Here is a 234,626-nt window from a genome sequence, read left to right on the forward strand (position 1 = left end):
TCCTTAATAAAATTATAAAAATTAATTTTGTTCTCAAATCAGTGGAAATATGAAGATGAAAAACTAAAATTGAAAGACAAACCCAGATGCAAACAGAAGAAGAAACAGCTTCACACTCCCTTTGAAGAAAAAACAATCTCTTAGACCCAGGTCCATTTTATTAATAATATAAGTTTCTATAATCTGTTGACATAACAGGCAGTTTTTACAGTTAAAATTTCACACTAAAGACAAACACTGTTTGGTTTAGGGAGCTGAAAGCTGAGTAACTTACATCCTTCAAGTCACACACTGTATTTCAATAGTTTAAAACAATCTTTTACACTTTCTGGATTTCAGCATCAATGTACTATATGAAATTAATAACAATTAAATATATATACCACAGTTGGCTCATCTGGGAACGTGAAGCCTTGAGCAAAGGCAAGCTTCCAGAACGCGTAAAGCCAAAGGTGATTCTGGATTCTTCAATCCTAACCTGGCACTTGTTATTTTCGGCTTTCCTCCCACCATGAGTTAAACCTTAATTAAAATTGACATTGCTAAAGATTAAGTGGTAACAAAAAGCTATCAAAGCTGTCCTTAACACCTGTCTCAGTGCTTCTTAAAATGCAGATATGCTTTCCACAGAATTCCACCTTGGCTGCTTCAAGCACCAGAATGTGCAGTTTGTGCATCAATGTATAAGTGTTTGTGTTCTACATTTACACAGACTAGATCCTCAACCAAACTCAGCCCATTTGAACAGCTGAGGTTACAGGCTTCAGCTTGGGACCACAGGGCTTCTCTGATCAGCTACAGTTAAGAGGTTGTAGCTATAAAAGAATATGACAACGGAAAATCTCTGAAGCCAACATGCGAAAGTCATTTTCAAAAATACAAGCTAGGACTTAGCAGTTACTAAGAAAATATTCTGAAAAAGAGGTTTTTTGCAACCATCTGTATCTGGTTTAATACACACACTGATGGAAGTTCATCCTTCACTGCATTTTTGTTTTCCAAAATACATCAACACAGCTATGTATACTAGAATGCTTCCAGCTTCATAAATAGCTTTTAAGTGATAGTACTATAATTTGGAAGCATTTAGGAAGAAAACTCCCAATTCCTCAAAAGAGGAAAGAATTTAATCCTCTCTCTTTGTGGTAAAACATTGGGCACAATAAACATGTGGCTTCTTCAACTCGTACTAAATTAAAAGAGCTCACGTTCCTTAGCATAAGACTAATAAAACTCACTTATACACTGTAAAGTGCACCAAACTTTAAGGCAACTGTTTCTCTAAGGGTCAATAAAGCCTGTTCATACTGAGTCTAGTATTCAATGCCATTTCTCACTAGCAGCAAGTTCCCATTCCCACTAAAACGTCAACCCAAATGTGACATCAAATAAAATATTAGAAATATGACTAATTTAAGATAAGTCAGTGTTATGCAGTAGTGAAAACCAAATAGGCTACATAAACAAACTTATTCAAGCCTCACATAAACAACGTTCCCCTGGCTTTAACTTTTGTGAAGCCATTTTCAGATATTTCAGAAACAGGAGGCAAGGTTTTCAGTGCTTCTGCGTATATTCAAGAACTCCGTTCTCCACAGACACTAAGTATATGCTGAGGCACCTCTCAGAAGCGGGAGTGTGGAAGTGGGGAAAGGTTTTCTGATTTACTAAATGAGAGTGAAACAGTACTTATGAGTGCTCATGTGTTTCAAAATGATCCCTGTAGAAATGATTCTAACTACAAAATGTAGTCATTACTATAAAATCAAGGTTGGGGAGTCATGCATGCATGGGAGAAGAAAAACAAAAGCATAAAATCACTAATTTCTATAAGGTTCATGTAGAATAGTGAACCTCAACAATTTCAGGTGTTGTATTTCCTAATTCTGAGGTTGTTGAAATCTGAACTCCCTGGGAAAGAATGTTATAACAATCACGTGCAAAGGAATGGATCTGCTTATGAATCTGTAAGTTTTATTTCTAAAAAATTACTCAGAAACATGTATACACTCCAGTGAGATGTTAGTACCGTATTAAATTTTACATTTTGATCAGTTAGAGAAATTACCTTCATGAATAGATTCATTTTATAAAGCTGAGATTTTTACAATTCTAGAAGCAAGTGTAATTTCCTCATCAAGTATCCAACTATATCAAATATCAAGGACGTGAAGCAAAGATCTGCTGGAAATTTTATAATTAGAAATAAATCATCAATGAAGAGAGGCAGCTTCTAATAAATAAATATTTAGTTTTTGTTGTTAAACTAATGTTTCATTTTGATTTGCTTACAGATTTTAAGTTTATTAGTTTGAGGCCAATTTTGTTGAAAATTATAATTTTGAAGTCTTAAAAATATCATTTTGTCAGTCAATTTTAGATTTTCACTTTTCTGGTTAAGGCTACTACTTCAGATATAAAAGGTATCAAACTGCCCAAAAATACTCTGGAGCTGTTGCTACATAGACAGACAGTGTGTCCTTTTAAAGGATCGTCTGCATTTTGACTTACATTAGCTGATCAAATATTAATTAAAAAAAATTATCAAAAGTTAGGTATTGCATCAAGAAAAGAATCCATCTCAAAATGTGAATCATGAACCTTGACAGACAGTGATTCAAAGTAATCATTTCATTTATTTTAATATCCAGATTTGAATGTAAAAATGTTTGCTAAATGTGGTTAATGTTCTCCCTATTGTTTAAGAAATACGGTATTTCGAACTTTTGATTATGGTATGTGTATTAATACATTACTTTTTTTAAAATTTAGGTTAAACCAGTAATTGAAAAAAGTCATTAAACCATTATTAAGAACTAAATTGAAATTTTACTTTTATATGGAAGTTTATCATGTTGTTTGGGTTAATTTTTTTAAAAAAAGGTTTTTTGTCATCGAAACTGTTGAGGTTTTCAAATTCAGTAGCTGAATGATGACTGTGTTTCTTTAGCCAAAACAATTCTTTGAACTGGAGACATTCGGTGAAAGGAGTCTTCCTTCTTCTGTTCCTGTTGCAGCTTCTTCTGCATCTCAGCAACAATGATGTGAAATGAGAAACATCAGGACTCTAAGTTGAATAAAGCCATTCCTTTCATGGATACGGAAACCTGTTCTTCACGTACAACGAGCGATAAGTCAGCTTTTCTTATAACACATTATGAATGAATTAGGATATAACAGTATGTTATCTCAGTGATACAAATACAACTCATACCTCAGTAGAAATAGAAACATGGAGAACAAAAACATGTCCCTTGACAGAATAAATCATACTAATGATGTAAGGTTTTATAACTGTATACTAATTTGAAACAAAAATGTAGGCCAAGCACCTTACCAAACTGAAGGCATCCTGAACAAGAGGTGGCTTATATTCTTTCACGGGTGTTCTCTCTTAATGGCCTACTCACACTAGAATGCACTCTTAAAAAAAGCATACATGTACATCACTCCTCAGTGCAATCCTTCCCTAGATAGTTGCTTCCCAGAAATGTTCTTTTAAAAAAGAGGCTAGAGAAACAACAGATGACACCAAAATCTGCCTTTGTTCCCAAGAATACAAAACAGCCGGCAGCATCTTCTTCTGAAATAACAACTGGCAGCCTTGTGCTGCCTGACTGAAATTTGAAATGACAACCAGTTGGCTGTAAACTGATGCACCTACAATGAGAGAGATTTAGGAATACCATCTGTCAATCCATAGATGTAGAAACAAAACAAACTACAGAATGAAACAAACATTTTAAACCAACAAACAAATGTAGCTGAAATAAAGTCCATGATATATTTGATTACTGGTATAACCATAGTTAAAGACTTAAAAAAAAAGTGACATTTTTCTTAACAATAGTAATGGATTTATAAAAGGTTTCTGTTTCCAAAGATGTTATTGGGGTCCACGTATTCCTTGACAGACTTCAGCATCCCAAAGCCGACATCAGAGATACTTTCCTTTAGCCATTGCTTCCGTAACTTGCCCACTGGAAAAACAAAATCAAAAATGCTTCAATATACACTATGATGCTGGGAACCAATCAATCTTGTGACCATGAATGAACAAACACTGTGTGATAAATGCTTTTATTCAAAAATGAGAAATGTTTTGCTTTATTTGATTTATTGAGCCCACCAGACTATCAAGCTCATTAAGCCCAGTGTATTCCCAGGGGAAGCCTGTGCTCCACAGTGTCTCCTTTCTCTGTAAACTATAAAATGGAGATGAAGGAAGCTTGGACTGAGATTATGGCCCATTTTACAAATAACAAAATGAGAAAAACATGCATTTCAAAGGAACCCACCTCCTGTCTTTACCAAAACATGACGAAGTTTCAGAGAAAATAAAGTTAACTAAAGAAAACATATCCAGATGAATCTGTTGGGTATACTATAGCAAAAATGACAAGATATATATCCGGAAAATATTTTGAGAACAAAAGCTTTTAAAAAAATTGAGAAAATCTGAACTTTGGGCTTAAGAAAAAATCTGGTTATGAAGCTTACCATTTGCATTTTCTTTTCACATGACTTTAAAATAAACTTGCATGTTCAAACAATGGTTATTTTCTTCCTATTGTTTTTCTAGAATTGAGTTTTTTTAGGCACTAAATAAATCAAATACCTAAACCACCTTATATTTAATTATCTGCTTTTACACACTACATAATGTTCCCCTTCATGGTTTCTAAATCTTGCTAATTTACTCTGAGAATAGTGAATATAATGGTTCGCAGCATAAATTATATTTTAAAAAGCACTCAATGAAAAACAACCTTTTCTAAGTAGAACTTTTGAAAGAAATGATATGTTCTTAATCTATAAAAGAATTCTAACATGTCAACTTGCTTTGGCATTAAAAAGCAAAGCAGGATGCTGACTTCTCTGTGGCAAAATGGATAAATCTTATTTACAGGTAGGATTATTTGTGGTTAGTACTCTTCCGATGTATTATTGTAATAACTGAATTCAAATGGTCATTTTCCACAAATGTTCATTAATGATCCAAAGTCATCAACAGTGATCTAATTGGCCAACTAAAATGGGAAACCTTCTTTCATTAAAGTATTCAGCCTGTCATTCTAAAACGCACTCCCATTTATCAGGCTGCAGTGATACACCATAGCATCTGCCTTTTGGAAATCTTAAATACCATTTTAAGCTCAACTCAAACCATCTTTTGTGTCCAGTTCTCCAGGAAACCATCAATTGTCATTAAAATAATAAACAGCTTGACATTCTCAGAAAGCAAAATATTTCTACTTGGCTTCTAGAAATAAAAAAGCATTGCTAGTGTTAGGATGAGGAAAAATGCTCTATAGCAGGGAAATAAAAGTTAAATTCAAAAGAAAAATTCTGTTTAAAAGAACTCTAAAACTAGAAGCCAAACAGTAGAAATTCCTATTCGTGCAATCTCCACCACCTAAAAGATGTTCTATCAGGTAGGTCCTCCTACTATCTCCCTAAGGGGACCACCACCACAATGCCTCAGTCTTAGTTTTCTCATCTGCAAAGGGAGTAGAATTTACAGAATCTTTTCACCTCAAATATCCTACAATTTTAGCACTTAAACAAAGTTACAAATCAGTTATTTCCGGACTTGCTCCAAGGTATTAAAAACAAAAACAAAAACAAAAACAAAAACACTACTCTGTGAGTGGTACAAGTGGCATTATTATAAGCTACCGACACTGAGGCAACTCAAGAGAGTGGGGTGAAAAGCAGTCAGTGCCAGTCTCCACTGTTATCTGTAATATAGTTTCACTGAATGTGTCCTGTGGTTATGGATGTAATTGTCCTGAAAAGACTGCAAACAACTGCTCCAACAAGATGGAGCACATTAGAACCTCAGCAGGATGCCCAACAGCTAGCCTGTCTGCCTGGTTTTACACCTCTAGTAATAGTGCAATTCCACAAGGAACTGAACCATCATCTGAGAAGCCACCCAACAGCCATTGCATATTTAATGAAGTCGCTCACCAAGTACTGGAAAACAGAAGGTGCTTGGAGTGCATCATTAGTTCTGTCAGAAGGATAATTTACACATCTATCTTGTCAAATTTTCTATGGTTTATACTTTTACAATAATCAATCTAACATACATTTGATTAGTGAACTAGAAAGTAAAAAAAAAAAAGGCAGTACAGGCAGCATAGCTGTGGCCCCTCATAAACATATTTGATAAAATAATTTAACCCCTTGATGGCCTGATGGCAGAGGTCTGTGAGCTTCTTCAGTCAGTAATAACAGAATTTGAAATGAGGACAGAAATCACGATTTATGCAATTAAACAGACCAGAAGTCTTTTTAGATTTGCTTAATAATTTAAGTCAATTACATTACAGGATAAATGTACAAAGAGAGTTTAAGTAAAAATGCTTAATGAGTGTTTATAATGAGAGATTATTGGAAATAGCCTTCATAAAATTCACAAATTCTTCACAAAAGGTTCTAGAGAACCTTCTCTGGCTGCCTCAGATGAATAGATAAATTAAAAAAAACAACAATGAAGAACGAAAAGGCCCTGATTCCAAAGAGGGGAACACACTTCAAAGAAGACTTTTATTCTAAGAGCTAAACAACAGCAATAATAATGCCATTTGTACAATCTTTCTAAAACGGCACTGCTAGCCGTTTTAGAAAGTAGCTGATTATACTGATTTGGACATGTGTAATACACATGTATGCACAACTATATAGTAGCTGCGTAAACATCTGTAGACTCATTTTCAGAAAAGGAAGAAGTGATACTCTGCCCTTTATGTAGCATGCCATACTAAAAGGGAGAATGCATGAATGAAAACAGCAAATAACAGGTGGACAAAGACTACTTCAACATTCTGTGTATGTATAGTTATCCACAAAAAGGCACGTGTACCTTCATACCACATGAAGCTTATTCCTCTTTGCAGGCCTGAATTGTCTGATGTGGGATATTTATGGCTACTGACTCAACTACATTCCTTTGACATCTGATACTCTACAAGTATAAACCTAGCTTGAGAGCCAATACTAGAGCTACAAAAAGCCAAATCCACCATTTCGGAAAATAAGAAAGGGACCTTGTACTTCACAATTCACATTTTTTCTACATATTCAATGCTCAAAATACTTAAGTCAGGTATTTAAGAGTCTCAGACATATTTTTAAAGGTACAAAAAATCACAGGCCAGCCAAATACTAAGCATTACAGAGAACTAATGGGAGGAAATTCTTTTTCTGTTTAAATTAAAAGTGGAGTTCACTTTTTTACAATTTAATTTCTTATCCTGTATATACAGACAGAATAAAATAAGTATCAATACTTTGGTTTTTTTCCCACAATATAAGTACATTTAAAAATTATACTTTTGGAACAGAGACAATAGAAGCTTTCAGGGAAAACAGAAGCTTTTTGAAATCACAGGCTCAATAGTCCCCTTTGGATGCTAACAGCTCCAAGAAAGAAAACATTTTGTGGGAAGATCAATAGCAAAGAATGAACAGACATGTATACGAGGGGAATGGGTAATGAGAGTCTTGTGTGTGGAAAACGTGGACATGGTGGCTAGCCTAGCCACCAAAAATTATCTGGAACTAATCTTTGTGGTCTAACGGACTGAAAACTTCGCTGAAACTACCAAATAATCTCATCTTAAAAGGGACACATCTAGGGTCGGCTAGCCAGAATTCTTTTTAGCTAAATTAAAAACTTTTTGAACTATGAGTTTGATTATAAGGCTGAAAAGATTTATTATATACTTATTTAAAAAACAAATTATAAAATGGGCTGTACCTTTAGAAGATTACTGAAACTAAAGCTCAGAAGTAGAATTTAGCCAAAGTTAAAAGCACCTAACCATTATTAAAACAATGGTATTTTGAAAATTCTAGTTTGAGCACCCTGGGTACCTTTTTAACACTATTCTACAGGTCAAATTTAAAAAAGAAAATCTAGACTAAGCTGTTTGTATGAGTGATCTGAGCATCGACTTTGTATTTCAAGATTTAATTAATCTTGTGAGGAACTAGTGCTAAAGGGACACCAACCTTTTGATAGGTGAAGTTCTGGCCCCATGAAACGTGTTCTGTATTGATGAGAACAGAGAAGGGCAATGCATCATTTCCACTCTTTGGGGTATCTGGTGATCTGCCTATGATGATGTTTCTTTGGAAGGGAGTGGCATGGAGTAGAGCGTTCAACCTGAAAAGAGGATTTAGCTGTCCATTTGTTTGTGCTATAAGGCATTTGCATGTGTGTGTGTGGTTTTGGTGGAGGTACATGCTGAGGTCAACGGATATCCAACTGAAGAATACGCTAATATCCAGCTTTTAAAGAACATGAGATTGGACTATGACTAGGAGTCTAATTTAATGCTTAGTGGATACTTAAAAGTCATGTTTGATTTATTAAGTCATCTGATTTATTTTCTACTACTAATGAAACTTTTGATATCAAGATGAAAAATTCATAGATATCATGGACTTTAACAAAGCAATTAAAATCTGGTATTATAAGGTTTTTCTCTTATTAAATATTTTTAAATGTCAGTTTTCTTAATGCTAAGGTTGTATCTGTGCAGTTTATATAGCAGCTCTAAGATCTTACAGATCCTTGAATAGGTCTTTAGAGATTATGAAACAGAAAAGAAGTCTGAATTACCAAGATGATAACAGATCACAAGAGCCGGATTCAATTTGTCTTCAGAATACAATCAAGGGCTAATTCTGCTATACGTCCCCAAAAGATGGTTTGACACGTCCAAATAAACCAAGTGGCAATACATGTAATGCCTATACAACAGAGCTGAGAGCAAGTAAACAGGCCAAATAACCACGAAATAGATAAGGACAGAAAAGCAGAGAAAACACCAGATGCTCCTTGAAGACTAGGGCCATGTTTTACTCATTTCTATAGTCCTATTGCCTACTACAGTGTATGCCACACAGTAAGAATTCAAAAAATGTTAGTTAAGAAATAAATATTGAGCCACAGTTATCTATAAGCCATTTTAGATAACAGGCAGGGATGCAAATATCCAGGGAAAGCAAACTGGATTTCCTTAATTTCCTTTGGTTTTATCTGCCTTGCATTCCCTATATTCTGACAATATTTCTTGGATATACTCAGAGCTATTTTACATTAGCTAAGATAGGAGAAGGTATGTCACAGAACCTAACTCTCTTTTCCTCCAAATCTCTAGGAGTCTTTGGACTATATCAACAGTTCTCAACAGAGGCAATTTTGCACCCCAGGGGACATTTAGCAATGTCTAGAGACTTTTTTGGTTGTCATAACTGGGGCGATGTTACCAGCATCTAGTGGGTAGAGGTCAGGGATGCTGCTAAACATACTGTAATGCATAGGACACCCCACACAACAAAGAATTTAGCCAAAAACGTCAACAATGCCAAGACCAAGAAATCTTGGACTATATGTTTCCAAAGGTCTATCTCCTAGCAGCCCAAACAATTTCCATAAAAGCAACATATCTTTACTGCCACAGCATATCTTTACTCCTAGGAGCCCAAAACAATTTCCATAAAAGCAACATATCTTTTCTGGATTAGCAGTGAATGGCTTTTCCTATTGCAAGGTTACCTTGTTCTAAATTTGAGGCTACTGATCAAACTGAAAGACATTCTGGAAAAAATGATAGACAGAAGTTATACTCTGAGAAAACCTGCCATTAATGACAAATGCTAGTTTCGGAACTTAACTTCTAAAAGACTTGAATCTAATGGCTACTGAAAAAAACTTTTAAGTCATATTTTTGGGCCATTTACGCAGCCAATGTGTGAAAATGTATATGAAATAAAGCTTCACAGCGTTGTCCAAGAGAACTTTCTGTGTCAACAGAAACGTTCTATATCTGTACTGTTTAACATAGTAGTCCCTAGCCACATGTGGATATTAAGCACTTGAAAGGTGGCAAATGAGGAAATAATTTTCATTTTAATTAATTAAAATTTAAATAGCCACAAGTACCTTAGTGGTTTCTGTGTTAGACAACACAGAACATTAAAAATTAACTTTACCGGACTTCCTAGGTGGCACAATGGTTAAGAATCTGCTTGCCAATGCAGGGGACATGGGTTCGAGCCCTGCTCTGGGAAGATTCCACATGCCATGGAGCAACTAAGCCCGTGTGCCACAACTATTGAGCCTGTGCTCTAGAGCCCGTGAGTTGCAACTATTGAAGCCCACATGCCTAGAGCCCATGCTCTGCAGCAAGAGAAGCCACTACAATGAGGAGCCCGCACACCACAATGAAGAGTAGCCCCCGCTTGCAGCAACTAGAGAACTTCGTGTGCATCAATGAAGACCCAACACAGCCAATAAATAAATAAAATAAATAAATTTATGAAAAAAAAAATTAACTTTACCTAAAGTTACTTTTAACAGATTTTACACTTGAAAATATTTATTAGGATTGTTTGCTAATCTCCTGAAACTAACTATAAAAAGTTAATTATTCTGTAACAATATAATAACGTAGTAGAGGTATTCTGAGAATAACATCTAGTACTTAAAAGAGTCTTGGTCATAAAATTGCTAGGGAGAAAAAGTTCTCTTTAGAGATCCAAAGAGAAGTGGTATTATCCAAGCCACTTATTCTTTCCTAGTGGCTGAGAAAACACATCTGAAGCTGGAAGCTACTACAGGTATACATAGGATAAGGTAAGAGATGGCAAGCATAATGTTGTCCCTGCCCTAATCTGGGACTGTGCATCTATAATTGCAAGCATAGGAAGGCGCAGGGATCAATATATTCTTACAACAGATTTTCTATCCGCTCTCAAATCTATGACATAGATTTGAGAGCGGACATATCCTATGACATAGCTGAAATAGTTGAATGTTCAACTACATCACGGATTAAATTGGCTTTTACACTCTGGTCTTAGAATCTCACTATTTACAACATTGCTTCAGTGGAAAAATATTATAATCAACTTCTAAGTTTTGTAAGAAAAAGCCAATCACAAAGAAAAAACTGAAGGAAAAAAATTAAAGAGCAAAACAAACTTTCTGCTATCTTATGGTAATCTGACAAAGATTCAATACTGAAAAGGCTATACTCATCAAAAGACCAAAATCACAACTAGCATGTTGACACTGATATAGTCAAGATACAAAACATTTCCATCCTCACAAGGATCCCTGTATTGCCTATTTATAGTCATCCCCTCTCCATACCCAACTCTTAGAAACCACTAATCTGTTCTCCATTTCTCTAATTTTGTCTTTTCAAAAATGTTATAGTAATACTATCACACAGAATGCAATCTTTTGGGATTGGCTTTTTCTCACTCAGCATAATTTCCTGGCGATTCATCCAAGTTGCTGCATGTGTTAATGGTTCATTTCCTCTTACTGCTGAGTAGTATTCCACAGCATACATGTACCACAGTTTGTTTAGCTATTTAATGGTTGAAGGACATCTGAGCTGACTCCAGTTTTGGGCTACTATTAGTAAATCTTCTCTGAATATCCATGTACAGGTTTATGTTTTCAATTCTCTGGTATAAATGCCCAAGAGTATAACTGTTGGGTTGAATGGTAGTTACATGTTTGATTTTATAAGAAACTGCCAACTGTTTTTACAGAATGACTATACCATGTTACATTCCAACCAGTAATGTATGATTCATCTAGTTTCTCTACATCCTTGCCAGCATTTGACACTGCCACTATTTTTTAATTTTGGCTTTCTGATAGGAGTATAGTGGTTTCTCTTGTGGTTTTAATTTGCATTTCCCTAATGGTTATCAATGTTGAACATCTTTTCATATAATTATTTGTCAACTGTATATACTCTTCAGTGAAATGATTCTTCATGTCTTTTGTCCATTTTCTAACTGAACTGTTTGTATTTTACTATTGAGTTTTGAGAGTTCTTTATATATTATATAGGTCTTTTGTTGGTTATGTGGTTTGCACATATTTTCTCTTACTCTGTAGCCTACCTTTTCATCCTCTTAACAGAGTCCTTCAAACAGCATTTTTAATTTTGATGAGATCGTTTATCAATTTTTCCTGAAATTGATTGCGCTTCTGGTGAAGAGTCTAAGAACCCTTTGCATAACTCTAGATCTTAAATATTTTCTCCTGGTTTTTTTTCTGAAAGTTTTATTATTTTGTTTTACATTTAAGTCTATTATCTATGTTGAGTTAATTTTGGTATAAAGTGTGAGGTTCAGGTCAAGTTTCCTTTTTTTTCTTTTTAACCTATGAATGTCCAATTGTTCCTGTATCATTTGTTGAAAAAGCTATATACTTCCTCGATTGCATTGCTTTATACCTTTGTCAAAATCGGTTGGACATATTCGTGTGGGTCTATTTCTGAGTTCTCTATTCTGTTCCATTGATCAATATGTCACTCTTCTAATACCACACAGTCTTGATGACTGTATAAGCCCTGAAATCAGGTAAAATGATTCCTATGACTCTGCTCTTCTTTTTTCAAAATTGTTTGAGCCATCTAGTTCCTTTGTCTTACCATATAAATTTTAGAATACTCTTTTCTATATCTACTAAAAATCCTTCTGAAATTCTGATAGAAATTGTATTAAATAGGTAGATCAATCTAGGGAGAACTGACATCTTTATACTATGTACAGTTTCCTAGCAATCCATGAACCCATCTCTCCATTTATTTAGGTCTTTGATTTTTTTCATCAGCATTCTGTAATTTTCAGAACACTGATCCTGTATATATTTTGTTAGATTTATGCCTAAGCATGTACATATTTTGTTAGATTTAAATGTCTTCCTTGAAGCAAATGTGAATGGTAGCGCGTTTTAAATCTCAGCTTCTATATGCTTATCGTTAATATACAGAAATGCAATTGATCTTGGTGTGTGCGCTTATATTTTGCAATCTTGCTGATTTTGTTTTTGTAAACTTTTTTTATTTTCTACAAAGACAATCATATCATCTATAAATAGTGATAGGTTTATTCATCCTTTACCATCTGTATATCTCTTATTTCACACTGTAGGTTTTTAACAAAGCTGATCTTTTGCTCATTATTTTAAGTAGTCTCTTTTTACTTTTAAAATTCCTGATACTATTGGATTATGTTAAGACCACAAAAACTGCTAAGAGCAGCTACCCCATAATTATTCTGTGAACAATAGGAAATAATTTTGATTAAGTAAAGACATCAATATTTAAACTAAGACTGGTTATATTTAATCAAAGTTTTTTACTTCCTGACAAGGACTTAAGTATAATTTTAGCAAATGAACAGCTTAAAAACTTAAGTCATAAACTGAAATTAAATATGTGGCTGACATAAACCCTGCTGTTTAAACTGACCAGCTCGTCAGTTACAAAAACAAGCACTATGAAGATTAAGTTAAGCAGGCTTTATATTTCCTATAGCCTCCAGTTCCAGACTACATCTGTTTTCTTTGATACACAAAACCAGAGTTTAAATAGCTCCATTTATCACAGCATGATTGTAGGCAGACAAACCAGCCTGTCTGTTTCCAGATAGTGAAAGCAACTGTTATTAATCACAATTACAGGCCAAACCCTCTAAGAGAAATTGCATCAATATTCTCCCAACCCCCAGCCCTTATACTCTTGAACTCAAAAATAGTACTGAGAATGTCACGACACTGCCTGAAGGTTAGTAACTAAAGATGCTACTATGAGGTCGCCTTGAGTTTTAAGTTCAGGATTCAAATTAAGGAAAATCTTTTCTACATATATAAAAACCAATCTTTCAAGAGCTCTATTATTGATTAACTTTAGAAGGATAATTAAACCCACTCTATTTAAAATTTATATGGAAAGATTTCTTCTTTATGAAACTATACTGAATAGCACAGGATATTTGAAATTTACAAATTAGATGACAGACTTTAAGTAGAGTAGCATTTATGAAAAAAGACATTTTTTATAGCAAATTTTGTAGCCAATAGTGTGAAGAAAATTTATTGCTCTTTCATATAGATTGTAACAGAACCTCCTATAGAGTGAGACTAACTGCAAGTTATAGATGAAAATGTTAAAACAATTGTTAAATTATATTCCTTGAATATATGGGTCTTTTTCAAATAAACTGTAACCCTTTCTTCATTGGTTAGAGTAAGGGGTTAAGGATACAAACCAGTGTTTCACTTGGTGTTCTCCACTGCTTTTATTTTTTTAAAAGGCTACTGTTTTTTAAGCACCTACTATAACCAGGACACTTTTGATGCTTTACATTATCACATTTTGAGACTTTACACATTTTGATGCTTTACATTACCACACGTAAGTCTTACAATAATCTGAGATAGATACTATTTGCATTTTGCAGATGAGAAAACTGAAGCTCAGAGAAGTTATTTCCCTAAGGTCACACAGCCAGTTAAATGCAGAGCCAACAGTCAAATGCAGATTTAATTCCAAAGCCTATGATTCCCCCCTCTGTTTGTAAGTCTCTCAAACTTGTATTTGTTTTAAGACAAAGTTTAAATGGAATCTTACATACATAATGAATCTATGGAAGAACACTAAAATGGCTGGTGTTGGGCAGTTGTAGAGAAATGCACATTATTTTACCCTACTTTTCCCACTGAATAACTGACTCTGCTAATACACATTCTCAGAAATATTATGGAATAAATTAAGTCTTTCCATGATTAAACATGACCGTATATTCAAACAAGGTCTGATTATTAAACGTTTGATGCTAAATTAGCAAGGAGACTAATGTCATTTTAACATGAAAAATTCAGAGATGTTTGAGAATTTGCAAAATTGCCCAAAATTCTGTGAGCACTTGGGTACTTAACTACTCACATAACATATTCATTGAGCATCTACTTCTATGTAGAACAGCCAGTCACTGTTCCAGGAAGTGGGGAACACAGTGACAGATAAGATACAGTCAGTAACCTCACTGAACTTATTTAAATGAGGAACATATAAACTACATAAGAGAATAGGGAAGATAACTCTAAGAAGGTAACATTTTTAACAAAGATCTAAATGACAGGGAAAGTGAGCCATGCAAACATCTGGGGGGAAAAGCAAGAGAAAGAATATCAGAAGAAGAAGAACCAAATAGCAAAGTCCTGAAGTGGGAAGAGGGTTGATATGTCCGAGAAATAGCCAGAAGGTCACTACTGCTAGAGGGAAAAAGAAATAAGAGATGAAGACAGAGAGATAAACACACAGTGTACATCCTTGAAGAACCTGATAAGGATTTTGGATTTAATCTGAATGTGAGGAGAAAATACTGAGTTTTAAAAAGATTACTTGGGCAAGCAAGAGAAATGACAGCAGGGGAACAGGAGTGGAGGTGGACAGACCAGGTAAGAGGCTACCGCAGTTGTCCCAGTAAGAAAAAACAGTGATTTGAACTAGGATGCTGGTGGTGATGCCTTCTGGAATTTGGGAGTCATCAGCATAAGGATGGAGCTTTAAGTCCTGGGACTGAAGTAATCATTGAGGGAGTGAGGGAACACGGAGGAACAAACTGGCTCTAGGCTGAGCCCTAGAGCACGCGAGTGTTTAGCCGTTTAGAAGAAGACAAGCTAGCAAAGGGAAAGCATTTTCATTTTACCAGCTCAAATGAAATACATTTTTTGTTTCTAAGCCATAGAGGAATCCAAGTGGTTTAGAATTTATTTCCACACAGTCATATTTTTGACTGCAGGAAAATAAAAATATGAGAAATGTGATAGAAATAAAAGATTCCTACTTAAATGAGGCAGAACCTCTCAATAAATAATATGCAATCAAGTCTTGCTACATTCAAGTTAATAATTTCTAAAATTAAATTATTTCATCAACCTTGGAGTCGTCAACAAATAAAGGCTTTTAAGCCTAGAACCTGAAAATGCACATAAATTATACAAGGAGTTTTATTGCAACATGATCTGACCTGCATTTGTTTTATTATCTGATACTGCTAACATGTTAGAAACCTATAATCAGAAAGTATAAAAACAACCAGAAAGTCAAACTGACTTACGTGCACGAACTGAGAAAACAATGAAATATCTTTGATGAGGAAATCAAGATGCTGATGCATTTTTATTTTAAAATCTAAAGCAGGACAAGCAACTAACTTAGAGTCAAAATGAAAGAAACAGAGGTTTTATATTTTAAAAGAGAAACAGTAACGTTTAGTATTTCTTCTCACATACTTTTAAAATCACGTATCTCTTTTCAAAGGCTTTCAATTTCAATCCTTTTAGCTTTTGGCCTATTTTCACTATTTTAGGTTCTTAAGTCAGAGGACAAGGACCCTGAAGCAGTAGGACTTGAGTTCAAATTCTAATTGTGGCCCAGAGATAAACTATGGTCAACTAATCTATCACAAAGGTGGCAAGGATATACAATGGAGAAAAGGCAGCCTCTTCAATAAGTGGTGCTGGGAAAACTGGACAGCTACATGTAAAAGAATGAAATTAGAACACTCCCTATCACCATACACAAAAATAAACTCAAAATGGATCAAAGACCTCAATGTAAGGCCAGACACTATAAAACTCCTAGCGGAAAACATAGAACACTCTTTGACATAAATCACAGCAAGATCTTTTTTGATCCACCCCCTTGAGTAATGGAAAGAAAAACAAAAATAAATAAGTGGGACCTCATCAAACTTCAAAGCTTCTGCACAGCAAAGGAAACTATGAGCAAGATGAAAAGACAACCCTCAGAATGGGAGAAAGTATCTGCAAATGAATCAACAGACAAAGGATTAATCTCCAAAATATATAAACAGTTCATCCAGCTCAATATCAAAAAAACAAACAACCTAATCAAAAAATGGGCAGAAGACCTAAATAGGCATTTCTCCAAAGAAGACATACGGATGGCCAAGAGACACATGAAAAGCTGCTCAACATCACTAATTATTAGAGAAATGCAAATCAAAACTACAACGAGGTATCACCTCACACCAGTTAGAATGGGCATTGTCAGAAAATCTACAAACAGTAAATGCTGGAGAGGGTGTGGAGAGAAGGGAACGCTCATTGCACTGTTGGTGGGAATGTAAATTGATACAGCCACTATGGAGAACAGGATGGAGGTTCCTTGAAAAACTAAAAATAGAGTTACCATAAGACCCAGCAATCCCACTACTGGGCATATACTCAGAGAACACCATAGTTCACAAAGACACATGCACTCCAGTGTTCACTGCAGCACTATTTACAATAGCTAGGACATGGAAGCAACCTAAGTGTCCATCAACAGATGAATGGATAAAGAAGATGTACATACATACAATGGAATATTACTCAGCTGTAAAAAGGAATGAAACTGGGACATCTGTAGAGATATGGATGGACCTAGAGACTGTCATACAGAATGAAGTGAGTCAGAAAGAGAAAAACAAATATCGTATATTAACACATATATGCAGAATATAGAAAAATGGTACACATCAACCAGTTTGCAAGGCAGAAATAGAGATACAGATGTAGAGAACAAACATATGGACACCAAGTGGGGAAAGTGGGGAGGGTTGGGGGGAATGAACTGGGAGATTAGGACTGCCATATATACATTACTAATAAGAAAAAAAATACCAAATTGTATACTCTAAATATATGCAGTTTATTGTATGTTAACTGTATCTCAATAAAAGTTCTTAAAAAAAAATTCAAATTGTGGCATTAACAATTATTGCTGATACTTTTGAGTAAGTTACTGTACACTCAGAGCTTTAATATATCTTCATCTGAAAGACAGGAACAGTATCTATTCCACAGCATTTTGATTAGGATTAAAGGACGCTGTCATGCAGAGCACCTAGCAAATATTTACAGCTTTATAAATGTTAATTCCTTTCCCTATTTTATCTCTCTTCTGTTTGATGTTTTAACATCTATAGCATTTACGTGTTTATTAAAGTCACCTTTTGAGTGCTTTTCAAAGAAAAGGGGAGACTCTTATCTTGGTTAAAATATGATATCATAATCCTACTGGTTATGATCAGCAGCCTTTTGAAATGCTACAATAATTTTACTTTACTGGACTGTAAGATCCTTCGAGGGAAAGGACTACCATTCTTTGAAATCCTGTTGCCTAGTGGACCAGTAATATTTATAATGTGGAAAACATATTATTCAACAATATTAAAAAGCATTAGGTATACTTGGTATCAAAAATATCCCAGGAGCTATTTATATTTTTTGCTTTGGAATCAAGAATTGAATAATCGTGATTGTTTGGTTAATTAAGGTTTACATCTTTCCAACTATTTTTTAAGTTAATTTCTATCTGTGTTTACTGAATAATAAAACAGATTATTAACCATAGCTTTCACAAATAATAAAGTCTAAGTCTCAAATAAATTTGTACTAGAATTATTTAACTATTATTTTTAATTTGTATTTTCTTTTCTCTGTAATGACAGCTTCACACACATATATTATTTCAAGTATGTTTATGCAGGTTCTGTTGGAGCTTACTAAGAAGCTCTCAGTGTCTGAAGTGTACTTGAATACCTATTGTCAGCAGCTCTGCCATGTTAGACTTTCAGCATCTCACATATAGACGCTACTGGTGGGACCTTAATATCCTCATAGATCCTGAAGGAGTAAAGTGTCATTGGCAAGAAAAAACAAAACAAAACAAAAAAACATTGGTTTGGCTTCCCTCTACAATGTTGCTGGTCATTTGGTCACTTCCAACTTCTGTAGAATTTATCACACTGTAAAGCTTGAGTAAACGGAGAACATCCTCTCACAATTAAGGAATTGGTTCATCTACCTCAATTATCTAAATAACAATTAAGCCTCTATTTCTTTCTATGCAGTATAAGATCTGGCTATTCTTATCCTCTTGCAGAATCACATCTCTCTCATATTTACTATCACAAACATGGATCCTACAGTTCCTGATCTTAAAGGAAAAAGTATACTTGTTAGCTGCTGACATGTACCAAAAGGCAAAACTGTTGGCTATGGAAAGGAAAAAAAATTTTTTCTTCAAATAAGTAATTATAGCTAAATTATTCTGCTTCCTCCCTCCATCCAATCAATTTAGAATGAAGAACATATTAATGATATTATGTAATTTTACAAGTTCATTACACAGTAATGCAGTGGCATCCTGAAATAAAATATATAAAAAAGATTTAAAATAATGTATATAGCTCTCTGAACATTTTAAAGGAAGGTGCTAAAATTCTAAGCATCTTTATGAAATACCTCATGTTTACATTTCCAAAATTAGGTTCAGACTTGTAGATTAATCAAAAGCTTTTAATTCCACTTGAGAGGTTTCTAATATCCAGTTTCTTCCCTTCTTCATTTTTGTCATTCTAACATTCATTAGAATCTCCATCAAAAGGTAATAAACAGGAAGAGGAGGGAAAGAACAAATTCATTCACTTTAATGCATATTAGTTGGCTAAGTCAGAAATTTATTTGTGGAGGTAAAGAAAAAAGTAGGGGGAATGCAAAAGATTAAATTGATACCATGATGCTGGGAATTATCTTCTTATTTCATTCATCCACATTAGCGATCTTCTTCAGGCCTGGCTGCAATAATGCTATATGAACAAAGATCCCCCACAGCCCATTCTGTTTTCTACCAACAGTCTTTCAATCATTCTATACACATGTATGGAGGGCTGACTGGGGCCAAGCACTGTTCTAGGTGCTGGTACACAGAAATGAAACAGAAGTCTCTGTTCTTATGGATCCTACTTTCCAGTAGGAGGAGATAGCTAATCTTAAGAAGTATAAATAATAGCATGTTAGATAATGCTAAATGCTATGATGGAAAATCAAGCAGGGAAAGAGGGATATGGAGAATCCAGAGTAGGAGTAGGAGTTGAATTTTTTAAGTTTGGTGGTCATTTATCTTCATGTGCTTCCCTAAAAAAAATTTTTTAATTAAAAAAAATCTACACATACCTATTTTCTAGGCACCAATTTACATTGAGAGGTATATTAAAAACACTGCTAGTAATACAGGTAGATATATCATAATTTTTATTAGTGATGTTATCAACTCTCCAATAAAACTTAATACTACAATGCTCAAAAAGGAAAACTAAAACAGCATTAAAGTCTTGAAAAAAGATTTTTTTCATAGCCTGTCTGCATTAATTTGCTGAATTTTGGGTAGGCAGAATGAACAGCTCTTCAACATACAGTACCACTGAAAAACATTTATGTAGGTCTTTTTCCTCCTTTAAAAACCTTTGCTGTAATGCTCAAATACCTCCCAGGCTTGCTGGGCTATTCTGGGTAACATGAAGCTCCTGGAACTAAGAAGGCTGTCTACGTTCTGTTATCCAGGCAGGCTTGTCACATCAAGCTTCTGTTGGTTACCACCACAACACAGGCGACCTCAATGACAGACAAAAAACTTCCACAAGATCTCTAGTGCTCTCAAATTACTCATATTATACTTCCCCCAGCATTTTATCAAACCAAATACTTCAAACAGTAGAAATATTAGAAATTCTACCCCCGAAAAAAGAATACCTCCATGGTGATGCGACAGGCTCCCTCCATTAGCGAGGATTTCTTCTCTAGCAGCTGCCTGTATTTGGAAACAAAACAACAAATAGATTACTTTGAAGTGAAAGAGTAAGACCCAACTCCCAAAGGAGGCACATACTTTCTAGGTTACATAATAAAGCCTAATTGCCCTTTTTCTTAGGTTAACTGTATTTTAAAAGCAATTAAAATATGCAGCCTGGCTTTGTAAGTTTTTTTCTAATGAATAGTCACAATGTTTACAATTGTTACTTCAAGATCTAGAAAAGAAAAAGAAGGCAAAATGATCAATTCAGCAGCATTAAATGATCAGTAACAATTAAAAAAAAAGTTTTGTCAGGAGTCAGGTCCTACTGTAAAATAAACATCTCACCATGCCAACAAACATTTATTGACTGCTTATGGTATGCCCAGAAAAAGTACTGAGCAATTTACCTGGAATAATTCATTTATTTTCATTAAAGCCTATGGAATAATTTCAATTACTCTTACTTCACTAATAAAGAAAATGAGGCTTAGACACTTAAATTACTCACCTAATATCGTACAGTGGGCATAAGACTCAAGATTATTTACAAAGCTACCAGGGATTAATGATAAAAACCTTTATGGAAAACATTTCTTAGGTCAATGCCTTGGGACAAATTGCTTGTCAGGCTTATGGATCTAAGTGTGACCAAAAAACCCTTGCTTTATCCTCTTAACATGTTAGGCTCTAACTAGGCTCCTTATAGAGCAATAAGCTTAGAAAGATAAACACTTAAAAGTAATACAGAGAATGACTGAGGTATAGGGTGAAAGAAATGTTACAGAAACTGGAATTACATTCAATTCATGAGTATATAGTAGATATGAGGTAAAAGCCCTACAGTGCCTTGCACCTCTCATAATTATTTGTCTATGTACAAACCATCAGAGTTAGGCTACAGAAGAAGAGGCCCTCCCTTCAGGAGGCACAGACGACCACATCTTATTGCGAAGTGATTTATAAGAACCCTTATCATTTAGGATTTAGGGTTTTTCAAACAAATCATACATATGCTAGCCCTCCTCTAACAAACAGCCCTACCCTATTTGTTAGATTATACCTTCTAACAAATTATTTTAAGTAAAGCAGTAACTACTTGAAACCAGTAGCACTTAGAGAAGGGCACTTTGGCTTGGGAAACTTCCCTACTACAGGAAGGGGACTTTGGGTAGCCAGAGGGCAACACTTAAACACTAAAAGGCTAAGGTGACAGGAAAGGACTCAAACTTTTGAGGATGATGGATATGTTCATTCTTTTGATTGGGGTAATGATTTCACAGGGGCTTACATATGTCAAAACCCATGAAACTGTTACTTTTTTGTACAGTTTACTGTATCTTAATTATACTTCAGAAAAGCTGTTGTTTTTTTAAAAGGAAAAAAAAAAGGAGGTATAAGAGGGAGCCAACCAAACCCTGTCTGTGATTTGGATCTAAAAGTGTGCCACTGAAAATTATCTTGTGGCACTATCTTTGGCAGGCAGGCAAAAGAGTTAACACTAGGACACCTGAGGTTTTAACAAACCCCAGTTCTCCTCCTACTTCCTTCATGGTCTAGTCTGTTTCTTCAACTTTAGGCATACTTGTCAGGAGAAATAGTGACTATCAAACAAAAGGCTTCATAAAAATTAGAAGCTTAAGGCACCATTTAAGAAATGTAATAGAAATGCTAGCAAATGAACCTCAAAGGCCTACATATAACTTTAGCAAATAAAAAAATTATAAACCTAGAATGAGGAAATTACAGCAACATACACCAGGGGCTTTAGAGCTGCTGACCTCAAAAGCAGTCACCATCTGGAGCTGGGTGGGCCACCAATGTGATATCAAGGATTCCTACAGTCTTCTGTTATTTAACTTAATCAGATATTATATATTATAATAACCAAAAATTAGAGGCTATAGAATATTAATTATAATATGTATAAGGAATATGAATTTTAGACTTCTAATTCTGTATTCAACCCAGTGCAAAAAATATGTTTCTCATTTCTATGGGCTATCAACCAGGTTAACCACAAGTTATTAAAGAGAATGAAACTAAAATTCATAAATTGATAGTAAAGTTTATTTAAATTAATAAAAGAATGTAAGAGCTATATTCATGTATGCAAAATTACCTCAGTTTGTTCAAACACAGTCAGTGGGTCACTGATTCCCCTGTAGTTAAAGGCAAAGTAAAAATAGATACATGCACCTGCATCATAAGTCTGCGTCACCCTAAAAAACAAAGAGACAAAATCCCCCATAAGGATTTACATTAAGTGAAATCAGATTTAACATCTAGAAACTTAAAGGCAAGACTGTCAGAATGATTTGCTTAAGCCATAATCTCATCCTCTACCTCCCCTCCTACTCCATGGAAGGAAAACAGATTTGCTGGATAAAGGACATCTAAGAACTATTTGCACTATTTTTATAATTTTTTTGGTAAGTCTGAACTATTACGCTCCAAAAAGTTTTAAAATTTTAAGATAATGTAAATATTTCTCCAATTGGCCTGAAAGAGACAAAAATTTCACTACCTCAAAAGGGACTTTTTTTTTTTTTTAAACAAAGATATCACAGTTAAAGACAGCCCCAAAACAGACTACATGGAACTTGGTGATCCATTATAAGTCTTCCAAACTTTCTCAAAGTTAACAGAAATAAATATGAGAACTTAAAACTAGAATACAAGAAAAATGTTCAAATACCAAAAATGATCAGACTGGGTAAAATACAGTATCTTCACCAAGTTCACAGTAATAAACTAGTAACGACTTTGAAAACAAATTGAATGACATGGCCTTAAGACAGTGTCTCTAGGTCCCATGTATGTGCATGTTGCATGTGTGTTTGCAAAAGACATCAAGAATGTTAGATTAATAAATCATATATATGATATACATCTGGGCTTTCAAAATGCAATTAGGTAAAGCATTTAAAAAGGAGCTAAGGTAATCATAATCAAATCTCTGAATGCAATTTACAGAGGTTCCCACAAAGAATTTAATTTAACAGAAGGAGCAAATACAGAGGAAATACTTTTTTTTACTACACAATACAAATAGAACCTAATCTAAAATTTTAATGGCCTTTTAGGCCAAATGTTAGGTGCCTCAGAAGAGAAGAAATGAACTGTTTAACAATACTACTGTCAATTTGCCAGCTGTGTTTTTCTTCTAGTGTTAATTCACACCCGTAAAAAAGATCCCTTGAATGTTTACATTTCAAGTACCAGATTTACAAAGTTTAAGAAAAATTCGAGAACCATGTTAACTGCGAGGGCACTATCACTACGAAGAACCAAATTTAAATAAATTTAAAGGATTCATGAATGAGTTTGCAGCAATTAATAACATACATTACTCATATGAGAACCATTAATATCAATAAATAGAAAATATAAATATTAATAGAACATGGCCACCTTCCAACAAATCCACGAGCTATATTACAAAATTCAGTTTTCAGTAGATAAGCAGGCTTCTAAAATTACAACAAAACTCGATTGATCAGTATCTCAAACAAAGACACAGTAGAAATAATAACATTTTGGGGAAAACCTTAATCTGGGATCATTTCAGAAAGTGACTTAGAACTAATATCTTTTAATAGGTCAACTTTATCATTTAAGACATTTAAACACTAATGTCTTCCAAAATCATCTGGACAAGAGATAGTGTAGCTGCCAAAGTCATTATATTGTTCTTTAATTTCTAAAACATTTTTGTGCTATACACTTTTTGCAGTATTGTACTTGTGTGAGACTCACTGGCTAGGAAGTCCTTCCCACAAAACTTCTTCAGAAAATTTAGGGTTAGAATTTCTATTCCAATATACAAAATACATTTTAAAAGACAGAAATGAAATAAATGAACTCAATAAATGTACCCTACAGCTGAATTCTTTTCCTTGGGACCTTGATTTCAGTGAGATTTATAACTATTCTAAATTAATTTCAGAATAGCTTTTTCAAAAACTGGTTTAAAAAATATATCTCACACATTCAACATTTACACTCCACACAGATTAATCTTCTTGGCCACTGTTAATCAGTTCAAGTCAACTAAAGCAAAATCAAACTCTAGTTAAGTGTTACTTTAATCAAGTATGTGCTAAAAAAAAACTGTATTTAAAACTCCTATTTAGCAAAATCATTCAATTAACTTCGACTTTGTACATTCTAAACTTTGGTTTTATAAGATGATACCAAAAGCTGAGCATTAGGCTTTTATTTTTTATTTTTTTAGCTCTTTATTGAAATATAATTGCTTTATACTGTTGTGCCAGCTTCTGCTGCACAACAAAGTGAATCAGCTGCATTTATATATATATATCTCCCCATATCCTCTCCCTCCCGTCACTCCTTCCCACCCTCCCCATCCCAGTCCTCTAAGTCATCAGCCACCATCGAGTTGATCTCCCTGTGTTATGCAGCAGCCTCCCACCAGCTATCTCTTTTACATTTGGTGGTGTATTATAGGCTTTTAAAAATCAGAAAATCCTTCTTAAAAAAACAGCTATGTAATAAATGACATATGATAAATTCAGAATATGTATACCAATTCTATCTCCCTACAATACAATACATAATGAAGATCCTTAGACCTTAGGAGTACCTTTTAAAGAACCAAGACTTAAAAGTATTATTACAGAAGGTACCCTAAGGTAGAATATTTTACTCCCCAATCACTTTCGGTAAGTAGTAGTTTATCACAATGGTGTTTTCGTAATGAAAGGGGAGAAGTCTCAAGAGATGCTGAACAGAGAGGCAGGGCAGAAGGAGGAAGAGAGGATAAAATCTGTTATGCTGTCACTTGATGAAACAAAAGAATAAAAAATCCTCAACCACACAAGAATAGATTCTATTATTTTAAATGTTTTACTGTTAACAAACGATTTTTGGATTACTGGGTCTGATTTGTTTTCAGTTTTATAATAAGAGGCCTGGCAGACAATCTAGTCAAGAGAAGAACTAAGTATTAACTTAGGTTGATAATATAAATAAATACAGACTTTTTTTCCCCTTGTGGTTTAAGAACTTTAAGATAAAAGGTTCATTTTTAAAGATACATCCAAATTAAAAAAAAAAAAAAAAGAACATGTACATTCTTACTCCTTTAATTTGGAAAGGTTCTCTCCAAGATTAGTCACTAAGCTAACAGTAGTTTTACCATGTTATAAGCTTTTTATTAAACAGAACAAGGCCCCTATATTCCCTTCAGGTATATCAAATGGCCAACCAATAATCTCTAAAATCCACATTTTAAGCTTTTACATTCTACCCCAAATATACTTGTTCTAAAAGATGTTAATACACACACTTGACTTAGTACTTCCTGAAATGTTCTTCAAACCGTGTCTCTCCCACACACAAGCATAAAAGACTATTTCAAGGATATTCTTCTGATTGAAATGAACAGTTAAAATATAAGAAAGATGCTTTTGGGCTTCCTAGGTGGCGCAGTGGTTAAGAATCCACCTCCCAGTGCAGAGGACATGGGTTCGATCCCTGCTCCAGGAAGATCCCACATGCTGTGGAGCAACTAAGCCCATGTGCCAAAAAATAAATAAATAAGTTAATTAATTAATTTTTTGAAAGAAAGAAAGAAAGAAAGAAAGAAAGAAAGAAAGAAAGGAGGAAAGAAAGAAAGATGCTTTCCTCACATTTCCTATTCGAATTTTATTTTCGTACCCAGCAAAAGCACAATTTAGCAAATTTTAAAAGATATCTGTCCCTATGGGGCAACAAGTAGAATTAAGAAACATAATACAGTAATAGGAAAATACAAGATGGGAGAATGTAAAAGAAGGAAAACAAAATCACAGAAGAGATTCCAGTTTAAAAAGTATAGAAGTATGTCTAGTCTTGCAAAGCAAATATATGTAAATTATCATGCTCTGTCAGCATATCAAGAGGGCCTAACAACTGGATGCCTTCATGAGAATTTGTCATTAAGGAGGAAAAACAAATATCCAAATTTTCCATACTAATACTAGTATGGATTGTCTACCTCAACCTTCATGTAACTACATCACAATAATACATATGATGGCATTTATATAGCTTCATATGCTTTCTCATTTCATTCTTACAACAGTCCCTTCAAGGAAATATATTACCACTACTTTACTAATGATAAACTTAGAGCTCCAAGAGATTAAATTCCTAATAAATAGCAGAACAGTGCTTTCACTCTTTAGACACATGCAATGTTACAAAACAAAGAAATTTAAAAACTAAGCAGGAAGTTGCCACAGTGATGCAGTAGGCAGGAAGGCCCAGGTCTGCTTTCCTAGGCTGAAAGTGGTTCCAGGCTAATCAAAAGAACAAGCATCATGAATAGAAACATACAGAAATGCTGTTGTGCTGAAGCACAAGTGTTGTTTCAGAGTCCAGCATCCAGTGCACTTAACAATAAAGATACTACATTACTTCCAAAATTACCTTTTATTCATGCTTACATTTTAAATTTTTTGTTTGTTTTTAAAGTAAATACTGGAGTTATATTCTTGAAACCCAAACATACACACACACACAGAAAAAAAGAGAGGCAGTTATACAATATAATAAATTTTAAAGTGCCGATTACTACTGTATTATTTACTTGAAGGTTTTCCTTAAAGGGAAATCTGTCCTAATTTCCCTTTATTCTCTATTATAATTAATTCTATGACTTTTCAGAGAAGTCAAATGCTCAATTCAATCTTTACACATTTAATCTTCCGGTGTTCACACAGAAAATTAATATCAAAAGATTGAACACAAAGTGCCTCTTCTCAAGAAAACCTCCTTCGGGGCTGCTGCAATTTAACTAAGAGAACAAGATCGTCAGTTAACATGTGATCCAATATGGATCATAACTGTCCCATATGGAAGATGTAGCCACATGTGGCATTTTAAATTTAAATTATTTTAAATTAATAAAATTTAAAATTCAGTTCCACAGTCATACTAGCCACATTTCAACAGCTCAACAGCCATATGTGGCTGTGGCTACTATATTGGACAGGGCAGATACAGAACATTTCCATTATCACAGATAAAGCTATTAGAAAGCAACGAGTTAATCTTCATTTGGACCTTCTGGTTCCACTCATTCCTATATTCCATACCCACTGACTTAATCAACAACTGACAAAGTGGTTAAAGTGCCTTCTCTCTGTTAAAGAAAGACCTATATTGAATGTGTGTGTAATTTACAGTTTCTTGACTATATATGTAATTTATAGTTTCAGTGAATGAAGGAGTCCTTCCCTTACTCCAGGAGCTCAGACACTTGGCTCTTTACTATCACGCTGTCCAGACACGGTAGAAGGCTCACTCATGGAAGGGTGTTCAACTCCCACCAGGCTCAGGACTACTGTAAAAATCCTAGTGGCACAGTCCTAACAAGGTGACAAGTGAAGTTTAGGAAAGCTTGCTAAGTGGAACAAACTGAAGCTTTTCCTCAGCTCACAAATCACATTTCTCCATTAATGTGAAAAACAGTTTTTTTCAGAGTAAGAAGAATAAGAACAACAAAAACTTACCTGCATGTAGCAAGAGGAGCAAACTGAACACCCTTCTCTTTGCATTCCCTTGTTATTCTTTCTTTTACATTTCTACAGAGATCTACAACCCTAGAAAACAATAATTGAATACAAAATTAAGTTTTCACACAATTATAAAATTTCTAATAATTGCTGGTTGACTGCATACTTCAAGTCAGAAGTTCTCTTAACTAAAACTTTCATACTCATTCCTTCAAGAATGAACAAGAGCCTTGATCATTCAAGCTGAGCCTTCCATTCATAACTTCAAAGGAGCAAAATCCTTTCCCTTTTGGTCATAGGAAAGATGGAAGTCAGAGGAGCATACTCAAGTCTCCTGAAGGCAGTTTCCTATGCTAAGGAAAATCCAATTTCAAAATAAATTTAATTATGAGATTTTAAAAGCTTTTTTAAAAGCTCTAAAGAAAATGTTAATGAAAATTCAATTCTGGGTTATAGGAATACCAATCTATATCCCGTCTAAGAAGTTTTCCTTAATTTAAAAATAATTAATAATTACAGTGTTCTATCAAATGTTCAATGTTCAATAGCCTATATTTAGGCACTAAGCTAAAATCCAGCTCAACAAAGACTTACTGGACATGAACTATGTGTAAAGCTATGCTAGACTGTTTAATATATGAAAAGTCAATGAAAACAGAAAAATGAGGAATAGTTCTTAAAGGGGAGGGAAGATTGATAGTATTTAACAATATTACCCTGTTTTTTAATGTGAGCTGTAACATAATGTTATAACCATATATTTTATTTCATCTGGAAAATAAAACGCTTACAATATATATCAGCCATTTTATTCTCCAATAAATATCCTGGTGACATACTGACACTGATTCTGTGTTTTAAACCTTGGTCTGTTTAGAATCATGAGAACAGAAAAGATAACAAAGAAACTTAAAAGGTTGGCCCAATTTGATAAAAATAATAACATTTAAATGGATTATGATTTATTAAACACATTATAGCTATCTATATTGCCTAAAAGAATAAAGAATAAGTTAAAATATAAATATGAACAAGGTTTTAATGTTTTATTAGCATGTCAATTTTTACTTTTATAAATATAGTGTCTGAAAGTTTTATGAATTCTGACTTTACAAAACAGCACTCAAGTTAAATTCTGCTTTATTCTCTGAGAGCTGGAGGCAGATACAATTTATCAGTGTTACCTATGTCTTACTTATGGAATGATAAGGATACATGTTTTTCAAAAATCTCTCATAAAGAATTTAGATTATTGAAATTTAATGTCTTTATTTTAAAAACCCAACTTACAAAACAGATACTTTAAATATAAATAAAATCTACTAAACTTTAATATCTACAGGAGTTCATGAATATTACTAATTTATAAAAGTAACAAATTCTTTATCATGACTCTAGAAAATGGAATTCAAGTGCTACTTGCATGGGATACTTCCTAGAAATTATTTGTATGGAGTTCTGAAAGTATTTTCTTACAGAACTCATGCAAAGGTCAATACAGTCCACTTGGACCAATCAATACATAGGAGGTAAACATAACTGTATATACTTTTTTTTTTTAACTTTTTTTTTTCAGCTACGTGGCATGCCGGATCTTAGTTTCCCAACCAGGGCTCAAACCCATGCCCCCTGCAGTGGAAGTGAGGAGTCTTATCTACTGCACCATCAGGGAAGGTCCACACTGTGTATACTTTTAAATTCTTACCTGACCTATTAGCAAGTTTAACACTATTGACCATTTCCTTCTTAAAAAAAATCTCCCTCAGCTGCTCTCACAGCACTGGTTTTCCTTCAAATCTTCTAGGTTTTATTCCTCAGCCTCCTTTGCTAGCTCTTATTTGTAGAACTTAAATGAATCCTTTGTATCCCTGAAATGTTGGGGTTCCCTGGACTTCTTTCTCAGGCCTTCTTTTTTTCCCCTTCACCCACTTACCTCTAAGTGTTTATATATACTTCTTTGGGTTTTTTTTCAAATTATAAATTTATTTATTTATTTATTTAATTTATTTATTTATTGGTTGCGTTGGGTCTTTGGGGCTACTCTTCATTGTGGTGCGCAGGCTCCTCATTGTGGTGGCTTCTCTTGTTGTGGAGCACGGGTCCTAGGCTTGTGGGCTTCAATAGTTGCAGCACATGGGCTCAATAGTTGTGGCTCATGGTCTCTAGAGCACAGGCTCAATAGTTGTGGCGCACAGGCTTAGTTGCTCCGTGGTGTGTGGAATCTTCCCAGGGCAGGGCTCAAACCCGTGTCCCCTGCATTGGCAGGCAGATTCTTTACCACTGCGCCACCTAGGAAGTCCTACTCCTTTGGTTTTAATCACAAATCTCAAGCTGGTATCCCTAAAATCCTCAAATCTCCAACTCTAACCTCTTAGGCAGCTATTTTTATAGGTTACATTCTTACACTATTTCAGAGTTCATTCATAGGACTCTATGCAGAATATTCACTGAGCACCTAACAGGTACAGTCACTGGGCTAGGGCCACAGAGGAATACTTAAAAACTAGTAAGACCAATAATCCCTTAAGAGACTTATGCATGAAAAGGCCAAGCAACCTAATAATGTGTGAGGGTTGAAGACCCTGATCCCATGGGTTGCTGCTAAACGTGGTCTCTACCTAGCTAAAGGTTTGAAAGAGATAGCGAGTTACTAAATGGTAGCAAGTAAATTTTACGGCAGGAATATAGCTGCTTTCCCTTATTTCCTTTATTTATTAAAACTTCAGCTGAAGACGTTGTTTTAAATGAAAACCAACTAAGTATGTAATCCTGTATAAAACAGATGTAGTCAGTGATTCAAGAAAATATGGAAGACTATACAAGGAAATAATAAAGAAAAATGAAAAGATAGGGCATGACTACCTTCCACTGTTGGAAGAATTTAAAGACAAAGCAACAGGGACTTCTCTGGTGGTGCAGTGGTTAAGAATCTGCCTGCCAATGCAGGGGACATGGGTTCGAGCCCTGGTCCAGGAAGATCCCACATGCCTCGGAGCAACTAGGCTGGTGCACCACAACTACTGAGCCTGCGCTCTAGAGCCTGAGAACCACAACTACTGAGCCTGAGTGCCACAACTACTGAAGCCTTCATGCCTAGAGCCCATGCTCCGCAACAAGAGAAGCCACCACAATGAGAAGCCCATGCACCACAATGAAGAGTAGCCCCTTCTCACCACAACTAGAGAAAGCCTGTGCGCATCAAGGAAGACCCAATGCAGCCAAAAAATACATTAATTAATTACTTAATCAATTTTAAAAAAGACAATGACAATCATAGGTTAGTAGTAACTGATGACAAGGAAGTTCATAATACTGAAGAAGTAACACTACACTAACCCATTTTCCCCAGCAAGAAAAGTTATTAAAGACTAAAATGGTCTCTGAGACAACTAGGACCAGCTCGCAAACTATATCTGCTGTTCAAATGTGTCAGATGTAGAAGAGGTAATAATTCTTTTTATTTGTAAGATTTATTCCTCATTAAAATTTAGCATCAAAAACTGAATGCTGTGAATAACAGATTGATACTATAATTTTGATTACTTTCTTACAATGCATGGACTATGAGCATCAATACACCAAAAGTCAAAACCCATAGTAGATGAAGACAATGTAGAAAAGTAAAAAGTTTTCTGGGGGAGGAAAAAAAGAGGTAATGGTAGAACAAAAATGTTAAGATAGCTAACATCTAACAGGTATATTCAGGGAGAATTTTTATATTCTATATATACTTTATTATAGATTTAAAATAGTAAATTTTATAAAGAAAAAGTAAAATGTAAGGTATATTAGAATAAAAATATACTAACAACCTCAAGAATTTTTTATTATTGAATAAGTTAACTCACAAGTCTATTTTTAATAAAACCACTTCACATTTTGTAATCAGTTTTTATTATTAATTCCCTAACCAATATTTGTATGAATACAGTTGTACAATTTAAAAACAGAAATTATACATAATTTCCTAAATGGGGTTTCTTTCAAAAATCACTTAAATTCAAGTTAAGATCTTACTTAATAGTGTACATACAAATATCAAAAGCTAAATGATATATTACAAAAGAATGTTATATTTGGGGGGGACTTTTTAGAGAATATTTAAGCATATTAACCATTTAAGAATTTAAATCAAAGCTAAGTAAAACCACATAGTGATAGTCAGTGTTCAATAAAATTCTTTAAAATATAAACTTCAGTAATGACTTCCTTCTATGGGACATGGACAAATCTGTCTTAAAAGTTGAAAAATGGCTTGCAAATATGACATTCTGATGAAAATATTAAGTTAAATAAAAGTGATTATCTTGCTTCAATGTTTTCTTACAAAATTTTAAAAGTTTACATATTCACACACAAAGATAAATTACTTCAGCAACTGTACAGCATATTTTAATAACAGCTGGCATTTTATTTCATTTTACCTGTCCCAAGGGGCTGAAGTCTCAAAAGATTCTCCTAATACATAGTATTCCAAACCCAAATCCTGTTAAAACATATACACAAAATCAAGAAATTACAACAGATGCAGAAAAGTCCATAATATTAGTAGTATTTCATGTTCAATTGTTAATATTTCATGTTTTTAACTTAACTTCCCAGGCTCTTTATTATCTACCTCAAAAGAGCACAGGAAAGTGGCCCCAAGTATGAGATATAACCCCCAGGAAGACAGGAACTAGTGTTATTTTCCTCTGTGCCCTTGGCACCAGGCACAGTGCCTGACGCACAGTAGGAACTCAAATATTTCTCTAATGAATGGAGTCTCTATCCAGGAACTATCTATGTACATGCAGAAAATACTAGCAGAACAGATTTTTAGCGGCCTAAATAGCAAATTAACCAATACCAAAAAGGGACCATCAGAATCAAAGAAGCAAGGAGATAGATAAGCTGGGGGAGAGGGGACTTAGAGAAAGGGAAAGATATCTTTTAAAATCAACTTTTCTTTAAGAATGAACTAGAAAATAGTGTCTTTCTTTGTGGTGACTAAATAGAACATCTGGAACCACCTCAGCTAGGAAAATATATTTTAGAGCATACAAGATATACTGCTTATATGATAAATAACTCATAAAACTAAACTTTTTTACCCTGAGTACAATTCTGTTTTAATGTCAAAACTAGAAAGAACAATTCATAAGCCACCACAGAAGTGCAAAGGTATGAAAGAAAATTTTATAAGGTGGAAAAATCCTGGACTCATGTACAATGCTGTGTTAAATTACAGGATGTTAAAATTTAATAAAGAAAATAATTTTATTCACTTAAAGTAAGAAAGAGTGTTGTTTTCAACATAAACTGACAAAGGAAATATGAGATAACTCACTCGAATGTATGCAATGACATAGGTCAGCAAATAACCTCGCTGTCCATTATCTTCTCCAACTGCCAATCCACTGTAATTAAAGAACAAACTGTCAATATATTTCAAATGAACTATCAAAAATATATAAAACTAGCCAAACTGATACAATACCTCAAGATAACTGCTTAACAGATTAACATATGTTACATTACATCTCATTTTTATTTTAATCTCATTTATCATAAATGTATCAAAGAGCTGCCAAGAGAATAGGCTTAGATAACAAAAAATATTTTTAATATTCAGTTTGGTAATTAATTTTAAACTTTTATATCCACCAAACTAGTAAAACTGACTGATATGAACTCAACTACTTCTACTCATATTGTCAAAAGAACAGAGAATTAGCCATGAGAAACAAGCTTAAATAAGCTTAACCTTCACAAGCATAACAAGATACTTAAAATACTCTTATTTTACTCATATCACATTCTTATCCATATATTCACGTATTACAGTCCTATTCACATATAAAGATTTGCAATGACTAACTAGGATCTTCCAAATACCAAGAAAAAGTTTCTTGAATACTTGAGCACACAGTATTTGGAGTATTAGACATCGTGTTTATGGGATTTATGATTTAAAAGACAGACATAACATACTTACACAGATATATTTATATTTATGAAGCAACATACAGACAAGTACAAGAGCAATAGTATGAACACATCCATTTCCATTGGAAAGTAGCTTTATACAGAAGCTGCATTTGGTGATCTAGTTAGAATTAATCCCGTACAATGTATATTTCAGTCCAAGTACTCTGCTTTGTTAATGTCAGTCTAATTTTAAAAGACTATGAATGTTTACTGATTTCCACTACCTTCAGTAGAGCATTTTTAATTTTGCTTTTTCCATCATGAGGCAGAAATTAAATTTTAAGTAGTCTTAGTCAACTAAATAAAACTTACCCCAAACTCTCAAAGTACCCACTGAAAATCCCTCAATTAAAAAAAAAATAAAAGGAAAAACATCTTTCTTGTGGCTTTCTTGGGTCACAATTGATGGTTAACATTTATGTCTCTTCTTAATATACTAACTGCACCTTCCTGGTCTCAGGATGCAGAGCCCTTAACCATGGTGTTGCTTAAGACTCGGGTTTTGAACCTCTGTGATTTGAGCCTCTTCTCATTTCTCTTATGGATTCAACACCTTACAGTTAAATCCTTCCTTCCCCTGATGTTTTGCCTGAATTTGGCAGTAAGTACATAATACAATCTAGATGTACCCTGTTCTATACAAATACTGTAAGGCTGTAATTTTAAGCTAGGACATATAGGCAAAATCAGATTTCCTGACTTAGTATTATAGTTGGATATACATGAATTAGTGTTATCCAGAAGGAGTGGCAAAGACTTGACAGGAGCAGCTCTAGTCTAGAATTACATGGGGACAGGGTGTAATGAAATGAAGGGGGGTGTTTGTTACTAGAATATTAAGGAGCAAAGAAAACAACTTAGGTCAAGCAGCTAAGATTGAAAAGTAAGAAGAAACAGAAGACAGTTCTGGGTTAGAGGTGTATGGATGTGAGGCTGGGGTAGGGAGTTAAATAAAGTTCCAAAACGAAAAGGAAACTAGTCAGAAAAGTGCTGTGGCAAATGCTTGGTAGACATGAATCAGAGTCAGACACTGAGTCCAAGAGAGAAAAAACCCGACTGATTTAAAAAAGACACAATTCATGCTGAGCCTACCGGCAGAAGGAAAGGAAAGGAGGGCGAAGACTAGGAAAGGGTGCTGGGAATCTTTGAGAAGGTGCATTCTGAGTATGTACTTGGTGAGAAGTAACAGGTATGAACATTTAGTAGGCCTGTCTCTCTTATATCAGGCCTACTGATACAAGATACAGCATCCTGATATATCAGGATGAGAAAAAGTCCAACTTTGCAGTCCCAGGTCAAGCCATTTTTCTTTAGAACTTTTTCTAATATTTAGCAAGGGGGAAAAAAAAAGATCTGTTCCACTTGGAATCTAGTGTGACAAACCACACAGAAATATGCGTTTTCTTACCTAACGCAGGAAGAAACTGGATGTCCATTCTAAATTCACAAATCCCCCCAAAAAAGAAAAATCATTCTGGGTTTGTTTTTCTGAACCACAGGTTTCTCTGCAAATTTAGCTTTTTGGAAGCTCTCATTTTTTATTCTTCAGAACTATCTAGTCTTCTAGCCAGAATTACTGTAAGATAATACCTGCAAACAATAGTAGGGCTTAGAAATTTGTGCTTAAACAAATTTAAAGCTGTTTCATGAGGAAAGACTGGGAAGACTACTGAAAGAGGAATGAGAGACAATCTTTTTATATAAAAGAGCCATCTGGTGAGCCTAATCACTCTCATGTTGAATTACACTGAACAACTTAAGCACTTTAAAAATAACATTTTAAATATAACCCTTTAAAAATAACAATAACATGTTACCTTAAGTTCTATAGTAAATGCCAATGTATCTGTCATGATTAGTGACAGGTAATGTTTATTCTGCTTAGCTCTTGGAGAAGTTAAAGTACATTACTAGCAAACACAGATAAACAACCAAAGTATGATTTTTCAACATTTGGCTATTATACTCTATTGGATCATATGTGTTTGGGTGGGAGCGGAAGGCAAAAAGGGAAAATGGGCTAAGATAACACACAAATAGTTCTCAACTGCTGGGAGCACTTCATTAAAAACAATCAATTTAAAGCCAATGAGGTGGTCAAAACACAGGATAAAACAAAAGAACAGAAAATAAAGAATAAATTAACAATGCCCTAATTCGAAATAAAATACATGAGCTAAACTAATTTACGAAAACTTTATTAGAAAGAAACTTAGTGATGCTTTCCTTCAGCTAGTTATGCAGGACAAATGATTGAGGAGTGAGGGTTGGCAGGGTGGCATCTTAAATAAGAAAAATATCCTTGAATCTTTCAGTGGTTAGAACAAAGAACTAGTGCCTACAGAGAACTAGAAAACCACTCGAAGATATACTTCCAAGTATCCAAAAATCAAGAGAGCCCTAAGTCATCTGCCTAATGACAGCCTGGGGTTGTTCAACACAGATTTCTGCATTTAAATGAAGGGCACCAGATGAAAGTATATTAAAAAACTAATTATAAACATAACTAAGAAGTAGCAAATAATAACAGCAAAAAAAATGACACTCCAATGAGGGTCTAAGTTTTCAATGCTTTAACCTTGCTTTAAATAGATACCTCATTTAATATAACCTATTTTTAATGGATGAATTTGATAAAAATAAAAACATTCAAGTTTGTTGTTTAATATAAGCAAATTGCTGGAATTAAATCAATAGTTCTGGGGGCCTCAGTATCGGTATCTAAAGAGATCTGGATTCACCTTAAGAAAGATTCACTCTTACTTTTAGGTTGTAAATGGCTGGTGTTACATGAGAAAAACAAAACTGGCATTACATGAAAAGCCACTTTTCGACAGTTGGTGGCTCAAATTAAATAAAACGGAAAAAACGGTTCCGCTAAATACCTAAAGATTAAAATATGCTGTTTTAAGGGTGGCATAGTAATTAGGCATAAATAAAGTAGAATAAAAGATGTCAGGGAGAAATAAAGTATTCTGTTTCATTAATCCTTTCAATAAATATTTAATCAAGCATCTAGTATATACCAGACATCAATGGTGATGCCCCAAAAGAGACAGGTCATGCCCTATAAAAAGTTTGTGTGTGTTAGGGCAAAAAGGCCTTTTGTCATCATCCTATCCCAGCCTAACAGGAACTGTGGCACATTACTAACTAGTAATGACTTGCTGGCTACTCCGAACTGGTACTGTAATTATAGATCATACAAAATGCAGTGTGTGTGTGTGTGTGTGTGTGTGTGTGTGTGTGTGTGTGTGTGTGTGTGTGTGTGTGTGTGTGTGTTGGAGGTGGGGGTGGGGGTGGGGAATAGTGAGGTCAAATTAAGCAAATTTAACCTTGCATACAGTGATTAAAATATTATAGCATCCAAATGACTCTGGAAATTTTTGAAATCTCAAACAAATATTTAAATATATAAAGAAATAATTTTTAAAAGTTTCAGTCCCTAATGTTTAAAGCTAAGTAGATATAAAAGATTTATTTTAGATATAAAAGGTTTTCATTTAAATCTCCTTTACTGTTTGTTTCTCACTAATATCATGGGTTTTAAGAAAAAAAGTTTTTAAATCGAATTACATATGTACCCCAAATAATTTAGAAACTAAAAAATATGTACATGTACATTTCAAAAAAAAAAAAAAAAAATCTTTTTTTCCAGAGATAACCTGATATCCAAGCCATCCAGTCATTAAATGAATCTTTATAGCACTCAACTAATTTAGTTAAAACATCAATAATTCCCCAAAAGGTAGTGTGGAGAAGAAAAAGCGAAAGATTAATGAATTATAATTCCACTTGCCAATTTCAGAATAGGGTAAAAATAAAACTGAAAGATTAATTTGCAATGCTCAAAAAATAGTACAAAGGTAAAGTAAAAATTAAGCCCAAGATTAGATCTTTTTCTAAGTATATTGCACTTTAATACTAAATTCAGAAAATCCTAAAAACGAAGGGCTGAACATTATATATGAGGAAAACACATAAAAGTGGAGCATTCTAAGACACATGGCTCCAAATTAAGTGTTCATTTATTCTTATAAAGAACAGCAAAAAAAGATAATAAAAGTAAATATTTACAAAGAACCCAGATTAAGGATAACATTAAAAAAAAAAAAAAAAGACTGGTATCCAGAAAGCTATTAGTTTATTATGTACTTTAAAAGGAAACAAAAAAGTAGTCCTGATAAATGGCATTTTCACTATAGTTCTCATCGATCAATCTTATAATCCATCAAGCAGACAGACAGAAACTACCCAATCATTATTCAGTTGGTTATAGATGTGAAATGTTTTTTGTTTCTTTACACCAGCACAAGACAGTAAGTGACAGGGGGTGGAGTATAGATAATTTATCAAATCCTTCTGATTAAATGCAATTTCCTTTTAAAAACACACTTAAAGCATGTTTTATACATATACTATTACCACTAAATAGCAACATGACTATGATTTTTTTTCTATTTCACTTAGCACAACAGAAAATATAAAATTATCATTAATGAAAAACTACAATAAAAGATTCACTATGTCACATACATGATTAGACAGCTAAGAGCAACATACCAATCTAGTTTCCTACAAACTTTAGAAGTAAACCAACACAATATTTTAAGCTGACTATCATATTTTAACCACAAATTTAATACTAAAAAGGGTACATTAACAGCTGCTTGGAGATATCAGAATTTTATCTTAACTTTCTCTTGGCATTATGAACTTAAAGTCATACCCAAATTTTGCAGCAATGTCATACACTTGTTTTTCATGTTGAAGAACCTTCTCACGGTCCCCCTCAAACAGTAATGTAGCGACACTTAGCTGATTTGGATCAAATCCTTTAAACTACAAAAGAATATTATTATTACAGGTAAGTTTTAGCCTACAAAATAGTAAATCAAAATACATTTTGCTCTTTTTTTCTTCTGATCTCAGCTCATACATACCAGCTCTTCAAAATTTGAGCTTTGGAACTTTACATGTCAATCAAAAGAAAGCTTAATGTACCTATTTAGGTCATCACAATAAAACAGTACTACTGAAGAACACTTCATTTCAAAGTATGCCAAGGTGTCAATTATAATGATGTATTGGTATGGAAATACAACAAATAACTTGCAAGAATTATAACTGTACCAAAGAATCAAATAAAACTACCAAAATGATAGAACATAATAAAGTAGCAGGATGTTGGGGGGAGGGGTAGAGGAGTAAAAACCAACAGCATCTTTACATACCACCAATAACTTCTTATTAAGTAATATTTTCAAAGGAGACCTTATGTATAAAACTAAAAATATAAAATATCTAAGAATAATCTTAAAAGGAAATATATAACATCATTAGGAAAACATGTCTAAAAAAAGATGAAAGAAACATATGTTCCCAAATGCATAAACTAAGTATCAGTATTACAAATCGGTTAATTCTTACCCAAATTAATATAGTGGTTTATTTCAATTTTAATAAAAACCTCAATGAGCTTCCTAAAATGATGAAGAGTTTCTAAAAATTTTCTACAATAATGAACAGGTAGATGACGGTGATAACAAGGAAAATTCTGAAAAATAAGAGGGAGAACTAGATCTACAGCAATTGAATCCATTTAATTTTTCAAGAACAAAAGCTCATTAAAAGGAATCTAATACATTAAAATGTCTTTTTCTTAGATAAGTATATGAGAAGATGTTTTAGATATGGCAAATCAATATAAGAAAAGATAGGTTAGTTAATGGTGCTGTCACAACTAGTTAGCAATCAGAGGAGCAGGAGATGAAGATTAATTTAGTTCTTTATCTCACATCATAAAATTGAAATAAATTCAAACAGTAATAAAGATAAAAATTTTTTAAATTCCTGTTTAACAAAAAGGTAAGAGAGAAGAAAATGGTCCTAATCATAGTTCTGGAGGAAGGCAGGCTTTTCTAAACTTGAAAGTAATTATATAATCACAGAAAAGATATAAAAATTAGAAACTTTTGCACAAAAGAAAAAAAGAAAGAAAAGGAAGGAAGGAAGCAAGGGAGGGAGAAAGAAGAGAGAGAGAGAGAGAGAGAGAGAGAGAGAGAGAAAGAAAGAAAGAAAGAAAGAAAGAAAGAAAGAAAGAAAGAAAGAAAAGAAAGAAAGAAAAGAAAGAAAGAAAGAAGGAAAGAGAGAGAAAGAAAGAAAGAAAGAAAGAAAGAAAGAAAGAAAGAAAGAAAGAAAGAAAGAAAGAAAGAAAAAGAAAGAAAGGAAGAAACAAAGAAACAAAGAAGCCTTATTAAAAAGGAGTCACCTGACTGGAAAAATATTTACAACATTTATGAAAAAGGCATCTAATAATTCCATTATTCAAAAGGCACATAGCAAATCATTAAACCACCCCCCTCCCCCCCAAAAGCAAACAGAAAAATCCATGAAGCTGCTGCTACCCCTAGCAAAATAACTACATTCAACTAATTCACAAAAAAATTACATCTAGGAAATACAGGGAAATGGTCAGTCTCATTGGAGTTTTGAGAAACATCAACTAAAATAAAATACTATTTTCCCCCTGGATTTACTAAATTTAAAACAAAACAAAACAAAAAATCCCATATGTAATAATAAGGATGCAATCCAAAAATGGCACATGCGCATTGCCACTGGCCAAAAGTTTAAAAAAACTAGTACTTTTATTCCACTTTTAGATATCTACCATGAAGGAAAAAATTCAAACTATAAAAAATGTTATGCATAAAACTGTTCAATGCAGTGTTATTTTTAGGAACTTCAAATCTGGGGAAAATTTTATACTTTCTGAAATTGAATGCCTAATTGATTTACTTGATTAAATATTTATTCCAACATAAAAAAATAACAATTATGAAATGTACACAGCAACATGGAAAAACATAACAGGTGTGTGTGAGGAAGAAAAGGCAGGAAACAAAATTAATATCCTAAGCATTAAAAAAAATTCTTACCTTTGTAATATAAAACTTTTTTAATCCATCCAAAAATGATGTGAAAATAGAGGAAACCTGAGGTTTAAGAGCATGACCTAAGAAGAAAAAAAGTTTATATTTTAAATTAATAGCAAATTAATTTATGTATGATTTTCGTAAGAGCAAGAGGCCACTTTAATTTAGTATCTTAAAAGAAAGAGAACATTTTCATGACTTTAGTTTTTAAAATCTCCCTATGTTAACATATTGGTATTAAGATCTACATCTTTTAAAAAGTCACAAACAACTTTTTGTTTACCAAACTCCCTCTTGGGTTTTTTTTTTAAACTCAAATTACTATATGTAATTAATACTACACACAGTAGGTTATCTTTCAATGGTATAGTTTATACATAGTAAAATCACTTCATTAATTTTTATTTCATTAGGAACACCCAATGGTGGCTAGTTCTACTTTATTCTTTTAATTGTGCAGAAACCATTCAGAACAATAACCAAATATGGAGTCAATGCAAAGTTTAAGGTTGTTTCTTAATTAATTCTTAATTCATCCAGAATTCGTGGCATAAAAGTAGTAATTGCTTCCTTAGTTACACCCAGAGAGTTAAAATTGCCAAAAAAAACATAAATGGTGTCTCAGAGTCTGTTAAATTAACATCGTTGCCTGCAGATTGAGCTTAATTGAGTGAAAGTCTTTTATTGTTTTCTCATTGTTTTCAGAGCAGCAACTTCTTAACTCCCATGACTGTTACATTTAAGAGTCATGCATCTGGCCTTAGCACTATGAGCCCAATTCAGAAAAATTTGGCATACCATTTATATAGAATTTTTATAAAGACTTTTAAAACCTCTAGTAAATCTAAAATTATCTCCAAAAAAAAGTTTATTTTTACAAAAGGCTTTAAGGTTTGGGGATTTTGTTTATTTTTAAAGTGTAGATCTCTTCTTTTAAAATAGATGCAAACAGCAAACTAGATTTTTTGAAGAAAAGAAGAGGGGTGGGAGGTGGAGAGAGAGATTTCTGGAGGAAAAACTATCACTTGCAGTCTTTTTTTCCCATTCATTTATTTTTTTTTTAGTGAGAAACTGAATCTGTAATATTTATTACATTCTTACAGATTATAATAAGAAACTATATTACATAAAACACCAAGTAACATAAGTCTTAACCAGAAGCTAAGAGTTAGATATCCATGCAATAACCGAACAAAGCAAAAAACAAACAGAAAATGAAGTGCAGATTAGGTAGAGATAACCTAGAAATCTTTTTCAGATCCTGGATCACAAGAGGTTTATTTGGGGATTTTGTTTTGTTTTATTGTAACCTGTCAGAGATGTTCTCTAGCATAACCAGTGCATTTCAAAGATACCATTTCTAGCATGTATAAAGTTAAAGATAGCACATGATCAAAATATTTACTTTCTGTCCCAAATGGAATTCATCCTACTTTGACAGCAACTGGAAACAAATATATAAACATAAATGGCCCACGTATCTTTACACATCTATGAAGATTCCAAACGTTACTACTCTGATGTGGAATAATCCTTAAGGGTGTACGTTCATCTTATCACAGTTTAAAGTAATTTAAATGCACAACTTCTATTAACACTACTGTGAGTTAGTCACATATATCCCTAATACTGAGTTGATGTGATAGCTTGATGTGATATGCTTCAAGCATAATTACTGTAAAGGTGATACTAACTTTTAAGTGGGTCAAGTATTAGTATTAATTAAGAGGATATTATCTTTTACTTATTCTTAAATTAATGCTGCCTATCAAACTAATTACATTCTAAATATATTCCACTTATTGTTTTATTTTCTATAGAAAACAAAGGAACTAGTTTCTAAATTTAGTAGCTGGACAGTTTGATTAGTGAATTTTGTTATTGTTACAGTGTGAATTAAATGATTTTAAAGGATTCAGTAAATCTCTCTGTTTCAAAGAAGTTCTCTGAAACACTGGAAAAAGTCTTAGGCTTTGGAGTCAGACAGATTTGATTTCAGTCCCAGCTTCACATATAACTTGTGGACTCTGGTCAAAATATTTAGCCTCTGAATTGTTTATAAATTGGTAATAAAACCTTGAGGAATGGTTGTGTGCTACTGATAATGTGATTAGTTAGCACTACACTATATGCTATTCAAGATCTGTTTACCCTCTTTTGCTAATTTGATGATTAAGTCAATCAACATGTAAGTATCTGTTATGTGATAGATGCAGGACACATAAAAATGAGTAAGAAACATCTCCTAAGTTTGACAAATGTTAGTTTACAGGGAAAATATGTAGATCGTTTCAATGCATTCAATGATATATGCCATTTCAATATACTCAAATGTATCATTTCAATATAATATATTAAGAACTGTGTCAGGGGAGGTGTAATAATAAAAACAGAAACAATTAATAGTAAGGCTTGTGCTTTGTTAACAAAAAAATATGGTACAAACATGGACCAATCAGTCATATGGCTGGTACATGGTCCCAGACACTCCTTGTTGTGCTGAGTTATTTATTTACTTGGTTGATCATGAAGCCATAGCAGGATATATAGGTGGGAAGGCTTCAATGAAAACTGAAAAATCAAAAAGGTTATATACAGCCAAGAAGCATAATCAGATCTGTACTGTTAAAGGATCACTTTCCTGGTCAAGTAAAGGGCAGAGGCAGAGAAGGCACACTAAAGACTAGAGAGAGTAGAACCAACCTTAGAGCATGTTCCTAGGTACAGTAATGAGAATGTAGAACAGGGATGACAAATAACCAAAAGGATCTTTCTTTGAACTTACATTTAAATTGTTATAGATTCTAGTTATAAATAAAATCTTGCCACATCATAATTAATTTTACATAGGTGTCCAAGTCCAACATAATTTACTATAATTATAGCATATAAATGGATAACAAAGTCTTATTAATCAGATAGACACATAGCTCTCTTCAGACCTAGATCCCTGAATGCAGGCCAACACACAGGAGGCTTATTTTTCATTTGATTTAACTATTTCATCACTTATAGGACACATTTATCTTAAACTTTTATCAGCAATATAGTATTTTGAAAGTACTCAAAGAAATAAAAGCTGTGACTTAGAAGAATCTAATTTTAAAACGAACCCTTGATATGTTATCAATCTGAGTTCCTTAGTTCAATTTCTATATAATTATAATAATCATTCTTCCCTAAATTAAAATCTAAGCTACTCTTAGACCAAAGGAAAGCCTGCCTAACTTGGCCTTTAGTATTTATTATTGAGCAATCATTCTGGGACTATTTTGAGGGTACTTAAATTCTATAAACTTAAATCCCAAACTAAATTTCAGCACATGGAAAAATTCAGAAGCAATAAAACTTGAATTGATAAGATAATAAATCATGTCAAAAAGTTTAATACTTTAAGCAAAATAGGAAGAAAAAGAAACATGGTTAACTGTTACTGAATTTTCCATGGGCACCTTAAACACAACCCACTGTAATGTCTTTTCCCCAAAATCATCATCTCTTCTATACTGTTATTCAATCCACCCAATCAAAAAATCAATCAGACATCAGGAGTTGCCCTAAACTCTTCCCTTTATTTAAACTTCTACATCCAGTTGGCAAACTGTTCTTTGGAAAATCTCTTCCTTACTATCTCCATTGCTGCTGCTTTGAACAAGGCCCCCAGTATTTGCCTCTTTAACCATTTTAGCTCCTCTTCCATGTCTGCACTATTCTAATCCATCCAGTGTAATGCTACCAGAAGGAGCTTTTCAAGATGTAAAGCTGATTTATTGTATTCCCTCTACAAAGATATCCCTCTGATGACAAGATAAAACCCAAATCTATCCTGCAAAGCCCTTAGTCCACCCTTCCAGCCTTATGTCTTGTAACCACTCTCACCCAACACTCTCTTTGAGCCACACAGAACTATCTGAAGTTCAAACACGCCATTGAGGTTTTACAATTTCATATTTTTTGCTGATAAGTGAACAAAAATTTGGTAGGAAAGAAGGAGATACTGTCTCAGGCAAACTTCTATTCACTTTTTAAGATTTAGTTTAAGCATCACTCCTAAAAAGCCTTTCCCCACTCTTCACCCCAATCTCAAGCAAAATCAAGTAGGATCAACCACCCCTTCATCTGCACCCTAGGGTATTCAGTGCAGTCTTCTTTCACCACCTCCAACACTCCTGCACCATTGATTTACATAACCATCTGTCCTCATTAGACTGAGAGTTTCCTGATGGACAGGAGCTATGACATTTATCTTTCTAGCTCTGCACTTAGTACTCTTCCTGGCACATAACTGATGTTTCATAAGTTTTTATGGCTTAGTGAGCAGATTTTTAAAGCACCATTTCTTAACTTACCAAACTGAAACTGCTGGTTGTCCATAAGGCGAATAGATGCAGGAGCACATCTCTGTTTTAAAAAGAAAAAAACGTGATACAAATTTAATATGGTAAAGAAGCTAGACAGGCAGAAAATGAATGTTATCTTTCTGCATTTGAGATTAAGAGCTCAGTTCCTAAGGATAACATACAGGAAAAAAATCTTAACTTTTTATATAAGTTTATGACAACAACTAAAACATCAGTGGCTTCTATAAAATATTTGGAGAGGAGAAATCTATGCATACAATACATATACATATATATATATATATGTTGCCCGATCTTTAATTTATCTGCAACAAGATAGGCTTAATGCCTAGCAAAGACTACAGAAATACCTAAAGGAAATATCAGGCCTCAAAATAGATTATTTTAAAACAAAGTAGAAAATTTATGGACTAAAATCAATGCCTAGACCATTATGCCATTTATGAACTATAACATGTCACTGGGCTCTTAAACACTCATTTTAAAAATGAAGAAGATGATGGTGGTATTTTTGTGGGCCAAAGCACTTTAAAAATTTAACTGTGATGTCTTCATAGTTAACTCTAGGACTTGTTCTTTCTTTCTATTCCTTCTCATAATCCATTTTAAATAAAAAAAAATTATCAATGTCCAGAATTTTAAGATCCTTCAAGGTTATTAGTATGAAAACAGCAACAAAACCTGAAGCATAACACTATGTACTTAAAACATATACAACTGCACCAGTGTTATATTTATCTAGGCAGACATTAAAAGCAGCAAGGAGAGACAAATGAAGAAAGCAAACATTCATATTAATTTTGTGATGGTACAACACTACCATACAAACACTAGCAAGGTTTAAATTAGCCACAGTTTTTCCACAGAATTAAAGTGAGCTTCACCTTAAATGGGATTTTTATATTCTATGCAACTTTTTAACATGGTTAAACTTCCACCAAGAAGCTGCTCTCAGACCACAAAATTCTGACTGTCATAAACTTTTTAAACATTTATCTTCTGAATAACATTATCAATAAAATCTGTATCACACAATGTTGAGATTTATGAGAAAAGAATCACTCAAAAGAACAAAACAATATATACCTTAACTGTGTTATAATATTTTAGCTATTATGTGCTTTTAATTGAACAAATAATTTTATAAAACCACTCATAATACATATTTTATTTTACCCAACAAAATGACTGGTTAGATTCTTATTTTGAACACCGTATAATTTATTTACTCATCTTTGATGCTAAAGGTGAGATAATACAATCTATATTTTTAAACAGTCACTGCCAAATCTAAAGAACAATGTTAGATAAGTTTATATACTCAACAATAACCTATTGCCTTACATTTTATAGAATCCTATTATGTACAAACTGTTTTCATATGTCTTCACCTAATATACGAAACAACCTTGTAAGGATAGCAGAACTGGTATTATCCCCATTTTACAGATGAGGATGCAAGAACCAGAGAGTTAAAAGACATGCCTGAGGTCAGATGAATGTAAAACAGTAAAGACAGAACTAGGACCAAGATATCCTGATTACGAGATGAATGATATTTCAAATACACCACGGCCTCAAAAAAAAAAAAATCACAAAAGACACGCACATACTTACACACAGAGCTTTAAAGTCATATTTGAAACAAAAATTACATGAAAACCCTCTTATTTGCTATTTTGCAGTGTTATTAAAAGTATATTTATAAAATAAAATTAAAAATCTACAACTTGAGTACCTTAAAATCTTGGTATAAAGGTATCTTTGTAGTTGGGTTAATGCTTCTAAAAACATTACCAGTTTCCAAAATACTAAAGGAAAATCAATTTTCCTGAAACGTTTTTATTAAAACAGGCACATCAACTTCAAATAAAACAAATAAAGCCTGAGTAGACCAAGTTTCTTTTCTTCATAAAATAAATAGAATATCATATAACATATATATTTATATGTTTGAGCTTAAGCACACCAGTAAAACATGAGAAAGAATTCGCAGCCATTCTGTCATTATTAGGTAAAAAAACTTTTAAATTCCTACCAACAACTTGTAAATTCCATCTCTTACTGCCACCCAGAATTACTTCACCTGTATCCACAGCAGGTGTTATTAATGAAAACCCACATAGGCACACATATATCAGAAAATGGAAAAAAAGTAAATTACATTTATAGTAAATTTCTAGTGAAATTCAATCTCTGAAACAACTAAAATACGATATGTAGGCCTTGATAACATCTTAGTTTGAAAAGACTATCCACAAAATACATTTTGGGGACAGCGGTAATAACTGATTATAGAATGAATACTAGATGGCATTAAGAAATTACTGCTGGACTCAAAGATAGAACAAACTAGTGGTTATCAGCTTGGTGGGGACGGGGGTGTAGAGGTGGAGAAGTGGGAGGTACAAACTACTGGGTGTAAGACAGGCTCAAGGATGTATTGTACAACACAGGGAATATAGCCAATATCTTGTAATAACTATAAATGGAAAGTAATCTTTAAAAACTGTATAAAAATTTTAAAAGTAATTTAAAAAAGAAATACAGGGGAAAAAGTACTGCTGATTTTCTTAGACATGATAATGGTACTGTGGCTATAAAAAAGAACACCTTTATTTTCAGAAGATGTATGCTGAAATATTTAGAAATCAAATGTCATAATGCAACTTAATTTCAAATGGTCAAGGAAAAATACACAAGTATATGAAACAGCAAAAAGTAATTTTTGCATATATAAGATGAATATACAGGTGATCAGAGTACTATCCTTTCAAAGTTTCTGTGTGCTTAAAATTTTCAAATTAAAAAGTTGAAAAAATAAGAAACTTGTTTCAGGGCAGTTGCTACATAAAGCAACTGATATTCAATTATATTTAACATGATTTTAACTTGGCAGTTGAGTCATATAAACTAGTCAGTCATCCACTGTTCCTATTTATACTGAGGCAGAGTGGATGGTTACACACTAATACTATTGGGAAAAAAGGCTATAGAAAGCTTTTCATATCTAGATAATAAATATTAAATTCATTTTCAACACTGACTTTTTAAAAATTATCAAAATCAAACCAACATGTTTATTAAGTCTCATGTTTTAATAGTGCCACATTTTTTAAAGTCAGCAAAAGGAGTTTTTCAGTTATTGTCATAAGTAAATTCTCACAAGCAAAGCACTCAAATTAAAACATAGCATCAACATTGCTTCAGATTCTCTGGCAATTGATAATTTTTAAATCACTATGCAGCATTCTACAAATATAAAGGAGGAAAAGTTTCTTAGAATTTTAAATCAAAAGTCATGACATCTAATTAAATAGGAGGCCCTATTATCAAAAGACCAAAATACTACTACTATTCTTAAAAAACAATATTCAAATTGGGTTACTATAACTACAGTTAAGATTAAGTTGTATTTTGAGGCTATAAAATTACTCTGGTAAGTTTAAAAAAAAACCCTCAAAATAGCTCCTTTAAAAGTTAAAGACATCACAAATTCTGAGAATTTGAGCTCTAAATTCAATCTCATGCTATACAATCATGCTCTGCTATGATATTCCATAGATGAGGAAAGGGGGAAAAGGTCCTTGAGTTAAAGTGACCCCTGGTGGTAGGTGATCAGAACTAACCTGAGAGGGGATATTTTTACCAAGTAATTTTAATGGTGGGTTAATGGTACATTCAGGGTACTTAAGGAACATTCAAACAAAAATTGCTTACTTGAAGTGAAGTCTGAAATAACTGTTTTGTTTTTATTATGATAAATGCACTCTAAAATCACTCATGTCACCTGACTTGTACTTTAGACTTAGTAAATAGTCTAAAAAGATATGAAAAACTCACTATGGACTAATAAAGAAATATCAATATCTTTGTTTTATCTGAGCAAAGAAGAAATAAACAACCACATTGACCTCAAAGCATGGATTACAATTGACTAAGTCAAATTGCTGGCAATTTCTTCCCTTTAATGACGCTACAACCAGGAATTTACTTGAATATATAAACTGAAACATAAAAAACAACCACTCTGATTAGTCTTATTTACTTAGTAGAATTCTCAGCACTAACTTAAAAAGCAACCTCTTTCTCAATCTAACCACTTTCTCCCCAAAAAACAGTCCCTATAAGAAACAAGTCAAAAGACTTCTGCAAAATTTGTCTTTATGGAACTAAGTCATATTTCTTTCTTGTCATAGAGAAAACTAGAACTTGAACTTCAGGTGAGACACTTTGTTCGAGGAGGTATCTTACTTTACTAGTTACTGGTGAGAGAAATTCAATATTAACATGCTGCATATTGCCTGCATGATTTCTTCTATTCTAACTTCATGAGGATAAACTATAAAATATAAGCACTGAGTGGCAGTCCTGTATCTCTGGTATCTTGGTTAAAAAATGAATAATCTTTGAATTGAAAAGGTTTGTTTCTTCAAGGAGTAAGTCAAACTTGTAGCATAGACTCTGGAATGGCCCAAGTTCCTGAGCCTTAAAACTATTCAGGAGATAGTCTACTAATCCATATTGTGTCAGAAGCTAATGCTTCAATACCAACCCCCTTGTACACGGCTATACAAAAACTGAAGCACAGAAAATTTTTATCATGATATGCAGTATCACTGGTGACTATTAGAGGACAGGAACCATGTCTATTTAATTTACACAGTATCAACTGCACAATGTTGGATATAAAGTTAAAAGCATACTCTCCCACATAAAAAACAATAAAATAATTACTATTAATTTAATTAATAAATTAATTTCTAAAGCTCAAAAAAGGATATGTAAAAGAGAATTCTGTTAAATACAAATTTCTAGATATAAAAGCTTAAAATGTAGGCACAATTAGTTCTTCCTCTAACTAATAAATCAGAATTGACACCACAGATAAAATCATGCAATATTTAAGGCTATTGGTAAACTGGTTAATCCTACTGGAAATGATATACTGGCTTAAGCTAAGAGTCTGCATTTTAAACAAGAACTTTTTAAATAAGAGAATTATCTCTTGGTTTTAAAGAATGAAACAAATACATAATACAGGGTAGATATTTTCCTCCACTTATATTGAGGCAAGGGGCAAAAGTTAATGCCAAACAGTCTCCTGGTCATAATTTTACATTTTCAGCTTAGCAAAGGTGTAATGACTAAAGCATGTCTCACAACTATCCTCGAGTGTGATATATTTTGCTGGATCACACAGTAAAGAATCCAATTAACCAAGCATCTGACTAGGTTATTCTCCCTGTTTGAGAGGGAAAAAACATGACATCAAAAAAAGACAAGGTATATGGGGATATGTGTATAAAAACAGATGATTGAACTTGGTGTACCCCCCCAAAAAATAATAAATAAATTAAAAAAAAAAGACTTAAGGTAATAATTCCATTTTCTGTATGTAACTGAATCCCTACAGGATAAATCAATTTGAAAACAGAACAATTCAGAGTTGAGATACAATAGTCTGAAGTGTCAGACGAATTATGTAAATCTTCCGAAATTACGGTCTAAACTCACTAGAAAAAAATACCCTACCAGTTTAAAATTTTTTAAAATAAAAGTGATGGTAGAAAGGGCCACCCCTTGTCAAAAGAAAAGGCTGCCTTTTAATCTACAATTCTAAAAACCTAGTTTTCATACTGAGAACTACACTTTTCAGAGGAATTTGTACTAATCCATGGCGCACACACAGTTTCCTCTTAATGGAACAAATTTGTCCTCTCTCAATACCACAAGGCATAACTCCTAAGTTTTTATTGGCAGGGGGTGGGGGAAGATCCCAAACTTTAAAAATTGCTTTTGAACTTGTTTCAACACTCCACGGTCCCTTCAAACCTAGTAAAAACACACTTATCATTTTTAAACAAACAATAAAAGAGAAAAATAAAATATTATATCTGACACTGGCATTCTGATTAAAAAACAAAATTCCCCCCCCCTCTTGAGAGGCTACAGTAGGAAATCTACTCTCTGAGAAAATCTTAAAAGCCACTTACCCATCCACTGAGTAAAGTTGGAGATTCTACTGGTCTGGCACTTATGAGATAGAATCACATTAATCTTCCACTAAATCTTCCTTTCTAGCTCCCCACAAGGCAGTGAAGTACTGAAAGAGGACAATTCCTCACATGGACAAAGATCAGATGAGCAACCTTAGGAGAATCCTTCTGCTGCCAGTATAAAGTTGCTTAATTTATTTCCTTCAGTAAGAATAGTGATAAAAATATACACAGAGTCCACTTAGCTATCTGTGAACAATCATGTCTGCTCCTTTCCAAAAGATATTCATCCAAAATACAGTTTCCCATTTCAAAAGCAACTTGAGTCTAAAAACAGTGCAAAAATGGAAGTGCTATGAAATGACAGTGAGGAATTACAAGCAGCCAACTCATTACTCAATCAAGAATTTGGCACAATCGTAAAGCATGTACCATCTATTTTAATGGATCTTAATTCTCCTGCTATCAACTGAAATTCCAAATCACAAATTGAACAATGACTAGTGCCAAAACCTGGCAATTTTCTCAATTTTTCTGCTTGAGAATACTGTTACAAAACAGGGTAGCATATACAATACCATTCTTGACACACGAGATTTGTATACTCTGTAAACTAATACATAAATGTCCCTAAACCATAACGCATTTACCCATTTCCAGGAAAGGCAGACATTAATGCCTCTCTATACGTGCAGTATAATAAGAGTAAAAAATGCAGGTTCCCCAAACAGTGGAACATCTCCAAATCCCAGTAACTATTCTTAGCAATTGTTTCATTCATAAGAGTAACATTTGAGAATGAAATATTATCTATCTAGGCTTTTTAATCAGTTTCAAGTAGGACAAGCTTTCCAGTTACATGGTATTTATGTCTCTAAAAATTGTCTATTACTAATTACACAGAACCAAATTATTAAAATTATAGATTATAAAGGAGCTTTCTTTCTGACCTGGTTTTTAACCACAAGGTGGCAGTTTCTATCAATCATCACCTTTATTTATCCCAAGATACATATATCCAATATAGTTTTGTGCAGCGAATTTAGATTATGGTCATATTGTGAGTATTCAAAGAATTTTTTTTTAAAAAAGCAACTTTTATTGACTTATGCAAGGATGAAGAAAAATGTCACCACCTGCCTTTCATTAACACAAGTAGCTCTTATCTGTTACTCAGGAGCATATTAAATTGTAACAAAAATGGCATCAAACTGCACCAACTACTTATGTTTAAATACAATATTTTCAATTTTAGTGAAATTATAAACTTAGGATTTTGACATATTAGTACATCATTTCTCATTAATGAAACGACAGATTTAGATATGTGTATTTCTAACGTGGCAAAGCAGATGCAGCACTCAAGAGAGCATAAAATATGTCTACTTCTATTCCAAAGATCACATAACAACACTTTTTAACAAGTCTACTAAATCTGTGTCCTACAAAATGGAGATATTGTGAAGGCGCAGAGCTGACCAACACAGACTGGGTGTGAACTCATTAAGATCTTTTGTTGAAAATACATACAAATCAGACTAGTTTTATAAATTTTATAGTTATTTGAAAAAATCTAACTTGGTATTCATGTTTATTTTGCCATAAAAAATGGAGACAAAGTGGTCAATTAAAAAACGTCATTCAAAACATGAATGAGAGAGACAATATAAACTGTCTTTTTAAAATAATAATAATAAAGCTTTTTTTAGAGGGGATATAGTCAAGCTTGACAAAGGTGAAAAGTAAATGATAAAAGTACTTAACACAAAGAATGAACTACAATACAAAGTGAAAACACTAGAATAAAAAAAACCTCATTAAGGAAGATTTGAAATTAATCAGAAAATATAATCTATTTATGGAAAATATTTGGTTTTATTTTGATTTTTAATTGCTCAACTTATGGTTATTTTCTTTAAAAAAAAAAAAAAAAAAACTTAGTTTCCCATTCTTCTAGGAATGAATTCACAGGCAAAACCATAAGGCTCTTCAAGTACTTTTGCTTCTTCATACCTGGGGTATCTTAAATTTGAAGTTACTTCCTTGGCCTTTAAGTGATGGAAAGGTTTAGCAACAAGTTATTAGAACACACTTGAAATTTACCACTCAGTGCTCAAATATTTACTTCTAAAACTTTTCTCCACTCTTTTACTCAATAATTCTACTTTTTAAAATATTTATTTATTTATTTATTTATTGGCTGTGTTGGGTCTTTGTTGCTGCACAAGGGCTTTCTCTAGTTGTGGCGAGCAGGGGCTACTCTTCATTGTATTGCACAGCCTCCTCATTGCCGTGGCTTCTCTTGTTGCAGAGCATGGGCTCTAGGTGCGTAGGCTTCAGTAGCTGCGGCACATGGGCTCAATAGTTGTGGCTCACGGGCTCTAAAGCGCAGGCTCAATAGTTGTGGCACACGGGCTTAGTTGCTCCGTGGCATATGGGATCTTCCTGGAGCAGGAATCAAACCCATGTCCCATACATTGACAGGTGGATTCTTAACCACTGCGCCACCTAGGAAGCCCTCAGTAATTCTACTTTTAAATATTATTACCATCTCATTATTTCAGCAAACACAGCACAATACTTACTTACATATTCTAGCTCCCTAACCACAGCATAATATCCTCAAAGTTTGAGTGAATTAGAAGCTCTTATGTAAGGATTTCAACAACATTCACTTCTGTGTTAACACCACTAAAGCAACCTGCCACAAGTTCAAGAATGTTCATTCCATGACTATATTTCTTTTAAAACTCTCCTTTCACTTATGGGTAAGACAACCAAGATTAAGGGGCCTATGACTAAATCTTGATGGGGGAAGAAGCAATCTAATGATAACTAACTGAAGCTACTTGGAAATTACAAAAATTACCCATGTTGACTGTTAGATTAGGTTATCAGATATTTGGACCTTTTAAAAGTGAGAAACTGTAAGAAAGAACATGTGTCCGAGAAGGCAAAAGTGAGTGTACAGAATAAAGAGTGCTGAAAGTGGTACATATGTGGGTAAATATAACATTTTTTAAACTCATTCTATATTTCTTTAAAATATTAATAGTGGTTTGGTTCTCTTGGGATGGTAGGAAGATAAGACCCAGTACCTTACAAAGTCCACAATGAATATGGAGTACTTGCTAGATACCACTCTTTTGCCTCATCAGATCCTCTCTCCACCCTGTTCTGGATACGCAGAAGCTGACCTTATGGGTGAGAAAGCTCCCTTGCACTCAAGATTCAAGTTGGGTGTAGCTGACAGGAAGTACTGGAGAACTCTATATGAGTTTGGAGAAAGTAAGAAGAGGAAGGCTGGAGTATACTCCCTTGACTTCCTCCCTGCTGGGAAATGTTAAAATAAGAATTTTTTCATAAACCATTATAGTTCAAACAATGAACCAAATGTCTAAAGAAATGCAAGAATTTCCACACTGATACATACAACTAAACAGAAATAAAATTACTTGCATTATTTAGTCTTTTTAAAATCCCTGACATATCCCTTTTTTTAAAGAAGGGCAAAGTGGTAATTCCTTTTAGCTTATATCTAAATATGTTATATTATGCTATAATATATTACTTAATTTAAGATATAGCTTAGGTAATATTATAAAACAAGTTAAGACCTAGTAGCAGCACATTCTAAGAATTCATGAAGTTTGATTACTTATATTTAATTTCTATATTTTGGGGCTATTGATGTTCAGCCATTTATTTTAATTTCAATAAATATCTTAATTTAAGAAAAATGCAATATTACTGCAATTAATCACAAAATATCTTACCCAAAAATAACTTAAGAAAACATTCAATAAAAGGCAGTCATTTGAAGCCATCAACCCAGGTACGTACCTTGCCTTGGCTTAAAATCGTACAGCATTCTTTAAATCAAGAAATAGGTGTATAATTACTGAAAGAAATAGCAACTGAACTTAAAGGGATGATTTTACAACATTACCTTTTCATATATAGCTGGGTAAAAATCACAAATATAACACACCTAAATATGAAGATTATACGTGACATATCAAAATCCATTATGCAGTAGAATTTTAAAAATATAAATATATATGGGTTGGTTTTTGTTTTTGTTTTTACCTGTTTTGCAATTTCTCTTAAACAGGCTACTCCTTGTTCAAAATTAGGGAAAGCTACTGAGCCATACTTTTGGTATTCAGGGATTGGTCTGATTTTTATTGTAGCTTCTGTTACCACACCAAGAGTTCCTGAAAAAGAAGGGGGAATAATCCAATATATCACATGCCAATTTTCTAAGTCATATTTAAATCTATTTTATCTATTTATTCTACTAATTTATTCTATTATCCATATTTAAATCTATTTAACCTGTTCTATGTGGGGAATAATGGCTACTCAAGTCCTAGAAAAACAATGAAGCAAATTTTTTAATTTCTAAAGAAAGGTTTTTGGAATACATTTTTCTTAGTAATGTGTAAATATTTTAAAACATTTTTAAGATAACCTTTCTCCAAGAAGGAAATAGTTTTTAAAGTATTACAGATTATTAAAATTTAAAAAAATCTGAAAAACAAGTTTTCATACCATATGCATTCAAACAAAAGTAAATTCTGATATTTGATAAAATAGTAAAACCTATTTTTACTATGATAACAGTTTATTGGGGCAAAAAGAATCTAATTTTCTATGAGAATTTAACATGACAGAAGAAATTAGAAAGACTATTATACTTTGCCTTTTTTCCTAAGAATTCATACAAAGAAAAGACAAAAGGCAATATTAAGATGCCCTTAGAAGAAACAAAAAAACTGATATTTCAGAGACAAAACAGTTATCATAAATAGCTAGCAGAAGAGGACCCTCAATGAAACAAATGTCCTTTTCTTTATTACATGGAGGAGTGGAGGACAAAGAAGAGAGGAAAGAAGCAAGTTAAATATAACTACATGATCTAAATATCTATGCTAAAATATTTGAAGAGCAATGGTTAAAAATAATTGTATTCAAAAAGCAAGTTTTTCAAATCAGTGCTTTCTAATGTACAAATAATATAAATTATTATTAATACTACTAAGTAAGTTTTCTGAGAAACATGAAAAAAAGAACAAAAGGGAAATCTGAAATTGTAGAACTTAATTACAACACTAGAAATAAGTTAAAAGTATCACAAAAACCAATGCTTCCAATAAATTTATAATATACCTAAAATAAAATGTCAATACATAATACTGTACAAGATTAAAAACTACTATGAGTCCACAAAAAGTAAACTACATTATGTCACAACACGTTTGTTACATATACAAATGATTTTCTACTTAAATAGCAAATACAACCCTATTATAATTTGTAAAATCACAAAAGCTCTGCAAATTTGGCCTGATTAATATTTGAATAAAAAAAGCATATATCTTGTACATTTTAAAAGGTAATAAGAGTGACTAGACTTTCTCTTTTAGCATCTTTATTGAGATATAATTCACAGACCATAAAATTCACCCATTTAAAATGTAAAATTCGATGTTTTAAAATATTTACAGACATATGCAACTATCACTACAATCTAAGTTTACAACATTTTCATCACTCCAAAAAAGAAATCCCACACCCATTTTCCCCTCACACACCTCAGCCCTTGACAAACACCAGCATATCTTCTGTCTCTAGAAATTTGCCTATTCTGAGCATTTCATATAAATAAAATCTTACAATACATAGCCTTTTCTGATTGGCTTCTTTCACTTAAATAACGTTTTCAAGGTTCATCCATGTTGCAGCATATACTAAGCATTTCATTCCTTTTAATTGCTAAACATTATTCCATTGTATGGTATGCACATTTGGGTTTCTACTTTTTTTTTTTTTTTTTAACTTGATTACCAGTTTGTTATAAAAGGAAACAACTCAGGAGCAATCAAACAGAAGAGATGCATAAAACAAAGTATGGGGGAAGAGATGCAGAGTTTCCATGCCCTCTCCAGATACACCACCCTCCCAGCACCGCTATGTGTTTACCAACAAAGAAGCTCTCTGAAACCCCGATTTTAGGGATTTTTATGGAAGCTTCATTTACACAGGCATAACTGATCACACCACTGATCGTGGGTGACCAATTCAACTTCCAGCTGCCTCTCCCTCCCCTCCCCTGAAGGTTCCACAGGCTTCCATATTCTGGCTACTATGAATAATGCTACTACAAATATAGGTGTTCAGGTTCGTATGTGGACATATGTTTTCCTTTCTCTTGGATATATACATGAAGACTTTCTTAATTTCAGAAAAACCTATGATCCTAATTCCATATAACACCCTAACCTCAGTACCTTTTCCTGAGACTAAGTTGCAGGCAAATGCAACTAAGAGGTGAGAAGGGGATCACTTCTAGCACCCAGCCTTAACTGGTGGGACAGAGGCTCTACTTTGAGTGATGCACTAATTCTAGGGTCCCAATCCTTTGCCCTGGCTTGTAAAAGGCTGGCATCTTGCCAAGAGAAGCAAACCAAGACCTACTTTCCTTCCTCCTTCTCCCCAGCACTTCCTAAAGTAAGGGTGTCCTCAGAGAAAAACATGCCATTGCCCCCAACCCCACCTCCAGAGCCTTAGCTCAGAGATTTTGCCAGAGGAAGAAATAAGCCCCCCCTTTTTTTTTTGAAGGAAATTATTTGCAACAGAGAGTGGAGAAGTTCAAGAAGTTTCAAGAACACTCTTGAAAACAGTGGAGGATGTGGTAAAAGACAATTGGGAAGACACAGGTAAATTTATTGGAGTTATAGGCAAAAATGCAGGCCAGCTGTTTGCCTGGGTAGAAACCGGGGGATACTGGAAGTCCTAGATAGAACGATCAGGCAAGAGAAAAAAAATAAAAGGCATAAAAGCTGGCAAGGAAGAAGTAAAACTGTCTCTATTTGTAGATGACATGATTTTATATACAGTTGGCTGTACTATGCCATTTTATATGAAATAAGCACCTGCAAATTCTGCATCTGCCAAGGGCTCTGGAAGCAATCCCCTGCAGATACTGAGGAACAACTGTATAGAAAATCCTAAAGAGTCAACCAAAAAACTATTCAAACCAACAAATTCAGTACAGTTGCAGGATACAAAATTAACATACAAAAATCAGAAGCATTTCTATACATTAACAGTGAATTTTCTGAAAAAGAAACAAAGAAACTGATCCCATTTACAACAGCATCAAAAACAATAAAATACCTAGGAATAAATTTAACCAAGGAGGTAAAAGATCTCTACTCTGAAAACTAAGACACTGATAAAAAAAAATAAAAAAAGACACAATTAAATGGAAAGACATCCTATGTTCATTCATGGGCTGAAAAAAATCAGTATTGTTAAAATGTCAATACTACCAAAAGACATCTACAGACTCAATGCAATTCCCATCAAGGTTCCAATGGCATTTTTTACAGAAATAGAAAAAAGAAACAAAAAGCAAAACACTCTTAAAACTTATATGGAACTACAAAAGACTCCATAGCCAAAGAAATCCTGAGAAGAACAAAGCAGGAGGCATCACACTTACTGATTTCAAGCTCTACTATAAAGCTATAGTAGTTAAAACAGTACGGTACTGGCAAAAAAACAGAAAAACAGATCAACGGAACAGAATCAAGAGCCCAGAAATAAACCTAAGCATATATGGTCATACAATATTTGACAAAGGACCTGATAGTAATCAAAGGAGAAAAGACAGTCTCTTCAATAAATGGCGCTGGGAAAACTGGATACTGACTTGTAAAAGAATGAAACCTGACCCCTATCTTACACCATTTAAAAAAATTAACTCAAATGTTTAAAGACTTGTATGTAAGATATGAAACCATGAAACTCCCAAAAGAAAACACAGGAAAAAAGCTTCCTGAATAGGGATTGGTAATGATTTTTTGGCAATCACACCTAAAGCACAGGGAACAAAATTAAAAACAAATAAATGGAACTACATCAAACAAAAAAGATTCTTTCTGCACAGCGAAAGAAACCATCAACAAAGTGAAAACACAACCTACAGAACCGGAAAAAATATACGCAAATCATTTATCAGAAAAGAAGTTAATATCTAAAATATATAAGGAACTCATACAATTCAATAGCAAAAATCAAACAATCCAATTAAAAAAACAAAGGACCAGAACAGACATTTTTCCAAAGAAGATATAAAATGGCTAACAGGTACATTAAAAAATGTTCAACATCACTAGTCCTTTGGGGAAGGCAAATTGAAAGCACAATGAAATATCACCTCACACCTTTCTGAGTGGTCCTTATCAAAAAGACAAGAAGTAACAAATGCTGGCAGGGATGTGGAGAAAAGGGAACCCTTGTGCACTGTTAGTAGGATTATAAATTGCTGCAGCCACTATGGAAAACAGTATGAAGGTTCCTAAAAAAACTAAAAATAGAACTACCATATAATCCAGTAATCCCACTTCTGGGAATATATCTGCAAGAAACAAAAACACTAACTCAAAAAGATATTTGCACCCCTATGTTCATAACAGCATTATTTACAAAGCAAAGAAACAACTTAAGTGTTCATCATGGATAAAGAAGTTGTGGTATATACATACAATCGAATACTATTCAAGCATAAAAAAAAATGAGGAAATCTTACCAATTGTGAACAACATGGATAGACCTTGAAGGCATTATGTAAGTGAAGTAAGTCAGACAGAGGAAGATCTATCTTCACAAGTACTATATGATCTCACTTTTATGTGGAATCTAATAAGAATAAACAAATAATAAAAATACACCAAACTCACAGAAAAAGACATCAGATTTGTGGTTATCAAAGGCAGAGGGTAGGGGAAGGAAGAAGTGGAGTTAGGTGGTCAAAAGATACAAACTTCCAATTATAAGATAAATAAGTATCAGGGATGTAATGTACAACATGATGGCTACAGTTAACCCTGCTGTATGATATACAGGAAAGTAGGTAAGAGGGTAGATCCTCAGAGTTCTCCTCACAAGGAGGATTTTTTTTTCCTTTTCTTTTTATTGTATCTATATGAGATGATGGATGTTAACTAAACCTACTGAGGTAATCATTTCACAACATATGTAAATCAAACTATCGTGATGTACACCTTAAAGTTATACAGTGATGTATGTCAATTATTGCTCAATAAAACAGGGGTGGGGGAATAGTAGGGAGGACCCCTCCTAAGCTTTATGGTATGTAAATTATATCTCAATAAAACAAAGGAAACTTTAGAGTTATCTTCTTAAACAAGGAGCTGTGAGCCATACATTTTACAAATAGGGTTATTTTTACAAATAGGTATCTTAGATGAGGGGTCTCCAACCCTGGGCCACAGACCAATATGGGTCTGTGGCCTGTTAGGAACTGGGCCACACAGCAGGAGGTGAGTGGTGAGCAAGCTTAGCAAGGTTTCATCTGCTGTTCCCCATTGCTCACGTTACCACCTGAACCATCATCTCCCCCCACACACATCCCGGAAAAACTGTCTTCCACAAAATGTTCCCTGGTGCCAAAAAGGTTGGGCACCACTGTCTTAAGACTATAGAAAGAGTCTAAAAGAACTCTAAACCGTTGCCAGAAAAGAGGCAAAAGGCTGACAGGTAGACTTTTATTACTATGCTGTCTTCTCATCCACCAACACAGAATTATCTATTACACCTATTCCTTCTTACCAAGAGAAGTAGTATCACTTTAATTTTTAAAGTTGCTAATTTTTCTACCACTATACTGACAACATCCCTAGGCTTATTTGTAATTCTTTCTACTCTTTTCAGCATTTTTAGAAGTTCCTTGTAGTCTTAGAAATAAAACCTCATGCTGAAAATTGTCTAAAAATAAACTGAAATTTGTCAGGCACAGACTCCTAAAGACATGAATCATCTTTTCTATTTATTCTAATCTATCCACAGACTTCAGAAAACTTTAATAAATACTAGTTCAAAATCAAAAGTCACTAGGTTGAAATTCATTAAGGAAAAGGTTAGTATAAGCCTTGACTTCAGATAGGAAAGTTTCTCTATTTAAAATTAAATTCCAAGTTCCTGACTTTCTGTGAAATATTTCTTTACATCTCAGAAATAAAGCTATTTGAAATTATTTCTATGAATTACTGCAAATACAATCCAAATAAAAAATCAGAAACCATTTAAAAGCCAATCAATGACAAATAGAACAGAGTACAATCCAATGGAATATCAGGTAGCTGCCAAAAAAGAATGAAGTGGTTCTAAATGTGATGATTTGGAGTGAGCTTTATAAAATTAAGTATAAAGCAAAGAGTAGTAAACTCCCATTTGTGTTTTTAAAAACACACACATATATGCTTATAAATAGCAAAAGCGTTTACTACGGGCAAGGGAGATGCCTAAAAGACAAGGATAGAAGAAGCAGATTTCTCCCTATACATTTTTCAGTGTCTTCTGAATTTTGTACATGTACGTACATACTTTAACTTTGTACATGTAATTACTTATTCAAAAAGTTTATTTTAAAATTTATGTATTTAAAACATTAGCAAATTTTCTTTAAAATTCTAATGGTACACCCAAATTCTAAGGTACTAATAAGAAGTGACCATGCCTTAAATTTCTGTACACCCTTATTGCCTCATATGTATAGTAGGTACTCTAAAGTGGTAAAACCCACCATAACACTATAAGTAAAGTTAAAAAATAAAAATTAGTAAAATGAGACTTTGCATTGTTGCAAGGTTAATGAAATGACCAAGGTAAGTCTGTGCAACTATCCAGCTATGAGTTCTGCAGCAGGGGGTGGGGGAGGTCCCAAATGCAGTCTGGCATCGGGCAGTTCTTCTATCCAGACGTATGTTCAAATTAATCCAATCATAAATGTTTATATTTTATATCTAAATTCTCTTCATCAAAAGGCTCACTTCTGTTGGGCTTTATTATATTTATTGATTATTTTGCTCTGGGAATTTTATGTCCGTGGAGTGATACAAAACTACTTACATTACTCATTATTTGACTATGTGCACATTATACCAATATTTTATATCCACTTTATATAACTGTAAACAACTCCATGGTAATGTGACATCATAGAGGCTTATATGTCATTCACTTTTCTTTCTGTTTCAATAAAAATATGTTGCTGTAAATTTAAGAATTTTCTGTTTTATAACTTCAAATACAATATTCTCAAAATTGAAAGCTTCAATTACTAATACAAAATGCAAGTATTTGCTTGACGTAAATAAAATATTTCATAATTTGAAAACAAACTTTCAGGTGACTTCAAGACTGAGAAGAATGGCAGTCATCTGATTCTGAATCTTCCCTCTCCCTCTACTTCCCCACTCCAAACATGAAAATCAACAAGGAAAACAAATAAAACCACACAGGACATACACTTTAGTATTAAAAGGACACAAAAAAAAAACACTACGACTTTCTAATTACACTTAAGTAGAGATAAAAAGAAAAAATTCCAATAGACTTTCTATAGCCTTCCAGCTGCTACAAGCTTATAAGGGCAGAAAGTGAGTAAAGGGGAGGTTTATAAGACTCCATGAGAAAGAGTAGAGGATAGCAAAGGACTTAAAGGAAGCAGAGAAAAAATCAGCCCCAGAAAGCAAAAGTACAACAATAAACCCCAAATGCTGTATAAGACTTGGTAAGATTCTAGCTATGGGGAGGGGTTTGAAAATGGAAGGAACCAGAAATGATACCCTTGGACAAGTAAGGGGAGGATTTTCAAAGAAGCATCAAATTAGAGGAGTGTTGTTCTCCTTGGAGACAAGGCAGTGAAGGGAAAGCATAAAGTTAGGAGGAAAATTAAAGATCTGATAGAAATGAAAGGAACAAGACATGCCATGGCTTCTCTCACCAAAGATACCACCATCCATAAAGCAAATAGCACAAAAGATGACAGAAGTGACAGAACAGAAAGAACACTCTCAAACTAGGAACCCTTAGACTAGATTCATACAAAACTACTGCAAAAGGTCAGAAAACTCAAAGAAAAGCTTTTCTGCTGATAAAAAGTCTCCCCTACAAAACCAACCACGATCCTGAAGAAAACTATAACACAACATTTCAAACTCAAACAAGCATTTGGGGATATGAAAAAATACTTGAATTAGAAATACAGACACTAAAAACATAAATGGACAAGACAGAAGAAATGAAATAAAAGATGACCAAACTCAGAGAAGAAACAGAACAACAACAATAAAACATAAAAAAAATGAAGGCTAGGTTACAAAGTATCCAAAGGAGAAGTGAGATTACATTCAAATGAAAACTTAAAACAGGGCACTGAAAAAAAGCAGGAAAATAACCAAGAGAATGAAAATGAAATAAAGAAGTTAAGAAAAAAAAGTTAGAGAAATCATGGTTGAAATGGAAAACAAGCAAAGAAAGTCAGACAAATGTATATCTGGTGTCCCTGAAGAAGAAAAAACAAAACAGTGAGGGGAGGGACTCCAAAACCCTAATATTTACCATTACAATGCCAAAAATAGCTTTACAGAAATAAAAGAAGACCAGCATATACACACAGAAAGGGTCCACTAGGTACCAGAGCAAAATGAGCCACAACAATCAACTCTGAGTTATAAAAGTAAACTTTAATGATAAAGAGGAAAAAACCTCACTGCATTCAGGCAAAAAGGCAAAAGAACTAGCATTAGATTTCTTTAAAACAACATATAAAACTAAAGCAAGAGTGGGATAGCATTTTCAAAAAACAAGGAAAGAAAGTGTGACCCATGAATATTAAAGCCACTCAAGCTGTCCCACAGGTATCAAGGGCATACAAAAATAGTTTAGAACATTCCAGAACTCGTGGGATATACAAATGTGCCTTTCCTGAGGAATTTACTACAGGATGAGCTTTATTTAACCAAAAGATGAAGTAAAAACTACACAGAAGAGGACTTCCCTGGTGGCACCATGATTAAGTGGCTAACACAGGAGACACGGCTTCAATCCGGTCTGGGAAGATCCCACATGCCACAGAGCAACTAAGGCCATGTGCCACAATTACTGAGCCCAAGCACACTAGAGGCTCTAGAGCCCTTAAGCCACAACTACTGAGCCTGCGTGCTGCAACTACTGAAGCCCGCTTGCCTAGAGCCCATGCTTCAAAACACGAGAAGCCACCACACTGAGAAGTCTGTGCACCACAACAAAGAGTAGTTCCCATTCATGCAACTGGAGAAAGCCCGGGCGCAGCAACGGAAGACCTAATGTAGCCAAAAAACAAAACAAAACAAAACAAACAAACAAACAAAAACAACCTACACAGAAGGACTGATAGTAAGCATTTCATCTATTTCATTTTAGAGCAAAGGCTAAAACAAGGGTGGGTAACAAGCTAAAAAATAAAAATGTACTTTTAGCCATTTTTCAAATAAAAGAGTAAATCATTATAAATTACTAGTAAATTCCATAAACAGGAAAAGAATATAAAAACTTTCAAATGCTTTATTACAGTTTTCATTATATTGATCATACTATTATAACATCTAAAATGGGAGGAAGCTGCTTGTCAAAAAATCATTATGAAAAATTCATAATACAAAACAAGACAAAAACATTAAACTTAGCTTGGTTAGTCACATATGGAACTTAGTAGGATAGGAGGAAATAGGTTTTTTTATAATGGTAATGCTTTCAAGGTTGTCATCAAATGATTTAACCATAGCAACAGAAAATATTTTCTAAAGCTCAAGGAAAAGTTTATGATTCGTATTTAAGGCAAGAGGTTATTATTTAGATAGTTCAAAATAGCAGATAAAATACATATTATAAAAGAATATGATTTCACATAAATTTACTTTCTCAATCATGCTGCCTCCTGGCCTATATTAAGATGACTCTATATCCACATACATGCAGACATGGTAGTTCTATTTTTAGTTTTTTAAGGAACCTCCATACTGTTCTCCATAGTGGCTGTATCAATCTACATTCCCACAAACAGGGCAGGAGGGTTTCCTTTTCTCCACACCCTCTCCAGCTTCTATTGTTTCTAGAGTGTTTGATGATGGGGAAAAAAATGTTTGATGTGGATACTTGAAAAGATAATTTATAGAGTTGACTCCAACTATGTATATACCAATAGTAAAATTAATAATTATCAATTTTAATACTGATTTGTTATTGAATTTGACATTTGACTGGAAAAAGTTGCATTCTTTCAGTTAACTCTTGGATGATGCATTAGTATAAGAAGTTCCAAAATAATATTTTTTAGAGAACTATATTATTTTAAAGGAATTTAACACTTTATTTTTTTCATTAAAAATATAGTTCTGTTTTTCCATAGAAGAGTACACTGATCAGAAAAAGAATAAGACAGTAAATTGGTGAAACACCTTGACAAAGGTTTGTCACTAATTATCATGAAAAAAAACCTAAGCTACACTACTGGTCATAAACTTAATACATCAAGTTGATACATCATTAAGACAATTTATTTTTTCCTTGATGTTACCATCAAAAGTTAGAATTTATGCCCTAACATGCTAGTTTATTATAAGTGCTCTTTTATTCATGAATATATAGCTACATGTTTTGAAAATCTTTTTGATAGCTTGTACCACCTTCTGACATTAGTACTGAGTTCCTCTGGTAATTTGGAAACACTTTTATTTATCTGAATTTAAGGCATAACCCTCTCTCTCTACCATGCTAAGAACTGAAAAATATGCCCACTTTCACCTCCTCCATGAAATTCACAGTGCCTACATAACAGTTAATTTGCAACCTAGAAAGAAGGTTAGTGTTTTTTTTTTCTGATAGGTACAGAAATCAAATGCTTTGCATAAGATGAAAAACTACATTCTAACCTACCCATCATTAAGTAACCAAGCAAAGGAGATGACTTACATAGTGAAAAACTAAAAAATCAACATAAGTTTTAAAAGATATGTGAATCAACAGAATTTTAAATTCCACTTCTTCAAAAACCAAGTAACAAATAATGAAAGATATTATTATAGAAAGACAAGGCAATATGACAATACTTTATTAGTCCTTTCCTCTTAATAATTCAGAGAAGATTAGAAAATACCATGCCATAAAATGTTAAAGCAAACCATTTTAAACCCTAACAACTACTCTTCCTAAAATTGATTAAAAACTCTAAAAGAAAAAAAAAATAACACCAAAAGGACTAAGCTGGCTCTAAACCCATAAAAAAGCAAAATGCAAGGGAAAGTTTAATAAGATGTTCTCATAATAAAAACTTTATGAAGTACTAAATTAAAGTAATAAAACTTTAAAAAAACTTCTTTAAATACACAAAACATGTCTTTCAAAAATCTGATATCTCAATATCACAGATTTTCACAAAACTGAATCACTAACCTGTATTTTTTCATAATAAACTGGCAGTTATATTTACCTTCAGATCCCATGATGAAGTGATGGATATCAGGGCCTGTTGACATTCGAGGTCCTTGACAGCTTTTTTCTATTATACCTCTAGGTGTTACCATTTTTATATGAACCACCTGTTTAATACAATGCATGATGTAAATCCTAGGTATCTGTCAGTGAATGTTGTGTGTGTGGGTACACACACTCATATATATTTATATAAAACATTATTTTTTAAATTTTGGTTTAAGTGATAAGTGGTGATTCCCTTCAGAATTCTAATATCTTTTAGTAATTCTTAGACTAAAAGTAAATTTTATATAACTTTAAAAGAGGGAAGAATTATTCTAAGATTGTTATTGGCCTAGGCATATTCATCATCTTAAAAACTGAAAAGCACATTTCTTTAAACCAAAGTTAGTTTACAGTTGTCCATGTGGTAAAGAACTAAAGGAGAGAAAAAATATGCAATGATCATATTTTAATAGGTTCATTCTTTCATTTATTTAACAATATTTATAAAGCACTATTATTCATGTCAAGCATTCTAGATGCTTAGAATTTTAAGAAAAAAATTATTCTTGCCTTATCCCCATCTTCAACTTATTTACTTTGCCCACTCAGTAGAAAAGAGTGAAAAGAATGAAGCAGTAATTTTGATCACATCAAAATTGGGATGAAGAGGGCAATGTGGTGATTGGGTTAAAAAGAGGAAGAAAGATATGTGTGAGAAAATAAGTCTATTGTGGGGAGAGGGTCAATTCAAAAATGTTCCTCAGATTTGACTCAGAAATGGTTAGGTAAAAACCCAAGACATTTTTAGAACAGTTTTTTCACAGGTAAATAAAAATAGTCTATTGCTGAAGGAAATAAGCAGAGGACATAAATCATGAAATAAAAAGATAAAAATTGCCAATGAGGACACTTTAAAAGTTTACATCCATGAACAAATAAAGAAATACAAAATTTTAAGAAAAAAATATAAATAACAGATCCAGTAAAATAAAGATTCTCATCATGCTAGTAAGAATGTCAACTGGCACAAAATTTTTAGAGAGCAATTTGGCTGTAAGGGTCTAAAGACCTAAAAACAGACTTGATCCAACAATTCAAGCTCTAGGAATCTACCCAAAGGAAATGATCAAAGATGTATGCTAAAGAAATTACTATAGAAGATATTTTCCCTTTATTTATTTCTGTACTTTTGAAATAAAAATAATTTAAATATTCTTTAATAGGGAATTACTTTACTAAATCACAAATTATCAATAAGAGAATTATGTGCACTTTTAAAAAATAATGGTGCAAACCTATGCTCATTGACATGTTAATACATTGACAACACAGTTTAAAGAGCTGATTAAACATGGTATGATGCTTTTTTATATTAAAAACTAGATATACGCACGCAAATAAGTACATTAAGATGTATACTTATAATTTGTGGCCCTTAAATAACCCCAAAAATGATTAAAATAAATTACATACTTTAGCAGTACTAAATGTAGCATTGTACCCAATATGCTTCACTCTGATAAAGCTTTTAATAATCCAATAGCAAAAAGATCAAATTGTCTCCTCTGAAACTGAATTTATGTTATCTTAATTGCAAAAAAGAAAAATGTGATTTCTAAAATGTCTTCAATTAAAAAAAAAAAAAGCAAATTGGGAGATTGGGATACCCAACTGCACACTCTAAATATACACAGCTTATTGTCTGTTAACTGTATCTCAATAAAAGTTCTTAAAAAAAAAAAAGAATGCAAACATCTAAAAATGTTCATAATATAGACACAAAGTCCTAAGTTGTTGGGTGTTAACTATAAAGAACCAATATATTTCATCAATGATTTGATATTTCTATCAACAAAGACACTGATGAAAATGCTAAAATGGTAGATTTGAAAATCAAAGCTAAATAGCTCTAGGAATAATGTTAGGAATCACTTTAATAGTCTCATAAATTATTCTTTTGAATTGTTATCAAAATATTGATGATAAAGGGAACTAACATGTATGAAGTACCTATTACATACCAGGGATTCCACTAAGAGTTTTCATTTTATGTCCTTTATTCCTTATAATAATTCTATGCAACAAATAACATTATTCCATTTTATACAGCAGGAAACTGAAGTTTAGAAAGGTGAACCAGTTTGCACAAGGTCACACAATTAATCACCGGAAAAGCTACAAATTAAACAAATGATACCTACTTACTAGCCAAGATGCCTATAGTTACACTATCACACTAACTCTCAAGAGAAATGACACCAGATCAACTAAAAGAAAATGATGTGCACATAAAACATTACACTAACTAGAACACTTTCAATTGGGCCCTTTAATTCTATACAGAAAATTATTTCACAAAAATAAATATAAAATCTCATAAGGCAAAAGAGTAGTAATGACAAGATCACCTAAATAGACTAAAATCTTGGAAGAGTTGAGGACGAAGGCTCCAAGGCTTACAAAATAGTATTTAGATATATTTATAGGTCAGATACTATGAAATATCTACAAAGCTTAAATATCAGTCACTCAAAAAGATGCACTCAAATAAATGACACAGTTGTGTCTTTTAACTGTTTATATTATACATAGTGAACGTTACTATAATCAAAAGAGGTATAGTTTTGGGGAGACTCTCCAACTCAATTTTTAAAGGCTTAACAACTTTATCATAATCTCTACAGACTAGTCAATTATTTTATAATAACTAGAAAAAAATTTACCAAGTCCTCAATATTGCCATAGATATTCTTCTTCATGCCTGATGCCCGAGTAGATACCCATCCTCCCACAGTGCTGAATTCCATGGAATCTGGTTCATGACCTGTACAATAACCACTTTCTTTAAGCTGAAAAACAAAAATGTAATATTTTACCAGTGAAAATGGCCCCATTTAACACAGCACTCAACACATTAACTCTTTCCACATTAAAATTTCCATACGTCATTGCTATCTGGGCTACACAGAAAAAGGTATACTTTTATCATACTTGTCCAAAAATATTTTTAAGTTTTTGCCTAGTGGAAAATTTCACAGAATTGAAAAATATGGGCCAAAAGACAACTGTATTTTCCACAGGTTCATCTGCCAATCTTACTCCTTACATTCTTCTATTTTAAAGCCAACTAACCATCCTACTTTTTTTTTTTCCACAAAGACACAATTTAAATACTTACGGAGATCAGATTATACTTAAATAACTGCCAACTTCACCTAAACACTTTCAATAAATAAAGCACTTAATCTCTTATTCTCCCTACCCTAACATAATCTGCAGCAGGCCTGTAGAAAATCTGAGCAAATTGCCTGTACTTAATTCTGTCAAGGAGTCATGTGTTTTAATGTACAGCCATCTGGCTAGGTTTCCTGCATGTAATATCATCATTTATTTGTGATGCAGATCATGCATTCCTGTACATTAAATAGTCACTTGTTTCTCATTTTTCTATATTAGCTTGGCTTTGCCATCTGCACAGCACCTGAGGTGGAATGGATGCCCTTTACTGCAACAACACTAAAGCCATTCCACTAAAATCATTTTAAAGACTCAGCCATCTCATGTCAAACGGTACAGACACCACCATCTGCATACCCACTGTCTACTGCACTCAAGCCCATCAATCTGTGTTGACAATTTTGATAGTCATCCAATTAAGCAACTGTTTCTATTTTTCAAATAAGCCATGCAGAGATGTAGAATATGTCACCTATGTTTATATCTGTGTATTTAAGTATGGTATGAAAGCTGTAATCCAAAATTTGAGAACCTATAGGTTGAATATAATTTGTTAGCTTTCACACACAAGCAATGTAAATTATTTATCATGTCTAACTTTGTTGCTAGGAAAACAATATTTTAAAAGGCATCAATTATGACATAATAGAATTTTTTCACTAAACATTCAATACATTTATTTAATTTTAAGAGGTTAATTCACAAATAAGTAGCTTAAATACAAGACTAAAAGTTAAAATGAAGATTATCAAACCATTATATTTCTTCCCTAATTCACAATCTATGTTCATATCATTCACTCTCAAAAGACAACTGCCTTTCAATTTTTCTGAAAGTTACACACACACACAGAACTCTTAAAACTCAACAATAAGAAAAAAAACAATTAAAAAATGGACCAAAGACATTAACAGACACCTCACTGAAAAGAGCAAATAATCATATGAAAAGATGTTCCATATCATATGTCATCAGGGAAATACAAGTTAAAACAACGAGATACCACTACACAACTATATCAACAGCCAAAATCCAGAACGATGACAACACCCAATGCTAGAGAGGATGTGGAGCAACAGAAATTCTCAGTGCTGATGGGAATGCAAAATGGGAATCTGGAAGACTATCTGGCAATTTCTTATAAAACTACACATACTCTTACTATACAATTCAGCAATCACATTCCTTGTATTTACTCAAAGGAGTTAAAAACTTATGTCCACATAAAGACCTGCACATAACTGCTTAAAGCAGCTTTATTCATAATTGCCAAAACTTGGAAGCAACCAAGATGCCCTTCAGTACCTGAATGGATAAATAAACTGTGGTACATCCAGACAGTGGAATATTATTCAGTGCTGAAAAGAAATAAGCTAACAAGCCATGAAAAGATATGGAAGAAACTTAAACGTATATTACTACATGAGAGGAGCCAATTTGAAAAGGCCACATATTCTATGATTCCAACTACATGACATTCTGGAAAAGGCAAAACCACAGAAACAAACAAAAAGATCAGTGGTTGCCAGGGATGGGAAGTGAGAAAATGAACAGGGAGAATGTAGGGCAGTGAAAATACTCTGAGTGATGTTATAATTACGGATACTCAGTGATTCTTTATACATTTGTCCAAACCCACAGAATGTGCAACACCATGAGTGAACCCTAAAATAAATTATGGACTTTTGGTAATTATGATGTATCAATGTAGGTTCACCCTTGGTAAAAGAAATCTCACTGTCATTATATCACTTACATGTGGAATCTAAAAAAGCTGAACTCATAGAAACAGAGCATAGATAAGTGGTTATCAGGGGATGAGGGGGTGGCAGAAATGGGGAGACAGTGGTCAAAGGGTACAAAGTTCCAGTTATAAGATGAATAAGTTCTGATGATTCAAAAAAAAAAGAACGAACCTACCATTCTCGTGAGTGATGTTGATAATGGGGGAGGCTATGCATGGGTGGGGACAGAGGCATGTGGGAAAACTCTGTACCTCCCTCTCAATTTTGTTTTAAACCTAAAATTGCTCTTAAAAAATAGTGTTAAAAAACATGAAACAAAGCTATTTTCAGAGAAACAAAAGCAGAAAAAATTCATCAACAGCAGACTCACACTAAAGATATTTAAAACAAGTCCTTCAAGCAGAAGGAAAATATCATCAGATTGCATTAAAGACTCCATAAAGGGTAACTAGATGGGTAAATATAAAAGATGTTTTCTTACCGTTTAAATACCTTTAAAAGATAACTTACTACTTCAACAAAAACTATAACAATATACTATAGGCTTTACAATATACATAAAAGTAGAATGTGTGACAATAGCACAAACGAGAGGGGAGAGGGAAGTATAATGTTTTAATGGTTCTTATGCTAAACTCTCAGTGTTATATATATTATCACCTTAAAGTAGACTGTTCTAAGTTAAAGATATATACTATAAAACCTGAAGCAACCCTTAAAATAACAAAACAAAAAGTTATAACTAATACAGAAACAAAAAGATTAAATGGTATCATTAAAAAAAATATTCAATCCAAAAAAAGGCAGTAAAAGCGGACAAAAAGAAAAAACAGGAAAAATAGAAAACAAATTGCAAGATGACAAACTGAACCACAGCAATAAACCACATTGAAAGTAAATGGTCTTACCACCCCAATAAAATGTAGAGGCTTCACATTAGATAAAAAGGAAATTAGACATTAGACAATCGTATGCTGTCTACAAGAAAAGCACTTTAAATATGAAAATACAAATTAGTAGAAAATTTAAAAATGGACAAAGGTAAAAGCTATATCATGCTAACAACAGTCAAAACTGGAATGGCTGTTTTAATATCAGATGAGGTAGGTTTCAGAGCAAAAAATACTATCACAAAGAAGGTAGGTCATTTCATAGCAACAAAATTGTTTATTAGTCAAGAAGCTATAATAATCCTAAATATTTATTCCCCCAATAACAGAGCTTTAAAATACATGAACTGAAAACTGATAGAACTGCAAGAAAAAACAGATCTATAAGAATAGTTGGAGGTTTTAATTCCCTTCGGTCAATAATTGATAGAAGTAGACAGAAATTTTTTATAAATGTAGAAGACCTGAATAACACTATAAATCAATTTACCTAATAGACATTTATAAACTACTCCAACCAACTGCAGCAGAGGAAAAATTCTTTTCAAGTGTATATGGAACATTTATAAGATAGACCATATTGCAGGCCATAAAACAAGTATCAATCAATTTGACAGGATTTAAGTCATATAAAGAATGTTTTCTGAACACAATGGAATTAACATAGAAATCAGTAACAGAAAGATGTTTGGAAAAATGCCCCAACAATTGGAAACTAAATAACAACTTGTAAGTACCTATGGGTCAAAGAAAAAATCAAGAGGGAAGCAGAAAATATTTTGAAATGAATGAAAATGAGCAGATTTAGGAGACAACTAAAGCAGTAGCTGGGGGAAATTTATAGTACTGAAAACCTATATTAAAGAAGAAGAAAGGCCTCAAATAAATCACCTCATCTTCCACCTTAAGACACAAGAAATCATTTGACAAAATCCAAAATCCACTCCTTATAAAAACACTCTGCAAACTAAGATAGAAGGAACTTCCTCAACTTGATTAAGGGCATCTACAAAAAAACCCCTCTAGTTAACATCATACTTAATGGTGAAGGATTGAATGCATCTCTCTTAAATCAGGAACAAGATAAGGATGTCTATTTTCACTCCTTTTCAACAGTGCATTAGAGGTTCTAGTTGGTACAATCACGTGAGAAAAAGAAATAAAGGCATACTGATTGGAAAGGAAGAAGTAAAATTGTCTTTATTCACAAAGGACATGACCATATATGTAGTAAATCTAATGGGAGCTAAAACTTTTAGAACTAATTAGTGAATTTAGTAAGATTGCCAGATGTAAGAGCTATAAACAAAAATCAATTTTATTTCTATATACTAATAAAGAACACAGAAATTGAAAACTTTTTAAAATACCATTTACTATAGTATAAAAAAAATAATACTTAAAGACAAATCTATTAAAAATATGAAATATTTGTACACTAAAAACCACAAGACACTGCTGAGATAAATTAACAGACCTAAAAAAACTAAAGCTAAAAAATCCATGTTCAACTGTAATTCAGAGAGACTCATGCACTCCAATGTTCATTGCAGCGCTATTTACAATAGCCAGGACATGGAAGCAACCTAAATGTCCATCAACAGATGAGTGGATAAAAAAGATGTGGTACATATATACAATGGAATATTACTCAGCTGTAAAAAGCAAGGAAACTGGGACATTTCTAGAGACATGGATGGACTTGGAGACTGTCATACAGAGTGAAGTGAGTCAGAAAGAGAAAAACAAATACCGTATATTAACACATATATGCAGACTATAGAAAAATGGTACAAATCAACCGGTTTGCAAGGCGAAAATGGAGACACAGATGTAGAGAACAAACATATGGACACCAAGTGGGGAAAGCGGGGAGGGTTGGGGGGGAATGAATTGGGAGATTGGGATACCAAATTGTATGTTCTAAATATATGCAGTTTATTGTATGTTAACTGTATCTCACTAAAAGTTCTAAAAATAAATAAATAAATAAATAAAAATAAATAAATAAAAAGCCCATGTTCATGGATCAGAAGATTCAATATTAAGATGTCAGTTCTCCCCAAAGTGATATATAGAATTGATGCAATCCCAATCAAAACCCCAACAGGCTTTTTTTTTTAATAGAAATTGACAACATCATTATAAATTTCATATGGAAATACAAAGAACCTAGAATCACCAAAACAACTTTGAAAAAGATTTATGATAAAGCCACAACAATTTGAACAGTGTGGTACATTTTATTGCATAAAGATATACAATAGATCAATGGAACAAAATAAGAGTCCAGACTAGACGCACATTTTTATATATGGACAACAGACAGTTTTTATGATGGTACAAAGTCAATTTGGTGAAGAAAGCATGGTCTTTTCAATAAATGGTGCTGGAACAACTGATTATCCATATGCAAAACAAATGAACTTCAAACCATCCTTCACACCACACACAAACATTAACTCAAAAATCTTCAAAACTCATCAGATTTGAATAGAAACTAAAAACTATGAAACTTAAATGGGAGAAAATCTTTGTAACCTCAGGCTAAGCAAAAGTTTCTAGATATGACAGTAGAAGCATGATCTATAAGGTAAAAAATTAAGTATGTTGCACTTTATTAAAGTTAAAAACCACCTGCTCTTCAAAAGACTCTGTTAAGAGAATGAAAAGACAAGTCACAGAGTGGGAGAAAATATTTGCAAAGTATACATCTGAAAAAGAACTTATGTCCAGAATATATTAAAGATATTCTCAAAACCCAATAATCAGAAAACAAACAATCCAATTTAAAAATTGGGCAAACAACGTGAAGAGACACTTCACCAAAGATATACTGATGGCAAATAGCACTTTAAAAGATCTCCAATATCACTAGTCATTAGAGAAATGTAAATTAAAACCACAATGAGATACCATAACAAACCTACTAGAACATCTAAACTTTAAAAGACTAACAACAATAAATATTGGAGAGAATGTAGAAAAACTGGAACTCCTATACAGTGCTAATGGGAATATCAAATGATGCAATCACTCTGGGAAAAGGTATGTTAGTTTTTCAAAAAGGTAAATATAAATCTACCATATGATTTAGCCATTTCATTTCTAGATACTTACCCAAGAGAAAGGAAGGTATATATCCAAACAAGGATTTCCATATGAATATTCAAAGCAGCTTTATTTGTAAAAGCCCAAATTAGAAATAATCCAAGCGTTCAACAATAACTGAATGGATAAGCAAACAGTGGTATATCTATACAACAGACTACTGAGCAACAAAAAGTAATAAAATAATGATACATGCAACAATACGCATGAATCTCAAAATAATTATGCCTAGTGAAAGAAGCCAAACCCTCTCCTCACCCTTGTAAAAAGAAGAGTATGTGATTTGATTTTAATAAAATTGTAGGACATTTAAACAAATCTACAGTGACAGAAAGCAGATCAGTGATTGTCAAGGACATGGTAAAGGCGGGATATAAAGAGGCCAAGAGGAAACTTTTGGGAATGATGCATGTGTTCTATATCTTGATTGTGGTGATGGTTTCATGATTGTATTCATATACCAAACCTTATTAAGTTGTGTGTTTCAAATGACTGCAATTTACAGTACTGTATGACAATTATACCTCAATGAAACTATTATAAAACAAAACAAAAACAAATGACTCAGGATTTTGGCTCAAGCTGCCCAGAGAACTGAATTGCTACCAACTGGGAATGAGAGGGCTAAAGAATAAGCAAATTGTGGAGGGAAAATTGAAATTCAATTTTTTTAATGTTGAGTTTGAAATGTCTATTAGATATACAGTGGAGACATCAACTAGGCAAGTGGCTACGCAAGTTTAGAGTTCAAGAAAGAAGTCTAAGGTGATATAAATTTAGGAGTTTTTGGCATAAAGAAGGAAAATTCAAAGTCAGCTGTACTTGAATAAAGCAGATAGTTCTCAATAAAAATTAGAATAAAAGTTGTAAGTACTTCACATTTTAACTGATTTCATCCTAACAAAAACTTTATGAAGTAGGAATTATTATCTCCATTTTATAGATAAAGAAACTGAGGCATAGAGAAATGTGTCCCGGGGGGCGGGGGGGGGTATCATAAGTCACATATCCCCAGACTATTAACTAATGAAATTAAGTAGCCAAAGATTTAATAAACCTAGAAACAAATTCCCCAAATCCAAAACTGACATTTAGTGACCTCCTTTAAACTTCATACATATTAAAATTAATGTAATCTACAAGTTTAAAGGATGAAAATCTGTGCTACCCAACTACTATATTTGTGTCATTTTAAAACTTCTAGAATGAAAAAGCAGGAAGTTTTAAGTTGGTTACCTCAGCTGAAGAAGAAACTGAAGGATAAAGAAGCATAATGAGGAAGAACTTGAACTGGGATCAATTCAGCTGTAGAAACTATATTAGAGTCTACTAGAGGCAAAAAGAAATGTTCTATATTGGCACTTAGGGAAATGAACTAGTAGGTAAAATATCAGAAGTTCCTAGTCTAGGAAAATGTCACTTAAATTTCAAGGAAATATGTTCCTTGAATTTTAATTCTAACCTTTAAAAAAAAAATTTGGAAAGGTTAAAATACTACATCAAATGCTGTAATAAAGGATATAAAATTATAGACATGAAAGGCCATCCTTTGTTATAAAAAAAAAAAATCACTGTTGATAATGCCTCTCAGCATAACAGAAGACTAATACAGGTCTTTTTACAGGGTTTTTTCATTAAATACTATTATTCAACCCACGAAGTTCATTATAAACTATAATAAACAAATCTTATTACCTTGAATTATATAAAACCTTGACTTATTGAAGATCTTTAATGCCTCAATGAGTACGTTCAATTTTATTCTAGTTCTCTGTATCTTAGTGCATACATCAAAAATAAAGATAAAAGTTTAATAATTTTTTTCAAATCCTTTCATCCAGAATTGGTCACTGGCATACCAATTTCATTCAACTCTTTACTATGAAATAAGGAAAAAAGATAATAAAAAGATCATCAAGCATGTCACATCTCTCTCTATGTTCTTTTAATGGCTGTTTTTTTTGTGTGTGTGGTGCACGGGCTTAGTTGCTCCGTGGCATGTGGGATCTTCCTGGAGCAGGGATCAAACCTATGTCCCCTGCACTGGCAGGTGGATTCTTAACCACTGTGCCACCTAGGAAGCCCTCTCTCTATGTTCTTTTAAAAGGTAGGAAGGAGGGGTCTCTGTCACCCATATTGAACAAAACGGTCAATTCATCAGCAGCTTACTGGACTTTTCAATTTTTGTTTACAAAAGCTGAGGTATAGTCATCTTTACCATATTTGAAAGGGCTAAGGAACCAATACATTTTAATAATTACTGCCTTAGAATCCATGAAGAAAACCTCAAGTTTCCTAAAATTCATTAGGATCCAAAAAAAGTGCTATAAGGACTCTAAGAGTTTCACTTATTCATGAGATGAGCAGTTTTCAATAAAATTATGCTTTGAAAATTTCAATGAATAGCAAATACCAACATCTACCCAATTGATCAAATTTATTATTAATTTCTGAGGATTCGACTTATTCTATTTTGCTACATTCTTACTACTTTATTTCAAGGCACTATCAGCTCTTGCCTGAATTATTGCAGCAGCCACTTAATTCACCTTTACGTGTTCATCCATCTTCCATACAGTAGCTAAGGAGAACTAAGCACAAAGGTAAAGTTCAAGCTTTTAGGGTTTATGATCCGACCTCTTCGTGTTTTCCTGCCTTCATCCTTTACCACTACTATATGTACACTCACCCAAAACACAAAACACCAACAATGTGTCCCCCCCCATACACACAGACTAGATCTCAGCCATACTCGGCTACCTACAGATCCCTCAAAGCAACAGATGCCTGTAAATCTGCACATGCTGCTTCCCCTGAATGGACTATTCTTCCCACCCCCATTTCCTTTTCACAATCTCACTCATCCTAATTTAATCCTCATTTTAAATGCCAAGTCCTCTGTGATACCTTCTCAGTTCAACTCCTCTTTGAATCCCATTTGATGAGCCTTAACACCACACACTTAGCCTTCACCTAGCAATTCTCACTGAGTCATACTGTCTATTTACCTAACTTTCTGTCATAATATAACATAAGCTTTCCAAGGGTACGGGATGGGTGTCTATTCACCACATGTTCACAGCACCTAGCACAATACCTGACCCACAATAGAAACTGAACAAACTTGTTCAGTGAATATACTGTGAAAGGTACTTTATTCATAGAGGGAACACACAGCAGTTTTGAAAATCTTAAATAACATACCTGTCTTTCCAACTCTTGTCCTGTTATGCCAGCCTCTACATGAGCTGTCAGATTGTTCTCATCAACCCAGAGGATTCGATTCTGTTACAAAAGAAGAAAAGAAGTCTCATCTCCATGAACAGACACTTTCTCAGAAAATATAACTTCCTAACTCAAAGAAGCAAGTGACAAGATAGAAATCAAGCAAGTAGGGTTACCTATACTAGAAAGCCCAACTTGTCCCTGACTATACAACATGACAGACATAGTAACACAGGCAGTATATTGAACAGGAGTTGGTTTAAAACACTGACATTCAGAAAGGGAGGAAAAGGGTTTCAGATAAAATGAGACTAAAAGAAACCACCAAAAGCTAATGTGGGCCTTGTCTGAATCCCCATTCGAACAATGAACTGTAAAATAAAGACAATTTTGAGACAACTGGAAAATGAATATGGACTGGATATTAAATAATATGAGGAATTACTTTTAATTTTGCCAGAAGTGATAATAATATAGTAAAAAAATGTCCTTTTTAAAAGAAATACACAGAAATATTTGGTGTAAAGTAGCATACTATCAGGATTTGCTTTAAAAATAGTAGAGGAGAAAAGATAAAGCCAATATGACAAAATGTAAATAATTACTTAATCTAGAGACTAGAAATACTATTCCCTCTACTTTGATGCTTGAAAAAACTTCAATAAAATAATAATAAATGTTCTAAAAATTTTATTATAATAAAGGACTATATAAACAGGAATACTGTTGACTATACAAAGATTAAGTTCATACCCAAACTAAAACTTCAACATAGCACAATGGCCAACTCTTAGACCATAACGAACCAAAATTTCAAAAAATAATCCTAAAATTTGTTAGCTTCTTTTTAAATTTTAAGTTAATCTTAAAATTAATTAGCTCCTCTATTCTTCCAAAAGCAAAAATGCAATAGCATCAGTAAATATTTGAGGAACAAGTAAGTTTTGATGATTCAAATTAACGTTAACTAATATTATTTGTTTTTTAACAATACAAAATCAGGTCATCCATTGTATCACTATTTCAATCCATGCTTCTCAAATTGTCAATTTCACATGCCAGCTGGTAGACTCCATCAAGATATATGACTTAGAGTAAGAGTGAATTTAGCTTTTAGAGATCTGAAGACAAAGGTAAAACACAATGATGAAAAAAATTTAAAACAAAATGAACAATACATCTTTTTTAAAATAACTAAGACTGAGCCATAAAGATAACTTTTAAAACCAAACAGTATCTTCAAATACATCTTAAATTATCACATACCATTTGTGAAGTGTCCAAAGAAATAATTGTTCTTGTCTCATCTGCAGGACACATGAGGCCATATGAAACACTTGTTCCTCCTGCCGAAACAGGAAACAAAAACTATGCTTAAGTATTTTATTTTTAGCTACATTTCTAGGGAAAATCCCTATCACAAAGTATACAGATAGGCCCACTAGGAAATAATACCTATTTCTACATTGCAAAATATAATTTGCAAATGCTAACACACTAAAAGCAAACTCACCTTTATTTTATGGTGCATGCCAAAATGAAGAAATATTATGGAGCTGAAAGCAATGGGATATGGCTCCATCCCCTGGGCACACTCAAGTGAAGCCCCTAGCAATTTGTGGAACTCTAAGAACATGATTAGAAAAGTTCTAAGCTAATGACTACTGTGGAGAGACAGCGTAAAAGAAAAAATACCTATCCTATACAACTATAAACACCGTTATCTCCTTTCTACCATATTTATGAGATTCACTTATCATTTAAAATATTATCTTATATTTCCATACAAAAAGGCTTTAATAAATTAGAATATAAACAAGTTAAAACTGCCCAGATTATATGATATTCAAAAGCAAATTTATATGTTCTTTGGTGAAAAAGTGATTTTAATATAGAATAATTAACACATAAACAAATTTAAACAATGTACTCCTATATTCCTTTAACACTTGTTGTCAAAGGAAAAATGCTTTCTTGATAATAATACAGAACAATACGATGTTCTCAGTTCTTAACCAGATCCGTATCATCATATAGCAGAATACATTTTTAATTGGTACTTCCATATATTTTGAACAGAATATATATGGAAGTCACCTTGACACAAGGTAAGAATTATAGGGGGTGTTGATCTACAAGGTTCAGCTTAATTTTACAAGGTGAAACAATGTTAAGAACATGTCTGTGATTAGTAACCATTATTTCTTGCCAAGCTCACTTGAAATTAGAAAAATATTTCATTAAAAGTGGCAGCGTAATGCCTTTTTTGCATGAATTCAACAGAAAGTATGAGCTGAAGAAGGTATCTGGAACTTCTGATTTGTAGAGGTCCTATTTCCATTCCATCAATGGCAATTGATGGCAATTTCCTTTGGCATGTGTAAGTTGTTAAAATTATGTGGTTGATGAATGATCAAGAGATTAAATTTGTCTTAAAATGTAAAATAATGTTAGTTTTCAGTATTAAAAGATATTATTGATTTGGTCATCACTCTCCTGGTTGATCTTTTACGTTGCATATCCTTTCTTCTCAAAGATTTATGTTGGGTATAGTTAGCCTCTGAAAAATAATACTCTCTCCATTAAGATAAAGGTTAGAAAGTAATTACTAAAGAAGGAATATTTTCTTATTTAGGCAGTAAGTCACAACTTCAATTAAGATTCATATAGGAAAGAAGCCATGAACTAAGGGTAAATCATGTCCCAAACAGTTTAGGTAGATCTACTCAGAACAGAAATGAGCAGCATAAACCAATTTTTGAGGATAACCATATTATAAGAATGTTTATTTTCAGTGGGTTGGCACAAATATTTAAAATAGAACAAATTCACATCACATTAAAATTCAAAAGGCACAATACCTACCACCAATTGGTATGATACAAAGGTTATATTTGCACGCTAGATTCACAATCTTAACTACATCATCATGACATGCTGTTGAAAAAAGGGAAAATAAATTAATCACAAGGACGTGAACAAAATCTAGGTAATTCTACAATGTAAGGGTCTATAAACTTTTCTAGTGTCTAAAGTTTTCCGTCATTTATTCACTCATTAACACATTAAATCACTATTTTCTTTAAAAAACTGTTTTTTATCTCTTCTAACTTTTCATTTTAAAATAATTTTATACTTACAAAAAAGTTATAAAAATGGTACAAAGAATTTCCTTCACCCAGTAGCTGCAAATATTAACATCTTCTATAACTATATAAACTATAAAAATCAAGCAATTGACACTGATACAATACCACTGACCAATCAACAAACCTTATTCAAAATTTGCCAATTGTTTCACTAACATCCTCTTTTCTGGACCAGGATCACAAACTGCATTTTAGTTGCCACATATCCTTAGTCTTCTTTACTCTGAAATAGTTTCTCAGTCTATTTTGACCTTGACACTTCTGAAGAGCACTGCTCAGTTATTCCATAGAATGTCCCTCAATTTGAGTTTGCTTATTTCCTTAGGATTAAATTCAGGTTATACATTTTGGCAGGAATTCCACAGAAGTGATGTGCTTTTCTCAGTGCATTATATCTGGAGGCACATGATGTAAAAAGTTTTATTACTGGTAATGTTAACTTTCATCAGTTAGTAATACAGTACAGTTGTCCCTCAGTATCCAGAGGGGATTGGTTCCAGGACCCCCACAGACACCAAAATCTGGGAAGCTCAGGTCCCTTAAAGAAAATGGCATAGTATTTGCACATAACCTACAGCACATCCTTCTATATACTTTAAATCATCTCTAGATTACTTATAATACCTAACAGAATGCAAATACTATGTAAATAGTTGTAAATACAATGTAAATGCTATATAAATTTTAGTTGCTGCCATGTGGCCTTTCTGTAATTTTTTTTCCCAAATACTTTTGAACAGCACTGATTGATCCTACAGATGCGGAACCCTTGGATCTGAAGGGCCAACTGTTAGGTTTCTCCATATAAGAACACTACAATTAATAAGTATCTCATGAGGAGATACTTCGACTACATAAATGTTTCCCATACTTTCACTCACTAATTTTTGCATCCACTGATGAGTCTTTACTGCTTTTTAAACAAAATTTTAAACACTATACGTGATATACTGCATACGAATTCCTTTCTACTGTACACAACTACAGGGTAAGTGTAAAAGTTACACGAGTTAATAAAAACCTAATGGCAGAAGACTTTCAATACCAAGCAAGAAGTGCTAAGACTCAATTTGACCAGCAATAGGGAATTAAGAAAGGGAACAACACAGCAAAGAGATTAGAAAGATCAATCTCCTGATAGATTATAGAATGGCATGGAGGAAAAAGAGATCTGAAGCAAGGAAACTATATAAAAATTGAGTATTACTTGTTTTTAGGTCCTGAAAGGGAAATAAGGATGCAAAGGAAAATATACAAATTAATATCCATTTATGAGAGAAAAAATACTGTTCTATAAAAGTTATAATTATCATTTCTCAAGTTTTCTGAAAGCTAGGAATATATATCATTTGCATCATTCCAAATTTAATAAAAATCCATTTTCAAGCTTTCAGATTAAGCCTATAAAGCTTACTGTCTGTGGTAAAAATTTTTAATAAATGGAATAGTAGTTCATTAATAATTAATAAAATACCCAAAAATGTGTGTTAAAAACAAGGCAAAACTATTTCCAGGATTGTCACCTAATAAGAAGCTTTCCTTGACTATGTTATTTGACACAGAACTCTCTCATCCCACTGCCCATCCTATTTATTCTCTATCTTTTTACTATGCCTTACTTTTCTTTATAACAATTTACCACCCCTCAATACATTAAATATTTATTTGTTTATTGTTCTGTCTCCTCCCACCCCCACTTAATTGTATAGCACCTGAGAATAGGGGTTTGTGTTTTGTTCAGTGCTTATGTTCAATACTTAGAATTTTCACAGGCCTAATGTTCTGATATTTAGACTGCTGAAAATAATGCATAAATACTAATTGAATAAGTGAAATATTGTTAAAGGAGACTTTATTTTTATAAGTATACTTACCACAGACAACATATAATGTATAAGTAATTAACTACTTGTCCAAACTAAATGAAAGGTAGAAATAGCCACACTGTGTACAGGTCACAATGGTGACAAATTCTGGTTTAAGGATGACTCCAAATCAGGAGAGTTACGTATATTACAAGTTCTTACTCTTAGACAAGTCCTAGACATCCTATTAAAATAACATGCAGAATTCAGATTCCGATTACAGACAGACTTAGAGACATCCACAATAGATTTCGTTGGGGGGGGTGGGGGGTGGGTGTGGGTGTGGGTGTGTAGTATGCAGATATTCAAACTGCAAGATGAGAAAGCCACCTCCACTCTATGGTATACCACACTGTCTCAAATTGCCATATTGTCTCAAAACTTGCCCTCATGCAAAGAAAAACTTGAACTTTATTACCAAGAAGAAATTTACATTAAAGTTAAATAAAGTCCTCAGTGAAGTGACAACCTGTTGGGATACAAACTATTTCCAATTGCCAATCCACTATTCAAACAGATTCTTTTCTCCCTATGTATGTCACCCTCCTTCCTATCCCCAAATTAAAGTAGGATTTTTCCCTCAGATACTTCCTGAAAAGGAAAAGGATCACATCTAAGAACTGAGTCCATGAATGAGGCAATTTTTTGAAAAATAAAACACTCTATATACTCCTTTTATGGAGTCTGAAGAGAAAAAAGGGCCAGAAGAGCAACAGAACTTCTTAAAAGGTAACTATGGACAGTAAGGAGCAATATACCTATTCTGTTTTAAATTTTCTGCTACAAGAGATGGATATAAAAACCATATATATAAATATAGTGCCCAATCATCAGCAAAAGCAAAAATAACAACAGAAAGCTTAACCGCCCTCCATCTCCACCAAATCCCTAAATGAAATTAATTTCTGAAAATTTAATTATTTATATCAAAGATAATATCTATATTAAACAATTAGTTTCATCACTTGAACACCATACTTTTTAGCCCACAAGTTGATATCAACAAACTACTATTATTAGTTTGCAGTGATCAATTTTGTTAATTGAGTTTCTATATATCTGAATATATCGATTGATAATTTCATTAAGCTTTCAAATTAGCCAAAAAAAATTTTTCTACTGACCTCCCAAAAGCATAGGTACATATTAAATGAAGATGTAATCATCAACAACAGAATTAATCATTAAAACCAACCATTCAGGATGATCATATTAAGAATTATATGAGCTTTAGTAAACATTAAAAATATAGCTATATTTTTTACAGCTCATATGTTTAAAAGTACATATTCCAATACTAAATTTACTTAAAATTTAACAATACTAAATTAATAATACAAAGAAAAACAAGAACTTACTTGGCCATAAAACTATATCAGGAATTCTCTGAAACATTCCTTCCCTGAGCAAAAATATCTCATGAAGACAATGACCTGTTTTGTGGTTTAAAAAAGAAAATGCAGAAACATCATAAATTATAGGAAATTTAAAAATTAAACAGCACTTGGGACTTCCCTGGTGGCACAGTGGTTAAGAATCCACCTGCCAGTGCAGGGCATATGGGTTCAATTCCTGGTCCAGGAAGATCCCATGTGCCATGCAGCAACTAAGCCTGTGCACCACAACTACTGAAGCCCATGCTCCCTAGAGTTCATGCTCCAAAACAAGAGAAGCCATCACACTGAGAAGCCTGCGCACCACAATGAAGAGTAGCCCCCACTCGCCACAACTAGAGAAAGCCCATTCGCAGCAACAAAAACCCAATGCAGCCAAGAAAACAATAAAAATTTAAATTTAAAAAAAATACAAAAAAAATTTAAAAATTAAAAAATAAATAGCACTTATATAAAGTTGCTTACCATGAGCTCTAAATACTCGGTCATCTGCTTCTTGTGAATATGAAATATCAGTTTCTTTAAGATCATGAAGAAAATCTTCACTTACAATAGAAGGAGGTGTATCACTAGGATTTAAGGATGCCTAGAAAATAAAATTGGCTTCTTTGACATTTCTAGAAAATAAATTTTGAATGCCTATGTTATGGAGAGTGACAATAAAATGTAATTTTTTTTACGTCAGAACTAGTACAGAAGCATAGGAAAATAACAAATAATACATATGGAAACCAACCCTATGACAGCAACCAATTACAGATGGTCTGGTTAATCACATTCTGTAACATAAGTTACAAAAGCCTATGTTTTCTCTTTTGCTTCTATGGTCCACCTTTTCATTATTTCTAAAGATTACAATTAAAGGGATTTCCTTGGCTGTCCAGTAGTTAAGACACTGTGCTTCCACTGCAGGGGGCGCAGGTTCGATCCCTGCTTGGGGAACTAAGATTCCACATTCTGTGTAGCATGGTCAAAGAATAAATTAAATAAAATAAAGATCACAATTAAGAACGAGGAAGATAGCAAAGTCTCAAGTCCTCAATTTTAGACTAGGGACACTGGGGGGAAAACAGTTAACGTCTGCATTATCTACATTTTTACCTGTAGATAAAATTTATCATTTCCTTTTATCATTTTTAAATGATCAGCAAAAAGCCTCCCAAATAAGTAATAAACCCATTTTTACAGGACTGCTTTAAAACTCACAACATAATTATAAACTTGATACTTAATTTCAACTGATAGGTAACCTGAAAAGTAAATCTTCTACTTTAAAGCTATGTGACATTGGGTAAGTCACTCAACTTCTGCAAGCCTAGGCTTCCTCCTCTGTTAAATGAGATTATCACCATCAAATTTATACAACTGCCATAAGAAAGGAGAGTTAAATGTAATAATTTGTGAAAAGCACCTAGTATCATGCCTAGCATATAGGAAGAGTTCTACCAACAGCGAACCAAATCATATCTGCTATGAAAAAAAAAAAAAAAAGCTATGGTATACCATTTGGAAAAAAGAAAATATAAGAATAGGTAAAGAAAAATATATGATATTTACGTAGTCTTTCAGTATCTTATTAATGTTCTGTATTTAATATTCAATTACATTCAATTATATAATAAATCTTTTGTTATAGGGCTCTGGTGATACAGCAGTGAGTTAAACAGGAAAAATTTAAAAAGAATCTTGACCTCATTGAATTAACCCTATAGTGGAAGGAAATGTCCAAAAGAACCCCAACAAAACACACATTACTATTTTGTTAAGTTATTGAAAATTGAAAGGGCTCAAAAGAGAAAAAAGAAGTGCATGTAAAACTGGAGACATTTCTGAATATGCCATGTAGATTGCATCAGTATCAAAAAGTAATCACAAATAGTCAAAAAAGGAAATAGAAGAGATCTTTGAAGAAAAGTTAAAAGAATTTGGTTTGGGAGGGGCAAGAATTAGTTGTTTAGCCTAATTTAATACTAGAATAAAATGTAACTGTGAATTTATAAATAAACCAAACAAGCACTCACTGAATACCTACTGTCCTTAATAGTATGTTGGATATAGGGGATAATATAGTGTAAGCCATAGCCCCTGCACTTATGGAAGTTATACTCAGAGGGACATGCACAATACCATGCTATAGCAAATAATAAAGATTATAATTATATAAAGAAATGTTAACTATTTCATTAGTTTTATATGTGTATAGTTTAAAGGCTTCTAATGCCCCTGTCAGAAGTGATACTACATGATCAAACTAAAATTCTCTACCACTCATATCTTAAACTTTTACTTTTTCCAATCTTCAAATATTCTAAATGCTTTGATAGTAAATGTAACATTACATTTTTATTTTAAATTATTCTATATTAATCCTAGATTACTGTCAGTTCATTACAAAACCTAAAAATAACAGCAACTTATATTTCTGTAACAAATTGCTCTCACAGAATTAATTCGTTTGAACTTCACTATTACCTGTGACACACAGAACAGTTATGACTCTCACTTCTCCAGTTAGGATAACTGAGGCTCAGAGAGGATTAAAAGTTTGCCAGATAAATCTCACATAAATGCTGAGATCAGGCTCTACATCTGTGATGCTTAAAAAATAAATCAAAAAATAAAAAAATAAATCATCCCTAGAAAGCCTAACAAGGCCAATATAATTAGTAAACTTCTTAACAAAAAAAGACAACTATATTAAGTAACTATAACAAATTACAAAGTCTAATTAATTTGGGATTAAACACACACATACACAACACACTCAGTTAAGAATACTACTAATCATTCTTATTTGCTTACTTTAGAGGTAGTTTTATGCTCCAGACTTACTCCAAGGGTATTTTGAATCCATTCTTTAAAAGTTGGCAAAATCATGCCACTAAGAGGGTACCTAAGGTACAAAGAAGGTAAAACATTAGAGTAAAGTATCTTCATTTAAATTCAAATCCTAGATTCTGTTTCTAGTAATGGTCAAGTAGTTCCTATCAAACCAACACTCCCACATATAATGATAAGCCCTGGATAAAAACAAAACGAACAAAACCTAACTATTTGAGCGCAGTATAGATAGCCCCAAAGCAGGCAAAAATAGCGAGTAAGGGGGTAAGAAGGACTACATGAGTTTCCAGTTTCGTTTTATTTTTTAAACAGGTTTTAGCCTGAGGGAAAGCACCAGCTAGTACCACAGAAAGAAGAATGCAGCAAACCTAGAGTCTTTCTGGCTTAAAGAACCTGAGGACAGTGTTCACAGTGAACACAGCAAGTGGGAAGAATACAGAAAAAAATTTCACAAATCCAGGGGTCAGTCAGAGAGGGATCTCTGTATAAACTCTGTCCAAACGTCTGGCTGATCTCGAATTACATATGTATAGGGCAGACTCTAAGCAGCCCAACTAAGCTTAAGAAAACTGAACAGATAATTCAGCTGCTCACCACTACAGAAGGAAACTTAAGATGAGTCAAGTTAATTGCTTGGTTTAAAAAAAAAAAAAAAAAAAGCCTCTTCAGAAGAATGTAACAGAATCCAGAGTTTTCACAACATATCATTAACAATGTCCAAGATACATTTCAAAATTCCTAGACATAAACAAACAAGAAAGTGTGATCCATAATTAAGAGAAAAGGCAATTAACACAAACACCAAGATTATCCAAAATATTGGAAATAGCACACAAGGATATTAAAATAGCTATAACTACCTTAAAGGACAAAAGGGAAAATATGTTCCCAGTGAATAACAGAAAATAAATCTCAGCAGAGAAATAGAAGTTATAAAAAGAACAAAATAGAAATTCTGTAATTAAAATTGAAATAAAAATTCGTTGGAGGAACTCAAGAGCAGACTGGAGATTTCAGTGAACTTTCAGATAGAACAATAAATTATATATAATCTGAAGAACAGAGAAGACTGAAAAAATAAATAGAGCTGCAGGGACCTATGGAACAAGAGAAAAATACACACATATAAATGGAGACCCAAAAAGAAGAGGAAAGAGGGAAAGGAATTTAAAAAAAAGTATTTAAAGAAATAATAATAGAAAGTTTCCAAAGTTGATGAAAGACATAAGTTTGCAAATTAAAGAAGGTCAGAGAACTCTAAGAAGATAAATGCAAAGAAACTCACACTAGGCACTTCACAGCCAAATGGTAACTTAAAAAAGAAAGAGAGAAAAAAGAGAAAGAAATCTTAAAAGCATCTAGAGAAAAATGACACATGTAATACAATGTAATAACAACAAAAATTATGGCTGACTTCTCATTAGAAACAATGAAGTCCAGAACACAATTGAACAACATTTTTAAAGTGCTGAAAGGAAAAGTATGCCAACCTAGAATTTTATATCTCGTGAAAATATCCTTCAACAGCAAAAGTAAAATAAAGACACTTTCAGATGAAAACTAAGAGAACCGGGAGCCAGCACACCTACACTACAAGAAATGCCAGAGGAACTTCTATAGGCTGAAGGGAAATATAACACTAAATGTACAGTGAAATCTTCACAATGGAATAAATAATGACAGAGTAAATATGTGAGTAAATACAACTGACTGTTTTTCTTAACTTCTTTAAAATATACATGAGTTTTAAAAATTATAATATTGTATCATGGAGTTTATGATGTGACAACTATAAAAAGAACAGGGAATAGTAAATAAACCAGATTTGCAAGGTGCCTGTATTTTACTTGAAGTGCTACAATAAATTTAAAACTCACAAAGAGCTCTATAGAGTAGGAATAGTATGAAAAAACTAGATTTGCTATTCAAATTTCGTTTCCTGTATCCTCTATCCCAAACTCTATTTAAATGAGTTTATATGAAACATTAACATTATTTCATACATATAAGAAATCCTAAACTGTATATATATGACAATATTGATGCAGAAAACTCAAATGCTTAGAGAGGCAACTTTTCAGTTTTGGAAATACTTGTCAGAGATGGCAAAATACTAAATAGCAATAAGTGTTAGAAATAAAGAGATAAAATAAATATCCTACCCTAGATTAGTGTAGTGAAGAAGGCTGATATCCAAATAATAATATTCCAATGTGTTATAACAGGGGTAATAAAATAACTCTCCAAAAAGACCAAAACAAATTTCAAAATGTATATTTTAAAACGGTACTCTTAAATTTTTATTTAACTAAACGCAAAGCAATATCATGTGCCAAGCATTGTTCTATGTTTCTTATGTATATTAATTTATAATAATGTTATGAGGTTGATACTATTACCCCATTTTATAAATGAGGAAGCTAAGGCACAGAGAAGTTAGATAACCTAAGATGTTAGGTAAATTAAGTAACTTACTCAAGGTCACACAGCTAGTAAGTTACAAAACCAGGATATAAACCAGCTAATAAATAAGGCTAAATAAGTTATTAATAAATAAGTCTGTGTTCTTAACTACTATATGATGCTGCCTTTAGTCTGACTATTTCCTTACCATCATTCCAGGTGAGATCATTATTCTAAAATCTTTATTAATGAATATTTATAAAATCACAGTAGCTATATTCGGTAATTTTTTCCACTATAATGTTCATGCAACTTCTCTATCTCCCCCTTTCCCCCATGATAATGAGACAGCCAAATAAAACTATATTATATTATAGATGTTTTATCTTTGTATAATTTTATAAATATTTCATTTACAAAATACTGACATATAACATACAAACAAAAAAATAAGTGTACAGCTGAATGAATTTTTACATAAACTTCCCATGTAATCAGCATTCAGGTCCAGAAACAGAATATTACCAGCACCCCAGAAATATCCCCCTCCTTACCCCTTTCCAGGCATTATCACCTTTCCCCACACCAAAGGAACAACTATCCTGTTAACTTTATATAAATGAAATCATATAAAATGTACTCTTTTGTGTCTTTCTTTTGCTCAATATTATACTTGTGAGATACATCTACACTTGTGCATGTAGTTGCAGTTCAGTCATTTCCATGGCTTAATTCCACTGTGTAAGTATAGCACAATTTCTTTATCCACTGTATTGGTGACAGAAAATAGAGTTATTTACAGTCTTTGGTATGTGCAGGGACATTCTCTTGTTTTCTGAAGAACACATATCACATGTTTCAGATGGCTATATAAGTAGGGTATAGTTCCCAGGCCACAGTCTATGCATATGTTTAGCTTTAGGAGATACTGGTAGATAGTTTTCCAAGATGTTAACAGCTTGCAATATATAAAGAGTTCGACTTGTTCCACATCGTCCCCACACTTGGTATGGTTGTTATTTTAATTATGAGACATTCTGTTGGTAATCTCCTGACAATTTTAATTTGAATTTCACTGATAACTCATGAGACTGCACTTCTATTCATATATCTATTGTCCATTTGGATACCCTGTTCATCTTTCACTCATCTATTACTATGTTTTTATTGATGTATAATTCTCTATATATTCTGAAATCAAGGATGTATGTATTAAATATTTTCTCTCACTCTATGATTTGTCTTTTCGCTCTCTTAAAGGAGTCTTTTGATGAAAAGAAGTTCTATATTTTAATGCTGATTCATTTTTTCCTTATATTAATGCTTTTTGTTCTCTGCTTTTTGCCTTCCTCAAATTCAGAAAGACTTTCTGTATATTCTTCTAGCAATTTTATAGTTTTAGCTTCTGTATTTAGGTCTATAACCTACCTCTGTATTTGGTATGAAGTAAGATTAAAATTAATTTTTTTCCAAGATGGTCATTTAAGTCCTCATAGCTATTTTTATTTTTCTATTTGATGGAAAAAAAAGTGTGTTTAAAAGAAGAAAAGAAGAGATATTGTAGTAGTCACTATCTATTCCAGATCAAAGAACAGTTAAACCAATACTGAAAACAAATCAGAACAGACTATATATATATTGGTCTTAACATCTACATCATGCAAGCTATTTAAAATGTGCAAAGTGTAATACTTTTGCTCAAGATTATTTCCCACTCATTTCATCAGAGTTTGAATAACTGCAAAAGCTTTTTAGCAACTAGCCTCAGAAGTTTACTTTGACTTCACAAAGATGGCCCAAAAGAAGGGAGGGGAAAGGTGGGGGACAGTCAGTGGGTAATATATAAACTCTGTACTGAAATTAAATATATGTTTATAATGCAGAATTCAATATTAAGGAACCGGTGGTAGGCCCTACCGAAAGGAATTTTTAATTGGAAGTGACAAAAAGAGCTCATTTTAACAGTTACATGCACTGGCTGGTTGGATGTCACCTCTTATGAGAACTTCATATTATACAACAAAAATACCATCTAAAATTCTCAAATAAATCTACATATAATGGTTAGCAAAACAAAAATGAATAGTGGAAAGAAAAAAATAAAGAACAAATATGTTTTAATCAACAAGTTCCTTTTTTATATTAAAAAATCACAAGTGCTAAAATTCAAACTGAAATGGGATAAAGTATTATATAATAATACATTTTTCATAAATTTAAAGAAATTAGAATGAAACAAAGTATAAGACTCATAGCTAAAATAACTTAAGACATTCAGCATATAAAATTTTCTTCATTTTAGCTGAGGGTAAAAGTACAAATTCTGGGAAGTTGGTCAAAACACACATGCTACTGTTTTTATAATGTCCTACAAAAAGGTCAATTTGGAAATATTAGGTTTTAATCTGACCCCTTATATTTTAACCGTACAATTACTTTGGGTCCCTGTAAAATATAGGAGACCCTTGATATTCATGGCAAACTCATATTTGGACTTCTGTGAATCCCTTAATTCACAAGTAACACTATCCATAAAATAAAAAGATAACCACCTTCAAGACACTTGAACCAAGAGATACAGGGTTGATATTACTGTCTTGTGCAAAAAAACTACATCCTACCATTAAGATAACCAAAATATACTTCTACAACTGAATATACACTACTTCAGACTCTGAAGAAATATCTTATTTGGCAGAACCCTGGATTTAAGACTTTGCTCTATTATCTATAATTCCAGCACAAAACTTAAAACAGTTCAAAAAGAGTTCCATGTTAGAATGAAAGCTTTTCAATTGTACTTTTCCTTACATCTAATGCCCTGAGATTTGAAAAACAGAAAAGGAGCTTTGACTTAATACTTATAAAATATCATGAGGTAAAGGAGAAAACTATGAAATCAAAAAAGCAAATGAACAGAAAAGAAATATAAGAAAAGTTAAAGGAATCAGAGGTATTTAACATAAGAAACAGCAGTGGAATGACTTGATTCTTACAGCAAAGTAATTTGGATTTACATCCAGAACTATAAACAAGCATTTATTTAGCACCCATAAGACTGTACTAAACATTTCAGGACACACAGAATTGGTATTACAACCTGACTTCCATTCTTAAGAAACTTACAACCTAGTTTAGTCAAAGCTACAAAGACATTTAATTTGTAGGGTGATCACACGGGCTGGAAATATGCAACTTCTACCAGAAAGCCAAATGCCCATACCAGTTGTTGAAACAAGATGACTACTAAATAGATCTCTACCACAACTGAAGACTGGTTTGAGAACTTGAAGAAATGGTTTTTGTTGTAAAATATAAGATGAGATCAATTTACCATGTTTTCTTAAGATCAAGGTAGACTACATTGTAGAAGATACAGAACCAGAGCAAACTTTCACTCTATAATGGAAAGAAAATGAAATCACTCTATAATGGAAAGAAAACTCTGTGGATATAAATATCCAAGAAGGAAGTGCACATCAGGATTTAATGTGACTAAAGACAAAGTGACTCTCACTCTGGGTCAGTGCACAGAGGCAGCAAAATATTAGTAGACGCAACCATCTATCCTCAGAGTGAGTTCCACAATTGCTAACCAATTTTACAGCTTTTTATGAGATAAAACTTTAAAAATTATGCCACTGAAAATACAAAGTACAACAAATCCAATCAAATTCTATTTAATCACTAACTTGTGCTTTGAAAGCACCAATTAATGTGTAACACTTTTAAAGTCAAAGAATAATGACACTTTTCAAAATTTTTAGTTTATAGAAATGTATAGCATTAGCTCTTAAGTACTGCCTTCTGCTGCTTAAACCTAGGAGGACTCAATTCATCTGTATCAGGAAGGAATAAGAAGGGCAAGATTATAAGCCTAGGGATTTATAAACTGACAAATTACAAATCTGTTCAGAAAATAGACTGCTCAGGGAAGAACTTCTGATTTTTTCCCTGACATCTATAATAGCTTATAATTGCTTCCAATTTAATGTCTGGGCTTGAAATGTCAAAGTTACCCTCCTGTCCAAAATATATACAGACAACCAACCACATTTACTCATTAAAATTTTCTACCTTTTCAACGTCCTTTGGTTCAGAAATAGGGGAATACCCATAAATTTTCATGGAGAGTCACTCAGTTTCTGGCACCTAAGGATTTCCCTTTCTTTCTGGTTCTGTTGTATTTCTTTCTTGTGGTATTTTATCCAAGTTTGCTATGTGGTTACAGAGGACAAAGGGTCTGTATTTGTTCAGTCTACTACAATGCCAAAATAGGAAGTCTTTCAAAGACAATTTCAAACAGTGGCCTTGCAATCTAATATTATTAATACAAAATGGTGAATTGATACTGTTTTCTTATACTCATCTTTTCTAGTCACAAATTCCATTTTCTCTTTTAGAAATATCACAACCTTCTTATGCTTCTGCCCTTCACCCTCCCCTGGAACAACAGGAACTTTTGTCACAGGGTAACTTTTTACAATATGATAAACTCTACTGTACTGGTGTATAGAGGTAGAAGGCTCCTGTAAAGTGCTTCCAGAGACCAGAAAGAGAATAATATCAAAACAATGGATGAGTATGGTAGCTCAGTAGTACAGTATAATAGAAAAAGAACAAGAATGAAGCTTAAAAACACTTGGTTTTTAATCACAATTTCCCACAGCACAGGTGACCTCAAGTAAGCTATTTAACCTCTCCCATCCTCAATCTCCCAATTATTTCTAAGAACATACCACTACCCACTTAGGGTTATTTTAAGATAACTCAGTAGGAACTCAATAAGTAATAGCTATTATTATCTTAAATAATGTTTGCAAATGTTTTCTGATTTAAAAAAGAGAAATCTACTAGTTCAGCCATTAACCCTAGGAAACCAGACTAGATATAGAGAAAGCTATGATTCAATTCAATCTAGTTTATTATCCTGTCTGTGGCAAGGTAACAGTGCTTTTGGAAGCACCAAAATGGGAACTGAATATTCTTTAGTTATATTTTATGTAGTACATATTTAATCCTAGAGCATTTAAATTCCATTTCCGCATTTGCAGAACTACCCTCTCTGGATAATGGGTAATTCAGGTAATTCAGTAAGAAGCAAAGGTTACCCTTGCAGGCTCTGCCAGTCAGAGGTACCCTTGTTCTCTTCCCCTTGCCCCCGCTGGATTTGGACTCAGGAGTCAACAGTGCAAAGAAATGAGGCCTTTAAGGAATCCATTCAGGTTGGAGGGGCAGCAGCAGCAATCTTCCGAAGTCTAAAGTCAACAGAAAAATTCCCTAATTCTACTACAAACTAGATAAAAATCTCTCCCAAGACCACTGATTTCCCTTTGCTTTGAATTTATGCTCTCCAAACAATATATAAATTACAAATTTTGTTTTCTACAAATCTTAACTTCAGGAAGGGCATTAACAAGTGTTCTACATCCTGAAAAAGAAATAATCTAATCATAAGTGAATACACTGGGGTTCTAATATTTTTTTCAGTATCTTGTGAGTGTCACACGCTTTATCAGTCACCTACAACCTCTCTGGGAAAATTGGCAAGTCAGGTGCCAACACCCAAAATAAGAGCCAGATTCTAAGCCCCTGGGTATAAGGGTTCATACACTAAGGTATAAATAAGTGTGACAGTTTCTGTGAGTAATCATTCACTTCACACATATACACTGCTAACATAAACCACTACATAGCCTATAGAATTCTACAGAAGACAGTAAGTATCTTACGCTTTCAATGGCACTGTGCACAAGTGCCTATTTGCCCCCATACATAAAACAAAAATGCTATACCTTCAAGGTCCAAAGAGAGAAATGATGACAGTATCTGAGAAGAGAGGAAGTTAATTTTCTAAGTGCAGAAGATTCACTTTTTCCCTCCTGAAGATTTTGTAAAGGCAATCTCTACAGGACAAGTTTCTACTGTTTTAGACATTATTCTATTTAAAACATAAAACACTCAATGTTTAGAACACCAGTAAATTTAATTTTAACCAGAAATTCCTTCTACCTGAATTACACAATTTCTCAACTAAGCCTCCACCAACATGCTGTCCAGTCACACTAAAGAATGGGGATGAGAATGTAGATAATTATTTTTCCCATATAAAAGCAAATGTCAAGTGTACATCTTCACATCTTCCTTAAAATTAGTTACTAATTACTATTCCTGAGGTTTTGTTTCAAGTATGAAGTATATTTAAGTTTAAAAAAAAAAAGAATGATTATGTTGTAAAGGAAAAGAATTTCTCCAAAGAAATAAAAATTTTCTCGCTGATATTTCAATATACTGATATACCATATAAGTTTTAAAAATAGCATATTAATGTCCAATAGATATTAAGTCAAACTGCAATACTGGGCTAGCTGTGACACACACACACACACACACACACACACACACACACAAAAGCAAAGCAAAGCAAAAGGAAAAAAAGGAATCAGACTCATTTGAAAGGCCATCAGGACTTTCAAAAACAAGAGCAAAACAGTTCAAATGCAAGCCATTCCATGGTTTTGACTTTAGCCACATTAGCTCAGCTATATCCTCTGGGTAGTAGACAGAACAAATCCACCTATTCCAATGGACTGACTGAATACTAAGGAAAAAAAGCTCCTCTAAACTTAAAGAGAACCACTGCCTCTGGCTAGATGACACAAAATTTAAACTACTGGGTTCTCAGACAGACTTTGTCTCAGTAAGAATTCTGCCATGCAACATATATCAAAGCTGTTAAATTATCATTAGTACAACTTAGGATTCAGAAATATATCCAGAGAAGAACGCTACACAGATATAATCTTCATTGCTAGGGAAGAACTGACTGAGAATGTGAAATTATTAAGACAGGGAACCACCTGCCCCTACGCACAGCAATAAGAAACAGATGTTGAATCAGAAAAATGGTTCTCAGCCTAAAGAAAGCTGGCAGGTACCAGTAAGGAAAACTGGACAAAAGGTAGAATATGAAAAAAAGGTGAGGTATCCTAAAAAGGTATCAAAATTGAGAGGCAAAAAAAGAAAAATCTGCTTGACAGAGAACATATACATAGAATAAAAAACCTCCCAATTCAGTTTTACAAAGTTTAGAATCCTGTGTTAAAAACACATGGACTAGGACTTCCTAGGTGGTGCAGTGGTAAAGAATCCGCCTGCCAATGCAGGGAACACGGGTTCGAGCCCTGCCCTGGGAAGATTCCACATGCCACGGAACAACTAAGCCCGTGTGACACAACTATTGAGCCTGTGCTCTAGAGCCCGTGAGCCACAACTACTGAGCCCATGTGCTGCAACTATTGAAGCCCACGCACCTAGGGCCTGTGCTCCACAACAAGGGAAGCCACTACAATGAGGAGCCCGCACACCACAATGAAGAGTAGCCCCCTCTTGCAGCAACTAGAGAAACCCCGTGTGCAGCAACGAAGACCCAACACAGCCAATAAATAAATAAAATAAATAAATAAATTTATTTTAAAAAAAAACAAAACACACATGGACTAGAAATAGCCCAATTTATATGTGATGCATCTTGCCACACAGAAAATAAAAAGTCAAGTTTAAAAAGAAAGAAAAAAAAAAAAAGCAATACTGGTACTGATTCATGATATACCTAATCTAATTTTTTACCTAGTTTCAATTTTTAATTTATTTTTAGAGCCAGCATTCAAATATTATGTATTTGTACTCACTGTCCTTCCAAGTTATACCAAAATTCAATAGATAAACCCAAAACACCAGCTTTGGCAGGATCACTGTTGCTTAAAATCAACTAAGAACTCATTTTATAATTCTGTCTATATCTGACAGATACAATACAAATATTTCTTTAGAATTTTTATCAACATATTACCAAAAATATTTCAGAATGTGAAAGTTATCACACAAACGACTAATCTTTCCTCATCACTTCTTCCCTAATATACCTCAGAAAACCAATTTTTAAAATATTATTTATATTTACAAGGACCTTCCATAATAACTTCAACCCAAATTAAATTTCCAGTCTTACACACAGAGTTACTTTGAACAAGCCAATGTCATGGGGATTGGGTTGTGGGTAATTGTACACTTTTTTGGATCCTGATTCAAACTACCTACAGGATGACATTTTTGAGACATTTAGAGAAATGTGAATGTGAACTGGATAATCAGGTATTATAAAATTTCTGTTATTTGGGGGAAGTATGATGATAGTATTATATGATTGGTTATGTTAGGTCCTTATTTTTTTAAGGGATACATATATAAATATTTAGAAGTGACATGACAATGTCAGAATTTGATATATAAAAGAAAAAAAGAAAACAATTATGACATGTTAACAACTTTTAAATCAAGGGAGGAGTCATTCTATCATCTTCTGTTTTTAGGTATGTCTATATTTAACATTATATTTGTTACTTATGTTTAAAATTTTTCACAGAAAGATAAATAAGAGGAATAAAACAAAGCGCAAACCAGAGTTATTTACCTTTTCCCAGTCAACTCAACTTGTCCTTTCTTATTGAAGAAGAACTTGGAATCATTATATCCCCATCCATTCCATTTCATAACTTCTTGCCTAATAAGCAGAAAAATACATATAAATGAGATTTATGCTAAACATCTAAAAACTGAGCAGTGTATCACTGACTGTTAACTTTCACAATCATTTAACAGAAGACTTTATCCACTAATATTATGTTGCTTTAAATAAAATGAATATATATCAAAATGTCTGTGCATTAATATTTCTAAATATAGAATCACTCTGATGAGCAGCACCTGCTTCACAAAGAGCTACCACCACTAAATGTAAGGCATTCAAAGGAAAAAGGAAGAGAGAAGAACAAAGAAAAATATTCTTAAAGTATAAATATGCTTCATTTTGTACACGTTATTGAGTTTACAGTATAGGATGGCCTAAAAAATTCTGCAACTAAAATAAAATTCACTTGAACAGGAAACAAATTTTTGCATATACTAGAAAAATCACAATTATTAATCTTCTGCAAGAATGAAAAAGACCAATTTACAAAGTGGTTCACTAGCACAGACACTACTAGCAGTAGACGCTTTCAATAAAGTAGACTGAATATCTGAACACTGATTTTACAAACATTCTAAATCAACTTCAGCTTCCATGTAAATACCTACATCTACCTTGACCTACATACTAACATTAATGTAACAGTTAACGACCATATCAGTTTTCAATATTCCAAAACAATATGTTATCTTTAACTTCCAAAATGCCAGTATTTCATAGTTTAAAAAAATTGTTTTCATCAAAATCAATGACTTACTCATTCAATTTTAACATTACAGAAGAATCAGATAGGTCTGGACCCATGCAGAACACAATAAGCAACCACACTGAGTTCTGTGTCAGCATTTAATATATATTTTAGCATCGTACCCTAGTATACTTGGGCCACTGAAATAAACTGATAGTGAATCTTTTTATTGCAAATTCAGTGATGCAGTTTATGATGAAAATACTTGAAGAAAACTCTCATCTATGCATAAAATTATTTGCTTCATTAAAATTTCAAAATACATCACAAGAAAAAACTCTGTAACTATGTGTGGTGATGAATGTTAACTAGACTTATCATGGTGATAAATTCACAATATACACAAATATAGAAACACTATGCTGTACACCTAAAACTAGTATAATGTTACACATCAACTTTACCTCAATTTTTAAAAAAAATTTCAAAATAAAGACGTACTATTATAAAGTGTTCTAATTCTCCATAATTCTCAAGGGAGAAAATGACTACTGACAAGCACATTTTTTATTACAAGCATAATTCTTCTGGTTCAAAGGCTTTTCAAACAAGTAGAACACTAACACAATACAACTGAACCAAATACAGTCATTAATTGTGTAATGAAATCCCCATCTACACATAAAATTAAGAAAAAAGAAACTGGGAATGCTCTCTTTAAAATTAGAGTTTACTATCAATAAAAACTACAGTTCCTATACAAAAACAAAATGTTCAAAACATCTTAAAGAGTATCAAATTCAGAGATTAGATTTGTAGATGAGCCTCTTATAAACTATCATTCAATATTTTCTGCTTATTTCACAACTGTACCTCACTGTAGACTGAGATTTAGAAAGAGAGCTTTTGGAAAATCTCTCTACAGAAAAATCTCATGACATGTTATACCACTAATATACTTGTTTTCTTAAGTTTATACTTTGTAAAAACAGATTAGGTTATCATCCACTTTCCTTTTTTTCATGATTATATTCTCTTCACTTTTATCAATATAAATTTACCTAATATTTTATTAAATTTCCATAATAATTTACACGAGAATATATTTTAGTTAACATCTTTACTTAACGTTTTATATGTGCATACATTTTTGCATATGAAATGAATTTTATTAGTGAATTTAAACATTTGTCATTAAGTCTGTACTCTATAAAATAGTAATCTGGTATTACACAGAATGCAAAAATACCAGTATAGTCATTTTGCCTTGGTATTACAAGCGCTAGGCACGGGAAATTATTTCAGTATAGATGTTTAATTTGGCATGTCTACATAGCTTAACAATGAGAATCATTTTCCTTAAAATTATGCTTAGAATTAAAAAAAATTATTCCCAGATGGCCTCAAAGTAAAAAGCTAAATGTGATTACATGTGTTCACTCTTAACACTTACAAAAAAAATGAATCAAGGTAAGCAGGAAATATCTGCTGCTGTACATGGAAAAATGAAAAGATTTACATACTCAAGACTGGAACTTAAATTTTCAGTTGGTTAATATCTTAAAAAACTTCCAAGTTTTTAACTGTAGGCTAAGGTACCTTTTTCTCTCTTTTCATCTCAATCAAAAATTCTGCCTATGATACAGGCCTTAGCATATTTATCAACTTTTGGAGTCTTCCCAGAAGTTGAAATACAAGGATTTGTAATGCATTTGTACCTCAAAAAAAAAAAAAAAAAAGGAACAAAAAAACAAACAAAAAAAAACCACACAATGTTATGTTGCTTAAATAGTATATAATTAAAATCTAGACTATCCCAAAACCAATCTTCTGTTATTTTCAAAGTACCCCACATGTTAAATAAAAAGTAGGCAAATTTCCTAGGTTTCTGGTTTTAAACTTTTATACACATGTATCCATTCAAATTACCAATATTTTCTATGACAATTAAACACAACTATGTAATTACATTAAACTTTAAAATAACTTCTTATACAGAAGAATATAACGGTTATACTGAAGGGTATTACAGCATTAACGTTTTAAAAATTAAAGTAAAACTTAACAAGATCATAGAATTCTAAAACTAAAAAGTCCTTAGACACCATCCAGTTCAACTGCTCAGTTTTCAGATGATGAAACGTGTGCCCAGAGAAGTGCTCATGACTATACAGCTAAGTTAGTTGTGAGCATCTTGTCATTCTTCCTCTTCAGAGAGGTAATATTTGAAACCCACTAAGTCATGCTCTCAGGTAACTAAAATGATTTAAAAGAACCTCTTCATCACATTAATGTTTTTCTAAGCACTACTACATGTTATTATAGTCATTCTTCTGCACTTGACCTAAAGGAAAACATGTACAAATCAAGGAATCTGGCTGTATTAGGACACTCAATAACTTGTACTCCCTTTACTCTAGAGGATAAGGAATTCTGCCATTCAGAATAATGATTCCAAAGCACAAGCACTGAAATGAAGAATGATCAAAGAATCACCAACTTTCCATAAGATTCAAATAAAAGAATTCAATATTCAACTAACCACAGAGATCAATTAACCAGACTGATCTCTCAGACTTTCCAATTCTTAGCACTAACTGCAATTTAATGTCTTCAAAATGTAAGAACCTCCCCCCCACTCCTGCCAAGAAACAAGAAAATCTGGATTGATTTTACCACACACACACACACACAAATCCAATGTTTTACACATTTACACATCTGACCACAGTACCAAATAATGAAAAAGCACATTGTATTAGCTGGCATAACAAAAGAAAGAGACATTAAAATAGCATTACATATACACAAGGTGGCAGTGTTCTCCCATGCTATATGTACTCAGTTTTCTGCATTTCCCAGTGCTGTTTTTTGCACAATTTTTAAATGAAATTTTAGACAACATTATCTTTATCGGAACCATAGAGTTCCTTTCTTTATTCTTAATATGGAAAATTTTCATTTTTAAGTCTCTGTACAAACATATATTAAGTCAGATTACTACTCCTCTACTAGTGATGAATTGCAAGCATCCTGATACAAACACATAGTTGCTACCATTAGTATTTCTAATCATGATGGTTTTCATTAGGAAGTAAAGAAAAGGAAAATATTCTTTGAGGTACTTTTATTTGGAGTTAGCAATAAAAAAAAGTTCAGCTAGCTGATAACTAAAAAAAAAAATCTTTTTCCAATATAATTCCAATAATCAAAATTCTAATACAAGATACATCACTGGTCAGTTCAGATTAAAAAAAACAAATTTTTATCTATATTTTCTAATTTAAACAATGAGAAAACGACCATATGATCTCAGAGCTTCTGAAAAATAAAAACTGAAGTATGAAACTTAAGCCCCAATGCTGGATTTCTCACTAACCAAGCTCAATATCAGTTAAATTCAAATTAATTTCATATGTATTATAATATGTAGAAGTTAAAAAAACTGTTTTTAATCTTTCAAGGATTTTTGGTGCTAATTAAAATCTTTATTATCTGGTAATGTGTTTAATTACTTTAAGACCCAAATAATCTAAAGGAAATCATGAAAGTGAAGTAAAAAATAAAAGTGATGAGAAAGATACCAAGATTTGATAAATAAAATAAATATTTCCCTGAAAAAAATATGCTACAAAAAATACCTATAAATGAAACAATATTCCTACTAGTTTCTTTTATTAAAAAAAAAAACAAACAACTGAAACTGAGTTCCCATTAGAAATATAAATGCCTAATGAGGAGAAACACCTGCAGAATACTGTTTAATTCTAAATTTAATTTAAAATGTATACGCTTTTAAAGTACATTTAAAATCATGTTCACGTCTAGTCTACATGTCCTACAAAATTATTTCTAAAAACACTGAGTTTTTTTTATTGAAGCAAAACTCCCATACAACTATTTACAACACTTACTGTCTCAATCTAACAGTGCTACTAATCCCCTTTCAAATAGTTGTTAATCTAAGTAGCTTAGTTATAAGTGTAATAATTTATGCATACTATAAAAGAGAGCCCCTTTACCAAAAAGAATAGGAAAACTCAAATAGAAGACATGGATAGATAATCACCACTTAATTTACACCACTACAAATCTCACAGTTCTAAGACTTAAAAAATTTGACTTTGAAAAAAGATAAATGCCGTCAGGCTTTGAAAGCCTGACACTATCAAACATCTGAATCATAGAATATTTCCTTTTGCCCTGGTATGAAACTCACTAACACTTCTAACTATTTTATTTCCTACAGAGAAAAACTGGCCAACTGGAATGGCCAGGAGGCTTGACAATTTTATTTTTTTCATCATGAGTTTATCTATTAGCACTCTAACTTTGGTCATTAGTGAAGGTAGTTAACACAAGTCAAACTACCTACCTATGATTGATTCTGGGACCCTAACAAGATCAGGTTTCTGGACAGGTCAATAATATAACACCCGTGACCAACAAGATAACAGTGCACTTCTTGCAAAACCTGGCAACCCTTTGAACTTCAACATGAATTTCAATCTTCCCTCAATATCCCCTAAATTAAAACTCTAGTTGCCATAACAAAAATTTGGCCCCTCAATGTAATAAGTCAATTTTCTAATTTTATCCAATGTGATAGTGTAAAATGGATTAAACATTAGAGTTTAGACACAGAAAGTTGTTAGCAAGAACATGGAAAAGAGCAACTGACAACCATTACTGGTAAATCACTCCACAGAGCAATGGTGTGCTAACTTTTCATAGGTAATGCCATTTCTATGCCACAGCTATACAACTCCTGGGTACACATCTGGGAGGGATTCACACACAGTTCCATAAGGAAACACGTGTGATATATTCTCTGGAGCATTATTTGTGAAAGTAGCTGGAGGAATGGATGAGTGGTAAGTAAATTCCCTGAAATACTATGCAGCAATCAGAAGCAGAGAGGTAGACAGACATATATAGAAACACGAAGAGATTTTTTTAAACAGCAGTGAATACAAAAGGAGAAACAATATGATCTATTGCATAACAGGATCATAACATTGCATAATACCATTTAAGCAAATTAAAAATACACATTAATTAATACTGCATATTTTATAAAACACATATACATATATTTAAGAACATTCACGGGTACCCATGGGAGAGGGGAGATGAGATTAGAAATTAGAGACTGAGTAAATAAAAATAAAAGAGGCCTCACATTCATTCATAGGCAAATGCCATGAACTAAAAAAGTGTGATTACCACGACTCTGAACCTGAAGCAAATACGCTGTTCAGCCCTTGAGTCTCAGTGAATTTTCTCTCTGTTCCAAGAAAACAATTCTTTCTTTCACATCATACAGAAATTCCATGATGGCTCGTTATAAAACCCATTGGCTGGGTTACTTAGCAATCTCTGCAAGTTGTTGGGTCTTTTTAAATGACAGAATTCCATTACAAATGAGTCAGCTTCAAACATACAGCAAATCAAATACATATTTAATTTCCTACAGTCAACTTTTCATATCATAGTCTGCAAGAATCTGGTACTGCGAAGAAACTTTTGAAAACCTGAATTCAAAGGTCAAAAGTTGTGTCCGCAAGGTCCAATTGCTAATATACTCACTATGAATTAATGAATATAAGAAAAAGGAATACACAGGTATGGGGGCAAAAATCTTATTGACAGAGGCACAAAGAAGTGGGGAAAGAAGGGAGGAATGGGGTAAATAAAGCAAGGCCAGATTTATTTACTACCCCTTGGTAGAATAATCTGGCACTCATTACTCACTGCAGGCTCCTCAGGCACATTCCCTTACCCCCAAACTTGTCTTACACCCTACCAAATTCTACCAATTGGAAATTCATTATTGTTTGAATAACCTCTTTGAAAATGGAAATAGAGACTATTAGTCATTCATACTTACAGTCGTACATATTCCAAATATTTTGTGACAGGGTAGGCGTGTACACACGCATACACTCACACAAACTTGGTATCTGCCATTCTGAAGGCCTGGAAAGACACAACCATTCTATTGTTCACCCTCATGTGTTGGTCTCTGTAATGAGGAAAACAGCCCAAATCAGTATCAGGGAGTTGTCTTAGCAAAAGACAAAGAACAAGGATGTATACTTCCCCTGACCATGTGTGCTCCCTGAACAACACTTTAAATTTCATAATTTGTTTTCTCCACTGTCCACTTTTAATCTAATCAATGTGGCAATTTAGGTAATCAATTCCAGAATTTCTCTACAACCAACTGGGAAAATGTCACTTAACTTTCACCGCTCCCTCCTGCTTGTTAGTAATTGGAAGAGAAACTTTATCACAAGCTTATTAAGTGACCAAAGTTTGGCCATTTCTGGTACAGCATTTCATTTTTGCAAAAACTATTAAAACTGAACAAAAGAATATGAATGTCTCTAAAAACTTGTGTGTCATTTTACCATGAAAACCAAGCCACTGAGTTCCCTTTCTTAGCTGTCCTCCAGGGGACAACTCAATATCCTTGATAAGACCCTAAAAAGGCCAAGACTGGAGTCCACACCTGCTTGATATACATAATATTTTAGCTGTAACAAGTGTTCTTTTTACTTAAAATAATAACTGTAATAACAAGCAGCAGCCCCTTCTACTTTAAATGATAGGTAGTTGGGATTGTTACCTTTGCTTCTGGCAAACCCACAGAAAAAAATGAGCCCCACAAAGTTTGTGGGGAGAGAAAAGGAAATACTAAAATCAGGACCCAATCACAACCACAGAGGTTCTAAAACTTCTTGGAAATATAACTATCACCTTGGGTACTCATTTTAAAAGCAGTCCTGATGTGGAGAAAAGGGAACCCTCATGCAGTGTTGGTGGGAATATAAATTGGTGCAGCCATTATGGAAAACAGTGCGGAAGTTCCTCAAAAAATTAAAAATAGAACTACCATTGGGGCTTCCTAGGTGGCGCAGTGGTTGAGAATCTGCCTGCCAATGCAGGGGACACGGGTTCGATCCTTGCTCCAGGAAGATCGCACATGCTGCGGAGCAACTAAGCCCATGCGCCACAACTATTGAGCCTGTGCTTTAGAGCCTGTGAGCCACAACTATTGAATCCCTATGCTGCAACTACTGAAGCCCATGTGCCTAGACCCCATGCTCTACAACAAGAGAAGCCACCGCAATGAGGAGCCCGCGCACCACAACGAAGAGCAGCCCCCACTCACTGCAACTAAAAAGAAAGCCCGCGCACAGCAGAAAAGACCCAACACAGCTAATAAAATAAATAAATAAGTAAATAAATTTATAAAAAACAAAACAAAAAAGAACTACCATAAGCTCCAGCAATTCTACTCCTGGGTATTTACCCAAAGAAAATGAAAACACTAATTTGAAAAGAGATATGCACCCCTATGTTCACTGAATCATTATTTACAATAGCCAAGAAGCAACCTATGAAGATGTGACTGACATACATATAATGGAATATAACTCAGCCACAAAGAAGAATGAAATCTTGCCACTTGTGACAACATGTATGGACCTAGAGGGTATTATACTAAGTGAAATAAGTCAGACAGAGAAAGACAAATACTGTATGACTTCACTTATATGTGGGAATCTAAAAGACAAAACAAATGAACAAAGTTATAGCAACAGAGTCATAGGTACAGAGAACAAACAGGTGGCTGTCAGAGGGGAGGTGGGTGGAGGGATGAGAGAAATAGGTGAGGGAGATTAAGAGGTACAAACTTCCAGTTACAAAGTAAAAGTCACGGGTATGAAATGTACAGTGTGGGGAATATAGTCAATAATAATGTAAATGGTTTAAAATCAAGCTGCTCTCACCCAAACTCTATCAAAATCAGGAGGCACTGGAATTGAAGAAAGAGGAAAGAGAAAAACTTTAAACTCACTGCAGTATAAAAGAGGAGAGACCTGAGTAGAGTTTTGTAACAAAACAGGGCAGCAAGAGGACAAAGTGGGGGCACCCACCTTGTGGAAGATGGGAAAGGGATAACAGGAAATGGAGATTTAGTTATATGACAGAAGAGGTGGACAGATCTATATCCAAATTTTACAAAGGATTATCCTGGAAGGAGGAATGACAGCTATGCAGAGACAATATTTTCTGATCCAAATTTTGGAAAGTTGATCAACCATGGAAATTTACCTAGTTAATACATGTTCAAAGGGTTACAAAGCATAAAAATTAAGATAATGATTTATCAAATAATTTGTCTTTAGGATAATGTTTATTCACATTCCAATATATGTGGTCACCAAGGCCACATACCATGTAGAGGCAGTGGTGGGCCATGACTCCTAAGAGCAACTGACAAGAGTTGCAACATAAGAAATAGCACAAGGGTGACCAACATGTGCATGATACTGACCAGCAGCCTACCATGTAGTATGAGAAACTACTGATGCTCTTTACTCTTGGGGTTCTTCCTTTCCTCTCTAATGCATAAGGTGATTATTAATTAGAAATTTGTTCTTGCTATTAAAATGCCATGGTCTCCACTGAGGACTTCCCACTTCTTGCTGTGCTTCCACCTTCAGAAACTATTTCAGTACAGGATTCTTATTACTCCTTTCTATACAAGTTACTGCAATAGTAACAAGTATTACATAATGCTGTAAAGCTAAGCATTTTCAAATCATTATTTCACGTCCTTCTCACATCAATCCAGTGATGTAGGTGTTATTACCTCTATTTAAATCAGGTTGAGAGTCAGTAACTTGTCCAGGGTCACAAAAACAGCACATGATACAACTAGGATTTAAATTTTGGTCTTCTGGCTCCACCATTCCTTTAAGTATTAAGTTACGATTTCAACTTTGCAAAATGTTTAAATTTTTTCAAAATAATATCTTGGGAGAAAAAGGAAACTGCTGACACTATAATCCTTAAAGTGTATCACCTTATATAGAGAGATTTGTCCAAACAGTAAGTATGAGCCAAGTGAATAAGTGTGGAGTACACATTATTTACTAATAACAATAAGTGGTTTAAATTGGCACATCTAAGCCAGTTGCCTCAGCTCTCTCTCCTTCTCATCACCTCAGAGGCCCAGGCAGGGTTAAGAACAGTTTCCTAGGCTTCCTATGGTCATGTTTTGGTTTCCCCTTAGCAACTCAGGCCAAAGCATATAATTTCCTTTTGTCTGAATTTCTAGAAAGCTGCTTTCTTAAATTATAAGATAGGAATCGGTTCAAATATGACAGCAGTCTTCTCCTAGGATTCCAATCACGTCCAACTCTTTATTTTTGGTCAAAATTAAGTCCAAACAAGCAGTTGTCCTTTATTTCTGGCTCTGCCAACTAAGATAAATGAATCATGTATTCCAATGCTCTCTGACCCATTAAAGCCCTTTTAAAAAAATATGCCTTAAAAACATTCTTAAAGATTGAATCATAAAATGGTTATCATAGCATTCTTTATGATAGGGAGAAACTGTGAATATATTCTATGATCATCCAAATCCTCTCACCAATGTTTTCACCCTCAGATTTAAGAATTTTTGCATTATAACATAGAATAATACTCTTTCAAGTTTTCAAATCTATGTTTCTTTGAAATGAAGTTGCCCTTCCATTGCTGTTCCAGCCAGCATTCCCCGCTCATAAATCTGTTACAGCACTTAGCACCTTGCAGTAATAGAATACACATCACTCTTCCTTAGTAGAACTGCAGGTCCCGGAAGGCAAAAACTATGTTCTAATCCTCCCCAGTACTTAGCACATAGAAAACACTGAATAAACTACCTACAAACTTGGGTAGATGAAGTTTCAAAGGGATGAGGAGATGGCAAAAGACTATCCAGCTGATTTAAATGAAGTAAAGACTCCAGGTCTAGAAGTTACATTGCATGATAGCTAACAGTATTTTTTTAGAGTTACTGTTCATAATATGAGAAATCATGGGGAAGAAGTAACAGACCCAGTGTGCCCTCCCCTCAATTCTCAAAAACAAAAAGAAAAGATCCCCAAAACAAGAAACCCTGAAGCCTGGTGTCAGTAAGCAAAGGTCTTTCAGAGAATGGCACAAGAAAAGGGGTGGAAGTCAGAAAATGTGATGTGAATAAGAGACCTTGCCTAAAACAGAAGAGACAGGCAAGTGAGAAGCTGAGATTTTAAAGGTACAGACTTTAAACAGTGGTTGGAGGTAGGAGGTTATGACTTGACTCCATCTACACTAGTCTCACTGTTACTTTCTAATATGACACATGTGCGCCTCCCCTTAGGGTGTTTGCACACACTATTCTTCTGCCTGGAATACTCATTTGACTAGATATGAATACAGCTAGATTCTGTCGTCTTCAAATATTTGTTCAAATGCCATGTTCTCCAATAACACCCTATTTAAAATTTGAACCCTACCTCCTTATACTGTTCACTTTTTCTTTTTTCCACAACACTTATCATCTTTTAAGAGACTTAATAATTTAACTAAACACAATAAATAAGTAATCGCCCATTTCATTCATTAGAACGTAAGCTCCATGAGGGTAAAAATCTTTGTCCCTTTTGCTCACTGATACGGCCCAAGCAACTAGAACACAAGTGACTGATAAATACCTGTTTAGTGCACAAAATGAATGTGAGAAAGACTGAAAAAAAAATGAATACAACTTGGTAATATTAGGATAGTATCAAGGAAAAAGCTCTAGACTTGAGAGAAAAGGTCTGGACACAAATCTAAGCTCTACTCTTACTACCTAACAAGTGACTATTTTCTGGCAAGTGTTTATGAACTTCAGTTACTAATCTATAAATTGGGTAACTGTGAGGATCACATGAAATAAACATGTACAAAAGCAGCAGAGTGACCACAGAATCAATTATTAATTTGAATAATTCAAAAGAGAGTTCAATCTGAAAAGAATGAAAAGAGGCGCATGGCCAAGATGGCAGAGTAGAAAGACCCTGAGCTCACCTCCTCCCACAGGAACACCAAAATCATAACTATTTACAGAGCAACTATCTATGAGAATGACCTGAAGATGCAGAAAAGGTTTTGCACAACTAAACATATAAATAAGGAACCACAAGATAGGTAAAAGGGGCAGAGACATGGTACACTGAAGACCCACAACCCCATATAGGCAACCCACAAACAGAAGGATAATGGACTCCAAGGAGAGGTTCTCCCCAAGGAGTGAGGGGTTTGAGGCCCACATTGGACTCTAGCCTGGGGTCCTGCACTGGGAAGATAAGCTCCCAAAACGGCTGACTTTGAAAGCCAGTGGGGCTTGCATATGGGAGAGCTAGAGGGCTGTAGGAAACAGAAGGAAGGAAGGGAGGGGAGGGGAGGGGAGGGGAGGGAAGAAAAGAAAAGAAAAGAGAAAAAAAAGAAAAGAGAAAAAAGAAATATGAAAAGTACAAAAGGAAAAATCTCATTGGTAAAGGCAAATATACAGTAAAGGTAGTGGATCAACCACTTATAAAGCTAGTAGGAAGGATAAAGACAAAAGGAGTAAAAATCATCTATATCCACAAGTGTGTACCCACAAAAGAATGTAAAATATGACATTACAAACAGTAAACATGGGGGAGGGTGTAAAAACGCAGAATTGTTAAAATGCATTTGAACTTCAGAAATCAACAACTTAAAATAACCAAGTATATATGACTGTAATACAAACACAAAAAAGAGAAAACAATCCAAAATAAGACTAAAGATGATCATCAAATCATAAAGCAGGAGAGCAAAAGAAGAAGGGGGGGGAAGGAGTACAAAAAACACCCCCAAAACAACTAACAAAATGGCAGTAAGTATATACCTATCAATAATTAATTTAAATACTCCAATCAAAAGGCATAGAGTGGCTGAGTGGAATAAAAAACCAAGACCAATATACATGCTGCCTACAAGAGGCTCACTTCAGATCTAAAGATCCACACGAGCTGAAAGTGAGAGTATAAAAAAGGCATTCCAGGCAAATGGACATGAAAAGAAAGCCAGGGTAGCAATAGTTAAAACAAACAAAACAGACTGTAAAACAAAACCTGTAACAAGAGACAAAGAAAGAAATTACATAATGATAAAGGGATCAATACAACAACAACAACTAAACAACTGTAAATATATATACACCCAACACAGGAGCACCTAAATACATAAAGCAAATATTAACAGAAATAAAAAAGAGAAACTGACAATAACACAGTAACAGTAGGTAACTTTAACACCCCACTTACGTCAATGGACAGATCACCCAGACAATCAATAAGGAAACACTGGTCTTAAATGACACATTAGACTTGAGTAAATTAACAGCTATACAGAACATTTCAACCAAAACAGCAGAATACACATTCTTTTCAAGTGCACACAGAACATTCTCCAGAATAGATCACATGTCAGGCCACAAAACAGGTCTCAATAAATTTAAGAATACTGAAATCATATGAAGCATCTTTTCCAACCACAGTGCTATGATACTAAAAAGCAGCTATAAGAAAGTAACTGCAAAAAACACAAACACGTGGAGTATAAACAATGTGCTACTAAACAATCAATGAGTCACTGAAGAAATCAAAGAGGAAATCAAAAAATACCTGGAGATAAAATGAAAATGGAAACACAATGATCCAAAATCTATGGAATGCAAAAAAAGCAGTTCCAAGAGGGAAATTTATAGCAATACATGCTTACCTCAGGAAACAAGAAAAATCTCAAATAAACTCTAACCTTACACCTAAAGGAACTAGAAAAAGAAGAACAAAACGCAAAGTTAGTAGAACAAAATAAATAATAAAGATCAGAGTCGAAATAAATGAAATAAAGAGTAAAAAGCAAAGAAAAGATCAATAAAACTAAGAGCTGGTTCTTTGAAAAGATAAAATTGATAAACCTTGGGACTTCCCTGGTGGTCCAATGGGTAAGACTGCGTGCTCCCAATGCAGGGGGCCCGGGTTCGATCCTTGGTTCGGGAACTAGATCCTGCATGCATCCCTCAACTAGGAGTTCTCATGCCGCAACAAAGAGTCCACATACCACAACTGAGAAGCCGCATGCTGCAACTGTCTGAATACCGCAGCTAAGAAGTCCACATGCTGCAACTAAGACCACATGCCACTACTGAAGATCCCACATGCCGCAACAAAGATCCCACATGCCGCAGCCAGGACCTGGCACACCCAAAATAAATAACTAAATATTTTTTAAACATTGATAAACCTTTAGTCAAACTCAAAAAAAAAAAAAAAAAAAAAAAAAGGAGAGCGAGAGACAGGGCCCAATTAAATAAAATCAGAAATGAAAAAGGAGAGGTTAACAACCAACACCATAGAAATACAAAGGATAAAAAGAGTTTACTAAAAACAACTATACACCAACAAATTGGCCAATCTTGAGGAAATGGATGAACTTCTAGAAACACAATCTCCCAGGACTAAGGAAGAAATAGAAAATATGAACAGACTGGGTACTAGTAATGAAATTGAACCAGTAATTAAAACAAAACAAAACCTCCAAAAAAACAAAAGTCCAAGACCAGACAGCTTCATAGATGAATTCTATCCAACATTTACAGAAGAATAACACCTATTCTTCTGAAACTATTCTAGAAAAACTGAAGAGGAAGGAATACTTCTGAATTCATTCTACGAGGCCAGCATCACCCTGATACCAAAACTAGACAAAAACACCACAAACAAAAAAATTACAGGTCAATATCACTGATAAACATCGATGTAAAAATCCTCAACAAAATAGCAGCAAACCAAATATAATAATACATTAAAAGGATCATACAGCATGGCCAAGGACTTACCCCAGGGGTGCAAGGATGGTTCAATAGCCACATACACGACATTAACAAACTGAAGAATAAAAATCACACAACCATCTCAATAGATGCATAAAGAGCTGACAAAATTCAACATCCATTTATGATTAAAAATTCTCAAAAAGTGGGTACAGAGGGAACATATCTCAACATAATAAAGGCCACATATGAAAAACCCACAGCCAACATCACACTCAACAGTGAAAAGCTAAAAACATTCTTCTAAGATGAAGAACAGGATAAGGATGCCCACTGTCACCAGTTTTATTCAACGTAGTACTGGAAGTATTAGCCACAGCAATCAGACAAGAAAAAGAATCCAAATTGAAAAGAAAGAAGTAAAACTGTCATAACATGACATGATATTACATGTAGAAAATCCCACAGATGCCACCAAAACACTACTAGAAATCATCACTCAGTTCAGAAAAGTTTAGGATACAAAATCAATATATAGAAATATGTTGCATTTCCATACACTACTGACAAATTATCAGAGAAATTAAGAAAACAATCCCATTTAAAACTACATCAAAAAGAATAAATACCTAGGAATAAATCTAACAAAAGAGGTAGTAGCCTTGCACTTTAAAACTATAAGACGATGAGGAAAGAAACTGAAGATGACTCAAACAAATGTAAAGATACACTGTGCTCATGGATTGTAAGAATTAATATTGTTAAAATGATCATACTACCCAATGCAAAGTACAGATTCAATGCAATCCCTATCAAAATACCAACTGCATTTTTCACACTAAAACAATTCTAAAATTTGTATGGAAACACAAAAGACCCCAAATAGCCAAAACCACCTTTACCTACTTGAGAAAGAAGAACAAAGCCAGAGATATTACACTCCTTGATTTCAAACTGTAATAATCAAAACAGTATGGTATCAGAACAAAAACATACCCATGGATCAATGAAACATAACAGAGAGCCCAGAAACGAACCCACACTTATATGCTCAATAAATCTATGGCAGAGGAGGCAAGACAAGACAGTCTCTTCAATAAAAAGTGCTGGGAAGAGGACGGTTCAAGATGGCAGAGTAGGAGGATGTACACTCACTCCCTCTTGCAAGAGCACCGGAATTACAACTAACTGCTGAACAATTATCGACAGAAAGACACTGGAACTCACCAAAAAAGACACCCGAAATCCAGAGACAAAGGAGAAGCCGCAATGAGACGGTAGGAGGGGCGCAATCACAATAAAATCAAATCCCATAACCACTGGATGGGACATTCACAAACTGGAGAACAGTTACACTACAGAAGTCCACCCACTAAAGTGAGGGTCCCGAGCCACACATCAGGCTTCCCAACCTGGGGGGTTTGGCAATGGGAGGAGGAATCCCCAGAGAATCAGACTTTGAATGCCAGTGGCCTTTGATTGCAGTACCTCCACAGGACTGGGGGAAACAAAGACTCCACTCCTGGAGGGCACACAAAAAGAAGTGTGCACATCAGGACCCAGGGGGAAGGAGCAGTGACCCCATAAAAGACTGCACCAGACCTACCTGCTGGTGTTGGAGGGTTGCCTGTAGAGGTGGGGGGCAGCTGTGGCTCACCAAGGGGACAGGGACACTGGCAGCAGGGGCTCTGGGAAGTGCTCATTGGCGTGAGCCCTCCCAGAGTCCGCCATTAGCCCCACCAAAGAGCCTGTAAGCTCCAGTGCTGGGTAGCCTCAGGCCAAACAACCAACAAGGTGGGAACACAGCCCCACCCATTGGCAGACAAGTAGATTAAAGTTTTACTCAGATCCGCCCACCCAGCCCTACACACCATCAGTCCCTCCCATCAGGAAGCACCCAGGAGCCTCCTAGATAGGTTCTTCCACAAGAGGGCAGACAGCAGATTCAAGCAGTTTCAGCAGTATTTCATACTATGGAACGGAAAACCACAGCCACAGAAAGGTAGAGAAAATGAAAAAGCAGAGGACGTTGTACCAGATGAAGGGACAAGATAAAACAGCAGAAAAACAACTAAATGAAGAGGAGATAGGCAGCCTTCCAGAAAAAGAATTCAGAATAATGTCGGTGAAGATGATCTGGGACTTTGAAAAAAGACTGGATGCAAAGATTGAAAAGTTGCAAGAAAAGTTTACCAAAGACCTAGAAGAAATAAAGGACAAACAAACAGAGATATGCAACAGAATAACTGAAATGAAAAATACACTAGAAGGAACCAATAGCAGATTAACGGAGGCAGAAGGGCGAATAAGTGACCTGGAAGACAGAATGGTGATAATCACTGATGTGGAAAAGAATAAAGAAAAAAGAATGAAAAGAACTGAAGACAGCCTAAGAGACCTCTGGGACAATGTTAAACACACCAACATTCACATTATAGGGTTTCGAGAAGGAGAAGAGAGAGAAAAGGACCTGAGAAAATATTGTAAGAGATTATAGTTGAAAACTCCCCTAACATGCAAAAGGAAACAGCCACTCAAGTCCAGGAAGCGCACAGAGTCCCAGGCAGGATAAACCCAAGGAGAACATGCCAAGACATATAGTAGTCAAACTGACAAAAATTAAAGACAGAGAAAAGTTGTTAAAAGCAACAAGGGAAAAATGACAAATAACATACAAGGGAACTCTCATAAGGTTAACAGCTGATTTCTCAGCAGAAACTCTGTAAGCCAGAAGGGAGTGGCATGGTATATTTCAAGTGATGAAAGGGAAGAACCTACAACCAAGAATACTCTTCCCAGCAAGGATCTCATTCAGATTCGATGGAGAAATCAAAAGCTTTACAGACAAGCAACAGCTAAGAGAATTCAGCACCACCAAACCAGCCCTACAACAAATGCTAAAGGAACTTCTCTAAGCAGGAAACATAAGAGAAGAAAAGGACCTACAAAAACAAAACAATTAAGAAAATGGTAATAGGAACATACATATCAATAATTACCTTCAATGTAAATGGACTAAATGCACCAACCAAAAGACACAGACTGGCTGAATGGATACAAAATCAAGATCCATATATATGCTGTCTACAAGAAACCCACTTCAGACCTAGGCACACATACAGACTGAAAGTGAGGGGATGGAAAAAGATATTCCATGCAAATGGAAATCAAAAGAAAGCTGGAGTAGCAAGACTCATATCAGATAAAATAGACTTTAAAATTAAAAATGTTACAAGAGACAAGAAAGGATACTACATAATGATCAAGGGATCAATCCAAGAAGAGCTATAACAATTATAAATATATATGCACACAATATAGGAACACCTCAATACATAAGGCAAATGCTAACAACTATGAAAGAGGAAATCAACACTAACACAATAATAGGGGGGGACTTTAACACCCCACTTACACCCATGGACAGGTCATCCAGGCAGAAAGTTAATAAGGAAACACAAGCTTTAAATGACACAATAAACCAGCTGGATTTAATAGGTATCTATAGGACATTACATCCAAAAACAGCAGAATACACTTTCTTCTCAAGTGCACATGGAATATTCTCCAGGATAGATCACATTTTGGATCATAAATCAAGCCTTGGTAAATTTAAGAAAATTGAAATCATATCAAGCATCTTTTCCGACCACAATGCTATGAGATTAGAAATCAGTTATAGGAAAAAAAAACTGTAAAAAACACAAACACATGGAGGCTAAACAATATGTTACTAAATAACCAAGAGATCACTGAAGAAATCAAAGAGGAAATCAAAAAACACCTAGAGACAAAAGACAATGAAAATACAACGATCCAAAACCTACGGGATGCAGCAAAAGCAGTTCTAAGAGGGAAGTTTATAGCAATACAATCCTACCTCAAGAAACAAGAAAAATCCCAAATAATCTAAACTTAAACCTAAAGAAACTAGAGAAAGAAGAGCAAACAAAACCCAAAGTTAGTACACAGGGAGAAATCATAAAGATCAGAGCAGAAACAAATGAAATACAAAGAAAACAGTAGCAAAAATCAATAAAACTAAAAGCTAGTTCTTTGAGAAGATGAATAAAATTGATAAACCTCTAGCAAGACTCATCAAGAAAAAGAGGGAGGGGATTCAAATCAATAAAGTTAGAAATGAAACAGGAGACGTTACAATGGACACTACAGAAGTAAAAAGCACCATCAGAGACTACTACAAGCAACTATATGCCAATAAAATGGACAACCTGGATGAAATAGACAGATTCTTAGAAAGGTATAAACTTCCAAGTCTGAATCAGGAAGAAATAGAAAATATCAACAGGCCAATCATATGTAATGAAATTGAAACTGTGATTAAAAATCTCCCAACAAACAAAAGTCCAGGACCAGATGGATTCACAGGTGAATTTTATCAAACATTTAGAGAAGAGCTAACACCCATCCTTCTCAAACTCTTCCAAAAAATCGCAGAGGAAGCAGCACTTCCAAACTCATTCTATGAGGCTACCATCACCCTGGATACCAAAACCAGACAAAGATACTACAAAAAAAGAAAACTACAGACCAATATCACGGATGAATTTAGATGCAAAAATCCTCAACAAAATACTAGCCAACAGAATCCAACAACACATTAAAAGGATCATACACCATGATCAAGTGGGGTTTATTCCTGGAATGCAAGGATTCTTTAATAAACGCACATCAATCAATGTGATACACCATATTAACAAATTGAAGGATAAAAACCACATGATCATCTCAATAGATGCAGAAAAAGCTTTTGACAAAATTCAACACCCATTTATGATAAAAACTCTCCAGAAGGTGGGCACAGAGGGAACCTACCTCAACTTAATAAAGGCCATATATGACAAACCCACAGCAAACATCATTCTCAATGGGGAAAAACTGAGAGCATTCCCTCTAAGATCAGGAACAAGACAAGGATGTCCACTCTCACCACTACTATTCAACATAGCTTTGGAAGTCCTTGCCACAGCAATTAGAGAAGAAAAAGAAATAAAAGGAATCCAAATTGGGAAAGAAGTAACACTGTCACTGTTCGCCAATGACATGATACTATACACAGAAAATCCTAAAGATGCCACCAGAAAACTACTTGAGCTAATCAATGAATTTGGGAAAGTTGAAGGATACAAAATTAACACACAGAAATCTCTTGCATTTCTATACACCAACAATGAAAGATCAGAAAGAGAAATTAAGGAAACAGTCCCATTCACCACTGCAACAAAAAGAATAAAATACCTAGGGATAAACCTAACCAAGGAGGTAAAAGACCTGTACTTAGAAAACTATAAGACACTAATGAAAGAAATCAAAGATGACACAAACAGATGGAGAGATATATCATGTTCTTAGATTGGAAGAATCAACATTGTGAACATGACTATACTACCCAAAGCAATTTACAGATTCAATGCAATCCCGATCACATTACCAATGGCATTTTTCACAGAACTAGAACAAGAAATTTTACGATTTGTATGGAAACACAAAAGACCCCAAATAGCCAAAGCAATCTTGAGACGGAAAGACAGAGTTGGTAGAATCAGGCTTCCTGACTTCAGGCTATACTACAAGGCTACAGTGATCAAGACAATATGGTACTGGCAGAGAAACAAAAATATAGATCAATGGAACAGGACAGAAAGCCCAGAGATAAACTATGGTTAATGAATCTACAACAAAGAAGGCAAGGATATACAATGGAGAAAAGGCAGCCTCTTCAATAAGTGGTGCTGGGAAAACTGGACAGCTACATGTAAAAGAATGAAATTAGAACACTCCCTATCACCATACACAAAAATAAACTCAAAATGGATCAAAGACCTCAATGTAAGGCCAGACACTATAAAACTCCTAGCGGAAAACATAGAACACTCTTTGACATAAATCACAGCAAGATCTTTTTTGATCCACCCCCTTGAGTAATGGAAAGAAAAACAAAAATAAATAAGTGGGACCTAATCAAACTTCAAAGCTTCTGCACAGCAAAGGAAACTATGAGCAAGACGAAAAGACAACCCTCAGAATGGGAGAAAATATTTGCAAACGAATCAACAGACAAAGGACTAATCTCCAAAATATATAAACAGTTCATCCAGCTCAATATCAAAAAAACAAACAACCCAATCAAAAAATGGGCAGAAGACCTAAATAGGCATTTCTCCAAAGAAGACATACGGATGGCCAAGAGGCACGTGAAAAGCTGCTCAACATCACTAATTATTAGAGAAATGCAAATCAAAACTACAATGAGGTATCACCTCACACCAGTTAGAATGGGCATCGTCAGAAAATCTACGAACAGTAAATGCTGGAGAGGATGTGGAGAAAAGGGAATGCTCTTGCACTGTTGGTGGGAATGTAAATTGATACAGCCACTATGGAGAACAGCATGGAGGTTCCTTGAAAAACTAAAAATAGAACTACCATATGACCCAGCAATCCCACTACTGGGCATATACCCAGAGAACACCAAAATTCACAAATACACTGTTCATTGCAGCACTATTTACAATAGCCAGGACATGGAAGCAACCTAAATGTCCATCAACAGATGAATGGATAAAAAAGATGTGGTACATACATACAATGGAATATTACTCAGCTGTAAAAAGGAATGAAACTGGGACATGGATGGACCTAGAGACTATCATATAGAGTGAAGTGAGTCAGAAAGAGAAAAACAAATATCGTATATTAACACATATATGTGGAATACAGAAAAATGGTACAGATCAACTGGTTTGCAAGGCAGAAATAGAGACACAAATGTAGATAACAAACATATGGACACCAAGTGGAGAAAGTGGGGAGGCTTGGGGTGAATGAATTGGGAGATTAGGACTGCCATATATACATTACTAATAAGAAAAAAAATACCAAATTGTACACTCTAAATATATGTAGTTTATTGTATGTTAACTGTATCTCAATAAAAGTTCTTAAAAACAATAAAAAATAAAAATAATAAAATAAAATACAAATAGACCACCAAAAAAAAAAAACTGGCAGAGAACCTGAAATGACATTTTTCCAGAGACAATACACAGATGTCCAACAGACACATGAAAAGATACTCAACATCACAGATCATAAGGGAAATGCAAATCAAAACAAAGGGTTATCAAATCACACCTGTAAGAATGGCTGTTATCAAAAGGACAACAAATAACAAGCATTGGTGAGGATGGAGAGAAAAGGGAATCCTTGTGCATTGTTGGGAATGTAAACTGGGCAGCACTATAGAAAACAGTATGGAGGTTCCTCAAAAAACTAAAAATTAAACCACCTTACCATCCAAGATATATGCACCGCTATGTTCACTGCATCATTATTTACAAAAGCCAAGATGTGGAAGCAACCTAAGTGTCTATCAATAGGTGAATAGATAAAGAAAATATATGGCACACATGCAATGGAATATTATATGGCATAGAAAAGAATGAAATCTTGCATTTGTGACAACATGGATGGACCTAGAGGGAATTATGCTAAGTGAAATAAGTCAGACTGAGAAAGAAAAATACTGTATGATTTCACTTATATGTGAAACATAAAAAAGAAAACAAATGAACAAATAGAAAATAGAAAAAATAAGACTCACTGATACAAAGAACAATTTGGTAGCGGTTGCCAGAGGGAAGGGGGCTGGGGGGGGATGAGTGAAATAGGTGAGGGAGATTAAGAAGTACAATCTGCCAGTTATAAAAAAAAAAAAATAAGTTACAGAGATGTACAGTTAAGGATCATAAGTCAATAACACTGTAATAACTTTGTACGGTAACAGGTGGTAAGTAGACTTACCGAGGTGATCATTTTATAACGTATAAAAACATCAAATCACTATGTTGTACACCTGAAACTAATATAACGTTAAGTCAATTATCCTTCAATTTTTAAAAGTCGGAAAAAAAAAAAAGAATGGAAAGAAGTTCAAGGGAAAGGGTTGAAGGATGTGACTAGGAGTGGCGCTAATACTTAGAGAAATAAGAAAACTCAGAACAGTAACTTCATTTGGGAACAAGAAAGGATAGATAATGAGTGCTAAAGTAGTGTCACTAGCCATATGTGCCTATTTAAGTTTAAATTAATTAAAAGTATACAAAATTTAAAATTCAGCTCCTCAGTCACACTAATCACATTTCAAGTGCTTAATGGCCACATGTGCTTAGTGGCTACCATACTGGACAGTGCAGACCACAGAACACTTCCATCATCTCAGAAAGCTCTAATGGATGGTAATTTATAAAATTTGAGTTGACAACAGAATAGAATTCAAGTGCATGTAATTTAAATATTCCTGATGCTGGATTCCTATAAAGTTCAAACACCTTCAGAAGAAATGCAAAATTCAACTACATAATCAATCTGAGTGGGAGCTGCAAACAGTGAATATAAAAATTAAATAATTTGTATTACTTGATTACAAGGTCCTGAGATACATGAACACTCCCCACTTGATGGTATGAGGTGGCTGACATGGCAACTATAAATAGTTTGGAGAGTCCCAGTAAAGTTGCTGACAAGAATCTGGTCAGCATCCTGGCCCAAATCTCTGGTTAGTAACTGAAGAAATGCTGGCAAGGCCAAATATTATTTACAATACAGTATTTTTCTTAGTGAGTGTTAAGATGATCTCACTCAAGAAGCAAAACTCCCTTGTCAAAAGTAACTGCAGTTACCTAGAATGGCAACAGCCTTCCTTTATGAGTATGCATATTTCAACTACAGAAAGACCTAGAATTAAATACATATACAAATGCTTAGAGAAGAGAATGAAAGTCAGACGTTAATGTTTTTGCTTTAAGAAAGCTAAGCAAAAATTGATCTTTTATACACTTACAAAAATTAAAGAGAATCTGGCCTGTAAGAATGATTGACTTGCAACAAATTTAAAATGTGTAACTGAGTAATAGACTTAGACTTGCAGTTTTAAGCTGAAATCTTATAAGTTCATAAATAAGTTCATTTGAACACTGCAAAAGATTTTAAGGTCACTGTGTTCACAAATTCAATTTCATATGTTTGTAAGAATGACTTAGTACCTAAGATCATTTTGTTTATTACCTCAGACAGTTGATGTACTTAAGAAAATTAAACATATTAAACACTAAATACTATTTTAATTATTGTAGCCTATTTTCATACAGTAATATCTGTAAAAACACTAGTTTGATATGTACTTCATAGTATAAATAAATAAATAACTATCAAACCTAAAAGTAGCAACCACCTAAATAAATGTCCATCGATAAGAGAATGGATAACTTGAGGTACATATACATCTACCCAGTGGTATACTATTCAGCAATGAAGATGAACAAAATACAATTAGAAGCAAAAACCTGTGTGAATATAGTAAACATAATACTGAGAGAAACAAGCCAGACACAAAAGACTACACATATGATTCCGTTATATGATTTCATTTTTATGAAGTTCAAAACAAGCAAATCCAAACCATAGTGTTAGAAGTCAAGGTAGTGGTCTTCCTGGTGGGAGGAAACATTGGAAAGCAACATGAAGAGGGCTTCTGGGGTACTGGTAATGTTGTTTCTTAATCTAAATACTAATAAGATAGATGTACTCACTTTGTAAAAAGTAATTAAGCTGTAAACTTAAGATTTGTGCATTTACTTTTATAACAAATTTCTAATAGTTCAATAAAGTTTAACAAAAATAATAAGTATATATACAAACATTTATAAGTTTATATAATTATCTCAGGACCATCAGTGCTATGTGTACTGCACTCTGAGACACACTAACAAATCAAAGAAAGAAAAGAGGAAGGGAAGACCATGTTCTGGGAATAGCAATAATTCTGGTACGTAGCTAGAGTACACAGTAGGTTACCAAGGAAATGAAAGGTATCCTGGAAAGGCTGATTTAGACAGACCCTCCTGGAGGACCCTCACTGCCCCACCAAGGAAACTATAATATATTCAGTAGGCAATGGGGAAAACACATGCAAATGATGCAGGTGGAAGACTGTTTATTTACCAAAACATTTTCAGCCCTTTCTCTTCATTTCTCCAAAAACATTCCAGCAAAACCTCCATTCTCTAGCCTCCAGTTTCTAAAGTGGAGGGACTTCAGAAAGGTTAACAGTCCTGGCCTCTCTCCAACCCTCACACATTCACTTTCTCATGGGAAGGGTGACTTACCTGGTTAGTGGATTCTGAGAGGAGGCACTAAGCACTTGGGGTCGGCCCTTTTTCTCTCTCCAATCTATAGGAAATGGTAAGGTTATCCTCTAGTCTCCCAGTACTGTATATGAGGCTTACCAGAGCTGGCTCTGCCCTTGCACAGGAAACCTGTGGTCCAGCACTAGCTGTGACTGAGCATAGCTAATTCAGGGTAAATATTAGGTAGCCTAGATCTAAGCCATACATTCCAACCAGCTTTATTGGTAATAAAGCTAACATTTTTACTTCATCTGTCTATATTCTGAATCTTACATCTCAATTGATTCTGAACTCAGATGTGGGACAGAGGTATAACTAAATATTAGCCCTAAAGCCCAACAAATAAAAAAGCTAAACTCTACTCAGAATCCCTTGATTTGGTTTGGATTTGAAATTAACACACTAATCTGTTGAAGGTTAGTTTATTATTAATATCATTTCAATAATAAGAAAAGAAAACCTAAAGAAGTAATACTTGCTTAGCACTTGATTTTAAAGGGTTCCATAAAGTATCTCATCTGACTACAACAGCACTCCATTTCTCTGCAGCCTAAAAAAAGACCACTTAATTTATTACTAGATATTTCTATTAAGTAACCATAAGGTAGATAGCTCTATAGTAGAAACTTCCTGACATAACAAAGTCTAGTTACAGATATGACCCACTTCAAAATGATACTTTCAACCTAAGAGAAGTATGATACCAAATAACCATGGAGATTAAGTCTTCAAGGTTTCTTATCCATTAACAATCCAAAGATAGTTAATTTACATCCAGGCAGTAAATCCCCCATTACTTCTTCTCTTCTCCTCCTTTTTCCTCTGATCTGGGATATTCCATAGTCCTCCTCCTCTTTCCCTTTTATTCTCAACACCATCTTCTCTCACAAGTCAAACAGCAAAATTCACTCACAAAAGGGAACAGGTTGGTCTATCTTTTTAAACAATGCATTATATTTTCTTAAATTATGAATTTCATTTCAATAGGATCATATATTTTATAATTTATATAAGTACAACATAAACTAATGCTCTCTTAATTATGACACTGTACACGATCATGATCTATTCAATCACAAAAGATTTGAAACTTGGATGACAAAGAAAATAGCTTGATGACTACCAAGCAGATAATTTCCCCCTAGAGAACAACATCAAGTGCAGTAATATTGCATAGGAGAAGAAACGGAGCCTCTGGAGTAAGACTGATCAGAGCTGAAACACTGTCTCTTTTATTTCATAGCTGCATGACTCTAAACAAATTAATTACTCTAAGCCACTACTTCCTCACCTGTAACATACATGTAGTGTCACCTCCTTTTCAGAGCTATTGTGAAAATTAAAGGAGATAATGTTCATAAAGCCTCAGCAGGGTACAAAACTCCTGTTACTGCTATTACTAGAATTCCTAGCTAGGAACTCAAAGTAGGCTAAGTATTTCATTCAGCATAACTACTAACATAAGCTCTTAATTTTGCCAAACGACGTTAAACCATAAGTCAGGTCACTGGTACAAATAACCTTGTTGCATAAATGCATCAGTTTTTATAGCCTTCAGGATGCCCTCCTGGGAAACATTTAGAAGAGGTTAACTCAGGTTTTTCCTTCTGGAAAGTATCTATCAAGGATTCTGGTAGATGTTAAATAATACATTATTTTTTTAAAGAATGGTGTGTATAAATGATGGTATGAGCAAGTAAATTAAGTAATTAATAGCTTTCTTAATCAGATATTCTTTTGATCTGAACCATAAGAGTTCATAACCTTTGTAAGAACTGCCATAGAATACTTTTGACTAATGCGAACCACAAAGAGGCTGGAGCCAAAATTACAACTGGGGAAGTGGTTACCAGTATGGAGGGACAGATATGAACAAGGGCTTTTTTCCTTCTCTTTTTTGCAACATTACAATAATTTAAAGAAAACTGAAAAACTCCAAAACCAAGGCATAAAAATGTCACACATTTAGTTGACATTTACTATGATTTTTAGGAATCTAAAACTGCATTCAGAAGCAAGAGCAGAAAGAAACTGTTTATGAGTAGCATGCACTTAAAAGAAAAGAGGTCCAAAAGTAAACCATCATCCTCAAAACTCTACTCTGCAGCTTCAAATAATGAGAATATTTGTTCCTGGATAGAAGTAATTAGAACCAACTCATAAGAGATCATGTGACAAGTGCAACAGGTTTTAAATATCACCTAATGCACTAACTTCCAAAACACAAATCCATCCTCCTTTCCTCTCCATTCTCCTGCCATCATCCTTCATTAATTTAATTAGCTTAATCCTTCATTATTTCTCATCTGTTCTGCTACAACAGCCTCCCTGAAAGGACCTTCCTATATCCATCCTCGTCCTTCTCCAATCCATTCTTAACACTGCAGCTGAAGAGAATGCTCTCAAACCCAAACACAATCTGATCATGTCCCTTCCCAGCTTAATTTCTTCAAGGGCTCTCGGTCACCTAGACTCCTACATTGCTTCCTTTTTCTTCATTACACTCATCACCATCTGACATCCTGTACTACCTGTCTGTTCACTATCTCTACTCCAACCAGAATGTAAGTCCATAAGGGCAGAGTTTTTGTTCAGCTATATGTTGCATAGTAAGCAAACATTCACACATAAACGAGTGAAAGAATGAATGGACTGATGACCTCCCTACAAGCCAAAGGCCTCCATGACCTGCTTGTGCCCTCCTCTTTTCACTTTACTCCCACTTCTACCAATACCGAATTATTTAGTTACCTAAAAACAAGATGCACTTTCATGCCCCGCTGCTTGCCATACGCTATAACTTCTGTCTGGAATACAAACTCTCTTCACCATCCAATCAACCTGCCACACTATCATCCATATTTTAAAATCGTCTTCAGAAAGCTTCCTCTGATCCACTAGATAAAGTATATCACTCTTTCTTTCCTTTGTGCTACATCTATACCTGTATCTGCAATGGCTCTACTCAAAATGTACTTGAATGTGCATCTCCCTTGCTAGACTGAATTCTTTGAAGCCAAGGACTATTATCATCTCTTTACATCCAGTACCTAAGACAATAACTGTCATAAAGCAACTACTCTATAAGTGTTGAGTAAATTAACATACACATGACTACCTTGCAAGAGGAATGAAAACATGGAGTTTCAATTGGAAGTTACTCTTCCAACTCCATGATGATAACCAGCCATGAGATAAAAGAATTACAACCAATGACATCATCCAAGGTAATAAAAGAGAAGGAATTATACGAATAACACACATCACCAAATGCTTCCAAAATAATGACATATAGTCACACTCACACTTTACTAGATATACACACTAGCTCTTTACTGCTCTATCACTTGCCTTCCCTTTAGGCTCAGCTCTGGTGCTGGCAAACTGAGGCCCAGCTAAGCAGTAGGAAGTAGAAGGGACAGCTGGTTTCCCCAAGAACAATATATTACGTGAAGAAGCTTTTGATGCTCCATCGAATACAAGTTTTTGTGTTCCCTCATATTTTGATTCAAATTTTAAAACAGTTGTACAGGGTTAGATTTTTACCAGTAGCCACACCTAATCCTAAATGAAAGACCGGGGCCATTGATGGCATAGATTACATACAGCTGGGCCTTCAGTTCATGGAGCAGCCACAGAAGGCCTCCCAGACCAGTCACCTTCAGCCACAGGAAGCCTCGTCCGTTACCCCAATGTCCCTTCCAAACATTGCTATTTTTCTCCAAATGCTGTAAGACAAAGGCCCCTAAATCCAACCTTAAGAACACTTGTCCTACCTACTTAGTTCCGAGAGTGTGAACCTGCATATAAATGTACAATTACACAGATGCACACAAATGAACGGACATAAATGTAAGCCATTAGAAAAATTTAAAGTTTTAAATCCAATCACAGCTAATATAACTTCAAATGAAGCCAGAGACCAAGGTGTGATCCTTGATTTCTTCCTCACCTACCACTCAGTAACCAAGTTATGGAAAACTTACCTCCTAACACTTTTTCAAAGAGATTGCCCACTCCCAACATTATGCCCTAGTTCAGAATCACTTTCTCATTGGGATAAGTCTTCTAAATAGGCTCCCTGTGTCTGAACTCAATCAAAACTGCTCTGCTGAGTGGTTATGAAACAGGCATTGCACCAAGCACCTGATCACTTTATATTTTTCAATTCTCACAGCAATAATGCAAAGCAGGAATTATTGTCCTCATTTTCAAAGATGAGAGGTCTAAAGCTCTGAGAGAGGTTAAGTGACTTGCCCAAGGTCATGCAGCTGGAATTGTGGAGTGGAAATTCAAACTCAAATCTATGTTCCCAGAAACTATATGTCCAACTGCTTAAACCTTCAACTCAACCCCCAATACGACCTTTCTAAAAGGTAAATGTAATCATGTTTTACCCCACATAAAATCCTGCAAACAAGAGCAGCCTCTCCAACCCTCATCCCAAGTCATTCTCACCTCCTCCTTCAACACAACTCTTACCAGTTCAACCTGTCTCTCACTGCTTTACCTGTGAACACAGCTATTCCACCAAGAATGCTTTTCTCCTTTGTCAGGCTACTTCCAATACAATCCTAAGAATTACTCAGGCAATCCTTACTCTGGAAAGCCTTCACTGTAACAAATAAATACCCAAATCTGGGTTAAGGGACTATTTGCTATGGTATCAGCTAAGTTTCTCATCACACGGTGTTATAACTTTACTAGGCTATCAGTTTCTTATAAGTAAATACTGCACTTTTAAATCTCTGTACAGTCAGCATATAACAGAGGAAGGACTCATGAACGTTGAATTAATGAATTCATCAGAAGCAGTATGGCTTAAGAATTTGACCCTAAAGTCAACTTGACGCATTTTCAAAACCTAAGCTGCCACACAGTGTACCTGCCATTCCTGCAGCAGGCTTCTAAATCTCGTTTATTTCTTCACCTGTAAAATGAGAGAGAACTGCACCTATCTCATAGTTTGGAGAAGAGTAAAAGAAATCTCAGATTTAGCACAATCTCTGGTACACTGAAAGTACACATTAAACATTAGCAACTTTTTTTCCACTTTCAAAGCTGATCCGTGCTGATAAAGCCACATCTCAAAAAACAGCTTTTCCTAGTGTCTTCCATCGCTGCTTAACATTTCCCCCAAAAGTCATGTCAAGATGTCTTACAAACAACCTAATCCACAGACAAGGATCTTTCAAGCTCTGTTACACCAGAACTCAGCAGCTACCACCACACCCTAAATCACTACTTAGCGCCTGCTATTTGTTTCTTATCCACCCCTCGATTTCCATCCTCAAAGTCAAAGACCATAACCCGTAAGCAAGTAGAAATCTACCCCCACAGAAACCAGTCAGCAGCACCTTCCTCCAGGAACCACCACTTCTCCCCGCACCCAAGCTTGCGCAAATTAGAAGAGATCCATCATTTGCTACAAACTTAAATTTCCTTAGAAGACCATAGTAAAACCCTTCGATTTATTCCAAGACCTTGCCTTCCAAAAGTATTAGTTCAAGACAAAGAATGAATTTCTCGTATTATGAATCCAAGAAAAAGGGTCCCCTGAAAGCCTTCCCCAATAAGAGTTCTTCAGGTCTATTACTCTCAAATAGTGACCAAAATCCACCATTTCACCCTGCCCCCTTCCTGACAGAGTCCAGGGTCTCATCCACGCTCTCTTAAAAGAGAAATGGTTCGCACTTTCAGGGACCCGAATGCCTTCCGCCCATTCGTGTCACCTCCTTTCCCACCTCGCCGGTGCCCTCCCGCAACACAGGCCCGGACTGATCCGTTACCACCTGCTCGCTCCACAGAGCCGCTACTCACCGCTTCTTGGGGATAGTGCCCGACTCCTGCGCGGCGGGAGTGGCAGTGGGCGCCGCCGTAGCCGCCGCCGCCGCTCTCCGCGCTTTGCACTCATTGGTACTCAAAGCCTCCTGGGGCCGGCCCAGCAGATGGCCCGAAAGAACCCGCAGCCTCCGCCCGGCGCGGTCCCGCCCCGGGTCCGCTGCAGAACCGGAGCCCGCGCCCGCGCCCGTCCCGCCCGCCGCAGCCGCCGCCTCCGCCATGGCTTCCGCCTTGTGCCGCCGCCCGGGACCGCTGGGCGCGGGTGAAAGGTCAGTCAGAGCTGCGCCCGGCGCGACCATTCGCTGCGGCGCATCCCGGCAGCCACCGCGGCGACTGGGCGGCGGGTGCCATGCGCCTGGAGCTTCATCGTCTCAGCTCCCGCCCACCGCGCCCGCCCGCCCGCCTCCGCGGTCACGCCCCAGACCGCCGGCACCTGTCAAGCAGGTGAGTTCAAGCAGTCCAGGGATTGGCCCGGCCCGGATGGGCTAGACCGGGAGCCAAGCCGCAAGCAACCCCGGGGTATCCTAGTGCCCTGGGTGGGTTCCGCGGGCATGGCCTGAGCCTCTGGAGCCTTTCGAGAGCAAACGCCTCGGAGCTGGAGACGTGGGCAGTGCTGGGGACCTGACGAGCGAACCAAAGTCATCCTTTCTTGCTGCTCCACCTCTGCTGCCCCTCCCTGCGGCGTCCCTAAAGTAATTCAAAACCGATTCGTTGCCTATAACCATTAGAGCAAATGGCCATTATTAGCTATCATTTTCTCATCGCCTGCTTTGTGCCTGGCACTGTGCTTAATGCTGTATCTCAAGTTAAGTCATCTCCATTTTACAGATGAAAAAACGGAGGCTCAGAGACACTAAGTTGTCCGAGGGCTTGCAGCTAGTTAAATGCTAATACTGAGTTGCAACCTAGGTTCTCTTTCTGTGGTTACTGGGAGCTGCGCCCTTCCTTTCTCTAAGGGCGTCAGTTTTCTGTTGCTAGAGAAAATTACCCAACAACCGTTCTTAAGATTTCTCATTTATCTACAGATTGACTTCATTTGTGGAGAGTGGAACTTGGTAAACTTAGGGGCATATCGTTAGGACAGTGCTCCGCAAACGTTTTCAGGCTTCTATAAGCCACCTTGCTGACCTCAGCCATCAGCAGTAGAGTTCCTTTTTGCATAATGTGCAATTTAAAGATAGGTCTTGGGAATGGTAAGAGAAAGGGTTGCCATAAGCATGTAAGCCCAATGAAGTCACCTCCTTTCTGAATAGCCACCCTCTTGCCAACACAGCCTCTGTGAAGGAGTTAAGATATTCCAGGAGTTATTTGACTGATACAAAAGAACCGTTTAATAGTTCTGAGAAAATTCAGGAAACAGTGAAGAGGACTTGATTTGTATGCCTTATCTTAAGAGAGAGTTCAACATTAAACATCCAGTCTAGCTACAGAATCACTGAGCCCCACTCCTATTTAGCTGCTGGGCTATTTCAGATAGACTAGGAGTGACAAAAAGGGGGCAGCATGAGTAAATTGCTGAGTGCTGTAAGGGGAAAAACTCAGGTTTGAGAGTTCAGCAGCTCTAGTCTTTGAGCTCCTCACGCCCTTTCTAGATGTTTCTAGAACAACATTGAGACACCAACTAGCACGTTTGCTGGCAATCATGTAAAATTTATAGATTTCTTGCCAAAATGCTGTATAAGCAACAACTTCCTCAGAATTTATTAATTTTTGCTTGACTCCCACAGAGCTCAATCTAATACTACTGGCATGCCTTAAATGTAAATGTAGTTAACTGACTTCCACAATCTTTTCCATATTGAGGTTGAACATGCTTCTTGCCAACTCTCAGGAGACAAAATTTATAAACTTGGATGATATCAATAGAATAACAAAAAGCCTTTTCTTCTGGGTGATGGAAAACTTGATGTAAACCAAAATTACAGTTTTGGTGTAAACCATTATAGCAATGGAAAAACTGCTGATTATACATATTTCAAATATGTGTATGGTAATGAAACACATGTAGGCAATAGAAACAGTTGTTGAGAGCCTATTAACGTAACTAACTCATGTGCTGTGAAATTCAAGAGTATGTAAGCCTATGCTTCATCTACGTGGTAAAATTAGCTAGTTAGAAGTTAGGATATATGTAGGGAAAAAACTGTGATACTCTTAGGTGGAGTAAGTGTCATGTAGATGACCATGGTGAAGGATTTCCTAAACCCTTCCTTACAAGAGCAAAGCCCAAGCAGAGTGCCCTGATACTTGTTTCACGCTCCCTAAGAGGAACAAATGTTTCACATGAAACATGGTCCATTGAGATTCCCACCAAAGGCAAAACCTCAGTGATACCACATTGAGGAGGGCCATCTCCACAAACTTATTCCTTCTGAGTTCTGGAACACTTGACCCTTAATAACCTGGATCCCCTTGGAGAGCAGACCATATGCACAGAATCAAAGGGCGAACCCATAACATGTGGAATTTAAATGAAGTGACCTTTATGTTTACAACATCTCTTCTAATATGAGGCACAAAAAATGAAATTAACTCCTGAAACATGCACCAAATTTCTTTATGACACTGACTTTCATTACTTATCTTCAGAGCTGCTTAGTGATCCTTGAGTAAAGGAATTCTTGCATTTTGTACATTTTTATTATGAAATGAGAAAAAGTAAACTGAAGTATAAATTATCATAGATCAAATACCCACATAACTTCCATGTAGATTGAGAAATAGTGTTGCCAGCACCCAAGGAGTCCCCCTTATGCCCCTTCCCAGTCACTTCACCCTCTCTACCTGCCAAAGGTAACCACTGTCCTATGTTTTATGATACACATTTCCTTGTTTTTTTCTTATGGTTTTAACAGTAAAGCATGCATGCGTTCCCTGTTTTTTGCGTGTATATAAATAGTATCATATAGTATATTCTTTTGTGTCTGATTTCTTTCACTCAACACTATGTTTATGAGATTCATTCATATTGTTGCATGTAGTTGTGGTGCATTAATTTTCCTTGCTGTATAGTATTCCATTGAATGTGTATACCAGAGTTTATTCTACAATTAATGGAGTTGTTTCCAGTTTGGAACTATTGTGGATAAGGTTGCTATAAACATTCTTGCATATGTCTCTAGGTGTAACATAATTTCTGTAACATACCCACCTAGGAGTGGAATTTCTAGGTCATCAAGAATGCATATATTTAATAGATAATGAGATGCCAAACTTTTCCAAAGAGATTGTACAAAATCTATTCCAGCAGCATAGGAGAGTTCCCATATGAGAGTTCTAACATGTTATTGTCAGTCTACTTAGTTTTAGCTGTTATATACTATTATCTTGTTATGATTTTGTGTTTCCCTGATTACTAATGAGATCAAGTGCCTTTTTTGTGTGTTTATTGGCCATTTGGATATCATCATTTGTGAATATGTAATAAAGATAAATCTCCTGTATTACCTTGTAGAAGCCTTACAGTTTTTCCTTTCATATTTACACCTGTAGTTTACCTGGAATTGATTTTTGTTTATAGTGTAGTGATCAGGTTTCTTTTTTTTTTTTTTTTCAGTATGACTATCCAGTTGTTTCAGCACCACTTGTTGAAAATATCTTGTTCTATATTGCCACCTTTGTCATGAATCAAGTGTCCATATAGCATTAGTCTGTTTCTGGGCTCTGTATTTATTCCATTTGTCTATTTATCTAACTTATGCCAGTATCACACTGGCTTAGCTACTGTATATTTTTTCAGACCCTCTACACACAGTTATGTCATTTGTGAATAATAACAGTTGATTTCTTCCTTTCCGTGCTTATACCTGTACTTCTTTTTCTTGCTTTAGCCAACTGACTAGGACCTCCAGTACAATGTTGAAGAGAAGTTGTAGCAGTGGCACCTTTATCTTGTTCCTGATTTCAAAGGGAAATGTCTTAACACTTCACCATTGTTTGAAGTGGGTTGCTGAGTTTTTGTCTTATTTTGTTTTTTAACAAATGTTTTAGCAGATTAAGGAATTCCCCTTCTAATCCTAGTTTGCTAAGAGTTTTTATCATCATTGGATATTGAGTTTTATCAGATGTTTTTTCTGCACCTGTTGAGATGATCATAGAATTTTTCTCTTTTATTCTATTAGTATGGTAAATTACATGAATTAGTCTTCCACTGTTCAGCCAACCTTGCAATGCTGGCATAAACCCAACCTGATCATGACATATTGGCCTTTTTATGTATTACTGAATATAGAGTGCTGTTAAAAGTTTAATATTTTGTGTCTATGTTTACAAGTAAGTTTAGTCTATTATTTTCCTTCTTCTAATAGAAACATGTCAGGTTTTGCTGGCCTCATGAAACAAGCTGGTGAGTACTTATGTGTTTTCTAGGCTCAGGAAGAGTCTGTGTAAGATTGATCGTTATTTCTTCCTCACGTGTTTGCTGGAATTCACCAAAGAAACCATCTGAACCTAGAGTTTTCTTTATGGGAATTTTTATAAAAAGATCAAATAGTTTAATGCTATTCAGATTTTCTATTTCTGTTTGTTTCAGTTTTTAACAGTGTTTTTCTAGCACATTGTCTGCTTCATTTACATTTTCAAATTTATTGACAGAAAGTTTTTGATAGTATCTTCTATTATCATTTAATGTCTATAGGATCTTTGATAATGTCCCACTTTTTATTCCCAACATTGGTTATTTTGCTATCTCTCCCTTTTTTTAAAATCAGTTTGCCAGGCATTTAACAATTTTATTACATTTTTAAAGGACCAACCTTTGACTTTGTTGATCCTATTATATGAGTGCTTTATTTTTTATTAATTTATGCTAATATTGCTTATCATTTCCTATCTTCTACTTTTTTTCTAATTTTTTGAAATGAATGCTTAGCTCGGTTTCTCAGCCTTTTGTTGTTTTTCTTTTCTGATATATGCACTTAGGGTTATAAATTTCTCTATAAGCAATTAACATTGTTTAAATAACATTATTTGCATTATTATTCAGTTCCAAATAGTTTTGCATTTAAAAAGAATACTTTGTTTTCTCTCTTGTTTAGGGGTACAGTGTTCCCCAAATACAAATTTGACCTAATGATTGTACTGTTCAAGTCTTTTATACTTGTTCACTTATTTTATCAGTTATTGAAGTATGTCAAAATCTCCCACTATAATTATGGATTTATCTCTTTTTCCTTATACTGCTAATCTTTGCTTTCTGTACTTTGAAGCTATATATTAGATATGTCAAAATTATTATATTTTCCTGATGAATTGGACCCTTTATAATTATCAAATATCCCTCTGTTTCTAATAATGATTTATGTCTTAAAGTTTAACTACACCAGCTTGTATGTGTGTGTGCGGGGGTGGGGTGGTCTTATCGTATAACTTTTAATCTTTTTGTATTCATATATTTTAGTTGTGCCTCTTGTAAACAGCATTTAGTTGTTTTCCTTTAGAAAGTATTAGCACAAAATCTTGGATCATTTAGCGTGTTTAAATTTAATTCACTTACTGATATATTTGGTGCAATGGCTAAGAGGACTAGCCTCATTGCTAGACAGACAGGTTTGAATATTGGCTCCACCGTTGATCAGATGTGTTGTCTTAAGCTTGTCACATTAATATCTGTGGGCTCAGCTCCTTGTCTATAAAATTGGGATAGTAATAACTACTTCCCAGGGCTATTGAAGGATTCATGAGCAAAAATATAGTAAATTCTAACTGCTATTATGGAAGTGGAAGTGAGGCTAGCATAAGGATGTCAGCCCTCCTGCATAAGATAATGCATGCTAGAGGGAAAAGAAATAAGGTTGAATGAGAAATGTGAGACCAAATCTGGGGAGCACTGAAAACTTAGAAGAAGAGTAAACATTTGACCTGCTGGAAGTTATTATAAGTTCTTGAGCAGGGAATTAGCATGACAATCCTGGAAAGACTACTGTTCTGGAATTCATTCTTAAGTGGAAGTCAGCCTATCAGGTATAACTGAGAAGCTGTCCACAGTTGTAAAAAGAAGCTCTACCAGCAAATGATGAAGACATGAAGAACTCCTACAAAGGAAGTTAGCAATGTTTTTGAATGACAGGAAAGCATTGAACTGTGCTTAGCTGTCTGCTCCAGTAAAGGGCACTGAGCTCAAAAAGTGAAGATGTTTCATGTGAAAGTGGCCACAGGTGGTTATGTGTTCTGTTGCAGTACCATTCTATTTCGAGATGTCACAAGCACCCCATATAGGATGAGGAGGAACTGCATTAATTAGCCAGATCATTGGAATAGAACTGAAAGTACTGCACTTTTTTGTTCTTTTGCTCCTCTGCTACTAACTTACTATGCAGTCTGAAACTCAGTTTCTTGATTTCTTCATATTTTAAGTAAGAATAATTCCTGGCCTGCCTACCTCTCAGATTTATTGCAGAATGATAAATGTGCAAAGACTTTGGAAACCAAAGTCAAAAGTTACTTTAAAATAATTGTTTTCTTTAGAAAATATAAAATCAAGATTTGCTATTTATCCATTAATACTCTAAACTAGTAAACTTTTAAAGTTTTGCTTTTAGGTAAATTTAAACTCTTTGGTCTCTAGGACTTCTTTATATCTTAAAAATTGAGACCCCACCCTAAAGAACTTTTGTGTATATCTACCTACCTACCTACACCATATTAAAAATTAAAGTTTAAAAATATTTAAAATATTTCTTTATCAATTTATTTTAAAATAATAAACCAATACATATTTATATAAATAAAATATTTTACTAAGAATAACTATATTTTCTGGGGGGAAAAAGTGAGAAAAATGGCATTCCTTTAAATTTTTGCAAACTCTTTGTCTTGCTTAATAGAAGACAGTTGGATTCTCATATCTGTTTCTGAATTCAATCTGTTGAGATACCACTTGCCATGTAACCACTGAAAAATTCCATGTTACACTCATGAGAAAATCAGAGTGAAAAAGCCAAATAATGTCTTAGTCTTATTATGAAAATAGTTTTGACCTTGCTGACCCCCTGAAAAGGTTTGGAGGACCCAGCAAGGGCTTGCAGACCACATCTTAAGAACTGCTTCTCTAAAGTATTTCTATAGATATCTGCTAAAACATTTGCTGGGTAAGCTCTAGACGCCTGAATGCTAAAAGTAGTTAATGCTTTTGCCACAAAGTAGTATGAAATGCCACTATTGATAAACCAAAGTTGTCAAAAATATTTAAGGCGTAATTTCATATTTTGATACATCCTATATGAAATACATATTTTAAATTTCATACAATCACATTTTGAAAGTGATTCCTGCACTTTAAAATCAAATTTCCAACTCCAACTCATATATGAACAGAAACATAATTCTTATAAATGAGGTAGCTGAATTCAGTGTGACTTTTGTGCCATAACATGATTTAAGCTGTTTTGTAAAATCAGGCTCACTCCCGTGTTAGTCTTACAATGTTATTTTAATCCTGCATTTAGATGAGTGGTAAATAGTTAAAAGGATGTCCTGGGCCAGTTGTTCCCAAGGTCATTTTTTTTAATGCTGTGGAGATGATAGTTTGGAAATTATTTATTCACAAATCCTAGCATTTGGACTTTTCATACCTCCACGTTTCTAAGCCCTCCTCATCCATCCCTTTACGTGTGTGGCCAGCAGTGATGGAGCACCCAGGAGCAAGTGATATTCTCAAAGGCAAGTCTTTTCTGTGTTAATTCTGGACAGTTTCCATCACAATTGTTTTTTACCCATCGAGCAAAAGTATTCTTTGGGGTAAGGAGATAAAGTATCTTTCAGTGCACTAAGACTCCTCCAGAGCCCCAGAGAGAGCCAGGTTTGAGGATATTGTGGCATAAGTCAGTCATCTCCAGGGGCCCATACTCATTTCTGGCTAAATCTGCTTCAGGACTATAGACTCTTTGAGGAATCTCTGCTCCATATTCAGGAGAACTTGCTGAGTAAGTAATTTGCCTGCTTAACCCTCCCAAGTGGCCCTCAGCATTATCTCTACTCACTATTTCCCGTTATTTTCTTTGAAAGAAGAAGCTGACCTCTGAAAGGGGACCCCACTAACTTGGGTTATAGGGTTATAGTGTAAGACGCTACTCTGAGTATGTTTGGGGTACACACACCTCTAATGGTCATCCCATCCTTACGCTTTTACAGAGAATGAAGTTTTCTTTCTAGTCTAACTGAACCATGGCACTGCCTCCCACTACCCCACTACATCTCCTTGAAGCCTGAGGATATGTAAACTACTTTAAATTAGGTGCTTTGTTTTTGTTTGTTTGTTTGTCTTGGTTGCACCTTGGCATGCGGGATCTTAGTTCCTGGACCAGGGATTGAACCTGTGATCCCCTACAGTGGAAGCGCAGAGTCCTAACCACTGGACCAGGGAAGTTGCTGAATTAGGTGTTTAAAATGACTGATTAACCACCCACATAGTGTTTCTACTGCCACCTTACATCTACCATTTAAAGTAGCAATATCTGGTTTTGCAATCTACTTTTTAAAACATTGACATATTAAATGACTATTTTTCAAGCAAGATATATGGTAGCTTCTTCACGCTCTTCTTACTTTTTTCGTACTTTTTTTCCCCTTGTTTTTAACACACATGCCCCTCCTTTCCTATTTTTTCTTTCTTTTAAACCTATCTATTTCTCTTCTGTTTTTTTCCACTTGGGTCAGTATAATGCAGGACTAGAGAAAGGTGAGAAAAGAAAGTATTCAGGGTCAGTAAAATAAGCAGTAAACTCAATCCATGAGCCAAGAGACAAAGTCATGAGAAGACAGCCAAGGCTAATGCCAAGAGGCCCACCTAGGAGAAGACAAAGCAGGAAACACACCCCAAAGTAGAGCCCTACACAGGACCACTGATAGCTAGACCACAAGGCAGGCATGTGAGAATGGTCATTAGGAAGCCAACTAATTCTGCTAGAAGCGATCCTTTTTTAAATATGCTCTTCAAGAACATTGTCTGACCCTCTGAATATAGTCCTCAAAATAGATCCTTGATTCAGCTTACTTTAAGCTTGTGTGCAAAATAATGGTGTGTTTAAAGTATTAGATAATTTTTTATTTCTGTTTTGAAGGCATTCAAATATCAGGTACATTAGCACACTATGAGCACATTCATTTCTTATTTCTTAACAAAATGCCAAAGCTACTGAATCAAAAGTAATATTCTGATTTGCTTGTATGTGGCAGGAGGAGGACAGAGGAGATTCACATAACTGAGATTTTAATTATAGTCAGTTCTAACACTATTTTTGTGATGAGCCATATGATCCATAAGCAGCTTTTAACCCAGCCATTTAATCACAGTGCAGATTGGAAGCAGAGCTTGTCTGTGTAGAGTAGCCTGATAGGATGAGCCCCCAGAGAGCAGGCAGGAGCTGGAAGAGGGGAGAACATCAAGAAGCCTCCTGCAGGGAAGCAGTGCACCAGCTGGAAAAACATGACACCAGATGCAATAATAATCATGAAGAGATCTAGGCCCTACTGCAGCCAGGGGTTCTGCAAAAGGGAGGGGAAGATATTTGAATGAATGAGCCATTTTTCGTGCTTGTTCTGGGTGTTACTTAGAAAGCACTAGGGATCAGGACAGTCAGCCTTCATTGGCTATGCGCTGACCTGACCTTTTGTGCCTTAGCTACAGGTACATCTGCAGTAATGGGAAGCACCATCCCATGTTCTAACTACCATTTTCTAAGACTCTATCACTGAGGGAGTTTGTTTATTATAACTAATCTACAGATCTTCCAGCTCTCCAGCAGATCTTAAAACGTCAGAGAAAAAATTGCAGAAACTCAGAATTCAGTATATGAATACAGAAAATCACCACAAGCATATGTGAAAATTCAGTTTTACCTTAGAAGAAATCATGGGCTGGAGGATGATGACCAGTTATGCAGCTTGCCTGGAGTAAAAACATATTTCTGCTAAATAACATTTTCTTTAGAACCAGTCCGTAAGAACAACAGGTAAGCTTCTCCTTCCCAGATCTGAAATAAGATTATTAAAATTACCTTGTCTTATGGAAGAATATGATGGTTTGGATTTGCATCCAAATAATCCAATGCAGGCGGCAAGCAGGGGAGGCAGTAAGAGGTTTGGAGAATAGATCAAACAGAATTGGCCATCTTAAAGCTGGGTGATGGCTACATAGGGATTCATATCTCTCTAATTTTGTATATGTTTCAAAATTTTTATAATAAAAACTTTAAGAATTATATTTAAAATTTTAACTTTATCTTTTTATTACCATTTCAAAAGTAATCAATGCCAATTGCAAACAGGATAGTAAAGTGTAAAGAAGGAGGAAAAAATTTTAGCATGCATGACCTTTGCCAACATTCAAATATCAAATATGTTAATAATATCATTCCATAAATGTAAATTGATCACTGATCCTAGTAGCCTCAACTAGTCCTTAACTTTAATGCCGTGATTTCTCCAGTATTGACTGAAATTGGTATTTCCCACATTTCTGAAAGTGAGAGATGCTAAAAAGCAGTTGTAAAATACATTGTGCTACTTAACCACCCAGCAGTTGTGATCACTGCAAGGTCAGGTCCACTGGTGAACCAATGTGAGTGAATAAATATTGGGTTGGCCAAAAAGTTCGTTTGGGTTAAGATGGTACGGAAAAACCCAAACGAACTTTTTGGCCAACTCAGTATCTTAGAGTAGTGTGTTTATCCTCCAGGATTTGAAGGAACTCTGTCAGGGAACCAAGACATCATCAGGTCAATTACAGTCTGCAGTAGCTTTGCAAAGCACCTTGAAAAAAGCACTGGTGAGCAGTTAACTGCCACCTGCAGAAACAGCTGGTGAGGTCATTACTTCAACCTAATATAAAGGCAGTATTTCATATTCCAGTACAGTTGTATATTGGTTATCTCTTGCTGGCTAACAAATCACGTCAAAATTTAGCAGCTTAAAACAATAAACATTATCATCTCACACCATTTAAAGCAATAAACATAAACATTACCATCTCACACCATTTCTGAGGCTCAAGAATCCAGGAGTGGCTTACATAGGTGGCTCTAGCATAGGATCTTTTTTTCAATTTATTTTTTATTTATTTTTTTAGAACTTTTATTGAGATATAATTGACATACAATAAACTGCATGTATTTAAAGTATACGATTTGATTTTTTTTTCTTATTAGTAATGTATATGTGGCAATCCCAATCTCCCAACGCATCCCACCCCAACCCCCCGTCCCTCCCCCCCCCACCTCTTTCCCCACTTGGTGTCCATATGTTTGTTCTCTATATCTGTGTCTGTATTTCTGCCTTGCAAACCAGTTGATCTGTACCATTTTTCTATATTCCACATATATGCATTACTATATGATATTTGTTTTTCTCTTTCTGACTTACTTCACACTGTATGACAGTCTCTAGGTCCATCCAGGTCTCCATGAATGTCCCAATTTCACTCCTTTTTACAGCTGAGTAATATTCCATTGTATATGTGTACCACATCTTCTTTATCTGTTGATGGACATTTAGGTTGCTTCCATGACCTGCCTATTGTAAATAGTACTGCAGTGAACATTGGGGTGCATGGATGTTTTTGAATTATAGCATAGGATTTTATAACAAGTTTCTCTCAAGTTGTTGGCCAGAGCTGCAGTCATCATAAGGCTTAACTGGAGCTTCAGAACCACTTCCAAGTTTACTTACAAGATTAGCCAGCCTCAGTTCCTTACCGCAAGGGTCTCTGCATAGGCTGCCTGAGTGTCCTCATGATATGGCAGCTGGTTTCCCAGAGAGTGAGTTATCAGAGAGAGTGACAAAGAGAAAGAGAAAGAAAAGAACACCAAATGAGGTAGTGTCCAAGATAGAAGCCATAGTCTTTTATAATCTAGTCCTAGGAGTAACACACCATCATTTCTGCCTTACTCTGTTGGTTACACAGACCAATCCTAGTACCTGGTGGGAGGGGAAACACAAGGATGTGAATACCAGGAGGCAGGAGTCATTGGGGACAATTTTGGAGGCTGGCTACTATATGGAAGATAGAAGAGAAATAACCCTTAAATATTAGAGATAAGATATATAAAAATGGATTTACAGGGGTTGTCTTTAAGTGAAGTATAGTTGGACCCCAATCCATCTGGGATCGCTATACTACTACAGTAAAGAGGGAGCCAAACAATAACTTCCAGTTATTCAAACCTTTTGAATTTCCATGTACAAAAGCAGAGTACCCTATCAAGCAATCTAGAGGACTGCTAATTTTATCTATCTTCAGAGCTGAAGAGAACGGCAATGGCAATTTATGCTAAAGTGTGTTTTACCCTACCATTCCCACATGGGGTTATGCGTGCCTCTGCCAAAGTTCAGTTCCTAGTTTCTAGTTGCATCCCTGGTAGACTTCAGTCTGACTTGGCACAAGTATTCTAGCCTGGCTTTTTGTTGATTCTTAGTCTTAACCATCCCAACCAAAGAATCATGGTAGAAGAGAAAGAAAACACAGCATATAGTTTTTGCTTTTAACTTAAAATCTCAACAAAAGAAGAAAATAATCACCATACCTACAACTAGAGGCCCTGAAAAAAACATGAGAAACTTTATAAACTGACAGTCCCTAGCTGTCCTTAGACCTCAGTGTATATATACCAAATTAAAAGTTATACTTCAGTCTCTTTCTCTGTATTTGTCGCTAAATCCACACTTAATGTATTGATTTCTAGCACCAGCAGTTTTAAAAAATAGTAGTTTTAAGTAGTTTTAGAGTTTCCTATCATACTGTCAGAATGCAAATCATTGTTGCAAATAACTTGACCAATGACTTAATAAAAATTGATATGGGTAAACAGTTGAAGTGGTAAATTCCACAGTCCAACCAGAGAATCATTGTTTTCAACTGTGATATTGATCAGATTATAGTAAGGCATGTGATCTGTTGGCAAGTAGATATCTTTTTATCAAAAATAGAGACTAAAAACATACTGCAAAGTAGCTCTGTAATCGGTAAACTGTGGAAACTAAAGAGTGTTATTTAGGTATAGCAGAAGGGAAAGGGAAAGGTGAGTGACATCTTTTCACTTTCTTAATAGCTGTCATGGAAGAAATAGGCTTTATACTAATTTTACTCTTTGGTAAAAGTGAGATTTAATCATTTTTACAATTAGTTGAATAATAAATGAACACTCTTCAATGAAAAGAGTTTGATACAATGACCATTCATTCTGAGTCTAATAGTCACTATTAATCATTATCTCCTTCTAACCCAATAGTACTCTCAATACCCTACAATTCTGAGGTGCAGATTGCTTTTTGAGCCCTCTCTTGATGTTATCAGAAGATGCAGAAATATATTGTTGTCAGATATTTTCTCCTTGTCAAGATAATTCATTGGTATCTCGTCAAAGGAGAGTTTTTGGGTTCCACTCTAAAAAATAAAGTACCTAAACTATACCCCTCCCACCAAAATTAAAATAAAATATTTTATTCTTTAACAGAGAATTAAATTGTTTAGGATGAAGAGGCTCTCCTCTCTGGTTCATTCTCTATGAGTTATTATATTCATACAGCCAAATTATGTGGATTTTCTTTTTAGGTTCACCTTAACAGACAGTTTCTCCTCAGGAAAAACAATGTTGTTGATCACAGCAGTAGGTCTAATTCCCTTCCCTTATGTTTATTTTTGAAGAACTCCTACAGACTGACTTGGCCTCAACCATAGACAGTTTATTCTGTATGCTTTGTGTGTGTGTGTGAAGTAAGGGGCAACAAGTGTAGTGTAGGAAACAAATCTTGTTTTATGCAAACATGTAAGGGAACCCTCAAATACTCTAGATAATATCTCACCAAAGAATAAATGATTAATATCACATTCTTTCCTAAGAGCAAGTTATAATGGTCCAGGAATAGAGATACCACAGGAACACCAGGCAGCTGAAAGAGGGTTAGGAGAAGTCAAGCAGAAAATAGCTACCTCCAAGATTAGTCATCTGTCCTTCTTCCAAGTTCTGCCTCTGGGCAGACCTCCCCAATGACTTTCAAATATTTGGAATTTTAAAATTTTTCCTTTGGAATTAAAATGAATATATGCAAATATTCCTTCATCTTATGACTTCAAAATTATTATCCACTCAGTAAAATTCTTTTTCTTATTTTTTTATTAAAAAAAACTAATTTCACAATTACTCTCGTATTTCAGGGAATTGTCCTTGATATCCAGACAAGACTCTTTGAGGCTAAATTACCTAAGAGTAACATGAAGGATGGTCCTCATTTTACAGGGAAAGATGAGAGAAAAGTTAATAAGAAATGCAATACAATCTAAAATGGATATAAAGTTTAACAGAAAAGCATTCTTCAATAATACATAGTAAAGAAAGAGAGAGGAAAGTAATTACAACTGACCATGTAAAGATAATTGTTTTCCTTTTTTTAATGATTTCTGGGTTGTGGTTATTTTATCCTCATATTTTATAAGATAATTTATTTGGTGCAACGTTTGGTCTTGATGAAGCAATGCAGAAAGCCAAACATTGGGTCAGGGATGGAAATGGCTGGTATATATTTTTAGTTAATGAATATATCTAGTATGAGCACATAAATGGGATATACCTCACTGTACTAGAGAGAGAGGAAAAAAACCTCCTGCTCTTACAGAAATAACTCAAAATCATGAGTCAGGAGACCTAGATTGAAGTTCTGGTTGTGCCATTTAAAAAGTATATGACCTTAGGTAAATGTTTGTTTTCTTTCTTCATTTCCTTACCTTTGTTCACCTAGTTTACCTTTTGGGTAGAGGTCTTAATTGCTATTAACCTTTGGGGAGATCTCATTCCTGGTTCACCTATTGAGATACTGCTAGGGTCAAAGGAAATAATGCGTGTAAAAGTACTGTTCAAAGTTAAGAGTCTTGTAAAAATATCGGCGTTCCTAAGTACATGTTGTCATTTATCATTCTTTTTTTTTTTTTTTTTGGCCACACTCTGCAGCTTGCAGGATCTTAGTTCCCCAACCAGGGATAGAACCACGGCCCTAGCGGTGGAAAGGTCAAGTCCTAACCACTAGATGGCCAGGAAATTCCCTGTCAATCTATTTTATACCTAGGAAGAGAAACCTCTTTAAAAATAGCCTTTTGAAAAGGCTAAACAGAATACCTAATGCTTAAAAGAAGGGAAAGGACAACCCCAATTTACTTAAGTTTTTCATGTACAGAAAAATACTAAAACAAATCAATAAAATAATATTATTAATTCTTTAGGAAAGTACCAATCCCCAGCTCGATAACAATTAATATGGTTTCTTAGAGAGAAATGATGCTAAATGTTTATTTTATAACATAATAACAGACCATCCACATAAGGAAAAAATAACAGGTAAGTCTGCTTCAAGCCACAGTTCAGATGCTCACAAATGTTTAATATGATTGGAGAAAAACTAATAAAGCTTTCCTCTGTTTCACATTCCATTTCTCACTCTATGACTAATAATCACTTACCGGTTTAGGCAAAACTTTTGGCTGAAGTGTTGGGGTATCTAGGGTGATAAATGGGAAATTAAATATAAAATATTTTTAATTGAAGTTTCAGTGCAATAGTAAAGTATGTACACAAGCACATACACATACACACGTGCATACACCCCCCCCCTCAAAAAAAAACAAATGTAATATAATAGGAAGAACTGTTTACATTAAGGGTCAGGATTCTTACATTCTACCCTAGGACTTGTTAAGTGACCACACATTAGTATGATAGCTGTACATCTGGTTCTTTTTTTTATATATATATAAATTTACTTATTTATTTATTTATTTTTATTGGCTGCGTTGGGTCTTTGTTGCTGCACGCAGGCTTTCTGTAGTTGCGGAGAGTGGAGGCTACTCTTCATTGCAGTGCGTGGGCTTCTGATTGCAGTGGCTTCTCTTGTTTCAGAGCACAAGCTCTAGGCACGTGGGCTTCAGTAGTTGCGGAGCATGGGCTCATTAGTTGTGGCTCACGGGATCTAGAGTGCAGGCTCAGTAGTTGTGGCGCATGGCTTAGTTGCCCTGCAGCATGTGGGATCTTTCCGGACCAGGGATGGAACCCATGTCCCCTGCATTGGCAAGGAGATTCTTAACCACTGTGATACCAGGGAAGCCCTATACATCTGGTTCTGATGCTCTACCCAGAGTTATTCTAACCCCAAAATTCAATTGGGCACTTTCCAGAGACCTATGGAATATTCTGTGATTTTCCCTTGAGAAGAGAAAAGAAGAATATGGATTGCAGGAATCTGCCACTTTGGAAATTTAGCCAGTTCAAGGGTCCCCAGTGTAAACCAGATTCTGTAGGATGCTAGTTCTTCTGGGGGCAGGGCATGTTTCTGTGGTTCTGCTGTGATAAATTTGGAAAACACTTCCCACTATAACTCTGCCCCCTTGAAGTCACATTACCTGTTAGCTTATTAAAGGTTCTGAAAATTCTTTGTAACAGTGTGTTCACCCACAGAATGCTTTTCCCCTAACACCTGTTTATATCCCTTTGGGATGCACTGGCTTAAATTATAACATCCTACAGAGCAAGTGCTCAAGATATGAATAACCAAGGCCAGAGCCTAAAAGACTGTGATCATTGATGAATCATTTTGTGAATGGTGGGCCAAAGTTGTCAGTCCAAAATTTAAATTATTGTCCTGGATGATGGTCATGGGAGCATATTTTTAACATTTGAAGATAATACTAAAGCTAAATCTATGTAATGAAAACTTTTTTTCTTAGCTATAAGGTAAGTTCAGCCAATTGGGCAGAATTGAGTCTTTTCGACAAACCTAGAAAGCTTATTGAATGCACAAACACTCGCATGTACACATATAAATTCAATGTTTTTATACATGAAAGCCATAATCAAGATGGGTGACCAAGGTCTGTGAGCTTGCTAATTTCCTGGGTGAAAGAAGAATTCAAGGTGGTATTGAAGCGTTCGACAAATGGTAATATAGGAGAAACAAGGAGTCTAGTATTTCTTAGTTACAATGAAGGAAGAGGTGCAGGTTTAGAAAAATGTTATAGAAAGAAAAGGAAGGGATTTAACATTATTTCAGCACACAGAAAGAATCATGATACTTCCAAATGTATTCCTGTATTCTTGTTTGAGAGGATGATGTTTGCTGTGATAGGAGGGTTGTATATGGTGGGGGATGAAATTAGCAGCTCTGTCTTTGATATTCAACTTGAATTAACAGCAGTATTACAGACAGAATGGGGTTCAGATAAAGTGTCATGTTTGTATAAAATGGACAGATTATCTCCTACCCTAAATTCCATGAATAATCCTTATTATCCTCTTTCAGCTTTTTTTGTCCAGAAAAAGAATCATCTTTGTGCATTTATCCATTTGTTTAGAAAGTGACCTTCTAGGACTGTATCTTTGGCATGTTCTGGGTGGGTGTAAGCATCCTGGGGGTGTTCAACAAATGATGATAAAGAAGCTTAGATGAAGAGCACAAGTTAATAAGGTCCAGTTCAGGATTCTTAATGCCTGAGTTTCCAGCAAAACCAGCTCTCACTTACATCACTTTATACTGTGTCTGGGTTTTAAAGCATATTGATTTGTTTCCTTAAGGTAATTTACTCAGGTAATTCTGTTAAGTGTTGACTTGCAATGTCAGCAAGTCTAATTGTGCTGAAGTATTGTGGAAATACAAAATATTTGAAGACATGTACAGTCAAAGACATGTTTTGCTCTATTACCTTTCCCTTGGCTGGTGAAAAGAGGTCTTGCTATAGAATAACAGGATTAATGGATCACAAAATGAATTACTACTCACTCATATGAAATCACGAACTTCTCGTTACTGTTTTCATGGTCTGTCATGCATGACACTTTTACCAAGCCTGGCCTGAAATTTATGCAAGTTATTTGCCATTGTTATCTATAAGCCTTCTCAAGTCAATGATGTCAGCTCACTTGTTGGATATATTTTTTAAATTCTCAATTGAAGTGTCTATAAAGTCTATAACTTACATAGTAATTAGTTTTATAGTCTTCTCAATATATTCTAGAGTTGTGACTTTCAAGAGCTTGTATTGGTGGCACCTCTAATAACTCATTTCTTCAAATTTGCTGGTGCTTCCACTGTTCTTCCAGTCTCTGAAGAAACTTGAAAGCTCTCCCTGACTTGTTGCCTGACCTTCCACTTCTATTCCAACCATCACCAAGTTACACCAGAAAAGGAATTGCCTTTTCCTCACTATACCCACTACCATAGCCTATGCCAGGCCAAATTTCCTCACTTCTGGCCAATCTAACTCTCTCCAGATTCTCACTTTTAAATTACTCTTATATACATTCCCGCCAGAATAATCTTAGCCATTTATAAAACCCTGTAGTAGGGACTTCCCTGGTGGCACAGTGGTTGAGAGTCTGCCTGCCAATGTAGGGAACACGGGTTCGATCCCTGGTCCGGGAAAATCCCATATGCCACGGAGCAACTAAGCCCATGCACCACAACTGCTGAACCTGTGCTCTAGAGCCCACGAGCCACAAATACTGTGCCCATGTGCCACAACTACTGAAGCCCATGTGCCTAGAGCTTGTGCTCTGTAACAAGAGAAGCCACTGCAATGAGAAGCCCGCACACCGCAACAAAGAGTAGCCCCCATCACAGCTAGAGAAAGCCCGCACACAGCAATGAAGACCCAACACAGCCAATAAATAAGTGAATAAATAAATAAATGTATTAAAAAATAAATAAGTAAATAAATAAAAAATAAAACCCTGTAGTAAATCTGACTACTCCAGACCTTGGTAACCTCAGAGTACCTATAGTATTATAGTCAGGCCCGTACATCTTAACGCTTAAGTATTTCCAGGTGGTTTTGTTTGAATTCATTTTGTCTCCCTTGAGGAGAGTGTGTCTCATATTTCTTTTCAGCAACTATAGCTCTAACATGAGACTTGTTCAAGATCAATCCTCAGGGTCAAAACCTAGCCAATTATTAATACTTTAAATGTGCCATAGAACATTCTGTGCCATGCTTGGAAGAGGCAGGTTACCATACCTTACTGTATTCATTCACTCATGAGACATTTTCAAGCAAACTTTGTATGCCAGTCACCGTGCAATGGATACAAGAGTTGTAAGCCTTGTTTTGAAGGAGCTTGTGGGAGAGTCAGACAAGTATAGTGTGGTGAGGACTAGAATCAAAGTATGTGTGGGTGCTTATGGGCACCCAGAGGAAACACCACTAAATCAGATTGGGAATAGTAAGGAATGGAACATCATTGTCCAAAGTGTGTTTCCCAGAGCACTAGTCCTGAAAAATTCTCCATGACAAAAAGACAAAAACCAAGGTTCTATGGTCAAATAAATGTAGGAAATCCTGGACACTGTCACTTCCTTTCCCAAAGAGTCAATCACAAAGTCCATTAGCACATTAACTCTGTAAAGAAGCCTGTGGAAAACCCCAGGTGTGAAATAGAGATTTCCCAGTTATCAAGAGAAAAGTGGTAGTTGAAACCTTCTGAATGGGTAAGGTCACTGAGGGGCTGACAGAGAACAGAGGCCTGGGGCCAAGGACAAGGAGAATACCAACATTTAAACGCAGAGTGACCCACAGGAAGAATAAGATGAACAGACTGGGGATGTGGAAACATACCAAAACAAAGTGGGAAACCAAGAGCAGAGCAAGAGGAGAGAATTTCAAGGAAGGGTTGGCCAGAAATATCAGACCCCACATGAAGACATTAGAGTGTCCCTGGATTTAGCAGTCAAGCGTTTATTAGGGACATTGGCAAGAGTGTTATCAAGGGAACGTTGTAAGGAAGGGGGGTTGCAGTGGACTGAGGCTGTGAGGAAGTAGAGACAATAAGTGTAGACTAGCCTTTTGAGAAATTTGGCTGTGGAGGATTGGGATTAATACAGGAAGAGAGTCAGAGTGTTGAAGGAGTGTTATTTAACAATGAGGAGATTTGAACCTCTTTATCTGCTAAGGGAAAAGAGCCAAGAGGAAGGGTTAAAAAATGAGGAATTGGGATGAAAGGTGCTGAGAAAGGGGGAGGAGGGGATGAATCACAGGTGAGTTGGATTAGCTACTAATAGGAAAAGGGCGACCTTTTCTGCTGGGCAAAAGAAAAAAAAAAAGACAGGCTGAGAGAGAAAAAGTTGTAAGCAGTGAGAGAAAAGGTTATTAATGACATTAATATTCATTGAGGACCTACTCTGTGCCAGGCGTAAGTGACTTACGTAAGTTGCCTCGTTTAATCCTTACAGTAACCCTTTAGCACAGCACTAATATTATCCCAATTTCGCAGAGGGAGAAATTTCAATATGGAGAGAGAGTATCTTGTCATATAGTGGAGTCAGGATGCAAAGTCAGGTTAAAAAAAGAAAAAAAGATCTCTTGCCTAATGAATACTTTCTAGGGAGGAAGTTCTTAAGTGTTTTCAATTTTTCACAATTAAGTAGAAGGCACGTCTATATCCTGAGAGCAAGCCAGGGTTGTGGCAAGGTAAGGGAGCTGAGGAACACGGCACTCTTGATTGGAATAGCTGTGGAGAAGAATAGGAAAGAGAGCCAACGAGGGCCACTTTGGTAAGCATAGCTAAAGTTGAGGAGCATGCTCTATTAGAGACTTCAATGCCTATGGTTTGTGACACCCTGCCCCACCCTCACCTGCTATGCCACAGCCTAGATTAGAGGACAGGAAAAAGATAGACTGAGACTTGTAGGCTCTTCAGGAAGAGATGCACACATCCTCAGAAGTGACCACTCATAGATTGAAGTGGTTTCTCTCCTATATGTATAAGCGAAGGGCTGCCAGGGTACAGAGGGATTTGTTCTGGTGGAGGGAACTGGAGAAATCTGAGGGAGTGGAGGAAATTTTTTTTTAATCCTTATTGGAGTATAATTGCTTTACAGTACTGAGTTAGTTTCTGCTGTACAACAAAGTGAATCAGCTATATGTATACATATACCCCCTTTTCCCCTCCTTCTTGAGCCTCCCTCCCAACCTCCCTATCCCACCCCTTTAGGTCTTCACAAAACATCAAGCTGATCTCCCTGTGCTCTGTAGCAGCTTCCCACTAGCTATATACTTTACATTTGGTAGTGTGTATATGTCAATGCTACTCTCTCACTATGTCCCAGCTTCCCCTTCGCCCTGCCCCCACCCCCACGCGGGTCCTCAAGTCCGTTCTCTACATCTGCATCTCTATTCCTGCCCTGCCACTGGGTTCATCAGTACCATTTTTCTAGATTCCATATGTATGCGTTAGCATATGGTATTTGTTTTCCTCTTTCTGATTTACTTCACTCTGTCTAACAGACTCTAGGTCCATCCACCTTACTACAAATAGCTCAATTTCGTTCCTTTTTATGGCTGAGTAATATTCCATTGTATATATGTCAGGGTGTGGAAGAAATTTATGCTAGATAAATATTGAGCAAATTTCAAGCCTAGTCTGCTGAGAAATGAATTGACACTTTCTCAATGTGAGAATGGTCAGTATTGCTTTAGGGTGGTATCTTAAAGATGCACTTGGCTTTTGGTGACACTATATCAGAACCTGAGGAACTTTGAGTAGCATCTGGTCCATTCCACTAAACCAAGACTTTGAAAATTATCTTCCTTTAAATCTCAGGGGGCATCTCAGGGATATAACAAAATTTTACCTGAATTTCATTTCAAAGTTGCAAAACCCACTAGATTAGCCTAGAAGCTTCCTGCCTGCAGTCTCTGGTCTGCAGCACTGGGCAAAATACCTTATAAAGTTTGCAGAACTGCTGAGCTGCAGGCACCTATTTTAAAGATGAAGAAAATAAAGACTAGAGAAGAAAAATGATTTTCCCAAGGTCATGGAGCGAGGTAACAGTCAGACAGTACTAGAACAGAATCTTCTGTGTGTTCTTTCCACTGCACTCTGCTGATTTCTCACAACTGCCTTCTTTCTTGGAATACTTAGTTCTGGAGGCTGGTACAGCTTCCCACAGTTCAACTGGATGCAATTATTGTTTCTCTTTTATTTTTGTGTTTTTTATTCATTTCTTGTCCACCAGTGCTGAAAGCATCAAATGACAGTATTTTTACTGTATTAAGCAAAGACAGTCTAGCATTAAAGAAAAAAAAATAGTAGGAAGAAATACAAGAAAATACTCTCAGCACATCTTTCTCAGTGTGAAATTAGAAACTACTTTTTATTTTTTTCCTTACCTTTTTTGGTACATTACAGTTTTTCTACAATGAACACTAATTTAATTTTTTAAATTAAATTTTTTCTCATGAATTGCTTTATAATCAGAAAAAGAACATTTTATACGCTTTTAAAATGAACTTATTTACAAAATAAAAGTAGAGTCACAGATGTAGAAAACAAACTTATGATTACCAGGGGATAAGAGGAGCGAGGGATAAATTGGGAGACTGGGATTGACATACACACACTACTATATATAAAATAGATAACTTATAAGGACCTACTGTACAGCACAGGGAACTCTACTCAATACTTTATAGTGGCCTAAATGGGAAAAGAACCTAAAAAAAGAGTGGATATATATATAACTGATTCACTTCGCTGTACATCTGAAACTAACACAACATTGTAAATCAAACACACGCCAATAAAAATTTAATAAAAGAACAAACCTCCTTCTCCCCCTATTTCTACTGGTTGAAAGGATCCTGCCTTCATTTAGGTAGAGCGGAGCAGTGGGCTCCTGTGAAGCAAGGCAAGCGGCGCATTAATTATCCTGCAGATATTTGGGACAATCAAGCGTCACACTCACTTGTGCCACTCCATTTTCCATATGTTCAGCTGAAAGGGAAGACTTGTTATCTGAAATGACTGCTGGTCTTTCAGCTGAAACCAGCTCAGTCCCCAATTTAATTTTTTAGTTCTCTGTAAAGGATGGTCTTGCTGCATTCTCGCCAATCTGTTGATTTTCATATATGTATATAATATATGGGTAGGTTTGTTTTTTTTTAAAAGGAAAAAAACTCCCTCACTCACCCACGTAATTCAAGCCAATAAGAAAGCGGCAACTTTGAATTTTCTCTTCCATTTTTTATGAAAACTTATTGGGAAGTGGTAAATATGAGTCATTTACAGTTTAGTGTGTTTCTCCCAAGGATATTTGTACTAAATTTTTGTATGTAATTGCTTAATAAAAGATTTTTTTCCCCGTTGAAGGAATTTCATATATCAGTGAGTAGGTGGAGAAGGTATATTTACAGGTAAGACAAAAGGACTTTCTTCAGTTCCCTAAATTCATACCAGATATGGGGACCCTTTGTCCAAGAGTCTTTCAAATTCAGGAACAATATGGATTATGTCTTCAATATGGTCAGTCCCCAAAATTCACTAATAAGGACCTTTTCTTCCCCCCCACCCCTCACTACATTTAAACATACTTTTAACTTTTTAACAATTTACAGAAAGACCACCCCAATTATGACAAGCCTTAAAAGAAAAGTAATATCAAAGAATCATTTCAAGAGGTAGAAAGAAAATTTCTTGCTTTATTTCTGCTTTTGTAGTGAGGCTGAAAGAATTTGGGGAGATGTCTCAATTTAAATGAATTAGAAATTGAATTAGTAATTGATATATTTATAAATAAATGACTCTTCTAAATCAGTGTTTTCCAACAGAACTTCTGTGATGATGGAAATGCTCTATAATCACACAGTCCAATATGTAGCCACTAGCTCCATGTGGTTATTGATTGCTTGAAATATTGCACTTAAGATTCAGAAACTGAATTTTTAATTTTTATTTAATTTTTAAATTTAAATAGCCTCATGTGGATAATGGATATCATTTTAGGCAGAACAGCTCTAGACGATTCTTTATATATATATATATATATATATATATATATATATACATATTTCTTTTTTTGTTTTTTTCACTTCTTTTTTTAAATTTTTTTTGGGGGGGTTACATCAAGTTCAATCATCTGTTTTTATACACATATCCCTGTATTCTCTCCCTCCCTCGACTCCCCCCCACCCTCCCCATCCCAGTCCTCTAAGGCATCATCCATCCTCGAGTTGAACTCCCTTTGTTATACAGCAACTTCCCACTGACTATCTATTTTACAGTTGCTAGTATATATATGTCTAGGCTACTCTCTCACTTCGTCTCAGCTTCCCCTTCACCCACTGCTCCCCCAAACCTCGAGTTCTCCAGTCCATTCTCTGCATCTGCATCCTTGTTCTTGTCTTGTCACTGAGTTCATCAGTACCATTTTTAGATTCCGTATATATGAGTTAGCATACAATATTTGTCTTTCTCTTTCTGACTTACTTCACTCTGTATGACAGACTCTAGGTCTATCTACCTCACTACATATAGCTCCATCTCATTCCTTTTTATAGCTGAGTAATATTCCATTGTATATATATATGCCACATCTTCTTTATCCATTCATTTGTTGATGGGCATTTAGGTTGCTTCCATGTCCTGGCTATTGTAAATAGTGCTGCAATAAACATTATGGTACATGTTTCTTTTCGGATTATGGTTTTCTTTGGGTATATGCCCAGTAGTGGGATTACTGGATCATATGGTAGTTCTATTTGTAGTTTTTGAAGGAACCTCCAAACTGTTTTCCACAGCGGCTGTACCAACTTACATTCCCACCAATAGTGCAGGAGAGTTCCCTTTTCTCCACACCCTCTCCAACATTTGTTGTTTCCAGATTTTGTGATGATGGCCATTCTCGTCGGTATGAGATCATACCTCATTGTGGCTTTGACTTGCATTTCTCTGATGATTAGTGATGTTGAGCATGTTTTCATGTGTTTGTTGGCCATCTATATGTCTTCTTTGGAGAAGTGTCTATTTAGGTCTTCCGCCCATTTGTGGATTGGGTTATTTGCTTTTTTGGTATGAAGCTGCATGAGCTGCTTGTATATTTTGGAGGTTAATCCTTTGTCCATTGTTTTGTAGGCAACTATTTTTTCCCATTCTGAGGGTTGCCTTCTAGTCTTGTTTATGGTTTCTTTCACTGTGCAAAAGCTTTTAAGTTTCATGAGGTCCCATGTGTTTATTCTTGATTTTATTCCCATTATTCTAGGAGGTGGGTCAAGAAGGATGTTGCTTTGATGTATGTCCTAGAGTGTTCTGCCTGTTTTCCTCTAGGAGTTTTATAGTGTCTGGCTTTACATGTAGGTCTTTAATACACTTTGAGTTTATTTTTCTGTATGATGTTAGGAAGTGTTCTAATTTCATTCTTTTACATGTAGCTGTCCAATTTTCCCAGCACCACTTATTGAAGAGGCTGTCTTTTTTCCATTGTATACTCGTGCCTCCTTTGTCAAAGATAAGGTGCCCATATGTGTTTGGGCTTACCTCTGAGTTCTCTATTCTATTCCATTGATTTTCCTTTCTGTTTTTGTGCCAGTACCATACTGTCTTGATCACTATGGCCTTGTAGTATAGTTTGAAGTCAGGAAGCCTGATTCCACCAGCTCCATCTTTCCTTCTCAAGATTGCTTTGGCTATTCGGGGTCTTTTGCGTTTCCATACAAATCGTAAGATTTCTTGCTCTAGTTCTGTGAAAAATGCCATTGGTAATTTGATCGGGATTGCATTGAATCTGTAAATTGCTTTGGGTAGTACAGTCATTTTCACAATGTTGATTCTTGCAATCCAGGAACATGGTATGTCCCTCCATCTGTTTGTGTCATCTTTGATTTCTTTCAGCAATGTCTTAAAGTTTTCTGCGTACAGATCTTTTGCCTCCTTAGGCAGGTTTATTCCTAGGTATTTTATTCTTTTGGTTGCAATGGTGAATGGGAGAGTTTCCTTAATTGCTCTTTCTGCTCTTCCGTTGTTAGTGTATAGGAATGCAAGAGATTTCTGTGCATTAATTTTGTATCCTGCTACTTTACTAAACTCATCAATGAGTGCTAGCAGTTTTCTGGTAGAGTCTTTAGGGTTTTCTATATATAATATCATGTCATCTGCAAAGAGTGACAATTTTACTTCTTCTTTTCCAATTTGGATTCCTCTTATTTCTTTTTCTTCTCTGATTGCTGTGGCTAAAACTTCCAAAACTATGTTGAATGATAATGGTGAGAGTGGACATCCTTGTCTCGTTCCTGTTCTTAGAGGGAATTCTTTCAGTTTTTCCCCATTTAAATGATGTTGGCTTTTGGTTCCTCATATATGGCTTTTATTATGTTGAGGTAATTTCCTTCTATGCCCATTTTCTGGAGAGCTTTTATCATAAATAGATGTTGAATTTTGTCAAAAGCTATATATATATTTCTTTAATATTTATTTACTTATTTAGCTGCATCGGGTCTCAGTTGCGGCTCACGGATCTTTCATTGTGCTCCGCAGATTCCTCTCTAGCTGTGGCCCTCAGGCTTAGTTGCCTAGCAGCATGTGGGATTTTAGTTCCCCAACTAAAGGATCAAAGCCTCCTCCCCTGCATTGGAAGGCGGATTCCTAACCATTGGACCACCGTGGAAGTCCCTAGATGATTCTTTATGGAAGCTGGTTGGGTGCCAGATACCCCGTTCTGAACCTGACAAGGGAACTTCATCCAAGTAAGGTGAATACGTCTTTAGAATTTCAGTTCTATTGTAATTATATTAGTTGTCAAGGCAAAGACAATTGTTATTGACAAACCAGAAAATCTACAGAGCTGCCCATGGAAATGCTATTGGAGAAAAGACAGGAGAAGCTAGTGTATTGCAGTTTAACTGAGCCTATCCCTCAGAGTAATCCAGATAATGCCAACTCAATGCTTTTTTTGTTTCCTTAAATTTGTGTCTACTGGAAGTTTTTCATGTTTCTATGTTAACCCTTGTTACAGGGTATCTTGAAAAGAAATCCTATGACCACAGATTCCCTCAAATCACAATTTTTTCTAACAATGGAATCAGGAGACTATGACTATTGTCTGTTGTTCATAAGCAAGACCTTTGAGGCCCTTTGAAGAAGTAGCTTGAATATCTGTTATGAGGAAGGAGAATTACAGTGTCCAAAGGCCCTCTGTTGAAATTTTGTTTATTGATAATTATGTTTTTATCTAAAGGCTCTTTGTCAAATTTCCTCTTTGAGAATATGCTTGCTCACTGCTCTGAAATGAAAAGAAGAGGAAAAGCTTGCATATCAGTGTTTCAAATATATTAAGATTATGATGAGATGTTACCACTGGTCTTTAATTTCCAACCATTGCCCCTACCCCTTTTGGAATGGTTAAGCTTGCCAGGGTCTCAGTTACCTGTGACTTGTAGCCCAAAGCCAAGTGAGCTTCACAAGCTTCAGAGGTCACTGTTTGCAAGAGCAGATATGCATGGAGATCCCAGCCAGCCTCACCATACCTACCCTCATTGGCACATGCAGAGAATAGAAATCATTAGAAGTTATAAAATTGTATTTATTTCTAGGGTTTAAAAACATAACTTTTTCCTTAGCTATGAAAGATTGAGGGGCCTGGCAAGGAGGCCTGAGGATTAGCCACCCTGGTTAAGAGCCCTAGGAGGCTGAAATTGAAGAATCTTAGATGAAGACAAGTCCTTGGCAAGGCTGCTGGGCTTCCTATGTTGTGAAGAAAGTTGCTGGGAAACTGAGGGCTTTAGTGAATGGAGAATACTTGTTTTAGACAGTAATAGCTGCTGGTATGAATAAAAACAGATGACAGGAATCACTTCCTAGTCAGAAGCCCAGAAAGAAGAGTACACATTTAGATCTCCTGTCTCAGTTTAAGACTGAAACAGAGCAGAGAAGCCTCCCTAATTGCCTTCAGTAATCGACTTGCTTCCTTTTCTTTCTCTGCCTGAATCTATATAAGATTTGGGGCTTTACTTTCCATACATCATTAGACTAAAAATTACACTTGGAGCCCTTGTTAAATAATCCCCTTGCTTTAAAACAGAGACGGAGACTTGTCAATGGTCAACTAGTTTTTACTAGAACTCCTGGCCCAGAACTTACTTCATATACCACAAAGTTCCTGTTTCTACAGCAGTAACCAAGCCCCTAGCTGTTCCCTACTTCCTTTTTCTTTCCATAATGAAACAATAGGAGTTGGAGACTCAGTTGTGCTGAGAATATATAGCCCTTGGGATCTTGGAACAGCCTGTCTTACACTTCAGTTCAACAAATATTTACTCAGTGATTGTAAGGCCCAAGCCCTAGTACTAGGTGTTGTTCCAGCAGATAACAGCCTCAAACTAAGGAGTGATTTTATCTCCACCCAAAACGGGAAGGCCTAGGGAACTTGTTTCAATATGTATTTCTGACTCAGTACAGTTAACCCATATTTACTTATCTTCCTTTTCTTTCTAGCTGATTACAGCTTTCCTCTTTCCTCGTATAGCTTCCTAGTATCCTAGCCTGTTAGCTCTGTTTAAGGTTGAGCACAGCGTTCTAGGAAGGCAGTGAGAAAGCCGAGGGTGTGACCTCACAAGCCAAATCTTGCACGGTTTCTGTATGTTGGGATAAGGAAAAGAATGACTGATTCTTGAAGTCCTGGTCTGACTTTGGGCCAGGCTTGGGAGTGTGGGGATTCTGGTATGAAGGAAAAGAGAGTATAACTAAAAACAGTGCAGAATTGTTAATATAACATCTAGTTCCTGCTTACAGAAATAATCTGATCCCTCTCACTGCTGTGGAACACACGCGTGCATGCAGACACACATGCGATCTTGTCAACCCATGCTCTCTCTTCAGATTCTGCCCTTCTCCTCCCAGCCTTTCTTCTGGACCCTCTCCAGCCCCACTGTCTCTACCCTAGTGCAAGTCACGGTCATTTCTTTACTCAGACTCTAGGCAGGCCAATAGCCTGCTGACTGGCCTTTCCACACCTGTATTTGTCTCACTTTGATCCTTTCTCCATTCTGCCCTCAGAATGACCCTTCTGGGGTGTAAGGGTAATGACTCAAATCACCAATGAGGCCCATGAGGCCGTGCACAAAGAGGCTTTCACTCATCCCTAGCCACTCACACTGGTGGGCCACTCACACTGGTGCTGCCACCAGCCTTGTTTCCTCTGCCTTCAACCCTAACCCCAGCCCCTGCACCCCTACTTTTCCTTCAGAACTCAGCTCAAATATCACTTCTTCAAGGCCACCTTACCTAATATGCCAGACTAAGCCAGGGCCCCCATGAGAATTTCCCCTAGCAGCTCACACTCCTCTTTCACAATGCTTATTACAATTGCAAGTATATAGTTGTTGTTTAAAGACTGTCTTCCCTAGTCAGAATATAGTGAACTCATCCGCCTGCCAATGCACGGGACACGGGTTCGAGCCCTGGGCCGGGAAGATTCCATAAAAGAAAAAAAAAAAAAAAGAAAGAGAATATAGTGAAGTCAGAGACCCATGGCTGTCTTGTTCACTGTTTTATCCCCAGTATCTATCACCATGCCCAGCACAAGCAGGGGTGTGTGGGGGTGGGGTTGAATATTTGTTGAGTGGCAACACTTGTGTTCTAGAGATGCATACAGCTCTTTCCCCTGACACACTGGTTCTGCAGCATAGAAAAACCATTCCAGGACTTCCCTGGTGGCACAGTGGTTAAGAATCCACTTGCCAATGCAGGGGACATGGGTTCAAGCCCTGGTCTGGGAAGATCCTATATGCCGTGGAGCAACTAAGCCCCCATGCCCCATAACTATTGAGCCTGTGCTTTAGAGCCCACGAGCCACAACTACTGAAGCCCATGCACCTAGAAGCCTGTGCTCCACAACAAGAGAAGCCACTGCACTGAGAAGCCCACGCACCACAACAAAGAGTAGCCCCTGCTTGCGGCAGCTAGAGAAAGCCTGTGCACAGCAACTGAGACCCAACACAGCCAATAAACAAATAATTAATTTTAAAAAACGAAAAAGAAAAACCATTCCGTTCTTATTATATCCTCTGTACTGTTATTTTTTTTTAACTTTGATTTGGCTTATTTTTGTCTTCTGTGCTTTTACATTTTATTTCCAAAAGGTGAAAAGGAACTCTCAAGTAGAATTGCAGCTGGCAGTTGCAGCCACATCAGTGTTTGCAGAACACATGCTGTCCTTTCCCATTTCCTTTATATACTGAAATCACCAACAGTTTTGGGTGACAAGTCTTCTGATTCTCAGTCAGTTGCAGTAAGGACCCTCAAGGGCCAATCACATGCCACTTTCTCTCTGAAAGCCTGCCTGTTCTTGTCAGAGTTTCTCTCCTCTTGCCAAAGCATTTTCCTTTACCCATTTGGCAGTTATGTTCTGGCTTTTTATTATAGTTGTTGATAACCATCTACCTAACCTACTAAATTCTCTGAGGGCAGGGACTGAACTGATGTATTATCCGAATCATCATCGAGTCATCGTTTTATCTCAGCATCTAACACAGTGTTAAGCATTCATTAAACTAAATTGATTTTTTCCATAGGTATGGTACCAGGGTGACTAGGGCAAAGTCCTTTAGTCTTATCAGTTCCATCCATCAATTTCATCACGTATTGTCTCCTACATCTTGAAGAAGTACAGAGAATAGAAACGTTCTGTTCTCTTTTCCCTTCCTATGAAAGTTTTCCAAAATTCCTGAAGAAGAAGAAAGGAGAGGCTTATAAAAATATATGCAAGCCAAGTAATGCCAATAAATACATATAAGGATATAGTGCATGTTTAAAGCTGCACAGTTCTTCCTCAGTCAGATGATAAGAAGTTTAAAATGCCAGGGGCATGAAAGAGATATCTAAAAAAAAAAAAAAAAAAAATAGTGTGCTGAGAAATCCAACATGCTGTATTGTTGATTCTGTTGGGGGAGGAAAAAATTTCCCTCTATCCTTTCTAGGTTCCGCTGGTTGGTCTAAGAATTAAATTGAAATGAGACAGATTAATGGGGAAATTGAATGTAATTACATGTGTATGTGGGCCCCCTGAGAAAAATGAGACCCCAGGGCAAGTTAGACAATTGAGGCTTATATGCCATCTAAGAGAAGGAGAAGAGGATACACAGGGGTTTGGGACTTCAAAGGCGAGGAAGGCAATTCACAGAGAGGTAGAAAAACATGTTTGATAAACAGATGTTTGGTATACCATGCAGAGACAATGGGACAGAGAAACTTTGATTACTAGGCCCTGCCAAAGATCTTTCCCTACCACACCTAGCCCGTATTCTTTGTAGATACCTCTGGTGATAGTGCCCTTCCTCGACCAAGACTTTACCTAAATTCTTCTAGGCAGTTGAGGGAGAGGTAAAAAGAAAGACATCCTGAGTCTCCTGTTTCTTAAAAATAATCAGCCCCAAGTAATCCTCAAGTTAAAGAGACACATTTCGGGGTGGCAAGGTTTGTTACCCTATAGTCCTACCTTTGAAACTTCTGCAAGAAGTTCCATAGTCTAGAAGTTGAGTTGGTAGATTGTTCCATCCCACTGAACCAGGGTCTTAGTCGTGACAATAAGTAATTCAGTTAAACTCATTTTAGGAGGCAGTGTTGCAGGTGGGCTTCTCAAAGTTAAGCCCACGGTATAGGTAATCAGGTGTTTAATAACAGGCATTTCTATGGAAACAAAATAAAAACAATGGTTAATGATTGGAGCAGACCATCATCCCAGTTTCTGAGTTCTAAATGCAACCAGTGAAGAACATTTCTAGATGTCCAGCTCAAAGTAATTTTAGATGGAATGAGGGCAGGCAAAGACAATCTGATAGATTTTTCTAGTTTGCAGTTTGAATGTCTCTGGCAATCTTTTTGAGTGGCCCGTACAGTAACAGGCATGAAGATTGTCTATACTTGAGCTGTTATTGTGATATCTCTGAAGTTTATATCAAGTTGTCCAACTTTAGCTTACATAGCTTCAGAAAAAGGGCAGTTTTAGTTCTTTATTATTCCAAGTCAGAAGAGTGAGAGAAAATTTTAGAAATGTTAGTTTGGAGAGTTGTAGCTAGATAGTGGAGGAAGCTAGAAGAATTCAGGATCCAGTCCAGTTTAGAGGTAGGGAAAAAGTAAAAACCGTAAAAGACAATAAACAGCACTAGAATCTAACATCCACAAAGGTGTATTAGTGAAACATAGCAAAACAAGTTTTTCTCTCAAAAATTACCCCCATTTTTACAAAGAAAGCCAAATGAAGACTAATTTGTTGCAAGATAAGTCTAGATTCAATAACCTTCGCCTGATAGTTACATAAGTGTAGCAAGAATAACAGTTGCTTTTATAGGCTCTTTTAAATCTGCTTTGTTGGAACTTTTTGTAAGGAACCTCAGATTGAACTTTGAAAGTCCACTTAAGGCTAGAAAGCCAAACCAAGAACATGTCATCAGACGTGTCTGCAATACCTGTAGATTTAGGTGAATTTCTTTCTTCTCAAGGTCCCCCAAATATCCTGAGGTTCCTGCACCTGCCAGGAGGTGACCTTCATTACCTCAGTAAGGCTATTGAGAACCCTGTAAGCAACGTACCAGGTGGTTTTTTAAATGGGTTTTATTGGCTCCATGAAGTAATCTCAGTTCCTTAAAGCCATCTTATCAAATCTGAGTCTATGCATGACTCTTTCAAATATGGCATTCCACTCAAAGCCTTGGTAATATAACCAGTTTCCAATTGTATTTTGTTATAAGGAGAACAGATTCCTATTGAACTTGTGCAAGTAGCTAAATTGCCATTAAAATAAGCATACTTACTTTTGAGAGTTTCTGAATTCTGGGGGGATCAGGTTGGGATCAAAAATAAAAATTTCATCTTTGTTCACAAAGCCATATCTTACCAAATTGTTTATAGCATAAGAAAAAAAGAGAAAGATTTCCTTAAGTCTGAAAAGTCAAAACACTTTTTAAACTAATCAGTAAAGTTTCAAACAAAAAAGTCATAAAGAATTATAATCATCTTCATCAGTTCCTTCATTCCCATGTAATTAATTCTTATAGCTCTTCATCTTTTGTTAGAAGTTTATGAAGCCATCAGTTTCTCCATTAGCGTTGTGTAAATTCTTGTCTTCTAGAGTACTTGTTAGATTCCTTTCCATAATTTTTCCTGAAGAGGTTGTTGTAGGCAGATGTTGTAAAAATATCTGAGTAAGACAATAACTATCTATAAATGTGTCGACTAAAAAAATTGCACATCATGAGAGTTGAGTTTATTTGGGGAAAAATGAGGACTGCAGCCCGGGAGACAGCATCCCAGATAGCTCTGAGAAACTGTTCCAAAGAGATGGGGGTGGGGGTGGCGGGGAAGATTAGTATATATGTGACCTTGGTAAAGGAGGAGTACATGTAATCAAACACATATTTTTGTAGAGGGTTTCTGCTAGTCATGAGGAGTAGAGGTCACCATGTAGGGATTTAGTGCTTTTCTAGATGTGAGGAGATAAAAGGGTTGGGCTCATAAAATCAGCTCCTGAAAACATCTAACTATCTGAAGACCTGTTCCTCCCATTTTCCAAACCACAGAGTGCCTCATTCCTGGTCTCCACCCTGAATTCCCTTCAGGGGATATTGAAGGTCAGCAGCTGCAGCAGCAGTGTGATTTATCCTTGTAGTAGAGGGAGATGGCAAGTGCCAATTTGTAGTTGACAACGATGAAAGACTTAAAATGCCCATTATTAGAGTTCATTTGATAAAGACATATAGTTATTTTTGTGATGTACAACATCTTAAGATAACAACTGATATTATGATGACAAAATTATACAAAACATATCAGATTTTTAGGAATTTCACATAATTTCTGGAACATTGATAATATATGCCTATATAAACACAACATAAAGAAGACCTAGTATTACTTATTATTTGACAATGCTTCTCATGTAATTTAATATATCAAATAAGCCAAATTAGTTTAACATCTCTCTTTTATAAAGAGAGAGAGCAAATCCAGCAAATCCCAGGGACCTTCTGGGAAACTTTAAAGTTAGTTCAGGGTAAAAAGAGAGAGAGAGAGAGAGCTCATTTAGTATTTGATTGAAGTTTGTCAAAAATATTAAAAGGTTTTAAAACACTTGATCAAATAGGAAAATAGATCACCATGAAACAATACTTAGTTATCCATTTAACCATGGTGACAAAGAGATTGTAAGCAAATACAGAAAGTTAAATAATTGTAAGTAAAACTCAACTCTTATAATATTAATATTAAGAAGATTCAATTTTAAGCAATCAAAGACCTGATGGAGACAGTGTGAAGCACAGTTGGTAAGGCCTAAAATCTTTGCTTTATAGGCAAAAATTTTCGTAACATCTTATCAGGAGCAGACCAATAGTCCAAAAAAATGTAGGTTTTTTGGCAGAAAGAAAATTAGGTTTTAGTTTTAAATAAATACAATATTGATGTTAAAGCTTATTTCTAAAATCCTTATAATAAATCCATTCAATCTTATCCAGCTTGCTTATACACAAAATTCCTTTTCCAAGATTTCTTTTTCATAAACTTTTTACAACTTTCTATGTCCAGAATTTGTCCTTTATTTTCCTCTTTCTCATTGTGGAATACCAGGTATATTTTAGGACAAAATCACTTTGTTTTCCCTCAATAAAAATGTATCTCCATACCTCACAACTTTTCTTACCCTAACATGCCTTTTGTTTTCCTTGCATATAGAATTGTTTCCCTTATTATTTTTAGTAATTTTAATTACATATATTAATTAGAATTCTTAACCCTTAGAAACCTTAATTTCTAATGAAAGCTAAGTAAGCAATTATGAACTGACTTTTACATTAGCATTTTTGTGAATTGGCAGACTAATAAATATTTTTTTATAATTTCCATAACGTATTTCTTGTACCATTTTTCAAAACACAAGACATGTTTACTAACAAACACAAATTTGTCTTTTAGTTCCTTTGTAATAGAAAGCCAAAAGTAGATAAACCTATGTTCAGTAGTTAATGTAAATATTTTATCTTATTTGGAAATGATCTAGCTATTCAATAAATTTACATCATTTAATTTAACTTAGCAAAACTGAAGTTTCAAGTTACCAAAAGAATTGGAAGCTATTTTTAAGTACACCGACAATAAAACAGAATTATTATACCTAAAAACTCTTACCTTACTTACATCTATTTAATGTATTAGTTTTCAATAATTGTGATATGAAAATTTTGTCATATATTTTTTTTTTAGCAAATTTTGTAGCAAGGATAAATTTGATGACAAAAACCCAACCTCTGTGCACCAGTGCCAAATTGAATCTCAGAGACAGAGTTTTGGATGAAGAAGTTAAGAATAAACATTATTTCTTTGCCAGGCAAAGAGGGATACAGTGGACTCCTGCCCTGAAACACTGTGAGTTCCAACTCGGGAGGAATTGGCGAGGAGTTTTTATATCAGTGGTTTTGGGGCATGGGGGGCGGGGCGCTGCTGGTAAGATTAGGGTGTGTGCAGGGCCTGCACTCCTTTAACCTCATCTCAGGTGGTCTCCTAATCTTGATGAGCTTCTCTGGTTCCTTTAATCTTGCCTCAGGTGGTTTCTTGGCTGCTCCTCCCTTGTCTCTGCATTCCCTCCCTTCCCTGACTAGCAGCTGTTCTAATCTTCCCTTTGGAACTCAGGGAAGGTCATGGAGGCTGGAGTCCGTTTCCTATAAACAAGAAATGGGGGACAGAAAGGCTTCCATGCCCAGGAGCCCCACAGGGTCCTGCTCGGTTTCAAAATGAGCTTATTTGATTAGTAAACCCAGGTAGAATAAAAGTTTTGTATTTAACACTGAGAACTCTAAGACATGTCTATTTTTATCATACCAACAAGCTTAAATTGGCTTTAATACTGAGTATTTTCCCAGATCATGGAAACTTGAAAAACATTTGGGTTAGTCTTCATCATTTCTGAGAACTTTAGGGATACTTAATTTATGTGTTTAATTCTAAACCAATTAAATAGAGCTGTTTTTAAATTAATTTTGGCAATACTCTTACCCCAAAATTGAGTTTGCCTCTTGGTGGGTGTCAACCCAAAAGACACAACTAAGTCAAAGATCAAGGGAAGGAAGAATTTATTACTTGCAACAAGTAAAGAGAACACCAGGAAGCTTTCCCAAAGCAGTATCTCCCCAAACAGCAAAATTGGGGAAGTTTTAAGTGAAGGGTACATGCATATTCATGAAGGGGCTGCAACAGAGGATAGTTTAGCATAGAATTGGGGCAAAGTTTGACAGAGTCCCAGTTTTAGTTGATTGAAGCCATGAGGGCCAAAAAAGTTCAACATCATCATTTCATCCTCCACCTGGGTTGGGGCCTTAGTTCCTGCAGAACTCGAAGATATGTATCGGATTGTTATGTATATCCCTTGAGAAGAAACTAGGACTCTGTTCTATCACTGCACTGTTGTTTCTTGACTGCTTTTCCTTTGTTCCTGCGTTCCCTCGCTTCCTGTAAGATCATTAATTACTGAAACCTATTCAAGGGCAAGAATTGTGGCCAGGCTTAGATCACAAAATGGCTTAGGCCAAAATGCTCCCCCCCTTTTTTGTTAATTGATGTATAGTTGATATTGTACAGCAAAGTGATTCAGTCATACATGTATATACATTCTTTTTTTTATATTCTTTTCCATTATGGTTTATCACAGGATATTGAATATAGATCCCTGTGCTATACAGTAGGACCTTGTTGTTTATCCATTCTGTATATAATAATTTGCGTCTATTAATCCCAGACTCCCACTTCATTCCTCCCCCACCTTCCCTCCCCCTTGGCAACCACAAGTTTGTTCTCTATGTCTGTGAGTCTGTTTCTGTTTCATAGATAAGTTCATTTGTGTCATATTTTAGATTCCACATATAAGTGATATCATGTGGTATTTGTCTTTCTCTTTCTGACTTACTTCACTTAGTATGATAATCTCTAATTCCATCCATATAGTTGCAAATGGCATTATTTCACTCTTTTTCATGGCTGAGTAGTATTCCATTGTGTATATGTACCACATCTTCATTATCCATTCATCTGTCGATGGACATTAAGGTTGTTTTCATGTCTTGGCTGTTGTGAATAGTGCTGCTATGAACATAGGGGTGCAATTATAGCTTTGTCTGGATATATGCCCAGGAGTGGGATTGCTGGATCATATGGCAACTCTATTTTTAGTTTTTTGAGGAACCTCCATGCTGTTATCCATAGTGACTGCACAAACTTACATTACCACCAACAGTGCAGGTGGGTTCCCTTTTATCTGCACTTTCTCCAGCATTTGTTATTTTGTAGACTTTAATGATGGCCATTCTGACCAGTGTGAGGTGATACCTCATAGTTTTAATTTGCATTTCTCTAACAATTAGTGACATTGAGCATCTTTTCATGTGCCTGTTTGCCATCTGTATGTCTTCTTTGGAGAAATGACTAAGTTCTTCTGCTCATTTTTTGATTGGGTTGTTTTTTGTTGTTGCTGTTATTGAGTTGCATGAGCTGTTTGTATATTTTGGAAATTAAGCCCTTGTAGGTTGCATCACTTGCAAATATTTTCTCCCATTTCGTCGGTTGTCTTTTCATTTGTTTATGGTTTCCTTTGCTGTGCAAAAGCTTGTAAGCTTGATTAGATCCCATTTGTTTCTTTTTGCTTTTATTTCTGTTGCCTTGGGAAACTGACCTAAGAAAACATTGGTGCAATTTATGTCAGAGAATGTTTCTCCTATGGTCTCTTCTAGGAGTTTTATGACATCATGTCTTATGTTTAAGTCTTTAAGCCACAAAATGGCTTCTCTTATGACAAGAAAGCCATGCCTGGTTCTCTTTCTCTGAGGATCCAATACCCTATCTGCTTATAATACCATCTGAAGGTAGAAAAATATCACGTCTACAACGTATGTATATAGACACACAAACATATGGAATAGAGGCAGAGATCTTATAGCTCTCGTTTTTTTAAAAATTTTATGAGAGAAGTACAGTAGTACAAAACTCACTAGTTTATTAAAGAAGAGTTGGATTCAAATTTTGTTTTGGCAGTTGGAAAAGTTGTGTTCATCTGTCCAGATGACTAAAGCCTTTTTACTAATATTTGTAGGTAAGATTTTTAAGACTTCTCATTTGCCCAATTTCCAAATATTTCCACCCTTCTTTTTGTTTTGTTTTTTGGATGAGAAACATCTCCCTAAAGTTTGCATTTCAAAGAATGGCTCTTAGGTCCTAGAGAAGATGGGGGGGGGGGGGGTAAAAAAATCTACATCACAAAGGCACAGTTCTATGTCCCAGTAACTACAAGCATTTTGGATGAATAAGGGAGGTTTGGGGATTGGTCAAAGAACAGGAGAACTTTGAACTACTTTCTAGAGCCACACCTCTGGCCCTGTAGAGATTTCCAAGACAAAGACAGTTTTTTCTGGTTTTCCAAAGAACTGGGTTGCAGCCTGAATGATAGAGACTGACCCACCCTTCCAACTACATTTTTTCCAATTTGCTGCTTTCCTCTGGGTACATAGTTTCATTTTAGCTTAGGGAAGAAAGCCTTAAAAAAAATTCCACGGGGCTGGGGGGGTGGGGGGAGAAGAGGAAGCTGGGAGGAAGTGAAAGAGTAGCATAGACATATATACACTACCAATTGTAAAATAGATAGCTAGTGGGAAGTTGCTATATAACAAAGGGAGATCAACTTGATGATGGGTGATGCCTTAGAGGGCCAGGACAGGGAGAGCGGGAGGGAGTCTCGGGAGCGAGGGGATATGGGGATATATGTATAAATACAGCTGATTCACTTTGGTGTACCTCAAAAGCTGGTACAAGAGTGTAAAGCAATTATTTTCCAATAAAGAGATTAAAAATAAATAAAATAAATTTAAAAAAAATTGCTATCAGGCTCTAAGTATCAGCTATGGTCATTCATCCTAAAGAGTTTCCCACATCTGGATTTGATTGCATTCCTATGGCATCAATTTACATGTTTCTCTATTCCCTTTATTTTTTTTATTTTTATTTTTATAAATTTATTTGTTTATTAGCTGCATTGGGTCTTTGTTGCTGCACACAGGCTTTCTCTAGTTGCGGCAAGTGGGGGCCACTCTTCATTGTGGTGCACAGGCTCCTCGTTGTGGTGGCTTCTCTTGTTGCAGAGCATGGGCTCCAGGCATGTGGGCTTCAGTAGTTGCGGCACATGGGCTCAATAGCTGTGGCTCACAGGCTCTAGAGCGCAGGCTCAATAGCCGTGGTGCACAGGCTTAGTTGCTCCACGGCTTGTGGGATCTTCCCGGAGCAGGGATCAAACCCATGTCCCCTGCATTGGCAGGTGGATTCTCAACCACTGCGCCACCTAAGAAGTCCCTCTCTGTTCCCTTTAATCACCTACAAACTTCTAGTTAGGTCTAGAGGTTTGATCTGATTCAGGTTTGACCTTTTTTTTTTTAACGAATACATTTCATAAGTGGTAATAAGCTTCCATCAGGAGATAGTGATGTCTAGTGTCTTTATGTTAACAGTTCTTGATGATAATTGCCTAGTCCATTATTTCCATTAGGTGTTTGCAAAATGGTAATAGTCTAATTATATATTTTCTTCATTTATTAGCTACACCATTTCTATAATATCTATTTCTATAATTTCCCTGAGCTCAACTATTTAACTATCAGGAGGTAAAGCTCATAAGAGAAAGGCAAGCTAAATGCTTGATTCTTTTCGTTTACTTACCAGTTTTCAGAATAACAAGTTGGTTTACTAGCATCCTCCAAAGGTGACCAATGAAATTCTTTTAAAAATATCATTATAATCTCATGGATTTTAACATACTTGATGTGCTTAATCAGTCACAGTTATTCTTATTGATGCTCAAATTGTAGGAACCTTCTCAAGTTGGCTCCTGAGTCCTTTTACATGTAGCTTATCAAAGAAGCTATCAAGCTTCTGCACTTTTTGTATGACAATATTTCCAGGCTCATCTTATACATTTCTTGCTCCAGATCTCAAAGCAGCCATTTCTCTTAGCCCTAGAGACCACATTCTAGGCCATGGTAGTATTTATTTCTCTGAGATTGCTCACTGTTTCTGGGCCTTTTCAGTGAACAGAACTAGGAAAATAAAAGTTTAAAGATAAAAATGTATTATGAGTTCATACTCATATTTTCAATACAAACTTAGAAGTACAGAGTTTTACTTCTTTGGTTTTGTAGTTGTGTTTCTTTTCTTTTTGATAAAAACCTTGGTCCCTTCTTTTAGAATAGAACTTTCAGAATTTTTACTGACAATTTGATAATCAAAGATGACATAAGATTTTTTTGCAGGTTTTTTTTTTTTCCTGAAGGTGTATCCCACTAGGAATCAAAGCACATAAGTTACTGTGTTTTAGTATCACTGATACTCAAAATATTAAACAACTATTTGGGACCAATCAACCCCTACTATGCCAAGATCTAACCCTTTAGTTGTTGAAATGTGGAGAGTGGAGGAAGAGTAATATCTCAGGGCACCCCCAGTTCACCAACCCATTTAGTATTGTTCCAGTATTTTAAAAACTGGGAATGCCATACTCTGCATCCCAGCTTGCTATAAGCCTTGCTATCGTTGCGTTCCCTTCTAGCTCAAACAAGAACCTATCAATATACAGTCACTCAATTGAGATACCCTTTACCTGCTTCCTTACCCTACTAGGCTTTATTTATACATTTATCTAAAAATTTTACATTAATACAAATGATTATTTTACATGATTCTTGAAGTTCTGGCCAATAAAATAAGAAAATACAGAATATGAGTTACGACTGTTAGGAAATTAAATTAACAGCATTTGGAACCAATACGTTAATATCTAAAAATAAACAAGAAAATCTTAGGTAGAATGACCAAATTATGAGCACAAATTTGTAAGCCAAGCAGGCCTAAAAATCTGTTATAGTGGTGCCATCTATAGTGTTAGCAGGCCTGGATCAATTAGTAATTAAACTTGAAGTTAAGTATAATTAATTATATAATTTTCAGCTGTCTTTATCTAATATTATTAAAATTACTTAAGAATTACTAGAGTGATTGTCTGTGATACTGCCTTCCCCAAAAGCTCTCTTTCCTAATAACTGGTATCCCTCTCCCCTCTACCATCCACGTGGTTGTAGGCAGAACTTTTCTTGCTTACATGACCCCACTTCTCCTAGTCACACTTGATGGGTTCAGGGGTAAGCACCTGGCCTAAGACACTAAAATGAGAGGCTTTCCTCTGAATTTTTCAAGCTGGGATCAAGAAAGAGAGGCAGCCACATTGTTGTTAAAGAACACTGACCCAAAGAACTGTTGTTATCCTTGTTTTCCACTTTGTGGGGAAATCCCGTCTGCAGTGAGAGCAGATGTAGGAGACATGCAGAGAGGAGCAAAGCCAACTGTCAAAAGGAATTTTGATGGCAGTGGAGTTCCTGCAGTCGTTTCTGAGGCCCAACTACAGTCCTGCCCATCTCTTAGGTAAGTTTTTTCAACGCTTCCTTGGAATCCATGGGCCAATAATTTCTAACTTTGTCATAGCTAATTCAAATTAGATTTTTGTCACTTGCTATCAAAAGAATTCCCACTTCACTGACAAAGGGAAATACACAGAATAAATTTTTCATAAGTAATAGACATATTTGAGTAATGTCTATTTTATTATACCATATATAAATCCTCTCAGTTCTCCCAATATTAACAATAAAAAATTCAGAATGTTAAAGGATTTTTGATCGTGTGATTTTTTTTTAAATATAGATTTCATAGTCTAGGATGTGGTGGGAGAGACAGGATGTAAGTTTAGAAAAGTAAATTAAGATTAGAACATATAGAGCCTTAAACGTTATGTTAAGGAGTTTGGACTTTATGCTGTAGGTGATAGGGATCCAGTTGGAGGTATCTTTAGGATATTTGGGTAGGTAATTCTGGTGGCAAAATGGAACTTCAGTTAAAATGGGAAAACGTTGGAGACAGGTCCTCCTTCTGGAAACTTAATCATTTTGAAGGCTCTTCCAGATATCAGAGGCTGAGTCGATGAGAGACTCACCTATAAAAGTTACCCTGAAAATGGTTGAGAGAGGGAAGAATTCAAGAGACATTTCAAAGGTAGACTTGACACTACTTAATGACCACTTGGACACAGGGAATGAAAGTGAGGAAATATAGAAGGACTGTGAATAGATGGTGATACCATCAACACAGGAGAAAGAGGAAGAACAGATTTGAGGAGAAGACCCTAATCCAAGTGAGCATCACCACTGACCTTCATGGTCTATTTAGTATGGTGGTGTGCCCCCATATAGCACTCACAGTATCTGTCGTTTCAAAGACAGCCATAATATGATTCTGTCTTAGAAGGTTGTTTGAACTTTATTGGAACACTTCTGCAGTGTAGGAGACCAAGGAAATCATTAAGTTCTGGAAAGTTAAGATTCCTACTTGGACTCTGATAAGGAAGGTATTAATTATGGTTTTGTCATGCTGGTGAGTATTGGTCTAATATAATATGTTTTATATATTAGATATATAATATATAATGATATATTTTATTTATTTATTGGTTTGACTTAATGAATATAGTTAAAAGAATAATTATAGCCAACCTAAAATTTTATATATCAAAAAAATATCATCAACTCAATGCCATTGTAGAGGAATTAAAATTTTATAGTGAAATAAAGTTGGAAAGAATATGATAAAGTGATATAAGCCTCAGATTTTCAAAGTAAGTATTTCCATGTTCAAAGCCAGTAACTAGTAAGCCCCTTTTCACTATAATTTCCCTGGGGGGCTAAATTGCTCTTGTCTACCTGATTTCTAAAGCAAAATTATAAAATGTCTTCAGTGTAATTTGCTCTGTGTTAAAAGCAGAACTAGTCACAGTCCCAACTTGCCCAATGACATTCCAATATTTTCTGAAAAATGCAAAATGCCAATTTGTGGATGTGATTTTGTCAAAAGTAAAAGCTCAGCAGCTCATAGACTTGTGAAATAACTGACATCTTTATAATTTTGACAGCTCTAATGAGCTATGGGAAACTTTGGCCAAATTCCACTCAATTTGACTTGGTTTCCTTACATCAGCACTGATAAAGGGAAATAGCAAACTACAAATGTAATTTTACACGTTCTGTTAGCCACACTAAGAAAAGAGTAAAAAAAAATGTGATATTAATTTTAATATGTTTTATTTAGCCAAAATTTTCCAGAATGTTATCACTTTTTAACATACAGTCAATATTTTTAAATTTCTAATGAACTATGTTACATTATTTTTTCATACTAAGTCTTCAAAGTCTGGTGTGTATTTTATACTTATGGCACATTTCAATTCAGAGTAGCCAAATTTCAAGTACTCAAAAGCATATGTGGACAGTGCAGCCTTAGGTAAAAGTCACAGCTGGAGACAGTTAACATCTTTCAGAGACTTGTGCTGCCTTCCCCTTAAATTACACAAGTACAACATTCTTAGCACAATCTTTACCACTTATAGCTGGAAGGCCATTCCAAGTCTGAGGGGAAAATGTTGTATGATGCAGATTATAAATATGCATTCAAATATTTAATCTCTTTTATTCTAGTGTCTATCCCTGCAACTCTCTTTTCCACATTTTGAAGCATAGAAAACGGTGGTATTTTTCTGAGTACCACCATGAGTTATGGATTAGATAACAAGGAAGCATGGACTTCCCATTAAATGTCATTTATTTCCAATTACAGAAGTAATATGCGATTCTGGTGAGAGCGCTAGCTTAGGAGGCAGGCTTGAGTTTTCATCCTGGCTATGCCACTAACAGTATGACTTGCAACAGTTCAAGTCAATTCTTTGAACATTTTCTTATCTCTAAAATGAAGACTATAGGGGACTTCCCTCATGGCGCAGGGGTTAAGAATCTGCCTGCCAATACAGGGGACACGGGTTCAAGCCCTGGTCCAGGAAGACCCCACATGCCGCGGAGCAACTAAGCCTGTGTGCCACAACTATTCAGCCTGAGCTCTAGAGCCTGTGAGCCACAACTATTGAGCCCATGTGCCACAACTACTGAAGCCCACACACCTAGAGCCCGTGGTCCGCAACAAGAGAGGCCACCACAATGAGAAACCTGCGCACCACAACAGAGTAGCCCCCGCTCGCCACAACTAGAGAAAGCCTGTGTGCAGCAATGAAGACCCAACACAGCCAATTAAATAAATAAATAAATAAATAAATAAATGTATTAAAAAAGAAGAAGAACCTATGCATTCAGACCATTTGGGTTTTCACACTGATCCTACTACCTTTCAAGTTAGCCACATATGAGTGTTACATGCTACTACTTGGATCATGCCTCTCTGGGATCCTCCCATCTCCTGGTAACTCCGTAAGCCAAACTCAACTCTAGCTTCTCTCATCATCATCCCTGCTCTAAAGAGAACATTCTCCAAAGTGCTGTCAAATATGCTGAACTTCTCTTTGTAGATTTGTTTCTCAAAGCCTTTGTGAAGAGTATCTTCTGGACCCTTTTGGAAAGACACAGTTGAGGTGAGTGATTGGGTCAGAAATGATAAATCCACTCCTGCGTTCTGATCTCCTGAAATTTTTTAATTTGTTCTTTTACATTTTACCAAAGAGATTTGCGTCTCAACTGCAGTTTGCATAAGTCACCATTGTGTCCAGATTTAAATCAACTGTTAGCAGAATAAACAGAATTACGCCCAGTTTCTCAAGCTAAAACAGTTGATCCAGAATCTCTTGTGAAATCTGTAAAATCAGCCCACTCTAAAACTGTGTCCTCTTTTTCATTCAACATTCTTAAAGTCTATTCTAACCCACATTCCACAGATTAATCAGCAAATTTCTTCAATTCCTTTGATGCTTGATCCATCTATTCCTGAATTCCTCTTTGTAATTGGTCTTTTGAAGCATACGAGAATTTGACTCTAATTAAAGATCTAAAGATAATGCAGGGTGAGAATAGGGCATAAAAGAACTGGCCTCCTCTTATAAAGTAACTCCCTTCCATATCTTCAGACAAAGGAGAAACACCCTCATAAGCAAAAAGAGACACTGCTTCAGCTGGCAAATAAGGCTCAGTGGAGTCTGGGAGTGGGAGTCCTCTAATTTCTCCAAATTCTCTCCTATGTAGCATTTCAGTTTTAAAGCTGTAACTTTTTTTTAATTGATGTGATAAGATTTGCATTTTATTTATTTTTTATTGAAGTATAGTTGATTTACAATATTATGTTAATTTCAGGTGTACAACATAGTGATTCAAAATTTTGGGTTTTTTAAATTTTATTTTTTTTATTTATTGGCTACGTTGGGTCTTTGTTGCTGCACATGGGCTCCTTCTAGCTGCTGAGAGTGGGGGCCACTCTTCATTGTGGTGTGCAGTCTCCTCACTGTAGTGGCCTCTCTTGTTGTGGAGCATGGGCCCCAGGTGTGTGGCCTTCAACAGTTGTGCCACATGGGCTCAACAGTTGTGGCTCACGGGTTCCAGAGCACAGGCTCAATAGTTGTAGCACACAGGCTTAGTTGCTCCATGGCATGTGGAATCTTCTCAGAGTAGGGCTCAAACCCATGCCCCCTGCATTGGCAGGCAGATTCTTAACCACTGAGCCATCTAGGAAGTCCAAAATTTTTGGTTTTATAGATTATGCTCCATTTAAAGTTATTATAAAATATTGGTGATAGTTCCAGTGCTGCACACTATATCCTTGTAGCTTATTTATTTTATACGTAGTAGTTTGTAACTCTTAGTCTGCTTCCTCTGTCTTGCCCCTCCTCCCTTACCTTCACCACTGGTAACCACTAGTTTATTCTCTATATCTCAGTCTGTTTCTGTTTTATTGTATTCATTCATTTATTTTTTAGATTCCACATATAAGTGATAATATACAGTATTTGTCTTTCTCTTTCTGACTTATTTCACTAAGCACAATACCCTCCAGACCCATCTATGTGGTTGCAAATTGCTAAATTTCATTCCTTTTTATCACTGGGTAATATTCCATTGTAAATATATACCACATCTTCTTTATCCATTCATCTATTGGTAGACACTTAGGTTGCTTCCATATCTTGGCTATAGTAAATAATGTTGCTGTGAACATTGGGGTGCATGTCTTTTTGAATTAGTATTTTCATTTTCTTTTTCTTTTCTTTCTTTTTTTTTTTTTGGTAGTAGTGTCACTTTTTTTAAAAAATTTTTTTATTTATTGTCTGCGTTTGGTCTTCGTTGCTGCATGTGGGCTTTCTGTAGTTGCGGAGAGCAGGGGCTACTCTTTATTTCAGTGCACAGGCTTCTTATTATGGTGGCTTCTCTTGTTGTGGAGCACAGGCTCTAGGTGCACAGGCTTCCGTAGTTGTAGCCCATGGGCTCAGTAGTTGTGGCTCACCGGCTCTAGAGTGCAGGCTCAGTAGTTATGGCGCACAGGCTTAGTTACTCTGCGGCATGTGGGATCTTCCTGGACCAGGGCTCAAACCCATGTCCCCTGCATTGGCAGGCAGATTCTTAACCACTGCACCACCAGGGAAGCTCAGTATTTTCATTTTCTTCAGATGTATACCAGGAGTAGAATTGCTAGAGCATATGGTAGTTCTGTTTTTAGTTTTTTGAGAAATCTCTATACTGTTTTCTATAGTGGCTGCACCAATTTACTTTCCTACCAACAATGTCCTAGGTTTCCCTTTTCTCTATATCCTTGCCAACATTTCTGACAGGTGTGAGGTGATAGATATTTCATTGTGGTTTGGATTTGCACTTCTCTGATGATTAGCAATGTTGAGCAGCTTTTCATCTGCCTGTTGGCCATGTCTATGTTTTCTTTGGACAAATGTGTGTTCAGTTCTTCTGCTCATTTTTTGATTAAGTTGTGGGGGTTTTGATATTGAGTTGTATGAATGCTTTATGTATTTGTCATATCATTTGCAAATATTTTCTTTCATTCAGTATGTTGTTTTTTCATTTTGTCAATGGTTTCCTTTTCTGTGCAAAAGCTTTTAAGTTTAACTAGGTCCCATTCATTTACTTTTTCTTTTGTTTCCTTTGCCTTCAGAGACTGATCAAAAAAATATTGCTGTGATTTGTGTCAGAGAATGTTCTGCCTACATTTTCTTCTGGGAGTTTTATACTTTCCAGTCTTATATTTAGATCTCTAATCCATTTTGAGTTTATTTTTGTATGTGATGTGAGGAAGTCTTCTAATTTTATTATTTTACATGTAGCTGCCCAGTTTTTCCCAGCACCACTTATTGAAGAGACTATCTTTTCCCATCATATATTCTTGCCTCCTTTGTCATAGATTATTGACCATAAGGGCATGGATTTATTTCTGGTCTCTGTTGCATTGATCTATGTGTCTGTTTTTGTGCCAGTGCCATAATGTTTTGATTGTAGCTTTGTAGCATAGTCTAAAGTCAGGGAGCACGATGCCTCCAGCTTTCTTCTTTTCCCTCAAGGTTGTTTTGGCTATTCAGGGTCTTTTATGGTTCTATATACATTTTAGGATTATTTCTTCTACTTCTGTGAAAAATGTCATGGGTATTTTAATAGGAATTGCATTAGATCTGTAGATTGCTTTGGGCAGTATGAACATTTTAACAATATTAATTCTTCCAATCCATGAACATGGGATATCTTTCCATTTCTTGGAATCATCTTCAATTTCCTTCATCAGTGATTAATATTTTTCAACTTATCAGTCTTTCATTTCCTTGGTTAAGTTTATTCCTAGGTATTTTATTCTTTTTAATGTGATTTTGAATGGGATTGCTTTCTCTTTCTGATAGTTCATTATTAGTGTATAGAAAAGCCATAGATTTCTGTATATTAATCTTGTATCCTGCGACTTTATGTAATTCATTTAGTAGTTCCAGTTGTTTTTTGGTGGAGATGTTAGGGTTTTCTATACATAATATCATGTCATCTGCAAATAGTGACAGTTTTACTTCTCCCCTTCCAATTTGGATGACTTTAATTTTTTTTCTTATTTGATTCCTGTGGTTAGTACTTCTAATACCATGCTAAATAGAAATGGTGAGAGTAGGCATTCTTATCTTATTCCTGATTTTAGAGGAAAAGCTTTCAGCTTTTCACCATTGAGTATGATGTTAGCTATGGGTTTGTCTCATATGGTCTTAATTATGTTGAGATATGTTCCTTCTGTACCAACTTTGATGAGAGTTTTTATCATGAATGGATGCTGAATTTTGTCAAATGCTTTTTCTGTGTCTATTGAAATGATCATTTAATTTGTATCCTTCCTTTTGTTAATGTGGTGTATCACATTGATTGATTTGCAGATATTGAAACACCTTGCATCCCTGGAATAAATCCCACTTAATCATAGTATATCATCCTTTTTATATATTGTCAAACTTGGTTTGCTAAGATTTGTTGAGGATTTTGCATCTATATTCATCAAAAATATTGGCCTAATAATTTTCTTTTTTTGCAGTGTCTCTGTCTGGTTTTGGTATCAGGTGGTCTTGTAGAATGAATTTAGGAGTGTTCCCTCCTCTTCAATTTCTTGGAACAGTTTGAGAAGGATAGGTATTGACTCTTCTTTATATATTTGGTAGAATTCCCCTGTGAAGCCATGCAGTCTTAGACTTTCATTTGGTGGAATTTTTTGGTTTGAATGTTAACTGATTCAATTTCAATACTAGTGATCAGCCTGTTCAGTTTATCTATTTCTTCCTGATTCAGTCCTTGAAGATTGTATTTTTCTAGAAATCTATCCTTTTCTTCCAGGTTGTCCAAGCTGCTGGCATATAGCTGTTCATAATATTCTCTTATGATTTTTTTTGTATCTCTGTGATATCAGTTGTAATTTCTTCTCTTTCGTTTCTTATTTTGTTTGTATCCTGTCTCTTTTTTCCTTGATGATCCTGGTAAAGGCTTATTACTTCTTTTATCATTTCAACAAAAACAAAAACAAAAACAAACAAAAGGAACCAGCTCTTGGTTTCATTGATCTTTTGTATTGTTTTTTGTTTGTTTTAATTTTATTTCTTTCCTTTCTGATCTTTATTATTTCTGTCCTTCTGCTGACTTTGGGCTTTGTTTTTTCTTCTTTTTCTAATTCATTTAAACAGTAGCTTAGATTGTTTATTTGAGAATTTTCTTGTTTCTTGAACTAGACCTGTATCACAATAAACTTCCCAGTTAGAACTTCTTTTGCTTCATCTCATAGACTTTTGGACAGTTTTGTTTTTATTTTCATATGTCTCTAGGTATTTCCTGATTTCCTCTTTGATTTTTTTTCATTGACCCATTGGCTTTTTAGTGGTATATTATTTATTCTCCACTTGTTTGTGTTTTTCCCATTTCCTTCCTATAAATGATTTCTGGTTTCATAGCATTGTGGCTGGGGAAAATGCTTTGTATAATTTGTAGTCTCTTAAATGCGTCAAGACTTGTTTTATAGCCTGTCCTATAGCTCTGTCTTGTTTTGTAGATCTATCCTGGAGAACATTACATGTGTATGTGAAAAGAATGCATATTCTGCTGTTTTTGGATGGAATGTCTTCTATTTATCTGTTAAGTCCATCTGGACTAATGTATCATTTAAGACCACTGTTTCTTTGTTGATTTTCTGTCTAGATGATCTGTAATTGACGTAAGTGGGGTTTCAATTTCTCCCTTTATATCTATTAATATTTGCTTTATATATTTAGGTGTTCCTATAATAGGTACATATATGTTAACAAATGTTTATTCTCTTCTGTATTGATCCATTTATCATTATATAATGCCTTACTTTGTCTTTTGTTATAGACTTTGTTATAAAATTTATTTTGTCTGTATGAGTATTGCTACCCCAGTTTTCTTGTCATTTCCATTTGCATGAAATATCTTTTTCCATCTCCTCACTTTCTGTCTGTGTGGGTCTTTAGCTCTGAAGTGAGTCTTTTTTTTTTTTAATGATGGGAGTTTGGTTTATTAAGCTGTGCCTTAGTACAGGCGCTGGAGCTTGCCCATGGTGCTCTTAATGTACAAAGCCCGGACATTCTGCCAGTTTTTCTTGAGCAATGACACCAGAAAGTTGACAGCTAAGTGGATGTTGTACACAAGCTCAACACTTGTCATCTTCACGTGGCCAACAACCACTGCCACACACAACACCTTCTTCATCTGGAACTTGATCGTGGATTTCACTTCATCAACTTTGGCCACCATGTTCTCATTGTGGGTCAGCAAGGAAGGTAACTTGCCAGCCTTATGCAGGCTTGGGCCCAGGATTCGTGGGATCTGCTTGATCAGGGACTCTGAAGCCAAAAAGGCATCATACGTATTGGCCAGCTTCTTGAACAGTTTCTTATTCTTGTTGAATTCTTCAGCACTTCGATATACATGTGGGGGATATCCACGTGAGGGATATCCACAACCTTGGCCTCATCACAATGCTGCTGGGCCCCCAGAACACATACAGAGAACTTGGGGCGGGGAGTGAACTTAAGCCTGACGGTGCCCAATAAGCGTTTGTCCTTCTGAGGATCATAGTTCTTCAGGCTGATCTGAAGCTCCGCCTTCTCCAAAAACTTCCAGTGCTTGCGCTGGTTCCCATGCAGGACTTCCCGTGCTGCCTCCTAGAGGATGTCACGGGACACTTTGCTGCTCATGGTGCCTCACGCTGTGATAACCAGAAAAGAGCTGAAGTGAGTTTCTTTTAAGCAGAACATAGATGGGTCTTGTTGGGTTATTTTTAGCCAATCTGCCATCCTATGTCTTTTGATTGAAGCATTTAGTCCATTGGCATACATTAAAAGTGATTATTGATAGATGTGTACTTATTGCCATTTTTTAAATTTGTTTTCTGATTGGTTTTATAGTTCTCTGTTCTCTTCTTGTAGTTTCTTCCTTTTGGTTGATAATTTTCTTTAGTGGTATGCTTGTGTTTCTTTCTCTCTAGTTTTTGTGAATCTATTGTAGGTTTTTGATTTGTGGTTACCATGGGGTTCATATATGTTGACCAAAAACTACATCTATTTGTTATAAACTGATAGTCATTTAAGTTCAGACACATTCTAAAAAATCTGTATCTTTTATTCCTCTCCCCAACATTTTGTGTTTTTGGTGTCATATTTTACATCTTCATGCTTATCCCTTATCTGTTTAGTGTAGTTATAGTTGATTTTACAGTTTTTGTCTTTTAACCTTTGAACTAGCTTATTTAAGTGGTTGATCAACAGACTTTACTATATATTTGCCTTTACTAGAAGGATTTTTCCTTTCCTAAAAATTCCTACTTCATGTAACCTTGTCTTTTCCACTTAGAAAAGACCTTTAACGTTTGTTTTAAGATTGGTTTAGTGTTGATTAACTCTTTTATTTTGTGATTGTCTGAGAAGTTCTTTATCTCTCCTTCAATTCTGAAGGATAACCTTGCTGGATAGAGTATCCTAGATTGTAGGATATTTTTCCTTTCAACACTTTAAATATATCGTGCCATTCCCTTCTGGTCTGCAAAGTTTCTGCAGAAAAATTAGCTGACAGACTTATGGGAGTTCCTCTCTATTGACTTTTTGTTTTTTTCTTGCTGCTTTTAGAATTCTGTCTTTAACTTCTGCCATTTTAATTATGTTATGTCTTCGTGTGGGTCTCTTTGGGTTCATCTGTTTTGGACTCTGTGCCTCCTATATGTGGATATCTGTTTCCTTCTTCAAGTTCAGGAAGTTTTGAGCCATAACTTCATCAAATACATTTTCAATCCTTTTTCTTTATGTCTTCTCTTTCCGGGACCTCTATAATGTGAATGTTAGTATGCTTGATGTTGTCCTAGAGGTCCCTTAAACTATTCTCATTCTTAATTTCACCTAGTCTGTTGTTAATTCCTCCTAGTGTGTTTTTCATTCCAGTTATTATATTCTTCAGCTCTGACTGGTTCTTATTTATATTTTCTAGTTCCTAAAATTCTCACTGTGTTTATCTATTCTTTTCCCTAATTCAGTTAGCATTCTTATAACTAATGCTCTGAACTCTTTATCTGATAATTATTTATCTCATTTTCATTAGTAGTTTTTTCAGGTTTTTTTCCCTTGTTCTTTTATTTGAAACAAATTCCTCTCTCTTCTTACTTTGCTTAACTTTCTCTGTCTCTACTAAATTAGCTGAAACCGTTATCTATTGTGGTCTTGACAGGGTGTCCTTGGGTGGGAGCATCCCTATGCAGTCTATATGTGCCCAGTGGCTTTGGTGGGAGAGCTGAATCTGATGTGAGCATAGGTCACATCTTCCCCCAGGAAGCTGGCAGCTATCATCTTGGTGGCAGGTGGAGCTGCACATAGAAAGTCTAGAGCCAGAGCCAGATGTGAGCTTCTCCTATGCTCAGTGGCCATCACTGCCCCATGGGGGCAGGGACAGGTCCCAAGGTGCTAGAGCAGAAGCCCTGAGATTGAAGTCTGAGCTGGTTCTGTTCCCTTTAAGTGTGAGCTCTCACCCCTCCCAGCATCATCACCTGTGCCCCAGAGGGGAGCAGTGCTGAAGCAAGAGGGCCTGGAGCTAGTACCTGGTGCAGGTTGCAGTCCTCACTGGTGTGATCCCAGTACACCAGTCAGAGTTCCAGACTGCTCCCAAAATGCTGCCTCTGTAAATGCCAGCAATGGCTTTCCCCACCCTGTTCAGTTGCAGTGCCAGGTCCAAGTTGACTCTGTCCCAACCAATTGCACACTCTCCTCAGCAATGGCACCCTTCACCCTAGTGGGGATCCACCCTAGAACAAGAGCGGACAGTGTGGGTGCTTGACTGGGCTAGAATGTTAACTGAGGCATTGTTAACACACCAATCAAGAGTTTCAGGCAACTCCCAATCTACTGCCTCTGTGAATGCCAGTAATGGCAGCCACCACCTCGTTCAGATACAGTGCCAGGTCTGAGCTGGCTCTCCCCCTTCAACTGCACACTCTCCTTGGCAGCTACAACATTTGCCCTAGTGGCAAGCTGCACCGGAGCTAGAGGACCCAGAGCAGGTGCTTGGCATTGGCTGGGGCACATTCTGGGACGGTCACGGGAAACCAGCCAGAATTCCAGGCAGTTTCAATCTGTTTCCTCCACCTTGTTCCCAGGAGTAAGCAAGTTTGTGTGGCTCTTCACTGGTGGAGTCTAGGTTTCTTACAGCCTTCCTTTTAGTCCCCCTGGTTTTCAAACCAGCTAAGGGGACTCATCTTCCCAGTGTTGGACCCCAGAGCTAGGGTGCTCAATATGTAGTTCAAATCACTCACTCTTGTAGGAGGATCTCTGAGCCCATGATACCTGTCTCCTCTTCTGTGTCGCCCCCTCGGGGTGCAGATCCAAACCCGATCACTTCTTTTCCCTTCTTACCTGACTCCATGTGGATCTTTCTTTACAGGCTTGATTATGTAAAAGTCTTTCTGCCAGTCTCCGGTTTGTCTTCAGTGAGAAATATTCCACATGTAGATGTATTCTTGATGTGTTCATGGGGGTGGAGTGAGCTCCACATCCCCTTACTCCACCATCTTGATCTCCTCCAAAGCTGTAGCTCTGTCTGGATTAACACCTTAGCATATGCTTGTGTAAGACCCCAGGCAAGGAGGTGAATTCAACTGATTTGCAAGTCAGCAGTCACCAAGAACAAATGCTGATTTATAGCTATCTCAATCCTAGGGCTATAAGAATTTCTTTTAATAACTTCAGAGTTTGGGTTTCAGTTCATGTTTTAAAATGAGAATCTAGAGGTTTGTTGATCTCATCAACTGAAGCAGCTATCCTCAGCACACATCTCTTGAATTCCTCATACCCTCATATTGTTCTATGGCAACAACAATTAGGTCCTCCATGGTCTTGTCTTCAATGCCCACCTTAGTCCTAATATTCACAGGCATTAATTTCTTTAGCTGTTTCACTGTAACAGGCCATGGGCTTCCAGTGTCCCATCTTTGAATATTAATTGGGTTTTTATTATCTTCAAACATAATGAGTCTGGATAACTAGAGTCTCCTCATTTCCCTAAGAGTCTGTTGTCTGTAATCAACTCCTCATTACAAGTTTCTGTACACATCAGGAATCATAACTGCAAGCTACCAACTCTAGGTAGCTTAAACAGAATGGAATTTGTTGGAAGGATGCCAAGTAGCTCACAAACTCTGTGGGAAAGTTAAAAACCACGTTCAAGAAATAGACAGAAGCCAAAAGAGACTGGCAACATATAACTCAGCCAAGGACCTCTGTTGGAACGGTCTGGTTAGAATGCTGCCAGAACTTGGCCAAGAGCTGTTAGAGGAAGAGTCTAGGCAGAATGCTTCCAGTGACACTGCTACCACCAGGCATTCTCTTCTCCTGGGTTATTGACATCACCACTGTGTCTGTAAATAACTTGCTGGTCCCTGCACCTTTGCATCACTCTTTGTAGATTCAGTGTCAGAATCTCAGTGGATAAACCTCAGTTATATGCTGATGCCCTTGCTATTTAGAAGAAGGAAGATCTGCCCTTCTTCAGTTTTCATACTGGGAAAAGCATTCGTAAGCTAGGTTAACAGCACACGCATATCCAGGCCACTATACTTGGCATTTTTTTCTGGACTTCCTATTCTATTTTATTGGTCTGTTTATTTTCTTACCACTGTGATATTGTTTCAATGTCAGCCACTTTATGATTTGTTTTTAAAGTCTGATTATTCAAATCCCCTTTCCTCTCAAAAGGTTAAAAAATTTTTTCTTGGCTCTTCTCAACTTTGTTTTTCTCAATGAATTTCAGAACTCTTTTATCAAGATTCCAAGAATAATTAGAATTTTGATTGAAATTATATTATAGTTATGCATACTTTGAGGGAATAATTTAAAATTTTTACAGTGTTGAATCTTCTTATCCAAGAACATGGTATAGCTCTCTATTTAAGCCTTCTCTTATACTCTTGGTTAGTTATATAATTGTCTTCATGTAGATTTGGCAAATTTCTTAAGCTTATGTTTTTGTTGTTAGGGTAGATGGAATCTTCTCCATTTTATTTTCCTTTAAGAGTGTCAAGGCCCTCTTTTTGGCCCAAGCAAAATCTTCACATCTCATAACCTTACTATGCAAATAGTCTGTGATTCTAATTTCTCTACTAAGCTATATTAATCTCTAGGAAGAATTTAGCTCAATTATCCAGATTCCATTATAGAATTAAATCTTATACTTTTTAGTATAAATTTGAGTTTGAAAGTTAAAAGTAAGAAATGTTTTTCAGAAGAGTAAATTTAGAAAAAAAAATCAGAATTGGATAAATTTGAAGACAGTGGCCACTGTACTAGTACTACAGTACCCCCTAGTGGACACAAAGAAACGTGGTGTTATTTACACCAAGAATGACCCCAGTCTCCTCCATAGGCATTTAGAATCTGGAGGGGCCTTAGTGATCAAGTTGGTCAACATCCCTAGCTCCAGATAAGGAAACTGAGGAACAAAAAAGAAATGATTGGCCTAAGTTTACATAGTCAACCCAAGGCTGACGTCCTAGATTCTTAACTCTCATTTTTCTTCCTCCTTCCCCCGCCCTTTTTCTTTCTTCTGCCTTTATCAACAGTAACAGTATTATGAAGCAGAGTGCTAAGAATATAAGTATAAAAAATATTTAGTCTTTGTCTTCAAGTCTAGTTTTCTTTCAAGCCTACTTCTTTTAACACATTGCAGAGAATGACCAAACAACCATGTAAGCAAAGGTTCTCAGTCATCCACAAATCGACTCACAATGTGATTCATTATTGAGACTGGACTGGAAAATATATTTGCAGATGTGGAAAGTGCCCTTGACCAGGTTCAGATCACTTCATATAAAGAGAAGACTTCACAGATTTATAACTGAATTTTATTGCAAAAAAAATAACAATAGAATATTGAAGGTGTTTATGTGTGCCCACCACCTAATCCCAAACATTTTCATTTGAGTGTACTTCATTGAGCAAATCTTTATTGAGGACCTACGTGCAAGGCATGTACTAAACACTGTGTTTAGTATGGTAAAGAGAACACATATTGTCCTATGGTTTCTGCGCTCATAAAACTTATAGTCTCCTCTCTGTGCGCGCGCGCATGTGTGTGTATGTATGTGTGTGTGTAATTCTCTAAATCCCAGGAAAAATGTTTTCCCCACTTTACTTTGACAAGTCTTATTTTGATATTATGGAAATCAGGTAGTATGCAAACATTTTCTAAAATTACTCAGCCCACACCATAAGGGAAATAAATAATAAAGCTTTGGGATCAGATAGGACTGGATTGAATCCCAGTCCCACCATTTACAAGCAATTAAACAAACTGATTCACTTCTCTAAGCCCCAGTTGCTTTTTTATTATGAAAATAATATGTATCCTTTGTGAGGGATGATAGTTTATCATTATCCTTATTAATTCCTAAACAGAGACATTACTTCTTGAGTCAAAAGCATGAATTATATATTATTTTTCCTAAAGTGCAGATAAGTTATCGAAAGAGAAGCATTAATATTGTTCACTCAGTTTCACAAAGAATGTCATTTTCCAGAATTAATACAGAAAAATACGTGTAACCATTGACATTTTAATTTTTTAAAAAATAAGGTAAAATCCCCCACCAATGGCTGCTACTACAAAAGCATTTCTTTAAGGCTTATTTTCTTCCATGGGTGAACATGGCCTTGCTCCATAGAAACAAAGCCTATTATTTCAATTATGATAAATAAACCTGGTGTGACCATTGTTTAAGGGATTTTTTTAGTACATTGTATCCAAACATCACTCCACCTATTTAATGGCTTGTCAAAGGCAAGAATCATGTTTTACTTCCACTGTCTTCCCTGCCCAATGATACCTTGCATAGATTTAGAGCGTGCTAAATGTGTGCTAAGTAAAAAGACCATATCTTATTATTTGCTATTTGATAAGTAAGCTGAGAGAGAAAATCTGGCCTTCGTTATAGGTACACTTACTTTGTTGTACCTGCAAATAGCAATAGTCAAACAAATTCCATTCCTGTAACATTCATTCTAGAGGAGTGGAAGACTGGTATGTTTGCACATGGAGTGCATGCAGCAGGCCAGCTTCCTTTCCCTGTTGTAATAGTTCCTTAAGCTTGCTTCACACAATACGCGTCCTATGAAAAGCCCAGGGTTTCAAGATCAAACACGTTTGGGAAACTTTGGCCAGCATTTTCCTCTCTTGCAAGTTCACAGTGCACATTGGTAAATTAAAGACTATTAGAAGTCCTGGCTGTAATAAAGAAAATTATTTACAATGGTTTTACCTAGCATTCCCCAAATTTATTTGACCCGTGTTTCACCTGTAAACATCCTGCAGAACTAGTAGCTTCTGTGGAACACACTGATTCCAGGAAAGTGCCCCTCAGTCTTCAAAGGACCTCTTTATCTTGTTAACATACACACACACACACAGCCTGCCATTTCATCTCCAAATCTTGCAGGATGAGAATGTGAGCATTTCCAGCAACATCTTAACTATGGAAAAATTACACCACTTCAGAGGTCCCAGAAACTTAACACAATTTAACTATTTATGTAAGAAGAGTTCTATTTGAATCCAGGAAATGTCTCCACAGGAATGCTTGCCATAAAATCCAATAACAGATATCCAAATTCTGTTTTGTATCTGGGAGGGAAGGAGAGAGAGAGGGGAAAAAACATAAAATTATCACTACCAAATCTCCCTGATGTTTCTTACAGTTTTCTGCAAATCAGTATAGTGTCCATTTTCCCATAACTCCATCTTGGGCTTCCAGTTTATTTTTGTGTTTCTCATTCTCTTCTCTAGATGGCAGCACAGGTAAAAAAAATGCCAGAAAACCTCAGCGCAGGCTGGCCTCAATGGCAGCAAACAGCTATCAACAGCTTGCCCCCAGCTCACCCTTCCTTTTTATTTAAAAAAAAAACAAAACACCAAACCAAGGTATGATGGTTGACACTTAATTTTTTCAAATAGATTTAATCAGGTATATGAGGATGGAAAGAATTAATGGCAAACTGATATCAGTGAGTGAGGAAACTGACTACTTAGCAGCTTCTCTCCCATGTTAGTTGTGTTTTCTATATCTTAAAGATAATGTCATCAGTGTTCCTACATTGTGCAGGTCATGCATCCTGTCATATAAACATCATTACACTGGGCACCCAATACAGCCAAACTCCAAGCCACTTGGTTTGCTATAAGTATTAGATTTAAGACACATAATAATGCTATTTTACTGACTCTTTTGTCAACGGATGCTTTGAATATGCAGTGAAGTGATTGCCACATCACCAGATGCTGCACTGAAGCTTAGAGTTTAGGAAGTTAGCATGAAGGGTACACTTCATGAAAAGCATACAAGTTACGGTTGCATTAATAATGCAAGCAAAATGTTGTGGAATGGACTTAGAAGATCTTTATATCAAAGCCCCACTAGGATTTTCTTAAAACTTTCCTTTTCCTGGGGTCATTGAATCTCTTTACTAAACAATAAAATGGGGTCTACCAGCAACTAAAAAATCTGCTGACAGAGAGAATATAAGGAAGATGAAGCCCTCAATGTATGGCATTTCAAGGGCTCAGGAGTACTCCAAAGAACACTAAATTGTTCATGTGTAGTGAACTGGACAGACACTAAAATGTGACCTCTGCCTTTTAGACAAACAAAAAAACTCACCATGGGGAGTGAAAATAAATATAGTGTGTAAATAAGCCAACCTGAGACCAAGTGGACTGTGGTTCATATTTAAGAAAAAAATTTATTTGTAATGATCAGAGTCCTGTGTAAATTTTCTCTCCTTTTTTTTTCTTTCTTTCTTTTTTTTTTTTTAATGAAAGCAACCATTCTAGGAAATTACTCTAAGCACCACATCTTTCCTTGATGGAGTACCCTTTGATATTCCTTGGGTTGAAATTAGTTAATGCTATGATGAGTCAGGCTATCTGCTTTTCCCAAAACATCTCCTGGTGGTCGTAGGTTACTGAATGCTTTTCCCTGGGCTCTAAGTTTAGAAACAAAACCAAGGCCTAAAATGAACAAGCAGAGAGGCACTGAGATAGTACAGAATATGAGGGGGTGAAGGAAGCTGGGATGTTGAGTATCACCCAGCCACTGGCTTACACAGGCCACAAGAGTCATACCATCCCACACTGTCCAGAACTGCTGACCAGCAGCCCTCAACTATAGCCACTATAGCCTTTCTCTGGAGTCAAACCCAAAGCATTCCTTCCAGACACCCATGAGTCTTAGATGTGTGACACACCCAGGACAAAGCTAAAGTCTGAGAAGTGTTACCTATTAATTCTCCTGTATCAATGCAGCTGCCAAACCACCATCCCTCAGACCCCCGATATCCCTGGTGTTTGCCCAGGAGAGGCCCTTTCAATGAATATCCTCTTAGGAATGCTCATCCTCATACCTGACTCAGTGCCCCACTCCTCCCTTTTCTCCTACATTTTTCCTCTGTGACCCCCAGAATCCCATTCCATCATCAACAAAGCACCTGATACCCCCATCCTCTCCCTTAAGAAACCTGGCTTTTCCCCCAGGCACACTGCCTCTGCAGCCCTCACAAGTAGAGGCTGCCAGGTCAGGTCTTTTCTGTCATACACTACCATTTCCATGGGTCTCCGTTCTCTGCCCTCTGAGACCCAGGCAACATATCCATTATGTCACACTCCATTCCAGCTGTCATCTACTGACTGCCTGGTCATAGCCTTTATTTATTTAAGTCATTGGCAATGGGCCCACAGTATTCCTCTTCATTCCAAATTCTGCCAACACTCCAGCCCATTCGGTATGTCCATGAGGCATTCTTGACCTCTCAATTCCTTGATTCCATCTCCAATTATGTTTTCCATGATGTTTCAGTCACTGAATCCCATGGTCACTCCCAGACTTTGTCATCAAGAAACCACAGCACTGGGAATTCCCTGGCAGTCCAGTGGTTAGGACTTGGCACTTTCACTGCTGTGGCCTGGGTTCAATCCCTGGTCCAGGAAATAAGATCCTGCAAGCCACCCAGCACAGCCGAAAGAAAGGAAGAGAAGGAAGGAAGGAAGGAAGGAAGGAAGGAAGGAAGAAAAGGAAAGAAAGGAAAGAAAGAAAGGAAGGAAGGAAGGAAGAGAGAGAGAGAGAGAGAGAGAGAGAGAGAGAGAGAGAGAAAGAAAGAAAGAAAGAAAGAAAGAAAGAAAAGAAAGAAAGGAAGAAAGAAAGAAAGAGAAAGAAAGAAAGAAAGAAAGAAAGAAAGAAAGAAAGAAAGAAAGAAAGAAAGAAAGAAAGAAAGAAAGAAAGAAAGAAAGAAAGAAAGAAAGAAAGGAAGGAAGGGAAAGAAACCACAGCACCTCTGAACGCACGACTTTCTATTCCTCTAATTCTTCTCACTTGGTTATTTTCACTTCATCAATTTTCCAAAATTATAATCTTTCTGTTTTCTTCTGTCTCCTTATTTGTCATCCACTTGCTGTCTCCTCTTCCTTCTCTACCCAGGAAGGATTCCATGCTTCATACCGTTAGCCTTTGACCAGTGTCCTCAACTCCATTACTCCATTACTCTTCTGTTTCATCTGCCTGACAAAACATAGAACATATACCTTGAATCCAGTTGTCTGCTTTGACCATTGCTTTACCTGGGCTGCTAGACGCTGCTGGAGAAAGCCACATGGTCACACAGATGCTCTAAGTTCACGTTTGGCAACCTTAAGTGGGCCTTCAGTGTGGCCTGCAGTCCTATCACATTCCCCTGACCTGCTTAATCTTTCTGAATCCCAAGAGGGGCTATTTCAAGAATTCTCCTCTCTTTCCAAACAACCATGCCTGCCCTCTCTACATTCTCTGTTTGTGATTTTCTTTCCCACTTATCAAAGGGAGAGGAAATAAAAGTTATGAGATGTGAGCAGCCTCAGTTTTCCATGGCAACCTATAAACTTACTTGGATCTTTACCCATCCTGCCTTTTATTATAAAAGAGGTTCTCCTCCCCATCGACGGCTGATCTCTAGACTGTGCTCTGGATTCCGTCTCCTCCTGACTTCTCATTGACCTCACTCCCAATTATTGCTTCTCACTCTCATCTTCATAGTCAAGCTCTTCCTCCATAGTGGCTCCTTCCTTCTCAGGTTAAAAAAAGCCACATTCCCCTCCATCTGCAGTTCTCTCTTCCCCTTGCCAGCTAAACTTCTTGTAGAAGTTGTCTCTACTCACTTTATAAAATCACTTTCTCTAAGACAAGCAGTGATCTCCATGCATCTAAATTCAAGGGACACTTTACAGTTCTCTTTATTTGACCTTAAGTGGCCTTTGGCATGTCCTCCTTCTGGATACTTTCTCTTTCCTGGGCATCTATGACACTATCTACATGCTCCTAGATATCACTCTCTACACCAAACCTTTCTCTTGAGCCTCAGACCCAGATAGCTACCTTTTAGCCAGTCCCACCTACAGGTTCCACAGGCATCTTAAACTGAACTAATTTCCTCTTCAAACCCATATCTCCTCCTGAATTTCCCCTTTGAGTGGCGAGCATTGCTGTGGACTCAGTAATGCAGCCAGAAGTTTGTGTATCATCCCTGACTGCTTTCTTTCCATCATCTCTCACGTCCAACTTCATCACCATGAATTCTTGATTCTATTTCTCTTATCCTTTTGCTTATCTCCTTCCTCTCTGCCACTATCATGCCTCACCTAACCCTGATCTCTCTGTTTCTATTCTTCCTCTCAAACCTTTCCCCAGGCAGTCACCATGTGATTGTAACAAGCAAGGAATTTCACAGACACAAGACTCTCCAGACACTCAGATATGCAAAAATGAAACACTTTTTCCTAGAGTAAATTTAATGTCTGAATCTGAACCTCCAGCCTTCTTCCTGGCAGACAGCTTAATCTAGATTCTCTCAAGTAAATTTAGTGATTTGGCATGAACTGAGATTATATAAGTATTTCTGTTTAGAATCCAGTTTCACGTCTTCTTTCCCCTCTTCCTGCCTCTTACTCTTGGGTCTCCTTGGGCTGACTACCCAAGGGAAGTGGAGAAGGGGATGATGGTTCATGTCTGATTGGCTGCACATGGCGATGGAGTGGGAACGACCCATTTGGTCTCATCTGGGGTAGTCCTCATGCTGGTGCCAGCTGCTAATGCTGCCATTGTCTCTCCTCTCCCCCGGGCAGGGCCCAGTGTGCTGTCTAGGTTTTGGGCCCTGCTGACTGTGATGGGTGGTGATGGGCTGGCTGGGTGCACATGCAGGTCCCAAGTAGCTTCACCTCTCAAAGGGGCAGCCACATTCCTGCAACTCCAGTGAGCAATCCTGGAACCTTTCTTCCCTTTGTCCAGCCTATCCCCTTTCCAAGTTAGATCATTTCTTCTCCCCTCCCAGCACAGAGGGAAAAAAATCAATTCACATTTATGCACTTATGTGAATTGTTTAATCTCATTAGTTTAATCTCTGGGTTAAAGTGCAGAACACTTTGTATTTGAATTTGGTAGTGTAGAGTCTGGGTCTCTCTCAGCAGCAGACTGCCTCCTCAATAATCAATGTGCTTTTCACTCTAGTAACAAGAGTCTGGTGGAGTGAGTGTGTGTGGGGGTTGGGGGGGGGGGGTGGCAGGGTGCTAGTTGGTAGCTCAGAGCCCAGGGAGAGAGCAGAGAGTACATTCCATTAATACTTCACATATCAACCTGTCACATGTTCTTTCAAAATCATAAATCTGATCGTCATTCACCTGCAAAAAGACTGTCGCTTCCCATTGCCTTTAGAATAAAGTATAAACTTTTAAACTTGACTTACAAGTTAAGATCTGTCCCCAGTTTACCTCTCCCACCTTATTTCCCACAATTTCCCCTCTTCTTTCAGTTCCTTGGGCTTATCATCCCCTCCTTTGCCTCTGGACTTCCTCACATTCCTAGAAGATTTTCTCCATCTTTTCCCTACACCTGGCTAATTCCTGCACATTCCTGAGGTCTCCGGTTAAATGCTGCCTCCCCAGAGAAGTCCTCTTTGATCTTCCTCCCACCCCAGACTTTGATGTGTCCCTTCCAGGCACTCCCATAACATTCTCATGTCATGGCGCTTATCACATTTTAGTTGGTTTTATCTGTCTGCTCTCCCACTAGATTATAAATGCGTTTAAGGCAAGACTGTGTCTGTCTGGATGACTGTTCTCTCTCCAGCACCTAACATGTGCCTGACATGTGGTAGGAGCTCAGTGAATGTTTGTTAAATAAGAAATAAGTTAATGAATGAAGAATAATTGAACACACAAGCCAGATATTAGCTGGCTTCATGTGTACTGTGTTTGCTGTAAAGCAGGACACAGTACTTTGTCTTTCTAAAAGCAAGTCAGCTCCACAAAGAAGAGGTAAGCAATGTAGATTTGACTGAAATTTTTATGAAGAGACAGAGGAGAGGATTTAAATGCAAGCATTTTTATTCTTCCCTCAATGCCCCTCGTTGGCTTACAAATTTTGGGTCTCCCTCTCCTTTGACTCTTCCTTCATCCCCCACCCCAGCTCACCTTTCCCGTCCCTAAGAAACTATCCCTCTAAGAGGACTATTCAGTATGAACTGGAGAGAGATGGGGCTAGTATCAGTGAATACCATTTAGGAGACAATTGAAAAAGGTCAGGCGGAGATGGTGAAGGCCTGAATTAAGAAAATGACAAAATAAAGAGGAGAGGGTAAGTTTAGGAAATGCTTTGGAAGGAAGATCAACAGGATGTGGTTACTGATTGGGTTGGGGTAGAAGACAAAAGAAAGCAGAATATAAGGTACATCCCAGGTATTGGTGAATGTGAAAGAAAGAGAAGGAGAGAGGAAGGAAGGAATGAAGGAAGGAAAGAAGGAAGGAAGGAAGGAAAGAAGTGATTGGAAGATAATGAGTGAAAGGGTAGAAGTGACAATGCCATAGGATTAGATTTATTACAAGAGAAGTAGGAGAGGGGATTAAGCAAGGAAGGACAAGTATAAGAATTATTAGCTCTTGAGAGTGTAACTGAACTAAGAGACCAAAATTGCTGGTGTCACTACTACACATAATTGTGTGATTTTCTTTAACAACTTGGGTTAGTAATGGTAAGAGCTGAGAAAATTGGTGGTAGCTTGATCGAAGACTTGGAATTTGCTGGGAGATCTGCTGGGGCAGAAGGACCAAGGGGCAAGGGGATTGATGATGCCATGTCCATCAAAGTGATAGGCAATGGCACCCAGGCTCAATAGTGATAGAAGTGAGCCAGGAAGGTGCTGATAGACTGGGGGGGAGGAGGAGTAGAAGAGGGGCCAAGGAACTGGATGTTTTGATGTAGCGAAGAGTAAGTAAGAAAACCAGCATACTAAGAAACAGAAGATGTAGAACAGAGAAGGGACCATGTATGTTTGCAGGGAGTAGGAATCCACAGACTCCAGGACCCAAGAAGAAAACAAACCTAGAAAGGAAAGGGTTCCTTTCTTCCTGTGAAATGAGGGGGAAGGAGAAAAGGAACTGTCTTGTTTAAATCTTTCTTAGCAGAGAAGAAGCAGAAAGAGGAGGCCAATGTTGTAGAATCTTGATCTCTTCCGTCAAGCAAGATGGGAGTGATAGGCAGGAGGTGAGATTGTAGGAAAGATGAAGAAAATGTGGTGGGAAAGCACCTATCTTGACTGAAAAATCAGACAATTGCATGTTGGTAGTGAGGGCTCAGCTGGAACAGTCAGCTGACATTGGCTTGGATCAGATTTCTAAATTTTCCCCAGCGACATCTGCTGTAGAGCAGAAACAGAAAGTACATGGTGGATTTCTCTTGGGGTGGGGAGTATAAAGATAGGAATGGATGAAGGACCAAGCGCATAAGGGCACTTATCAGGATTATTGCTGAAATCATCAACACTGGTAACAAGCTGAGAGGAAGACAAGCAGGGCTGATGGGCCCTTGGTGCTATGAGAACAGTGGTGCGTGAAGTAGCAGGACTCACAACGAGGACAGAGAGTTCAGTGGCCCTGATAAAAATAACTTCAGAATCTTCCAGACATTTTCCCCATAAAGTAAAAAGGTGAATGCCCCTTTAAATCATTAACTAAACCAGCATTCAGATCTGGGCAGACTCTCCCAGGCTGGGCTGTTCTGCTTTGCCAGGAATCAGTAAGCTTCTGTGAACCCTCCAGGGCAAGTGAGGCATGATCCTTCTTCCCTGTCTGGACAAGCTTGATCTGGCTTCCCTCCTCCTGCTAAAGCAGGCCTGAGGTATGTGCCAGGATTCTGTGTCTTAGACTAATTATCACATTCCAGAATGTTCTGGGCTCCTCCTGATATAGCCTTTCAGCTTTTAGAGGGTCCTGCTCTAACCCTCCCTGGCTGTGCCCCTCACCACAGGGTGAGGAGACTAGGGCCAAGAGAATGTGTCCATTCAGAACGCACATTGATTCCCTCTAGACCACACTCTGGGTATGTTGAATCATCTCAGAATTCTTTACTCATATTCCCCAAGCTCACTTTCCAGGCCTGCCTACACTTCCTCCCCAGTCCTTCCTCTCAAGGGCAAAAACCATGGCATTAGTACACTCACTCCTCAGCCTGAAGGTCACCAGGGGATGGTGCACAGAGCGTGGATGTGTGGGCTGGGGCATCCACACTCCTGCAAGAGAGGTCCTTCTCCATTAGAGCCAGGGATGGGAAGAGAAGAGGGGCAGCTTCAACCTGGGGTCCAGCTCACTCCATGCCTCCATGTCCTATTGCAGGACTCCAGGGAGTTCAAGAATTATACATTCAAACTTGATCTTCAGATCATTAGGAAGGTAGCAAGTTATCAAGTTAGGAAAATAGAACATATTTATAGCTTTTACATACATAGTTAGACATGGGATACAGACCTCCATTTGTACTTTCCCTTGGTCTCACAAATGTCAGGGGTAGTCCTGGCTCCCGCAATGTATTATTTGCCTGTTGTGAAGAGTAGCTCTTTAAAATTATTATTCTAAGTTTATTTGACATATAATTAGGTCCAAATCATATCCCAGGATGGTCAAAAAAATTCATTAAAAATCCTGTCTGGATTTCTAAAAAGTTTTGGAATTTTTGACATCATTTTATGTCATTTGATATAGTATGTTTTGACAACATTTTATGTCATTTGATGGAGTATGTGTCTCTGTGTAACTAATGTCCATAGTTAAGCTGAATTTCCTAAAAGAATTTGTTAACATTTTTATCCTGCTGTAACATTCAAGGTACATAGCTTGGCCTTGAGCATAAGCCCCATCGGATGAACATTAGAACATATCTTCTGTATATCCCTTCTGATTTTGAGGGTGATTTACCACATCTTTTTCATATGTTCCAGATGCTTACTGAAACATTCAATCGGACTAGTGCTAAATTTGAGACCTGACCTGCAAATCCATGCCTTACATCTTCATTCCTTCATTATCAGGTCTTAATTAAAGGAACAGAAACAGGTAAAGCTGAAAATGTTTGGTCATTAAACTAAGAGAAAGAGGGGAGGTGACCTCTGGATTGACTGATAGGGCCTACTCTTCTCATTCCACTTACACTTTGGCAAGCCCTCTAACACATCTTGAATCTCAGAATGGGATGTGACTCCTTGGGAGAGTCTGTGCTAGGACCTTCCAATAGTGGTTTACAATCGGCCAACAAATCTCAAAGCTTGATTTGGAGGATATCAGTATGAGAAGCGAGAGGCTCAATTTCTAAAAGAGTCAAGAGAGCATTGATCTAGGCTTGAGAAGACCCAAGTTCTTAACTCAAAACTATGATCAAGTCATTGCTTAAGCGACACAAGGCTCTGTTCTAGATCTTCTACAACTGTAAAATGTGGGAGAGGGGGCAGAAGGAGGGAGAAGAATTCGTTTAGCTTACTGTTTCCCATACTTACTAAGCTGTAGAACCCTTTTCTTTTGCAGCAGTGGGTGAAATTAAAATTCTGAGGAATGCTCTTTTGGAAACGTGAGACAATTAGTGGTTCTCCACAGGCAGGCCAAGTGGGGATTCCCACCCGCCACCCCCGCACCCCTGCCCCCAGGACATTTGGCAAGGTCTAGACACATTTTTGGTTGTCACAACTGAGGAGGCTTCATTTTTCTTTCTCTGTTTACTCTCATTCCTTCAGGCTGTCCCTGTGGCTTCTGTACTCCTTCAAGCTGCCCAGCAGTGGTGCTGGTGAAAACCTGACATGACCTCTCAGCTCAGCCTCCTCTGTGGGTACCACTTGCCTCATCTGTACAGTGGAGGTAATGTTGTCCTCTCAGGATATTATGAAAACCAGAAGAATGTATTTATATTACACCCTGCACTAGGCATTATAACTTGTTTGATTTTCCTTGTCCACTTGGTCATCAGTTTTCCCTGGTTGTGGCCCCTGGATTGCTCTGGGCAGTATTTCTCGAAGTAAGGGACACAGATCACCTGCATCTGGATAGGAGGGAGAGAGGACAGAAGTCTGCTCTTATACAACTCTAACGTCCTGCACTTTTGAATTTTTTATCGCAGTATAACATACACATAGGAAAATTTATTTATTGTAAGTGAACAGCTCAGTGAATTTTCATAAACTGAAGACACTCATGAAACCAACACCCAGATCAAGAAATAAAACATGACCAGCACCCCAGAAGCCCTCTGCTTGCGAACTTTGAGAACCGGTGTCATAGGAAGAGCCCAGCTGTGGAGCTCTCCTTCGCCACAGTCCCGCTCTTTTCTCATGAGCCACGTCTGCATGCTGTGTAAGCCCTCCCCCGCCTGAGAGGCTGGGCCTGTGGCCTCACGCGCACCCTTAGTAGTGATGAGACTTCCTTTGTGAGAAGGGTCACAAAGGGTGTTTCCATCATTTGTATTCCTAGCATACACCCTAAACTGCTTAAAGTAAATGAATTCAGGTCCTAGCCAGCAAGGAGTGGAGATCACTCATGGCCTGAAAGTATCGGCTTATTACAACACTCCAGCATTTTCTCACGGAAGGGTGAATGAGGTGGATTCTAGTATAATTACCTTTGTGTAATTGAAAACTAAATCACTGATGACTGCATTGTTTAAATATCCACGTAAATACTTCCATTTTATTGCACTTATTTTTGCAGGACATGCTACTACCAAATAGGCTATTAATTTTTCTAGCAGATTAAAATGGGTGCATTAAAAACTAGCACAGCTCAGATAGATGCCGGCTTTTTCCAGAAATCATTGGAGAGAGCTTGTCTTTTTCTTTAATCCAGCTATGCAAATAATCTGTTAGACCAAGACCTATAATAACACAGGTCTTGCCAAAAAGAGATCAGGTTTCTATGCAATATAATTTAGGTAAGATTTTAAATAGTAGAACAAGAGCCTGTGGTGCTTTTGCCTATATCTCCTCAAATTTTAACATGCGTACAGATCTCCTAGGGATCTTGTTAAAATGCAGATTCTTGTTAAAATGCAGATTTCATGGGTCTTGAGGCCTGAGATTCTGCATTTCTAACAGGTTCCCAGGTGGTGCTGTTGCTGCTGGTCTGAGGACCGCACCTTGAGCAGCAAGAGTAGTCAGAATAAGCACTGACTAGAAGCCCGGGTTCACATCCGAGCTTCAGTTTCCTGGTATATACAGACTGTTTCTAAGTCCTTTCTAACTGTACAATTCCACAATTCAGTAATCTCTCTTCACTTATTAGCTCATTTTTCTTTAGGCTGCTGATTCTCATTGTTTATAAGCTGTTGTATTAGATATTGTGTATTGGAGGGCCAGGTAAAAACTCTTACTTAGGGCTGAAAAGTTTTATTTTTAAACTTCTACAAGTCTACCTCAATCCATGGAAAATTTTGGCTGATTGATAACATGATACTGGGCTTGGATCATAAGCTAAACTTGAGTCAGCAGAGTAGGGCTTTGGTTAGATAAATAAGTGTAAACCTGGGAGTATGACCAAAAGAAAGGAATAGCTAATCCTCCCAGTATAGGCTGTCCTTATATGAATACTTTATTCAAATATCCACAACTAGGAAGAGCTGCAGAACATGTAAAGAAAATTTCAAAGAACTGGGATTATGTAGCTTGTGAGGAGAGGACAAAGCATGCACCAGAAACCAGCATATCCTGTGAAGTAAATGGCTTTACAATGCAGCAGAGTAGATTTAGATTAACTCTAAAGCAGAACTTTCTCATGAGAGTGATGATCCTAGGTGGTAAGATTGCCAATGGTAATTTCTCTTTCCAAAGACATAAAACCAGCCTTAACTCTCATATGTACATTGTCTTTCACTTGTGTTATTAGTGGATATATCACCTGGGATTCAGTGTAGACACCACTCTACGTATTAAATACAAAGAATATGCTCACAAAACAATGAAGAAGATTTGCAGGCCAGTCCACACAGCAACAGCCTAGAGGTCAGAAAGCTATGGAGACCACTGCCAACACCACAGCCACTTCTCACCGATGGAGGTAGTGACAATAAGGAGGCAGAGAAAGTCTAGCCGCTGAAAATTATTTCTAATAAACTACCCACATTAACAACTAACAGAGAAAACTAACAAGTGGGGAAAATAGCATCCATCTTCCTTTTACCTTCCAAATCTCTCTTCATTATATCTGATTGGCAAAATCTAGTTTATATAGTTATAGTTTTTTAACTATAGGTCAATATTTATTAAAGTATAACATACACACAGAAAAATGCGCAAATCATAGTCAGCTTGATGAATTTTCGTAAAGTGAACATACCCATGTAACCAGCACCCAGATGAGGAGATGGAAATTCCTAACACCCAGAAGCACCCCTTATGCTCTTTTCTAGGCATTAGCCTCCCCGAAATTAACTGCAATCTTGGCTTCTAATATCATAGAGCAATTTTGCCTTTTTTTAAATCTTATACAAAGTAGAATGATATAATATGTACTCTTTTATGACTGGCTCTTCTCACTCAGCATTATTTTTGTGAAATTTATCCATGCTGTGTGTATAGCAATAGTACCTTCATTTTCATTGCTGTATGATATTCCATTGGATGAATATAACAGAATTTATGTATTCTACTGCAGACGGACGTTTGTTTTGTTTCCAGTTGGGTTATTACAAATAGTGCTGCTATGCAAATGACATACATGTGCATTTCAGTTAGATATATAAGAAAGGAATTTCTGGATTATAGGAGATGCATTCACTTAGCTCAAGTAAGTATTGCCAAACAGATTTCCAAAGTAATGGATGTGCCACATCCTTACCAAAATTTGTATTTTCCATCTTTTACATTTTAGCCATTCTATTGAAAGACTAATGCGATGTACTGAATTCGTATTGTAGTTTTAGTTTTTATTTACCTGATGTCTAAAAAGTGAAGCACCTTTTCTAATGTTTATTGGCCGTTTGAATATCCTCTTCCATGAAGTGCCTGTCCAGGTCTTTCACCCAATTTTCTATTGGCTTGTCTGACTTGTTCTTTGTTGTTCTTGATTCTGAATATGAGTCTTTTGTTGTGTATATGTGTTGGGAACACCTTTTACCTCTCTGAAGCTTGTTTTTTCATTCCTTTAATAGTGTCTTTTGATGAAGACGTTCATAATTTTGATGTAGTTCAGTTTATCAGAGGTTTTCCTTTATGGTCCATTTATTTTGTGAGTATCCAGTTTAAGACTGCTGACTCTGAAGTCATAAAGGTATTCACCTATGTTTTCTTGTGAAAGCTTGTTTTGCTATTGACATTTAGATTTATAATTCATCTGATATTGATTTTTTTATATGATGAAAAGTAGGAAGTATAGTTTTGAGCCTTCCAACTCCTATAATACTGTGCAGTGGGGATGGGGTATCTATAAAAATTGGTGAAAATGAAGCTGAGTGCCAAGAGACCATATCTAACACAGTTAACCTAGGCGAGTTTTTACACTGTAAAACATGGAGCTCCAAACTGTGAACATTACTGAACCTCTTTTATTTATTTATTTATTTATTTATTTATTTATTTATTTTTTAGCTCTTTATTGGAATATAATTGCTTTACATAGCTTTTGAGGTACACCAAAGTGAATCAGCTGTATTTATACATATATAGCCATATCCCCTCCCTCCCGCGACTACCTCTCACCCTCCCTGTCCTGGCCGTCTAAGTCATCACCCATCATCGAGTTGATCTCCCTTTGTTATATAGCAACTTCCCGCTAGCTATCTATTTTACAAGTTGGTAGTGTATATATGTCTGTGCTACTCTCTCACTTCGTCCCAGCTTCCCCTTTGCCCCCTGCCCCCCCAACCCCATGTCCTCCAGTCCGTTCTCTGCATCTGCATCCATATTCTTGCCCTGTCACTGGTGAACCTCTTTTCAATATGACCTTCTGTGAAAGCGATTTTCCAGATTCCACACCTCCCTAACAGCAACAGTGTACTTCAGGTACTTTGCCCCTTTTTCCTTATCCTGCCTCTTGGAATGTCATCATTGTTGCAAGAGCACTGTGTTCTTCTTCAAAACTTACAGCAAGAATTGATCTGCTTTCAAATAAATGAAAAGAAGCCCAAGGTTAGACCTCGTGAGTAAATGTGAATATTAGAATACTTTTAAAGATTTGTAGTTTTATTACCCAATCTAAGAAAGTGTGGTCAGGTACGGAATATTGTTCTAAAAGGCTTGAGGACATGGAGACAAACTCAGTGTCCATCAATGGATGAATGGATAAAGAATTCATAAGATACACAGATACATATATATATAGTGGAATATATATATGTATATATATGTGTGTATGTGTGTGTGTGTGTGTGTATATATATATATATATATATATAGTGGAATATTATTCAGCCATAAGAAAGAGGAAATCCTGCCATTTACAATAACATGGATGGACCTTGAAGGCATTGTGCTTGGTAAAATATGTCAGAGAGAGACAAAACTGTATGATCTTACTTATATGTGGAATCTTTAAAAAACAAAACAAAAACATAGAAAAAGAGATCAGATTTGTGGTTACCAGAACAGGTTGGGCTAGGGGAGGAGAAATTTAAGGAAGGTGGTCAAAAGGTACAAAATTTCAGTTGTAAGATAAGTAAGTACTAGGGATGTAATGTACAACATGAAGACTATAGTTAACCCTGCTGTATAATATATAGGAAAATAGTTTTGAGTAAATTCTGAGTTCTCATTACAAGGGAAAAAAAATTTATTTTTTTGCTTTTTCCTTTGATTATATCTACATGAGATCATGGATACTGACTAAATGTGTTGTGGTGATCATTTCACAATACATGTAAGTCAAACCGTCATGCTGTACACCTTAAACTTGTACAGATGTATATCATTATATCTCAGTAAAACTGGAAAAAATAAATAAAAGGCTTAAGGAAAAAATGAGTTCTCCTAGGTGGGTTAAACAAGCTCCATCGCCTTACCTCTCCCCACTTAGAGGCACAGCCACCACTGGCAATTTTTTCTTCATGTGGAAAAATTGATGTCTTAATCTGATGTAAGGTACTATACAAAGGAGGTTTGAAATGAGCTCCCTACAACCAGACTTCTCCCCATAGGAGTTTCCTCTAGAAATTACGGGGTGACCCCTGAAACAATAAAATGTATCTAGAGCAAAATTCTTCTCAACTGCCTTGAGCCTGAATTCCTGCTCTTTCCTTTGACATTTGGATATATCCTTTGGTTCCCTAATAATAATAACTGAAACGGGTTGTGAAATATGACTTTTGTATTATTCGATTCAATTTTTATTTCATGTTCCCATGTCTCTGGGTCCTTAGGAAAATAACACTAGTCATTTCAGGTCGTACTGAAATGGTCATTTCCAAGCCATACTATACAGTTTCAGGATCTTACATAGTGCCAAGGCTTCTGGAACAGGGTGGGTACCTTAGCTGGTCCTTAATTAGTTCACAGTGATACAGCCAAGACTGATATGCACTGTAGGGGTCCCATGGCCCCCTTATATCTAGGGGTCTTCTGTTGTTTCTGGGTTCCCTAGAGATCTGACCATCTGCATAGACGCACCTGGCCGCACTTGCCCCTAGGTTCTCCCAATTCCTATCTGCCAGGCACTCTTCCAATTATTTTATATGCATTGTCCTACTTAATTTTCATCATAACCCTATATGATAATTGCTATTATTATCTACATTTTATTTTTTATTTTATTTTTTACATTTTTTTCATCTTTATTGGAGTATAATTGCTTTACCGTGTTGTGTTACTGTCTGCTGTACAACAAAGTGAATCAGCTTTATGTATACATGTATCCCCATATCTCTCTCTTGAGCCTCCCTCCCACCCCTCTATGTCGTAATCAAGCATAGAGTTGATCTCCCTGTGCGATTATGAGGACAAGGAGTTTAGGTAATATGCCCAAAGCCCTCGTATCTCATTAGTGGTGAAGCTTTTGCTGTGGATTGATTCTCTTTACTCCTTTGAATGAATGCTCATTAATAACATATTTGCCCACCCTTGCTTTGCCTCTCAGATCTTAGACAGATCTCTTATTATCATCTCCACTTGCCTCCAGAATTTATCTTTGCAAAGATCCATCACACCAAGGCCTGTCAGTCATCTTAGTTAATCTTCTTATTTGATTTACGAAGCAGGTATTTGAATGCACCAGCTATATGTCCAACACAAGTTCTGATGACTGAATGGGATAGGGAGGAAAGAAATACAAGTCCCTTTCATCGGAAACACAAATGGAATTTAACTTAATTAGAAAGAAACCTAAGTGCTTCAATCACTAACCATTGATTTGACCCTTGAGACTCAGATATATGAACAGCTGTTGTTGTTTCTGATGGCCCTTTCATCTGCATCAGCTCCCCGAAGTAGCGCACGTTTCCTCTAATGCTCGTCTGAGAACTGCTGAAACTTCTGAAGGGCCCACCTCCACCCACAGCCCCCCTCAGGGTTCAGTGGGTCTCAAGTGTCAATTTCCCAGGGTTCACTCAGGCTTCCATAGGGATTAGGATAAGGATGGAATCTTTGGGAAATTGAAAGTGCCATTTTAGACTCAATATATTTTTTTTAAAGATTTTTTTGATGTGGACCATTTTTACAGTCTTTATTGAATTTGTTACAACATTGCTTCTGTTTCATCTTTTGGCCTTTTAGCTGCAAGGCATGTGGGATCCTAGCTCCCAAACCAGGGATTGAACCTGCACCCCCTGCATTGGAAAACGAAGTCCCAACCACTGGACCACCTGGGAAGTCCCGTAGACTTATAGTTGTGATAGATTTTAAGGATGAACCTGGTACCTAATCACCAAATATAAGGTTTTTATGGAAAAATATGTACATGTCCCCCAAAAAATAATTTTGGAAACTAATCTGGCTACACTCCTTGATTATGAACCATGTTACATTCTTTGCATTTCTTGGGCACCTTAACTGGTAAACCCAACCATTTCAAGTGGAACTTTTGATGTCTTCTCTATTTGTTACTCTTTCAGAATGAGGTAGCTATCTCTGTCCTGATGCCAATTCTCAACTTAAGCCAATTAGTACCTCTAGCCAATTCAGAGAAAACAGATATCTCTGGTAGGGATCATTTAAGACTTTACAGCCGTGTTTTACAAAGTCCTAATTACCCTTGTTTATCTGGAATCTCCTGAAAATTAATCCCTAATTAACTGAATGTAAGGTGACCTACTGTGGGAACTAGTTTTACTGGAACATTTCATCCTAGACTTCTGTGATCATTAGTTTAGTCCTAGAGAAAAGTAAATCAGAACCATTTTCTCCGTTTTGTCATGTAGTAGTGGTACAGGAGCCTGATCAAACAGTGCATGATCCCGATGGAAAGTAGAATGTTAGGGCTTCGAAAGAAGAAACATGAAACCCTTAACCCCAGAGAGTTATCAGTTTATCTTGTTGCTTAGATTAAGAGAAATTTCAGTAGGATGAGATCCCTGGATACAGCACCTGCAGGAAGCAGAGAGGACTGAAATGGAAGATAACTCCAAGCTTTGTCTTGAGGAATCTTTAAACCTCCATCCATCTCAATTTTGTTATTTGTGAAGTGGGGTCTTAACAACTGTTTAATAGGAGAATTATAAGATCGCGTCAGATATGTGAAAGTGTTTTATGTTTAAAGCAGTATATGCCACTAGAGATTTTGGAAATTGGTTTTTACATTTCCTTTGCTTTTTAACCTAGAAAGTGCCCTGACCAGCCATAAAGACCACATCACACATTTTTAAACCATTGCTAGATTTTTTTTTAATAAATTTATCTATTTATTTATTTTATTGGCTGTTCGTTGCTACACACGGGCTTTCTCTAGTTGCGGCAAGCGGGGGGCTACTCTTCGTTGTGGTGCGTGGGCTTCTCGTTGCGGTGGTCTCTCTTGTTGTAGAGCACGGGCTTTAGGCACGTGGGCTTCAGCAGTTGCGGCACATGGGCTCAATAGTTGTGGCTCACAGGCTCTAGAGCACAGGCTCAGCAGTTGTGGTACACGGGCTTAGTTGCTCTGTGGCATGTGGTATCTTCCTGGGGCAGGGATCGAACCCATGTCCCCTGCATTGGCAGGCAGATTCTTACCCACTGCGCCACCTAGGAAGTCCCCATTGCTAGATTTTGATGCTGGTGGTATGATAGTAGCAATAGCAAGACAAACAGAAAGAGGAGTGTGGGTGTGTGGTGGGGAATGTGTGCGTGCATGCCCATGTACTGGGTTTGCTTCATGTTCTGGAAAGTTCTGTGAAAGCCATCCAGTGTCCAAATGGGAAGGAATGCAAATCAGGTAGGGAATCTACCCAAGTGTCCAAGAATCCACATTAATCTCACTGACAAAATGACTGTCGGTCTGAAGTCCATATCATTATTTTTTAAAAAATAATGACCGTTTTTATTGCTAATAGTTTCAAAGACTTGTACAGATGTTTTTTAATCCGTTATATTGGTTAAGATTTTTAAAGTTAGCTCTTAAGACAATAGCTTAAGATGGCTCTATTTAAGAGATGAGGTAAATTCCAACATAGAAGCAGAAATGGTCTAAAACAGATAGTTTCTTCCAGTTCCATTCCAATGGATCCCTTAGGCTGGATTCCACCTCTTAAAAAAAAGAAAAAAAGAAAAAAAGGCAGGGATATGTATGCACTCAGTAAGGGTGGAGAAAGGAAAGCTGATAGTGACTAACTCCAGTTTATAGAAGGAGAGGATTATGCTTCCACCCCCATAAGCCTGATGCTGGGAACTCCCATATAGAAAGATGAGGCAGATCTTGACATGAAAGCAGTTTGAAATAGGGTCCCACCCTAGAAAAGAAGCTAAATTCATTGTTAACTTCTAGACTACACAGTTAAAATGTAAGAACAGCAAGTGCCCCCATACACTCAAAGGCCTTAAACATGTACTTGTCTTTTGGTGAGCAATTTCAATTTTAGAATTCTATCCTTAGGGAGTAATTAAGCATATATGCAAAGATTGAGTTACTGGGCAGATCATCCAAGCTATGTTCATCATACAGAAAGAGTAAAAGCAACCTAAGCAGCCAACAATGAGTTTAGTTAAATAAATACATCCATATAACATGTACTATTTATATTTAAAGTAATGTTATAGATAAATATTTATTCATATAAGATTCTAAAATTTATTAAGAACTAACACAGGTGACCTATTGTCAGCTAACTGATTCTAATTTTGTAAAGTAAATAAATGTATGAATGTAAGTGTGCTTTTAAAAGCCCTTAAAGAGCTTCTGACTCAAAATGGTAGAATGAGCACATGCATTTAATCTCCTCTTGCTCTCCAAATCCCACTAAAATGATTTTAAATCAGATACACTCACAAAGGACACAGTTTATAAAAGTGCAAAAACCTGATTTCACCCCCTGATTTCACCCACAACCCAGCTCACGGTCTTGCCTACATCCCTTCAAATGGAAAGAAAGCTGAGGAATGAGACAAGAGAATGGGAAGAGAAGGTTTTTACTTTTTATTTTATACTTTCTGTACTATTTGAATTTTTTAATTAGTATGTATGTATTTTTGCAACTTTAAAAGTTATTGAAGGATAGATACAAATGTATTAATGCAGTAGCACCACACCATTTTGCATTTAGCTTCACGAGGATTCACCTAAATTTGGTAAAGGTAGAAGGCAAAAGAGAAAGAATAAGAGAAAGAGCGAAAGGGAAGAAAGAGAGGAGGAGGGGGCAAGCAAGAGAGAACGTTTTAAATGGTGTGATGATTTCTGCCTGACCTGTCTTTCAATTAGCTTGAACTTAACCCAAAGTTAATCTGATAGGATGTAAATTTGATCCATTTCTGGTCCCGTGCACTTTTCATATTTGTAGTATCTGGTCATGGGGCTGTGATTCTAGTACTAACAAATCCTTTTATTTTTATTTGTTTATTTAGACTTAAATAACATGGCTTAAAACACAACTACTTCATAAGGGCTCGACTCAGGAAGCAATATTCTGTTCTGACGCTGAGTGACCTAAGGTATTTTAAAGGGTAATTCTCATTCCTCCCTTGATTTGGAAGTTAACTCCCAAAACTATGGAAAGCCAGTGCAGAAATTAGTAATCAGTGGTGGTATTAGGGTAGTTTTTATTCTCTTCCCCTCTCTCTTTAGTTGTATTTTCTACTTGAAATATGAGGAAGTGTTCCTTTTGTAATAAAAAAAACTATATTTTAAAAAAATTTTAATAGAATGTGTAGCTCTCATTCCGTCTTCACCTGGCCGGTGGGCACCCAGTGGCTCCTAGTCTTTTACAAAGGCAATCAGATTTCGTGACTCTACTCTTAGAACTATCTCATTTCCTCCCAAATGGAGTACTTTTAGTGATAAGATACCATAGTATCATAATTTTGTACCTTACAAAACTCAATCTGTCAAATGCTATTCATAACTAGCCCTTCAATTGTTTTTCTTTTTCTTTGTGTGAAGTGCTTCATGAAATTTTAAGAAACTCAAATTTATATTCATCAGTAAAAAAAAAAATTTTTTTTTTCAGAATTTGAAATACACTTAGAAAATGCCATTTGTAGAAGAAACATTAAATAGGCTACCTTTTTATTATGTAAGTTAAAAAGCCATCCAAGAAACTTCACATAGCGTAAAAAAGGAATTCACATACCAATGATTAATCTGTGTTTCTGCCTGCAAAACTGAGCAATCAGGGTTGGGCTGTCCCCAAAGAACAACTTTGAAATCCTGAAAGGGTAATCAAGCATTTATCTTAGAGGCCTGTGGAATAACCAAATCCTTTGGATGTTTAAAAGGTAGAGAATAAGAAGCAGCTGAGGACTGCCTGCTCTCAAGGCAGGGCTAGCTCTGTGGAAATGTGTCCAAAACTGGTAGCCTGACCAGTTGCAGTTAATGGCTCTGCTCTGTAGAAGGTGAGACTTCAGAAGACCGCGGGTGCTGTATGGAAGATAGGTACTTGAATAGATACCTAATTACAAGTTAGGAATCCAGTTTTAATGCCTTATTATGTGATGCAGAACAATTTATTTAAACTCCTGGACTCCTTTATTTTTATAGATTTAAAATGGGAATCATACTATTTGTTTAATCTGCACATTAAATGAGAGGCCCCCTTTGGATATACAGTGCTGGGTCCTAACGTATAAGAATAAGCTTGCAAACGTTTATTAAGACAAAAAGATAAAACACAGCCTACCTACAGCAGAGTTGTTGAGCCATTTAGTGTGGGAAGTGGCAGACAAGCAGTTCCTGATAAGCCCAGTGGGAAGCCTGGAAACATCTGTATGTTCCCCTTTAGCATTTTGCAACTTGTTTACTTGTTAAATTAATACCCTGACAGCAAGAATTGCATTTTTCTTGCATGGAATCCATATCTAAGAAAGCACACGCCTGGAAGCTGTCAACAGCAATATGCTTGCCAAGTTAGATGAGCCCACTGCTGGGGTTGGCGTGGATAAGCCTTAATCTTTTCTCAGGGCACTGAAGCAAAGGACACAGGAGAGGACCTGTCAGGAGTTTTCAGGTGAATCCCATTCCGCCTGACTGTCCACCAGAGGCCTGCACTGTAGCCTCCTCCCCTGCCATCTGACCAGCAGGGCTGCTGCAGTGCTTTATGGATGATGAAGACATATTTTCTGCTCTTCTTTTTAATTCCTCCTTCTTTCCCTACTTCTGAGATGGGGACTGCATGGAGGGTACCAATTTGACCTGGAGAGTATGAACTAGATGTTCTTGGATTATGGAGCCTGGCCTCAGTAGGGAAGAAATGTATCCTAACCTACCAGTCCCACCATGATATCCAACTTTAAGCTTTAAGCATCTAAAACAAGAACAGTTATAGAAATACCAAGCTTCTCGTGAGAGCAAGATCAAACAAGGTAATGAATATAAAAGCACTTTGCCAACTGTAAACTATTTGAAACAAATAAATCATGTTAACAATTATTGTAGTGCATCTTTTCAAAGGGAAACAGCCAAGACCTTGAGTGAATAGAAAAGTCACTGGCCCAACACTCACTGACTTCCATCAGACCCAAATCTCCCTCTCCCTTTTCCGCACCCCAGATTTCCTCACACCCTCGATCTCAATATCAGATTATAGAAATTCACAATAAGGCATAAATGAGGATTAATTCTTGTGGGATAAATTTACGTGTTAAAAGAGCTTGTTAATCAAAAGAATTTTATTTTGATGGAATGATCTGTAGAGAAAAAAGGGAAACTGATTTTTTTTAATGTAGTTTAGGTTTATTTTTTCAGATCTCAAATTAATACATGTGATAGTTGACAGAAATGTATTCATATTTTCACCAAAAATTATGTACAAAAATCTTCATGGCAACATTATTTGTAATAGCCCCAAACCAGAAACAATCTGAATGCCCACAGATAAACTGTAATCTATTCACGTAATGCAACAGTACACAGCAGAGAGAATGAAGGAACTAAAACTTTATGCAACAACATGATAAATGTCACGAACATGGTGGTGAGTTAAGGAAGCCAGGCACAAATGAGTATACACCACATGAATCCATTTATATAAAGTTTAACAGTGAATTCACTGGCTGTCCAGTGGTTAGGATTCTGTGTTCTCACTGCTGGGGCCCCAGTCAGGGAAATGAATCTCTGATGTTAGAAGTCAAGTCTGTTTTGGTGGGGAAGCAGTACTAACTAGGAGGGAGGCACAAGAGTAACTTCTGGGGTGGTAATAATGTTCTATTCCTTGATCTGAAGACTGGTTATATAGGTGTATTAATTTTGTGAAAATTTGTTGAGCTATAAACATATATGCATCATACATACTTAGTTAAAACATGCATGTTTTAATTTGGAATACATGCATAATATACTTAAAAGTTTACTAAAAAGTTAGCAGCATGTTTATTGTGGAAAATCTAGAATATAGGAAATTGGTGTTAAAGGATAGCTTTTGAAAAAAGTAAAATCATGATTCATGTAAATATCAAATTAACACACATTGAAGATTTTATTTAACTGATTAATTAATGAGGAAACCAGTAAGATGTTATAGGCAGTTCAAATGATTTGATTTACAGAGATTTATATTATCTACCAGACAAAGTTCATTTGCATTGTATTAATAGGAATCATTTTACACAGCTATGGACAGAAAACATTTGCATCACTATCAATTTTCCAAATGTTAACCCTCTTTCTCTACTGAGTTGTAAAATAGACTAGTCAAAGACAATGAAAGCAGAAATAAGTAGAATGGAAGAGCTAAATTTCATCCACTAAATTTCAAAACAACCTGTAATCCTTCTGTTCAGGGACAACCTTACATATACAAATTTCGTGCCATATTTTTTTAATATCTGGCAAGAATTGTCTTAAATCTGTAGCAAAACTTGACTGCTTCCATATTGAGTATAGATTTTCCCTTTGTTCCAGAAAGCATTTGTTCACATTCCTGGTTATTTCCTCAGCATACTTTCTTAGAAGGAGTAATACTAAATCAAAAGATTCAACCATTTTAAGTCTTTTGATATGTATTGCCAAATATAGGAATACTTTGGAGCACATAGCTGGGTTGGAGGAAGGAAGAAAGAAAAAACCTTTCTAGGCTACCTGACCATAAGACTTCAGGAGTAAAATGTATGTTTACAGTCTTGCAACTACCCACTATCTGCCTTCTCCTTTCCCTTTGCTTTCGGACTTCACCAGGATTGAGCAAAAACTCAGTCATCGACTGAGGAAAAAGCGTGGGTTGGCACAGCAAACCACAAAAATCTCCAGTTCAGATACAAATCCAAGATTACAAAGAGATCTTCCTATGTTGATGGCTTCATCTGTGTTGGGTTATAAATCCCTTGAGGGATTTTCCAGAACTCAAACCCCACTTCCTCCATGTGACTTCCTGTGCTCATGTGTATTTTCTGATCTGTTTTGCCAGTGAGGATTTAAAATATTCTCTAAGCTACATGTATCTAACTATGAGACCTAAATTGTTCAATTATTCAATAGTGTTTATCAATTGCCTTCTAAGTGATGTGCTAGTCCTGGGGTAAGTGGTAAGCAAAACAGACTTATTCCTGCCCTGTGAGTCCCAAAAGTATGTTTAGCATATAATAAATAAAATATAACCATGTACATGGAATGAACATCATGCATTTTAATGTCAGGTTATTTATTGTTTTGTTGTATTTGTTGACTGTTCTCAGGAGATAGGTCTTCTCCTTCCAATTAATAAGATGCACCTTGAAGGCAGGGGCTATGTCTTCACTTTGCTAGCATCTTCCAAAGTATTGTGCACTTAATAGGCACCTAGTAGAGAGCAACCAAATTGAAAACATTAGTGCTTCATGTCTGCATGGACCAAGCAAGTTATTCCTTCCAGCTCCTCAATTATTCTTATAATCTCTATGGGAATAAGTAACAAATGACTGGGAAACATGAAGTAATTTATTATGTTAGTGATCGTTTTATATTTTATCTTCACCAATAGGTGGCATCATCAATTTTGAAATTATATTTTATGTTGTTATAGCCCCAAATTTTAAGTATGGAGTTCATTCAATAAATGTTTATTGGACATCTTCTAGGTGGAAGCTGCTCAGCTGGCCACCACTAATAGGGTGAAAAATAAAAATACTACAGATATGCTTTAACCTACTTCCTTTCCTAGTATACCCTAAAAGACATTCCACTTTCAGATTTCATCCTTTTTCTATAAAATAATCTCTAAATCTGAGATAACGACTCAAAAACAACAGTTTTGTGTGTGTGTGTGTGTGTGTGTTTAACTCAACCTAATATCTTATTTTAAAAGGAGGAGAGGGATGCTAAGTTAAACAAAATGTAAACCAGAAAAATATGGATTGGGTAGGGTTGGGTTAACCTGCAGAATTTAATCCAAGTTGGCTTTTTAGTTAACATAATTTACCACTTCTCAGTGAAAGGAACTTTCTTTCCTTTTGGAAGATAAGAAGAGTGTGATCCAGGCACAGCAGAACTATTTCTACAGCTTCCAAGTCTGCACAGTCCCATCTGGAGATAATAAAAGGTCCCATTCCTCTGTTTATTTCAAAAGTTTCATTCTCTGGAATGACCTGAGGTTGCAAACTGTAGAACATTTGCCAACTAAAAAGGACTGCTGCCTGAATGTTACTCAGGAAGTGTCTAGTCCCCAGGAGAGCTCCTCTAAGCTCTCTTTAGAGTAGAAAGAAGTCCCTTCTGCCCTTCCCAACAACATTACTTTCTCCACAGGCTGGGAAAGGGGGAGGGGGAGCAGTGGGGAAATGAAACTGCAATATTTGCATAAAACACCTTGTAACAGTCACTAATGTATCCACCTATTGATAAGAGAAAGGGGACATTTGACCAGATATGTGCTTCTTTTTACTGAGCATTTTTAAAGGGCAGTGAATGACATCAGGTACTTTGAGAGATGCAAAGATGGAGCATACAAAGATTTTTGCCATCCAGGAGCTCCCAGTCTAGTAAACACAATAGTGTCTTGTGTAGTAGTGGTTAGAAATATGGGCTCTGGGTTCTATTCATTTGAACCATGACTCCATCACTTTCACATTCCTGAATAAGTTACTTAGCCTTTTCATGCTTCAGTTTTCTAACCTGCAAAATGGGAATAGAGTCATTAGGAATATGAAATGAAATAATGTATTAAGGTTGTAATGAAGAATGTTTATCATTATTAATACTAATAATTGTAATATGCAAAGGAAATGTTCAGTGTCATAAAAGAGGTATATATAAAGAGCTATGAAAACTCAGGGGCTAGAGGCATCAACTTCTCAGCAGGGCAGGGTAGAGCAAAACATTCATTGTTAGTGTTTAAGAAAAAACGAGACAACAGACCCCAAATGGAGTCACTTGTGTGAAGCCATATCACCAATCAAGACTCAATACCTAACTTAATTGCAGTTTCAACCTCCCCCAGGAATATGATCTTAACTGGTCAGTCTGGAATTTCCTGGTCAGCACTAGTGAGGTAACCCACCTGCTAGACCCCTTCCATCCTCCAAAGAAAGATGAGGTAATCTGCTCCTTCCTTGTCTTGCCCCCTTCTGCTTATAGAAGCCTTCCATTTTGCACAACTCCCTTCTGTCTGCTACCTGGGATGCTGCCCAATTCACGAATCATTGAACAAAGCAATAAGATCTATAAAATTTACTCAGTTGTATTTTGTTTTTTAACAGATTTGGTGGCAGCAGTGGGATCTGAAGTGAACTCCTGATGGCTTCAGGGACAACAAAAAACACAGGCATGGTACTCCACAAACCCGCTGAGTTCTCTGTCTTCCTGCCATTTCCGAAGGTCATGGGTAAGTTCCTATTGGTTCTGAGTTTCACTCTTTTTGGATTGAGCTCCTGATTTAGTTGGCTTTCCAGTCCAGGGCAGGTCAGTTTAAGCTAGCAGACAGTTCGACCCAGAACTGACTCCTAGCCCTTGGTTCATATTTCACTTCCCCATTTGATTGGAAATCTTAGTCCTTGGTTCTGTGACCAGATTTCATGCTGGCAACTGTTGGCAGTTTAGCCTGTAGTTTCCCATTTGTTTGGAATCAGTTCACAATTACCATTCTTTGGAGTCTCCTGTTTCAATTCTCTCCCTGACCCCAACTCCACATTGGGAATGGCTGGCAGTGTACACAATGCCTTTTATTGGCCAGTCTGCAGCAACATTTCTTTGGTTACTGCTTGGTATATTAAGGTGCTCTTGTTTGCTTGTTTTGTTTTGTTTGGAATGAAAGGCTATTGCTGACAAGGATCTTGGAAGCCTAAAAGCCACAAAAATTGGTGTGCATGGATCGAACACTTAAAAGCTATTAGAGCAATTGCCACCAAACTGTAACACTCCTGTGTTAGGATAAGTTAGCCACAGAATGGGTAGATTGACACTAGGTCACCAGACAATCTCAAGAAAATATTCATGCAATGAAGTACACTGTAAAATACCACACAATTCCCAACCAAGCAGCACATCCCTTTTCAGTATTAGTTTGACTCCAAAAGCTTAGGTAAATAAATACATAATTTAAAATAATAATTGTGTTAAAAAATAATAAAATTTAAAAATAATTAATTATTTAATAACTCTTAAATTCTAAAGAGTTAAGCACACCACCTTCCAGCACACCTACTTAATTTTATGTCTAAGTAGTATAGACCTGGAAGCTGTAGATATTGACAAAAATGGCAAAATCTTACTAAAAACAAGCTAGGATTACAGTGGCCATTATGGGGAACATTCCAATTAGACAAAATCATTCATTTAAGAAGTGCACTTGAAAGCACGCATTCCCAAATCAAACAGAAGAGATACCTATTTTAATTGGTATGCAAAAGCCTCCAAAAGTCTTCATGATTCCAAAATAACTTCGTTGAAAGATTCATTGCAAAGGCTAATGAAAAATTAAAGACACAACAGGTACCTAAAACACAGTAAGACCAATACGGCTCCTATTGCTCCTCTCTACCCTCATCTACCTGAGTACTCATATTCCACTAATTCTCTGTCCGGACTGCCTTTCCCTTCTGAAGCGGCTTTTCAACAGTTTAAAATAAAACCACCCAAGGTTGCAGGCAATCCTCCTCAGGTATCTTTCACTCCTTGGTCAAAGACTGAACTAAGGGCCATACTTAAAGAATTTGCTAAACCCAGAGAGGATTTAAAAAAAACAACAAAACACTTCAAAAGGTTTTTGAAGAATTTAGAGTTATCATCTGGCCTATGACACTGGTCTGACAGATCTTTATCAGCTTGTGCACATGCTGGTAGAATCTGGTGAAGCACAAAAATGAAGAAAGCAAAATACAAACCCCTGAGGATGATAATCTGAGATCCTCAGTCTTCAACATGGTCCCCTATGGACCAGAAAATGCTCTCAAAGTAGAAACTGATATTTTAAGGGTCATTCCTAGAGTCTTCCTTGGTCTGTTATTCAAACATGCAAACAAAAGAAAGATGAGTCTGTGGCAGACTTTAAAGCTCATCTGGAAGCTCTTTTACGACCGCTTTCTGGATTTCATACAGTAGATGAGGTCACCCAACCTGCTCCAGCTACCCTATTTGTAAATGGATTACGTACTGAAGTTACTGGATTGGTAAAAAGACAAAAAACTGGGATGGGAGCCTTGTTACCTGTTTGACTGAACTTGTGACCATAGCTAAACACTTTGAAAGGACTTTGGAACAAGATTGTAAACAAAAATCCACCAACCTATTGGCTTTAAAGTTATACCAGCTCCAAGGCCAGCCACCTAAAATAATGCTTGGGCCCCCTACATCACAGTCTCCTAGGGGGTCTATCATTAAAATGTTGGCTCAGGGGTTAATGTCTCAGTTGTAATCAACTGGGACTCTGGAAAAGATAATGGCTTAAACGGCCTATGCACAATTTTCAACAGATTTGTAGATATGAATGCCCTCATATTGACCCTCAAAGGAGGGTCCCTGTTATGGGCCCCTCCCAGAGTTGATGAGATTGAGGGATTTTCTGGTAAACTGTTACGTTATTCCCTTAAACAGCCAAGGGAAACTAAAATTAAAATTAATGGAAAAACTTGCCAAATTCTGGTAGGAATTGGAGCTACACTCTCTATTTTAAACCTCTCTCAGAGCCTGCAGATGTGGTCCTGGAAAAACTAGCAGAAGCTGCCTAAGGGCGAGAATTCTTACCAGAGTCAGCTGTCCCAGATCTCTGTCTATAGTACCTAATAAAGAGAGAAAAATAAAATATCTTTTGCACCTTCTTTGGGAACAACAAAGGAGTTGTTCAACAATTCCGGAAATATTTACTGTTTGTCCTGGCTGAAAATGGACACGAAATTTAGGAGGATTTTTTAAGTAGCTCTGTGGTCAGAAATTGGCCAGGCTAAAAGCTGATATTCAGACCCTGATAGGAATTTTTTTAGACCTCTTCCGCTAAGCTAAAATAAAACTATGTACACAAAGAAAAAGAAAAACCTTCTAAAGATGGGTGGAACAACCTATGATGTCATTTAAGTTGCAACCCAAGTACTTGAAGAATTAAAAACAACTGCCCTTTTCTTATGAATCTTTACAAAACCAGAAATGCTCCAAGAACTCTTATCTAGGTCATCTCTTTAAAATATAAAATTCAGAGAGGTAAATCTCATTAGAAGAAAAAAGGTGGAAGGGGAGGTCATTTTAAACTTAGGCAAATGAAAAATCTCTTATATGTCTTCTCCACAAATATTAGTAAAAAGATCTGGCCATCTGAGCAGGTAACCTTAACATTTCATCTGCCAGAGAACATCGATCCAACTTCTTTTATAACAAGTGAGTTTTGTATTATTATACCCGATCCATAGCAGTAATTTTAAAACAGAAGCTATAAGATCTCTATTTTCATCTGTCTATATGTTTGTGTGTGTGTGTGTGTGTGTGTGTGTGTGTAATAGATATGTAGTATTTTTGGATGGTAGTACCAAAGTTAATTTGTAAAAGAACTCTACTTGGCTTAAAGAGAATTAAACACATATGAATTAGGAATTCCTAAAACTCTCAAAAATATAATGGAAACTAACCCAAATGCTTTTCAGGTTCACATGATCTGAGATAACCTTTGATAAATAAAAGCTAGTTTGTTTGTTGGATTAATTAAAATAGTGTATGCATTCAGAATTATCAGCATTAAAATAATACAGGCACACTTTATTCTACCGGGTTTCTTGGTCAAACAAGTTCACCTAATCTTTGTTACACAATTTGTCAGCGAGGAAAATAGCTTGGAATGATGGCTGACTTTGTCTAATGTCTCCTGAAATTTTTGTGGGTAGTCTAAACATATTTATTGCGAATAAGTGAATTTAATAGCTATAAACAGGATAAAGGTTTTTAGATGAACTTTTAAAATAGTTTTCCCAAATCTTTTTGGTAAACTGAAGCCTTAAAGTTTTGCTAAATTAAATTAAATGATGGTTAGTCATTATATATCTAGATCATTTCTAAATGAGATAAAATACTAAAACATTAATTACTAAACACAGGCTTTTGTACTTTTTGCTTCCTTTCCCAGAGGAACCAGAGATACTTGGATTTATTAGTAAACATGTTTCACACCACACTAAAAATTTACTATGAGAAAGCATATATTTCTAGAAATTAGAAAAACTATTTATAAATTTGTCAAACCACAGAATACTAATATAACAGTTCACAATTGTTTACACATATATATTTATATATGTATACTAATACACACACACACACACACACACACACACACTAGGGTGAGTCAAATATTATCCGCACTCTGGCTATATAATTTCTACAGCCAGAGTGTGAATAATATTTGACTCACCCTCGTAGGTACAATTAAAGCTACTGGAAGTAATAAGGGAAACATCTTCATCTGCAAGGAAAGTAGGATGTATGTTTTCAGTAAAAGAAGGTATAAGGAATGGAGATGCATTTTTGTTGAGGAAAAAGAAAGCAATTTTGTCCTAAAGTGAGACTGGTTATTTCAGAATGGGAAAGAGGAAAAACACAGGACAAAACTGTAGAAGGTGTGTAGAAAAGGAACCCTGGGGAAAGAATTTTACATGTGGTCAAGCTGGCTAAGGTTAAAATGAATTTATGTAAGTTAATGAGTTTTAATATCAAAAGTAAGCTGATATATTAAAATCTGATTTTCTCACTGTTGTAAGGATAGGGTTTTTTTGGATTATTGTTCTGCTCTTTCTTTTTAATGGCACACAGGTTTAGTTGCTCTGCGGCATGTGAGATCTTCCTTGGAACAGGGATTGAACCCATAGCCCCTGCATTGGCAGGCAGATTCTTAACCACTGTACCACCTAGGAAGTCTCTGTTGGTCTGTTCTTAACAAGACATTGTAAACAAAGGTTTTTCTTTACCTTTTAAGTGATCTGTCTAGAGAACAAAGATTCTGTGTTTTATCGAAATAATTTCCTGTGTTTGTTATTTTTACCAGGTTGAGTAAACCTATTGCGATTACTATCTTCTTACTATTAAAAGAGCTAAGCTTGGCTCAGAACCATGTAACCTTCTGTATATGCATTCAAAGTCTTTGTCAATATGGTTAAATGGCTAAGTATTGTTTCACAGTGACCTATGATCCTATATGACCAATTATTTTAAAATCTTTTTTTTTTAAGATTTATTATTTATTTATTTATTTATTACTGCATCAGGTCTTTAGCTGCAGCAAGCAGGATCTTCATTGAGGCATGCGGAATCTTTCCTTGGAGCATGCAGACTCTTCATTGTGGCCCAGGGGCTTCTCTCTAGTTGTGGCCTGCAGGCTTCAGAGAACATGGGCTCTGTAGTTTGCGGCACACAGGCTCTCTAGTTGAGGTACGTGGGCTCAGTAGTTGAAGCACGCAAACTTAGTTGCCCCATGGCATGTGGGATCTTAGTTCCCTGACCAGGGCTCGAACCCACATCCCCTGCGTTGTAAGGTGGATTCTTTACCACTGGACCCAGGGAAGTCCTGTTTTAAAATCTTTTGATATTTGTTTACAAACTTCCCAAAATCAAATTCTGAATAAAGTCTTTTTGATTTGTAACTAACTTTAGGATTTCCCAGAGGGTCCCTGGAAAATCACAGAAGATTTGTTCTTTTTCCTTATAAAAAGGGAGAGGTTAAACTAATTAGGCTTATTTGATATGTTAAATTACATGGGAAGCGTTGTCAAATAAGAAGCAATATTAAGCCTTCGTTATGTTGTATTTGTATAGGTATATGTCATAAGTGTTCCAGAAATTGAGCGAAATTCCTGGAAATCTGATATGGTCTGGTCTAATATAATTAGTCACAATTAATTATCTAAAAATGTGTATGTCACAGAAATAACCAAATTTCCTTGTCAATTAAGTTGTAATGAACTCTCATCAGATCTTTTTTTTTCTTTTTCTTTTTTAGATCTTTAGCCATGTCCTTGTTTTAAATCTTTTTATCATTTACAGTTATTGTTTTACTCTGATGCTTTTGCAAAAGTGTTCTTGCAAAAGTGCTTCATCTTTAAGGAGATTCATGGAAAGGCTTTGACAAGTACAGATTTCTGATAACTTTAAGATCATAAAACTGAACTGGGTAAGAACTTCCAGAACCAATGGAAAAACTGGATTCAAGGAAAACAAGTTCATGGGACAGAATCAACTGAGGAGGAGGATTATAATTTTTTACGACTTTTTGTTTGAAACATTGCTGGTTCCTTAATGGTTTGTTTTTCCAGATTTAAGGAAACCTTTTCCCGTAATTTATACAAGACACACAGCAATTTGGTAAAGTATACCTTTGTAAACACAGATGAAACATTTACTTTTTCTCCCTACCTGATCCCTCCATAATTAGAAAATTCTTGAGTGTTCTTCCACAGAAATTGTTAGCTATTTGCATAAGTTCAACATGAATCTGTTCTTCTTCTAACAGGACACAATTGGAAACATTGGCTATATCACCAAGGCTTTGACTGGAACATCATATTTAAGAGAGATATCCATGGACTCAGATATAACCAAAGTTTATGTGCTCAGTCACTGTTCTTGCTACACTTACATAAATAATCAGGCCAAGTTTAATGCAAACAAATTAGTTTTACTGTATTTACCTTTTTTTTCTGAATGGGGGAAATTGTAGAGAGAAAAATTATGTTTGTACTTTTGTAGCTATTGTATTCTAGTTCTGCTAATTGTCTTTAAGGTTTTGCTATATACCTATAAACCAGTCTGGATTCTAAACTCTTGTAATTTCCTCAAATATCTTGCTACATTTCCAAATTTCTCCGTTTTCTGATTTGGAATCACTAAGAACATAGAAAGCCCTTGAATCTCCTTGGAAGGGACTATACCAGATCCTCCTAATTACTAGATGGCAGCCAAATTTCAGGGACTTGAACCTTAGGCATACATCTCACAGCTGTATTCAAGTCAAATCAACTAGGAAGAGAGGTAGCCAACATAGAGATAGGCTGCTTCCTCCCAAGGCACTGGATCAAGACTTCACACCTTAACTACTGGCACTGGCCTGAAAAGATAACACCACTGTGCACATCTCCCAGGCCATTGCTAAGGAAGGTATCTGGAATTTGGAACAACTTTTTATTTTAGGCTAGGAGATTTACTTCCTGAATGAACTGAAAACCTAATTGACCTCTGGCTTGAATGGGCCAATGCAACAATTTCTGCAAGTGAATCCATTAACAACACCACTTTAGTGGACATGGTTTGTGCCCCAACAAGATTTGTCTTTGTCTGTGATGGTTACATTCTCCTTTGGCCTATGGATGCCTAGATGGCTAGTGTATAACGGGGAAAATGCCTCTTAGGTTATCTAACCATGCCCCTAACTATCCATAATCAAACTGAGACACCTCACTGGCCAACTCCCCTGAATTTTACATCATCGGGTTAGGAAGGACCTACCAGCTTTTTCCATGATTCAGAATTCTCTTCCTTTGGCAGGTCCCTACTTCCCTGGGTAGGAGTAAATATGAATGAGGCTATGATCAGGAACATCTCCTTAACTCTTGAAAGTATTGTGGGGTCTACTGCTAAGAAAATAGCTGCCCAGCAATAGTCCTTAGACTTTTTGGCTATAGTTGTTCTTGGTAATAAGATAGCCCTTGATTATCTTTTAGCTGAAGAAGGAGGTATCTGTTCTATGTGCAACACCACCTGCTGCACCTGAATTAACATTTCTGGAGAAGTTGAAACTCAGTTACATATGATCACTAAGCAAGGCACTTGGCTTGGAAGGGTGACTCCTTCATCCAGTTCTTTCTTTGACTTATTTGCTTTTCATCAGTTTTAGTCTTGGGGACCGTGGCTCTGAGGTGCACTCCAGACATTGGGAATTATCCTACTAAAAATAGTCATGGTAGTCTCCCTGGCATGTTGCATTCTCTCAAAAGTCTTAAATGCATGTTTGCAGCCATTAACCACTAAGCCAATAACCTCCCTAAGACTGGAATGTCAGAAAATGAATGAAGAAAACAACAAACTAAAAAATAGTGAGCCTGAAGCCATGACCTGTGAATACCACAGAGATTCAGGGGAAAAAAAAAAAAAATATATATATATATATATACACATATCTATATCTATATATGTATATATATATAATCTCATGACCTGTGAATACTACACAGAGTATCAATAAAAGCTGGAGAACTACAGAGCAGTAGCCAAGAGTGGCAGTAATGCCTTAAATTTTTTTTTTGTTGTATCTCTTAGTTAAGCTGATCAAAGGATGGGAATTGTGAAAAAAGAGACAACAGGCACCCTTGTGCTAAGCCCATGTCACCAAACCAAGACTTAGTACCTAACCTAATTGCAGTTATAACCTCCCCCAGGAATGTGATCTTAACCAGTCAGTCTGGAATCTCCTGGTCAGCGCTAGTGAAGTAATCCACCTGATAGACCCCTTCCATCCACCAAAGAAAGGTGAGGTAGCTTGCTCTTTCCTTGTCCTGCCCCCTTCTGTCTATAAAAGTCTTCCATTTTGTACAGCTCCTTGGAGCGCCTTTCTATCTACTAGATGGGATGCTGCCCAACGCGTGAATCATTGAATAAAGACAGTAAGATCTTTGGAATTTACTCAGTTGAATTTTGGTTTTTTTAAACACTGGCTTTATGAAAGTAGTATCGTAATTGAGCTTTGAAGAATAAGTAGGATTTGAAATGCAGAGATGGGGAAATGGAGAGTGCTCCAGGAAGGTGGACTGTGAACAAAGGTGATGGGAAAGGAGGTCAGAAGGGTGCAGTGTTTGTAGCAGAAAGAGTTAGTAGTTCAGTTTAGTTGGTATGAAGGGCACATGAAGGGAAAATGATGGTGAAAATTTAGCTGTAACAATAGGTTGGAGTTATGTGCAGGGCATACACAGGCATACCTTGAAGATATTGCACACTTGGTTTCAGACTACCACAGTAAGGCAAATATAGAAATAAAGCAAGTCACACGAATTTTTGTTTCCCAGTGCATATAAAAGTTATATATATGCTATACTATAGTCTATTAAGTGTGCAATAGTATTATTTCTTAAAAAAAAAGATGTACATACCTTAGTCAAAAAACAGTGCTGTTGGAAACATGGTGCTGATAGACCTCCTTGATGCAGGATTGCCACAAACCTTCAATTTGTAAAAAATGCAGTATCTGCAAAGTGCAATAAAGCAAAGAGCAATAAAACCAGGTATACATATATCAGGCAATGGAGTTCAGCCTTTATAACTTGGGCAATAGGAAGCCATTGAAGGTTTTCGAGCAGGAACGTGGCGTGCTCACAACCGTGCTTCCAGAACTAAGCAACCGGGTGTGACGTGTATTAGAAAGAAGAGAGATGAATGTGATTGCAGTAGCTGCCCTTTGCTGAGTGCTAATACATCAGTCCATTTGTATGGTGAGGGTAACAAGGGCAAAGGTGGTGGTGAGAACTGAGAAAGAACAGGTATGAGATATGGTGGGGTGCTTAGAATTGACTGAATTTGACGTGTTGCACGTGGAAGGCGAGGAGGGGCTCTCTGGCATGGGTGAGTGGGATGGTAAAAGTAAGGACCTAGCAGGTCTGGGGGAAGAAACTCAGTGAGTTCGTTTGTTAACGTAGGGAATTTAAAGTAGTGAGACAATTGAGCAATGATGTCCAGGAGGCAGCTAGAAATGTGCATCTTGAGAGAAAAGCTCAGGGCTGGAAAGACTTTCAGATGACCTGCAGAGTTATACCAGTAGATGGAGAAACAGAAGACTGGATTAAATTACCAAGGGAGAGTAGAAAGAGGGGCAAAAGATGACCAAGGGTGAGTCCTTGGGGTACACTCATACTGGGGAGAGGGAGACTCTACAACATAACCAATTCATCAGATTTCACTATCACCTCAATAGCCTGCGGACGGGAACAGAGAAATTAGAGAGTGTGACCCATCCAGAGTCAGGATCAGCAGGATTGGCTGCACAGGGAGGGCAGGGGTGATGGAACCAGGGATGCTGGTCAAAGCCTTGCTAGAATGTCTCCCTATGGATCTCAGGTTTTGAAAGGGCTGTCCAAGCTTGGTTTTATAGGGCTGTCATAATAAAGTACCACAAACTGGGTGGTTTAAGACAATAGAAATTTATTGTTCTGGAGGTTACAAGTCCAAAATCAGGGTGTTTGCAAGGTTGGTTCCTTCTGAGGACTATGTAGAAGAAGCTGTTTCATGCCTCTGTCCTAGCTTCCGGTGACGGCTGGCATTCCTAGGTGTTCCTTGGCTTGTAGATGCATCCCTCCAGTCTCTGCCTCCATTGTCACATAGTGTTCTCCATGTATCTCTGTGTCTTCACATGGCCTTCTTATAAGGACACCGGTCATGTTGGATTAATGACCTTATCTTAACTGATTACATCTGCAATGACCCTATTTATGGATAAGGACACATTGTGAGGTACTAGAGGTCAGGACTTCAACATTTCTTTTGGGAGGGACACAAAAGGCCTGATGGCAAGAAAGAAAGTAGTGTAGGTACGGGGAGGGAGAGAAATGGGAGCTGGTCAGTGTGGCAGAGTTGCAGGTGGAATTTTTGAACACTAGAGAATAGTGGAAGTGCCTTTTTGCTGCAAATGAATCTGAGTTTGGGATGACTATATTGGTTTACACACATTTAATTACACCTCTAGCTTTAGAATATAATTTTTTTCCATCAGAAGTTGACTTGGATATGCGAGTTAAGTGCTTTACCGAATCTCCAGTGTAGATAGACCCAGCCCTCTGCAGAGAGTTGGGATGATAATCTGGTTGGAAGTGGGAGGCTGGGGGACTTGCCCTAAGCCATGTTTTATGGCAAGCCCATCATGTTTATATGGTTGGTTGTTATTTGGGGGTGACCTGGGGTTAGGGGAGCTGTTGGAGGTAAGGGGGGCCAGACTCCTAACCAACCTTTGGATGTCCATCGATCTCTAGTTTATCCTTTCATCCTGCGGACCTTTCCAGATCTATTGTAACTATAGTAACCCAAATGTTTTAGTTGGAAGAGCACCAAGACTACATCACTTCCACACTCTCAGACTCACTTGCTGGCTTGTGCTTATCAGCAGAGAGGGCAGTGTGCAAGCTAACTTTTCTAGTATGGTAGCTCAAGCATTTGAGGGCAGTCTCTAGCAGCAGCGGTCTTACATAATGATGACACAGGCTTTTGCTGCCCTTGGAAGAGTGAATAAGAAACAGCACACAACATAACACAACCTGTGTTACAACACAGATTTTGCAACAACTCGCACAAACAACAAGGTACACATTAAGTTAAGTACAGCAGAATGGTTGCTTCTAGGCAAAAGGAGGAGGGTGGGGGGAGGCCCAAATAAAGTGAGATGATTGACTGATGGATAAAACAAGAGAGGGGCATTGCGGACACCAATGAGGAGAGGGTACTATAGACTAAGGAGTGTGATTAATACAACCTCCTGCGCCAGAAGTTTTAAAAAACAAACAAAAAAGAGGCAGGATATCTAGATCAGATCTGCAAATCCACTATTCACTAGCTTTTTGGAAGTTAGCTCATCTCTCTGTCCCTCAGCTCATTATCTGTAAAACGGAGATGTATTAGTACCTGCCTCATGAGATGGTTGTGACAGTGAAATGGGTCTGAATATACAAAGTGCTTAGGAGAGCACCTGGCACATAGCGAACACTCAACCACAGGGTGGAGGGTATTAAAATAATCCATGTAAAATGCTTAGCACATCACTTGGCCCAGAGTCTTCAGTCCATGGCAGTTAACTGCTGTTGTCATAAGCATCACCATCGTTTCTTTACATGGCCAACACCGGGCCTTAAATGAGAGAAGGAGAGAGAACTGGAGACGGTTTTGCACAATTGAAAGACAATGCTTTCTACTTTGCTAATTGCACCTCCATCATTCCTTTTGTGTAATCTCAAGCAAGTCACTTCGCTTCTTGCAGTATCAGTTTCTACAAGTAAGCCTCCTATACCTGTCATCAGCATTCAATCCCACTCTTGGCACATCCCTCCCTTGGAAGCTCTAGTGTTGGGACCCCACACTGAGTCTGTTTTCGTTGTTGTGGCAAGAACCAAAGCAAAGGCGAGGGCCTGATCCTCAGGGAAGTCACACTGGTCCTTATGAAATTGCCTGACCCCTTAGGCATGTCACGCCCTCTAACATGAGCCCCATCAGTGCAGCCTACTTGTACCCCAAATATGGGGTCATTGGGAACGACTGGTGCCGCATAGGAGCAGAGGCCCACCCAGAATGGCATCATCTGGATTACCTACCATTGTCTCGGGGATTCTACTTTTCTTCTGCTGACTTTTTATTTTCTGTTTTGTGTCACAGTTGCCAAGGACTTGCTTCGTGTCAGGTGTTGTACTGTTTCATAGCTATTCTCTCATTTAGTCCTCATAACAGCCCTGTGAGGAAAGAACTGTTACTCTCATCATTTTGTGAATGAAGAAACTGAGGCACAGGGATGTAGAGTCATTCGCCCCAGGTTATACAACTAGGAAGTGGCTAAGCCAGTGGCTGAACACTTTACAGCCTGGCAGCAGAATCTTTGCTACACACCACCCCTTGGGAATTCCCAGGGAGTCTGTCAGTTTAGATCAAAAGGGAAATTGGACATAATCTTGGTCCAACAATTTCACTTTAATGAATTTATCTGATAGAGCTGTTTGACTGTCTGTTTGAATGCTTATAATGGCAAAAAAAAAAAAAAAAAAAAAAACGCAAGGAACAAAAAACACAAAACCAAAAGCCAAACTAAACAAATAAAAAAAAAAAAAAAAAACTAGGGACGTCCTAGGTGGTGCAGTGGTTAAGAATCTGTCTGCCAATACAGGGGACATGGGTTCGATCCCTGCTCCAGGAGGATCCCACATGCCGTGGAGCAGCTGGGCCTGTGGGCCACAACTGTTGAGCCTGCACTCTAGAGCCCGTGAGCCACAACTATTGAGCCTCTGTGCCACAACTACTGAAGCCCATGTGCCTTAGCCCATGCTCCATAACAAGAGAAGCCACTGGTAAGGAGCCCGCGCACCACAATGAAGAGTAGTTGCTTGCCTCAACTAAAGAGAGCCCATGTGCAGCATCGAAGACCCAACGCAGCCAAATAAATAAATAAATAAATAAACAAATCTTTAAAAAAAAATATTTCAAAAACAATGTAAATAACACGCTATAATTAATACTTTTTAAAAAGAAGTTGACACACACACACATACTTGTAGTTTTACCTACAAAAAAATGCCCCTAGAGGCATATGTATGAAACTGGAACTAGTGCTTATCTCTGATGGGCAGAATTGGAGGATTAGAGATCTTCTGGGGGAGGCAAAATTACTTGTCATCCTTTTATACAATTATTTATTTAAATCATAAATGTTTATTGCCTTTTCAAAAAATATTTTAAAAAAGGGGGGGCAAGAAAAGAAGAAAGACTTGTGGGAGGTATGGAGGTTTCAGACCCTTCTCTGATGTTGCTGTTCACTCCTGGGTTTCTGGGGAAAGATAGCTTAGCATTGCAGGCTAGCATTGTTTGAGTGCTTACTTTGTGGCCACTTTTGCACTAAGGGCTTGGTATGCCTTATCTCACTTAAACCTCACAGTCATCTACAAGGCCATTTTATTTCACCTCTTTCTTATAGAGATTGCTCACAAGCAGACCTGAGTCTGCAGTGCCACCTGAGCGGATCCTCCAGAGGTAATGAACATCTAGAATAGGCCTCCCTGCCACTAGCCCATTCCCATTTCATTCAGTTGTTAAGGAGGCTGAGGGTCTCCTAGAACAGTGGTTCTCAAAATATGATCTCCAGATGGCAGCAGCATTATCATCTGGGAACTGCTTAGGAATGCAAATACTCAGGCCACACCGCAGGCCTGCTGAATCACAAATTCTGCAAGTGGGACCCAGTGGATATAGTTTAACAAGCCCTCCAGCTGATTCTGATATATGTTTAAATTTTAGAACCACGGTCCTAGGCCAATGGCTTCACCTGGGAAACATTAAAAATACCAATGCCTGAGTCTCACCTCACCCTGGAGATTCTGATTTAATTGGTTTGGGATGCGGCCTGGGCATGAGTTTTTCAATGCTCCCCAGGTGATTGAAACCACTGTGACCTAGACCTTTGGAAGCAGTCACTTGCATCTGGGAATGGCTAATGGCACACTTAGAGAATAAAATCAAGTTGCAGGGACTAACAAATATGTAATAGCATCACCATTTCCCAATTTTAACTCCTGACCCCTTCCCCAAACCCTGCCCCTAACCCAGGAGGCAGAGCTGTGGGTGGGCGATGCTCTTTGGCTAAGCAGGTATGAGCTTATTAGTTTGAGCACTTTAGTAGTGTTACTTACTTAAAGCCTAAAATACAACCTTTAGTGAACACTGGGAAGAGGCAAGAGAGAAAATATCAAATTATCCACAAAATAATTTAATAGGAAATGAGATCTGTAAATAGCACAGTAAAAACCTAATTTTGCCAGCTCACCATTTCTTGGATTTAAATATTTTGTACTGAAGATCATATCTCACCACTATAGCACATCTCCAACAAAATAGGGGTTCAATTAGTGTTTGTCTAGTCAATGACTCCACTAATCAATAAGTGAATGAATGGATGTCACTGAAGGAGAAACTGATTCTGTCTTTGGCATCCATTGCCCAACTTACTACCAATGCTGTTCTTGGAGTGGAGCGTGGGGAATGAAAATCCATTGACCATAAATGTGCTAAGCTCAGGTCCTAGAGCTGAATGTCACCCTAAAGAGACTATAAACCCTGATGGGGGTGGGAAGGGTGAAGCAGGTGTGGTGGTCATTAGAGCTGGCAACCAAATATTTTCAGGTTTCCTCCTTGGAATACAGTAGGATGGCACTTCCCCACCCCTTGGAGTTCTCTGTGGCCATATGACTTGCTTGGGTCACTGAAATAAACAGAAGTGTTGTGTTTTGCTTCTACACAAAAGCTTTAAGAGCCAGTGTGTGATTTGTCCTACCTCTCTGTAGGGTGACCAATCTTCCTGGTTGCCCGAGATTAAGGAGTTTTCCAAAGTGTGGAATATACAGTGCTAAAATCGGGGCACCTTCAGGCATCTATGTTTCCAGTAGTGATCATTCCATTAGCTCAGGTCCAGGAATGAGGGCAAGTCATCAGACAAGAGATCCAGAGCATTGAAATAACTTGCCTAGGGACACACTGATAGTAAGATCAGAGATGGGTTCCAGGCCATGTCTGTCTGACTTCAGAGACCACAGTCATGCAGCACACCACCTGGGTGTAGGTAGTCTTTATTACAGGTATATTTTTAAATTTTGTTTTCAACTGTGGAGACTCTGGTCCTCAAAGGTAGATAAGAATATCAACTTTCCCAAATTCATTGAATGACAATCATTCCACAAACATTTATTGTGTTCTGCCATATTAAAGGCCCTGGCCTGGACTTCCCTGGTGGTGCAGTGGTTAAGAATCTGCCTGCCAATGCAAAGGACACGGATTCAATCCCTGGTCTGGGAAAATCCCACATGCCTCAGAGCAACTAAGTCCGTGCACCACAACTACTAAGCCCGTGCTCTAGACCCCTCGAGCCACAACTACTGAGCTCGTGAGCCACAACTACTGAGCCTGCATGCCACAACTACTGAAGCCCATGCACCTAGAGCCAGTGCTCCACAACAAGAGAAGCCACCACAATGAGAAGCCCGGCCACCACAACAAAGATTAGCCCCCACGTGCAGCAACTAGAGAAAGCCTGCACACAGCAATGAAGATGCAGAGCAGCCAAAAAATTAAGTAAGTAAATAAATCAATAACTATGAAAACAGAATTTTAAAAAGTTAATAAAATAAAATAAAAAAGGCCCTAGGCTGAGGTGTTATGGGCTACACAAAAATGAAGAAATACTATCTATAATGTCTTCCCTCAAGAAATATAAAATATAGAAGGGAGATAGACATTTACATGGCTCACTATATCACAAGACAGAAGCTGGTAGACGTTATTAAAACATTTTGTATACTTTTTTGTACTTAGCAGATTTACCACAATAGGCACATATTAGTTTTTTTTTCAAGTGTTTATTTTAGAAAGCAACAATTAAAAACAGTTGAAGTATCTTTACTCTTCAGGTTACCAATTCTCAGTACATCAATAATAATAACAATAATAATACTACCTAGGGAAAGTATAATAATGCTTTCTTTTTCTGAAAGTCAGTACCATTTATTCAAAGATGATGGTACAGCTGCACTTACCTGCCTTCAGTAGGATAGGAGCATTGAGATTTCACTCTATTATGCTAACAAATTTCCCATTGTATTCATGGTTTCTCATTCACCCCGTGTGACCAACAGCCCAAGTCTGCATGCCCACTGAGCGGGACTCTCTGCCGTGGATCAAAGCCAGCTAACTGGTCCAGAGGAGGGTAGTCTTTGTTAAGGAATGCAGGAACCAGCCCTCCTTCCCACTGGTCAAAGGCATTAGAATAAAGCCTTAGCCAGAGAGGGGCTGGTGACTGGACCTGAGACAGAGGAAATTTGAAGCTCAGGACCTTCCAAGGTAACTGAGCTCTCTTACCAGTCCTGGACAAAGAGTGTGTGGTTTCTGGAGAAAACATTACTGTCCTGCTGGCTGCAGTTGGACAGCCTCCAGGGCTGCAGTGAAGTTTTGGTCTCTGAGTACAGTCAATAGCATCACCTGCTTTGGTGACTTGAGCAGGAGTTAAGCTGCAAATGTGTGCATGGTGGAACTGTTTGGGGAATGGAGATAACAATAAGCAAACATACAAAACCTGCTGCTTTGAGATGTTTTGTAAGAGCTGTGCTCCCTACAGAGCGGGTTTCCTCATTGCCTGGACCCAAGAGCATCTCCTGGGTCCTCCCGGTTAGAATGCTGCGTGTCCGTGGAGAATATGAGCCCAGGAGGGAGGGGGGCTGTCTCCCAGCTAAGACTGGGCAGCAGTCATACAAGGTAAAATCTCAGCAGCTGTGATGAGGTGGTGCAGCGGGCCTGGCTTCTGTCCACTCCAGGTGAGAGATTTCCCCCGGGGTTATATGCAAATGTGCTTCCACTGAGCAAGCCTTAGACTGAATGTCATCGCAACTTGTGCTTGTGACAGCTTTGCCCAAGAACAGCACACATTGAACTTTTATGTTCTTTATAATATGGAAGGAAAGATATAGACTGAGTCACTTCTTCATGCCTCAAGATATCTCATCATATATGTGTTATACATGATATGTATATGTATATAAATGATTATATTATATTATTATCCTATTATTATAGTAGTATGCCATTCAGGAGAGGCTAGATAGGCTGCATTAACACATAACCCCAAAATATGATTGACTTAATATGATAAAAGTTTACATCTTATATCACAATTCAAGTAGGTAGAGGGCTCTCCAGGGAGACTCTTCCAAGTGGTGACTTTGGGATTCAGGCTTCTTTCATCTTAAAATGCCATCAGCTTCAGGACTTCCTGGGTGATTCACTAGTTGCGATCCTGCGCCGGTTGGATCCCTGGTCAGGGAACCGTGCGCATACCCCATGGTTCGGCCTAAAAAACAAACAAACAAAAAATGCCATCAGCTTCAACATTTGTCCTCAACAGTTGCCATCGAGGGAGAAGGTAGTATGTTAAAGTTTGTGGCTATGTCTGCTACTTCTGCCACATTGCACTGGCAGAACCCAATCACAAGGTCCCATCCTAACTTCAGGGGAGCTGGGAAATGTTGTATTTTGTGTGCCAGGAACAGAGAATGAAATTGATGAGTGTCTAGCCAGTCTTTTTTTTTAATATTGCATTGGGTCTTAGTTGTGGCAGGTAGGCTCCTTAGTTGTGGCTCTTAGACTCCTGAGTTGTGGCTTGCAAACTCTTAGTTGCAGCATGTATGTGGGATCGAGTTCCCTGTCAAGGCATCGAACCTGGGTCCCCTGCATTGGGAGCTTGGAGTCTTAACCACTGTGCCACCAGGGAAGTCCCTAGCCAGTCTTTCCTGGAAGTTTCTTCAAGTTGAGTTATTATGCAGTGTTTTTCTTCTAATTATGCTTTGCATTTGATACCATTTAGGCTGCCTCCTTGCTTTGCACTGTATTCTTTGACATCCACGTGCAACATCCCATTCCGTGTGGGTGTTATTATACACATTTTATAGATTGAGGCCCTTGAGACCCAGATGAGTCACATGACTTGTCCAAAGTCACACACGACTGTGACAGAGCTCTCTCTCAGGCTGGCGGTCTCTCCACTACACCACCCTATCTACCCCAGAAGCTCAAACTAAAGTAGGCATAGATCCAAGTGTACAATAAATATATTTTTATTCTTCTGTAAATCAACCTAATTTATCTTTTAAGCCCATGCTCTCTCAGGAGGTGTCAGCAATAAGTCCCATCATTTTAGTATCTCTCCACCTTTGAGGGTGTGTCTAGGTTTGGGGTGGGACATGGTGGCAGTGCAGGGGTTAGTGCCAAGGAACTAGGGAACCATTTGTCTCTCAAGTCAACTCTTTGAAGAGGCACCAACCCAGATGACTACAGTTCCTTCTGGTCTCCCTACTGACAGTGACGCATCTGTGCCTCCTTCCCATCCACACAGCCCATGTGTGTCTGCGGCTCCCTGCTACTTTGGGGTCACTTGAGGGTCTGGGAAGCTTTGTAGGCCCACACCCCACAGCTGTTCTTCTCCCCAGGCTTGTGCCTTTCTGAGGAAAGAGGGCAGGGGAGGAGGGAAGGACCCACCCAGGGCTTTGCTCTCTCACTTTTCATCCATCTCTCCTCCCACCCCAGTGAAGAGAAGTGCTTCTCATCTTCCAGGGAAGCCCCACTCTCCCCAAACCGTTTTCTTCCTAATAACTTTGGCTGTACTCCAAATCCTCTCCAGTCCTCTGAGGGCTTTTATAATACAAAACACAACTCAGAGAAATTTTTCGTTCTTGTTTTGCTCTTTATCCTGTCACATCATTCCCCTACCCTGAGGCAATGGAATAAGAGCCTGCTTTCCAAGGCATGGAGGTGGGGACAGGGGAATACCAAGGAAAACACCATTGCTCAGTCACATGTGTATCACACGTAACTTCACCAGGTCCTTGTGAGGTGAAGTCTCTGTGTCATTTTCCTGAAACTAACAGTGAGGGGAAGAGGCACTGCTGAAAGTTGTTATATTTGGGAACTAGCAGGTTAAACCCCTTCCTGCCTAATTGGTCTTTAAATGTCCCCTATGGCTCCACCCACAAGGGATTGACCCAACAACCATGGTGATCAAGTTTTCACTTAAGAATTGAGGACCTGGGGCTTCCCTTGTGGCACAGGTTAAGAATCCACCTGCCAATTCAGGGGACACAGTTTCAGGCCCTGGTCCGGGAAGATCCCACATGCCACAGAGCAACTGAGCTCGTACACAACTACTGAGCCTGTGCTCTACAGCCCTCGAGCCACAACTACTAAAGCCCGCGTGTCTAGAGCCCGTGATCCGCAACAAGAGAAGCCGCTGTGCTAAGAAGCCCATGTGCCGCAACGAACAGTAGCCCCTGCTCACCACAACTAGAGAAAACTCACGAAACTATAAGCAAGACGAAAAGACAACCCTCAGAATGGGAAAAAATATTGGCAAACGAATCAACAGACAAAGGATTAATCTCCAAAATACATAAACAGTTTATCCAGCTCAATATCAAAAAAACAAACAACCCAATCAAAAAATGGGCAGAAGACCTAAATAGGCATTTCTCCAAAGAAGACATACGGATGGCCAAGAGGCACATGAAAAGCTGCTCAACATCACTAATTATTAGAGAAATGTAAATCAAAACTACGAGGTATCACCTCATACCGGTTAGAATGGGCATCATCAGAAAATCTACAAACAGTAAATGCTGGAGAGGGTGTGGAGAAAAAGGAACGCTCTTGCATTGCTGGTGGGAATGTAAATTGATACAGCCACTATGGAAAACAGTGTGGAGTTTCCTTGCAAAACCAAAAATAGAACTACCATATGACCCAGCAATCCCACTCCTGGGCATATACCCAGAGAACACCATCATTCAAAAAGACACATGCACTCCAATGTTCACTGCAGCACTATTTACAATAGCCAGGACATGGAAGCAAACTAAATGTCCATCAACAGATGAATGTATAAAGAAGATATGGTACATACATACAATGGAATATTACTCAGCTGTAAAAAACAATGAAACTGGGACATTTTTAGAGACATGGATGGACCTAGGGACTGTCATACAGAGTGAAGTGAGTCAGAAAGAGAAAAACAAATATTGTATATTAACACATATATGTGGACTATAGAAAAATGGTACAAATCAACCGGTTTGCAAGGCAGAAATAGGGACACAGATGTAGAGAACAAACATATGGACACCAAGTGGGGAAAGCGGGGAGGGTTGGTGGGGGAATGAATTGGGAGATTGGGAGTGCCATATATACATTACTAATAAGAAAAAAAAAAACCAAATAGTACACTCTAAATATATGCAGTTTATTGTAAAAAATAAAAAGATAAAAAGTTAAAAAAAAGAAAAAAAAAGAAAACTCATGCGCAGCAATGAAGACCCAATGTAGCCAAAAATATTAAAAAAAAAGAAAAGAATTAAGGACCTGGTCCTCTCAGAGGAAGACCCACAGCTGGGAAAGTCTACCTGTAGATGATTCCCTAGTCTTCTAAATGTGGAAAAGGGGATTTGTTTCTCTATGTGTTTAAATGTTTATCACTTCCCCTACCTCAGTTATGAGCATGCAGCCTAGAGGTAATCTGTTCCAGGAGGACGTGTCATTGTATAGTACAACCACAGTGATGAAGAGAAAAGGAAGCATTAAGACAACTTAGGTGGAAAGATCACTTGTAAGAGCTGCAGAAGTCAGACCAACTGACAGGCAAAGAAATGCTGCCTTAAAGAAAAGCATTATTTAAAAAAAAAAATCTGACTTGTACCAAATATTATTTACAAAGTGGATTTTAAAATCATTTCAGAACGCACTAGGCTTTCAAAAGATGTTTGTTTTAGAGCACAGTTGGCTTCTGGTCAAAAACTGAAGTTTCGGTAATGCACGGTAACAATTGTAGTATAATTACTAGCTACAGAATACCAGGTGCCCACCCAAGCCTTTTCTACCCATTTAAGAGAGCCACACCAAGCAAAAATGCCCTGCCGAGCCATACCCAGAAGTTCCAAAGCTCAGCCTTTGTCACCAGGAAGGAATTAATTCACAGAGCAAAGCCATTATTAGACACGGCCAGGCATTCTGTTGTAAACACCTTTTGTTAATACATGTTGAGAATTGAACTTTCTCACATTTAAAAAAGTCCTGCTTGAGACAGAATTTACACTAAGCCAGGCTCAAGGTTGATTTCTTTTTTTAGATGTGTGACATCACATATCTATGGGAGCTATACAGTACAGAAGTGCTGGTTTTGGAGTCCAAAGTCTCCCCCAGCTATCACTTGACCTAAGGATTGTACTGTTCCCTGTTCTTGTGTGAAGAGGTTGCTTTAGTGTCAAGGGAATGAACTCGAACAGACGAAACACAGGAGTGTTATAAGGAAGAAACATTAAGAGACCTAAAGATGCACTTCCCCATTATATGTAAGGAAGCTATTTCCTAGATTCCTGGAGCTATAAAAAGCCAAGTGAATTTGCTTAAGTTAATAAATTTTATTTAATTATGACGATAATACCACAGCAAAATGTTTTACGTTTCCTCTCTTTTTATTGCTTCCTGTTAGTTATTGAGAGAAGAAATCCAGTGTAACTTTTTTGTACTCTTGATAACGATGAGGCTGTCTCATTTGTTTTGCATGTGCTTCCCAATGTATGTGTTTCTGTGTGTATATAATTAAATTGAATAAGATGGCTGTGTTATGTAGTTGCTACAAACACAGATGTAAGGCTAAAGATGGGGCCCAGTTTTGTTACAGCAAAACCCCATCATAAAAGCTCTTTGCCACGCATTGGAACTGATTGTTCTTTATTGAGAGGAAAAGAAAACCTTCAGTTCGCAGAATGACCTGAAAAATCTGTGGTATGAACCCTATTCTTCTTTCCTAACCCTGGGATTAGAATGAAGTTCTACATTCAGCTAAGATGATCAATCTGCCTTGGTTTGTCAGCGTCACATGTCCCAGAAACAGTCTGGGTCCCCCCTGCGTTCAGCTAATGGGCCCTGCGGGCTTCTTCACCAGTATGACAGAGGCTGAGGCAGCAGTGGCAGTAGAGTGGA

The 234,626-nt window shown here is 36.2% G+C and overlaps 1 protein-coding gene, 1 long non-coding RNA gene and 2 pseudogenes across 3 annotated transcripts; 2 read left to right on the top strand and 2 right to left on the bottom strand.

Annotated features, from left to right (window-relative positions):
• Nucleotides 1–1,948: 1,948 nt before the first annotated feature.
• Nucleotides 1,949–129,705, bottom strand: AGPS (alkylglycerone phosphate synthase). Of its 2 annotated transcripts, none has more exons than XM_057745956.1 (20): nucleotides 129,374–129,705; nucleotides 98,932–99,021; nucleotides 88,017–88,107; nucleotides 85,680–85,800; nucleotides 85,179–85,253; nucleotides 81,672–81,743; nucleotides 80,073–80,152; nucleotides 78,786–78,866; nucleotides 69,322–69,447; nucleotides 66,609–66,717; nucleotides 55,355–55,482; nucleotides 45,255–45,306; nucleotides 40,909–40,985; nucleotides 38,697–38,809; nucleotides 33,327–33,396; nucleotides 32,422–32,483; nucleotides 27,995–28,084; nucleotides 22,597–22,696; nucleotides 20,435–20,492; nucleotides 1,949–3,980 (listed from the first exon to the last, which is right to left on the bottom strand). In XM_057745956.1, exons 1-20 carry the CDS (start codon nucleotides 129,691–129,693, stop codon nucleotides 3,859–3,861), a joined length of 2,037 nt encoding a protein of 678 aa, XP_057601939.1. In that variant the 5' UTR covers nucleotides 129,694–129,705; the 3' UTR covers nucleotides 1,949–3,858. The 2 variants fall into 2 exon arrangements, with proteins under 2 accessions (XP_057601939.1, XP_057601940.1); XM_057745957.1 differs by lacking the exon at nucleotides 129,374–129,705 and adding an exon at nucleotides 105,567–105,694.
• Nucleotides 129,706–170,545: 40,840 nt separating this feature from the next.
• LOC130858231 (uncharacterized) lies at nucleotides 170,546–218,974 on the top strand. Its single transcript, XR_009055023.1, has 5 exons — nucleotides 170,546–170,628; nucleotides 195,374–195,488; nucleotides 196,160–196,280; nucleotides 212,618–212,742; nucleotides 218,839–218,974. It is a non-coding gene; the product is annotated as an uncharacterized LOC130858231 (long non-coding RNA).
• LOC130858228 (60S ribosomal protein L10a-like) lies at nucleotides 179,088–179,755 on the bottom strand (annotated as a pseudogene).
• A 2,889-nt stretch (nucleotides 218,975–221,863) lies between the features above and the next one.
• Nucleotides 221,864–231,281, top strand: LOC130859237 (putative uncharacterized protein FLJ44553; annotated as a pseudogene).
• Nucleotides 231,282–234,626: the final 3,345 nt, after the last annotated feature.

The sequence above is a fragment of the Hippopotamus amphibius genome, chromosome 8 (assembly GCF_030028045.1).
Source record: "Hippopotamus amphibius kiboko isolate mHipAmp2 chromosome 8, mHipAmp2.hap2, whole genome shotgun sequence".
Lineage (NCBI taxonomy): Eukaryota > Metazoa > Chordata > Mammalia > Artiodactyla > Hippopotamidae > Hippopotamus > Hippopotamus amphibius.

What these genes read in the sequence shown, in the direction of transcription:
- AGPS (XM_057745956.1), bottom strand. Translation starts at nt 129,693, where the DNA reads ATGGTCGCGCCGGGCGCAGCTCTGACTGACCTTTCACCCGCGCCCAGC. An exon ending in GTTGAGTTGACTGGGAAAAG is followed by an intron (nt 88,108 to 98,931) that starts GTAAATAACTCT and finishes TTTGTACCTTAG; the next exon opens with GTACCCTCTTAGTGGCATGA. An exon ending in TAAGAGAAATTGCAAAACAG is followed by an intron (nt 45,307 to 55,354) that starts GTAAAAACAAAA and finishes TTTTTAAAACAG; the next exon opens with AGATGTGCTCCTGCATCTAT.